This window comes from Geotrypetes seraphini, chromosome 2, assembly GCF_902459505.1.
Source record: "Geotrypetes seraphini chromosome 2, aGeoSer1.1, whole genome shotgun sequence".
In the NCBI taxonomy this organism is placed as follows: Eukaryota; Metazoa; Chordata; class Amphibia; order Gymnophiona; family Dermophiidae; genus Geotrypetes; species Geotrypetes seraphini.
Window position 1 is genome coordinate 451190516 of NC_047085.1, and position 288358 is coordinate 451478873.

A 288358-nucleotide genomic window follows, 5' to 3' on the forward strand; every position below is an offset into this window, starting at 1 on the left:
GACATTCAGTAAGACATGACAGATAGTGGGGAAGTCCTTGAAAAAGCTGTTTTCTTGTCTGACGAAACATGTCAGACATATGCCCCCTGACTGATGGACAGAATGTTTAAAGATAAGTTACTGAGGTCTCTATTTACTCATTAAGATTTTGGAATGAGAGGAGACTGTTTAAAATGCAGTGTTTAAGAACTAATGATTAAAAGATGAGAAAGGCTGATGATGACGTGGGTGTGTGAATTTCATCGCGATGAAAGTTAAATCTTTTTTTTTTTTTTAAATCTTTATTGATTTTTAATCTAAAAACAGTGCCAAACAAATAAAAGAACATTACATACATTGCACTATTATCTATACAGGTAACATATATATCATTCCAGATTTTCAGATTTCCTACATTTAATAATAAAATAATATAACATAATATATAATATAAATGAAGAATAAAGTTACCTAAATATAACCATTAAAATTTATTTCTCTCCCTCCTACCCCCTCCCCCATGGATGTGTAAAAGTACATGAATAGAAAGAAAGATAAAATAAATATACATTATTATGATTCCACAAATTTAGTCAATGGGCTCCAAACTTTATTAAATACACCACTAAAACCCCTACATTCTGCATTAATTCTTTCATATCTATATCTTATCATTGGCAATAATTAAAATAAAAAAAAATCCACAGAAAGCTTGCTCCATATCTCAAAAAGGTCCAAACCATTGTCTGCTCACAGGAGAGCTAGAAAAATGCTTATCTTTAGCTGGAGGATCAAACACTCAGTTCATAGTCCCCAGTTGCTCACAGCAGTTGAAAGTCATTTATTAATAGCTCATGTAAATGCCGTTAACTCTTATTTATAGCAGAACCCATTTTAGGCAGTAAATATTGTGCTGTATGAAAATGACCCTGTATATATGATTTTAATGAAGCCAGTCCAAATGAACTGGCATTCAGTTCTCCTCTAATCTAGTTTTGTTTTACAACAAAAAGGTATGCAAAAGATGTTTGGGTTTGTTGTTTTTTTTTCATTTAGTTTTAATCTTAGAAAGCCCAGGCACTTATTCCCATGTGCCTCTTTATAATGCTGCTTGAGGTTCAGCAACATGTCCCCCTTTGGTTTTTCTCCTGAAGCAAGAAAAGCATTTGTAAGGAGCATACCAGGTGTTATGTTCATATTCCCAGGCACACTAGAATATATTAACACAAACAGTAAATCAAAACAGAAGAAAATTAATGAATACTGCCAAAGTGCAAAGACAATACTCTTTATTACAGAACAAGACTTCAAAGTTACTGAAAAAAACAAACAAACAAACCTTCTATTATCTAGGTGCCCAGTTTGCTACAGAATCTGATACCAATCACTAATTAGCTGTTTTAATTATTCATTCGTGCACACGCAAATTATGTTTGAAGACCCCCGAGTTTGCCTTCCATTAATCAATATATTTTGTCAGGAGGTCACTTGGGGGTTATATGATAATAAGATATTACACAAAGTACTATTGCATTGTCCTTCACCCAAGTCACCCCCACAATACTCTATAGTCTATTGCTTTTGTTTGCAAATTGAACCAGTAAGCACAGTGGAACCCAACACAAATGTGTGGAAATCAATAGTAAGAGAGTGATGGGAACAAGGGTTTCATCAAGCTGGAGCATAATGAAGCAAGAGTTTGATATCTCCATTGTGAGAAAACTTAAAACAAGTAACATACGAGATTTGCAGTCACTTCTTGTGTGCTCCTTTCCTGGAACAAAAACTCTTCTGCGACTTTGTATATAATGGTTAACCAAAAGAAAATTCTTGCTTGAAGTGAAAAATAATGATCTTAAGCGTAAGGTTTCTGAAAGGATTGAAAGCCACATGATGCAATTGGAGTAAAAGATTTAATTATCTCAAAATGTGATAACCTGCTGCTATTAGCTGTAAAACCTTCATTCATAAGCTTAACATGTTTTTACATATAATATATATTTTGTTTCTATAGGTGTCTGAGTACAGTGAATGAAAACATGATTAATTTTTCTATCTGGGTCACATTGTTAGCCGAGAGGAATGAAAGAAAACATGAATGTCTCAAAAATCCATGGCCATTCCTTACCTATTAGAATTGATAGACCTTATAAAGAAGCCATAAGAATTGATAAAAAAAAATAATAATAAAAAATACAGCAAATTGAAAATCAATTTCAAATTTCCATAAATTGAAGATAACTCAGTCAACAAAAGAACTGAATGCTAAGACAGAAACTTTGCTCAGATCCTTTGACACTAATTTATAAATATATAACTATGCCATTCATGACTGTCATGCATGCCATGCAGTGTAGTGTTAAAGACAGCTTTTTAATTAGATGAGGTTTAGTCATAAATACACCTCTTATATTTATCACGCCTTATAATATGTACAGAAATAAGTGCAAAAATCATCCATATGGTACCTAGTCATCACCCAAAGAACTAATACACTTCATGGGCTATATTTCTTGAAAACCTGAGAAGAAAGGAAACAAAACAGTCTCAACCCAGCCTCTGTTTTGCCCAACTAGCTTGGGGGTCTATATATTGTGTGGGTCTCATTAAGTGTTATATAACTATGCCATTCATGACTGTCATGCATGCCATGCAGTGTAGTGTTAAAGACAGCTTTTTAATTAGATGAGGTTTAGTCATAAATACACCTCTTATATTTATCACGCCTTATAATATGTACAGAAATAAGTGCAAAAATCATCCATATGGTACCTAGTCATCACCCAAAGAACTAATACACTTCATGGGCTATATTTCTTGAAAACCTGAGAAGAAAGGAAACAAAACAGTCTCAACCCAGCCTCTGTTTTGCCCAACTAGCTTGGGGGTCTATATATTGTGTGGGTCTCATTAAGTGTTATGGGAATTTCTTTGTATCCCATGGGACAGCTCTAAATTTATTAACCAACAATCTTAATGAAAATAAAAGTGTGATATGTAACTTATGTTTACATTGTAATTTCTAGTCATAAAAATTATACATCCATTTATTTTTTATTTTTTTAAATCTTTATTGATTTTCAAAACTTCAATAGTGCAATAATCATATCAGGGTCAAAGTGATGCACATTGGAAAGAATAATTCATATCATAGTTACCAGATACTAGGGTCCACCTTAGGGGTCAGCATTCAAGAAAAAGATCTAGATGTCATCATAGACAATATGCTGAGACCTTCCACCCAATGAGAGGTGGCTACCAAAAAAAGCAAACAGGATGCTAGGAATTATTAGGAAAGGGATGGTTAATCCGAGGGTGGCTCCACTGACTGACTGACTGACCTTTTCAATGAGTCTCTAGAGTCAGGACTGGAGAAGGCGGCTATGGTCCCTCTCCACAAAAGTGGAAGTAAGGAAGAAATAGGGAATTACAGGCCGGTAAGTCTGACTTCTGTGATAAGCAAATTAATGGAAATGCTTTTAAAACAGAAAATGGTCAAGTTTCTGGAATCCTGTAGATTACAGGACAAGAGGCAACATGGATTCACTAGAGGTAGGTCTTGTCAGACAAATCTGATCAATTTCTTTGAAGTAGTATATTTAGATTTTAGCAAAGCCTTTGACAGTGCTCCACACAGATGTCTAATAAATAAACTGAGTGCCCTCGGGATGGGTCTAAAAGTGATGGCCTGGGTCAAGAACAGATTGAGTGGAAGGCAACAGAGGGTAGTGATCAATGGAGATTGCTCTGAGGAAAGGGATGTTACCGTAGTGTGCCTCAAGGTTCTCTTCTTGGGCCTATTCTTTTTCACATTTTTATAAATGATATTGCTGCAGGGCTGTTGGGTAAGATTTGCCTCTTTGCAGATGATACCAATATCTGCAATAGAGTAAACACCCAGGATGGTGTGAATAACATGAAGAAAGACCTGGCGAAGCTTGAAGAATGGTCTGAAATTTGGCATCTAAAATTTAATGCTAAGAAATACAAGGCCATGCATTTGGACTACAAAATCCCGAGGGAACGATACAGTTTAGGAGATGAAGAAAAGTGCATGACAGAAGAGCGAGACTTGGGTGTGATTGTATGTGATGATCTTAAGGTGGTCAAACAAGTTGAAAAGGTGATGGAGAAAGCTAGAAGGATGCTAGGGTGGATAAGGAGAGGTATGGACAGCAGGAAAAAGGAAGTATTGATGCCTCTGTATAAGACTCTGGTGAGACCTCATTTAGAACACTGTGTACAATTCTAGAAGCCGCGCCTTCAAAAAGATATAAAAAGGATGGAGTTGGTCCAGAGGAAGGTTACTAAAATGGTGTGCGGTCTTTATCAGAAAGCATATGGGGACTGACATAAATATCTCAATCTGTATACTTTGGAGGAAAGGTGGGAGAGGGGATATATGATAGAGATGTTTAAATACCTACATGATGTAAAAGTGCATTAGTCAAGTCTCTTTCATTTGAAAGGAAGCTCTGGAATAAGAGGGCATAGGATGAAGTTGAAAAGGTGATAGAGCATAGATATGTAAGACAACTATGATTGTAACTTTAACTTGGATTTTCCTGGTGGCCATTCAGTGTCTGACAATGAAGAGAGTACAGTCAAGTCCAGGTGTTTCCTCAACAATATTGAGACACTGTTCTTTTTCTCATCTGCAGGGTAAATACCATTTATATGTTAGTTTAGGTGCTTCTTGCTGTGACAAATGAGTTTCCTGCAGGAGAACTATATCAGGGTTCTGTTGCGTAATATATGAGAGAATCTTATGCCATTTGATAGGATTGTGAGTGCCTTTTATACACATTTAAGAGACATCTATGAAAAAAATGATCTAAACTTTTTAACAAATCAATGAAGAGTTTATAACTATGTAAAGTGTACATCCATACTGACACATCTCGCTTCTGGACAGAGAATTGTTTAATAAAGCGAGAAGAAACCATGGGTCAGCTAGAAACAAAATGGAGCTCAAAAGGCTACCCACGAGACATCAACCATGGGACATTAAAAACATCGAGGTAAAAATACCAATGCAAACATAAGAGTAAAGATAGAACATCAAAACACTTACCATATGTATTCTCATTATGAATAATACTGCCAGACACCATGTATTTAGTAAGATCAATTACATAGTAACATATAATAACATAGTAGATGACGGCAGATAAAGTCCCGATTGGTCCATCCAGTCTGCCCAACATGATTCAATTTAAATTTTTTAAATTTTTTCTTCTTAGCTATTTCTGGGCAAGAATTCAAAGCTCTACCCGGTACTGTACTTGAGTTCCAACTGCCAAAATCTCCGTCAAAACCTACTCCAGCCCATCTACACCCTCCCAGCCATTGAAGCCCTCTCTAACCCATCCTCCCCAAATGGCCATATACAGACCATGCAAGTCTGCCCAATACTGGCCTTAGTTCAATATTTAAAATTATTTTCTGATTCTAGATCCTCTGTGTTCATCCCACGCTTCTTTGAACTCCGTCACCGTTTTCCTCTCCACCACCTCTCTTGGGAGCGCATTCCAGGCATCCACCACCCTCTCCGTAAAGTAGAATTTCCTAGCATTGCTCTTGAATCTACCACCCCTGAACCTCAAATTATGTCCTCTGGTTTTACCATTTTCCTTTCTCTGGAAAAGATTTTGTTCTACGTTAATACCCTTCAAGTATTTGAACATCTGAATTATATCTCCCCTGTCCCTCCTTTCCTCTAGGGTATACATATTCAGGGCTTCCAGTCTCTCCTCATATGTCTTCTGACGCAAGCCTCCTATCATTTTCATCGCCCTCATTTGGACCGCTTCAAGTCTTCTTATGTCAGATACGGTCTCCAAAACTGAACACAATACTCCAAGTGGGACCTGGGGGTCTGGTAACCCTACTTTTACCACTGACCCATTTTGAGTAACACCTCGTTTTCCAAAGAATTTGCCCTCATCATATGTCAAAAATAGGTCAGCTTCTGTCTGGTAATCTTGCCTTCCAGTCAGTCTGGGTTTATATGATCTTTGTTGGTGATCCTAGCTGTCCATAGGATTCATAAAAGTCTTCTCCAGCACCACAGCTTGAAGGCAAAAATCCAGCGTTACCAACATGTTGATGCTGGTGGTAGCTTTGAGCATCGGCCCTTCATTATATGCAAATCTCTGCTGTGCATATTCATTGAGGATATCCTGAAAACCAGACTAGTTAGGTGTGTCCAAATGGCTGGGTTGAGAACCCTAAATTAGAGGCTGCTGGTCCTCCAGGGCTCTCTCCAGAGAGACCAGTTTTAAACACTGGGATTGAAATTATTTGCTGCCACGTAAAATCGGTCATTATTTTCTGAGCTTTGAAAACAAATCTTACCTCCAGAGGTGTAGTTTAAAAAAACAGGCCCCAAAAGCCTTTTTCAAGCTCTTGTTTTCACGATTTTTGCCATTAATGAGCTGCTTTGCATGAATTTGCATCTCAGCAGTTCATTAATGACAACTTTAAACAGCATTCACATGAAGCAGACTTCACAGGAAAGTTTATTACTGCAAAGCATACTTTTGTGAAGTGATTTCACCAAAGTGCCCTTTGCATGTCAAGTAGCACAAGATGCATGAAATTTGGCTTTGTTGAATGTTTTCAGGTATTTCACGATATTTTTTCATGCACAGAGTTAAAATACACGGCAGTATAAAAACATTTGGAAATGGATGGAATTATCAGTACAGGCTAACATTAAGATGTGTTATTTTATTGTTAGCCCCAGTTATTAATAACTAGATTTCACTGCATATTTTGTGCGCATTTGAGTGAACAGAAGGATTGATGACTGCATAAAATGGGACATGTGCCAAAACAGCATGAGCTAGATATAACAACACATCATAAAGGTAGCCTACATTGATAACTATGCCCTTGGTATCTCTTGGAAATGATACTGTATATTTTTGATGAATAATCCCGTTTTCCATATCAAAGGAAGAAAAATCTTGAAGCAGTTTGTGTGCTTTCTGCATCTTTGACATTAATGTTGTCAGGTTCACTGTTTGGAAATGAACCGTAGGGTCACCAAGAGTATCTACTGGTAATATACCCTCTTTCCATAAAAGCATATCAGTAAGGGAGCAATTCTATAATCAGATGCTTTCATGCATTGAGTGTCATGTCTATATAACATTTGTTTGCCACGATGCCATTATAGAATGCTACTCTAAGTAAGCACAGGAGCCAGTTCCGTGGGTGTTGTGAGTACTTGAGCACCGTGAATCATTAACAAGATAAAGAAAGATGATGAAGTGAGATTCGCTGGAACCATCCACAAAGACAAATCACCCCACTTCAGAGTGTCCAGTATAAGAATACGAAGAACGACTTAAGAGACTGGGATTGTTCTCCCTTGAAAAAAGGAGACTGTGAGGGGATCTGATTGAGACTTTCAAAATACTGAAAGGAATCGACAAAATAGAGCAGGAAAAAAAAATTATTTGCAATGTCCAATGTGACACAGAGAAGAGGACATGGACTGAAGCTAAGGGGGGACAAGTTCAGGACAAATATCAGGAAGTTCTGCTTCACGCAACGAGTGGTGGACACCTGGAATGCCCTTCCAGAAGAGGTTATTGCGGAATCCACCGTTCTAGGATTTAAAAGCAAACTAGATGCACATCTTCTTACGAGAGGCATAGAGGGATATGGGTGACTAAAATTACACCAAGTGTACACCTGGCTGGGCCTCCGCGTGTGCGGATCGCCGGACTTGATAGACCGAAGGTCTGATCCGGAGATGGCAGTACTTATGTTCTTATGTTCTAAGAAATGAGGGTAAGGGGTCTCAGAAATCCGCTTTATTCAATACATAAATATATAATATCAAAGTTAAATGGGTTAGAGTCTTAATCCTAATTTTTTTTTTTTTGCCACCTCCTCCTTAATGTTTTGCTTAAATCTTACTGTTACTAATTTGTTAATTGACCAACTTTTAATGAAACATCATAACAGTAAGTATTGTCACTTATCTTTATTATGAAAAATCACTAGCCTGCCCCAATGGGGTGATTTGTCTTTGTGGGTACTTGAGCACCCCCCCATAGTGAGCAAATTCCTTGACTGTGTCCAGGGAGGGGTAATTTCCTTTGGGTTTAGTACCCCCCAATCATTTTGAAAAGTTGACTTCTAATGTAAGTGGGCATTAGAATGTCTACATTTAAGGCATGACTATTTACATGAGGTCAATGGCAGGCTTAATGTGCATGCCTAGGTGAGCCATGCAATATGCATAACTTATGGTAATTCTATAATTTAGGTCCTTTTCACCTCCCTTGCAGTTATGTGCTAAGGCACTTACCAGTACATACTACCTTACAGAATAGCAGATAGTGCTTGATTTTTGTATATTTCTACTACTCAGCACATTTAAGCAGAATAATAGGTCAGGCAGTACTTATGAATCTGTAAATTTAAACAGGTTCCATATGCCCACAAAGTAGAGAAAGGATTTACTGCCGCTCTAGAAATATGTTTCATCTGTCTCTGATCACCTCTGATGGGACTCTTAATAATTCTCTTTCCTACAAGTAAATTGACTTGCTTTTGGAATCATATTACCTGATGTGGTATGAATTAATATATTCTCAGCCTGCTTGTGTGAAATTTAAGCTAACTAAAAAATAAAAAAACCCTTATCCTTCAAGGGGGTCAAACAATCTTCTAGTAGATACTTTTATTCTGTCAGTCCACTATATCATCTGCTCAGCTGTATATCTGTCTAAGCAACCTAAAAGCCCATGTATATGGACTTTAACCCAAACAGTGTTATATGAGGACGGATTGAAATGTTCGGTAAAAAAAAAAAAAAAAAAAAACCAAGTAAAATATATTTTTAAAAATTTGACTAAACCTATTTTTCTGACAGGATAGGAAAACTGGACACTCACTGGACTGAAGCCTCCTTTTACGAAACTGCGATTGCAGTTTCTAGCACCGGGAGCCACGCTGAATGGCGCGCACTGCTCCCAACCCTCATTGAGTTCCTACGAGCGTCGGGAGCAACGCGGGCCATTCAGCGCAACTCTCTGTGCTAGAAACTGCTATCGCAGTTTCGTAAAAGAGGGAGTAAGTGTACAGGCCACGATGAAGACTATGTTGAGAAATATAACTGCTCTTTTTTTAAAAAAAATTTAACTTGTGTTTTTTTACTGAACTTTCCAAACCATCCTCGCATAGAGACAGACTTCAGTTCTGTGTCAGCTTCTAAAGTTATATATTTATATTCCAATATGCATTAACAAATTTTTGTACTAAAATAAATGTGTGAAATAAACTTTAAGGCCCCCTTTTTCAAAGCTCATCAGCACAGGCCTGCACATTAAAAGCTCCGATGCCCATAGGGATTGAATGGATGTTGGTGCATTTGCTGTGTGGCACTCACCTCTGTGACTTTGTAAAAGGGAGGCCTAAAAGAATAAACACAAAGTAAAGGGAAAAAAGCTTTGATAAATTTAAAATAGTTTCCCAGGACATATGAAGATTCTCTTTCATTTTGTCCCTGAATTTCATGTCATAATTCAACCTGCACCAACCCCCATTATGCTGGTAAGCATCCAGAATAGTGTCTGCAAATCAAAGGAGCAAACCATACTGTGCTGGGTCCTCATGACCCCACACACTTACAAAACAGAGGAATGTGCAAACCCAGTTCACAATATTTTTTTACACCTGCCTTCTCTTAGAATCTTTATCCAAAGTTGAATTCTATATCCAACTGCCTGCTATATAACTGTCCACCGACTATCACGAAAACAGCCCCCTTCCCCTTCAAAGCCAAACTTTTCAACTGGGTCTCTCTTTGCCTGACCACTGGCTACTTCCCGCTGGAACTCGGGCACATTTTTGTGACTCCAATTATCAAAAATCCCAAAGAACCAGCCTCTTCGACTGTCAACTACAGACCCATTGCCAACATGCTCCTCTTCCTCAAACTAATGGATGGTCTAGTTAATCTTGACCTCATGACATACCTTGAGAAGTTTAACATTCTACACGACTCCTAGTCAGGATTTCACACAAACTACAGTACGGAAACTGTCTTAGCATCGTTAACCAACCACCTCTTCCATCTGTTTTCTCTAGGAAAAAGCGCACTGGTACTTTAGTTTGACTTAAGCAATGCCTTTGACCTCGTCAACAATGACATTCTGATCAGATGCATTTTGGGACAGGTACTAGCCTGGTTCACAGGCTTCCTAAAAAAATGCACCTACCAGGTCCAAAGTGATGGAACCTTTTCCCATTCTTAATGTAACCCCTGCGGAGTTCCACAGAGCTCCCCTCTCTCCCCTTCTCTATTCAACATCTACATGGCATCACTGGGACATAAGCTATCTGATTTAAAATTGAAATCATACATATATGCAGATGACATTACAATTATCATCCCCATAACCTCACTGACACAAGAGACTGAACAACTCACCTCCTCTGTTCTCACTATGGTAGAATAATGGACTACACAGTTCAAACTAAAATTAAACCCAGAAAAAACTAAGCTTTTTCTCACAAGTCCCAACCACAAACTAACGAAGACCTCTCTGAAATTAAATGAGCTAACTTACCCAATCAATTCCAACATTAAAATCCTTGGTGTCATTCTGAACCGATGCCTAACTTTTGAAGACCATACCAATGCTCAGGTTAAAAAATGCTTTTGCACCCTCTGGAAACTCTACCATCAAACACTACTTTGACTTCCTCTCCTTTCGATTGCTGGTTCAGTCTCTGATCTTAAGCACCTTAGATTACTGCAATATTTGGGATCCTTCAAGAAAACCACCAAACGTCTAAGAATCTTCCGGAATACTGCTGTCTGTCTCATTTATGGTCTCAGAAAGTCAGATCATGTAAGCCCGTTCTACAGAAAACTTCACTGGTTGCCAATGGAAGCAAGGGTCATCTTCAAGTTCACCTGCCTTTGCTTCAAAACCTTAACAGGTTCATCCCCAATTTACCTGTCGCGTCATTTTGTGTTTCCAGGCACCACTTGCACACGTAGTGCCTATCTATTTGCCTTCACTTCCCTGAAGGGTTGTGTTTACAAGAGATTCCTTGATAGAACACTGTCATTCCAAGCTGACAAATGGAATAAATGTCTAACCACCCTCATCTCAAGTGCATCCTCCTACCAATCCTTCAGGAAATCAATTAAAACCTTTCTCTGACTCCTTCCTACCTTGTTATATCACTGAAATACCTACTGTATCTCTGACATATTTCCAGTTATACCTAACCTCCCTCGGCTTACTAATGTAATTGAAATCTGTTACCAATGTACTTGACAATATTTTCTGTAACATCACTGTATATGTACAGTCTCTTCCTCTGTAAACTGCTCTGAACTGCTTGTGGTACTGCGGTATACAAAATAAAGTTATTAATTATTATTATTATTATTTATTATTATTATTTTTGGTTCTTGACTTACATCTACCCTCCATAAATTAAAAAACAAACAAACCACAAAACATGTATATATATAATTGCAGATATGCTTGTTAAATTTTTTGTGCATTGACTTGGGAACCGTCTCCCACAATTCTGTCAAGGCCACTAAAGCTGGGGGATCTCTATTACCAGCTCTGATTGAAGACAACCTATGAGCAGAAGACTCAGGAGACCCAACAGAGAATGAAAATGAAGATGAAGAAGCAGAGGAAAATAAGCCAGAAATGGAAGAGGAGGAAGACAACTCCCTAAGCCTACTCCTTTTTCTGATCTAGCCATAGTCCTACCTTTCTTGGCTCCTGACAATATTATGGACTCAAAGACAAGGTAGTAAAATTGCTTGCCACCCCAACCTCACCCAGTGTGGCAGAAGCAGCAGCAGCATTAGCAGTAGACACACTAGATGAAGAAGCCATCACAGGAACAGGATCTATTGAATATAAAGGCTGTCCTTGAGACAAAGAGCCCTCTCTGACATGATCCTGCAGTCTTGTACGTGAACACCGCATTATTGTCACCTAGTCCTCAATAATAGATGGAGCCTGTGGAGAAATAGAAGCAGGAACAGGAACCCAAACTGCAAGTGGGTGACGCCTAGATCTAGGCTCCCAACTACGTTCATGTGCACCTCTCTCCTTGAGTGGACCTGTAGCCATGCAACTGTTATATCTTTCCTGAGGAAGGATCTTTTTTTGTGAAACTCGAGAAGAGGGCATGCAATGGTTATAGAGATGCACGAGTGGTAATATAATATTTGTTGGAATTGGTGAATCTAATCTAATCTAATCTTCATTTTATATACCGAATCTACTCCCTAAGGAGCTCAACTCGGTTTACAGTTTGTTAAAAAAATGAAACATAACAAGTAAAAACTGTGGGATAAAAACAGAAATTGGTTAGATTAGATGGATGGAAAAAGTTAGAAAAAAAGTATGTTGAATTGCTTAAAATTACTATTCGACAGGTAAAATCAAATTAACTATTGTGAAAACAACCAGGTTTTTAAACTTTTTCGAAATTGATATAATTGATCTTCCAGTCTTAGAGACTCTGGAAGTCCATTCCAAATTCTCACCAATTTAAATGTAAAAGATTTACTAAGGGCTCCTTTTACTAAGCTGCGCTAGCGTTTTTAGTGTACGCAGAATATTAGCGCATGCTAACCCCGCGCTATGTGGCTAGAACTAACGCCAGCTCAATGGTGGCATTAGTGTCTAGTGCACGTGGCAATGTAGCGCGCGCTAAGCGCCCACTAAAACTGCTAGCACAACTTAGTAAAAGAAGCCCTAAGCTTCCCAGTGCATTTAATACCTTTCAGAGAAGGAAATGCTAATTTGTGAATTGTTGTAATTCTTGAATAGCAGGATCTAAAGGAATTCCAACTAAGGGGAATCAAAGAGTCGAATATTCCGTAAAGGAGTTTGAAAACCACACATGCACACTTGAACTGGATCCTATGATGGACCGGAAGCCAATGGAGTTTTCTCAGCAATGGGGAAACATGGGGCTCCTTTTACTAAGGTGCGCTAGGGCTTTAACGCGCGGAATAGCACACGCCACATTGCCGTGCGTGCTAGACCTTAATGCCAGCATTAGTTCTAGAAGCATAGCACGCGGTAATTTCCTGCATGCGCTCAAAACGCTGGCGCACCTTAGTAAAAGAAGCCCATGGTCATACTTTCTCTTTCCAAAAATAAGTTTGGCCGCTGTATTCTGTATTAACTGGAGACGATCCAAGCTGCCCTGTTTAATACCCAAATCAATAGAATTACAGTAGTCCAATAGTGACCTGACTTTCCTCAGCAAGCTCAAACTAAAGAAACAGTTCTTTGCTAAGGAATTTATCTGGTCATTAAAAGTGAGAGAGGAATCCAGAATAATACCCAAAACTCTAGAAGTAAAGTCAAGTTGTAATATAATATTTGATTTCAATGCTATATTAGTAAGGAGATTAACTAATCTAGGTCCGATCCAAAGCAGCTTAGCTTTTGAAGCATTCAGTTTCATTTGAATGAACACCCGCTCCAGTGTACAGCTAAGTCAAATTGTTTTCAACTTTATTGCCATTATTAACAACAGTGAGAGTGGTCAGGGACTGATAAGAAACTATGATGGCCCCTTGTACAACTTCTGCTTAATATCACTATTAGAGCACTTAGGTTGTGAGTCTGAGCACTTATCACTATAATTTATGTAGTTTTAACTGTTTATGTGAAGAAGGCGGCTATGAGATCAAGTACTGAGCGAGTGTATCCTGTGTTGGTTGAACACTTAAGTATTATCACAGGAAAGTTTATCAGTTCTGTGCCAAGATTTATTAAGTAATCCTAAATGAAGCCATAGATATGTTTATAAAGATCCAGACACAACGTACAAAAGCTACTGGCTGGCCAGACTCACTGAGATTCATTTCATGTCTTACACTCAAAATGCTGAAATAAACCTAAACAGAACTGTAAAAACACAAAAGCAATATTTCTGTCAAAACAGTTTCAGGTTAACAATATGCTGCTTTGCAGATTTGCCCTGCCTTTATTCCTTTTCATCAAAACCTTTCAGATTAAAAGCCTTACCAGGCAGTAACTCAGCCAATTTCTGTTCCCTTTTCTCTTCTTACAAATCATCATTCCTATCCAGGCTTACAGATCCTTAGCGCACACTACATCCCATCAGCAGTGCTCACTGGGACGTGCCTAATGAGACTCGGCTTTCCCTTGGGTTTAAAAAAAGGTCTAAGAAACATAGCTATGCTCTATCTAATGAAAGAACTGCCTGGGGAATTTTAGTCCAAAGTGAAGCCTCGAGTACAAGCCTAGCTTGTTCTCTTCCATCATGTTATAAGTCAATCTGAATACATTATGGACCACAGAATCACAAATGGTGTTTGATTATTTATAACCACAACACAAATGGAATACTACGGAGTTTCTCAGCTTGTGAGTTTCCATAAAGCAGGGGATGGTGAAATCCCAGTGGATCTATGACTAACGCAGGATGAATTTATGATATTCAACCTGACAGTCATTCATCAAAAATAGCATAAAGAAGCCTACCCTGGTTCTAAATTTTTACCTGACAGCAAACCTATCAGCAGAACATTTTTAACTGCTTAGCCAGTTAATGTTGTCCACTTAGATCACTTCCTTTTCCCAAACACAAAGGGGACAATATTGAAACTGCAGGAGACAACCCCATTACCTTCTGCGGTCCTCAGCGATCCTGGATATTCTATGCTGGGGCTGTATCTGACCACCGGCATTGAATATCCAGGTCAAAGTTCACCGCTGATATTCAGCAGCTGGCTGGCTAAGGCCTAGTAACCAAAGACAGATAGATTTATATTTTACATGGGTCTATCTAGCCACTAGCCTTGGTCAGCTAGCCGCTGAATATTGGTGGTAACTGGCTATGTTATGCAACATAGCCAGACAATGGTCAATCCGGGGAACAGGGTAATCAGGGGTAGACAGCTGGCTGAATATTGGAGGGTAGCTGGCTATGCACTATTTGGCCAGCCAGAAACTGTTCCTGGCCAGCCAAATAGTGTTGAATATCGGGCAGAAAGTGAAAGGTCAAATGTCTACAAAGTTTGAGCTGAGCCCACAGCACTGAACTTTAATGAGAAATCACTGATATTCATGAATTAAATATGAGGGTGAATCAAAAATAAAGGCAATTGTTAAATTATCTGATAACCAGAACAGAGCTAACGAAATGCATCATATGCACTCGTACATTACCTGTTGGATAGTTCATCCATGTACAATGCAGCACTCGACCTTTAGTCGTGTGCCGGCCATGAGAACAGAAACATGGACACTCCATTGCAAGATTGCGCCATTGAAGAACAGCATGCAGTAGTGCGCTTTCTTTGGGCAGAAGGAGTGAAACCTGTGGAAATTCACCGTAAGATATTGACTCAGTATGGACATACTACCGTGAATCAATGAAAGGTTTATGATGAGTAAAAAGGTTTAAATTGAGACGAACAGGTATAACTGATGAAGATCTTTCTGGTCACCCATCAACATCGCACATGTAAGAGCACATTGACAGGGCTGATGCCTTGATTAGAGAAGACCAACGGATAACAGTGTCTCAATTGGCTGCAAATTTGGATATCAGCTATGGATCTGCATTTGCCATAATGCTTGATGACCTGGGATACAGGAAAGTCTGTGCACAATGGGTTCCCAAACAGCTTACTGATCTGCACAAGCAGAAGTATGTGGAGGTTGCAACCCAGTTCCTAAGACAGTATTACATTACATTAGTAATTTCTATTCCGCCATTACCTTGCGGTTCAAGGCGGATTACATCCACACTAAAACAAAAATTACATTCAAAATTTGAAGGAATAGAATAAGCGATGACATAGAATTTTTAAGGTAATATATGTTGTGTAAAGAGTTACCAAAGGGAAGTGGAAGTCTTTAGGAGATAAGAATAGGTTGAAATTATGGGTTTTAGATAATGTTTGGTAGATAAAAGAGTATTAGAGAGATCTAAGGGTAAATAGAGTGTTGGATATTGGGTTGGGATTGGTTGTGCTGGATAAGTTTTATGTGTTTTTTGAAGAGTATGGTTTTAATATCTCTCCTGAAGGCTTTGTAGTCTGTAGTCGAAGATAGCAGAGTGGTGATTTGTCTGTCCAGTTTAGCTGCTTTGGAGGCTATTAGGTTATCATAAAGTTTTTTTCATTTAACATCTTTGGATGATGGGTGAGAGAATAGTGAGTGGGATCTTCTGTGTCTGGTTAAGGAGGATTGATTTAGTCGGTTATTCCAGTAGGTTGGGCTTTCTCCGTTGAGAGCCTTGTAAAGTAAGCAGTAGAATTTGAAGTGCACTCTCGCTTCTATTGGAAGCCAGTGCGAATCATGGTATGCCTCTGTGATATGGTCATATTTTTTTAGGAAATAGACAAGTCTCAGGGCTGTATTCTGTATTGTCTGCAATTGCTTCATCATGGTCGCAGGACAAGGTAGGTATAGTATGTTGCAGTAGTCTATCATCCCAAGGATAAGAGATTGTACCAATAGTAGAAATTGCTGTATGAAGAAGATCTGAGTATTCTGGAGAGAATTGCCACCAGCAACGAAACATGGGTGCATCACTGCGACCCGGAGAGCAAAAGACAAAGTATGATGAAGTAAAGGAAGCGGTGCTCACCTGGGCTTTGGGAGCAGCTGAAAAAGCTCTCTGTAGAAATGCAGAAGCTAGATGAATGATACAACAAATGTGTCATCTTGCATGGGGCCTATGGGCTCCTTTTACAAAGGTGCGCTAGGGTTTTTAGCGCGCGCTACAATGCCACGCACGCTAACCCTGCGCTACACCGAAAATACTAATGCCAGCTCTATGAAGGCGTTAGCGTGTAGCTAAAACCGCTAGGGCACCTTCGTAAAAGGAGCCCAATGTGTTAAAGTTATATGTTCGGTTGCTCACAGTTACTTCTATTAAAGCTGTTAAATGTATAATGTGTTTGCTTTTTGATTCACACTCATATTATTTTCTAAATGTATACAAATGAAGGACAATTTTAATGTATAATTGGCTGCCGATATTAAGTGCACACTTACCCGTGAAAATGCCAGCAGGGTGCCTAAGGGCTGTTCTGCGACAGTATGCATGGCACAACACACACATGCAAGGTAGTGTGCACATAGGTGGAGCATGGGCAGGACTCCCACTTAAACACGTAACTACAGAATACATGACAACAGTTACGCTAGGTCTATAGCTTGTGTAACTGCAGATGGTTTAATGTAAGGGATGCTGCTACCAGGTTACATTAGAATTCTGTAATGGAATATGGATGCAGAGATGCCATTATATAATAAGCTCTCACTGCAGAGCATCAAAATTGCTTTCTTTACGACATCTGCTGCTCTTTTGACACTAGGGGACATGAAGCAACGTCTTATAGTGCACCTGACTGAAATAAGCTGAAAAATGAAAGTGTTTCCAGGCATTTTACCTCAAAACCACGAGGCAATGAATATATTTCTGAGATGAAAGACAGCCCAGTGCTATACTGCCTAATCAATAGCCTTCTGTGATTGAAGTTTTCTATATTCTGCAACTGGGGCAAAATCACATCAAAGGCCTAATTAGATGAACATACATGTATTTTTAACTGTGGCACCAGAGTTAATGTCTTTCCTTTATGTGCAAGGTAAGGGTTTCAAAAAGCAGCACTGCTTAAGTGCAACACATCTGTTATCTTAATGGTCTCTTCAAGATCCACTATGACCTTCTCATGTTTGGAAAAAAGTGTGTTTGTTCAGTGATACAGCATTGTCCATCTTGAAGACAAGGGAATGAAAGAAGTGATTTGCGAAAATGATGGATTCCTAACCCCGTCTATTAAATATTGCAGGACTTCACAGCTCATTTTACCAGGTCACAATCTTGTAATAACCCAGTCAGGTAAATGGCTCTGTGAGCATCTCACTCTTGAAGGGGAAAAAAACAGAAGGATGCAATCCCACTATATTTTAAATAGCACCTGCACTTTCATAGGAAGGCATCAGTGTTGTCAATGGTTGCTGTTTTCTAAAGGGAATTATGCATTTTAAGTAGCTGTAAAACAATGGGGTTCTTCCTCTCCATCCCCAAAGGTTAATAATACAGTTCAATTCCAACATTCTCCTGTGAAATAAAGTATAGCCCAGCACTCCCTAACTGCCAGAATTGTTGAGAAGATGATCATGCTTTCTGAGGTAGTCTAGGGCTTCATGCTGTCTTGCTGACACAGTATACACACATCTATTAAGCTTATTGTTTTGGGGGGTTTTCTTCCTACAGTGGGCTTGCAACTTAGACTCAAACTGTCTGCTACACTATTATCCTGGGATTAATCACGCCGTTGAATATGTTCAGTGCATTGTGAAAATGATCCTTCTACAAAGGCCTTATTTCACACAGAAACATGGTTTTACAGTGAAAATATTTTAATCTTCCTTCTTCACAGGCATATTTTGGGAACATTAACATAAAGTATTGTCTTTCAAAGAGGACAATCAAGTAAGCTATATTTAATCTCAGTTTGGGAAACTGATATTTAGAAGGCAGGGTAATGCAGCAAAGAACATAAGCAATGCCTCTGCTGGGTCAGACCTGGGATCCATCGTGCCCAGCAGCCGCTCACACGGCGGCCCAACAGGTCCAGGACCTGTGCAGTAATCCTGTATTTATACCCCTCTATCCCCTTTTCCAGCAGGAAATTGTCCAATCCTTTCTTAAACCCCAGTACCGAACTCTGCCCTATTACGTCCTCTGGAAGCGCATTCCAGGTGTCCACCACACGTTGGGTAAAGAAGAACTTTCTAGCATTTGTTTTGAATCTGTACCCTTTCAAATTTTCCGAATGCCCTCTTGTTCTTTTATTTTTTGAAAGTTTGAAGAATCTGTCCCTCTCTACTCTCTCTATGCCCCATGGTTCTTCAGTTTCCAGAGTAGATGCTCATGAGGCACCTTGTCAAAGGCTTTTTGGAAATCCAGGTATATGATGTCTATGGGGTCTCCTCTGTCCATCTGTTTGTTAATTCCTTCGAAGAAGTGCAATAAGTTAGTTAGGCACGATCTCCCCCTGCAGAAACCATGTTGGCTTGTTTTCAGAAGTTCATTTCTTTCCAAATGTTTATCGATGTTTTCTTTTATCAGTGCTTCCACCATTTTCCCCAGAACTGAGGTGAGACTCACCAGTCTGTAGTTTCCCGGGTCACCTCTTGATCCCTTTTTAAAGATGGGCATGACGTTGGCTATCTTCCAATCCTCCAGAATCACTCCTGTTTTCAGGAATAGGTTGCAAATTTGCTGCAGTAGTTCCACTATCTCCTCCTTTAATTCTTTCAGAACCCTTGGATGGATTCCGTCTGGACCCGTGGATTTGTCAGTTTTTCTATCTGCCTGCGCACATCTTCAAGGCTTACTTCCATGGATGTTAATTTTTCTGCTTGATTTCCATTGAAGAATTGCTCAGGTTCCGGTATGTTGGTTATGTCTTCGTTCGTAAATACAGACGAAAAGAACATGTTAAGTCTTTCCGCGACTTCTTTCTCCTCCTTCACTACTACCTTCCTGTCTCCGTCGTCCAGCGGTCCCACCTCCTCCCTAGCCGGCTGTTTCCCTTTAACATTTCTGAAGAACGGCTTGAAATTTTGTGCTTCCCTGGCTAGTCTCTCTTCATACTCTCTTTTGGCTTTTCGAACCACACGGTGACATTCTTTTTGATACTTCCTATGCTCTTTCCAATTCTCCTCTGTTTTGTCCTTTTTCCATTTCCTGAATTAATTTTTCTTATTGCATATCGCTTCCTTCACTGTTTTGCCTCTTGTAGATCAGGTTTGTCCATACTCAGTCCTCATGGGCTGCAAACAGGCCATGTTTTTAGAATATCCCTAATGAATATTCATGACAGAGATCTGCATACAATGAGTGCAGTGGACATGCAAATATTTCTCCGCATGTTCATTAGGGATATCCGGAAAACCTGAAGGACTGAACTTGGACAAGACTGGTGTACACTAGAAGACCTAGAGTCCTGCTAATGGGTGCTTGCAGTGACACCTAGATATTCTACTAAAGTAATATACTTATATATGACATTACTAGTTCCAGAGAGAAGCGTCCTCCACAGTTATTAGTATTACCGCATATATTTGAATATAAACTGAGATTTTTTGGGCCCCAAAATTGGCTCAAAAATTAGGATCTCGGTTTATATTTGGGTCACCACTGGACCTACGGCAAGGCTGTCCCTCCTCTTCCTCCTGCACTCAACCCCCGGAGCCCACTATCCTGCATATACACACACCCCTTCCCAGCTGGCAGCTTATTAGTTTGTGTTCAAAAAATCTGCTGTCGCGATGCTGAATAAAACTGCTGATGGTGGGTGCTGATCTGGAGCATGGGGGTCTTAAGCATCTGTCTTTGGCTTCTTGCATCCTGGCCAAATGACCTGCATAAAGGGACACGACATAACACTTTCACCAAACGTGGTGCAATAGATGGAGACTTCACCAAAAACACAAACCAACCCAATTTAGCCTACACGAGTTAATTTAAATGCAAAAAAGGAGGGAAAAGCCTCAGAAAATGTAGCAAGCAGCCTAAGGCCTACCCCAACAAAACCTCATGGGCAGGGATGGATTAATTCTTTGAGGGCCCCTAGGAATACAAGTACACTGGGCCCCCTAGCTCTGCCCCCCTCCATTTATTTACCTGTTTTCTTATTTAATTCTTTATTTCCACTTGTATTTCTTTTTTTTCTTTTATTTTAAAATTCAAAACAAATGAAGATTACCATACCAGTGCCAGTGTACAGTTTTAGTTCTATGCAAGCCCCAAACATCTCTGAACAAATCTTGCTTTCCTTCCCTTCCCACCTACTTGCCCAGGACTTTAACTCTGAACCCTTTCCATACGTATATAAAAGTATTCAAATGCATTGTAAAGCAATAATACTATCCGAAACATGTCTATATTAATAACCAAGTTTGCAACTCCTCTCAACTGCCTCACTCTATGTCGTCCAACTATAATCCATATGTATGTATAAACAACCAAATCTGTAACTCCTCTAGTACGTTCCACTTTTGTTTTGTATACATTGCAGGCGGTGATTGTAGAGCAGGGGTAGGGAACTCCGGTCCTCGAGAGCTGTATTCCAGTCGGGTTTTCAGGATTTTCCCAATGAATATGCATTGAAAGCAGTGCATGCAAATAGATCTCATGCATATTCATTGGGGAAATCCTGAAAACCCGACTGGAATACGGCTCTCGAGGACTGGAGTTCCCTACCCTGCTGTAGAGCATCATTGAGTGGTGCTCCTTTCCGCTTCAATATATTTATTGTCCTAATTACTAAGTGTACATATATTCATCAGATTGGAACATGAGATCTAGGATTGAAGACTGAGCATTTACACAAACATTGTCTTGCCATACATTCAGACTCCTGAGGCAGGCCCTTTTAGGGCCGAAGCATGATCGTGTCGATAAACAAGATTGAACACCGATCAGTCACTTTCGTTGTTGTTCTTCTGCTTTCATGTCCTGTGAAGGTATCATCTCCTGAATAGGATATCAGAAATGATGAGGATGAAAAAGGGGATCGCACAAGGCTCTGCTCTATCAGCATTGTTATTCAATATTTATGTTGCTTCAATAGGGCAGGTTCTTGAAGGGTTGGAAATACACTACTGTATCTAAGAGGATGATATACATTTTTTCTTCCCCGTGGTGGAGGGGGGTAAAGTATGTGAAGAGGAAATTGATAGACTGCATGGAGAAGATAACAACTTGGATGCACAAAAATAAACTGGTGTTGAATTTGCAGAAGATGGAAGTGATGTTCACTAGGAACGATGGAACAGTTGTTGAACCTAGGAGGATTACACAGTAGCGTACCAAGGGGGGGGGCGGGGGGGAAGTCTGCTCCGGGTGCCGCCTTAGGGGGGGTGCACAGCTGGCCCGGTCTCTATCGCGCTCCTACCCTCCCAGCAAAAGCAGCATCGGCGCCATTACCGAAAAAGGTAATGGCGCTAGGCCTTGGAGCACTGAGGCAGACTGCGTCTCCCCCCTCCCAGCCAAACCCAGGGCCGCCATCAGGGCAGTACTACCAGTCCTGCATTCAGGGGCCCAGAGCTGACAGGGGGCCAGGGCTCCCCCAGGGTCCTAGGCAGTGTTCTAAGGCAGGGGCGCCAGTAGCTCGCCAAGGCAAAGTGAGTCGATCACCCAGGACTCACTTTGTCTTGGCGATCTAATCTATCGGGCCGATCAGTCTTCCTTTCCCCGATGTCAATTCTGCAGTTGGAGAGGAAGTTCGGGCCAGCCAATCGCTGCTTGGCTGGGCGGAACTTCCTCTCCGACGGCAGAATTGACGTCGGGGAGAGGAAGATTGATCGGCCCGAAGCAGGGAGTGCATGCATCGGCGTCGGCTTTGGGGCCTGTTATCCATTGGTGGGTCCTGTTCCCCGATGGCAGCGGCAGTGGCAGTGGCTTGGGGAACGGCAGGGAGAAAGAAAGAAAGGGGGCAGGCAGGGAAACAGAAGGAAAGAAGAGAAACAGATAAAAAGAAAGAAAGGTCAAGGAGAGAGGAAGAAAAAGTTGGGGGAGGGAATGAGGTGTGGAGGAGAGAAAGCATACAGGCTGAAAGAAGGGAAGAAAGATTGGATGCACAGTCAGAAGAAGAAAGTGCAACCAGAAATCACCAGACAAGGTAGGAAAAATGATTTTATTTTAAATTTAGCAAAGTGGAGGCAGTATTACCACAGTTTTCAAAGGAATTTCCCCAAATAACTTAATAGTTAACTGGGTAAATTCCCAGAGATGAAAACTTCCCTTCACTTACTATGCACAGTTCTGAATTTATATCTGCTGTCTATATTTTACAATATGGTCCCCTTTTACTAAATCGCAATAGTGTTTTTTAGCGCAGGGAGCCTATGAGCGTCGGGAGCAGCGCTGGGTATTTAGCGCAGTTCCCTGCGCTAAAAACTGCTATTGTGGTTTAATAAAAAGGATGGAGGGTATATTTGTCTATTTTTGTATTGTTGTTACTGAGGTGACAATGCATAGAGTCATCTGCCTTGACCTCTTTGAAAAAAACCCAGAATAGGAATGATAATTAACATTTTCTCAGCGTATAGTGTGCTTTGTGTTTTTTAATTTTATTGTTGGTAGATCATTTTGACTTGGTTATTTTAAAGTAGCTCACAGCTCAAAAAGTTTGGGTACCTCTGAGCTAGAGCGTTGAAACTGTGTATTTCTATTTTATCCCCCCTTTTACAAAACTGTGGAGCGTTTTTTAGCGCCAGCCGTGGTGGTAGCAGCTCTGATGCTCAGAATTCTATGAGCGTCAGAGCTGTTACCACTGTGGCTAAAATCCACACTACAATTTTGTAAAAGAATGAGGGGTTAGTTTGTGATGACATATTCCATACTAGGCGAAGGTGTTTTCTGTGTTCTGTGTGTTCGAAAGACATGGTTTTCTGTAAGGATTGACGGTGTAGGATTGATCTGTGCTGGTCTGGCTTGTTTAGTTTTACAATGGGTGTATTGATGTACTGCTCACTGCAATATGTAAGATGCTGCCTTTTCCTAGGTACTCATGTGTGACGTGTGGTTTGTTACTAAAAATCATGTTTTTCTTACAGATGGGGGGGGTGCCAAAAAATGATGGGCCCCGGGTGTTACATATGCTACGTACGCCACTGTATGTAAAGATACCAGAAAGCTGGCGTAGCAAAAACTTTAAGTAAATTGTTATTCTTCTAAGTTTTGAGTATTTAACCCTCCCACAATCTCACGGGCATTCGTTTCAAGTTTCAAGTTTATTGAGATTTTGATTTAAACGCAATATCAAATATTTTCAATGCATATAACAAAAATAAATTTGGGGAAATAAATAAAACCATTTGAACAATAAACATACAAACATATCCATAGATGATTAAAATTACATAAGGAGTACAAGGATAAACTACATTTGTTTAAAAATGCGTTCTCCGCGCCTGCTCATAAATTTGTTGACTGGAAGGATCCAGCAATGTGGCCATATGCCATTCAGGACAAAGACAGAGAAAGAATTGTGCAATTTGGATTAATGATGGAAGATGATTTAAAGCAAATGGCACAGTCTATGAGTAAAGATCTTGACGGACGTTCTTTTTATGAATATCTCCTCTATGCCAAATCACCCAATGGACGTGAGAAGATTTTACGGGACTGGCTTAGGTGGAGCATTAGCAGAAAAGTATGTGTGTATTCGGCCCATGGAAGAAGGGGGGGGGCGTCGGGGGGGGGGAAGGGGTGCGTGGGGGGCCCAATAGGACTGCTCAGTAAGGGGCCCAGAAATTTCTGATGGCGGCCCTGGCCGAACCCCCGCTGACCCTCCTATCTCTCCCCCCCCCAAGTAAACCTTTCCGACCCTCCCAGCGAAAGCAGCAAACCTCCCTCCAGTAGCGTCGGCTTTCTCCTCCCTCTGCCGCATCACTGATGATGTCATCAGTGACGCGGCAGAGGGAGGAGAAAGCCGCGAAGGAGGTTTGCTGCTCTCACTGGGAGGGTCGGAAAGGTTCACGGGGGGGGGTTGTTTAGTTTTACAATGTATGTGTTGGTGTTCTATTGCTCACTGCAGTGTTTAAGATGCAGCCTTTTCCTAGGTACATTCTTGTGGTGCGATATGTGGATTGTTACTAAAAATCATATTTTTCATATAGATGGGGGGTTGTCAAAAAATGATGGACCCCAGGTGCCACATACCCTAGGTACGCCACTGGAATTACAGCTACAAGATATGAAATTTCCAATTTTATCACATATGAGAGTACTTGGATACAAAGCTCACCATGCAGACACAGGTTTTATAGGTTATTAAGGGAGCCTTTTTTTCAAATTAAGAATATTGTCTAGAGTAAAATCTTTGATGGCAATGTCTGATTTTCAAACAGTGGTACAGAGCTTGGTAATTTCAAAATTGGATTTTTATAATTCGTTGTTGATAGGTATTGTGAAATCTAAAAATCAAGGTGCTGCAGGTTGTGCAAAATACTGCAGCCAGGATGATCATAGGAATAGCTCGGTATGAACTTATTATACCGGTACTAAAACATCTGTATCGGTTACCAATTCAGTCGAAAATAGAATACAAACTTATTGAGGTCATAGTCAGCAGTGAGATCATCAACTGAGGAACTTTGTGAATCACATTATAAGAGAACACAAGCAACAGCTATTTCACATTTATGGAATGGATTGCCAGGTTTTTTGAGATTGTGTAAAAAAACTAAGGTCTTAAAAAAAAAAAAAAGACAATTGAAAACTTATTTATTTGTACATATTTTTTATTAGAATGGCACTGCTTTTAAGTATATTTGATATAGTATGAGGTTTGTAGGGAAGAGGTTGAAGTGATAATGTTTTTCTTCTGTTATGAGTCTGTATGTAGTTGATTATGTTTGTTTTATTGTAATCCGCCTAGGCATTAAGCGGAAAATAAAATAAATTACTGGAAGACACAATGTAGGTCTCTATGCGGCATATGTTCCAGCTACTTGATGACAAGCTGGCTAAACTGCACACCTTCATAGAGGAATTAAAAGATTGTGTACCAGGACAAGCGGCCCACTTTCACGAAGTAGAAGATCATTTATTGGCCCAAGAAGATCGAATGGGAGTTGTGGAGAGTAAGCTGGGAACCGTGGAAACATAAGTGAAGGTCCTATTGGAGCAGATGGAAGACAGGAGAATTGTGGATGTCAGAAAAACATTTAAATAGTGGGCCTACCAGAAAGTGTGAGGGATGCTCAGCTGGCATAGATCATGGATTCTTGGCTCCCACAGGTTTTAAGCTTCCCACTGTCTGTAGGGCTGTATATACTGGATTGGAAAACATAGGGTGGAAGGTGGTTGATTGAGGCATTTTTTTAGCCAGATTCATGAACTGTGCTGTCAAAACAAGACCTCTGGACTTGTTTAAGAAGACCCGCAATCTGAATGTAGCCCTGATTCCACTCACACACAGTCTGTGGGCACTGGCCAGCTCGTTAGGTTAGGCACCCACGACGAGGGCTTACAAAAATAAATTTATTTGGAACAGTCTCAGTCTATTGAGCTGGGCATAGGCTGGGGATGAACTTACTCTGATAGGCCAACGTCCTTTATTTTCTTCTCTTATCAAAGGAATCTAGCTGAGGCCAAGGTACAACTGATAACAGTAACTTTTACTCAAACTTAGGGCCTGTTTTACAAAGCTGTGCTAGCGGCTGCAGTGCGGTAACGACCCCAAAGCCCATAGAGATTTTAAGTGCTTCGGGGCTGTTGCTGCATGGCAGCTGCTAGCGTGGCTTTGTTAAACAGGCCCTTCATGATAAAGTCAATACTTGTATTTACATCTTCTTCTGATGTGCAATTCAAAACTATTTTACAATATGTTTAAGATAAAGTCACTTCAGAAACACTTCTATTATGTTCCCCCAATCTCTTCATACAATTCCTTAATTTATGCGGTGAGCCACTCCAGGGTCCCACCCTCTTTCCACAGCCTAGAACCACTGTATCTTTCCCACCAAGCTGAAACACACCACACAGGCTATGCAATAGGCAGGGTTTTTTCAATCATGGTTTCCCTTTAGAGATGAGTCTTCACACACTCCTTAGTCTGTCCTGTCCTGGTAACCCCTTGGAAAAGAAAAGTCTCTCTGAATTTCTCAGTGAAACTCTCCAGGTTCCTCTTTCTGTCCGCTCACTCTGTTGTCTGCCCTACTGGCAAACCATGGTAGACTTTTCCTCAACAAGCAGTCAGGAGTCTCCCTCAGTACTAGGGCTCTGGCAAGAGAATCAGGAAAAACAAAAGCCTTGAACTTGCTTCTCTCTCCCCTTTTATACTGTCCCCCCTCCTACTCAAGCAAAAAGGGAGCTTCAGCTCCTCCCATTGATCTCTGCTATCCAAACACACACACTTAGTGACCCCCCAAAGAATCAAACACCTCCTTCTCTATAGCAGAGGCATTCTTTGGAGGTGGGTGTGGTTTCACATGAAATATAATGCTGGTAAGCTTTATTATTTCAAGAGATTCTGCAGAAGGTGTCTGAGGAATGCAGGGATTTGGTACCATTTTGTTCCCACATTGACTATGACAAGGGCTGAAGAGCTCTGTAAGTTTCTGGAAGGCCTGCCACGTCAGCAAATAACTGTATACGGTGGATCCTTAATTTGGGAAGACTGTTCTCCACTGATATTTCTGCTATCTGTTTAGAGATGTTCAGAAGCTATCCTTTGCAAGATGTCAGCTAAGGACGGTTTGTGAGTTGCTGAGCGTCCGGGTTTCTAGTCGATTGTGGGTCCTGAGCTGCACCCTGCACTTCTTGTGGACATCTGGACTCAGATGGAGCTTGACATCTCTTTCAGGACTATATCTCCTGGATTCTACTTATACACCTGGGGAAACTGCCCTCACAAGGGTTCTGTTCTAAGCAAGTCTGGTGCTCTTACATACTACCATTAACGTGCCTTCTAAAGAGACTTGAGGCCTGGTGGTGTGTGCAGGGCATTGAATAACTCTGTTTCTTATGATATTTTAATGTTTAATTATACAATAGGGGAAAGGGGGGAGGGGTTGGGAGCTATAAGATTGAGGTACTGAAGCAGTAGCGTAGTGAGGGTGAGAAGCACCCTGGGCAGTGTACCCCTCCCCTGCCCTCTTCTCCACCTCCACCCCATATTCTCCTTCCCTTCCCTGCCCCCTCTTGCTGCGCATATGCCCCCTTCCCTTCCACGTAACTTTTTTTTCAGTAAATTTTATTGTATTTAAAAAGTTAATAACAAAAAGTACATAAAATATAAACAAAGCCATATTTAACAATGTATACTGAAATATACAGTATAGTCAAGCTGATACATAAAGATAAGTTCTCATAAACGGTTGCAATATTTATCTTGTGGTACCCAAGTTTTACAAAAATGTGCTATTGTACAAGATTTTCACTTCCCCCGTACTTTTTAACATTCGCGGCGGAAGCAAAAACCCCAACCTGCTGCTTGCGCCAGCATCGTCTCTTCCTCTGACATTACTTCCAATGTGCGGGTCCAGGAAGTGACATCAGAAGAAGAGCTGTTGCTGAACAGTGGTGCTTCACTTCCCCCATACCGTTAGAAAGGTACAGGGGAAGTAAAACAGCACATGCATTCGATAGTGGGGAGTGGTGGAGAAGGAGGGGCAGAGACGAAGATGGGTGCTGGCACCCCAACCACACATTCCCACCTTCATTAAATATGGTTGCCTTGATGGATCCAATATGTCCATTTCTTATGTTCTTATCTTCTTAGAATAAGATACAAATATGAGGGGGCCGCTGAAAAGTTCTCAGTCCATCCAACAAAGTTGGGGCAGATTCCATGGAGGGCTAAACACTTAAGGGGAAATTCTACAAACAACGGCTAAACTCAGGCACCTAAATCAATTAAGTAACATCATTTAAAGTGGCAAAAAATATTGAAGTTAAAGTGTCTACTGGCACCTAAAAAATCACTGCCGGAATTACACTTCCAAAGGCACTTTAAGCCACTTAATGCCACTGAGGGCATGGCTAATCCCAGAAGTGGTGTTAGGCAACTTAAAGCACCTACATAGGCACAATTCACAACAAAATAGGTGCCGGAAATGAAGGCCTGGAAAAGCCTGGCCTACATTTCTGGTGTCTATCTTTCCCAGAGGCGCAATTCTATGCATGGCGCAATTGCTTGATTGACACACGATCGGCGGCTGTTTTTTCGGTGGCTGCTAATATTGGTGCCATATAGAGAATCCGTGCCTAAGTCCTCTGATGTCCCACTTTTTTTGTTCCATTGAAAAAAAATACGGAATGAAAAAAGTAAAAATCGTTCGACTAAGTGTATAGCCTTCCATGGAGACTGCCCCAACACTGCTGGTTGGGCTGAGAACTTTTCAGCAGATAGTTCTTGTACTCTAATATAGGGGTCCTTTTACTAAAGAGCGGTATATAATCTTGTACACTGGCAGATAATTCTTCTACCCTAACATAGGGGTCCTTTTACTAAGGAGCGGTAGCCATTTTAGCGCATGCTAAACGCTAACGTGTCCATAGACTATATGTCTTGTACTTCTCTTTTCAACATTAGGGATAATTGTATTCCTCTCTTCTCTTCTAAAATCTTGCACAAGATCATCTTATCCTATCTTTCAAAATTATGGCTAAATAGCTGTTTAGCTTTCAAGACTTTTGGCCATACCACAAAGACAAAAAGCATCTTCCTCTATTTTGCCTCTCAGTACTGCATGCTTCTACTACAAAATGATGACTATTTTATGATAGAGATATGCAGAGGTAAAACAATTTTCAGTTTATTTTCTGAAAATTTGGATTTCTTTGATTATTCTTTTCATTTTTAACACATTCTTTTTAATAAAAATAACTTTTAAACCACAAATTGAGTTTTGCAGGTTAATTCATGTTAAATCAATTCTGTGAACAATTCTGTGAACATTTTTTTTAACACACTCTAACAAACTGAATGCATGCTAATTAATGTACATCTTTAATAGTAGCTGTGTTTATGGAATAGGCGAGGACTGGCCAAAAGAGTATCCAAGGGTCGGACGTTTGAAGATATTATATGGGTCTCTGCACACACAAACAACTAAACTGTTTAGTTGTTCATGTGTGCAGAGACCCATATGGTATCTTAAAACGAACTTAGAATACTTGGATGAGGTGATTTACCCAAGTAATTGATCCTTCTAAGAAAGGCTCCTGAGGCAGGCCATATTGGCCAAAACACGTGCGTGTCGAGCCACTGTACAGACTTTTATATTTCATGAATAAGCTGTACACCAACATTACTACCTGTCTCCACTGTGGTTTGTTCATGTCTGCTTGGATTGTGGAGATCTTTCTCCTGGTTTGTTTGACGATATTTTATTTCCCAGCATAATTTTAGCTTAGCTATTCCATCATTGCCTTATTATTCAGCTGTTTTTAACTTATAATTTCAGTTAACCCACTCAGTTCTGTAGTAGAATGCCTACACTGACCATCGGGTTGTGTCTGTACAACATTACACTTCCATGACCTCATATACTGTATATGTACCCTATTGATGGCAATGTATGGTGGGTATTTGTGCTTATGTGGTTCCTATCCTGGGTTCTCACACTAGACTAGGGACACACTTAGTTCCTGATGAGCTCCCTAGGATTTTTGTGATACTAATGTTTGCCGAGTGCCGTATTAAATTAATTGCACCCCGAGGTCACTTTTTTAATAGAACATAATCAAATATCAAGCATAAAGCATATGTAATTTGCATTTGTCAAACAAATAAATAGCAGTATGAGGCAAGTTGATCTGTTCCAGGCAGAAGAGAATAATTTGTTTCACCCGATGACTCAAATGCTGGAATCTAGGAGTAAAACAACCCTAGGGCATGTTATTCAAGGGACACCACTGCTTCTCAAGCAAATCTAAATTGGAAGACTCTGATTCTTTGGATGTTTCAATTAGCAATAAAGTTCAATGTACGGTGTCCCTCACATAATGTAATTTAACTCTGCAGTATGAAGTTGAGAAGCTCTACCTTTTAAAAGCAGTCAACCACTTTTATTCAGACTCGGTGAACTCTGCTTTCATAACATAGTTTGCTTTCAGCACTGTATGCTTTTTTTATAAGCTAGTAGGCTTTTCCATGAACATTTTACCTTCTTGTAAGGTAAGAGCCAATGAGTATTATATTTATCATGCTAAAGATCATAATTGATTCACAAGTCATTAGTTACAGGCCTAATTGATACTGATAATTTACCTCCCACTTATATTTGCAGAATATTTAAGGGGGGGGGAGTTATCAAACTGTATTAGAGTTTTAAGTCATGCTATTTGCCCCTTAATATGACTTAAAGGGCACTAATACAGCTTTTCCTGCCCTAAGATGGCAATATTTAAGTTACCATGGGTTACATAATGATGAGATGCAAAACATGCAAATGCATATAAAGCAGCTTATCTAATATAATAAAACCCTTACCCGCGCATGCATAGTTGAAACGGCATGATCCCTGCTGCCGTGATTTGTACTTGTATGCCGTGTTCCATTTGTAGGTCAGAACTGGAAGCGTCGAAGGACTGAAGCAAGCAGGAGCAGCGACCTAATGCTGCCGACTGTTGTGTGAGACCCGAGAGGAGGGGGGGGGATGAGAAATGCCACTAATGGCTGGCCTACTACAGGACAGGGGGACCAGGGAAGGGGTGCTGCTGGACAGGGAGAATGGAATGGGTGCTGCTGGACAGGGGGGAGGTAAAAGGAAGGGAGAAGGGCTACTGCAGGACAGGGGGAGCAGGCAAAGGGTGCTGCTGCTGCTGCACAGGGAAGTAGGGAGGGGGGAGGGAAAGGGCCAGGGAGCAAATTCGCTATGCTTTGGTGGGAAGGGTATGCTTGGGGGCAGGCAGCAATCTTGGTTTGCTCTGGGGGGGTAGACAGAAGGGGGCCATGGAGAGAGACAGAAAGAAAGGCATACAGGCATGGTGCCACAGAGAGAGACAGGCAGGCAGGCAGAGGGCCACAGAGAGAGACAGAAAGACAGGCAGGCAGCGCACAAGAATGAAAGACAGATGCACACAGAAAGACAATGGGTAGGGAGAGAGACAGAAAGCAAGAAAGACAGACAAACGAGGCCAGAGAGAGAGACAGACAGAAAGCAAGCAAGAAAGACAGACAGGGGACCAGGGAGAGAGACAAACAGAAAGAATGACAGACAGACAGGGGGCCAGAGAGACAGACAGCCAGCGGCCAAGGAGAGACAAAGAAAAAAAAGACAGAGACAGACAGCGGCCCAGGAGAGAGAGAGAGAAAGAAATAAAGACAGACAGCAGCCAAGGAGAGAGAGACAAAGAAAAAAAAAGACAGACAGCAGCCAAGGAGAAAGAGAGAGAGAGAAAAAAAAACAAAAACCAGACAGCCAGCCAGTGGCCAAGGAGAGAGAAAGAAAAAGACAGACAGACAGCGCACACAATTTCATTAAATTTTGTGATCTGTTAAATCTACACATCTATTCTAGCACCCGTTAATCTAATGGGCTTAAACATTAGTTGTTATATAAATTCCATAATGCAACTTGTGGTGAACACCAGGTGCTCACTTGCAATCACATTATGACCTTTAAATTATGGCGGAATGTATGGGATTATTTTACCACATAGCAATATTGGGCTTGCAAACCATGGCTTCATGCTTCTGAGCTATCTTTTAAAAGGGCAGTATCTAGAGTACACTCTCCCACATGCGCCCTCCCCCCCATCATGTTCATCCTCCAATACTGCCCCATCCAATAATGCCCTAAATACAGAGCCCCCCAAGGTCAGAAATACCTCTGCACCCCCTATGACACTCCATACCTAACTCACCTAAACCTTAAAATATCCATGCTGGTCTAGAAGATGGATAGGAGCAATCCCCAGATGCTTCTGCCCTGCTGGTGCTGGGATCCAAAATGATACCAGTAATCCCTTGCGGTTGTCTCATAGTAATACCGTTAGTGGTCACCTTTCCTGAAAAGTGCAAAGGAAGCCCTTAAATGGAAAGATGAACCCCTGGTGGTAGTACTACGATATTACTGCTAGAGCTCACAAGTGTCATTGTAAATCCTGGCTCCAGCAGGGCAGGAGCAATAGGACATCGCCCCTGCCCATTTCAAGCTCTGGCAGATGGTACCTGCTGGCATGGCTCCAGATTTTCAATGTCAGTGCCTGGACATTGCCTAGCATATCAGAGGCGAATTCTGCTTGCAGCGTTTAAAAAAATGCTGATTGCTGTGGGCTGATTACTGACCCAGTGGCATAGCCCCCCACCCCAACCCCCTACCGGTCCTTCACCGCTGCTTGAATGCCTTGCTTTGCCCCAGGCCTCTAACTCTTCACCAGTGTGAGCAAACGCTCCAACCAGCGGCTTGCACCAGCCTCAGCTCTCCCTCTGAAGTCACTTTCTGGTCATGGGCAGGGAAGGAACGGGGGTGTGTGTGTGTGGAGAAGAGGGCGGGGGAGCATAACCACCCTGGGAACCTCCCACCCTCGCTATGCCACTGTATTAACCACACTAAGCAAACCCAGTCCAGATGGCTTCAATTAAATAACACTCGGGTCAAACTCAAACCTATCTTATCCATATACCTAAGCAACGACTGTAGTTCAAACAAATGCCCACTTTATATTTGTCTTCTCAATCATTAATAGTTATTCATTTAAAGAACCAAGGCCTCAGACACAGTTCCTCCACCTTCGATAATAACTTATATCCAGCAGGAATATAGGTGTATGATTCTCCTCATTGGCCTCATTTCATTTAACTTATTTTCAAAATTTTTCTAAATTTGTTAATAATTTAATCTTTTTTAGAAGTATTTTATAAATAGTTAATAGTTGTAAATTAATCTTCTGATGAATTTCAAACTTAACTTAAATTCATCATATTTCAACGCAGCTGGGAGTTAATGATCTGACATGTTTTGCAAAAAATTTGCTTTATCAAGGATCACCCTGAAAAAATAAAAAAATGTTTAAATATCCTATCCATGTTTCAAAGTATTAAACTTATAAAAAAAACTCCTAAAGATCAAAGGCAATAATCAAATGGGAAAGTCTCCCCTTACCCATGCCGCTAACATCATCTGACTCACTCAAATCTTTCACTAAGATGGCGGCAGTATATTTTATACTTCTCCACTATCAGCTGACCCGCCCCTGTACAGCCCAACAGGAGTGGTTAAATCAACGTAGCCCATTCAACTTCACAATTTAGGCCATTAGGAGCCACCGTATCTAACCGGTGAATCCAGCCTTGTTCTTGAAAATTCAAAACTTGTTCCAGATTACCACCCCAACCCCCCCCCTATTCTTCACATTCAATAACCCGCCATTCTATCTCCTCTATGGTATGATGTTTAGAAATCCAATGGTTACACTGCACAACAAAGTTTTTGCTTCCTGAACACTGCTGGGTGTTTCTTATAGAATTTTGGGTGCTGATCATGAATATTACATCAAAAATTACCCATCACGTACCATTTCAGAGAAATCTTCAATTTTGTCGTGATTTTTTCTTATATTTGGATGCAAACAATTTTTTCTCCCATAAGTGTCTTATCAACAACGGTTTGTGCCGCCTGGGTATGTCCATGCATAAAATCTAGCCAGGTTGGAAGCTGTTTTATGGAAGATGACATCCTGGGCATGTCTGGGCAGGTCTGAACGAGCTTGCGCTGTCTCACCATGCTATAATGGTGGCTTCCATACACCGATCCTGCTCATTTGGTTAATATAGATAGTCCGTGTGTGTATATAGTATCAGTATAGTAAAGTATAGTAGTATAGTAGCTGTAGCAATATAACAGTAAGTAAGCTTGATGCTATAGACGTTTTGGTGTCGGGCAATATGTCTCGTCGGTGTCGTAACAGCCGCGACACATTCTGCTATATCTGTGGGGAATATACACTTACGCCTCAGAGACGTTCGATGACTGCCCTTGTAAAGAAAGCCTATCATCTGTATTTTGGCTGCAAAATAGGTGATCAAGACAAGCAATGGGCGCCTCACATTTGCTGTGCGACATGTGCTGTTAGTCTGAGAGCCTGGCTCAGAGGTACTCGAAAGACGATGCCATTTGCTGTTCCGATGATATGGCGAGAACAGAAAGACCATGTGACGGACTGTTATTTCTGTTTGACTAATGTGTCTGGTTTCTCTGCCAAAAACAAGAAGTCAATTGAATATCCTAATCTGCCTTCAGCAATGAGACCCATGCCACATGATGACAGTCTTCCAGTTCCGAAACCACCAGAGGATTGGACCTTAGACGAACCAGATGAAGAAACTGCAGTGCAGGGTTCTAACAGTGACATTGACCCGGATTTTGAACCATCCTCATCAGGCGATCCACATCTGATAACACAGTCCGAATTGAACGATTTGGTCAGAGATTTGGGTCTGTCAAAAGCAAAAGCTGAGCTGCTAGGTTCGAGACTGCAGGAATGGTGTTTGCTATCACCAGGTACGAAAATTTCTGTGTTTCGAGACCGGCATCATGATATAACCAAATTTTTTGCACAAGTCGACAGTCTCTGTTTCTGTTGTGACATTGAAGGATTGTTCTCGGTCTTTGGTTGTGATCACAACCCGGAAGAGTGGCGTCTTTTCATTGATTCGTCAATGTTAAGCCTGAAAGCTGTTCTGTTGCACAATGGCAACGTTTATCCTTCAGTACCTGTTGGCTATGCAGCACATATGAAAGAAACATATGAGAATATGGAAATGTTACTAAAGTATGTCCAGTATACCAGGTATAACTGGAATATCTGTGGAGACCTCAAAGTCGTTGCTCTGTTACTAGGACTGCAGCTTGGCTATACAAAGTACTGCTGTTTCATCTGCGAATGGGACAGCCGAGACAGAGAGTCGCACTATTCTAGAAAGAACTGGCCACTCCGTAAAAAGTTAGTTCCAGGACAGAAAAATGTAGCACATGAATCGCTTGTTGACCCGACAAAGATATTTTTGCCTCCTCTTCACATTAAACTGGGACTCATGAAGAATTTTGTGAAAGCAATGAACAAGGAAGGGGAAGGTTTTCGTTATTTAAGACAGATGTTCCCAAGAATAACTGATGCCAAGATCAAAGAGGGTATTTTTGTTGGCCCCCAGATCAGACATGTTATGAGTGACAAGCGATTTGAAGATCTGTTAGTTGGGCCGGAAAAAATTGGCTGGAAAGCCTTGAAAGACGTTGTTGACAATTTTCTGGGCAATTACAGAGCCCCAAACTACATTCAGCTGGTAGACAAACTTCTCAAAGCATACAAGAGAATGAAGTGCAATATGTCACTCAAGATTCATTTCCTCCATTCACACTTGGACTTCTTCCCCGCAAATCTCGGTGCTGTGAGTGACGAGCACGGTGAAAGGTTTCATCAAGACATAGCTACGATGGAGAAACGATACCAGGGCAATTGGAATCCGTCAATGCTTGCCGACTATTGTTGGATGCTACAACGTGATGCACCAGACACTGAATATAAAAGAAACTCGGGAGCAAAACACTTTTAATTCTGTTTCATTTAGTCGCTTGTGCGAAACGTAAACTTGACTATATATTTTATTGTCAGTAAACATAAAAATGTCTATTTCTCATAGTTCTTACGTGATGCAGTAAAACCAAAACCATATTTGAGCATACCAAGTTGGTACCTGTCATAATCACCAAAAACTTTTCAGGAATCAAGACTTAACCAAAAAATTGTTGTGCAGTGTTATTCTTACAAAATGGAACGTTGTATGGCCATACAACAGGGACGTTTTAAGAATTTTATAGATGTTTGGGAGCCATTGGCTAAATACTGTAAAGAGGAATAATTAATTTAATTTTATAGTCAAGTAAATATACGCATCTTGGGTGGGGGGAAGGGAATAGAATTGGATTTTATGAATAATTTCATGAGGGTTTTATTATTAGCTGGAAAGATGGGAGAAATTTCATTATGCAGTAGTATTTGTAAGTTTTGTTGCGCCTATTATGTCATGTGCAAATATGTGAATCATTTATTGCGCATTTGTAGTTTGAAAAATCAATAAATAATTTCTGAAATAGATGTCTTTAAAGTTTTCCGACAGATTATCAGAAAAAGAAGGAGTCTAAATTTCTGTAGAAAGATCATTCCAAATTTTTACAAGGGGAAATGCCAAAGAATGATAGATTCTACCTAAACCCCTTTGAATATCATCCTTAATTAAACCCCCACCTTCATCCCTTGATCCTACCAGCACTTACTAGGGGTTTATTAAATACTAGTCTTTAAGCCCGTTACATTAATGGGTGCTAGACTAGATGTATCTGTTTGTCTTTCTTTCTTTCGCTCTCTCTCCTTGGCCTCTTACTGTTTGTCTGTCTTTCTTTCTTTCTCTCTCTCTCTCTCTCCTTGGCTGCTTTCTATCTGTCTGTCTCTCTCCTTGGCTGCTTTCTGTCTGTCTGTATTTCTTTCTGTCTCTCTCTCTCTCTCCTTGGCTGCTGTCTGTCTGTCTTTTTTTACTTTGTCTCTCTCTCTTTGGCCACTGTCTGTCTTTCTGTCTGTCTCTCTGGTATTCTGTCTGTTTGTGTCTCTCCCTGGCCCCCCTGTCTGTCTGTCTTTCTTTATTTTTCTCTCTTTCTTTGCCCGCTGTCTTTTTTTTTTTTTTCTTTGTCTCTCTCTCTTTGGCCGCTGGCTGTCTGTCTATCTCTCTGGCCCCCTGTCTGTTTGTCATTCTTTCTGTCTGTGTCTCTCCCTGGCCCCTTGTCTGTCTATCTTTCTTTCTGTCTGTCTCTCTCCCTGGCCTCCTGCCTGCCTATCTCTCTCTGTTGCACCATTCTTGCCTGTCTCTCTGTGACTCCCTTCTGTCTCCCCCTCCCCCGAGCAAATCATGATTGGTGCCTGCCCCCCAGCATACCCCTCCCCCCAAAGCAGCCCCTTTCCCTCTCCCCCTCAACTTCCCTGTGCAGCAGTAGCAACCGGACGCCTCTCAGCACCCACACCCTGTCCGCTTTATCCAGGCTGAAGGACACCCTCCTGCCGTTGCTCTCGGCACCGCTCAAACCGCCGCACGCGCCACAAGCTGACACACACCACATGCCGCATGCACGCCGCACGCAAAGCAAATCGAACACAGCCATGGAAGCACATAGCATGACGGTAGGGATCACAGCCTCCTTAGTGCATATGTTCGCTTAGGGTTTTATTATAGAGCAGTGCTCTTCAACCTTTTTACTCCTATGGACCGGCTGAAATAAAAGAATTATTTTGTGGACCGGCATCAGTCCGCAGACCTGCGGTTGAACAACACTGGGCTAAGTTGTGGGCTAGACCCCGCCCATCTCTACCCAATCTCCACCCCAGACCCAGCCTCCATAATAGTAGTAATTGTAACACTATTTTTTCCATTCATTTTTCACAGAAACACAATATAATCTTATTAACAACACATAATAGTTAACCACAAAATTAAAGTACACAAAGCACACTAACAGCAGATGTAAATTCTCAAAATTGACATAATTCAATCACTAAATTCAAAAATAAAATCATTCCCCCCTACCTTTGTTGTCTCCCTCCCTCCATGCTATGCCTTACCTTCTGGCCTGCTCCTGCATGGCCATTTTATGCTGTCCCTGGTGTTATCTTCAGGCCGGCTCCCTCTTCCTCACTGATGCACTGCACAAAGCTGTGGGCAGCGGCTCCTTGCGTGTTCCACGCCTCACCTGGAAGCCAAGGCTTCCGGTCCAGGTGTAGGACGCACGTAGGAGCCACTGCCCATGGCTTTGTGTATTGAATCAGTGAGGAAGAGGGAGCTGGCCTGAAGATAACACCAGGGACAGCATAAAATGGCATCGATCACACCGTGGACCAGCGGTTGAAGAACACTGTTTTGGGCCTGATGCACATGCCGGCCCTGTGGACCGGCACTGGTCCATGGACCGGTGGTTGAAGAACACTGTTATAGAGCATACTAATATCTGGAGAATGTGATTTGAATACAACGATTGAGAAAGATATCTGATTTGAAATATCAAATATCTTTTGTATGATTACCTAGACTTCTTTCCAAAAGGAATTAACAAGAGGACATTCATACATCATGTGTATAAGAGAACCAGGGAAAGTTTGTGTGGAGTCCAAACTAGCTTATGATATAGAAAAAATAAAGATTGAATGGAGTTTGCTGACGTAAGAGGCCTCATAGTTCTAGTACCTAAAAGTGTTTTTCTACTTTTCACCCACTTTTCAGAAAATAATGGTATATTTTGAAGAACTAAGGCCAGTACTGGGGAGACGTGCATGGTCTGTGTCCTGAATATGCCATTCAGTTGAGGATGGGCTGGGGAGGGCTTTGGCGGCTGGGTTGGTTTAGATGGGCTGGAGTGAGCTTTGATGGAGACTTCAGTAGATGGTACCTAAGCACGGTACTGGGCAGAACTCTGGTTTTCTGGCCCAGAAATATCTAGGAAAAAGGACAATTTAAAGTAAATCAGTAATTTAAAGAGAGAGTACAGTTGGGCAAACTAGATGGACTATTTGGGTCTCTGCCATCATTTACTATGTTACTATCCCCTTTTACTAAGGCGTGCTAGCCATTTAGTGCATGCTAAATATTAGTTCATGCTAAACACTAAAGCGTCCATAATGGATGCGTTAGCGTTTAGCATGCGCTACAATGACTAGCGCCTTAGTAAAAGGACCCCTATGTTACTTAATCAAACATTTACTAGGAAAATGCAAGAAGAAACTAGTGCCAAAGGTAAAATCTTGGTGCATTCTCAGGATCTGTTTTGTTTTTTTCTTCTGTGTCCATACAAGCATCAGGAAATGTCCGTACTTTTGCCCCCCTAAACAATGTTTCACAATTCCTAAAATAAAATAAGAAAATCCATGCTTTGTCTTGCTCTAGGAAAATATCACCAGAAAAGTCGATCTCATTGTTTTTTCATCGTCTGTTGTTTCTATTAACTGAGTAATATTCAAACTGTCTTCTGACAAATCCATCCCCCCAGAACTAGACCGATTCTTCTCAGGTAAAATGTAGACTTTGTTAATTGTTGAAAATGCATTTTGGGAACTCTATGACCTTCCATAAAATATTTCATAACTTTAAAATTGAAATAGTATCTGATCAGGGAAAATTAACAAAGCATAAATTCAAATGTCTAGCATCATTTTCAAGCTTAACATTGTTAGCCAAAGCCATTATTCTGCAAGAGATGTTTCTTCTAAATACAGCACTTCCTCTATGCTTTGCACCAACTCTCTGTCTCCCCCATCACATCCTGAACTAGAGTTTCTTGAGATCTTCTCAAGAATGTAAGACTTACTGACTATATTCTTGTAAAGCAACATCTGTGCTAGACCCCAAACACTTTCTCTAGTCTAGTGATGGCCTCCCATATGGAGTCTAGCATTACAAGTGTAGATTTAATCAAAGGAGGTACAGGAGTTAAATAAACTAACCCTGGCCACAAAGGATGTTTTTCTAGATTTCAGAGATACCAACTCTGAAGTTTCACTCAACACTACAGTGGATTGTTGTCCTGGATCAATTCCAGACATAATGGTAGCAAAAACATCTCCCATATCACCTCCAACCACCTATCCCAGTTTTTTGGCAGATGATCCTAACTATTGAACCAGTTTTTCACCCAACATCTTTTTATTCTCTACTGGCACTGCAGATAACTCAGCGCTTGACTGCAGACCCAGGGCAGAAGGAGGTAGTCGATCCTTGGAGTTCAAGGAAATATCAAGCCAAAGCAAGGCTGTATGAATACCAACATGAGGACACTGCTGATTGAACCACAAACCAATAAATTGATAAAGATGCTAGGAGCAGGGTCTCAGGAAGAAAGACCCTTGGCTTTCACTTTCATTTTACCGCTTTTCAAAGGTAAAGGGAAGTACCAAATTGTTTAAAACAAGAGAGATTGATGTGATGTGTTTCTGTGAGACACCATCTTGGATCTCCAAAGCCACCATTTTGAACCCAGGCAACTGGACAGGAACATCCAGGGAATTCTTCTGCCCCTACTAACCCAACAGGAACAGTAATTTCTGGTGGTATGATCATGGGGTTGGAGATGCTGTTCAGGGAGGTGTAGTAGTAGGGAAGAATGCTGTTAGATAATGCTGCTCACGAGAATAAATCTTGTTTTTTAATAGCCTGAGGGATGTGGAAACTGCATAGCGCAGCAGTGAGTACATGTGTGCTCTCTGCAACTGTGACAGCACACGGTAACTTACCATGGTCTGACTGCAAGCACTGTCTATGGCAAGAGGCTACCATACAAATTAGCGTGCAGAGTGCCATGGCTATGAAATAGCCTTTATGTGCACCAATTCATGTAGTAAATGCTTATTATGGTTTAATAAACAGGCCCCAAAGTCAATCATTCAATGTCCTAAAATGACATATACATAAGGCTTTTGGAAACACGAGGGGCAAAATGGCCAAACAGACAAATGCAGTAGCTTTTCTCAAAATTTATATTAACTTCTTAATGACATTGTATTGGTATTATCCTAGTTAAAATTGAGCTTTTGGGTATTGACGGTATATAAAAGTCATCGGTACAGACAGATTACAATGACCATAGCGTCAGATAAATTATCCACTTTAGTTTAAATCTTTTTTCTCACTACATTCAGATTTGGTTCTGTACGAAAGAACTACCGTAAGTCTGAGATCTTTCTATCTCAAACTTGGATTTAATTACAACCTGTCGGCCCTGTTTTGTATGATTGCTGGATACTCTTTGTTGATGTTTCAGAGTTACAAGTTTAGCAGGTACAAGTACAAGTAACAGATGAACGTCAGCTCAAGAAACATCATCAAAGTGGATGGATACTATCTCAAGAGGTTTCATGATTTGTGATGAAGTTCCTGAGATAGAAAGTGAATATTTGATTTTTTTTTTCAAATATATTCCAGTGAAACATCATATATTATGATTCTATATGATTAGAGCAAATCCAAAATGAAAGAACTTCTCTGGATTTTTTTTTTTTTTTAATAAAGGTTTGCTTAGATTGAGGTTTGTTGTTTTTTTTTTTTTTTTCAAGAATTGTATTTATTTCTGTACAAGTTTTTATCCTAACTTGATACATACTATGATCTAAATCTTTATTCATTTTTAAACTTATAATAAGTGTGATAACATATCCATACAAATAACCATAAATATATCACTTAATAATCAACAATGATACATATAATATTCTCTTATCTCCCCCCCCTCCCCACCCTTATTATTACTTATAAAGACTGGGCTTGCCATTCAACAAATTACATATAATTGGAAAAATTGGAATAGATTAAATTATAATTTTTGGTGGAACTCCTTATGTCATATTTATAAAATGGAGAGACTTACTGCAATACAACAGGGTTGTTTCAGGAAATTTAAAGATATTTGGGAGCCATTAACAAAGTATTGTAATGATTAGAAAAACCTTGTTTCCCTTAAATTTACAAGTTCAATTATGGGGTGGGAGGGAGGGTATTTTTATTGTTACATGTTGTATAAGTATTGCTTAGATTGAGGTTTACCATGAACCAAAAGATCAAATTTAACATCAAAATCAGGTAACTGCCAACTCATTAATTTTTACAAATTAGTTTAATATGTAGTCTTCAATGCCAATGGATAAGGCACTGGTTACAGCAAATACTCTAGAGGTCCAAGCAGAAAGGGTAAATCTGCTCAGACACATCTTGAACTAATGTATTACTCAAAAAACACAGACATTTAATTTTTTTATTATGCTCATAAACAGCCAGAGGTAGAAAAATAACTGTCTTTTCTTTCTGCTATGCCAAATCCATGTGTTTCCATTTAAAATAAAGATTGTATTTAATAATCCATGCCTTTTCCTGTTTTGAAAAAACTAACTTATCTTCCGATACTAAACCTTAAAACAATATGCAATTCTAATTTTTTTTTTTAAAAAAAGAAAAGAATAGCAGGCCTTATTTGGATTTTAAAGTAAGCAAAGGACTAGATTTTCAAATGGATTTATGTTTTTAGCACAAAGATATAAACTCTTTATGATTCTTAGGGCTCCTTTTACTAAGGTGCTCTAGCGTTTTTAGTGCACGCACAAAATTACCGTGCGCTAAACCGTGCAGTATGCTTCTAGAATAACGCCAGCTTAATGCACGTGAGGCAATTTAGCGCACACTATTCCGCACATTAAGGCCCTAACACACCTTAGTAAAAGGAGCCCTTAGAGTAGAGTACTGAAGTTCACACACAACTTTACTCCTGATATTTTCTGTGAGTACAGATGGATCTCTAATATTTTTAGGGATCTTCAGACCACCGCTCGAGTAGCGTAACTCACAGCGGTCCTAATCCTCATTAGTCCCAATAACATTAGTTATAGTCAGTAAAACTCATTTGAAGTAATTTTTTCTTGAATTTGATAAATATAAATGACTTAGCTTTTCTTAATTCATTCCCCTTGCTTGCCGACATATTTCGAAATACTTTATCAAGGTCGGGGATAAGTGAACAGAGTCACTCCTGAATTTTTCATTAACAACCGCCCTAGCACAGTGATAAACACATGAACCCTTTGGACCTGAATTTTCAGTGGTGCTATAAGATAGTGCTGCTAAAAATTCCCTCTGACCACCCTAGCAATATCCATATAGTACCAGGGCAGAGCAAAGGTGTTCTCTATTCACTCTATAAAAATAGCAGCAACCACATTCCATATATTTCATTTCCTATCCCTTTCTCCCCCCAAAAAACTCTGAACGGGTTACAGGTTAAACATATATAATATACAGTTTACAAGCTACAACTTGCCATAGTTACAGTGCAAGGTTTTTGAAAACAAGTTTTTATCCCAACTCGACACATACTAGGGATCTAATACCGATATGCATTATATGCGGTGTACAGGTTAAATTTGTCATAGTTATAGTGCGAGGTTTAAGTAGTTTAGCTTAGAGCAGCAAAAAATGCAGTCCTAACTTAAACCACTTACCCCCTCTTTTACTAAGGGGCGCTAACCGATTAGCATGCGCTAAACGCTAATGCAGCCATTATATTCTATAGACGTGTTAGCGTTTACTGCGCGCTAGTCGGTTAGCGGTTAGTAAAAGAGGGGGTAAGCTATATGGATATCACCATTATTCATATAGAAAACAGTTTACCGCCACTCCGTGCTAGCAGTTCAGGGCGTTGTGGAACGCCATGCCAGGAAATTGATTAAATGCTACTGTTTGAGCAATACCATTGAGTTTAACCTGTTGCTGGTACTATAGTTTTAAGATAAAGCTGCTTTTGATGTTCCTTTATTGTCTGTTTAAGGTCTTTGTTTTACTGAGAAGTATGTTTGAGTGTTTTCTCGTGTCTCACACAGAATTGCAGGACATAGCGAGTAAGAAATTTTTAAATAATAAAAAAAATAAATATGGCAAAGCCTATTCTATAATGGTGAGCCCTCTAAAACCTACTATACCCACCTACCAGCCCAATAGCCCTTATGGCTGCAGGTGGCACCTATATGACAGTACAGTAGGGTTTTGGTGGGTGCACATGTTTCGTGTCCCTACTGGGGTAGCATGTTCATCATCGGTCTTTATTTGTAGTTCTTAATGCAGGCAATACCTTAATGCACCTATGTGGTGCTATATAAAGATTAGAGAAAAGCACTTAACTTATGGCCCGATGGCTACCCAGCCATTTCACTGGTATGTTTCCTCAGGGAAATTTGCTCTTCAAATTGGTGGTACAGGGAGAGCCTCAGAAAAATTTGAAAAAAAAACCCCATAAAATAAGAGTAAAGAGCATTAAAAACGACAAATAAAGACTGATGATGAACATGCTACCCCAGAAAGGACATAAAATGAATTAAGTAGTGTCTTGGGTATTTGAGGCCTTGGTACAAATATAATCTGCAAGTAGTTTGTTCACAAGTATTTACATGCCATTTGTAGAATCACAGCTCCCATTAAAGTTAGAAGCCTATAATATAGGCCAGGGTTTTAAAGGGCTACATTACCAGTACCTACCTTCCAGGGAGAATCATGCCTTTCAGCGCCTAAGTTCATTTTCAGTCCAAACAAAGCCTACTTTGACCGTAGGCACTGTTAGGCGTCTCTGTAGACATGATTCAAGTGCCTACATTTTTTTTAATGATATTTTAATTGGCACAGTCAATTAGTACCCTGATTAAAACAATTAAGTAGGTGGCAGTAAGGCACCTACTACTGCCTAAATTACAGTGCCATTTGTAGAATCTGCTCCATAGTGTGCATATGGTATATTAAATGTATACAATGCAACAACAACCTGTCTCCAACTAAGCCACCCCCACAGGAATGCCTGTGTGTAGATCAGTGGTCTCAAACATGCGGCCCATGGGCCGCAAGCGGCCCCCCCAGGGACTATTTTGCGGCCCGCGATCTGTCCTCTCCACTTCACAAGTTTTCCGATTGTGGAGAGGACAATCGCATATAGACCACGACTGCTGTAATTGGACTTGCAGAAGTCTCTCTGGAGGGAATGTCAGCAAATGGCTCATAGCTTGCCTAAAGCAGGGGTCCCCAATCTGCTTCCCTTCCCATCTCACTGCCCTCTCCCAAGCCACCGCAATCGGGGAACAGGCCAGCGCCGAGGTCTTAGCTCTCCCTGTATATTTTCCCCAGCTTGGAGCCGACCAATTCTCGCCACCCGACAACAATTCTAACGTCGGGGAGGAAGTTTCGGGCTAGCCAATCGCTGCCTGGCTGGCCCGGAACTTCCTCTCCGATGTTAGAATTGACGTCGGGTGGCGAGAATTGGTCGGCCCCGTGCTGGGGAAGATAAACAGGGAGAGCTAAGACCTCGGCGCTGGCCTGTTCCCCGATTGCGGTGGTGGCGGCCTGTTCCCCAATGGTGGTGGCTTGGGGGAGGGCAGGGAGAAATAAAGAAGGAAAGGGGAGGACAGGGAGACAGAAAGAAAGAAGGGAGACGGGACACAGACAGAAAGGGGCATGGAGAGAGAAAGACAGAAAGAAAGGGCAGGCATGGAGAAAGAAAAAAAGAAAAACAGGTGGAACGGAGAGAGAGAGAAAGACAGACAGACATATAGAAAGAAAGGGGGCATGGAGAGAGAGAGAAAGAAAGAAAGGGGCAGAGTGAAAGAAATAAAAAGTTGGGGGAGGGAAGGAGACAGATGCCAGACCAGGGGAAAGGAAGGAAGGAGGGAGGGAGAGAAAGGAAAGAAAGAGATGTCAGATCATGGAAATAGAGACAGAAGAAGAGAGAGATAGAAGGGAGGTAAGACATGGAAACATAGATTTTGAAAAGAAAGCAGAAAAATTGAATATTAAGTTAATGCCAAAGATGGATACAACAAAACTGACCTCTTAAAGATAACAAGCCAATAGAGAGTGATCAAACAAAATTTTTATATAAAAATGCTCAGAGATATGAAACTCTGAAGGGAAATAACCTCCCTTGGGTAAAGAATTTACCTTCCAGTCATTGTCATTTCATAAAAAATCTTTGATCACTCTCTATTGGCTTGTTATCTTTAAGAGGTCAGTTTCATTTCATATTTATTTTGCACTTCTTTCTGGCCTTGTATTTATATCTTAGTATCCCTGAACGTACTCAGAAAGATGGATGCAAGGCAGAAAGTGAAGACGGAGAGAAAAACAGTCAAAGGACAAAAAGGCCCTGGAAACATAGTTAAAAGCACAGAAAAATAAAGTCACCAGCCAACAAAGGTAGGGAAAATGATTTTATTTTCAATATAGTGATTGAAATGTGTCAGTTTTGAGAAAGGAAAGATATTAAACTTTAAATATGAGGGCTGCAGAAAAAATAGTTAATGACAATTTTGCATAAGGTAAAACTCTTTATAGTTTATAAATCTTTCCTTTAACTGTTAAAGGAAAGATTTATAAACTATAAAGGGTTTTATCTCATGCAAAGTTGTCATTTCTTTAATAAGACATGAACTATTTTTTCTGCGGCCCTCCAAGTACCTACAAATCCAAAGGGTTTGAGTTTGAGACCACTGGTGTAGATCATATAACAGGCAGAATCATTCAGTATGCTCATGTTTTATATATACCTTTACCCAATTTTATAAGAACCATTTTGGTAAGTAAAACATGATTTAAGTCTCTGAAATACTTTATAAATTAATTCCCATAATGTGAACTGTCATATCAAATCTATTCAAAGCAGCCATGCCAGCTTGAATTCATCTGACACCACTGAAAGCCATCCTATGTTGTTGTTTTTTTCTTCAAAATTACCAGTGGCAGGAAGAAAAGGGATTATGCATTCTTTCCCAGTTGGTCTAATTAAAATTGTGCTCTACAACACATACAAAAGATTATATGTAATTTTAGAGTCACTGAGGTAAACCTCAAATAAATATCAAAGGATTCCTGTAGCACACATGTTGGCCAAAATGGAAGATCTGGAAAGTTTTATTTGGAAAGTTTGAAAGATTTGTATGTTTTCTTGTAATCTACCCAGATAAAGGCGGATAAGAAATACATTTTAACCTTTACCTCAAAAGAATGTCTGAGTACTTTCAGGCTAACAAGAATTCTTTTCTCACAAGTTTATGATAAAATGTGCAGATGCCTGGTGTCTTATTCCACTCTCATAGCTTACTTGTAGTGGTGAAAGTGAAGACAACTCCAAGTCCTCTTGAGACAGTAGAGGGTGGCAAGGAGATAGGAGTGGCAAAAGTCAATCCTTTGTCTCCATATGTTCTTACTACTTTCTATACAGCATATCGTGCTTACATGAACACCTACTCTAACCACTTCAAATATTCTTGCATTGGACAAATGTTAGGCTTGAAATTGGTCATAGGCTACCCCTTTGATGAGGCAGGATGGGGTCTGAACATATATCTCAAGGTATCTTGGTAGGAGGTGACAACCTAGCTTTAAATTAAAAAAAGCAAACCTGAGGCCTGGAATATAGTGCAAGCCAGGAATATTAATTAGGTACAAACCAAAGAAGGCCCATCCCAACGCGATTTGTTTTTCAAAACCTGGACAAAGTGCCGGGTTTTGAAAAGCTGTCCAGATGCCCGGACATGCCCTCTAAAAAGAGGACACGTCTGGTAACCCCACTTATAGGACTACTCCCTAAGGGAGGGGAATGTGGCCTAGTGGTTAGAGCTTCTGCCTCAGCACTTCGAGATTGCAAGTTCAATTCCAGCCTGCTCCTTGTGACCCTGGGCAAATCACTTAACTCACCATTGCACCAGGTACCACAGTTAGACCGTGAATTGGCTGGGACAGATAGGGAAAATATCTAAGAGTACCTGATTACTATTCATTGTATTGAAAACCACTTTGGGTGAAAGGGTAGATGTGAATTGCTTGTTCATTCTTTCCAAAAATACTAGGGGACATATGATGAAGCTACTAAGTAGTAGATTTAAAACAAACCAGAGAAAATATTAAACTCTGGAATTCATTGTCGGCAAATGTGGTGAAATCAGTTAGCTTAGAAGGTTTAGGCTTGGATAATTTCCTAAAAGAAAAGTCCATAAGCCATTAAATGAGATGGCTTGGGGAAATCCACTGCTTATTCCTATGATAAGCAACATAAAATCTGTTTTACTACTTGGGATCTAGCTAGATACTTGGACCTGGGTTGGCCACTGTATGGAAACAGGATACTGGGCTTGATGGATCTTCGCTCTGTCCCAATATGGCAATTCCCTCTGCTTCGTTCGGTCACTAAGGTTGTAAATCAATCCCAAATGTTTCAGGTGGCTGGACCTTCATTGAGGAACTCAATTCCAGACTCTATTCATCTAATTTCTGATTTTTTTGGTATTCTAGAAAAGTTTGAAAGCTTTTTTCTTTTTTCCAATTGGCCTTTTCAAACTTAGGCAATGTATAATTTTAGCAGTTATCTGGCCTTATTTGTTTTAAGGAGCAGGTCTCGGGCTGTAAGTTATATACTGTATTGTATTGTGGTTTGTTGAGTTTTGTATTAAGTATGTATTGCTGACACCCGCATAGATGCTGGATAAGCGGGCTACAAGTGTTTTAAATAAATAAATAAATTTGTATGTTCTTATGTTCGCTTCATGAAAAGGCAGTAAATAAATCCCAATAAATAAGTGAGCCAGCTGTTGGACCAGTTCTGGGAAGTCCAGTAGTCTTCAATGAGCAAATCACTTAACTCTATCTTTCATAAGGTACAAATTTAGAATGGAAGTTCTAGAACAGACATGGGCAACTCCAGTCCTCAAGGGTCGGAATCCAATCGGGTTTTCAGGATTTCCCCAATGAATATGCATTGAAAGCAGTGCATGCAAATAGATCTCGTGCATTTTCATTGGGGGAATCCTGAAAACCCAGTTGGATTCTGGCCCTCGAGGACCGGAATTGCCCACCCCTGTTCTAGAATTTGCCCCCATCTGCAAAATCCGGACCCCCTAGACCCGCCTCCAGGCCAGCCTAGTTCTACCCATCCCCGCTTTGTCCTGCCCTGGTCCCGCCCCAATCCTACCTTGGTCCCACCCCAGCCCCCACTCCACCTCCAATCCCACCCCAGCCTGCCCCCCACTACCTGCTCCCATCAGGCAGGATATCTGCGCATGCGCGGATGCATCTCAATGATGTCATGTGACATCATCGCATCATATCTGTGCATGCACGGATGCACTACTGCACGATGGAAAGCTTTTCAAAACCCGGACAAAGTGCCAGGTTTTGAAAAGCCATCAAGTTTCAAGTTTAATAGTTCTCTTGATTAATCGCTTAATCATATTTCAAAGCGATGAACAATTTAAAATACATTCATTATTAAAAAAAAAACAAAAAACAATATACAATACATACTTTAGATAATAACATGTCCGGGGAAATCCATATGTCTAGTAACTCTACCCAAATCCATACCTTGGAATAGGACAGGAAATTGGTGTATTATGGGTACAAAATGTGTTTGAACTGCACAATGGAGTTAGTGCAAGGTAGCTTTCTATGTGCTATGACCAATGCAGATAGCACAGATGCATGTACTGCTTTTTATTTATTTATTAATTTATGTATGTATGCTTACAAGTTGAATAAACAACACTGAAAGGAAATATAACAATCCAAAAACAGGAAACAAATAATACAAATTATAAAATAATTCCACACTAGTGACTAAGACTAAAGTCCACATTATGAGGAGAGAGAATCGATCACTTCCAAGGGTAGTTGGATTCCAGGAAATATTCTAAATTAAATAAAATCAAATTACAGAGTGCAGTTGGAATCAATTACCGTATTTTCGCGGATATAACGCGCGCGTTATATGCGTTTTTACCTACCGCGCATACCCCTCGCGCGTTATACGCGTGAGCGCGGTATACAAAAGTTTTTCTACATAGTTCCCACCCCGCCCGACGCCCGATTCCCCCCCCCAGCAGGACCGCTCGCACCCCCACCCCGAACGACCGCTCGCACGCGCTCCCACCCGCACCCGCGATCGGAGCAAGAGGGAGCCCAAGCCCTCTTGCCCGGCCGACTCCCCGACAATATCGGGCCAGGAGGGAGCCCAAACCCTCCTGGCCACGGCGACCCCCTACCCCCACCCCGCACTACATTACGGGCAGGAGGGATCCCAGGCCCTCCTGACCTCGACGCAAACCCCCCTCCCTCCCTCCAACGACCGCCCCCCCCAAGAACCTCCGACCGCCCCACCAGCCGACCCGCGACCCCCCTGGCTGACCCCCACGACACCCCCACCCCCCTTCCCCGTACCTTTGCTAGTTGGCCGGACAGACGGGAGCCAAACCCGCCTGTCCGGCAGGCAGCCAACGACGGAATGAGGCCGGATTGGCCCATCCGTCCCAAAGCTCCGCCTACTGGTGGGGCCTAAGGCGCGTGGGCCAATCAGAATAGGCCCTGGAGCCTTAGGTCCCACCTGGGGGTGCGGCCTGAGGCACATGGTCGGGTTGGGCCCATGTGCCTCAGGCCACGCCCCCAGGTGGGACCTAAGGCTCCAGGGCCTATTCTGATTGGCCCACGCGCCTTAGGCCCCACCAGTAGGCGGAGCTTTGGGACGGATGGGCCAATCCGGCCTCATTCCGTCGTTGGCTGCCTGCCGGACAGGCGGGTTTGGCTCCCGTCTGTCCGGCCAACTAGCAAAGGTACGGGGAAGGGGGGTGGGGGTGTCGTGGGGGTCGGCCAGGGGGGTCGCGGGTCGGCTGGTGGGGCGGTCGGAGGTTCTTGGGGGGGGCGGTCGTTGGAGGGAGGGAGGGGGGTTTGCGTCGAGGGCAGGAGGGCCTGGGATCCCTCCTGCCCGTAATGTAGTGCGGGGTGGGGGTAGGGGGTCGCCGTGGCCAGGAGGGTTTGGGCTCCCTCCTGGCCCGATATTGTCGGGGAGTCGGCCGGGCAAGAGGGCTTGGGCTCCCTCTTGCTCCGATCGCGGGTGCGGGTGGGAGCGCGTGCGAGCGGTCGTTCGGGGTGGGGGCGCGAGCGGTCCTGCTGGGGGGGGGTGAATCGGGCGTCGGGCGGGGTGGGGGTAGGGGGTCGCCGTGGCCAGGAGGGTTTGGGCTCCCTTCTGGCCCGATATTGTCGGGGAGTCGGCGGTCCTTCGGGGTGGGGGTGCGAGTGGTCCTGCCGGGGGGGGGCAGGGCAGGGCGGGTAAACGGAGAGTCGGGACAGCGCACATAGAGTCGGGGAGGGCGAAAGGAGAGTCGGGGTGGCCAGAGGAGAGTCGGGGCGGGCGAAAGGAGAGTCGGGGCGGCCAGAGGAGAGTCGGGGCGGGCGAAAGGACAGTCGGGCAGCATGCGCGTTATACCAGTGAGCGCGGTATACAAAAGTTTTTATACATAATATTGTGGTTTCTGCGCGCTATACCCGTGTGCGCGTTTTACACGGGTGCGCGTTATATCCGCGAAAATACGGTAATTAATGGCCTGGTTGGCTGATTCCATGGAAGTCTCTGGAATTCTTATAGTTGCTTTACCCTCAAGAAAGAATTGCAATTGATCAGGTTCATAAAAAATATATCTATTACCCTGATAAGTAATGCAACATGTACAAGGAAAACGTAACTGAAATGTTGCTCCCAAACTCAAAACAGATTGATGACAGGCCAGGAATTTCTTACGTCTGGCTTGCGTCCACTTCAATACATTAGGGAAAATAGAAATTTTTAATCCATGAAATTCCACATTTTCAGTCCTATAAAATAGACGAAGAATTGCTTCTTTATCTTGAAGAAAGACAGAAGTTACCAATAAAGTGGTCTAACCACAATTTCCTCTTGAGATGTCTCCAGCATGCCAGTGAGATCCAATTCTCCTGGCAATGCATTTCCTTTTTCTTTATCCTCTTTTGGCAAGTTTAGGTAATATATCTTTTGTAATGGTGGCATATTATTTTCAGGAAATTTCAAAACTATATTTAAAAAGGAATGAAATAAATCTCTAGGTGATTGAAATTTGGAAACAGGAAAGTTTAAAAGTCTCAAATTCAAATTCCTATTTGCATTTTCCAAATTTTTTATTTTCCTAGTGAGTAGAACCTTTTCCTTCAATTGTAAATTAGTAAAAACCTTCACTTCTGCCACTGATTTCTCCAATTTGTCCATTTTAAGAGACTGTTGTTGGAATTTCTCTTCAAAAGTTTTACATTGAACATTAGTATCCTGTACTGAGGCAACAAACTGGGAGCATACCTTATGCAAAGTCTCCAGGCACTCCAGATCGTCTCCATGTCTATAGTAGTGAGGAGAAGACATGGCACCCTTTTTGTGAAGTTCACAGCAGTGCCCTGTAAGGTACCCCACTATTTAGGTGCCATGTCTGGGTGTTCAGTCCATCACTTTGCAGACCCCTCCCACGTCCAACAGGTCTTGTTCCTTGCGTTTTTGACTTGGACAAAAATGTGGTATAAAGATGGACGATTTAGCAACTTGGACGAATAGATCGGCAGGATGTATAGTTAGATTATTTTTCGAAACAAAAAAAATTTTGGATGTATTTTTCGAAAATGTGTCCTAGGCTGTTTTTTTACTTTGGACGACTTGTGACTTAGACGAAAACGGACTTAGACGTTCCTTTCGATTATGCCCTTCCACATGTTTTCCCTGAAGAGCCTCACCACGAAAGGCCTGCTGAAAAAAGTGTTTTCAAAAGACTCTTGAAAGATTTAAAATTTTCTTGTAGGTATTTGGCGAGTTGATTCCATAAAAATGAGGCCTATGTCCCTCACTTGGGAAAACCCCTTGCATAGTTTGCATTTATGCCCTAATCAGCCTGTGCATGTCATTTATAGAATGGTCCTGAAGTGCTCAGCTAGCACTTACACTCGTAACTGTACGCTCACCCACATAATGCTCCAAAAATTGGGTTGAAAAAAATGTCCATTTTCAAACCCACAAGATGTTTAACTTTTTCTTTTTCGATAATGGCCCAGTTAGGATTTCTTCAGCTAGATGTCTAATTTTTTTATGCCATTATCAAATTTTAAAAATGCCCAAAACAAGCCATTATCAAATTATTTTTCAAGTTTAATTAATTGTAATATACCATCAACATGCATTATCATTATCAAATTAAAAATTTGCTATTATCAAATTATCAAATTTGCTATTATCAAAATTATGCCATTATCAAATTTAAAAAAGTACAAAACAAGCCATTTACATGTAGGAGGGGGCCAGCATTTTTAATGGACTTGCCACACAGACATGCCAGCAGAGCAGTGGGGCACCCTAGGAGGCACTGCAGTGAACTTCACATTAAGGGTGCCAGGTATTCATCTCACCATAACATTATATGGTAAACTCACCTAAAACCTACTATACCCACCTATATACCATGTCAATATCCCTTTTGACTACAGGTACCACCTATATGACAGTACAGTGGGTTTTTGGTGGGCTCACACTTTCTACCTGAAGTGTACTAGTTAGGGTGGCATATGGACTTGGGTCCCCTTCTCTGTAGTCCACTGCACTGCCCACCAGGCTACTCCAGAGACCTGCTTGCAGCTCTACTAGGACTGGTCATAGTATTTGCAGCTATCATAGAGACAGATATGTATTGTTTCATGCAGATATTTGGGGGTGGGAGGGGTCAGGGACAACTGGGGAAGTGTATGGGGGGCCTTATTTTCATCATTCCAGTGGTCATCTAGTCAGATTGGGTACCTTTTTGGCCCTTATTCATTTTAAGAACAGGTCTAGCTGAAAACATTCAAATTGTGCCCTGGGCATTTTGTAAAATGTTTGATTATTGCTTTAAAAAAATCTAAGTGCTAAGCCTGTCCTAATCCCGCCCAGAATATATCTCTAACATGCCACCTTAAGATTTAGATGCATTAAATGATTCTTTTCCCTTGATTTACAGGTTCAATTACAAGGGGGGAGGGGGGATAATTTTATTATTTTTTTAATGTATATTGTACATTGTATTTGATAATATAATAGGAAGGGTTGGGGAGGGTGGGGGTTAATAGCATTTTATGTGTACTCTTGATGACTATTAAGTGATATATTTATGATCTATTTGTTATATTATATTGATGCACTTATTGTACGTTTAAAAAAGAATAAAGAATTAAAAAAAAAAGATTTAGATGCACTGGAGACAAAATGACCAGAAAGACATCTAAAAAGTCAGTTTTGAAAATGCCGACTTGAAAGTTTTGACTAGTAAGACGTCCAAGTGCCTGCTTATGCCATCTTTTGGATGTCTGTCTTTTTTGAAAATGAGCCCTTTAGTCACATTTCATACACTCACATTTGGACTCTACACATTTTATACATTCATTTTATGCAAAGACATCTACTGTAGTCTGATCAGAAATCAAAGCATATACAGTAAAATCTTGGAATTCAAGTAACTTGGTTTGTAAGTGTTTTGCAAGACGAGCAAAACATTTTATTTAATTTTAACTTGAAATACAAGCAATATCTTGCAATACAAGTACATACAGTATACACGTGTCACATCATCACAACTGAGCCGATGGTTCTTCTCTCGCTAATGCTGCGGGAGTGTAGTGACTGTTCTAAATGAGCGAGATCTTGCAATACAAGTACGTATAGTATTTTGTATTAAAGTTTTTGGGTTGTGAAATGAATCGTCTGAGTTTCCATTATTTCCTATGAGGAAATTTGCTTTGATTTATGCGTGCTTTGGATTGCAAGCGTGCTTTGGATTGGAACTAATTATACTCACAAACCAAGGTTTTACTGTATATGTTAGCATTCTGTATAGTACCATCAGTACACATGACTCACCCACAATAATTACGTAGAAGTTTAGACTCAATGATCTTGCAATACTTGGTCTAGATATGGTAAAGCTTTCTTAGTTTATAGTTTATTTAGTTATAGCCTCTCCCCCTTTAAACAAGGTGGTTTACAGTAATACATTCACAGTAAATATTACAAAAAAACCCATTAATACAGACACATACAAATTTCATTCACGTATCATACAAAATAAGCTGTTTGTATCTCTGGTTTTGTGTCTCCGGATGCACAGGGGAGGGGCCTAAAGCTCCGATTGGCCCAGGCACTTAAGGCCCCTGGGCCAACCAGAATCTTAGGCCCGTCTCCTGGTGCATTCTGGGATGCATTGGGAGTGGTCTTAGATTCCAATTGTCCAGATCCCCATCTTAACAACAGCACCCATTGATAACTTTCTATTGTAAAAATGTCTTAAAAACCTCATAGACTAAAGAAGAGCAACACATCTTCTGTGGGCCAAACCACACCCACTGGTTTGAAATAAAACTCCCAATAGAAACTTTTAGGTTTATATAGCATTTATTACTGACAAAGAATGTGGTTTCAATTCATGGATTTAGTTCTTTAGCAGTTTTTGCACTGCAGTAGTTTTAGATACATATAAATTGTGTCTTCAGAGGTTTGAACATTCATTTTTCATTAAGGTTTAGGGAGGAGGGATGGATGTAAATGATTAAATTTAGGTTGCGAGATGTGGACCTGAAATAACATGTTATAGGAGGTCCTATGATTTGATTTCCTATGATATTATGATACGTCCTTCCTCAGTTTATACATATATATGTGTTTGATGAAAAAGATTGTTCAAAAAATTTTGACTTCAATATTTTGCAAGTTGGAAGAAAGCCATAGTGCTTACTAATAAAGTACAAAAAAAATGTCATTAAATTTTCTTTTGTACCATCTGTTTACCCCCCTTTTTTCTATAAAGATTTGTTGCTTAGGTAGGATGCCAATGTGAATGAAGCCTGTGGAGTATTGCATACACTATTATGAAATAAGTGATAGCAGGTCCTAAATTTAGGGCTGTCTTCTGCACTGGTCATGAAGAGTAAATAAAGTTCAGAAGGCAGTTGGACATAAATTTCCATTTTAAAAATCACCCCAGGGGATTTAAGCACTTAGGGCTAGATTCTTAAAACTTTGCAGTAAAATCTGATGGGCTGCTATTGCAGCTGTTATTGTAGCGATTTCAAAAAGGCGAGTTATTCTCCAAAAACCCCGCATGCAAATAAAGTTGGCAGAGAGTAGCTATTAATTTGCATGTGCCAAAGGCTTATGATAGTGATGGGCACATGCGCAAAATAAACCCAAATTTTAAATTAAAAAAAAATCCAAATTGAAGATTGGCAGGAGGGATGCCCATTCCTTCCCACCGCCAAAGTCAAACAACCCCTTCCCACACACACAGGGAAGTGGGAGAGATACCCACTGCCTTCCACTGCCAGTTGTAAACCCTCCCCCCCGGCAGCAGGACAAATGCCCATGCCTCCTGCTGCTGAAGTCAAGCATCCCCCCATGGCAGTGGAAGAGATGCCCACTCCCTCTCACTGCCACACAACCTCTCTGTGCCTCTGATGACCCCCCGCCCCTCCCCTGTATTTATTATGGCTGGCCAGAGGGATGCCTACTCCTTCCGGCTAGCAGGCCCATCTGTTCAAAATGGTGGGCCTTCCCCTCCTCAGTGCATCCTGGGATGCACCAGGGTAGGGATCGAGGCTCTGATTGGCCCAGGTTGTTTAAGGCCCCTCCTATGGATGTCTGAACTATCAAGCTTTACTTTCCTATCAGTGCTTGAGCCAATTTGCACTTAGACACTGAACAGAAAGTAAGGCAATGACAGCTCAGACCTGTCAGCAAATTTTGGCCACAAATGTGGCACAACGATGTTAGAGAATCACTAGGTGATTATAGAGAATCGCTCAGAGTGATCATTTTAATATTAATGATCTTGTTGTACTACATTTGCATGGCAGTAATGGACACTCCTAGAAAACTTGTAAAAAACCTCAGTAAGCCGTTTTGATAATCAGCTGCTAAAATACATGCACATTAACCCAGCTGGAACCGGTTTAGCAAGCACGTAAAAAGGCAGATTTTAGTTTTGAGAATCTGGCCCTTAGAGGGAAATTCTATAAAAGGTGCTTAAAGATAGACACCAAAAGGGTGCCTAAATTAGGCACCTAACTTAATTAGTATATACGTGGAGGGGCATAATAAAAAAAAAACGTCTAAGTCCCCTTTTGGCCTAAGTCCCTAAATGTTCAACCCAGAAGCAGGGAAAGTGTCCTTAACCAAAACAAACGTCCATGTTTTGATTATGGCCTTCCTCTGCCTAAACGCCCAATCTCCACTACATCTAAAAGTACACCCACACCACGTCTACACTTTTCAGCCATAATGAAACAAAAAAACGCCTAAGCCACAAACGTCCAACAGAAGGGCTTTTAGGCGAAGGAGGAGCCAGTCCTTCGCCTAAAAGCTGGATTCTGTAACCGGTGTCTGTCAAAAACAACACCGGTTACAGAATCCCCCCCCCCCACAACCATCCAGGCAGGAGGATGCCCAAGCCCTCCTGCCATGTCAAACACGACCCCCCCCCCCCCGACAACATCGGGGCAAGAGGGAGCCCAAGCCCTCTTACCCCGCTGATTAACATCGGGCCAGGAGAGAGCCCAAGCCCTCCTGGCCCTGGCGACCCCTCCACCGCTACTCGATTGGGCCAGGAGGGAGCCCAAACCCTCCTGACCCCAGCGACCCCCTACCCTCACCCCCCACTACATTACGGGCAGGAGGGATCCCAGGCCCTCCTGCCCTCGACAAACCCCCCTCCCCCCAATGTCCACCCCCCCAGAACCCCCGATCGGCCCCCCCCAGGTGACCCGCGACCCCCCGGCTAACCCCGTGACCCCCCCCACCACACACCCCTTCCCCGTATCTTTTTAACATTGGCCGGACAGACGGGTGCCAAACCCGTCTGTCCGGCAGGCAGCCCACAGCAGAATGGGGCCGGATTGGCCCAGCCCTCCCAAAGCCCCACCTACAGGTGGGGCCTAAGGCGCCTGGGCCAATCAGAATAGGCCCAGGAGCCTTAGGCCCCTCCTGTGAGCGGGGCCTTAGGCACATGGCCCGCGATGGTTAGGTTGCTGGGCCGCTGAACTGATGGTGCCAGCGGCCATCAGCTCAGCGGCCCCTTTTTCGGCACTTAGACCTGGTTTTATTTCATCTAAGTCAAAAAGGTCTAAGTGCTGACTAGGCAACTTTTAACTGTTTTGGTTATACCTGTGGTACGCCTAGGTGTAGGTCAACCCATCTCCCGCCCACTGCCCGCCCTTTCCCCTCCTCTAAACACACCTCTTTTCTCTCTGTGCGTTTAGTGGCAGGGGAAAGGCCTAAGCTGTTTTTAGATACGTCTAAAAACCAGCTTTGGTTATGGGTACTTGGACAATCAGGCTTTTTGATCGTCCAAGTAGCCACTTAGGACACTTTTTAGACGTTTTTTTTTTTTAAATTATTATTATCCCCTTAGTATATTGTCTTCAATTATGAGCTTTAATATAAAAAATAATTTTGTGATAGATGCCTAGCTTCTTAAGCATGATTCTACATAAGATAGGCACCTAATACCAGAGTAGGCATGTTTAGGGGCAGAGAAGAGGCACCATTAGGTGCAAGTACTTAGGTGCCTATAACCCTGGCCTGCATTGCAAGCGCCTAATAGGTGCTTATGTTTCAGTTAGGCACAATTTTATAATGAGTACCTGTGAATGATATAAAATAGGTGCCTAATTTTAGGCGGCTATCTTTTTAGGTACCTAATTATATAGGCTTCCTCTTTTTCTCATAAACATTTTCTGGATTATTTTACACAGAGCCAAATGTATGTCCAAAAGTGGACACATAAATGCAAATTGCTTCTTAACCCCACATCAGAAAATGCCTTTACTCTGTTCAGATAAAGTTATGAACAAACAGTATGCTTATTAGATGTATATATTTAATGTATATATTTATATATATTAGATGTATCTATTAGATATATATATTTATATATATTAGATGTATATATTTATATTTATTAGATGTATATACTTATTACTTCCATGCATAAAGCACTGTTAGATATGCAGAAAAGACTTTTAAAATGATCTTTCCTATGAATAAAGTTTACTCATAAAGTTATAGTGAATTTTCAAAAGTAAGACATTTTCAGCACATTCAAAGTTGTACCACCGATGTGAGGGGGGAAAAAAAACAGCTTTAAACAACATTATTTTCTTTTTTTAAAAAAAATGTTATTTTCTCTTTTGTGCCAGAATAAGAGAGAAGATATTTAGGACAGACAATGTATCTGTATGTCTTTCAGCATTTTGTACAGACCAAATGAAGCCCCAGAGAGCCATAGTTCTCATCTTTTTTATTCCCTGATGCTTCACATACTTGGAGGATCACAACAGAAGCCTCAATTTGCCTAGGGTGACTTAGCAATCAGATGCAGAAGTACATGACACAACCGGAGCCCCGATATCTAAGAAATCCAGAAGAAAGGAAAGTGCTCCGGTTGCTCATTTCATATCTAACAGATCTGATTGTACTCTGTTCTTAAATGTCAGCTGCATCACAATGCCTGAGAAGGAGAGGAAGGGGAAGAGGTAGGATTACATTCAGCTGAAATTTTGAACCTGAAAATCTCTCAATCTGAACCTGACTGTTTGAACATCTCTCTGTCTCTTGTGTACTGATATTCCTCACTCTCAGTGGAATGGACTATTCCACCTCGTATTTACACAGACTTGGCACAGCACATGGCGGCAGTAAACTAGTTGCTGGGCAACCGCAGCTAGTACAATTTGTTTTCGATTATTTTGAGAATGATTAGGTTTTATTCTTAGATGTTGTAAATATTCAACTGAATTTTGCATAGAGCATTCAATTAAAGTGTGTGTGTGTGTGTGTGGGGGGGGGGGGGATGGAGCCAACCCACACTATATTTAAATTAGCCACTAGAGAAACTTCACTCTGGCGCATCCCTGCAGCGTTATGACCTGATATTGCTTTTTATCAAGGCAGAATGCTGCTGGGGGAAAAACTTCTACGCCTCTGAACATACTAGGAGATGGATATGTTGTACCCTGTGCATTAGTGGAACAGTTGGAGATTTGCATATCAGCAAACATCTGGCATGCTTTTTACTACAATAGCAGCAGCAATTCTTCTGGGAATGCACAGGTCCTAGACCTCTCTGTCCTGAACCCTTACTAAACCTCTCTGTCCTTCTGAATTGGGTTTGCAGTTTGCTTCTTAACAAATTAATGGCCCCTTTTAATCAAGCCGCACTAGAGGTTTTTAGCGCAGGCCAGCGTGGTAAATGCACCGAGTCTAATAGAATTCCTATGCGTGTCGGAGCACTTACCTTGCTAAAAATTATGCTAAAAACCTCTACTGAAGCTTGATAAAAGGGGGAAGGGGTGGTTATTTATTTAAAAATGTATATACCGTTTATTAACTATACGGTTTACACAGATTGCAATCATAACGGGTTAAGCACCACATATGAACACAATTGCAGAACAACACTTGTAAAAAAAGGAAAAGAAAAAAAAAAACAGAAGGAACACAGGAAAGCGCTAACAAACCAGAAGGAACACAGGAAAGTGCTAACAAACAATTGCGTTTTCCGCATTTTCTGAAAATTCATCCTCCTAGCATGGTATCGCAAAATTCCAGGCAACGCATTCCAAAGTTTAGCACCTGCCACAGTCACCATCACTGCACCAATCCTAACATGAGAGACTGGCATCGTACCCTCTAAGCTCAGTTTCGCACTATTTTCTGATCTCAGACACCTTCTAGGCTGATAAATTAAAAAAATAAAATCCTTGTAAAACAGCCGGGGAGACATGATATAAAATCAGATGCATAGCTGAAAGAATCTTAAAGTGAACTCTTTGTTGCATGGGTAACCAATGCAGTTGCTTCAGTAATGGGTTATGTGAGTCATTCTTGGGGCACCAGTAATCAATCTTGCCGCAGAGTTAATCAACATCTGCAGTGCCCTCATCTTCACTTTAGCAATTCCCGAGCATAGTGCATTGAAATAATCCACCCTACTCGGGATCAGTGCTTGCACTACACTACGGAAGTCGAATGCTGGTAACATAGGTTTTAATCTATATAACAGTTGCAATTGCATATATCCTGCCTGAATTGTTTCCAATATTTGTTTTTCCATAGTTAAACAACTATCCAAGCATTCTCCTAATACAGTCATCTCCTTTTTTACTACCAATCGCTCCCCCACAACTGCAACGCTTTCTATCGCAAAATTATCCCTTTGAGTTTCTAGTGCTATTGGTGGATTCAACACAGCATGAGGGGCTGCTGAAAGGTTCTCAGCTCAACCCACAAAGTTGGGGAAGTCTCCATCGAGGGCTATGCACTTAGTCCAGTAATTTTCCACTTTTTTTGATCTGTCGGAAAAATACGGGATAAAAAAGTGGAAAAATCACTGGACAATTTATTTATTTTTAGTATTTATATAGCACTTATAGCCTAAGGGGCTCATTAAAAAAAAAAAGTCTAAAAAGTGGCCTAAATGAGTACTTGGACGATCAAAAAGCCTGATCGTCCAAGTACCCATAATCAAAGCTGGTTTTAGACGTATCTAAAACCAGCTTAGTCCTTTCCCCTGCCTCTAAACGCATAGAGCGTTTTTACAGGAGGGGAAAGGGCGGGAGGTGGGCCGACCTACACCTAAGCATACAGCAAGTATAACCAAAAGTTTAGGCAGGTTGTCTAGTCGGCACTTATACGTTTTGACTTAGACCAAGTCAAAACAGGTTTAAGTGCTGAAAAAGGGGCCGCTGATCTGATCGCTGCAGTTCAGCGGCCCCAGCAACCTGCCTACTGCCTACTGAAACTATCGCTGCAGGAGAGATGGCTCATCTCTCCTGCCACGATGCTGATCGCCTAACCTCCCTCCGAACCGCACTTCATGGTGAGCATTGCGGCAGGGCATTTCCCCTGCCGGCGATCCTTACCCCGAAGTGCCGTGGTTCAGAGGGGGGTGGGCGATCACCAACGCGGCAGGAGAGATGAGCAATCTCTCCTGCAGCGATCAGCCCTCCCCGCGACTTGATCCGGGCAGGAGAGCCCAAGCCCTCTTGCCCCACGAGCCGCAACCCTCCCCACAAAGATCAGGGCAAGAAGGAGCCCAAGCCCTCTTGTTCCGCCAGCCCGACCTTCCATGAAGAAGATCTGGGCAGGAGGGAGCCCATCCCCTCCTGCCCAGGCAAACCCCTCACCCCCACCCCACTAAAATACCTGCAGGAGGGATCCCAGGACCTCCTGCCCTCGACACACACCCCCTCCCACAAATGCCCCCCTGAACCCCTGATCAGCCCCCCCTGCTGACCCGTGAGACCCCCCTGCTGACCCCTTGATCCCTCCACCCCCAATCCCATTGTACTTTAAAATCGTTGGCCGGACGGACGGGTGCAAAGGCCTTAGGGCCTGATTGGCCCAGGAGGCTCAAACCCTGGCCACAAGTAGGGCCTGAGGCACTTGGGCCAACCAGAATAGGCCCAGTAGCCTTAGGCCCCTCCAGTGGGATAACATGCACGCATTAGTGTTTAGTGTACGCTAATATTTACCACGCGCTAAAAAGTGTAGCACACCTTAGTAAAAGAGGGGACGATTTACTCAGGGTCATAAGGAGCAGCTTGGGATTTGAACTCACAACCTTATGGTGCTGAGGCTGTAGCTCTAACCACTGCCCCCTTGATGAAGAATGCCCCAACTTTATTGGTTGGGCTGAGAACTTTTCAGCAGCCCCTCATAGATCATGTTGGGTATGGGAAGGTGGTTAGGGGGATTTCAGTTAGTAAAGAATGAATTCCTACTTTATTTGTAGAGAGATAAGAGTCCAAGCTCTCTACAATAAGTTTGTTTTTGTTATCTGTGCCCTGATGTCCAACATCATTGCAGTGTTAATTTTATAACTACAATAAAAAGATTTAGGGCTCCTTTTACGAAGGTTTAACGCGCATAATAGCGTGCACTAAACCACCAGCCGTGCTAGCCGCTAACGCCTCCTCTTGAGCAAGCGGTAGTTTTTCGGCTAGCACCGGAGTTAGCACAAGATTAAAAGTCATGCACGTTAAAGCCGCTACTGCGGCTTCGTAAAAGGATCCCTTAAAGTAAAAGATATTTGAAACCCCCAAACACCAATTTTGTGTTTTGAAAGAAATATCCCTACACCTTCTCTGTGATTTTAATCTTAAAAAAAAAAAAAAAAAAAAAACCCCACAAAAAGATGCTGGTACTCAGATGCAGGGTCATCCGTAGGTGGGAAAATTGTTATAGCCATTAGGGCTTTATCCATGAACTAGCTCCACCCTTTAGCCACAGAAAAGGCAGCCCTAGAAATATTATACCAAACCCTAAAATGTGATACACCTGCTGTTGAGAGATTTAAAATTATATGGATTGCTACAGTAGAAGAATATTTGTCAGGAGTCACACATGCTGAACCTTCACCAAATACACCAATAGTGACTTTAAGTTAGAAAAAGAAATATGGATTCAATCAAAATCTCCACTGGGAACTTCAATAATGGTTGCCACGTTAGCCCACTTTAAAGATAATAAATAGAAATAAATAAAAGACTAATTTAATATATTTTTCCACCTTCTGATTACAAATTTACCTCTCCCTGTTCTTCCCCGTCACTCCTTCCTTTCTTTTCCCTTCCCACCACCCTACCCTACCCCACTTCACTGCTCCCTCTCCCTTGTGTCTTTGGAAAACCTTTCATGTTTCGTTATATATTTTTTGATTTTGTCATCTTTTGCTCATAACCAACCAGGAGAAGGTTCTCTCAGTACAATAAATGAAGTTATCATCTTATTTTCCTTTCCTCTCTTTTGTTTTCCTTTTTATTTATTACCTGAAAACTTCAAGAAACTCAGCTCCAAATGCAGCTAACACTGTCGATGGCATGTTCAAATGTACAGCGCTGCGTACGCCTTTCAGCACTCTAGAAATGGGGAGTGTGTGGCGCAGTGGTTAAAGCTGCAGCCTCAGCCTCCTTGTGACCCTGAGCAAGTCACTTAATCCCCCCATTGCCCCAGGTACATTAGATAGATTGTGAGCCTGCTGGGACAGATAGGGAAAAATGCTTGAGTACCTGAATATATTAATGTAAAACTGTTCTGAGCTCCCTTGGGAGAACGGTATAGAAAATTAAATAAATAAACAATAAATAGTAGTAGTGGTAGCATATGGTTGAGTTAGTGGCTGATTGTACTGCTTGAGGTAATGATGCCTTTATCAGCCAGTCATCCAGATAGGGGAATATATGAAAGCAGAATGTAGCAGCCACTACAACTAAACACTTTGAGGGACATAATAAAAAAAAAAGTCTAAGTCCCCTTTTGGCCTAAGCCCCTAAACGCTGAAAGTAGCAGCAGGGAAAATGTCCATTTTCAAAAAAAAAAGTTCCAAAACGAGGCGTTGTTTTTTTTTTGAGAACGGCCTACCTCTACGTTTAGCAGTTTAATTGCCCAGGCCGCTAAGTCTAACCTTAAAACACATTATCAACCCCAAAATTTCCCAAGTCCCAAATGCCCAAAACAAAACCTTTTAGGTGAAGGAGGGGCCAGTCCTTCACCTAAAAGCTGGATTCTGTATCCGGCATCTGTCAAAAACACTACGCGTTGCAGAATCCCCCGCCACCACAACGATTGCGGCAGAAGAGATGCCCAATCTCTCCTGCCGGCACCCCAACCTTCCCAATAGTACCGGCAGGAGGGAGACCAAGCCCTCTTGCCGAGGCACAGGCCACGAACCCCCCCCCCCCCCCCAACAATATTGGTCACCGTACCTAAAGAAGGATATGGCGATACTCGAGAGGGTTCAGAAGAAAGCGACACACTTGATAAAAGGTATGGAAAATCTTTCATACAATGAAAGATTGGAGAAACTGGGGCTCTTTTCCCTGGAGATAGCGTAGACTTGGAAGGGATATGATAGAGACTTACAAGATCATGAAGGGCATAGAGAAAGGGGAGTGGGACAGATTCATCAAACTTTTGAAAACTACAAGAATGAGAAGGCATTCGGAAAAATTAAAAGGGGACAGATTCAGAACCAATGCTAGGAAGTTCTTCTTCACCCAAAGGGTGGTGGACATTTGGAATGCGCTTCCAGAGGGTGTGAAAGGACAGAGTATGGTTTTGGGGTTCAAGAAGGGATTGGATGATTTTCTGAAGGAAAAGGGGATAGAAAGGTATAGATAGAGGATTACTATACAGGTCCTGGACCTGATGGGCCGCCACGTGAGCGGACTGCTGGCGATGATGGACCTCTGGTCTGACCCAGCACAGACATTACTTATTTATTATAACAATACCGGAAGGAGAGAGCCCAAGCCCTCCTGCAGGAAGATGAACCCCCCACACCCACTCAAACATAGGCCCTCCTGACCATGGTGCACCCCCCCCTGCAACCCCCACAGTCATCCACCCGCAATCCCTGACACTCCTCCCCAACTTACTTTAAGGTTGGCCAGACAGACGGGTCCCAAGCCCGGCCAGCTGGCAGGCCTGCTATCCTCCAAATGGTGGGCCTATGGCCTGATTGGGCCAGGCACATAAGGCCCCGCCCATAGTAGGGGCCTTAGGTGCCTGGGTCAACCACAATTGTCCCAGTTGCCTTAGGCCCCCTCCTGTGGGCAGGGCCTTAGGCACATGTTGCCAACCCATCCTATGTACCTAAGGCCACGCATACATGAGGGGCCTAAGACAATTGGGCCAATTAGGAGGATGGTGGAACCCATCTGTCCGTCCAACCTTAAAGTAAGTTAGGAGGGTGTATGGGGTTGGGGGGGCTAGGGGGGCCATTCAGGGGTTCAGGGGGGCATTCAGGAGGGCCTGGGATCCCTCCTGCCCATATTTGAGGGGGATGATGGGGGGTCAGCTTTGATTATCGGTACTTGGACGATCTGTCTTTTTGATCGTCCAAGTACCAATTTAAGCTACTTTTTGAATGTGTTTTTTTTATTATTATTATTGACCCCATGTGAATACTTTGGGTGCCGACACTAGGCCAAAAGGCAGTACCCTGTATTGGAGGTGATTCTGGTCTATTTGAATATGGTCTATGGGAATATGAATGTATGCCTCCTTGAGATCCAGAGAGCAAAGCCATTCTTCTATAGAAAGGGATATATGGTTACCAGGGAGAACATGCAGAATTTCTCCCTGACTAAATATTTGTTGAGAGTTTATAAGTCAAGAATTGGTCGCATGTCTCCCATATTTTTTGGTATGAGGAAATACTTGGAGTACATCCCCTGATCCCTCTGCTGAAGAGGGTACTGGGTTGTAGAAGGGCTGAGAGTTCCTGAAGAAGGAGGGAAGTCCATTCGGAATTGAAAGAGGACTGTCTTGGTGGTTTGTTTGGAGAGATTTGCTTGAGATGAAGAGCATACCCCTATTTTGCCAACATTGGTAGTAGTGGGTGAGACGGCCTCCAATGGGTTGGTTAGGAGGTTGTAGAACAGTGGCCAGGCTCTCTAGAAGTGCGTCAAAAAGACTGAGTCAACTTCTGCTGAGTAGGAGCTTGAGATTTTGGAGAACATTGGTTTCTAGGGTGCTTTTGAGCTAGAGTTCTGGAAGGATGCTGGGAGTTATTAAAAAAGGGATGGTTAACAAAACTAAGAATGTCATAATGCCCCTGTATCGATCTGTGGTGTGACCTCATTTGGAGTATTGCATTCAATTCTGGTCTCCTTATCTCAAGAAAGATATAGTGGCGCTAGAAAAGGTTCAAAGAAGAGCGACCAAGATAGTAAAGGGGATGGAACTCCTTTCGTTTGAGGAAAGACTAAAACAGTTAGGGCTCTTCAGCTTGGAAAAAAGACAGCTGAGGGGAGATATGATTGAAGTCTACAAAATCCTGAGTGGAGTGGAACGGGTACAAGTGGATCGATTTTTCACTCCGTCAAAATTTACAAAGACTAGGGAACATTCAATCAAGTTACAGGGAAATACTCTTAAAACTAATAGGAGGAAATTTTTTTTTCACTCAGAGAATAGTTAAGCTCTGAAACTTGTTGCCAGAAGATGTGGTAAGAGCAGTTAGCGTAGCTGGTTTTAAGAAAGGGTTGGACAAGTTCCTGGAGGAAAAATCCATAGTCTGTTAATGAGAAAGACTTGGGGGAAGCCACTGCTTGCCCTGTATTGGTAGCATGGAATATTGCTGCACCTTGAGTTTTGGCCAAGTACTAGTGACCTGGATTGGCTACCTTGAGAACAGGCTACTAGGCTTGGACCATTGGTCTGACCCATTAAGGCTATTCTTATGTAAGATGTTGGTGGCAGAGTATAACACTGTTTAAAAGATGTAATTGATTGTCTTAAGAACATAAGAACATAAGAAGTTGCCTCCACTGGGTCAGACCGAGGTCCATCTCGCCCAGCGGTCCGCTCCCGCGGCGGCCCATCAGGTCTGCGACCTGTGAAGTGGTTTCTGACCACTTCTATAACCTACCTCAAGTTCTATCTGTACCCCTCTATCCCTTTATCCTCCAGGAACCTATCCAAACCCTTCTTGAATCCCTGTACAGAGTTCTGGCCTATCACTTCCTCCGGAAGCGCGTTCCATGTGTCTACCACCCTCTGCGTAAAAAAGAATTTTCTAGCATTTGTTCTAAACCTGTCCCCTTTCGATCCCTAGTGCTTGTGGCTCCTCTCAGTTTGAAGAATCTGTCCTTATTTACTCTCTCTATGCCCTTAAGGATTTTGAAGGTTTCTATCATGTCCCCTCTAAGTCTCCTCTTCTCCAGGGAGAACAGCCCCAGCATTTTTAACCTGTCAGCGTATGGAAAATTTTCCATACCTTTTATCAGCTTAGTCGCCCTCCTCTGCACTCCCTCGAGTACCGCCATGTCCTTCTTGAGGTACGGCGACCAGTATTGAACACAGTACTCCAGGTGCGGGCGCACCATTGCTCGATACAGCGGCATGATGACTTCCTTCGTCCGGGTTGTTATACCCTTTTTGATGATGTCCAGCATTCTGTTTGCTTTCTTTGAGGCTGTCGCACATTGCGCCGATGGTTTCAGTGATGAGTCGACCATCACCCCCAGGTCCCTTTCTAGGTTACTCACCCCTAGCAGTGTTCCCCCCATTTTGTAGTTGAACATCGGGTTCTTTTTCCCTACATGCATGACCTTGCATTTCTCTACGTTAAAACTCATTTGCCACTTTTTTGCCCAGTCTTCCAGTCTCGTTAGGTCCTTTTGTAGGTCTTCGCAGTCTTCCGTGTTTCTAACCCTGCTGCAGAGTTTGGTGTCATCAGCAAATTTGATAACCTCACATTTTGTCCCCGTCTCCAGATCGTTAATAAATATGTTGAATAGTAGAGGTCCCAGCACCGACCCCTGCGGAACTCCGCTCGTGACCCATTGCCAATCTGAGTATTGGCCTTTGACTCCAACCCTCTGTTTCCTGCCCGCTAGCCAGTGTTTGATCCATCGGTAGATATCCCCTTGCACCCCGTGGTTCCACAGTTTTTTAAGTAGCCTTGTCGAAGGCTTTTTGGAAGTCAAGGTAAATGTCTATGTCTATGGATTCACCCTTATCCATCTGACTGTTTATTCCCTCAAAGAAGTACAGCAAGTTCGTGAGGCACGACCTCCCCTTGCAGAAGCCATGCTGGCTCGCCTTCAGTTGTCCATTGTTTTCTATGTGTTCGCAGATTGTGTCCTTTACCATTGCTTCCATCATCTTTCCAGGAACCGAGGTCAAGCTCACAGGCCTGTAGTTTCCCGGGTCACCCCTTGATCCCTTCTTAAAGATGGGCGTGACATTTGCTATTTTCCAGTCCTCTGGGATCTCCCCAGTTTTTAGGGAGAGGTTACATATTTGGCGAAGTGTCTCTGCTATTTTGTTTCTCAGTTCTTTTAGTACCCTTGGGTGGATGCCGTCCGGGCCTGGTGATTTGTCGCTCTTTAGTCTGTCTATCTGTCTGAGGACATCCTCTTTGCTTACCTCTAGTTGTACCAGCCTTTCGTCGTGTTCTCCGTTTATAATCACCTCGGGTTCTGGGATATTGGATGTGTCCTCTCTGGTGAAGACCGACGAGAAGAATTTGTTTAACCTTTCAGCTATCTCTTTTTCCTCCTTTATCGCTCCTTTCCTGTCTCCGTCGTCCAGTGGTCCCACTTCCTCTCTGGCTGGTTGTTTCCCTTTCACATACCTGAAGAAGGGTTTGAAGTTTCTTGCTTCTCCTGCCAGTCTTTCCTCATATTCTCTCTTTGCCTTCCTGACCTCTCTATGACATTCTTTCTGGTGTCTTTTGTGCTCTTCCTGGTTTTCCTTTGTTGGATCCTTTTTCCATTTCTTGAAGGATGATTTCTTGTCGCTTGTCGCCTTTTTAACCGCAGATGTTATCCATGCTGGGTTTCTAGTTCGATTTTTTTTGCACCCTTTCCTAAACCTTGGGACGCACAGGTCTTGTGCCTCGAGCACTATGCCTTTAAGCAGTGTCCAGGCTTCCTTTACGGTCTTCACCTTCCCTGAGTTGCTGCTGAGCTTTTTTCCTACCATTTTCCTCATGTCCTTGTAGTTTCCCTTTCTGAAGTTGAGTGCTGTCGTTTTGGTTCTTTTCACCTTTGATGTTCCCATGTTTAATTTGTACTGGATCATGTTGTGATCACTGTTCCCTAATGGTGCTATTACCACCACTTCCTTTGCGGGTCCTTCTAGCCCGTTGAGGATTAGGTCTAGAGTGGCATCCCCTCGCGTTGGTTCTGTGACCAGCTGCTCCATGAAACAGTCCCTTATCGCCTCTAGGAATTTAGTTTCTCTCGTGCAGTTTGAGTGCCCAATGTCCCAGTCTATTCCCGGATAGTTGAAATCCCCCATAACTACCACCCTTCCACTTTTGCACACCTGCCTCAGTTCGGCCTCCAGTTCCAGGTCGTTCGCTTCTGACTGTCCTGGTGGGCGATAGTACAATCCCAATTTGATGTCAGCTCCTTGGGTTGTAATAACACCTAGGAGCCTGCAGTTTTGTTGATTTAGAGGCTGAGAGAGTGGTCATACTTTGCTCATGCCTGGTGATCTTTTGCGTGGCCTCTTCAATTTTATCCCCAAACAGTTCATCTCCCAAACAAGGAATATTTGCGAACTGGGGGTCCAGGTCTGACACACAAAGCCATGCTTGTCACCGCATTTCAATGGATAAGGCTAATGCTCAGGAGGTTACATCAAAGGCAAAACTTCCAAGTGCCAATTTAGATGATTTTTGGGATGTTTTTGTATTTTGAAAATGCCTCTACAATAGTGCCAGTAGGAAAGTGGGTTTGAACACTGGCTTACCAGATTCTCAGTCTGTTCCTTAATATTTGGAAATTTTGCTAACAATTGCTAAACAGAGTTTGAGTAAAGGGAGTCTCTGTACTTTACCATGATGTAACTATACATTGCCTTGTAGATGTCTTTACACACTTTTTTAAATTACATTTTGCTTTCTGAAAATACAATTAAAATGCATTAAAGTAGGAGTTTGTTTCACCAATCCACATAATATACTCAACGTGAAAGGAATCTAAACCATAAACTATGAAAGAATAGTTAGAGAAATATATTTCTTACACATTTTTTGGGGCAAAATTCTGTTTCTTCTTACATTAGAAATTGTTTTGCTCTTCTTGTTCGATATCACAGTTGTAAGGAAGTCGTCCAACTGGATACCACCAGGTCTGACTAATGTAAGTATTCAAGCCTGCCAAAGAATGCTCAATTTCCAGTTACTGATGATGCAAAAAATCAGTAATTTCAAGATAAGTGCTTGCTTACACATAAAATGTTGTCTTCATATTTGCAAAGATGTTTTATTACATTGAAAGCAATTTATACAAAATAGTTGGCAGAAGATTTTGCTCTATATCAACAATGTAAACCCATGGCCAATGGAGAAAAGAGGTTCTATACACAACACTGTAGAAACCTTGTATCTTGGACTTTGGGGTCCAAGATATTTGAACATATTACAAGTAAATCCAAATTATATCAGATTTAAAATGTAATATACTGTAATATAAAGAAAGGTAGGCCAACCCTTGACTGTTATATGCAATCTGAGGTTATACCAAGTCATGTTATATTGGGTCTTGAGCAAGAGTCTCCAACATGCGCCGTAGGCAGCATGGGGCCCACAGCACTCCTCGAATGCGGCCCCCCAACTTTCACTTCTGGTTCACTGATGACACTGTCACAAACACTCCTCAGCGCAGAGTTGAAAAGTGACAAAATTATGATCTGGCGTGTCCCCTACTACCAGGGGTATCCTCAGGTCTTCTACTAAGCCTTAGATATCTGCTTAGGCCTGGGAGAAAAGGGTAAGTATTGGCTTCAACCATTCAAACATCACACTCGAGCAGAATTTCTCCAAGTCAATAATAGTCTTTATTCTGACCTCAGGGTCAAAAGGGTATGGCAAAAGCAAAACTCAATCAGCTTTCACAACAAAAAAACAGTTTTCAAAATAAAGTCCAAAAGAAAACATATGTCTCTGGCAAACAATACAGAGAATACTATGAGCTTCAAATCCAGCTCTAGTCCAGCACTACAATAGTGATTCAACAACCTTCAACTCCTTGCATGAAGGCATAGACCTCAGTCCTGATTGCAGGGAGTTATAACCAAATGTAGTTTGAAAGAACCTCCCCCCCCCCCACACACACACATATATTTGTCTTGCCTGAGACCATCCACTCTGGCTCAGCCTTGAAATTGCACTTGCTTTCTGGAAACAAAAACTTCCTTTTCTGTGACAGATATTTATAGGCAGGAATAAGGTATTCACAGCACAGTGCATATAAGAATGTTATAATCCCCCAGCAGGAGACAGTTTGAACATTCTCTGAGGCACCAAACAGTAGGGAAGCTCTGCTTCAGGCTCTCTAGTCAATCTAGCATAGGCAGCATAGCTGAACGAGATTCTGTGATTGCTTTACCACCACGGCGAACACAGTGAGTTTCAGCATGCAAAAAAACATTCACGCTAACTTAATGCCTTTTGGCCCAAACTAAACATATAGTTAGCAGATAGCACAATTTCAGGTAACTATTTCTTTAGCCATCAATAATGCCCAACTCAAAACCCAAAGCATACTTTGGCTTTAACTGCCCTAGCTGATGTACTGCCCGGGTGTAAATACTATGTTTCTGGCTGCTCATGAAGATCCTGATCCAGATTACTACTGTTTCTGCAATAAGGACAAGGAAGGTCAGTCTCAAGTGGCTCAGCAGAGCTGATCTGATCAGCTCTTCTGCACAGGATCTTCTTGGCAGTTCTAGGTGCAAATCCAGCACGGGTGTTTGGTTTGTCACAACACCAACAAACATAATGGCTGGTCAAGATAGCTATGAAACAGATGAGTCCTCAAGTCTCTGCCAATTCCCACATTCCATCACTGGGATATGATTTTGACTTTCTGGTGCTCTTGCGGGGTTTCTGAGGAAGTCTTGGCCTTTAACTTCCGGTTCACAGTGCTCAGCATTTAAAGAGGTATGCTGGGCCACTGAACATCGACGCCGAACCCCTGCCAGTTCCTCCTGCTGCAATGGTCACTATGCACCCTTCTCCTGGTCAGTCTTTTTATGTAAGGCTCCTAAGGTGGGGGAGGGGGGGATGCAAGAATCTGATGAAAAGATTTATATTTATATTTGTTTCATTGCTGTCATGCTACACTGGCATAAACAGAAATGTTTGGTTTCTAACATGAGGGCTTCATTGCTAACTGAGGTATTTCAGCTGTTTGGCAAGCTAACAGAGGAATGTAAAACAGTTGCCTGAAAATAGATCTGCAACAGTAGTAATAAAATGTATTAAATAAACAGAGATGTGCTGTCATTTTAAAATGACTTACAAGCATAAAAGACACAAGTTACATTGTTTTATGTGGCTTCTCATCCAAAATGGCATACCTACACATTTTTCAAAGGAAAATGCTTCGGGGAGTTCCCTTACCAAATGAGCTTCCAGGTCCACAGGTACAAAGTACTCACTGACCAGCAAGCAACCATTGAATCTGAGAATTGCACAGGGCATATTTACAGCTCAGGATTGCTCACAGGACAAACTCAAGGGCAAGCATTCGGCTAGAGCACAGGTGTCAAAGTCGGACCTCGAGGGCCAGAATCCAGTCGGGTTTTCAGGATTTCCCCAATGAATCTGCATGAGATCTATTTGCATGCACTGCTTTCAATGCATATTCATTGGGGAAATCCTGAAAACCCGACTGGATTCCGGCCCTCGAGGAGGGACTTTGACACCCCTGGGCTAGAGTGTGGTATCCGTAGCCATTCGTTGAATAGATCTGTGTACTGGGTGGGTGGGAAGCATGGGCAGTGATTTTTATTTTTACTTTTTGGGTATATTGTCTTTTTGAGTTTTTACGTGACCTCTTTGTGTTGTCTATTATTTTAGTAGAGGGGCGTTAGTGAATTGCTTGTTTTCTGTTTCCAAAAATACTAGGATTAAGGGGCATGCGATGAAGCTACTAAATAGTAAAATTAAAACAGTATAAGAACATAACAATAGCCTTACTGGGTCAGACCAATTGTCCATCTAGCCCAGTATCCCATCTTCATGCCACCAATACAGGGCAAGCAGTGGCTTCCCCCATGTCTGTCTCAACAGCAGACTATGGACTTTTCCTCTAGGAACTTGTGCAAACCTTTTTTTAAACCTAGCTACATAACCCCTCTTACCATAGTCTCTGGCAATGCATTCCAGAGCTTAACTATTCTCTGAGTGAAAAAAAAAAAATATTTCCTCCTATTTTAAAAGTATTACTCTGTAACTTAATCGAGTGTCCCCTAGTCTTTGTAAACCTTGTAAACCTTGATGCAATAAAAAATCTATCCACTTGTACCCGTGCAACACCATTCAGGATTTTGTAGACTTCAGTCATATCTCCCCTCATCCATCTCTTTTCCAGGCTGAAGAGCCCTAAGCTCTTAAGTCTTCCCTCATGTGAGAGGCATTCCATCCCCTTTATCTTCTTGGTCACTCTTCTTTGAACCTTTTCTATTGCCGCTATATCTTTTTTGAGATAAGGAGACCAGAACTGAATGCAACAAACTGGAGAAAATATTTCTTCTGAAATTTGTTTCTGAAGAATGTGGTGAAATCAGTTAGTATAGCAGGGTTTAAAAAAGGTTCCTAAAATAGAAGTCCATAGGCCATTATTGAGATGATTTGGGGAAATCCATTGCTTATTCCTAGGATAAGCAGCTTAAAATCTGTTTTACTACTTGGGATCTAGCTAGGTACTTGCAACCTGGGATGGCCACTGTTGAAAAAAGGATACTGGGCTTGATGGACCTTTGGTCTGTCCCATTGTGGAAATTCTTATGTTCTTAGTGCCTGCTTGAAAAGCCATGAAAAGGGAAAGGGCGCGGGGCTGATATACTGCCTTTTTGTAGTTTTACAACCACACTCAAAGCGGTTTACAAACGGGTCTTCAAGCATTTTCCCTATCCGTCCTGGTGGGCTCACAATATATCTGATATACCTGGGGCAGTGGAGGATTATAGGGCAAATTCTATAAGAAGCGCCCAAAAGTTAGGTGCCTAATTAGGCACCGTTCAGTGCGATTCAAGCACAATTGGGTGCTGTTTAGTGAATCACGCTGAGCGGAACCTATTTTGGAGGCGCCCAAGAAATAGGCCAGCTCTAGGCACAACTAAAAGTTAGTTAGGCCTAGCTGAGCGCTTAAGCACACTAAGAAGGGCAGTAATTCTGCAACAAGGTACCTAACATGCATAGCGCCTATTGTTTTGAAGGCCGCCTGAATTTTTAGAGGCGCCTTGTTACAGAATCGCGCTTTCTTGATAGGCGCCTATGTTTCAATCAGTGCTGATTAAAAAGCTTAATTGAGCTTGTTATTCAGTTTAGATAGGCGCCTGTCTAGGTGGGCGCCTCCGAAATAGGTGCCTAACTTTAGGTGCTGGTTACAGAATTTGGGCCTAAGTGACTTACCAAGGAGCAGCGTGGAGTTTGAACCCAGAACCTCAGGGTGCTGAGGCTGTAGCTTTAACCTCTATGCCTACTAAATGGAAGCCATCCGAGCGAGTGCCATCGTATACATTTTGGATATATTTGTGGTGCCAACCTTAAGCAGAAGAATGAAGAGTAATCGGGAGCTGCTGTGCAGGCTCTTCTCACCCTTCCCAGTAGGAATATATATTGAATAGTATGCATTCAGTTTATTTAAGTGTCTTAAAAAATTTGGGGACAATGTCATAGTTTGTGTGGGGGGGTCCGCCTCGGGCACTGTCTTGGTGAGGGAGCAAGCACCCATCCTCTTCTCCTCCCCCCCCGCTCCTTCTTCACCCCCCCCCATCCCCACTGCCATGCATGTATGCTGCTTCCCTTCCCTCCATACCTCTGTAATGTTCCTGGTATGAGCAGCAACCCCAACCCCCAACCTGCTGTCACGCCAGCGTCAGCTCTTCCTCTGAATCCACTTCCTGGGCCCATGTCCAGGCCCGTGCAAAATTCCAAACTCGGATTTGGTACTATGAGACTGACCTCTATAAAGGAAAATGCTCTTCGGTATGTTAAATTTAGAATAGCAATGATGTCCGTGGCGGGAGTGAAACTGTGGAACCACCTCCCTGGCATCTTGAGGGCCTGTTCTGACCAGTTAAAGTTCAGGAAAATGTTAAAGACCAAATTATATGTTGAGGCCTTTTTCTGAATCTGTGTTGTAAAGTTAACATAAGAACATAAGAACTGCCATCTCCGGATCAGACCTTTGGTCCATCAAGTCCGGCGATCCGCACACGCGGAGGCCCTGCCAGGTGTACACCTGGCGTAATTTATAGTCCACCATATCTTTATATGCCTCTCTTAAGGAGATATGCATCTAGTTTGCTCTTGAAGCCTAGGATGGTCGATTCCGCAATAATCTCCTCTGGGAGGGCATTCCAGGTGTCAACCACTCTCTGAGTGAAGCAGAACTTCCTGACATTAGCCACGATATGTTCTTATATCTTGAATTGTGATCATGATGATTTAATTTAGTGCAGATTGGTAATATATTGCTTCTCTAGTTTTTGAGGGGTTATATGTGATTGTACTGTAACTGAAAATGTTTTTGTGTATTCTGTTAACCACTTAGGGATAGAAGGTCTAGAAATTTTAGAAATAAATAAATCGTATCAAAAATGCCCCTCCACATCACCTCTTCCACATCACCTCCACTATATAATCATATACTTAACACAATCTCCATGTGTTTTCCCTCCCTCAACCTAATCCTACCCACTTTTCATACTCGGCATACTGAAGTTGCTCAGTCACCTCTATCATTTTTGCACTTCTCCTTTCTAGGCCTCATATGAAATCCCCTTTTCCCCCCAAGCTAAGGCTAATATTTTTAAAGTCCTTTCTGTTAAGTGTTAAGAAACTTTCTATAAAAAAGCATAGGCTTTCATCAGAGATACAGCCAAGTGTTTACCTGATGTCTCCTTAGGGCCTTTAATGATGCTGCCCAGCTCCTCTACTCCTCTGCTTTCCCATGAGGGCTGTGAAACAATCCTCGTCCATGGCTATTTTCAAAAATGTAAATTTCCGCTTCCCCCTTCCACCAACTCCCACTGTACTTCCCTTTCAATTTTTGTAAACCGTGTTGAGCTCTATATTTATAGTGAAGATGTGGTATACAGTATAAGCTTAAGGTTTACTGTATTTTTCGCTCTATAAGACGCACTTTTTTCCACCCAAAAGTGGGTGGAAATCTTGGTGCGTCTTATGTAGCGAAGACACAAAATTTGACACCCCCCCTTAGCGTTGTAAAACACCCTCCCGCTGCACCTTTTCAAAACACCCCTCCCCTCTGCCTCTCAGCACCGCCGCCGTACCTTTTTAATCCCCCCCAGCACCACCGCCGCCACACCTTTTCAAACCCCCAGGATGCACTGGGCTCAGCAGTCCTGCTGAGTCACAAAGGCGTTCCTCAGGCAGGAAGGAGAATATATGCTTAAGCCAGGGAGTTGTTCGGAGAGGTCACTGAGCGAAAGAGGTTTCTTGTATAAAGATGCATTTGAGACATAGATAGGATAACTCGTCTAACATTAAATCTTATGCTCTAATATTTAATCTTAATCAGATCTTATGTATAGGTCGCAAACTTTTTCACCTTCTCTTCTAAATTTATCCATTTTCTTATATTTATTCTTTAATTACCCTCCAGAAGTGTTCTTCTTAAATGTTTCTTTATTTTCTTTAAAGATTGTAGTTCATCTCCCTCTACTTTTGTATCGGTAATTAAATTTGTACGTTTATACCTTATGTTTATGTGTAATACAATTGTTTTATTTTTGTCCCCTATTTTAAAATTGTTATACGCATTGAAATACTTGACGTTGAGTGTACAACAAATTTGTAATAAATTTGAAACTCCTGATTCTTCCTTAGACATCAGCTGTGGGCAGAGCTGTGGGAAAAGGATTGATGCCTATACTGCTTGGCTGAGGTAAGACAAGCTCAATTTCTGTAAAGTGTGAGGCAAACTAAAAAGAATAAAAAGCGTTTTCTTCATATGAGTCTGTGCTGTGTAATAACTTCTGCTCTCCAACACATGAGCTTCCTTACCACACTAATCCTCCCCCCCCCCCTTTTTACAAATCTGTAGCGCATTGGAGCTGTTACCGCCACGGCCGATGCTAAAAACCACGCTACAGTTTTGAAAAAGGGGGGGGGGGGTAAACTAGCACAAAAGGTCATTCTGTCTAGGAAAGACATACGTGTCTAGTCCTCATTATAATTCTAATTTGGAAGTTCCACATTCTCAGCTTTTAAATTGAACATGGCGTAGTAAGGGGCTATGTTGGTGGAGATGCCAGCAGCCCTCTTCTCCTCCTCTCTGCCCCCCTCTGACTCTTCCCAGTCCTCACCTTGCCACGCACGCCCCCCCCCCCCTTCCTCATACCTCTAGTTGTTCACCACTACAAGCAACAACTTCAACGTGTTCCTCGCGACTGCATTAGCTATCCCGCTGATGCCATTTCCGGGTGCTGCACATAGGAAGTGGCATCAGAGGGAGATCTGCCAGGGTCACGAAGAGCACAAAGTTGTTACTCGCAGTGGTAAACAACCAGAGGTACGGGGGAAGGGAAGGTGGCATGCGGGAAGGGGCAGAGATGGGGGTAGGGGAAGGGGCACCTCCGCCCCGGCCGCCTTTCACCCTCACTATGCCACTGAAATTGACTCTTCATTTATGATTCATACAGTTATGGATTGTACTATTCCTTTATGTTTTGTCATGTATTTTTATTTTGTTTTACTTTGGAATTTATTTTTTTTTAGTTCAAATATTTTTTATTGAAAATTTTTCATATAAACAATTAGATAGTAGAATATATTCTCCAAAATATTTCCACATAACAATTCCCAAAATAAGCAAGGGATATACATATAAAAGTCTAAAATAAACACCTCACCCCCCCCCCCACCCTTCCCCCCCACATACAGAGAGTGTAACATCATACTCATTCATACACATACATACTATTCATCCCTAGGCAGTAGAATACATATTTCAAATTTCCCAACAATTAACATATCTTAAAAACAGCACCAGTATCCAGTAAATGCTCTCAATATGTGTAGTATTTCTTTCCTTTAAATTGTCATGACTGTTGGTCTGGGATACTTGCAAATAATATGCAATATGCACATTTGTCACTCATAGCAGTAATTACGATCTAAGTTTATATTAGGAAAGGGATTATTTGTTTTCATTAAAACACTTTCCTCTTAGGACGTTTATGTATTGTACATGAAACTATGAAAACTTTATTGACTGCAATATTATTCACTACTTATTGTAGACTAATTTGATTGTTATCATTCACTGCAATATTGCCAACAAGGAATGTGAAATCTTTCTCCTATTAAACTGAAAAATGGTTTTTGTGCCATCAAGTACACAGCTATCTAATCTTTCTTTTCCTATCTGGAGGTTAGAAAACTGCCAATATAACAAGCAAGATAAGCTGCACAACTGATACATTCATAGGCATTTAGACATTTATATTGCTTTTTAAAAGAAATAAACCTACCGGTATACAACGGCAAGGATTTTGTCAATGCAAAGCTATTATACTGCCTTCTGAATTTTGACAAAAAATAAATGAAGCACCACAGACTGACAATGGGAAAGAAAAAAATCAAAGAGAATATATGGGTAGTCATGGCTTAATGGGGCACAGTCAAATTGTATTTAGCAAAAGGAAGGCTTGACATGCCAATCTAATAGATTTTCTTGAAGGTGTTAGCAAACCTCCTGATAAGGTTGAATAGGTAAAAAACTATTAAAAAAAAAAAAATTACAGAACAGGTAGACGAACTTGGTTTAATGGGAGAGTTGGTATGGGTTTGGCTAAGGGAGGTCTTGCCTCACCAATTTGCTGCATTTCTTTGAAGGTGTGAATAAACATTTGGATTAAAGAGAGCCAGTTGACGTGTATCTAGATTTTCAGAAAGCTTATGACAAAGTTCCTCATGAGAGATTCCTGAAAAATTAGAGTCATGGGATAGGAGGCAATGTTATGTTGTAGATTAGGAACTGATTATTGGACAGAAAACAGAGAGTAAGGTTACATGGCCATTTTTCTCAATGGAGGAGGGTGAATAGTGGAGTGCCACAAGGATCTGTACTGGGACTGGTGCTATTTAACATATTTATAAATTATCTTGAAATTGGAACGACAAGTGAAGTGATTAAATTTGTAGATACCATAAAACTAATCAAAGTAGTCAAAACCCATGATGATTGTGAAAAGATTGCAGGAAGACTGTAGGAAATTGGAAGACTGGGCATCCAAAAAGGCAGATGAAATTTAATATGGAGAAATGCAAAGTGATGAACATTGGGAAGAATAATCCAAATCATAGTTATCTTATGCTAGGGTCCACCATAGGAGTCAGCATTCAAGAAAAAAATCTGGGTGTCATTGTAAGCACCACGCTAAAACCTTCTATCCAGTGTGTGGCTGCAGCAAAAAAAGAGCAAACATGATGTTAGGAATTATTAGGAAAGTGATGGTAAATAAGACCAAAAATATTATAATGCCTCTGTATCACTCCATGGTGCATCCTTACCTTGAGTATTGCGCACATGTTATGGTCGCCGTATCTCATAAAAATAGCCATATGGGATAGACCAAAGGTTCCTCAAGCCCAGTATCCTGCTTCCAACAGTGGCCAACCCAGGTCACAAGTACTTGGCAAGATCCCAAAGTGTAAAACACATTTTATGTTGCTTATTCTAGGAATAAGCAGTGGATTTCCCCACATCTATCTTAATAATGGTTTACAGACTTCTCTTTTAAGAAATTATCCATACCTTTTTAAACCCTGCTAAATTAACAGCTTTCATGATTTTCTCTGGCAATGAATTCCAGAGTTTAATTACACATTGTATGAAGAAATATTTTCTTCTGTTTGTTTTAAATCTACTACTTAGTAGCTTCATTGCATGCCCCCTAGTCCTAGTATTTTTGGAAAGAGTGAACAAGCGAGTCACATATACCCTTTCTACTCCACTAGTATTTTATAGACCTCTATCATATCATCCCTGAGCTGTCTCTTCTCCAAGCTTAAGAGCCCTAGCTACTTTAGCCTTTCCTTAGAAAAATTTAAAATCAAACTCAAGACCTTTCTATTCAATGATGCCTACACTCTTTAATTCAATCTGTCTTTGTTAATTCATTTGCTCTCTCAGAAATACTTAGGCAATAAAACACTTCTTTTGAAGCAAGTCCTTTCCCAATGTATTCCCCTTTCCCGTTTACCTCCTTTTATTTTTATTTTCTATCTCGATGTATTTACAAACTTTCCTTCCCCTATTTACCCTCTCATCTCAAGTACGTCAATGTATAAATGTTTCTCTTTTTCTTTTTTAGCCATAGATATGATTTTACTTTATTTTTAAAATTATGTTTAAACTTTATATTAGTTTCCTTCTTTGATTGCATTCTTCCCTCCCTATTGTTTTCTCCATATATGGTTCTCCTCTGTACTTTAAAAATACTGAATTGTAGTTCTGTTCCCTCTTACCTTTTGTATGAGTCAGTCTGTAAGTCTATTTGTCTAACCCATTATTCTAAATTTTAAATTTTATGTCTAAATATATATTTATATTTTTATCAATTTTGTACCTCACTTAGTAAAACTAAATAAGTGATTCATCAAACTCAAATAAAACTTGAAACTTGAACCGTTTAGACATTTGCTTGATAAACAGTATATCAAAAATAAAGAAAACTTGAAATTTTCCTCATAGGGAAGTTGTTCCATCTCCTTTATCATTTCTTCACTATTCTGTGAACCTTTTCTAATTCCACTATATCTTTTTTTTAAGATGCAGTGACCAGAATTGCAAATATTTCAGTTGTAATCACACCACATAGCAATAGGAAGGCGTTGTTTATTGAGTTCTTATAGACTGCTATTTGACTTAACTTCAAATCGATTTACAAAATAATCATCGGAAAAGAAATACATAATAAATAGTAAAGTACAACACAAGAGGGACACAAATTTTAATTCCAATCCAACACAGTAGTAAACTCAGCCCTTCACACTGAATGCTTGCTTAAAAAGGTAAGTTTTAAGGAGGGCTCAAAATATAAGGTATGACAACTCAGAACAAATCAAAGGGAAGTGCATTTCAAAGGGATGGCACCAATGCAAAAAAGGCAGAATAATCAGTGGAATTTAATCTTATCATGTATACAGAAGGAATAGTTAATTGGTGAGCTGAAAATGATTGAAGGGAATGTGATGGGCGGTAGGGGATGATAAATAAAGCCAAATAGGAATGTAGTCCAGTGCACATTGTTTTATAGGCCAATGTCAACAATTTATATTCAATGTGATATTTCACTAGAAGCCAGAAGTGTTTCTTTAGCAAGGGGGTAACAAGATTGAAACAACGAGCATGTATCAACAATCTAATAGATGTATATTGGATAGTTTGAAGTTGCTTGATAGACACAAATAGAAGACCAGCGTAAACTGCATCACAGTAGTCAAGTTTAGAAGTAACTAAGGCATAGAGAAGAGTTGTGCAGGAAGTATTGTCTAAATATGATTGGATAGAACAAAAGAGTCTGAGTAAGTATAAACATGATTTAGTTATAGATGAAGTTTGAGCACTAAGGTCCGGATTCTATAAACGGTGACCCAATTGTAGGTGGCCAACTGCTGGAAATTATAAGATGATTTTTTACACTATGCTGAATTGAATATCTGCACCGGGAGAGTGTGTTCTACCGAGCAGCGGTGACCTATCCCATATCTGAGGACATTATTGAAATAAGTGCGGGTTCTTTTTTGTCAAAAATATTTCTATTTAAAGAGACTTTGCTAATATATTTAAACACTCATTGCACTTTAATGGAGTTTTTCTATGACCGAGGATGTGCTCTCTATGACAACTTCATAATTGTCATAGTAGTTTCCTGAGTTTATTCTCAGGGAACACTGAGGTCTTTTCTCCGTATTAGGACCCTGCTCTAAGCAGTCTCAGATAACGGGACGTATTGAGTGATTCTTCAGGCCTCTTTCATTTTCAATCTTCTTCTGTGCTCTTCTTCCTAAACCTTACTTAAATAAATATAAAGGAGAGAAACTACCTCCCTAACAGTGCATGCAGCTATGGAATATGCCTGCCTTATCACAGGAATCTAATACTGTATGACTGACTATATAAAATAAAATAAATATTTCCCTGTCTCCAGAACCTAAGCGTCACTCTCTCTCATCCAACTTTATTTCTACTTAAATTCCACTCTTTCTCTAAGGGGTCCTTTAACTAAGATGCGCAAGCTGATTTAGCATGTGCTAAGTGCTATGAACACATTAGCATTTAGCTCGCGCTAATATTTAGTGAATGCTAAATTGGCTAGTGTGCCTTAGTAAAAGATGGGGTAAATTTCTTTCTCTCACAAACCTTCCTATCTCTTCATGATCTTCAGTTGCTTTTTTTTTTTTCTTCCTAACTGACACTGGAGGCCGCGTTATCAAAAAGATGTGCGGAGAGTTGAGTCGGTTGAGCGAATGGCCACCAGGATGGTCTCAGGTCTCAAGGATCTCCTGTATGAGGAACGACTGGATAAGTTGCAGCTGTACTCACTCGAGGAACGCAGAGAGAGGGGAGACATGATCGAGATGTTCAAATATGTCACAGGCCGTATCGAGGTGGAAGAGGATCTCTTTTTCTTTAAAGGACCCATGGCAACAAGAGGGCATCCGTTGAAAATCAGGGGTGGGAAATTTCATGGCGACACCAGAAAATATTTCTTCACCGAAAGGGTGGTTGATCACTGGAATAATCTTCCACAACAGGTAATTGAGGCCAGCAGCGTGCCAGATTTTAAGAAAAGATGGGATTGGCATGTGGGATCTCTTCATGGAGGTAGTTAGGGGGTGGGCCATTAGTGTGGGCAGACTAGATGGGCTGTGGCCCTTTTCTGCCGTCATGTTCTATGTTTCTATGTTTCTATGACACTACTCAGCCAGGAGGATTGCGAAGATCTGCAACATGCTTGAGAAATGGGCTGCGACATGGCAAATGAGGTTCAACGTGGATAAGTGTAAGGTGATGCATGTCGGTAACAAAAATCTCTTGCATGAATATAGGATGTCCGGGGCTGTACTTGGAGAGACCTCCCAGGAAAGAGACTTGGGAGTTCTGATCGACAAGTCGACAAAGCCGTCTATTCAATGTGCGGCGGTGGCAAAAAGGGCAAACAGAATTCTAGGAATGATTAAAAAGGGGATCACGAACAGATCGGAGAGGGTTAGTATGCCGCTGTACCAGGCCATGGTGTGCCCTTACCTGGAATACTGTATCCATCACTGGTCGCTGTACATGAAGAAGGACACGGTACTACTCAAATTGGTTCAGAGAAGAGCGACTAAAATGATTAAGGAGATGGAGGAGTTGCCGTACAGTGAGAGATTGAAGAAACTGGGCCTCTTCTCCCTTAAAAGAGGAGACTGAGAGGGGACTTGATCGAAATGTTCAAAATACTGAAGGGAATAGAATTAGTAGATAAAGACAGACTGTTCACCTTTTCCAAGGTAGGGAGAATGAGAGGGTACTCTCTAAAGTTGAAAGGGGATAGATTCCGTACAAACATAAGGAAGTTCTTCTTCACCCAGAGAGTGGTGAAAAACTGGAACGCTCTTCCGGAATCTCTTATAAGGGAAAACGCACTTCAGGGTTTCAAAACAAAGTTGGACAAGTTCCTGCTAAACTGCAATGTACGCAGGTGAGGCTGGACCCATTTAGAGCACTGGTCTTTGACCTGAGGGCTACTGGGCAGGATGGACCACTGGTCTGACCCAGCAGCAGCAATTCTTATGTTCTTATGTTCAATCAGCATCATGCATTAACATTCTGTGGAAATGTCTGCACATTTGCAGCATTATCTTTGCTGGATAATATTTTTTTTAAAACACAATTCTATCTGCTCTCTCCTGCCCTGGGACAGCTGTAACATATATTTATTTTATAACCCACTGGTTACATTAATGACACTATAATTGTCTCAGTGGAATGTAACTTAGAAAACCCAGATTTTGATAGAAACATGATGGCATAAAAAGGCCAAATGGCCTCTCCAATCGGTCTATCCACAGCAACTATTATCTCTTCATCTTTCTAAGAGATCCCAAGTGTCTATCCCGAGTTTTCTTGAATTCAGATACAGTCTTTGTCTCCATCACCTCTTCCAGGAAACTGTTTCATGCATCTACCACCCTTTCTGTAAAAAATTATTTCCTTAGGTTACTCCTGAGCAGAACTTCAGCCTATGCCCTCTCATTTCAGAGTTTCCTTTCAAATGAAAAAGACTCAACTTATTCTATGAGCATCAGAGCTTTTACCGCAGTGACCAGCAATAAAAAACCCTAATGCAGCTTGATAAAAGGGGACCTATGTTGGGTATTTTTCATTTCTTCCACAATATTCTTGATTTTTTTTTGGTTCATCTCTAGGTTTAACCATTCATTGTACTAACATCTCTGTCTTTTAATTGAGCATCTTTGTGTATAATATTACCCCTGGATAAACTGTAATAATAATAGTAATAATAATAACTTGATTCAAACCACCAGAGTAGTAAACATAATTTGGCATCTATTCACAGTTTGCTGATTCATTTTTAATACCTACTACACCATTGTTACATTAGCTAGAAAAACATCTTTATGCATCCTATCAGTGTACATTTGTTTTCCAAAGTCAACAGCAAACATTAAATGAAATATTCTCAAATACTAAGTTATAGAGTCATGTTTGGCTTGTATTGGAAATGTGACTTACTCTGATTGCAGATGTTTTCTGACTGAACTAATGGCGCATGAAGAATCATAATGCAGTGAAGTGAATTCAATTATCAAACATATTTATATTCTATGCACTTATCATATCCCGTGAAGCAGAGAACCACTGGTGTGTGCTTTGTGCCAATGGAGTGAATTCTCTCTTTAGTCCAGACACAGGTACAAATACAGATAAAGTAAAAGCGCGCGAGAGAGAGAGAGAGAATACACTCATTGATGAAAAATGAGTGATTGATATTCAGTGGAACTTACCAGGTTAGGAATGGCTCCTATACAGATAAATTCCATAGACCATGTCATTATGGAGATTTTCAGTGGCATTATCCTCTGGATCACATTGCCTACCTCTTTTTTGTCTGGAACTCTTCTAAAAGAAGTTCATGACCTCACTGAAGATATATTTATTCCAGCAGACTGTCAGTGATGGCTGGGTTTAGGCAGTTCTCTTCAGTTTGGGTTCCGCACCTGCACCTTCCCTTCTGCTTTTTGTATTCACTATAAACTCTATAACTATGGACTTTCCTGTTCTTCTTTCTGCCATGATGCTTCTCTGTCCAGTTCCTCTCTTACTATTTGGATTGTACACCACTTTGATATTTGTGCCAATATGAGATGGTATAGCTTATATTGCATTAAACATCAAACATATATACCATCCAGCCTCCTTGACAAGCTATACAGGGCAGTTGTAAAGGGAACATATCTATGTATTTGTGTAGTGTGATGTGATTTCCTATAGCATCATGGTTACTTTCTCTGTGTCTCCTCCCTCCCTCATGCATACATTTGCTTTCCTATTCTCCTCCCTCCCATATCACAAACACATATACATACACAAATGCATTTTTTGTTCTCTCCTCTTGCTGCTCTCTCACTCCCTATCCCAGGGGTAGGCAATTACGGTCCTCGAGAGCCGGAGCCAGGTCAGGTTTTCAGGATATCCACAATGAATATGTATGAGATGGATTTGCATGCACTGCCTCCTTGAGATGCAAATCTATCTCATGCATGTTTATTGTGGATATCCTGAAAACCTGACCTGGCTCCGGCTCTTGAGGACCGGAATTGCCTACCCCTGTGCCTATCTCAATACTTACACTCTTGCCCTCTCCCAATTCTTGCTCTCTTATTTGTGTGCTCCTAGCCTCAGTCACTCTTTTAAACTCCTCTCTCTGCAGTCACATGTGCAAACATACAATCTCTTGTTCACCCTTTTCTCTACCAGTATCTTCCTATACACATTTACACTCTTTTTTTTCTCCATTTCTTTATTCATTTTAAAAACCAACATCAAGCGCAAATTATTATCTAACAATGTACAAAATAAACAGCACTTAATTCCATCAATTGATATAATCAGTACATATCACTTCCCCCCCCCAAACTTTTCTTACAGCATAAAGACAATCAAGAGTAATACAAATAACCAAGATAAGCAAATTACAATTGAAAAATAAATTAAGTACACATTCCCCCCCCCCCCTTTTACTGGATGTGTATAATCAATGGGGAAAACTAGTAATCAATCTTTACAAAATTTTGTCACACTCTTGATTTCTCTCTCACACACACCTACACACATCTCTATCCGCAGGTAACAACCACCGTCATTCTCTGCTCTGGAACGCATTGTCAGAGGTTGTGGTAGGAGTAGATAGCATAGCTGGTTTTAAAAAAGGTTTGGACAATTTCCTGGTAGAAAAGTCCATAGTCTATTATTGAGAAAACAAGAGGGAAGCTACTGCTTGCCCTGGATCGGTAGAATGGAATGTTGCTACTCCTTGAGTTTTGGCCAGGTACTAGTGACCTGGATTGGCCACTGTGAGAACGGGCTACTGGGCTTGATGGACCATTGGTCTGACCAAGTAAGGCTATTCTTATGTCCCTCCCCCCCAACTTGTAGTGCAGGCTGTCCAAGTGGGTGCACTGCAAAGCAGTCTTCCCCTTGGAATCAGCCCCTCAACTTCAGAGTCTACACTCTCCCACAGCCAGAGATGTCCCAAGATGTCCCAAGATGTCCTCTACAGTACCAAAAGGCATCACAAAAAAAAAAAAATATATATATATAGGACATTCAGAAAAGAAATAAAAACCACACTTTTCAAGAAATTCCTGAAACAGCAATAACAACACGACCTCTAAATGCTATTAAGATCTACAACTTACCTCTCTAGCTAATCATTGTAATTCTGTCTTTTTTAAATTAACCTTTTGTAATCCGCCTTGAACCGCAAGGTAATGGCGGAATAGAAATCCCTAATGTAATGTAATGTAATGTAATATATATATATATATATATATAAATGAAAATAAACACAAGCAGAAAAGACTAGCTCCTACCATCTCGTTTCTAGAGAAACAACTGAGAAATTGGAGGACAGCCCAGAAGGTGGGAGGCAGAGCCAAAGAATGCTAATGAGAGTCTGAACAAGAATTCTTATGAGAAAGGATTGGCTATCCACAGGTTCCGAGTGTCACACTAGATGTGAGCATTCCAGAAAGAACACAAATTCACTTCCAGGTCTGTGAGGAGAGGGAGCATCCTGACTTGCCTCAGTCAGCAGCAGTGCTGGACTGTGATTGGTCAAGGGGATGAGCACTGAGCTCCAACCTCTCTGTTCCACTCAGACCAGTGCAATCAAAGCCTTCAGAGGATTCGGAACTTCCCCCTGAATCTTGGGAAGGAGGCTTCAGCATGCTATGTTTATAGAATAATGTTTCAAAGTAGAAGGGTAACATAGAAAAAAACAAAAAGTCATGTAGGTTCCTATTGGGCTCTAGAAACATAAGGAATAATGAGACGATGGTCTGGGCTGTTTCGCCCCCTCGCCCTTCTTTTGTAGGGGCGTTGGGAGATTTTCTTTTCGGTTATTGTTTTCTCTCCCTTCTTTTGGGTCTGTTTTTCTCTTGAATATTCTATAGCAGTGGATCCCAACCTTGTCCTGGAGGACCACCAGGCCAGTCGAGTTTTCAGGATAGCCCTAATAAATATGCATGAGAGAGATCAGCATATAATGGAGGTGCCAGGCATGCAAATCTGTTCCATGCATATTCATTAGGGTTATCCTGAAAACCCGACTGGCCTGGTGGTCCTCCAGGACAGGGTTGGGAACCACTGTTCTACAGAGGTCAAGGCAAAGCATAAGGTATGATGACAGAAGACAAATAAGAAGGGGGAGTGGAATATACTATATTATGGATTAGCATAAGAATTTTAAATTGTATTTTGAATGCAATAGGAAGCCAGTGATGACGGATGATATACAAACCATTAGGAGAAATCCAGATGTAAACAAATTAAAATTTTATTTCAGATTTGAAATTAGCAAAAGAATATTCTGCATATCTGTATAATTTGGGGAAGTATATCAGACTGGAGGATACTCACCAATTTCTATCTAGTTTTATTGAGTTCTATGCCTGCTTTCACAGTGATACAGAAAGTATTTGCTTTATAGCTCCCTTCTACTGCCAAAAATGCATGGACTCCGTAGAACATAAATCAATGTCTTTTTCAGTTTCTATTAACTTATATCGCACAGTGTCATTTTTCTATTGGAAAATGTAGTGAAGACTTGACATGCTCCTTTGAAAATATAAGGAAATGGATATTTGAACAGGAATGCGGGTGTGATTAAATGCTAATCGTATCTGAGTGCTTTTGAATCAACATTTACATGGCAATGTCACTGCCAAAAGATCTTCTTCAGAAAAGGAGGAATACTAAAAGATAATAGTTATTGTACTCTAAGTAATGTCAGCTACTGTAGAAGATATGTCATCTTGTGCTGATTAGATAACAAACCAAGCAAGTACAGCACCTTTTCCCCCCTTCAACTTATCACTAAATTGGTGTTCTTTATTTTAAGGCTCAGGGCCAGCTTCAAGTCCCATTCAATTTGAATGCAGCTCCCCTCCTCTGGAATACTTTTTAAAAAATTTCTTCCCACACTGCATGCTTTCAGTTCTTTTAAATCTCACAATTTCCATAGTCCTATGATATCTATATTAAATTGTGAGAAGAATGCAGGTGTTTGGGTGCTGAATGACTCAGAGTTGCCAAGAACCATACAATACCAAATTAAAACAGCTTTTCTATAGGAGGTGTTTGCTGTAAGCCTCCAGAGAAGGTAAGGGAAGGGTTAACAAATCTCAAGAGCAAGTAGTGAGTGCAGCCCCTCTACCAGCAGTCCAAAAGCATGGCTGCTGTCAAAATAGATCTTATGGTGTTATTCCTCATTCACACATCTTATCTTCCTGATAGTCTGATCTCCCCAAAGCTTTGAGTTCTTTATCCTCCTTTGATCTCCTTATCCCGCCCACCTCCCACCCCTCCCGATCCTTCCTAAAGATGCAGTCCCCTGTCTCAGTTCTCCTTGAAAGACTGTTCCATTGATCACACCTGAAGATCTGAACACCCCACCGTCACCACTACTACCACCAAAGAAATCTACCTCCACCAAGAGCTCACTCCTACCCCACCACCATAACCTAATCTAAGGACTATCATTGGTAGTTCAGTGAAACCTGGGCAGGAGCAGCATCCTTCTCCATGCTAGGATCCAATATGTCACTGATGACACCTATAGCAATACTTTATCTCGATGTACTCGCAGACCTCAGTGATACCATCTGTATGTCACTAAACTTTAGATCATACAGATATATACGGTATCCCTAATCGTCATCGGTCATATTACTTATTATGCAATACTTTTTAAGTTATTTTCAATAAATATATTTTTTTGTAATAAATTACTCATCTTATCTCCTGCTACGCGGGTGGGGGTACACACTCCGACGTAGTCTACGTTTCGCCCATACGGGCTTTATCAAGGAAATCCCCCTGCAATATGAAATAGATATATGATAAAGATATTAGTAAAATTATATTTAAAGTTTAAGATTTCGAATTAAATACTCGTTCAGAAAACAGTTAGCAGTTAGTAAATACCTCAGTATTAGCAGTTCATGCTCCCCGCGTTGTCAGTTTAAATCGGGAAACATGGCCGCGGCGTTTTGGCATTTAAATAGCCCAACCCCTTTCATCCGGGGCAGTGATTTAGCTAAGACGTAATGATCTCACAAAAAACGTGGTAGTCCCCTTACGTCTTTTATGAGCATGTAGCTTGTAATCATTGTCAATGGTGCGAACTTGCAATGTTAGGTCCGACTTGGAAACATCCACGGACTAATAAGATATATAGGGCTAGATCTAATACTTCATGCCAAAGTTCCTTAGTGATTTATATGATTCAATGTCCTTGCCAGTTGATATATATAGGCAGGACTAGTCGTAAGATCTATGTTTGTTTAACTGAACATAAATCTAGAATTAATACTGGGAATATGGAAGCCCCCCTTGTCCAACATTGGAGGGAGAAGAAACATAAGATCATGGACCTTAAATGGCGTGTCATTGATCAGGTTCATGTAGGGTGGGAGGGCGGCGATCTTAAAGAAAAATTAAACTATATGGAACAAAAGTGGATTTTTCAATTGAATACAGTGAGCCCTATGGGTCTGAATGCCGACATAGAATGGATGACGATAGTATAGGCCGGTAAAACGTAAGGGGACTACCACGTTTTTTGTGAGGTCATTACGTCTTAGCTAAATCACTGCCCCGGATGAAAGGGGTTGGGCTATTTAAATGCCAAAACGCCGCGGCCATGTTTCCCGATTTAAACTGACAACGCGGGGAGCATGAACTGCTAATACTGAGGTATTTACTAACTGCTAACTGTTTTCTGAACGAGTATTTAATTCTAAATCTTAAACTTTAAATAGAATTTTATTAATATCTTTATCATATATCTATTTCATATTGCAGGGGGATTTCCTTGATAAAGCCCATATGGGCGAAACGTAGACTACGTCAGAGTGTGTACCCCCACCCGCGTAGCAGGAGATAAGATGAGTAATTTATTACAAAAAAATATATTTATTGAAAATAACTTAAAAAGTATTGCATAATAAGTAATATGACCGATGACGATTAGGGATACCGTATGTATCTGTATGATCTAAAGTTTAGTGACATACAGATGGTATTTTAGCTATTATTTAAATTGTATGTATTATTATGTTGCATTTAGAATATTTTAGCCATTATTTAAATTGTATGTATTATTATGTTGCATTGTTATTGTTCTTTGATTTTATATTGTAAATTTTAAATGTAAATCGCTTAGAATATCCGATTAAGCGATTTATCAAGTCCCATAATAAACTTAAACTTAAACTTGAAACTATCACTGAGGTCTGCGAGTACATCGAGATAAAATATTGCTATAAGTCTCTACAATATCTTCTTACTGATATATATGTTGCTTGACTCGAAGGAAGATTTGAAAATTTATAGAGTCAGTGGTTAGGTTGTACTGATGACACCTGGCAGTAGTACTGTCAGCCTATTGCTAGAGGTCATCTTCTCCATATTAGATCTTGGCACAATCACTGGTTGGAACAGAAGGTGCCATTCATACCTGGGATCTGATGAACTGCCAATGAATACCCCAAGGTAAGTTCCAGGGGGTCAGTTTGAAAGGGGATGGGCAGGCTCTAGCTCAGTGTTTAATTTTTTTTGGGCGGTGTGGTTTCTGGATAGGAGCAGGGAGGACTGGAGTTTTATGGGGGAATGGGGATCAAAGTTTCATAAAGTTAAGGCAATTGGAGCTTCAGGGGGGGATCAAACTTTCAGGAGAGTATCAGATGTGTGAAAGGGAGTGGACTATGGGTGCTGGGGATACACTGCCAACACCCAACATCACCAACATGTTACATGCAGTTGCACATAGTGTGAGTATGCTACCTCTCATGCTACCTGTCACTGCAGGCAATTGGTGTACCATGCAGTAAGGGCTAGATTCTATAAACAGGGCCTAGCCCTAAATCATCAGGCACCTTGGAGAAAGGCACCAGCTGCATGACAATCATGCTTAGGTACCATTTATAGAATCACCTATCACAAAATTTAGGGTTATACTGGCCTACATTGCAGGCACCTAAGTTCTTTTCAGAATCGTGCCTAATGGCACCTTTTTCTATTTCCACCCCCAAACACATTCTTTTAGGTGTTAGGCACTGCTAGGCATCATGTGAAAGGCACCTACTTTTTTGTAGAATTGGGTAGGCGCCTATGGGGCCAATTAATTTTTTTTTCCAATTATGAGCTTGTTAAAGCTCATTTACGTAATTAATGTAGGTGCTGATTTAAGCATCCTTTATAGAATCTAGCCCTAAGTGTCTGCTCAGGCTTTGCATTTACCACACATAAACCTTTGATGTTAATGTGTGGTATGTACAAAACCTACTGTAATTTAAAGAGCCCCACAGTTTTGAAACTGGGACTGGTGCTATTTAACTTATTTATAAATGATCTCAAAATTGGAATGACAAGTAAGGTGATTAAATTTGAAGATGACACGAAACTGTTCAATGTTGTTAAAACGTACGCAGTGTGAAAAATAGCAGGCAGACTTTAGGAAATTGGAATACTGGGTGTCCAAGTGACAGATGAAATTTAATGAGAACAAATGCTGGGATCCACCTTAGGAGTTAGTGCCCAAGAAAAAGATCTGGGTGTCATTGTAGACAATACAATGAAACCTTCCGCCCAATGTGTGGCTGTAGCCAAGAAAGCAAACAAGATGCAAGGAATTATTAAAAAGAGGATGGATAACAAGACAAAGAATGTTATAATATTTTGCATTCAATTCTGGTCCAAAACGATAAAGGGGATGGAACTCCTCTCATATAAGGAAAGACCTAAAAAGGTTAGGGCTCTTCTACTTGGAAAAGAGACAGCTGAGAGGAGATATGATTGAAGTCTACAAAATCCTAAGTGGTGTAGAATGAGTACAAGTGGATCGATTTTTTACAATGTTAGCACATTTTAGAAAAAGGGCCCCTAAGAAGTACGTTATCAACATTGCATATAATCTCATATAACCTTCAAAGCATTATGTTTATTTAAGATTTGATATACCGCTCCTGCATTTTACTGATCTAAGTGGTTTACAATGTATGAAATTAAGTACTTGAGAAAAACTACCCTATCTGTCCCGAAGGTTCAAAATCTAGCTAAAGTACATTACTTTTAGAATTTACTTTTATAATTATTAAGTAGAATACAGCATTTAAAGGAGAACGTTATCAGTGTAGGCTACCATTAAGATGGGTTATTTTACCACAAGTTGTGCTGTTTTAGCCCAGGGTCCCATCTTATGTACTTAATAATTATGAAAATAAATTCTCAAAGTAATGTTTTGTAGGGCAAATGAGACTGTATGCAGTGTACTTTATGGATATATAATAGTTTCAGGAATATTCTATATTAAAAATAGTAATGTCTAGCATACATCTCATCAACAAGACCATGCTACTATAAGCGACATACACGAAAAAATGTATTTACGTCAAGTTGCCATGAATCTTACATTTAACTGCCTTGTAATTGTTTGTTAAGCAAATCCACTGCTCAGAGCCCAGCGGAGGTGTGTGGGACATTTGCTATTCATTTATTCCAAATGAGCATATGAAAACTGCTGCATCAGCAGATTTCAGACATCTGGAAAAATTGTGTTTATTTGTAAGCATGCTTCACAAGGGTATTGCCAGCATTGCCCATTTGGTCTTGTTTTTTTCAGCCTTTCCTATTTGTCTTCGCTCTTTCAAAATTAAAACTATGTTATATTGACAAAGGTAATGGCATTCAAGAGACAGCTGATTCTTTGGAGGCTCTAAAAGTGCTTTGGAAGTACTAGATTGACAGTTAATGCAGTCTATTGTGAACATATGTATGCTTTCATCCTACTGGGAAAGGTAAGTATTTTACAGTGATCATTGATCTGCAGCTACCTGGGTTGTAAGCGGTGACCTCTCTGTTTATAGATGGCCATTAATAATTTGATATGTTTGCAGTAAGCAATAGAGAGTGTGGCACAGTGGTTAAAGCTACAGCCTCAGCACCCTGAGGTTGTGGGTCCAAACCCAAACTGCTCCTTGTGACTCTGGGCAAGTCACTTAATCCAAACAAAATACCTCTCTGTAGTAACTTTTAGTATTTTAGTATTGTTTGGATTAGATTGATCTCTCTGAGTCCTACATATGGATTCAAATCACTTAATCCCCCTATTGCCCCAAGTACATTAGATAGATTGTGAGCCCACCAGGGCAGACAGGGTAAAAATGCTTGAGTACCTGAATAAATTCATGTAAATCATTCTGAGCTCCTTTGGGACAACAGTATAGAAAACTGAATGAATAAATACATAGCCAGTACTCATACCAATTCATGTACCTTTCTGACTCCATGTACAACTTTTTTTGTTTAGTCCCTTAGGCTCATATTTTATAAATGGTCCCTTAACTTAGGTCTAAACAGAATAACCTGCCCTATGTCTCCTTATTAACATGTAGTGAAACTATGTTATAACCCTCAATACTGTATACGTATATTCCACTGCACATACACAACTGAATTGTCTTCTGCCACCTGGGCCCCCCAAAAATACTGCAGAAAATTGTGACCCATTTCCTGTGGAAAGATATGGAAAGCATAAAATGCATATTATTTTGTTGTTGTTCTAACCAATAAATCATAATGGACTATGTTTCTGCTTTCCAGTTTGTCTTGCTAATTGCATTTATGTTATTATGGAAGGTCTAGTTAAGCTGTCATTTCAGTTTAGTGTCTAATACTGATGAGTTTAAAGTTAGTATGAGGGTCACAAGCAATAAAATTGCTTACTTATGGTATAATGTATGTGCTATCTACATTTGACCCACAGCAATCAGATGTAATGATTTTCAGAATTTCTTGCAAGAGTCCATTATAAAGATTTTCTGTGAATTAAGTAGAAATAGATATATAGAGGGTGCTTTTATGACAGCGCACCTAAGGGACAAGTCCAGAAAGGTACTATTTTAAGTCATAGGTACAGAAGAACATAAATAACATACTTGAACAGATTCAATGTCCATCAAGCCCAGTATCTTGTTTCTAATAGTGGCCAATCCAGATCACAAATAACCAGGGAAGACCCTAAAAGAATAAAACAGAATTTATGCTGCTTATCACAGGAATAAGCAGTGGATTTTTTTCCCAAGAAATTTGCCCAAACCTTTTTTTTTTTTTTTTTTTTTTTACACCCTGTTATGCTAACTTCTTTTGCCACATTCTCTGGCAATGAATTGCAGAGTTTAATTTCACATTGAGTGAAAAAATATTTTCTCTGATTTATTTTACATGTACTACTTGGTAGTGGCTCTGGTTTAGCTTGTGGGCTTCAACTCTTATAAATAAGAACACTTTTCAACAAGTAACTGTAGCCAGTGGCATAGCAAGGGTAGGAGGTGCCCCCTCCCCCACCCTCCTCTATGCACCCACTACTCCTTCTGTGCTCCTACACAACAGTTGTGCCCTCCCTTCCCACACATGTACCTCTTTAAATCATAGCTACCGTGAGCATCTTCTCCGGCCTGCTGCTCACACTGGTGTTGGCTTTCCCTCTGACATCACTTCCTAGCCCCGTAACTCAAAAGTAATTTCAGAGGAAGCCAGGCCTGTGCAAGCAGCAGGCTAGAGTAGTTGCTTGCGCTGGCAAAGATTTTAAACAGGCAAGGGGATGTTAAAGGAAGGGCACGAGCGTGGCACTTGGACAACTTGTATTTTAGATCATCCAAGTGCTGACTTGGGCAGGTTTTTAGATGTGCTTAAGTTTTGATTATGAGCCCTGTTAGTGTTTTATCTATGATAATTTGTGAATAAGTAGGAATATGGGCAGCAATGTGGGCAGCAGAAGCTTTTATTAGATACTAGCTGATAACCCGGCGTTGCCCGGATATTTATTTATCCCAAAATGTCCAACCCCCTACATGTCCCACCCCCCTATGTCCCACATGTCCCACCCCCCACGTTACCCCCCCCCCACATGTCCCAAATGCCCCACCCCCATGTCCCAACCCCCTACCGTCCACATGTCCCAAAGGAATGTCCCTCTCTATTTGGCTGAACTTAGACTTAAACGGCATCGGGAGTGTCGGTATTCATCTCTGCGAGCCCGAAAACTATGGGTTGGACATTAATATCTGTCGCTTTTGATAATTTTAACATATCACCCCCTTCCCACCCCCACAGTATTTTACCCCGTCCCACCTGCACAATATTTTTCCCCAGATAGTAAGTCATATGTGTACCAAGTTTGGTTGAAATCTCTCCATGCGTTTCAGAGTTATGCTGAGTATTCATGTGTGAGCCCGAAAACACTATGGGGTAGATACTAAAATCTGTCATTTTCAATCATTTTTACATATCCCCCCTTCCCACCCCCACAGTGTTTGTCCTCAGATAGTAAGTAATGTGTATGTCAAGTTTGGTTGAAATCTGTCCATGCATTGAAGAGTTATGCTGGAACATACATACATACACACACACACATATATTCAAATTATAATGTGAAATATTTGACAAAATGAATACAATACAACTAACGCAAAACTTGATTATAAACAACAATTTTAGTTTCACCTCCAGGAGCAAGAACATATAAATTCTTGGGTGAACCCACCCTTGAGCAAGCAACATAGAGTTGTGGGCCGCAAGACCCCCAGAACATATCACCCCAGGTAGTGAGGGATCTGCATACCAAGTTTCGTTCAAATCGGTCAAGCCGTTTGTGAATTACTGTGAGAATGGCAGCTTTTTACATTTTTTCCATTGACATGAATGGGTGAAATGTGATTTTCTGTTTGTAGCTCCGCCCACGTGTGCAGGAGGGCCGCGAGACCCCCAGAACATATCACCCCAGGTAGTGAGGGATCAGCATACCAAGTTTCGTTCAAATCGGTCAAGCCGTTTTTGAATTACTGTGAGAATGCAGCTTTTTACATTTTTTCCATTGACATGAATGGGTGAAATCTGATGTTCTGTTTGTAGCTCCGCCCACGTGTGCAGGTGGGCCGCGAGACCCCCAGAACATATCACCCCAGGTAGTTGGAATTACTGTGAGAATGTCAGTTTTTTACATTTTTTCCATTGACATGAATGGGTGAAATCTGATTTTCTGTTTGTAGCTCCGCCCATGTGTGCAGGTGGGCCGCGAGACCCCCAGAACATATCACCCCAGGTAGTGAGGGATCAGCATACCAAGTTTAGTTCAAATCGGTCCCACAGCTTTTTACATTTTTCCCATTGACTTGAATGGGTGAAATCTGAAATTCTGTTTGTAGCTCCGCCCACGTGTGCAGTTGGGCCGCGAGACCCCCAGAACATATCATCCCGGGTAGTGAGGGATCCGCATACCAAGTTTCGTTCAAATCGGGCAAGCCGGTTTTGCGGAGGCAGTTTTTACATTTTTTCCATTGACATGAATGGGTGAAATCTGATTTTCTGTTTGTAGCTCCGCCCATGTGTGCAGGTTGGCCGCAATACCCCCAGAACATATCACCCCAGGTAGTGAGGGATCTGCATACCAAGTTTTGTTCAAATCGGGCAAGCTGTTTTTGCGTTGGCAGCTGTTTTACATTTTTTCCATTGACATGAATGGGTGAAATCAGATTTTATGTTTGTAGCTCCGCCCACATGTGCAGGTGGGCCGCGAGACCCCCAGAACATATCACCCCAGGTAGTGAGGGATCCGCATACCAAGTTTCGTTCAAATCGGGCAAGCCGGTTATGCGGAGGCAGTTTTTACATTTTTTCCATTGACATGAATGGGTGAAATCTGATTTTCTGTTTGTAGCTCCGCCCAGGTGTGCAGGTTGGCCGCGATACCCCCAGAACATATCACCCCAGGTAGTGAGGGATCTGCATACCAAGTTTCGTTCAAATCGGGCAAGCCGTTTTTGCGTTAGCAGCTGTTTTACATTTTTTCCATTGACATGAATGGGTGAAATCTGATTTTATGTTTGTAGCTCCGCCCACATGTGCAGGTGGGCCGCGAGACCCCCAGAACATATCACCCCAGGTAGTGAGGGATCCGCATACCAAGTTTCCTTCAAATCGGGCAAGCCGGTTATGCGGAGGCAGTTTTTACATTTTTTCCATTGACATGAATGGGTGAAATCTGATTTTCTGTTTGTAGCTCCGCCCAGGTGTGCAGGTTGGCCGCGAAACCCCCAGAACATATCACCCCAGGTAGTGAGGGATCTGCATACCAAGTTTCGTTCAAATCGGGCAAGCCGTTTTTGCGTTGGCAGCTGTTTTACATTTTTTCCATTGACATGAATGGGTGAAATCCGATTATCTGTTTGTAGCTCCGCCCACGTGTGCAGGTGGGCCGCGAGACCCCCAGAACTTATCATCCCGGGTAGTGAGGGATCTGCATACCAAGTTTCGTTCAAATCGGTCAAGCTGTTTTTGCGTGATCGCAGCACATACATACATACATCCGATTTTATATATATAGATAAGAGGTATTGTTTTAAATACTTTATATATTGACTGTAAACTGCTTAGACTTGTAAGCGGTATGTACATTTTTTAAATAATAAATCTTCCTCAAAACTTGGCTAATTCTTATGAAATTTACTGTGTCATGTCCTGAATGAAGCTGATGTAAATATTTCCCACTGCACCACAGCACTACCTTGTGAAAATGAATTGTGAACTGAATAAAAACACATCAAAAAGTTGTATTGCCTATCTTGCAGAAAAATATAAAGTCAAAAAGTAATGTTTCAATTAAGCAGATGTTTGAAGACACACCTTCAGCCTTGGCCATCACTGATCAATGGACTTTTCAGAGATGCTCTACTTTAGCTCAGCCCAAATAGAGATGATGCGCTGTTTAAGGTCTTTAACATCAGATATTGCTGTCTAATAGATACATTCGGGAAGGGGTAAAACACGGACCTGACGGACCTCGCGGATCTAAACCCGCACGTCCTTAAAAATCTGAGGTCCGTGCCACTTGTAGTTAGTTTCTGGCTCTGACAGACCTCGATGACAATTTAGCTCTGACGGATCCGTCTCAGCATAGGGAGGGAAAAGTATTAGGAGCGTCAGCGCTAAAATGTCACCGAGGTTTGTCAGAGCCAGAGACTAAAACCCTTAATGAAGTTTTGCAGAAAATCTCTCCTGCAAAAGATACCAGTGGTGGGGACAAGGCCCAACCGTCCGGGCTCTATAAACATTCAATTATTGCCAGCAAAGTAGCCACACCACTTTTAGTCTCTGGCTCTGACAGATCTCGGTGACATTTTAGCGCTGACAGATCCTAATACTTTTCCCTCCCTAAGCTGAGACGGATCCATCAGCGCTAAATTGTCATTGAGGTCTGTCAGAGCCAGAAACTAACTCCAAGTGGCACGGACCTCAGATTTTTAAGGACGTGCGGGTTTAGATCTGCGAGGTCCGTCAGGTCCGTGTTTTACCCCTTCCCGAATGTATCTATTAGACAACAATATCTGATGTTAAAGACCTTAAACAGCGCATCATCTCTATTTGGGCTGAGCTAAAGCAGAGCATCTCTGAAAAGTCCATTGATCAGTGATGGCCAAGGCTGAAGGTGTGTCTTCAAACATCTGCTTAATTGAAACATTACTTTTTGACTTTATATTTTTCTGCAAGATAGGCAATACATTCTTGTTAACAGCCCCAGATCCGGTAGTCAACTAGATTTAAGTCTGGTGAATTTGCAGGCCAGAGGTCTGGACCCATGAAGTCTGGGTTCTCCTGATGTAGCAGTTCTACGGTGTCCTTTTCCCGATGTGCTGGGGCATTGTCCTGTTGGAAGATAAAGTAGTCTCCCGACATGTTACACATTGCTGGCAACTAGAGTTACCAGAAAAAGGAGGATACATTGAAACATCCAGGTTTTATGTCCATTGAAAACAATGGAAGTAAAACCTAAATGTCTCAATCCATCCTCCTTTTTCTGGAACCATATGGTAACCCTACTGGCAACAGCTTCTGCGTCAAGAGGACGTCCTGATAGTATGCACCATTGATCTTAACCCCAGGGTCGATGTAAAACAGATCTATGAATCTGAGTTTCGAGATTGTGATCGAGACCATGACTGAATTGGCTGAAGGGCGGATGGGTCCGTAGTAGGCATTTGGCATTAACCTCATGCTTTAGTGTTGTTGAAAACACGTACAGGTGATCATTCTGTGTGTTAATCGGTTGAGCTATTGTAAATATCTTTTCATCTGTAAACCAGATGAAGCTGACTCTGTGCTCCAGGTACTTAGTCAAAAGCTTTTTGCACCAATTCAGGTGTCTGTCTTTATTGTGTAAAGATAACTCTTGGGCCTGACACTTTTAAAGACACTTTAATTTCAGATTGTCGAGAATTTTCCTAACCACAGTTGCCTGATTTATTCCTGCCTCTCCTGCTATTTGGTGAGTTCAGTTCATTTGTTGAGCATCCTCCTGGCTCAGTACAAGATCACGTACAACGTCAATGTGCTCTTGTGTGCGAATCAAGCAGGATCCTCTGCTATCTGGCTTACGATCCATAGTGCTTGTTGCTCAGATTTTGTATAGCAGCACATCATGGCCTTTTTTGTTCCAACCCTTCTGTGGGACCTCTTTCATCAATTTTCGACTGCTGTAACCTTTTAACAGTGCCAAGATTTTTATCAGAATTCGGTCTTAGGCAGTGAAAGCCATTTTGATGCAGAGACTGTTTACAAATTATCATCTGTTCCTGTGCATATCCCATAACAACAATTCATTTTCATAAGGTAATATTGTGGTGCGGAGGGAAATATTTACAACATCTTACATCAATGTCATTCAGAACACAGCATACTAAATTTCATAAGAATCAGCAGAGTTCTTTGGAAGATACAACAAAAAAACATTTGTGTTTTTTTAGTTCACAGCTATATAGTTAAAGAAGAACAATTTCAATATCAAATAAGAGCAATGTTTATTACAACAAGCTAATTTTGTATGTTATTTTTCACAATAAGATTATTTAAATGCAGCATACATTAGCTTTACGGCAGTTTAGTGTAGTTGGATTACTAGTCTTATAAACATACTTAAGTAATTTTGCTTGTATTTGTAGGTATTCCTGTGAGCAAGAGGGACATTATTAGGAGACATTATTGCTGCTATTAAGTGGTCCCCTGAGGAAGCTGAAAGGCGAAACAGCAACCATTGAGACATTGGATATAATTCTCAGAACAACTACTGTTCAAGATAAGTGATGAGTCTCCTCTTATTAATAATTATTCAGTTCTTTTAAAGGAATTTCGAGTACAGGCAGTCCCCAAGTTACAGACACCCGACTTAAGCACGACTCATACTTAAGAATGCAGTTGCAGCTTCATTTGTTTTTGCTGAGCAGTATTTCCAGTGGCATAGACTTACACTTCTCCTGCAGCAGATTCAGGAATGATGCATGGCCACATTACGCATAGTATGCGATTGTGCATGCTGTACCTTAGAGGGAACACTGGTTAAGGACAGTTGACCCTTTTGTCAGCTGGGAGCAGATGTTAGCAGCAAGAATCTTAAAATCTACAAGTTCTGAGTTACATACAAATATGACTTAAAAACATAACTCGTTCTTAACTTGGGGACTACCTAAAAAGTAAAAATGACCAATGAGTTTCATGCATACTGCAAATAAAACAAGGGAGGTTTTTGGCTAGTGATAAGAAGTAAGTCACATATTTGCAATTGACAATTTTAGCCTATAAATTTATGGCCATTCATTTGATGCAAATGGCTACTTAAGTCTTTTGACTCCTGACTTAATTGATTTTAATATTGAAGCAAAAATACTATTATATACTTCTACATGGTAGACATGTAGGGCATTTTTGATAGGATGTCTGAGTTTAGACATTTTGGGAAAGATGTCCAGAAATCTAGGAGAGAAAATATAGACGTTTTGGCCCTTAATATATCTATCTTTTTTGGCCATTCTTGAATATAAATACATAAACATGAAAAACACAAAAAAGAAAGTTTATCAGACCTCAAAGCAGCCAGCATTCTTAGCACACTGTTTTCAGAGAGCACAGCAGAGGGGTACTCTAGGAAGTATTGCAGCGACTGTCACATTTCAAAGTCCCAGGCACACATGTCACTATAAATTGCTTTCATTGTATGGTGAGCTCTCCAAAACCCATCCAAAAATTACTGTGCCCACCTGTACACCACAACAATAGCCCTTATGCCTGCTGGTGTCATCTTAATGTATGTACAGTAGGTTTTGGAAGGCACACCATACAATATAAGCAAGATATTGTGACATCTGAATCTGGAATTTTCAATGTGAAATTCACTGCAGTAACCCTTCAGAGTGCCCCACTGCTCTATGTTAACATCTGAAGCTGCTTGGGCAGAGAACTTTTCAGCACCCCCTCCTAATACAGGCTAAAATGTACTGGGGGGAGTTTATGCCTTTGGTTGGTGGGAGGAGTGTCGGTGACCAATGGAGGAGTAAAGGGGGGTTCATGTCTTAACCCATCTAGTGGTCATCTGGTCAGTTTGGGTACCTTTTTAGCATTTAGACGCTTTTAAAACAGGTCTAAATCCAAATATCTTAAAAAAGCCCAGGATCTTTTGTTAAAGGTTTAATTATGCCTGACGAGCATAAGCCAGCCCTAAACCCATCCAAAACACACTTCTAACATGCTCCCTTAAGATTTGGATGCACCGGAGACAAAATGACCAGAAAGACATCTAGGAAGTCTATTTTGAGAATGCCCACTTGGATATTTTGACTAGTAAGACATCTAAGTGCTGGTTTATACTGTCTTTTGGACGTCTTATCTTTTTTGAAAATGAGACCAATATTCTCTAAAGTGCTGCATGCCAGGTCTAGTGTGCAAATCTGAAAAGGGGGCATTGCCAGGGGCCAGAGCATGGGCGCATTGTGGACATTCCTAGAATTTGTGTGCTTTGTTATAGAATACACCCGATGCGCATACAAGTTAGGTTCAGAGATTTAGGCCTTGTTTTCCTTGGCCTAAATGGATGCACCTAAAAGTTGTACTGGCAATTAGTGTGATTCTATAAATTGTGCGCATCTTTTATAGAATCGCGCTAAATGCCGTTCTAGTCAGCTCCAATTTTTGGGGTGCCATATATAAAATATGGCCCAATAAGTGCATACACTGTATCTGTGTATTTAGGTATTTTACAAAAACGCTACCTCTGCTCATCATACTTACACACACATGTGGATTGCTGGATAAATTTATACAAGATCTTTTCTGTCAGCTTTTATACCCCCAAATTGTGCATTTGTCTTCTTCAAGGAAGAGTCCCCTTGAAGACATTATTTGAACTAAAAGTTATATTTAAAAAATATAGGGTTTACACTAAAGAGAGAAGACACTATAAAAGAAGATAATATCAGGTATTCAGAGACCATAACAAAGCAAAGTTATATATTAATCCCTTCAAAGACATCTCCAACAGACCAAAGGAGGGACAGAAAAAAAATTAAAGTCTTTCATTGAGACTTATGAAAAATTATTGGTTCCCATGTCTGTCAAAGTGGAACAAAAATCTCTGACCTATCACTGATATATTTTCAGTGCACTAGAAACAAAGAAACTGGGAAGAAATGCATGCCAGGGCTTCCTTTCTAATGCTGACAAACACTGTGACCCACAATTATAATAATTTCCAGTAATTTTAATCACTGCAAAATATGTCCATCTCTTTATTTTTGCCCAAACCTTTATTCACATCTTCTCTTTCTAAATGTTCTTTCCTTCCTTCTAAATGTTTCTCTTTATACTGTCATATATTTGTCTTTTCCTTCTTCTACATACATGGCATTTCTTTTCCCCTGTCTTTTCCTAAGGGAGTCGAAAACTCTTGTTTCACATCTGTTGGGGCTTGACGTTTCAGTCGTCCCCATAGCACCTGGAGTGCACATATGTTGAGGGAGAATACCTTACCACTCTGCCATAATCCCACCCCTCTATAGGATTGTTTCAATAACAGGTAATCCCATCCTATCAAGGCATCTTCCAGAGCTAGGCATGAGAGGCTAGGATGGAAAATAAAAGGTACGTTAAACAGATGAATTTCTGTACCTGTTTCAAAAAACAAAAGGAAGACATAAAACATATTTTTCTCCATTCAATAAGTTGAATAAGGGTATTCAAGTTCAAACAAAAATCAGGATAACAGGTGAGTTAACTTCTGTGTCTTTACAGGAAGAAGTGTACTCAAAATGATAGCTCAATATAGGGATAATTCCAGGCAACAAAAAAAGCAGGTAAATATGATATTCTAGTCATTTATGCTTGTAAGATCACTTATCCATGTAAAGGAACTATTAGAATATTGACTAACTAGTTGTTTAGCCCGTTACATTAACGGGTGCTAGCAGCCCTTCTCCCTTACTTTTACCTCCTCCCTGTCCAGCAGCACCCCCACCCATTCCCTGCTCCCCCTATATAGCAGTAGCCCTTCTCCTTTTATCTCCCCCGTTCAACATCACCCCATTTCCAGCTCCCCATATCCAGCAGTAGCTCTTCTCCTTTGCAGGAGCCCTTCTCCCTTCCTTTTACCTCCCCTCCCCCCCCCCCATCTAGCAGCACCACTTCCCTGCTTCCCCTATCCAGCAGTAGGCCTCCCTTCCTGTTACCTCCCCCCCTGTCCAGAATCACCTCTTCCCTGCTCCTCCTGTACTGCAGCACCCCCTTACCTGCTCCCCCTGTCCAGTCCGGTGATCTCCAGCCATCAGGCTGGCTCCTGCAGGGAGTCTAGTTCCTGTCCGGTCCCCGCCAGGCGTGCGAGCCTGCTCCGCCCCCTCACGACCTGCCGGGAGTATTTGAATTAGACCCGACGGTTCCTGTTGAGGGAAGCACTCCTCACCAGACTCAGCGGTGAACTCCAGCCATCGGGCCGACATCCGCCTTGTTTTGTTTTTTGTTTTAATTAAAAGACGTGGCGGTGGCTCCTCTCACGATCCCCGCCTGCGTCGGAAGTCCGACGCAGGCGGGGATCATGAGAGAAGCCACCGCCGCGTCTTTCAAAGAATCATAAGCCGCGCATGCACACTTCCTATGTGTCGCTACAGCTCACGGAAAACCGGCACACACTTAGGAAGTGCGTATGCGCGGCTTACCATTTTATTATATTAGATGGAAAAGTACATGAGAGGATTTGCTGATATATACTTTGCTAGTAGGCATGTGTTTCAGTGAACTATGGGCCAAGAATGGCGGGGACATACAGTTATACGTGTAAATTGTTGAATGCTGTAATTTACATGCATTCTAGTACATACATAGGTGTGGAAATTTACATAGCTATAGGTGCTGGAATAAGTGATCAAGACTTACATTTAAGCGTTTTTCAGCTAATTGTTCCAGTATTTGATAAAGAAAAGTAGGTGCCTAGTTTTTATATAGAATTGGATGAAAATACGAGGGGTACTGAAAAGTTCTCAGCCCAAACAACTTCCTAAATTCTGAACGTTATTTTGCTACAGTAGCTGAAAAGAATGCTATTTTATTTTGTGAAGTGCCAATTTAAAGAATCGTAATGCTTTGTTTTGACATTGTTTCAGATCTTCCAGGAACTTATCCAACTTTCTTAAAACCAGCTAGCATGGCTTTGTAAAAAGGGAGGAGGGGGGTTAATGTGTAATTAAACTGGGGAATTTGTTGCCAGAGAATGTGGCAAAAGCAATTAGCTTAGCATGGTTTTAAAATGGTTTTGACAATTTTTTTAAAGTCCACAAACTATTATTAAGATTGTCTTGGGAAATTTCACTACTTATTTCTAGGATAAGCAGCTTACTCATCTCAACTCACCTCACCCCTCTCCTCAAATCACTTCACTGGCTTCCTATCCGCCTTCGTATACAGTTCAAACAGGGACATCATCAGTGATATGGCAGAGGGAAGGCCCCAGCGGGGTAGGCCGCAAAGCAGCCCGTTCAGAGCACTGCCACCACTGCTGTTTTTGGAGGCCTCGGAGGTACAGTATGTCAGTCTCATGGTGGGAGGGTCGGTGGGGTTATGCTGTACAGGGGGATGTGAGGGAGGGAGGGATAGAAAGATGCTACACAAGGGGATGGGTAAGAGGGGAGGAAATATGCTGCACATGTGGGGGGGGGGGGGGAGAAAGGAAAGAGGAAGAATTGGGGTGGAGGAGCAGAAGGAAGAGATGATTGTTGTACATGAAAAAAAACAGCCCCCGAAAATAAGTCCTAATGTATTTTTGGGACCTAAATTAATATAAGGCACTGTCTTATTTTTGGGGAAACATGGTAGTAGTAGTGAGCTTGATGGACCTTGTCTGTTCCAATATGGCTACGCCTATGTCCTTATGTTGATAACTTACTCCCAAATATATGTACCTCTCACAATGTATAAATTATACAGTTGCAGCCTAGAGAATGCCTCAAATTCTGTTCCATTTTTGTACCAATACTTTTTTGCTGTGTAATGGTTTATATAAGTACAGATGTTGGCATATGCAATATAGGCAAAAGAGGAGCCTTCACCTGCTTACCTTAGGACTACGTACATGTGCTACATCAAAGAGACACCACTGTAGCACTAGAACCTTTTTCCACCCCTCTTCTGGCTCTCCATTCTTTCGGATCTCTGATACCTCCCCTCCTCCCAACCCCTGCTCTCTCAAATCTGCTGCCTGGTTTTGCCTATTAGCTCCAAAATTTTTTAAATTACATTACATTAGTGATTTCTATTCCGCCATTACCTTGTGATTCAAGGCGGATTACATAAGAATTGTCGAGAAATTAAGGTAATACATGTTGGGTAATTTGAACATTTTAGATTTGATAGGAGTAGACAGTGTGGTAGGTGGAACTTGGGAAGGAACTGGTCATGTTAAATAGGTTTTATGTATTTTTTTGAAGAGTAGAGTTTTTGTTTCTTTTTGAAGGTTTTGTAGTCTGTGGTCGAAGACAGCAGATTGGTGATTTGTCTGTCTAGTTTTGCTGCTCTGGTGGCCATTAGGTTGTCATATAGTTTTCTTCGTTTGACATTTTTGGTTGGCGGGTGTGTGAATAGTGAGTGGGTTCTTCTGTGTCTGGTTGAGGTGGCTTGAATTAATCGGTTGTTCCAGTAGGTTGGGCTGTCTCCGTTAATAGCTTTGAATAGTAAGCAATAGAATTTGAAGTGTACTCTTCTTGTATTGGGAGCCAGTGTGAGTCGTGGTATGCCTCTGTGATGTGGTCATATTTTTTCAATGAGTAGATGAGTCTTAGGGCTATACTTTGTATTGTTTGTAGTTGCTTTATCATGGCCACTGGGCAGGGGAGGTATAATATGTTGCAGTAGTCTATCAGTCCAAGGATAAGAGATTGTACCAAAAGTTGGAATTATTTCCTATCGAAGAATTTTCAAATTTGTCTTAGATTTCTTATAGTTTGAATGATGCTTTTATTATTTTGTAGATTTGTGGTTGCATGGTACAGCCTCTGTCAATCAGTACTCCAAGAAGTTTTAGCATGGGTTGAATGGGATATGAGATCGAGTTTATTACTAGGTTTGTTAAGGTTGTATGTCTTGTAAAGAATTATGTATATTATGTTACTTTTATTATTTGTACAACGCTTTGTACCTTTGGTTAAGCGTTTAATCAAACAAATGAATAAACTTGAAACTTGAAACTTGTTGGAGTTTTGCTGTTTTCTAGGAGGATGAAGTTTGTTTTCTCAGAGTTAAGTTTTAGTTTGTGTTCTGTCATCCATGTTGCTACTGTTTCGAATGTTCTGTGTATTGTGCCTATCATGGTGGGCACTGGATGGTCGAAGGGGAGGAGAATGGTGATGTCATCTGCATAGCTGTATGAGGTTATGCTGTGTTTGTCTAGGCAGGAGCTGAGGGAAGCTATGTATAGGTTGAATAGTGTGGGAGACAGAGGTGATCCCTGGGGAACTCCACAGGGGTTGGACCATGTTTCTGATTTTTCTTTCTTTGTTTTAACCCTGTAGGTTCTGGATTGTAGGAATCCTTTAAACCATGAGAGTACCTTGCCTGAGATCCTATGGAGTCTAGTGTTTGTAGGAGGATGTCATGGTCTACCAGGTCGAAGGCTGTAGAGAGGTCTAGTTGTATGATCAGGATTTTCTTGCCTGTACTGAGATGTTGTCTAGCTGTGTCCATGAGTGTTCCTAGTAGGGTCTCAGTGCTGTAGCTGGTTCTGAAGCCAGACTGTGTGGGGTGGAGTAAGCACTGGATTAATACATAACATAGTAACATAGGAGATGACAGCAGATAAAGACCCAAATGGTCCATCCAGTCTGCCCAAACTGATTCAATTTAATTTTTTAAAATTTTTTCTTCTTAGCTATTTCTGGGCAAGAATCCAAAGCTCTACCCAGTTCTGTGCTTGGGTTCCAACTGCTGAAGTCTCCGTCAAAGCTCACTCCAACCCATGTACACCCTCCCAGCCATTGAAGCCCTCCCCGCCATTGAAGCCCTCCCCAATCCATCCTCAACCACAAGATCATATACAGACACATACTGTGCAAGTCTGCCCAGTACTGACCTTAGTTCAATATTTACTATTATTTTCTGATTCTAGATCTTCTGTGTTCATCCTACGCTTCTTTGAACTCCGTCACCATTTTCCTCTCCACCACCTCTCTCAGGAACACATTCCAGGCATCCATCACCCTCTCCGTAAAGTAGAATTTCCTAACATTGTTCTTGAATCTACCACCCCTCAACCTCAAATTATGCCCTCTGGTTTTACCATTTTCCTTTCTCTGGAACAGATTTTGTTCTACATTAATACCCTTCAAATATTTGAACGTCTGAATCATATCTCCCCTGTCCCTCCTTTCCTCCAGGGTATACATATTCAGGGCTTCCAGTCTCTCCTCATACGTCTTCTGGCGCAAACCTCCTATCATTTTCGTCATCCTCCTCTGGACCACTTCAAGTCTTCTTACATCCTTTGCCAGATACGGTCTCCAAAACTGAACACAATACTCCAAGAAGGGCCTCACCAATGACCTGTACAGGGACATCAACACCTTCTTCCTTCTACTGGCTACGCCTCTCTTTATACAGCCCAGCATCCTTCTGGCAGAAGCCACTGCCTTGTCACACTGTTTTATCACCTTTAGATCTTCGGACACTATCACCCTAAGGTCCCTCTCCCCGTCCATGCATACATCCAAAATTACCCATTCCAGTCCTGCAAAATGCAAGAAAAATCACTGCTGCTGACCACATAAGTGATCTTAAATATGGAGCTCAGGGTTTAAAAGTGAAATTTCTAGAATATATGTACAAGCACAGCTGATCTCTGAGAGATAAGAAGTAACTGTGGAGCTTAGTAGTCGATGTAGATGGGCAAACTGGGTAGGCAGCATTTTTATATCTGCAGATGGCCATCATTTTCAATGTTTCTATGAAAATAGCTAGTTATTTGGAAAAAATGATTTAGGAGGGAAGCTATCATTGTGAGCTACAGTTAAAATGGGTTATTTTACCATTATTTATTTATTAAATTTTCTATACCATTTCTCCCAGAGGAGCTCAGAAGGGCTTACATGAATTTATTCAAGTACTCAAGCATTTTTCCCTGTCTGTCGTGGTGGTCTCACAATCTATCTAATGTACCTGGAGCAATGGGGGGATTAGGTGACTTGCCCAGGGTCACAAGATGCAGCATAGGTTTGAAACCCATAACCCCGGGGTGCTGAGGCTGTAGCTTTAACCACTGTGCCACACTCCTGCTATTTTAGCATAGATCTCATTTTATTCAATAAGATCCTGTAATAAAATAAACCGATTGGTAGAAAAATAATCTGTCTTAACAGCATCCATATTGATAACTCCCCCCTTTAGTTACCAATAACCTGGTTTAATAGTAAATTAACCCATATTAACAGTAACCCACATTGATAATTTCCCTCCTTATTTGGATAAAATGCTGTATCTGAAAATTGCCCTCTTCTTTTTGTTCAAAAAGTTTTATTGTATTTCAAAATATATATGGGTACATGTTCATAGGTATGGGTTACAAAACAGTAACACTGTGTTATCTAAGACAAAAAGGTGTAAGGAATTACATCAATGCATAGATCAAAATTAGTGATTAAGATGAAAATAAAAAATATAAATGTACACATGAGATTAATGACAAATGCGAGTATGGTATAAAATGTATAAATCAATATATTAACCATTTAGCAAAGTCGGGCCAAGTCATTTATCACAGTATCTCAGAAGAGGAGCCCAAATAAGATTATAAGTATTATAAGAATTGGTTCTCTCAGCTAGCACTTTCTCATATTTTCCATTCAAACAAACAGAATTCCACCAAGCATGATATTCAGTTTTAGAAAGATCTTTCCAATTATATAGGATATTCTGTAAAGCTAAAGCCATAAGAATTGTAAACAATTTGGATTCATAAATGTCTAACGGTGTGGAGAGACCTTTTGACATCAAAATTATTATAGAAAGTGATAAATTTTCTTGCAACCCCATAACAGCACATATGGTTTTCCAAACAGTGGACCAATAGTCTTTAAGTTGGTCACAGTCAAATAATAGGTGTGGTAATGTACCTATATGCTTTTGACATGACCTACAGTTAGGTGAGGCTGAGGGATCAATCTTATGGGAAAGGATGGGCGTCCATGTAGCTCTATGAAGCAAGAAGTATATAGATTGTAGTAATGATGCTGCTCTTATAGATTTGAATATGAGAAACCAAAAAGAGTTCCAATCTATGGCATCTGAAGGGAGTAACAATTCATGAACCCATTTGCTTTCAGCCTTGGAAGTTAATTCCGGATTCATTGTTTGAAACAGTCGGTACCATGAGGAAGCAGAGCCGCCCATGTCGGAAATTTGGGTGGCATATGTGAGTAGAGAAGGTTGTAAGACAGTTTTGAGAGCATTTGGAAGAGTTTTCGACAAGCAATGCCTTAGTTGCATCCATTGGAAGTATTGAGAAGGATTGAGGTTGAATCTGTTAGTTAGTTCTTGAAAGGGTAGCCAGTGGTCAGAATCTATAAGATCATGAAGAAAGCAAATACCATTTCGTTGCCAGATAGGCCAACAGATCGTTTTTCCCTGTATAGTGAATAGTGGATTATTCCAGAGAGGTATCATACGAGATTCAGACCATGGTATCGGAAGAATTGAATCTATGGCTACTACCACTGTCTTTGTAGATGATAGAATGTGATCTGATTTATCTAATTTAGATAGCGAAACGCTGGCAATTCCTTGTAATTTGGCAGTACCGTATATTTCCTTCTTCATTTGAACCCAGGCCGGAGTGGCACCTACAGTAGAAGTTTTTAAAAAGTTTGACCATCGCCTCAGCAAGAATGCATAATGATACTGTATGAAATGTGGAAAATTCACACCTCCTCTAGTTCTACAAACCTTCAGCTTAGCTAGGGCAATCCGTGGATGTTTTTTGTTCCATATGAACTTGGTAAGTATTGAATCCATTTTCTTGTATACTGAACTCTGGAGAATAAAAGGAAGCATACTAAGTATATATGTTATTTTCGGTGATATGACCATGCGAATGGACTCTAATCTACCCCACCAAGAAAGGAGGAGGGGGGACCATGAGGTGGTACATGATGTCACAATTTCTATTACATAGTCACTGTTATGTTGTATCATTTCCTCGATGGTTGGACCTAGAAAGATTCCCAGATATCTCATTTTAGTATCCGTCCATTGGAACCCATATTGAGTTATGTCATGTTTGGCTTCAGGGCAGTTGAGGGGCATTATTACAGACTTATTCGTATTCAACTTATAACCGGACTCCAGTGAATATTTTTCTATTATGGATAGCAAGGGAGACAATGAAGACGGTGTAATGTATAACAGAATGTCATCTGCATAAGCAGAGACTTTGATTACTTTATCATTTAAATGAAACCCTTGAATCATGTTATTTGTTCTGATAGCAATCAGTAGAGGTTCTAATGCTATATCAAACAGGAGTGGGGAAAGTGGACAACCTTGTCTTGTTCCTCTGCTAGGTGTAAATTCGGAGGAAACTATACCATTGATACAAGTCTTTGTAGTGGGGGATGTGTATAGCACTTCAATTTTTTGAATAAAATTATCAGGAAAGCCAAACCATTTCAGGACCCAAAACATAAAAGACCATTCAACACGGTCAAACGCTTTTTCGGCATCTAGACCAACAGCCAAAATCTGTTGTTTCTGGGGATGAGAGGTTGTGTGTAGTTGTGAGATAACAGTGGAAAATGTGTACGTATGATCTGACGAATATCTGCCATTGATGAATCCACATTGGTCAGGGTTTATGATTTTAGTGACAATTGATTGCATTCTGAGCGAAAGCAGTTTAGCCAATATCTTGGCGTCCACATTTATTAAAGATAGTGGTCTATAATTTGGAATGTATTTAGTGTCCTTATCTGGTTTAGGCAATACAATTATTGTTGCTTCTGTAAAGGATCCAGTGACCTCGCCAGATTCAATGAGGTGATCAATGTAATTTTTATAGAAAGGAAGCAAAGTATCTTGAAATGTTTTATAAAATTCCACTGTTAAACCATCCGATCCAGGTGATTTACCAGCCGCCATGGTGTTAAGTGCAAAAGACAATTCTTCAATTGTGATAGGCAGGTCCAGCGATGCCACATCTGTCTCATCTAGGGTAGGGTGAGGTAATTCTGATAAAAAATCAGATGTTAATGGTATATCGGAGCCCACTTCAGAAGTGTATAAGGTGTTGTAGTAATCTTTGAAGGCTTGAGAGATGTCCACAGAATTGGTTAATATGGAGGCGTCATCTTTTATTATACTAGAGATTGTAACTTTTTGTGCTTTGTGTTTGAGGGAAGCTGCGAGTAGATGACCACATTTATTATTATCGGCAAAATAGGAGGCTGATTGCAGAAATATGGTGTTAGCTGCTGAGGTACTTAGGTGGAGGTTATATTTAAGTTTTAACTTTCCCAGCTTAGACAGTAACGTAATATCCAAGGGAGATTGTTGGTGTAAGGATTCCAAGCGTTGTATTTCAGATTCCATCTCATTTAGTGTAGCTCTCCGAATTTTATGTTGATGTGCAACATAAGAAATAATAATCCCACGTATGTATGCTTTGAAAGCATCCCACCATGTGGACCAAGAAGTATGTTCTGGCAAATTGAAGTGGAAATAATCCGTTATGGCATTTCTGGTATGTTCTATAAAATTAGAGTCTTTAAGAAGGGCCGAGTTAAACCTCCATTGTTTAGGTGGAGCAGGAGGGATATGAACTCTAAGTGTAAGGGTGATGGCAGCATGATCTGAAATAATGATCGGTTGAATGCTTGTGTCTAATATATCAGGGATTAGAGAATTGTTTATTAGAAGGTAATCTATCCTAGAATAGGATAGGTGTGGATGTGAGAAAAAGGTATATTCATTCTGTGAAGGATGCAAAAGTCTCCATGTATCCGTTAGATTCAGAGCTTTAGACATTTGATGCATTGCAAACCATGCTCTCGGTTTTTTGTATACAACTTGAGATTTACGGTCTTGATTGGGGTCCATAACTATATTGAGGTCCCCACCAATAATGATTTGAGAATTAGAAACTGTGAGAATCGAAGCAGAAAGCTCATGAAAAAATTCAGGTTTGTCAGCAGTAGGTGAATATATGTTATAAACAGTATACTTTGAAGTTCCGCAAGAGAGTGTCACACTTACCCATCTGCCATTCATGTCAGATGCAGAGGAAAGAAGATTGATGTTAGGACTCTTTCTAATGAGTGTTAATACTCCACCTTTTTTTTCTATCGCTGGGGAGAAGGCAGGTGCAAGCGTCCAGGGTAGCTTGATTTTCCGTGATGCAGGTTCATCCAAATGTGTCTCTTGGATCAGTATAATATCCGGGGATAGTCCTTCTAGATAAGACAATACTTTTTTTGCTTTGATATTATTATTCAGCCCTTTTGCATTTAAGGATACAATTTTAAAAGACATCAGCCGGATTTAAATATGAATCTGAATATGATACAAGCATACATATTAAGACACAAATCTCCCATGTGTACCTAGCATTAGATTGGTGCATTGAAAAATGGATAACACAACAGATGTAATACATTTCAACATGCATAGAAATAACACAGTGAAAAGGTGATGAAAACATCTCTAAGAGACTTTCGGAAGTGCAGCTGTGAGGCATGCAGAGAGTGACAGGGAGGAGCATCCTAAAGGTTAATTCTACCAGTGATAAACTACTTTTAACTTGTGAAAAAGTACATGCAAGATCTTATAGCGGTGCATAGTGAGAAGCAACAAGTCCAGAAAAAAACAACAACAATCAAACAGTCATGCAGGACTTGTATTTTGTGAGCAGCATGCAGAGTGAATCACACACTACTCAAACCTGATGGATTGGAGTCGGAGCATGCTGCTCTATGTAAGAAGCCAGATCTTCAGGATTGAGGAAATCCTTTGTTTGATTGTTGAGTGTTACCCTCATCTTGGCAGGGTAAAGCAAGCCATATTTAGCATTCAGCATCTTCAGTTTAGGTCTGTATGAAAGCAGTTGTTTGCGCTTGGCTGCTGTCGCTTTGCTGAGGTCAGGTACAAAAAGAATATTGTCACCTTCATATTTCAGGGGAGCCTTTATTTTAGCACGTTGCATGATTTCCAATACCTGTTGATAGTGTAGCATCTTTACCACTACCGGCCTCGGGTATTTATCACTGGAATTCCGATGAGAAGGCACACGATGCGCTCTTTCAATCTCAAAGTCTTTCTTAAATGTTAAGTCCAGTAGTTTTGGTATCCAGGTCTCAAGATGGGTGATAAGATCTCTGTCAGGGATATTCTCAGATAGCCCAAGGATCCTAAAATTGCTTCTGCGAGACCTGTTATTGCTATCTTCAAGCTCTCTTTCAAGCAAGGTGATTCTGTGGGTTTGTTTACTTAGCCCTGCCACGTTGTTCGTATTGACGTCCATTTTGGATTCCAGCGTGGTCACTCGCATCTGCAGTGCAGTGAACTCCGTGGTGAGGTTCGTAAGCTTTTCATTAATTTCAGTAGTTTCCGTTTTAGTTTCTGACATTAATTCTTTTAGTTCTTTAAGTTCAGTCAGAATTTCACGGTTACTCTCAGCGATCGCGTCCGGTAATGGCGTCTTGTACGGCGATGTCGGCTCAGGCTTGTGTCTTTTATTCAGCTTTTTATTCGCCATCGTAGCGATTTGTGCTCTCACCGGATGAAAGTGTAGAGCTTTAAGTATCGTTGTCTGCAGGCGCTGTTTGCTTAAAATTAATTCGGAGATAGTAATTTATCGATTTTTCAGCGATGGATGCAGGAGCTCCTATCTCAAGCTGCCATTCTCCACGGGCTCAGCAGCACCCCCCCTGCCCTCTTCTGCCTGATGAAAAGTATACAGATGCTTCCATGATATGTACCTCAGGGGGGAGGGGGGGGGAGATGAAAACTATAGGTATATTTAGATCAGGTGAGGAATTTGAATTTGACTGGCAGGTGCATATATGCAATTTTACCCCCCTATGACTGTCTATATGAATAGCATACTTTGCATAAGCTAATTTTCTAACAGCAGCTACTTTGGTAGAAAATTGCCTTCAAAGTGTGAAAAGTGTCCACACATTTTGCTAAACTAATAGGCTGGCAAGAATAGGCTAGTACTATTGCAGTGGTATCTATTTCCACCCTCCTTTAGCTTGACTGTACCATCTGTTCCATATATGCAGATGTGATCAGTCCTGAGAGATGTGGGAATTGGGACCTAGATCTCATGTGCCTCAACACTGCAGGCTGAGCCCTTAGGGCTGGTTAATTTTAACTTCCATCTTATCAAGACTTATTCTAACACTTCAGTTTTAAAGAGCATTATAAAGCTACTCTCAGTACAGCAGTGGGTCTCTGGCACAGCCCTGTGTTCAAGTGCTGCCACATCTTACACTCTCAACAGGAAGACTACATTGGAAGGAATGGGTAGAATTTGGCAGCTCTTGAGCATAGACTTGTTGAAAGTCCCCAACTGATGCTTCTTCTGGACCTGGCAAAGGTAAGGAACTGTGAAGGTGGCAGACCCAGTAAGAGGAATGGAAGAGGGAGACATTGCTGGGCATTGGAAGGGGAAGAGGGAGAATAGAAGAGATGCTAGACATGGGAGGGAGGGAAAGAGAACTGAGATGATGGATACAAGGGGCAAGGAGTAAAAAGAGATGATATTCTAGATTTGTTGGAAAGGGAGGAGAAGATGCTAGATATCTGGAGGGTAGGAAAGAGAAGATACTGAATCTCTAGGGGTGGGGAGGTAAGAAAGGGGAGAAATGATACTAACCACCTTGGAAAAGGTAGAAAAGGGAAAATAAGATGCAGAATACCTTAGTGGGGGAGAGGGGTAGGAGAGGTAGGGAGGGAGGGAAAGGGGAGAGAAGCAAAGGAAAGGGGGAGGTAGGGTATTGACCCATCATAGCAAGGGGGGGGATATGGCTGAAGGTCTGTTTAGAGAATCAGATACCCTAGGGCTAACCCTGGGTATGTGAGCTTAATAAGTTTTTATTACATATTCCATTCAGAACCTAGACAAGTTACAACAGTCTTTCATCAGCTAAATATAAGGAATTGTTATGAAAAACAGATGGGGAGAGTGATTTGCAAATTATTTACAATTTGGCATGTAGTAATTTGTCACAATTTTTAGAAAGGATTCGTCTGATATTGAACAACCCATGGTTGACTTTTTATTATGTTTTTTAAATAGCCATGATGTGATAGTTAAAAATAACACTCACCATTCAGCACTTGTATCCAGATAATTCTAAATATCCTGATGGAATGATGATCAATGGCATTATTCGGATAAATACAATATTCAGTTCACTATCAGATAAAGCTACCTGGACAACTTAGAGTCTCAATTATCTGAATATCTTATTTAGATAGTGGAGTAAATATTGTTGCTATCTGAATAACTCCAAAGACAGCTCTTGCTCCATCCCGGCACTATCCAGATAGTGCTAGAACAGTCACCAATGATTTTCAGTGGCACAAGATCCAGCCAGAGACACTTAGCTACATAGCAGCTGTTATTCCGTTTAGTGCTTTAAAATACTGACCCAGAAGTTTTTACATTAATCTGAATGTTTTCCCTTCGTTGTTTAGTCTAATAAAAAATTTTAAAAACCTTCCATCCTGAAACTGTGTATTCATCTAGCAATTCCAATTAGGAGTCATGGTCTATAAAATGCATGGAATCACAATCCATTGAACTGTGAATAGTGATTTGCAAATCATTCTATCCATCTATACCTTGAAAACTGTAATAACATCTCAAATTCAACCACCTCTTCGTGATTGGATTGAATTAAATTGCATTATAATGAGCAAGATTATTTTCAAGTCTTGGAAAATAATAAAAAAAACTTCCTAAAGATGATAGAGTTAATGTCACTCAATCATCTTTACCTGGTAGAGAGATCATCTAGAGGAAACAGAAGCATCCTCTACCACTAATCAAATTGTTCTTTCCAGAAAAATATATATCTGGATAAACCATCAAGAAGCAATACATGCTTTCTCTTTAATTTGACATGTGTCCTATTGAAAGATGGATGTTGTCTCTTGAGATCAACAAAATAATACAAATAACCTCTCCCTGTCTGCTGTATGATTCAAAGACTCAGACAGATTGTGAATCCAGATGATTTGTGCTTTCATTCTCTGGTTTTTCAAATGTCAAGTCTGGATGAGCCCAAGGTCTACTGAGTTCCATGGAAACAATCATTACACTTAATTTGATCACCAACCATATTTCTATGACTATTACTTGAGCTTGTTGTTTCATCTATAGGAAAACTCCTTTTAATTTATTTTTAAAGGAAAGAGGCAAATTTTCTTGATGCATTTCACTGCTTAAGTTGCTATTCTTTTTGTCTTAAGATATGCTAGTGTTGATTAAGGAATACTACACTAAACTCTGGGTTTCTGGAGTCTTGAATGGTATCCAACTTTGAAAAACTTTCAACATCTGCAATTCTCCATGTTGTCGGCAGAATCGTGCTACTTTTTGGGAATTTGCCAGGTACTTGTCACCTGGATTCATCATTGTTGAAGACAGGATGCTGGGCTAGATAGACCTTCAGTCTGACCCAGAATGGCAATACTTATGTTTGTTGAAAATAGGGCATAAATTTAGAAGCCTAAACTAGTAGCATACATTTAGAAGCTCTGCTTTTTATTTTTCAATATCAAGCCCAAAATTTAGAAAAAATGTAACTTTAAAAATTCATGGAAAATGTAAACTTTCATCAATAAAACCAGTAAAAAGCTATCTTGATTAAACTAATTATTATAGTAAGAATATGTAGAAAGAAAACAAAAACATAAAGGAAAAAATACATTTTTTATTGGACTAAATTAATGGAGTTCTTCCACAGATTAGAAATAAGCAAACGTTGGCAAAATCAGTATACTATATATAAGGGAAACATGAAAGCCTTTCAGTGGTAATTGGAGACTAAAAGGAGACAAAGCTGTTTAAATTCCTTTGTAGTGGGAAAGAAAGCCAAGGTCTTTGTTAAGTAGGAACATAAGAACATAAGAAGTTGCCTCCACTGGGTCAGACCAGAGGTCCATCCCGCCCAGCGGTCCGCTCCCGCGGTGGCCCACCAGGTCCTTTGACCTGTGAAGTGATTTGACCATTTTTATATCCTACCTCTGCTTCTATCTGTACCCCTCAATCCCTTTATCCTTTAGGAACCTATCCAAACCTTCCTTGAACCCCTGTACTGTGGTTTGGCCTATCACAACCTCTGGAAGAGCGTTCCATGCGTCTACCACCCTCTGGGTAAAAAAAGAACTTCCTAGCATTTGTTCTGAACCTGTCCCCTTTCAATTTCTCCGAGTGACCCCTAGTGCTTGTGGTTCCCCACAGTTTGAAGAATCTGTCCTTGTCCACTTTCTCTATGCCCTTCAGGATTTTGAAGGTTTCTATCATGTCCCCTCTAAGTCTCCTCTTCTCCAGGGAGAACAGCCCCAGCATTTTTAACCAGTCAGCGTATGAAAAATTTTCCATACCTCTTATCAGTTTTGTCGCTCTTCTCTGGACTCCCTCGAGTACTGCCATGTCTTTCTTGAGGTACAGTGACCAGTACTGGACAGGTAACAAAGCAGTTTATGTTTCTTTGTAGTAGGAAATAAATTCCAGGTCCTTGTTGAATACTGTCCGGTGGGTATCAAAATATTTTATCATTTTGATTTCAAAAGTCTTACGTTCTTGAATTGTCTTAAAATTTCTTTTTAATATTCTCTGTAAAATCACAGTATATTTATACTAATCTATATATATAAAATCGGAGGTATGTATGTGTGTATGTATGTGTGTGTGTATGTGCCGTGATCACGCAAAAACGGCTTGACCGATTTGAACGAAACTTGGTATGCAGATCCCTCACTATCTGGGGTGATATGTTCTGGGGGTCTCGCGGCCCACCTGCACACGTGGGCGGAGCTACAAACAGAACATCAGATTTCACCCATTCATGTCAATGGAAAAAATGTAAAAAGCTGCCATTCTCACAGTAATTCAAAAACGGCTTGACCGATTTGAACGAACCTTGGTATGCAGATCCCTCACTACCTGGGGTGATATGTTCTGGGGGTCTCGCGGCCCACCTGCACACATGGGCGGAGCTACAAACAGAAAATCAGATTTCACCCATTCATATCAATGGAAAAAATGTAAAAAGCTGCCATTCTCACAGTAATTCCAACTACCTGGGGTGATATGTTCTGGGGGTCTCACGGCCCACCTGCACATATGGGCGGAGCTACAAACAGAACATCAGATTTCACCCATTCCTGTCAATGGAAAAAAAGTAAAAAGCTGCCATTCTCACAGTAATTCAAAAACGGCTTGACCGATTTGAACGAAACTTGGTATGCAGATCCCTCACTACCTGGGGTGATATGTTCTGGGGGTCTCGCAGCCCACCTGCACACGTGGGCGGAGCTACAAACAGAACATCAGATTTCACCCATTCATGTCAATGGAAAAAATGTAAAAAGCTGCCATTCTCACAGTAATTCAAAAACGGCTTGACCGATTTGAACGAACCTTGGTATGCAGATCCCTCACTACCTGGGGTGATATGTTCTGGGGGTCTCGCGGCCCACCTGCACACATGGGCGGAGCTACAAACAGAAAATCAGATTTCACCCATTCATATCAATGGAAAAAATGTAAAAAGCTGCCATTCTCACAGTAATTCCAACTACCTGGGGTGATATGTTCTGGGGGTCTCGCGGCCCACCTGCACACATGGGCGGAGCTACAAACAGAACATCAGATTTCACCCATTCCTGTCAATGGAAAAAAAGTAAAAAGCTGCCATTCTCACAGTAATTCAAAAACGGCTTGACCGATTTGAACGAAACTTGGTATGCAGATCCCTCACTACCTGGGGTGATATGTTCTGGGGGTCTCGCGGCCCACCTGCACACGTGGGCGGAGCTACAAACAGAACATCAGATTTCACCCATTCATGTCAATGGAAAAAATGTAAAAAGCTGCCATTCTCACAGTAATTCAAAAACGGATTGACCGATTTGAACGAACCTTGGTATGCAGCTCCCTCCCTACCTGGGGTGATATGTTCTGGGGGTCTCTTCACCCAAGAATTTATATGTTCTTGCTCCTGGAGGTGAAACTAAAAATGTTGTTCATAATCAAGTTTTGTGTTAGTTGTATTGTATTCATTTTGTCAAATATTTCACATTATAATTTGAATATTGTACTTTTTATAAAGCTGTAAAAAAATAATTTCATTCACCACTATAAAGTATCTTTATTTGAATCCATTTACAGTGTTATTGCTATAATTAAATACCCGTGCAACGCCGGGGCATCAGCTAGTGTATTTAAAAAGATTTTTTTTGTGTGAAGTGCTCAGACCTACAAATCTTTTTAAATATATTAGTATAAATATACTGTGATTTTACAAATTGTACTTTAGCTACATCATAGCGTTACTGATTGGAAGTCCCCAGAGTTGATTTTATACTTTTAGTCTCACCACAAAATCATTGGGGCAGTGATCAGTTTTTCCAGAGTGTTGTCAGCCATCCTGGTTGGCATTGTAATTTCTAATATGATATCTGTGCAAGTTGATCTTAGTCCTTAGCATCTGGCCTGTTTCACCAATGTAGCACCCTTCTTTGCACTGAATGACATATACTACATTGGAAGATGAGCATGTGAAGGATCCCCGTATGTTGAATGTTTTTCCCATATGAGTGACTATGGGATCCTTTAAGATCTGCTCGCACAATTTGCAGCTTGCCACACTACATTTTCTTCTTTGTGAGTTTCTATAGGGAGTCTGCTTCTTGCCAGATTCTGTTTTAGATTAGGTGGCAGACAGAAGGCCAGCACAGGTGAAGCTGGGAATATTTCTTTTAGTAATTCATCTTGGAGTAGAGGTGGTAGATATCTTATAATTTTTCTTAGTTTTTCCAGCAAAAGGAGATCCTTTCTGTTGTTTTATTGTCCTTGTAGTGCAATAGGTTTTCTCTGGGTGTTGTAAGGGCTAAGGCGATATTCTTAGGGCGACTTTTACTAAGGTGTGCTAGCGGTTTTAGCGTGCGCTACAATACCGCACGCGCTAAGAACGCTAATGCCTCCATAGAGCTTGCGTTAGTATTTTTTGTTTAACCCATGGTTAGCATGCGCTAAAAACGCTAGTGCACCTTACTAAAAGGAGCCCTTAGTGATTATTTTAGGGTTGTATACTTTTTGTTTGAAGGATTCAGTCAGGGTTTCAAGGTGTTTCTCTCTGTCTCTTGGGTCAGAGCAGATACGGTGGTATCGTGTGGCTTGGCAGTGTATTATGGATTTTTTTTTAATATGTGAGGGGTGGACACTGGAGTTGTGAAGGTAGCTGCATCTATTTGTAGGTCTCTTGAATGTAGATGTTTGGATGTAATCATTGTTGACAGACTGTGGTGTCTAGAAAATTGACTTTTTTTCTGGGGAATAGTCCATTTTGAATTTGATTGTAGGGTGGTATGTATTGATAAAGCTGTACAATTGTTTGAGAGTCCTTTCTCAGTCCAAATCATAAAAATGTCATCAATATACCAGTAGCATTTCATGGGTTTTGTCTGATATGTATTTAGAAATATCTCTTCTAGTTCTGTCATGAAGAGGTTTGTAGAACCTATGATTTGCAGATAGATGCCATTATTAAAGCGGAAATAGTTGTGAGTTAGAATGAATTTGATCAATGCTGTAGCAGTTCTGGAGAATGTTGGTGGTACAGGAATTTTTCACATGCAGCAATGCCATCTGTATGGGGAATGTTGCTGTATAGTAATTCTGCATCCATTATGATTAGAAGTGTGCCGGGTGGTAGCTGCTCGGTATTATTTAATTTGTTCAGGAAGTCTGTGGTGTCTTGTATGAAGCTCTTTGTCTTTTGCCAAAAGGGTTTAAGAACCCCCTCTATAATTCTGGATATTTCTTCTTTTTTAAAAAAAAAATATTTATTTCTAATTTTACATTAAACTTCACAAGAGTAAATCTTGCACCATTAAACACAGGAAGAAAACCAATGCAAAACATCTAAGAAAATTAAACTTACAGTATAAACCAATTATAATCCCCTTCTTAGACCACAATATTGAGGAGAATGGCAAAACTTTATAAGAGATAATTCAAAAATTAATTTTATAGTAGAAAGGCTTAATGTTATCTAACCAACTGCTTTACTTTCCATAAACCTCTCTTTAATAAATCCTTGATGATCTTTTTAACATCTATAACTCCTTGAAATGGTCTGGAGAGAAAAAAGTATACTTGACTCCTAAATACCTAACCAGAAATGTAGCACCTAACTTCACTGTCTCTTGGCGTAAAGAAAGAAATTTTTTCCTTCGTTCTTGGGTAGTCTTAGTGACATCAGGGTATACCCATATTTTCTGTTCATCAAACAGTTTCTGAGAGTTCTTAAAGTATAATTTCAAAATCATATTAACATCCTGCTCAAATATGAATGACAGCAAGAGCTTAGCTCTATCAGTGACATCTGCTATTGCTTGTTCAAGAAGAGCAGTCACATTTCAAAAATCTATCTCTTTGTTCTTTTTTTCATTCTCTTTTTCTTTTTCTTCTCATCCAGGAATCTTTTTATTTGGCAAATAATAAATCTTATTTAGTGGAGGAATGCAATTTGAGGAAATTTTTAAATTATAGGGATTATAGGGATGGGATTAGAGGTAAATTATAAAATTAATCAGGGATCACTGTTCAGGCATTAGGCCTGATGGGCCGCCGCGGGAGCGGACCGCTGAGCATGATGGACCTCTGGTCTGACTCAGCGGGGGCAACTTCTTATGTTCTTACCTTTTTAATAAGTCCAGTGATAACACACCCGGAAACAATGGGAAGTTTAGAAAATGAAGATTTAAACATCTATTAAAATTTTCAAACTGTTTCAATTTCCTATGTATTGAGGCATTATCCTTGATTGTTGCTATCTTAAACTGCTGTAAATGGTGTATATCATCCTGCATTTGCTTGGCTTGGCCTGTAAAGTCTGTTTTCATTAATTCAACAGTCTTAGTTAAGGAGTCAATCTTATCTGTTATTTTAGCTACCTCTTCCGTTGATTTTGTCATTTTAGTCTCCATACATTGGAGGAGCATCCAGATGTTATTCAAGGATGCCTCCGTGGGAGAGGGTGTAAGCTCCTCTCTCTTGCTTGCAATCGTCAGCTGTTCTCCCATAGATGTTGTGCCCTCACTAGGAGACCCCATGTCTCCACTTCTGGGATTGCGTGTCTCCTGCCTCAGCGCCAAGGTGGTTGCTGGACACGGAGGATTGAGGGCAACCATAGGAGATAACGATATTTCCATGCCCAAAAGGGCAGAAGATTCTCTCTCATCTCTGCTCGACTCTGGGATCTCCACTCCAGACAATTGCGCAGTTGCTGATGGAGCCGAGAAGAAGCAGTCTATTGTCTGCTGGACCGGGGTGGATGCTAGGGCCAGCGAGGAAATGGCCCTAATTACCCTTTCCTCTTTGTATGCGGCATCAAGGAAAAAGGTACACAATAATTTATTGAGGAGACCAGAGGCAGTTAGTTCTTTACTGCGTCTCACTCGGCTCCTCACACCACCGCCATCTTGCCACTCCCCGCTGGATATTTCTTCTGTGAGTTTGCCCATACCAGATATTTATTTATTTATTTCATTTTCTAGCCCGTTGTCCCCAAAGAGCTCAGAATGAGTTAAAGGTTTAATACATAATTTTTGTACAAGTTTACAAAACAAGTTTTTATCCTAACTTGATACATAATAGGGGCTAATGATAATATACAGTTTACTGGTTGTAATTTTCTATGGTTGTCTATGTTCTATGATGCAAGGTTTCCAGTACCAGAACATGATTGGTCTGCTAGGGTTGCTGGGTGTATGGATTTTCCCAAACCATCTCAATAATGGCCTATGGACTTCTCTTTTAGGAAATGATCTAAACCTTTTTTAAACCCCGCTAACGTAACTGATTTCACATCATTCTCTGGCAATGAATTCCAGAGTTTAATATTTTCTCTGGTATGTTTTAAATGTACTACTTTGTAGCGTCATCGATGCCCCCTAGTCCTAGTATTTTGGAAAGAGTGAACAAGCGATTCACATCTACCCTTTCCATTCCACTCATTATTTTATAGACCTCTATCATATCCCCCATGAGCCATCTGTTCTCCAAGCTGAAGAGTCCTAGCCATTTTAGCCTTTCCTCAGGGAAGTTGTCCTATCCCTTTTATCATTTTCGTCGCCCTTCTCTGTACCTTTTCTAATTCTGCTATATCTTTTTTGAGATACAATGACCAGAACTGCACACAGTATTCGAGGTGCGGCCGTACCACAGAGCGATACAAGAGAATTATAACATTTTCATCTTTGTTTCCCATTCCTTTCCTGATAATTTCTAACATTCTATTTGCTATCTTAGGCGCCACTGCACATTGAGCTGAGAGTTTCAACATTTCCTCAACGACACCTAGATCCTTTTCCTGAGCAATGACTCCTAACATAGAACCCAGTTCGGGTTCCTCTTTTTCACGTGTCACTTTACACTTGCTCACATTAAACGTCATTTGCCCAGTCTCACAAGGTACTCTTGCAATTTTTCACAATCCTCTTGTGATTTAACAACTTTCTTCTAGATGCACAAAAGTTAGTGATCATTGCTAAACTAGTTTTGACAGCTTTAGCGATGATCGCTTTTACCGGTCTGATTTACAAACAGCTCACCGCGTGCTTTTCCCCTTGATCGTCCATTTTCCAATCTGGCCATTCAAATTAGCAAAAACCCCATGCAAAATAGCCAAGAAATTGATGCACTAACATAGTTTCGCTATACAAATAAATAAATAAATAAATAAAAAGGGGTTTTAGCAATCAGAAAAAAAGACTGTGTTACCGAAAAACTGTGTTACCGAAAGGTCTGCCTGTTGTTTTTTTTCAATGGCACAGATGTTTTGTTTGTTACATATGCAAAATATCTGTCCAATAAAAAAAAGAAGAAAAACAGTCCCCCACCACCGATGACGGCCCTCCTGATGACCCCCAATGAACACAGCAAGGGGAATCCCCCCAAACCATGAGAGAAAATTGTCAGGCTTCTCTCTCTGTATCCCATGTGATGCACAGTGAGGGGCCTAAGATCTGAAGTCTGAGCAAATCAGGACCTTAAGCCCCTCTCCATGCATCACATGGTATACAGAAGGAGGGGGCCTTTGGTGTCTGAGCCAATCAGGGCTTTAGGTTACTCCCCGTGCAACACATGGTGCACTGGGGAGAGGAAGCCCCATCATTTTCGACTGGTGGCCTATACTTCCCTACAGCTCCCGTCTACGAAAGGTATGGGGTGGGGGGTCGAGGAGTGGGGGGGATCAAGGGAGCATCTGGTGGCAGGAGGAGTGGGTATCACTTCTGTCTTTTTTGGGGGAAGGAGGAAGAGGGAGGGTAGAGGATGGTTCAGGGGGGTAGTCTCTGTCGGCAGGAGGGAGTAGGCATCCCTCCTGCCAATTTTCTCTCATGGCAGGGGAGGGGACAGCATTTTCACTGCTGTGGGAGGGGTGGTAGTGGTTTGTTCTCAGTGCCTGGACGTCGGGGATATTTTTAAATATCTTTATTAGCAATTGCAAAGGGAACATAAAACCAGTAGGGGGAAGAATAGAGAAAAACTGAACAGCCAGGGAAATCAACACGGGAAAATCATGGCAACAAATGAGGCATATTACAAAAAACCCTGTAGTTGGATGCCCAACACAATTGACATTTTGAAGTACCAAGGGGCAGATACTGTGTATGTGTAACACATGCACAACATTTGTCCATTTAAAAAAAAGAAAAAAAGGTTTTCTGCCCCAAAAGCTGAGTAGCAGGCTGCTTTGGAAGCTTCCCCTGCCTCTCAGCTGCTCGGACTTCCCTTTGCCGGCTTTGCACAAGTGTGAGAGTCACTCTCACACTGATAAATCAGACGAGTGAGACAGGTATTATGACAAACCTCCATGTGAAATATTTACATGCAATCTTTTTGGTACATCGATCGCTCTTCCACAATCCACCAGAAAATCGCCCAACAGCAGTCAAGTCAGTATTAGCGATTATGTTTAGTGCATCCAGGCCTTTGTGTCATCAGCAAATTTAACTATCACACTAGATCATTGATAATTATGTTAAAAAGCAGCGGTCCCAGCACAGACCCCTGGGGAACTCCACTATTTACCCTTCTCCATTGAGAATACTGACCATTTAAACCTACTCTCTGTTTTCTGTCTGTTGTATTTATTTTCCTATCTGAAATGTAAAGAATATATTGGGCATCAGTACAATGTTTCCTTCCATACTACTAATTATGAATAAATATAGATTTAAAGGAGAAAGACCATACGAGGGTACCGCATGACATAAACGTCTAAAAAGAAAATTTGCAAGGTTTTCTAAAATCATTCATGGTGTGTTTATACATACATCTAAGATTCTGGAAGGTGCCCAGTGATGGTTTAGCAGGAGGTGGCTGTCCATCAAATGACAAATCTAAAGCTTAAAAAACAGTTGATATTTTTAACACTTATACTTGTCTTAAATGTTCAGCTATTTAAATCCATTGATATCAGCAAGTGCTAGTCAGGTCCTTGTTCTATTTCTGTTAGGAAAAAAAGTTTGAAAGTATTTGTCCTTCAGGCATAAATCCAAGGATTATGTGTTTCAAATACACTGAATTCATGACTTTGTTCTATTTTTGAGGATTTGCTTACATTTCTTTTTCTTTCTTGGAAATGGTGTCTGGCATTTATTGAAGATTAATATTAGCCATTGATGCAAGAATATGTATAAAATTAACATCAAACTGTATGTTTTTCTCTGCCAATATTCAAAGAGGAAATCACACATTTTGTTGAGTTTCTGTTTTTAACATGAAGAATTATCCTAAATTAACATGCATGTGAATTAAATATTTTTTTTCTTACTCAGATTTCATCTTCTGTCATCCATTTTCATACATTGCAGGAAGGTTTGAAAAGAAAGATGCTGTTGTCAATAAAGGATTTAGGTTTAATTACTTACCTTTTCCAAATCTTTCTGCAATTTAAATCTCAAGTTTCAATTCTCATATCTGGGTGTGAGAGGAGAAGTTGAATATAGAATTTCAGAGATATGTCCCTGAATAACTGAAGGCCATTTTACTAATGCATGATAATCTAATCTCTCCAAAGACAGAAGGGACAACAAATTTTATCTACTAGGTTATAGATTGTAGTACTGTTTGTCATGCTATGTACAGGAAGTTGTATCAGAGGAGAAGCTTCAGGGCAGACATGCGTGACTTGTGAGAACGGCTGCCACATCCGGGCCCCTCTGAGAGAGAACATTTTAATTCTGAAAAGTGCCTGCAAAGTCTCTTGATGAAGGCATATCTTTATGAAGAAACTTGGATCCTTATTGGGATAAAACGCTTGTAAAGAATAAATTGATATCATTTGGTTACTAGTTGCCAGAGGTTGTGTGCCAGAGCAGATAACGCTGGTTTTAAGAAAGGTTTGGACAAGTTCCTGGAAGAAAAGTCCATAGTCTGTAATTGAGAAAGACATGGAGGAAGCTACTTGCATGCAATGTTGCTACTTATTGGGTTTTAGCCTGATACTAGGACCTGGATTGGCTACCATGAGAACGAGCTACCAGGCTTGATGGACCATTGGTCTGACCCAGTAAGGTTATTCTTATGTTCATATGAATCTCTCTTGCCTTTTATGACCACTTTTATTTTCTGGCCTCCCTGCACCATCACCTCCTATGTTACTGACCATTGACACACTTTCCACATCATATTCTTCCCACTTCTACATAACAAACCTCCTTTAGAATGAAAATGTATCATCCAGTGATCAGAAAACTGGATAGACTTGGACCCCCTTCACCAGGACCACTTCAAGGGTAGAAACAAAAACCAAATCAAAATCATTACCTTACTTGCACCAGTTCCATGTCAAACATGGCAGGCAAAAAAAACAAAATCTATCGACTGATGAAACATTATAATTCTTTAATATTTACTACTGTTTATTATTTCTTAACCGGTACCAGATGCACGCAGCACTGTACATTAAACATGCATGAGATAGTCCCTGCTCAAAAGAGCTTACAATATAATTATGACAGACATAGAGGACAAAGGTAAATTTAGTCATGATACTTAGGTGGGAATTATAAGACCTGTTTTAATAACAAATAAGTGTCAAAAAGGTGCTCTAAATCAGTGTTTCTCAATACGTAGTACACAAACCTTTAGGGGTACATGTGCCGTTTGTTGGGGGTACATGGCCTGGCCTCCGAAGAGGATTTTCCCTGCCCGCCTATTGAAGCCACAACTACCGCCGGGGATCCCTCCATGTAGTCCGCCCCACCCACTGAAGCTGCTGCTGGAGATCCCTGCCCACCCGTTCATCGAAGACGATCCCTCCTTACTTCCTGCCTCACCCGCTGCCAGGGTTCCCTGATCCACCCTCCCTCCCCAAGCTGACCCACAGGGCTTCCCTCCAACGTCAGAGCTGACATCAGAAAAAAGCCTTCTAGGTCAGCGGGGGGAGGGGGATGTCCCAGTTACCTCCTCGCTCATTCTGCCTTCAGCGGCTGGTTATTGGGACGCGCAGCAGGCAGCGATTTACACATTGCACATAACTAACCCAGAAACCTTCTCTCTGACATCAGGGCAGAAGGAGCAGTGCAGTTCAAACAAGTAAGAGGACAAAGAAAGAAAGGAGTTAGGGGGAGGGAGATGGAACACATTGGGACATTGGAGGGGTACAATTCTTGGATAATGGCTGGAAGGCAGGGAGGGGGCATGAACATGGAACACAGAAGGGAGAGAGGAAGGGGGCATTAAATTGGGACAGGAGGGAGGGAATAAAATTGGAGAATTTTTGGGCATCGGTGTGTAAGTGAGAGGGAAAGGAAGAAAGAGGAAAATTGGGCATAGAAAGAGGAGAGAGGTAGAGATGCATGGGGAGAGAAGGATGATGGGAGAAATGTTGGATATGGTGGTAGAGAGGAAATAGAGGGACAAATTGAAGGGGATGACAGGGAATGAATGTTGGGCATAGTGATGGAGGGAGAGATATGCCTGAGGGAGTAGGAGAAATGCCTGGATCTCTCAAGACAGATGGACAGTGAGAGAGAGAGAGAGATTTGTTGCCAATAGGGGTGGAGGAGAGAGGTAGAAAAGTTGAACTCATGGAGTGACAGAGAGAGATGTTGGTTGGGGAAGAGAATGAAGTCTAGAGGAGAGGAAGTATGCAGGAGGAGGAAATAAATAACAATTGGATGCACAATCAGAAGGAAGTGCAACTAGAGTCTCATTAAATCTTCAGACAGCAATGATAGGAAAATTGATTTTATTTTCTATTTGATGATCAAAATGTGTAAGTTTTGAGAATTTATATCTGCTGTCTATATTTTGTACTATATTTGTCTATTTTTCTATAGTTGTTACTAAGATGATATTGCATATTTTAAAGTCATTTGCCTTGATCTCTAGGAAAAAAAAGGATCTAAATAATAACATTTTCTCTAAGTATAGTGTGCTTTGTGTTTTTTAAATTTTGTAGTTACTATTATCCGCTATATTAATACCCTTAGCACAAATGCCCACTTCAATCCCCATGTTCCAGTACCTCCATGGTGCCGTGTCCCCGTATGCGCAGTAGGAGCCTGCGCATGTTTCCCCAGCGACATTCCTGCATGAGAGGAAAGATTGCTGTGGGAACAAAACCTCGGCAGCCAGTTGGGCTCTCCACCTCTGGCTTCAACTTTAAACAAAGGCAGCGACAAACTTCAATACCCCAACACCGCCATACCGACTTACTGCCTCACTGAGGGGCCCGAACTCGGTAACTGAGGGAACCTGCTGCCGAGATGGCCGAGGCATAGAAAGCATTGTGTCGGCCTCCTCCTCCGTCGCTGACGCCTACACCCACTCTGTCACTCCCACGGAACTGTGCAGTCGCGGGGCATTTGCTAGGTTGGCCCACTTCGATAGTGTGAGTCACGCCGTCCTAGCAAAAGCCCAGTGGATGCACGGCCTAGCGGATGCTGGACAGGGAGAAGGGAAGGGAGAAGGGGTACTATTGAACAGGGGAAATCAGTGAAGGGATGCTGCTGGACAGAGGGAGGTAAAAGGAAGGGAGAAGGCCTACTGCTGGACATGGGGAGCTGGAAAGAGGTGCTGCTGGACAGGGGGAAGGTAAAAGGAAGGGAGAAGTGAAGACAGGGAGAGAGAAACAGAAAAAAAAGACAGACAGACAAATGGGGCATAGAGAGAGACATAAATAAAGAAAGACAGACAGGGGGCCAGAGAGTGAGACAGAAAGATGGAAAGAGGGCAGGAATCAAGAAATAAAGACAAATATACAGAAAAAAATAAAAAAAGAGTAAAAAAGAAAGAAATGCCTAAGTCTACACATATATTCTAGCACCCGTTAATGTAATGGGCTAAACAACTAGGCCCTGATTCTGTATAGGACGCCCGGGAGAGGTGTCCTATTTAGAATCGGGCCTACATTAAACCCCGATTCTGTAACCGGCGACCATGTTACAGACGCTGGTTAGAGAATCGGGTTAGATTAGACACAGCCCGCTACACTTATCGCAGCAAGGGATCTCTCTGCCGCTATAAGTCATTTCGACGAGGTGGGCCTGCCGTCTGGACGGGTAAGACCCGTCTGGCCAAAAGAAGAGGTTAGTTTGGTGGGGTGGAGGTTTTGGGGCTGTTAGCGCAGGGGGGGAGGGTACGGAGGGGGTGCGTCTTCGGGCAGGAGGGATTGGGCACCCTCCTGCCAGCGATCGATAGTGTTGGGGGGGGCATCTTCTGGCAGGAGGGTTTGGGCACCCTCCTGCCAGCGATCGGTAGTGTCGGGGGGAGCGGTCGGTAGTGTCGGGGGGCGGTCAGTAGTGTCGGGGGGGGCATCTTCTGGCAGGAGGGTTTGGGCACCCTCCTTATAGCGGCAGAGAGATCCCTTGCCGCAATAAGTATAGCGGCCGCGTCTACTTACAATGTAGACCAGCATTTTGTTGGCCTATATTGTAAGCATCTCTTCCTCTACTAGGGAGATGCGTAGGGCCGCCTAGGTTCGCCTAAAGCCCGCCTAAGGCCCTTAGGCGAGCTAAGGCGTCTTGCGGGCCTCCCTAGGCTCCCGGAGGTGCCTTCAATATAGGCGGTCTGCCTGGGGAGCATTTTCTTTTTAAACGTGCATCCCGATTGGCTGATTAAAATCAGGACACACTTTGTAGAATCAGGGCCCTAGTGTATTAATAAGATTATATTGTATGTATATGAAAAATGGATGGAAGAAATTGCATTACAATTAGTACTATTATTATGGAGGTGGAGCCAGGAGCGAAGCTTGGGTGGGTCTGGGGTGGAGCTTGGGTGAGGTTACTCGGTTGGTATTTGGCTTGAAGAAGTTGAGAAACACTGCTCTAAATGACCAGATGAATGTAAATATGATATCCACATTCCTCACCGCACCATTATTCACTTTTGTGTTAGGCACACGAGAGATATCCAGTGATGGTGTGCAGGTAGGGGCTTCCCATCGCTGCCTTGTGTTTAGCGCTGGAGGTTTTTCCTCCCCTCACTATTACCTCACACTGAGGAAATCCCTTTTCACCTCTTCATTGTGGTGTCTTATGTATATCAGTTTAGGGTGTTTTACCCGGTTCACACACTTGCGTCTAGGATACCGCCCTTAGATGCAATGATACCACATGCAAAGACTTCCAGATGAGGCCTCCGAGTTCAGGATTTCCAAAACCTTGACAAACTGTTGGGTTTTGGAAATTCCTCTGGTCACCCGGATAGTCTTTTAAAAATAGGACATGTCTGGGTTTTCCCGGACAGATGGTAACCATACCTACATTCTACCCAAATTCTACCTCAGACCTCACCCAAACCCAGGTCACAGAAAGCTATATGCTCTCTTGTCACCATGTGTACTTTTACATACATAACCCCTAGGGCAGTGGTGGCAAACCTATGTGCCAGAAGGGGCAATCGGAGCCCTCTCTGTGGGCACGCACAGAGTTTGCCAGAGTTTGTTACCCTGACAACCCTCCCATCATGGGGCCGACGTATCTTTGTTCCGAACAGCAGCAGTTGCAGCACTCTGAACAGGCTGCTTCGTGGCTTTCCTCGTTGGGGCCTTACCTCTTCCACATCACTGATGATGTCATCAGTGATGCGGCACAAGGAAGGCCCAAGTGGGGAAAACCGTGAAGCAGCCTGTTCAGAGTACTGTAACCGCTGCTGCTCGGAATGAAGGTATGTCGGCCTCGCAGTGGGAGGGTCGGTGGGGTTCTGCTGTGCGGGATGGGAAGGAGGAATGGAAAGCTGCTGTGTAAGGGGATGTGTTGGCAGGGTCATCGGGGTTCTGCTGCATGGGGGAATGACTTTGTATTATCTGTCCAAGTTGCTTAAACTCTTATCGTTTATTGTACGCTAATGAATTTGCTCTTTTATAAGACCTCAAGACTTTTTTTTATTTCAGAAATATTATGACATCTGAAATTCAGTTGAAGGATCTGTAATTTATTTATGTGTTAACCATTTAAAGCTCTATTTTATAGGGAAGATGTGGCATACAAGAACAATGCTTAACGCTTAACAATGCTTAACGCTTAACAATGCTTAACGCTTAACAATGCTTAACGCTTAATGCTTAACGCAACACAATGAAATTGTTTTCTGGGTTCTGCTGCATGGGAGGGTGAGGGAGGGATAGAAAGATGCTGCACAAGAGGATGGGTAAGAGTGGAGGAAAGATGCTGCATATGGGGGGGGGGGAAGAAAGGAAAGAGGAAGAATTGGGGTGGAGGAGAGGAAGGGAGAGATGATCATTGTGCACAAAAAAATAAGACGTCCAAAAAATAAGCCCTAGTGTTTATTTTAGACCCAACATTAATATGACAGTGTCTTATTTTGGGGGAAACATGGTACTAGAAGGTCAGAGGGATGCAGCGCTGGGCTGCACCCCTTCCCATCTCCACGTGCGCCTGAGAACATTTCTCAAATCACCTGCCCCTCTGTTGGCACTTTGCAATAAATACGTGGGTTTTGGGTTGCAGTTTGGGCACTCGGTCTCTAAAAGGTTCGCCATCACTGCCCTAGGGTAATTCTATAGAATCCCTTTTACGTATATAACAAACCTTTCCGGGAGCAAACTTCTTTATTAAATTATATGCAGTATGTTTTCCTGCTGTAAGTAATGCAACTCATTTATTTGAAGTAAAGAGAAAAGTCCTTCGGAACAGAGAGACTGTTTTTGGAGTTAACATATTAATAGCAGCAAAAGGGCTTTGAATTCACTCCCTTCCCTGCCCTGAACTACTGAAAAGAATCACTGTGCCCATCTCTGCCAATTAGCAAGCCAGAATCATCTTTGGATGAACCCCGTTAGGGTAAAATTCATTGTAATTCATGGTTTTCAGAGTTCATTGGACTAAATTAAGAAAATGGAGTTGATGCTTTCACTTTGGTGCTGTTCCAGTATCTTTGTGAAGCAAATTATTCTCCCAGAGAGAGAGAACGAATGAGAGAGTAGAAAGAAGAAAAACAGAAAAGCAAATGCAGGGAAGTAGAAAGGAAAGATGAACAAAGAAAGGGAAGGACGGAAAAAGAGAGGAGTTTTTGAATATGTGAACACCATCTCTATATAAGCATAGGAAGACATTTGGAATTCAAATTTTAAAACACCGAGCATGCCTACAGTCCAATTCAAAATACTATGTGGTAATTTTTAGCAGCATACCAATAATATAACTTTATATATACAAGTAGTAAATTTCACCCAAGTAGCCCCAGTGATGCAGGGAAGAAGGAGATCACTAAAAGACATATTGGTGTCTTCTGAGATGGATTCCCACAACCACAAAATTTTGAAGCTGTTTCCAGTATTTTGCCTTTAGACTTTAATATGAACTTCTGCCACTTTTTGTGCAGATAATTTATCTGTAGAAAGCTATATATATACAGTATATATATATATATATATAGAGAGAGAGAGATTTATTTTCAGCAGAGGTAAGTGCGTAAGTATTATTGCTGAACATACACAAATAACTATGTATAAGTTATCCATGCAGAGTTATACCTGCTATTCAACATCTGCCATTTGTTCTTATACACTTTATACAAAGCAGCTGAGTGTTGCCAGTTTCCTTACATCTAAACCCCACTGTGGAAAGGTACATTTTGGTCTATAAGTCCTTTTGAATATTGGGCTGAAATTATTCACCAGATCCTAATTCCCAAATTAATTGTTCTCAGTTTCACCTTTCTATAATGTAAAAAGAAATTCACAGCTAAGGTTGCTAATAGGCTCCATTTTTTTCAGGCTACCTCAATCCACACCTGCTATTACTCTCCTATATAAATGAAGTTGCCATCTTGCTCCTGTTGGAGAAAGCAGAACTACATGTCTATGCATGCATGCTTTGGGAGAAAAGCCAGGATTGGTTCAAAACACTAGAGTAGATATTTAGAAAGATTTAAGTGGGCAGTAGAGGCTCCTGCCTGGTTAAATTATGGTGAGTAAGCCATTCATAGATTTTCAGTGATATTTAACTAGATAATGTAACTTAAAATCTGGTGAGACTTCCATGGCACTATTCAGTTAAGATTTACCTGGTTAGCAGAGTATGTTAATAATTAAATCTGGACCAGCTAAATGGTTATCCCAACTTTCCCTTGTCATGATACCAATTTAAATATCGACGGTTGGCCATAATTTGGATAATCAATGCTGTTCTTTGGTTAGGCATTGTATTGAATATCCAGGTCATGTTTTAAATTAATCTCTTTCTAGCTTTAAGACAGGGCTGAAAATACATTTCTTTGCGAAACCTTTGATCTGTTATGATGTTCTTGACTCTGTGTTTGACATGAGTCCAGGTCGACAGGTAGGAATCAATGCATTATAATTAAATGTTCTCTTTTTTTTTTTTTTTTTGCTTCTCTGATTATATATTGTAATTGGGGAAGTTTTTTTCATTGTTTTTATTTTTTTTTAATCTGTGGACTTTGGATAAATGTCTATAAACAGAAAGTGACAATTTTCAGACCAAGCTCTGCAGCAAACCCAGAAATTCACTGTGAGGGCCATATCTAGTGACTGGCATTGACATAGCCGACCAAGCTGATATTCATTGGTTGACCGGCTAAGTCCCAACAGCCAAAGACAGGCCTGCTATTTAGGCGGGTCTATCTGGCCTCTAAACTTAGCTGGTCAGCCAATGAATGTTTGGCACTGATTGTCTATGTCACATGACATACCAGGCCACTAGGATATTCAGTGGGAAATAGCTGGCTATCTTCTGCTGAATATTAGTTGTTAGTCAGCTTAGGGGTCCTTTTATTAAGGCACACTAGCCGATTTAGTGTGCGCTAAAGATTAGTTCATGCTAAGGCATCCATTATATTCTATGGGCGCCTTAGCATTTAGTGCGTGCTAATCTTTAGTGCGCGCTAAATTGGTTGTGTGCCTTAATAAAAGGACCCCTTAGTGTTATTTAGCTGGCAAAATTTTATGTAATACCCCCTTCAGAGTGGCTCTGGTTCCGGGGCCCAACCTGGCTGGAGACCCCCCCCCCCAAAGGTGGTCTTTGTTGGTCCCTCAATCGGTTGGCGCCTCCACCTGGGGAAAAGAAGTGTTAACGAGTAGGGTTCATCATCTTCTCTCCCCAGGGAAACCCAAAAAAAGTCTGTGAACAAGGTAGGCTAATAAAGTTGGGACATTTATATTTATACTGTGTACATATCGGGCAGTAAATATTTATCTGAAACTTAAATTCATCCTTCAGTGGTCAGCATTTACTTTTGCGGGTTGAATATTGGGAGACTGAATTTAATTTTCTGAACAAAATATGCTAGTGTCCGTTAATCTGAATGCTAGATATTTCAGATATCACAAGTCCTAATAATTGGAATCTTAGACTTAATTGGAATTTTAGACTTAAAGCTTCTTTTTTGTTTCCTAAAGAAACATTTTCAGAGATGTCTTTAGCTTAGCGTTGGGTCTGCCATGAATTTGGATGCTGGAGGACATTTAGTGAGTGGACTACCAGTTGTTCACCTAAATTGTAACCAATTTATTGTACTAGAACACCATCTTTCAGTGGCTCAGTTGGTTTCAACGTAAAATGTTAGCATATTGGAAATAACTTTAGGAAAATGTTGCTCCAGTATCCTCATTTGCATCCATTCTTAATGGCCAGGCTAGTTGTACACCAGAATCCTTAGAAATGTACTCCAAAACTGTACTCCTGATGGTTCACAGTCATTCGTATGCGGGACAAAGCCGCGCTGACATTTGAGCCCAGACAATTGTGTGCAAGACTCCAGCGCACCGCCAGAAAAGTTAATTTTAAAGAGCTCTGGCAAGGGGTGTGTGAGGAGGGAACCCCTCCCCCCAGTTTAGTTAATAGTGTTCGCGCTGCCGTTGGGGGAGTTGGGGTGTTGGAACCCCCATTATAAATGAAACAACTTTTTCTTGATTTTTTAGGAAAAAGTTAAGTTTTCTGTATAATGTGGGGATTGCACCCCCCCATACCCCCCAACTGCAGCCAATGGCAGCGCGGACAGTATTAAGTAAAGTGGGGGGTTCGCCCCCACCCCACCCCCATCGGAGCTCTTTAAAATTAACTTTAACAGCAGCACGCTTGAGTCTTACGCGCAATTGTCTGGGCTGAAACGTCAGCGCAGCTTTGACTGGCACGCTTTTGTCCCATCACCACTCTGGTTCACAGTCATTTCACCACTCCTGATGGGAGGCCCAGTCACTGAAGAGGAAAGCATAAAGCCTGGTAAGCCTAAAGAATCATGGAGCAAGAGCATCAATGGACCATCTCCCTCCGGTGGAATGTTTGAAAGGGAGGAGGAACCATAATATGCCACTCATTTTTTTTAGAGCTGATAATTCAGATTCTAAAATAAGATCCTACATTTCATAAAAGCCAAAGAATGTAGTCAGCATTGACTAATTTTGAGTTTGAGCTATTATAAATAAGTTAATTGATTTTTCTTGAAACCCCGCTATCATCACTACTTACACCAAACAAAGGAGCAAATCAAGTCATAAGAATAAGGGCATTGTTGCACAAGGATATTTCTGGCATTGCTTCCTAAAGGCCTGTGGAACAAAATCCAGCCAAAATCAATTTTAGCATGGGGTCGCGAAACCTCAAAAGACTCATTAAGGCCATTTAATGAGTATTGTAAAGGGATTTAGCAAGCTCACAGTAAAAAATGAAATGTCAGAAATAGTTGGGAAACACTTTTCTTCTGCATTGAAAAACCATTAATACATTGATTAAAAACATGGTTGAATGTATTAATAAAGTAGTACAAGCTCATCTGCAGTTCATGGCCTTTGTTTCTCAGGCTTATTATTTTTAGTCAGATAAACATGTTCATGCTATTTAATTTGTCCTAAGTAAAGATACACAAAACTATTAAATTAGCACTAGGCCCTAATAGATATTAAATATCATCTACACATTATGAGGGGCCACTGAAAAGGTCTCAACCCAACCAAGAAGAGAATGATGTGGAGCCATAAAAATTACAAGTTATTCCACACTTTTCATGACACTTCTTTTTTTCAATGCTATGAAATGAAAAGTATCAAAAGTGTGGAATAACTTTTAAGTTTCAAGGCTCCACATCATTCTCTTCTTGGTTGGGTTGAGAACTTTTCAGTGGCCCCTTGTGATGTCATAATGCCTCATTCCACAAGTGATGTCACTGATGTCATAATGGCTTGGTTTCCCTATACTGTACTTGTGTCCATTTGCTAGATACATTTACCTCATTGAAACAAAGTGTCAAGAAAAGTGTGGAATAACTTGTAAGGTTCATGGCTCCACATCATTCTCTTCTTGGTTGGGCTGAGAACTTTTCAGCGACCTCTCGTAATGAGCACATACAATTTAGTATGAGTTCACTAATAGAGAATGACACGGGGGACAAATTTTTCCCCAACCCCGTGGGAACTCGGTTTCCTATCCTGTCCCCGCAAGTTCTTTTCCTGCCCCTGCCCCTGCCCCATTCCTGCAAGCTCTGTCCTCATCTGTACACTTTAAAATCATAAATGTTTGAAGCTTGTGTGGTTAAGACAGAGCTTACAGAAGGGGCAGTGACAAAACTCACTGGGACGGGACAGGGAAATTGAATTCCTGCGGGGATGGGGACAAATTTGTCCCCATGTCATTCTCTATTCACTAACCCCTCATTTTTATATAATATTCCTTCATTTTCTTGACCTGGATCACAAATTTTGGAATACTCGTGTCAACACCTTTTTCGACCCCTTTAACATGCATGATAAAATCTGCCTACATGGGTCTCTATTTTTTAGTATGTATAAGAGAACCCTAATATGCACACTAAATATTATTGCCTAGGCCAGGGCTCTCCATCTGGTCCTTGGGACACACCCAGCCAGTCAACTTTCCAGGACACCCACAATGAATATGCCTGAGATAAATTTGCATGAACTACCACCATTCCATGCAAATCTATCTCAGGTATCCTGAAAACCTGACTGGCTAGGTGTATCCTGAATTCTGGGTTGTGAACCGAACCCCCGAAGAAGCCCGTTGGAGCGAAACAGATGGGACCTCCGTCGGGTCACTAAGATAAGTGCTTGACATTTAAAAGCAATATGTTTTACTAACATTGAAACTTACTTAGAGCTGCTGGTTTATTATGCTCAATCATAATCAAGAGAGATTCTGATAGAACAACTTTTGGCAATCTAAACAATTAAAAATTTTTTAAAAAAATATAACACATATTTGATAAAGAATTAAAATCGCATAAAAAATTAAAACACTATACAGGGGTTTTTGACCGGTGATGAAAACCAACCCCAATTGGCTATGGTCTGTTTGATCATATTCCAGGGGTTTTTTGAGGTCTTTTCTCCTCTGTTTTAAAATTACATTATATGTAATAATTGAGTGTTCCATTTTGCTTGTTGGTCTTAGTATCGTTTTCTGGACACTCAAGCACGTTTCCATTTCATATTTCAGTTGATACTGTGTTCTTAAACTGTACTAATCATTAGGCTACTGCTCCAAGGAGAGAAGCAGTTGTTCCCTGTTTTTAAAGATATCTTTTAATTGCCATTAGATACAACTTTTTGAGAAGGTTGAGATAGGCTATAACTTGTTAAATAACATTTGTTGAGTTTTTCCCTCCAGAGGATTTCTGTGGTACTTAACAGAATTAAACACATGTATTTCCAACCAGCCCAAAAAACAACTGCAGAGCGGGAAACCAACCCAAGGTTTCTCAATTTACTATACAGAGAGCTAAACGTCTTGGACCTTCAAGGCAGCAATTTACAGCCTGTAAAATGGGGAGTGGGCATAGATCTATTTTATTGGAGTTACTCATCTATGGCTCTAGAATAACAGAACTGTTTATCTCAGCACATTATTAGGATTATTGATCTATACATTCTTCTTGTGCTCCATTCCCCTTTTTATCTACCACTTACAAAGATATTTATTGCAAGAAGAGGCATATTGCAAGGGACCTGGAAATTAAAGCCATTCCCTTATTGAAATAAGCTCTTTGTTTATATTGTGAGGCTCAAGGAGGAGACATTACTAATACTGTATACCAGACAACTATATCTTCATGTGTTTCATCTTAACTCTGAGCGAACAGGCGGTTGTCACTAAATTAGTGCAGATAATTTAATATGGTTTAGCATGATGAATGGTTTCTTCAAAGGCGAGGCTCTGGGAAAATCTTCTATGAATTACTTCTAAGCTGTAGAGATATAGGTCTACAAACTAAAAAGAAGACCAAAAGTAAGGCTGCCAACTGGATCTAGATTCTCAGGACAGGTTTGATCCAGTCCTGAGTTTACCCCAGTGCATGCTAAGATTTGTAGTCTTGTTTTTCTTAGGGAATGAAATGGGGAAATCAGAACTACAAGTCCCTGCATGCAATGGGGTAAACCCAGGGACGGATCAACCCTGTCCTATGAATCTAGATCCAGTTGGCAGCCATAATGCAAGGAGAAAAGTTTTACTAACTGTACTAACATTGGTACTCGTTTTTGAACATAGGACTGTAGCACCTAGTAGATGGTGCCTGAAACTTCCCACGTATAATTACGTGGAAGGCAGTTTTATAAAGATACGCCCCGTTAACGCAGATTTTCATGCATCTGCTTAACTTTCCTAGCACTGGTGTAATTAAACTTTGGAATTTGTTGCCAAAGACTGTGGTGAAATCAGTTAGCTTAGTGAGGTTTAAAAAAGGCTTGGATAATTTCCCAAAAGAGATGTCCATAGGCCTTTATTGAGATGGCGTGGGGAAATCCACTGCTTATTCCTAGAAGAAGCAACGTACGATCTGTTTTACTACTTGGGATCTAGCTAGGTACTTGGGACCTGGGTTGGCTATTTCTGGAAACAGGAGATTGGGCTTGATGGACCTTTGGTCTGTCCCAATATGGCAATTCTTATGTTCTTATGGTGTGAAAGAATGCGTGTACATGTAGGTTCTAATGCATATACGAGCTTCAGAGTTGGTGTAAATGTTAGCATGGACTTTTGAGTGGCTTTGGACTTTTCCTCCAAGAACTTGTCCAAACCATTTCTAAGCCATCTACATTAACCATTGTTACCACATCCTCTGGCAATGAGTTCCAGAGCTTAACTATTCTTTGAGTGAAAACATATTTCCTCCTACTGGTTTTAGAAGTATTTCCCTGTAACTTCATTGAGTATTTGTAATTTTTAATGGAGTATAAAATCAATTTTCGTGTACCTTTCTACACCACTCAGGATTAATGGGGTATTTCTTGATCAGGGGGTAGGGGAACGAGGGCACAATCCAGTCAGGTTTCAGGATTTCCCCCATGAGGTGTATTGCAAGCAATGCCTCCACCGTATGCAAATAGACCTCATGCATATTCATTGGGAAAATCCTGAAACCCTGACTGAATTGTGGCCCTCGTTCCCCACCCCTGTCCTAGATAGTACCCCCAAAAGTTACGTGCCTAACTTTTGGTGCTCAAGTGGAAGTTAGTGATAAATAACGCATCAAAATGGGAAACAAAACAACAGTTATGTGCTTAAGTACACTAAAACCGGGCTGTTGCGTGTAGGTGCTCACATCTGCACCTGACATAGAGCTGATGTAGGCCCAATTTTTGGCACCTAATTGCTGACTTACTCTAGTAATCTATAACACAATAGGTATACAAATTTGCTGTGATAGAACACTAGTTCAGCGCCTAAATTTGGGGCCCCTAACATTTAGGGCCCCTTAATGAATTGTCCCCGTATCACTGGATTCTACATAAGGCACCCAGAATTAAGTATGCAGATTTGAGCATTTGCCCAATTGGGGCACACAATTTAATTGAGCGATGAGCCCATATCAAGCAATAATTGGGGGCTAGCATCAAATTCTTGTAATTAATTGGCTCCGATTAGGATCTGTGTGTGCATCTTGGTAAGTGCTTCTATAAAGATGCTTGTGTAAACCTTTTAGTGACAAGGGGGTGTAGCTATGGGAGGGAATGGTTGGGTCAGGGGCATTCACTAAAGATCAGCATGGTATTATAGAATTTGGGGGATCCGCGCCTTATTTACATGTGAGGAATTGCACCAGATTTTAGTTGGTGTAAATCCAATATGGACAGGGATCCCGGCACCGCTCATTGTCCTATAAATATTACCAAACTATTATTATTATTATTAGAATTTTTTATATACCGCCTATCAAGGTTATCTGAGTGGTTTTACAATCAGGTACTCAACCATTTTCCCTATCTGTCCCGGTGGGCTCACAATCTATCTAATGTACTTGGGGCTACCATTTCTAGAACAGTGTTCCACGTGTATTTTTACTGAACCTAGTCCATAGTGCATAAATTAAGGAATTTTTGCCCTCTTTTACTAAGCTGCAGTAGAGGTTTCTACACAGCTCTGACACTCATAGATTTCCGATAAGCTCAAGAACATAAGAATTGTCATACTGGGATAGACCGAAGGTCCATCAAGCCCAGTATAGAGAATGACATGGGGACAAATTTTTTTTCCCATCCCAGCAGGAACTCAATTTCTCCGTCCCATCCCTACAAGTTTTGTCACTGTCCGTGCCCTGCACCATTCCTGTAAGCTCTGCCTTAACCACACAAGTCTGAAACACTTATGATTTTAAAATGTATGAAGCTTGTGCAGATGAGGACACAGCTTGTAGGAATGGAGTAGGTACAGGAAAAGAACTCACCATGACTATATGGGAGAATTATTTCCCATGGGGGACGGGGAAAAATTGTCCCTTTGTCCTTCTCTAGCCCAGTATTCTGTTTCCAACAGTGGCCAACTGAGGTCCCAAGAACATAGCTGGATCCCAAGTAGTAAAACAGATTTTATGCTGCTTATCCTAGTGGATTTCCCCAAGCCATATCAATAATGGCCTATGGACTTCTCTTTTAGGAAATTATCCAAACCTTTTTTAAATCCTGCTAAGCTAATTGATTTCACCATATTCAGAGCAGCATTGGAGCATTTAGCACCCCAGGCTACAGTAGAAATCTCTACCTTGGCTTAGTAAAATGAGGGACTTATAATCCACGTGTATTAGGCTGAACTATGCCCAAACACCCTCAGGGAAAATATGTACCATGTCACACAAACACTTTCACATTAGTTTGTAGTTTATAAGAGGTCCTTTATAAGCATAGGTGGCCACTTGCACATATAAATTACTAAAACTAAGTAGCACCGTACATAATTACCCCATAAAGTCACAAATTTTGTTGCTTTTTTAAAAATTTAAAATGAAAAGGTTGTGTTATATCACATCAGTGTCAGTTACACATTTTTACACATCTTTCCCACAAAATTTAATTGTTTGGCAACCGGTGCTATACCTGGTTGAAAACAAACTCATCAGCTCCACATAACAGAAATAATATTGCTGATCTGTCATCATCTTTCAGACAATAGTTTTATGACTTTTCAAGATGCTGAAAACATATTACTCTGAACTCCATCCATTGGAACTGCACAAAGAATTAAAATGGCTTTTATTTCTCTTGACTGCATTCAATTTGCATGGAGAAATTGTACTGTGGAGAAAGAATAGGTTTATCAAAGACATGTCTTAACCCTTCTTTGAGACACTTAGAAATATTCTAGTTGTCATGTTTATCCTTCTCCATTTGAAGGTACAGTATTAGATGGGCAGAGAATTGTCTCACTTATTTTAATCCAAATTATGCTTGATTAGGATGACTAACAGAATTTTTGTGATCCATGTGTGCATGCACACAGATATTTCATAAAATACATGTCTAGAGGGCCTCTGTGTCTGGAGGGCCTCTGAGCATATGTGGATGGCATCACATGTATCTGTGCATGCTCAGAGGCCCTCCAGATAAGGCCCGGAGGTCGGAGAAGAGAGACGAGGCTTTGTGGAGGTGGAATGGAGCAGGACCCTGCATCCATGTTTCTACGTCAGAAAATCTGGCAACCCTAGGCCTGAGTCCATGTAATATTCAGGGCAAGTAGTTGACTCGCAAATACTTTCAAGTCATGACTCTCATTTCTATATGGGACACATTTTGTTATGCTATCACATATTTTATATTCTACCCTTTATACAGCAGTCACAGTCACAGAAATAAGTGGGGTTAGTTCACATTAGTACAATAATATTTACTAATCCAGTAGGCCTAAGTTATATGTATGTTCTAGATCAGTGATCACTGATTTTTAAGTTGGGGCCACTTTGGATCCAAATTAGCTGTGCTTTATACAAACCTGTTTCTAAGAAAATACACAGCTGTCTCAGCAAGCGGATGTGTGGCAACTAATACCATCTGAGCTTATGGAGTCCTTTCTACTCTTTTTTCAAGCACAAAGGCCCAGATTCTATAAATAGTGCCAGATATTAGGCACCTAGATTGGAGCACCTTGCTGATCTAATCTAATCTAGTGTTCAATTTACATACCGAATCATTTCCCATAGGAACTCGATTCGGTTTTCAATTAATTAAAAAATAAGAGAACATCTAGTAGATCGAATGGAGAGAGTACTATTAGTTAGGATTAGATAGATATTTAAATAGTTGGAGGAACTGGTCTGAATAGCTATTGCATAAACAACCAAGTTTTTAAACCTTTCTGAAATTGCTCTAACTGACCCTAACAGTCTTAAAGAATCTGGCAGTTTATTCCAAATTTCCACTAATTTAAATGAAAAAGTTTTGCTAAGTTTCCCTGCACATTTAAGTCCTCTAGAAGATGGAAATGATAATTTATAAATTGCAATTCTTGAATGACAGGATCTGATAGCATTCCAGCATAGAGGGATTGAAGGCTCAAATATTCCATAAAGGAATTTAAAAATGACACATGCACACTTAAACTGTATCCTATAACAAACTGGGAGCCAATGAAGCTTTCTCAACAACGGGGACTTTCTCTTTCCAAAGATAAGTTTGTCTGCTGTATTCTGTATTAGCTGCAGTTGATCTAGGCTGCCCTGTTTAATACCCAAATATACAGAATTACAATAATCCAGCTGAGCAAGCACAGTGGACTGTACCAATAATGTATAGTGTTCCTGATAGAATAATGACCTAACTTTCCTCAACATATGTAAACTGAAATCATTTATTTGCCAAGGAATTTATCTGATCGTTAAAAGTAAGGGATGGAGTCCAATATAATGCCCAAAACTCTGGAGGAGAAATCTAGTTGTAAAGAGATACCTGATTTCAGTAAAACAACAGCAGGAAAAATTTCTATAAATGGCATCTAAGTCCTAGGCGCTATTCAGTGCGGTTGTCAGTCAACCACTAGGCACCAGTTATAGAATTGTGCCTAGCGGTGCCTAACCCCCTCTTCTACTAAACCGTGCTAGCGGTTTTAGTGCGGGGAGCCGTGCTGAATGGTCTGCGCCGCTCCCGACGCTCATAGAGTTCTTATGAGCGTTGGGAGCAGCGCGGGCCATTCAGCACAGCTCCCCACGCTAAAACCGCTAGCGCGGTTTAGTAGAAGAGGGGGTTAGGTACCGCTAGACACAACTCTAGAACTGGTGCCTAGTGGTTGACTGAGAACCGCACTGAACAGCGTCTAGGACTTAGATGCCATTTATAGAATCAGGACCAAAATGCTGGTTGGGTGTAGGTCTATCCTCCTTCTCTATCCTCTCTGAGTAGGCAGGAATTTTAAAATATGTAGAGAACAGTCAATACATAACTTTACTATCACTAATAATAAAACTGTAAGCGTGCATGCGCACTCCTACCTGAGTGATCCGTGATCTGTAGGCCCGTGGCAGGTAGGAGTGCGCATGCACGCTTAGGGTTCTATTAGCTTGGGCGGAAATGCTCGGGGCCTCCGGAGCACAGAGGGGCACCAGAGACAGAGGCGACGTGGGCCGATGGGTGACGGCGGAGGAGAAGCAGTGGCACTGGTGGCAGGAGCAGGAACTCTGAGGGGAGTGCGATCGGGAAATTGCCCGAGGCGACGGGTGTTGGAGGAAGAGGAGCAGCGGCACTGGCGGCAGGTACAGGAACTCTGAGGGGGAGTAAGGGAGGGAGGTAACAGGAAGGGAGGCCTACTGCTGGACAGGAGGAGCAGGAGTGCTGCTAGACAGGGGGGAGGTAAAAGGAAGGGAGAAGGGCTACCACTGAACAGGGGGAGCAGGGAAGAGGTGCTGCTAGACACAGGGGAGGTAAAAGGAAGGGAGAAGGCCTACTGCTGGACAGGGGAGAGGTAAAAGGAAGGGAAAAGGCCTACTGCTGGACAGGGGGAGCAGGGGTGCTGCTGGACACAGGGGAGGTAAAAGGAAGGGAGAAGGGCTACTGCTGGACATGGGGAGCAGGCAAGGGGTGATGGTGGACAGCCAAGGAAAGAGAGAAAAAGAAAGAAAGACAGACAGAAAGCGGCCAGGGAGATACAGACAGAAAGTGGCCACATCTATTCTAGCATCCATTAATGTAAGGGGCTTAAAGACTAGTTTTGAAATAAGAGTTCAAATTTCCTCTGGTTCATCACTTTGTTTTTAGCTTATACCTTTTCAGGAATAGTTTAGAGCAGTGGCATACCTAGCATATGTGACACCTGGGGCCCATCATTTTTTGACCCACCACCCACCCCCATCTGTATGAAAAAACATGATTTTTAGTAACAATCCACAAGTCACACAAGAGTGTACCTAGAAAAAGGCAGCATCTTACATACTGCAGTGAACAGTACTTTAGTAAACCCATTATAAAACCAAACAAGCCAGACTAGTACAGATCAATCCTACACAGTCAATCCTAACAGAAAACCATATCTTTTCGAACACAGAAAACACTTTCACCTTCACCCAGTATGCAATCAAAAACTAATCCCTCCCCCTTTTACAAAACTGTAGTGTGGTAACAGCTCAGATGCCAGTGCTAAAAAACACTCTACAGTTTTGTAAATGGAGAGATAGAATAAAAATACATAGACAAAGGTTAAACTGAAGCACCAAAAAGCTGGACTCTGCATACAATGCAACACCACAGAAACAGCGATGCATCTCCCCTAAAGCAAAAAAAATAAATAAATAGAATTTTTTTCTACCTTGTCTTCTCTGATTTCTACTTTCCTCATCTTCTTGTCACTCTCTTCCTTTCATCCACTGTCTACCCTCTCTCTGCCCCTTCTATATGGTATCTTCTCTCCTATTCCCCTTCCAGAAACTTTATGCCTCCCCCTTCCATCTCTCCCTTAACCCCCATTGGTCTGGCATCCATCTTCTTCCCTTTACTCCTCCAATGGTCTGGCATCTCTCTCCTCTTCTTCCCTCTCCCACACCCCCATGTTCTGGCATTTCACTCTTTCCTCTCCCTTTCCCCCCACTTCCCTCAGCATCTGCCCCCTTTCTTTCCCTCCAACCCAATTCCATGCAGTATCCTTCTCCCTTATGTCTCTTTCCCCTTTCCCTGCACACCAGGGAATCAATCAACAATCAGCATCTACCACCTTTCTCTCCCTCCACCACGTTTCCATACCACCCTTTCCCCCTTTCTCACCCTTCACCACCCTTCCATACCACCCTGACCCCCTTTCTCTCCTTCCACCACCCTGCTATGCTCATTTCTCTCTCCATCCAAATCAACAAGGTCCCGCAATGACTACTTCTGCTGCCTCTGCTCCAGAAGAGGTAAGTGATGTCGGAGGGACGTGGGCCAGCAGACGCAGGGATTTGCGGCAAGGTCCCACAATGACTGCGGCTGCCAGTCCACCCCCCGTGATGTTACTTACCTCTTCTGGAGCAGAGGCGGTAGAGGCAGTCATCACAGGACCTTCCTGCACTTCAGCGCGGCTGCTGACTCTGCTCTGGAATATGTACGGCAAGCGTGCTGAGGTGCCATTTAGAGCAACATGGGAGGTTCTGGACCCCCTCGGAGCGTGTACCAGGGGCAGACCGCCGCCCTCCTTGATACGCTACTGATTTAGAGTGAATTACATGTAGGTACAGTAGGTATTCCCTAGTTCCTGGAGAGCTTACAACCTAAGTCTATGTATCACAGCAACATCTGCCAGAAACTATCTGGGGTTTGGGCTGAAAACTTGATCAAAATTGAAACAAACTGAAATTTGCAGCTTCGAGTTCAGCTGTAACCTCCTTGCAAACAGTTAAACAGGTTAAACAGTGTCATCTTTAATAACGAAGAAAATATACTTTGGTCTGCTAACATTCCCAATCCACAGTTCAAATCTGGACATATTTCTCTTTTTCCTGACAGCTAAACAGGCGAGCTGCCATGAAGGACATAAATACAAAGCATCTGTGAAACAAAGAGCAATCCCCATATGCTGAAGAAAGCCAGTGTACACAATGGCCCACACTGTTCAAAAATATAAAAGTATTTATAATGGCTTACATATATCATATTTTTAGGATACATTATTTATTAAGGATGGGTAAGTTGGCAGACTGCATTCAGTTTTCCCAAGCCAAGAAAAGAAAGGAGGGCCCTGTTTGTTTCAAGTTATCTGAACTGAAGCAGACTCTGGCCCAGCTTGATTAGGACTCCATCCAACCTGACTTGTTTCAGCTCAGTGAAATCCAAACCAGGAAGCTTGACTTGGCTTTATATTCTTAGATTTTCCTTGTCTGGCAGAGTCATGGCAAGGGCGGTTCTGAGTCTGAGACTCATTTGAAGTTTATATGTTGCAAAATTGCTGACAAAAGCATAGATTAGGTGACAGACTGCTTAGATCATGAGAATTCCTCTTTTTCTTTCCATTTTCTATGTCTTGCCAGCTAGACAAAACCCGAGCTGCCTTGCATTAGCATGTAATAATTCACTTGAAAATGAGGCTTGAATCAAACTAAACAAGTGCAATACAGCTGTAAAAATGTGCAATATGATGGGAAGTGTGTTACAGCCGGCTTAGAGGTCTCACCCAAAATCCAAGATGGTGCTCACCCGTCCAGAATCAAACTCGTATCCCAGCACTTCCAAAAGTTACTGACAACCCATGACTTCAGGAGGGGAGGACTGAGGTGAAGTTAGAAATAAAATGGAAATAAAAATCAATTTAATTGTATCTTCTTTATGCAATACTTTCTCTTTATGGATTTTGGTTGTTGAAAAAATTTGGGATCTTCAAAATATTGACCAAAGAATGCTGAACCAAAAAAACAAAGAAACAAAAAACCCAGTAACAATCTTCTGGTGATTCCTCAGGCACAGGAAGAAGTTCAGATGAGTCAGATGCTTCATCAACATCTACGTCCAGTCAGGGCACTACCTGGGCTACCACCCGAAATTTTCCAGGGGCTGTGACTTCCAAAGGAGTGGGAGGAAGGCAAACCAGAAGGGCTCGGCAAGTCCGGCACCAACAGTAAATGCCTCAAATATATTTAATTTGTCCCAGAGGCCTCTGAGCGATGTTGAATTGTCTGTCTTGTCAAGAGGTTTGTCATTTGTTCCACGATGCAAATATGACTCTTTTGACATCCTGGTCAGCCTTTTCAAATTCATACGTAAAGGTAATTTGGCTTTATTTTTTTAAAAGATGAACCTGCTTTTGATATGACAGAACAATTGTTTAAACTATCTGCATGGAGTCCACCGGGTCCGATGGACCCTCATTTAGTAGTGTTCCAGAACCTAGTTGAAAATGAAATCACCGAGATTGAGTCCAGTTCATGTAGAATTGTTCAGAATATGACTCAGAAAGAAAGTTGTGCAGCATGAGGTCTTGCACAGGATACTTCAATCATCATTTTCCCTGCAGATAAAGGGGAGCGGAATAGCAGTTTTAGATTCCGATAAATGTGAAGCTGAAACATTGACAGTTGTTGGACACTCAATATTATGTTGCACTGTCGAAAGACCCTACGGCACAAATCAGTGAATATATCCGTGCTATTTTAGTAAGAGCTTTGGAAGCGGATATTATTTAAATTCCTGAGATAGAACCATCCTACTATACTTGTTATTTACGGTACTTCAATCCGAAGATTCATAAGAACCTTACTTATCCACCTGGATGTCCAATTGTGGCTGGCATTGGGTCAGTATTGGAGCCATTGTCAGACTTCATTGATCATCATGTGAAATCAGATGTACCGCGTGCACGGTCATACATAAAAGACTCCTCATCTATATTGAATATATTACGTGCATGCCGTGGTGTCCCTAAGGGGAGGCAGTGCTAGTTACTCTCAACATAACAGCACTATATACTAATATTCCTCAGCAACAAAGCCTTGGAAATTATACACCACCACCTGAGTGAACTATCTTTATCTGCGGGCCACATTGATTTTTTAATGACAATTGCTTGGTCATTTTGCTTGGTTATGAGCAAAAACTATTTTGTTTACTGACAAGTTTTTTATGCAGATTCAAGGCACGTCAATGGTGGCCACTATGACCCCTACTTTGACCTGCCTGTATGTTTCAGGGTTTGAAGAAAAGTTTTTGTATTGTTCTGATTATTATATGAATGTGTACCTGTGGAAAAGGTTCATTGATGATATCTTTATAGTCTGGATTCAATCTGATTTTACACTTTTTGTTCAATGGCTCAATGGCTGTGATTCAAATTTGATTTTTACTCCCACTATAAGTGAAGTGTCAGTGTTTCTTTTGGACATCAATATTACAGTATTAGGGTCCTCTTTTTTCACAACCCTGTACCGCAAATCAACTGGAGCAGGAAAACCAGAACTGAGGCAAAGTATGGTTTGGGGATTCATAGGGGCTCTTTTACTAAGTCCTTAACAAGCTGTTAACATGTAGAGACCAACTGCCGTGCAACTGCATTAAGGCATTAGTTTGCCTGTTTCTGCCTATATCAGACCTTTTTCAATTGGGGACATGGTATGGGTGGAAAATTAATATGGAAGTGTTAGTCAGCCAGTGCATTACACTTACCATGTGCACTACTGGGAATATTAACGCATAACCTGCAATAAAAATACTCTGAGCTCCCCTCAAAGATGCCCCACTAAATTTGCAGCTTTCACACAGTAAAATACTACATTACTCTGGTTACCGCAAATTACAACATAAGAACATAAGAGTTGCCATATTGGAATAGACTGAAGGTCAATCAAATCCAGTATCCTGTTTCCAACAGGGGCCAATGCAGGTTACAAGCCTGGCAAGATCCCAAATGAGTAAAACAGATTTTATGCTGCTTATCCTAGAAATAAGCAGTGAATGTTCCCAAATCCATCTTAATAATGACTTATAGGCTTCTAAGTACTTGGCAGAAACCCAAATAGTTCATGCTACTGATCCCAGGGCAAGTAGTGGCTTTCCTCATGTCTGTCTCAATAGTAGATTATGGACTTTTCCTCCAAGAACTTGTCCAAACCATTTCTAAACCCATCTACATTAACCACTGTTACCACAACCTCTGGCAATGAGTTCCAGAGCTTAACTATTCTTTGAGTGAAAACATATTTCCTCCTACTGGTTTTATAAGTATTTCCCTGTAACTTCATTGAGTATTTGTAATTTTTAATGGAGTATAAAATCAATTTACTTGTACCTATTCTACACCACTCAGGATTTTGTGAACTTGAGTCATATCTCCCCTCAGCCATCTCTTTCCCAAGCTGAAGGGTCCTAACCTCTGTACTTTAAGATATTCCTGCAGTTTTTCCAGTCTGCATGTGTTTTAACAACTATGAAAACTTTAGTGTCATCTGCAAAATTTAAGCACCTCACTTGTCGTACCAATTTCCATATAATTTATAAATATGTTAAATAGCACCAGTCCCAGTACAGATCCTTGTGGCACTCCACTATTCACCCTCCTCCATTGAGAAAAATGGCCAGCAGCATAAAATCAATAATCAATTCCTGGTCACCGTATATGAAGAAGGACATTTTATTACTCAAAAGGGTCCAGAGAAGAGCGATTAAAATGGTAAAGGGGCTAGAGGAGTTGCTGTACAGTGAGAGATTAAAGAAACTGGGCCTCTTCTCCCTTGAAAAGAGGAGACTGAGAGGGGACATGATAGAAACATTTAATATACTGAAGGGAATAGACTTAGTAGATAAAGACAGGTTGTTCACCCTCTCCAATGTAGGGAGAACAAGAGGGCACTCTCTAAAGTTGAAAGGGGATAGATTCTGTACAAACGTAAGGAAGTTCTTCTTCACCCAGAGAGTGGTAGAAAACTGGAATGCTCTTCCAGATGCTGTTATAGGGGAAAACACCCTCAAGGGATTCAAGATAAAGTTAGACAAGTTCCTGCAGAACCGGAGCGTACGCAGGTAGGGCTGGTCTCAGTTAGGGCTCTGGTCCTTTACCTAAGGGCCGCCACGGGAGCAGACTACTGGGCGCGATGGACCACTGGTCTGACCCAGCAGTGGCAATTCTTATATTCTTAATCCACAACAGAACATTGCCTCATATCCCTTTACTCTAATTTTCTCAGGAGATTCTTATGAGGAACTTTGTTGAAAGCTTTCTAAAAGTCTACATATACTAAGTCAACTGACTCTCCTTTAGCCACATATTCATTCACACCTTCAAAGAAATGCAACAAATTGGTGAGGCAAAACCGTCCTTAGCTGAACCTATGCTGACTCTGTCCCATTATACCATGTCTATCTATATGTTCTGTAATTTTAATTTTTTAAATAGTTTCCTCTATTATGCCTGGCACTGAACATAAGAAGTACTTCTGCTGGGTCAGACCAGAGGTCCATCTTGTCCAACAGTCCACTCGCGTGGTGGCCCATCAGGTCCAGGACCTGTGTAGTAGTCCTCTATCTGTACCCCTCTATCCCCTTTTCCTTCAGAAAATTGTCCAATCCCTTCTTGAACCTTAGTACCATACTCTGTCCTATCATGCCCTCTGGAAGCGCATTCCTAGCATTGGTTTTGAATCTGTCCCCCTTCAACTTTTCCGAATGCCCTCTCGTGTTTGTAGTTTTCGAAAGTTTGAAGAACCTGTCCCTCTCTACTTTCTCTTTGCCCTTCATGATCTTGTAAGTCTCTATCATATCCCCTCTAATTCTCCTCTTCTCCAGGGAAAAGAGCCCCAGTTACTCCAGTCTCTCAGTGTATGAAAGGTTTTCCATACCCTTTATCAAACGTGTCGCTCTTCTCTGAAACCTCTCGAGTATTGCCATATCCTTCTTAAGGTACAGCGACTAATATTGGCTTACCAGTCTGTAATTTTCTAGATCACCCTTGGGATCCTTTAATTGGCGTAACATTGGCTAACCTCCAACCTTCAGGTAATACATATGATTTTAGTGACAGGTTACAAATCACTAACAGCAGATCAGCAATTTTTGAGTTCTTTCAATACCCTGGGATGTATACTATCTGGTCATAGTGATTTGCTACTCTTTAACTTGTCAATTTTGCTCAGTTCATTTTCCAGGTTCACCAAGATTTCTTTCAGATCTTCCACATCTCCAACCTTGAAAACTATTTCTGGTTCAAGTAGATCTCTTATTATATCTTCCATAAAGACTGAAGCAATTAATTCATTCAGTCTCTGCACTATGGCTTTATCCTCCCCGAGTGTCCCTTTTGCTCCTTGATGATCCAATGATTCCACAGATTCCCTCATAGGTTTTCTGCTTCTGATGTACCAGAAAAGTTGTTACTATGAGTTTTGCCTGTTTGGTAAATTTCTTTCTATATTCTGCTTTGCATCTAACTTGCCAATGCTTACTGTATGTTGCTTCTTATTTTCTTCATTTGCATCCCTTTTCTTTAAAGGATGTTCTTTTGGCTCTAATAACCTCTTTCACGTCATCATTTAACTATGCTGACTCTTGTTTTTGCTTCTTTCTACTTTTGTTAATACATGGAACACATCTGATCTGGGCTTCCATGATATTGTTTTTAAATAACGTCCATGTTTGATTTAAAATATTAACTTTTGCCACTGATCCTTAAGCTTCTTTTTAACCATTTCCATCATTTTAGGAAATTATTCAAAACTTTTTTAAACCCTGCTGCTTTCATCACATTCTCTGGCAATGAATTCTAGAGTTTATTACACATTGAGTGAAATATTTTCTCTGGATTGATTTAAATTTACTGCTTATATAACTTCATTGCATGCCCCCTAGTCCTAATATTTTGAAAAAAGTATACAAGCGATTCACATCTATCCATTCTACTCCACACAGTATTTTATAGACCTTTGTCATATCTCTCCTCAGCTATCTCTTCTCCATGCTGAAGAACCCTAACTATTTTAGTCTTTCCTCATAGGGAAGTCATCCCACCCCCTTTATCATTTTTTGTTGCCCTTATCTGTACCTGTTCTAATTCTGCTATATGATGATCAGAACTGCACACAATATTCTGGGTGCAATTGCACCATGGAGCGATACAAAGGCATTATAACATTCTCAAAATAGTTTTCCATTCTTTTCCTGATAATTCTTACATTCTATTTGCTTTCTTAGCTGCTGCTGCACACTAAGCAGAGGGTTTCAACGCATCATCAATGATGACATCTAGATCCATTTCCGGGTGGTGTCATCTGTAGGTGTTTTTTTTTTTTTTTAGGGACCAATATATAGCTGCAGTGATCAATGTTTTGCTGACCACTGGCAACATTATACCCTGGAAATTCAATGCCGAGCCATTGAATTTCTGGGTTTCTGTAGCCAGTTAACTGTCCTGTTTATGTGGTTAATATGGCCATTTAAGTGCTGAATATCAGTACTTAACCAGCCAAGTGCCTATTCCTCCCCTAGCCTCCAAAATATCTGGTTTTCAGTTAAATACCACTGAAAATTAGCAGGACTGTCTTGCTAGTAACATTGTTGACACTTTGTATTATCACCAGGACCAGATGGATTGTGAATAGTGCGATTTGCTAGACATGTTTTGTTGAATTACACTGGAGTACTGAGAAGTATCTGTGCTTAAGAGAGCATTGCACTGTTTTTAAAAGCGTCTGAGTGTCAAGTTTATGAAACCTTGCCTGAGCCTAATTAGTATATGGAAAGGACTTAACCTGTTTACCTTTTTAATTACTCATTGGCAGGACTGGAAGGTTATAAAGATTTCCATATACCAGAAAACACATTCAAATTACACACACAATGGGCTCCTTTTATGAAGGCGCTTTAGCGGGTTTAATGCGCATGACTTTTCATCATGCGCTAACCCCCGTGCTAGCCGAAAAACTACCGCCTGCTCATGAGGAGGCGGTAGCGGCTAGCGTGGCCGGCGGTTTAGCGTGCACTATTACGTGCGTTAAACCGCTAACGCGCTTTCGTAAAAGGAGCCCCATATTTATTTAGCCCCCCTTTTACAAAACTGTGAAAGCGTTTTTTAGCACAGGCCAGCACGCTGAATGCTCTGCGCTGCTCTCAATGCTCATAGAGTTCCTAGAAGCTTTGGGAGCCGCACAGAGCATTCAGAACACCAGCCTGCACTATAACCCACTTCTGCGGTTTTGTCAAAGGGAGGGAGGTAGTTAGTTAGTTCATCCTCCCCCAAAAGCTCAGGGCAGGCTACAAAATTTGCATAAATAATAATAGAATAAGCAAACATCATAAGCATACAAAATCCTCATGAATTACAAGATAATCAAGACTCATCTTATAATTTACATCACTTCATACTCCATCAATAGAACACATTGCTATAGTACAGAAAGCCAGAATTTCAATATAGTAATTTTAAAAATGTACCTATACATGTCACTCTATAACAGTCATATAACCAAAATCAGAGCATATATATTTTTAATACCTTTCGGAACAACAATAACCCATCTAATAATAGACAGAATCTTCAAATGTCTCTCATTTTGTGATTGCAATTTATTTATTTGTTCAATTTATTTATACTGTTATGCTCAGGGAGCTCAGAATGGTTTACATGAATTTATTCAGGTACTCAAGCATTTTTCCCTGTCTATCCTGTTGACTCACAATCTATCCAATGTCCCTGGGGCAATGTGGAGATTAAGTGACTTACCCAGGGCCACAAGGAGCAGTGTGGGTATGAACCCACAACCCCAGGGAGCTGAGGCTGTAGGTTTAACCACTGCGCCACACAGCTGCACCATATAACTGTTTCAGAGGGCAACTCAGGACATGAGTTGGAAGTTTCTCCAACATATACTCCAGAGCCATGCTTTCAAAACTTTTAAAAGCTAAAACCAGTACTATAATCCAGTGTTTCTCAACACATGGTATGTGTACTTTTGGAGTACGCAGGCTACCTGTTCGGGTTACGCGGCTGGGGATCCTTCCCTGCCTCCCACCAGAGATCCCTGCCTGCCCCCCACTGAAGTCGCCCCCGCCAGATATCCCCCCCTGCCTCCCTGCCTGCTGCACAACCCCACACCTCCCAAGCCAACCTTGCCACGTCACCAGAGCTGACACACTCCATCATCAGCATCCAGCAGCAACTTCACACAAGGATGGGCCAGGGCACGTGCAGCAACTCACACGCTACACGCAGCCGACCCACAAGCCTTCCTCCTGACTTCAATTCTGATGTTGGAGAGAAGGTTCTGGGCCAGCCAGGCAACAATTGGTTGGTCCAGAACCTTCTCTCTGATGTCAGAATTGATGTCGGGGGAAGGCTTGTGGTCCAGCTGCACATGCCCTAGCCCTTCCCTGTGCGGAGTTGCTGCTGGATGCTGCTGATGGAGAGTGTCTGCTCTGGCAAGGTGGCAGAGTCAGCTTCAGAAGTAGAGGATGGTGCAGTGGGCGGGGAGGGATCCCAGGTCAGACAGGGAGGGATCCCCAGAGGTGGTAACTTCAGTGGGGGCAGGCAGGGATCCCCAGCTGTGCCTGCGGCTTCTGTGGATGGGTTGGATTCATAGGGGGTGGGAGGGGCATGAGCTCAACACAGAAGGAAGGGAAGGGGCATGAACAAGGGGACACTAACCTGGAACATAGGAGGAAGGGAATAGAAAGGGAGAATTGATGGGCATGAGTGTGTGGGTGAGATGAAGTGCACATGGGGAAAGGAAGAAAGGAAAATTGGGCATAGAGAGAGAGGAGTGAGGATAGAGATGCATGGAGAATAGAAGGATGAGAGGAAGAAATGTTGGATATGGTGGTGGAGAGGGCAGATTGAAGGGGATGCAAGGGGGAGGAAAGCTGGATATAGTGATGGAGGGAAAAATGTTGCATTGTGCTGGAGAGGGGTTATAGAAGAAGAAATGAGCATTGGGCTGGTAGGCAGTGAAGAAAAATGCTGCACATGATCCGGGGAAGGGGGGGTGAGAGAGGGAGAAATGTTGGATATAGCAGTAGAGGGGGTGGGAGAGATTCCTGGATCTCTCAAGACAGATGAATAGTAAAAGAGAGAGAGGGAGACTTGTTGCCAATAGAGGTGGAGGAGAGAGGAAGAAAAGTTGGATTCATGGAGGGACAGAAAGAGATGTTGATTGGGGAAGGGAATAATGTCCGGAGAAATGGGAGCGTGCAGGAGGCAGAAAGAAAGAAATATTGGAAATGCAACCAGAGACCCATGAAATCGTCAGACAACAAAAGTAGGAAAAATAATTGTATTTTCAATATAGTGATCAAAAGGTGTCAGTTTTGTGAATTTATATCTGCTGTCTATATTTTGCTCTGTATTTGTCTATTTTTCTATGGGTGTTACTGATTGCATATTTTAAAGTCATCTACCTTGAACACTTTGAAAAAAAACCCCAAATATAAATGATAATTAACATTTTCTGCATGCACAGTGTGCTTTGTGTTTTGTTTTAAAATTTTGTGGTTATCATTATGTATTAATAAGATTATATTGTGTGTATATGAAAAATGGATTGTAGAAATTGCGTTACAATTTATGGGGGTGGGGTCTGGGGTGGAACTTGGGCGGGGTTACTCGGTTGGTATTTGTTAGGCTTAGGCAGGGCAGGATTAATTCTTCGAGGGCCCCTAGGCGCACAAGTACACTGGGCCCCCTGGCCCTGCCCCACCCCACCCTGCCCTGCCTTACCCCACCCCATTTATGTTTTCTTATTTATTTATTTATTTCCACATGTATTTCTTTCTTTTTTTTAAATTAAAAACAAAGATCAGCATACCAGTGCACAGTTTTTCTTCTATGCAGCCCCAAACATCTCTGAACAAATCCCCCTTCCTTCCCTTCCCAGCTACTTACCCAGGACATTAACTCTGAACCCTTTCAATATGTATTTAAAAGTGTTCAAATGCATTGTAAAGCTGTTATACTATCTGAAATATAAGTCTGTATTAATAACCAAGTTTACAACGCCTCTCAACTGCCTCACTCTATGTCAACCAACTGTAACCCATATGTATGTTTAAACAACCAAATCTGTAATTCCTCTAGTACGTTCCACTCCATGTATGTTAACTTGTAACGAAACAACAAGGGAAGCAGTCCAAAGAATCCAACATGAAACAAAAGAAGATCGACAGACAATAAGGAAATTCAAATCAAGTGCTCCCAAAAACCATTCCTAATGCATTTCGCCAAACAAGGCTAGTCAACGCTAACAGAAAACCATGTCTTTCTTGCACATAGAACACAGATACACCCTCACCCAGTATGGAAGCAGTGTCGGGCCAGCAGCACTCTAAACAGGCAGCTTGGCCTTGTCCATCGGGGATTTCACTCTGCCGCATTACTGAGTGAAATCCCTGACAGACAAGGCCAAGCGCCTGTTCAGAGTGCTGCCGGCCCCGACGCTGCTTCGCATGAAGATAGGGCTCATTCATGGTCAGTGGGGAGGGAAGGATGGAGGGTCAGTGGGGGTTCGGCTGTGCAGTGGGAGTTGGAGGGTGCTCAAGGGTTCTGCTGCACAAGAGTTAGAAGCTGGGCAAGGCTGCACGAGGGATGGGAGGGAGGGGAGGAAAGATGCTGCACATGTGAGGGAGAGAAAGGAAAGAAGAAGAATTGGGGTAAAGGAGAGGAAGGGAGAAATAGTCATGTGCATACCCCGAAAATAACACCTAGTGCCTTTTTTGGGCCCCAAGTAAATATAAGACACTGTCTTATTTTCGGAGCAACATGGTAGGTAAAACACATTAAATAGAAAACATACATATCAATAAAACTAATAAAGGCAGGGGGCAAAAACAAACCAGAGCCACATACAACCAGGGAAATGCTGTTAAAATTGTTTTGTTGTTATTCAAGCTAGTTTTTCTAATTTTTTACATAAGGATAATTAAACTATAAATCAACCAAAACTGTTCACAAAGGAAATACTTAATAGAAACAATCAAGTTACCTCAGGTGCATGAAGCCGGGAGGACCAGGGTGTGGGCAGTCAGGAGGACAAGGCAGCTGGGAGGACCAGGTGGACCCAAGCGGCCACAACAGTCGGGAAGGTGCAGGCGACCACAAGCAGCGATGGTGAAGCCAGAGAAAGGCGGCAGCATCGTAAAACATGGTGGCCGCGAGACTTGAGGCATGTGAATCAGCTGATGCAGCGGCAGTAGACAGTGTAGTCGTGGCAGCCACGAGACTTGAGGGCAGCATCGTCCGGAAGGTTCGTTTTCAGAATGGTCCGACATGGCAGCATTTCTCACAAGCTGCCGGCGGCTGCTCCGAAGTTTTCTCTCTGCCGCAACGTCCTATTTCCAACAGGGCAGTTCGCTGCAGAGAGGGAAAGCTTCAGGGCAGCTGCCGGCAGTTTGTGAGAACGGCCGCCATGTCGGGCCCTTCTGAAAAGGAAAATTTAGCTTTTTAATAAAGCACTTCAGACCGCGGGGCCCCCTGGATCTGTGGGGCCCAGGGCAGCTGCCCTGTTTGCTCCCTATAACACTGGCCCTGGGGCCCCCCTGACAATGTCGGGCCCTAGGCACGTGCCTCGTAGGCCTATTGGTTAATACGGCCCTGGGCTTGGGGGGGTACTTGGCTTGAAGAAGTTGAGAAATACTGCTATAGCCTATCCACTGAAATTATTCCCTCCTTCCATGATGTCCACTCCATCCATACAAAGCAAAGTGGGGAAGGGACACCTCACATCAGCCTAAAGGACAACCAATTTATTGAAAACATATAGAAATATTAAAAATATATACAGCAGTATATCAAGCCATGTAGAGAGTCTCTGATCCTTTCTGTATGGATTCCTTTTTTGATGTATGATATATGAACAGTTTTCTCAGAGGTCATGATTCAAAAGTACAGAGTGCATTCAGCCATGGGTAGGAAGAGGCTGCCGCTCATTGATCCCCCATGAGTGACTTATAGCTCACAATCTGTAGCCTTGTGTTTCATTTAAAACCTTTAGAGCCCTCCAGTCCTGCCAATGAGTAATGAATAAGGTAAACAGCTATACATCCATAATAGCCTGAGAATGTAGAATAACTTAAACAAAATGATAGTAAATATATAAAGTACTATATAAAATTTTAAATCAAGAGTGTTTAATGAATTATGGCAAAACTGTAAGTTATCTGCTAGACATGCCAACTCACAAAAGCTTTCAGCTGTTTATTGCACATTAGCTGTCCAGTAGTCAAAGCTATTTAAATGGCCAGGAGAGCAGGACCATGTGGAGATATTTAGTGGAACTTAACCTAATCCTCAAAGTGAAAAATGTGCCCGACCAGCCCCAACAATTACCTCAACCCCTGTAGGCCTTCCGGGCCTTGCCTTAATAGCCCTGCTGATCTAGGAGTCCCTAATGATACCCACTTACTTGTGCCCACCATGGATCTGCCTTGGAATGGCCACTGCAATCTCTAGGTTCAGCTTCAAGGCATTAGCATTGCTAAGAGACTACTGTTAGAGATTTCATTGGCCATTTTGAGACCAGAACCATGATGGGCAGGAGCTAATGGGTATCACTCTTGGTTTTAGAACCCTTTAGATCACCAGGGCTATTTAAAATAGGCCTGGAGGTCTACAGGAGTTGGGGTTGGAAGGGACTTGTTGGACATATTTTTCTTTTCAGGGAGTCAGAGAGATAGGGAGGGTGGGGATCTGAATCAGTTAAAGAAGGGAGGGGGATCTGCATTGAAGCCAACCATTATTCAGGGGGTGGATTGGGATGGAGAGGGATCAGAAGACCCTTCAACCCCTACCCAGAATAATCTGGGCAGTAGCGTACCAAGGGGGGGGACGGTCTGCCCCGGGTGCAGCCTTAGGGTGAATGCACAGCCATCCAGGTCCGGAAAATTCTACCGGGCCGATCAGCCTTCCTCTCCCCGACGTCAATTCTGCTGTCGGAGAGGAATTTCGGGGCAGCCAATCGCTGCCTAGCTGGGTGAAACTTCCTCTCCGACAGCAGAATTGACGTCGGGGAGAGGAATGCTGGTCGGCCTGACGCAGGGAAGACGAGCTTGGGGCGGCGGCGGCTTTGGGGCCTGTTACCCGATGGCTGTGACTTGGGGGGCTGTTCCCCGATGGCGGCGGCAATGGCTTGGGGGGGCAGGGAGAAAGAAAGAAAGGGGGCAGGCAGGGAGACAGAAGGAAAGAAGGGAAACAGAAAAAGAAAGGGGGCATGAAGAGAGAAAAAAAAAGGGAGGCAGAGAGAAAGAAAGGGCAGGGAGAGAGGAAGAAAAAGTTGGGGGAGGGAATGAGGTCTGGAGGAGAGGAAGCATACAGGCTGAAAGAAGTAAAGAAAGATTGGATGCACAGTAAGAAGAAGAAAGTGCAACCAGAGACTCATGAAATCACCAGACAACAAAGGTAGGAAAAATGATTTTATTTTCAATTTAGTGATCATAATGTGTCTGAATTTATATCTGCAGTCTATATTTTACACTATGGCCCCCTTTTACTAAGCCATAATAGTGCAGGGAGCCTATGAGCATCGAGAGCAGCACGGGGCATTCAGCGCAGCTCCCTGCGCTAAAACCTGCTATTGTGCTTTAATAAAAAGGGAGGGGGCATTTGTCTATTTTTGTATGGTTGTTACTGAGGTGACAGTGTATAGAGTCATCTGCCTTGACCTCTTTGAAAAAAACCCAGAATAGGAATGATAATTAACATTTTCTCAGCGTACAGTGTGCTTTGTGGGTTTTTTTAAAAAATTTTATTGTTGATAGATCATTTTGGCTTGGTCATTTTAAAGTAGCTTGCAAGCCCAAAAAGTGTGGGCACCCCTGAGCTAGAGCGTTGAAGCTGCGTGTTTCTGCCGTAAAGGTCATCTCTTAAACAACCGGAAGTTGCATCAGAGATGACCTTTAAGGCAGCCATATGCAACTACAACGCTCTGGCTGCTGTAAGAAGGCAGTTTAGACATCGCCAGCCACAGGGCAGGGAGGTTTGTTGGATCGGGCCTGTTGTCTGGGGGGAGAGGGGGGAGAAAGTGCCACGAAGGTAAGGGGCAGGGAGTGAGAAAGGGAGGAAAGGTGGGGTGGAGAGGAAAACAGGGTAGAACAGAGGGGGAGAAGGACACTGAAAGCACATGGGGAAGACAGAGGGGGGAGAAGGACGCTGAAAGCACATGGGGAAGACAGAGTGGGAAGAAGATGCTGAATGGAAATGGGGAACAGAGAGTGGGGAGAAGATGCTGGCAGGGAAGAAGACAGAGATGCCAGACTATGGGGGGAGCGGAGGGAAGAAGATGGGTGCCAGACCAATTTGGAAGAGGGGGAAGAAAGGGAGAGGCACAATAACAGAACAAATGGAAGATGCAGAGAGAAGAGAGACAGTGGATGGAAGGAAGAGAGTAACTAGAAGATGAGGAAAACAGAAACTAGAGAAGACAAAGGTAGAACAAAAATTTTCTATTTATTTATTGCTTTAGGAGACGTGTCACTGTTTCTGTGGTGTTGCATTGTATGCAGAGTCCAGCTTCTTGCTGGTTCAATTTAACCTTTGTCTATGTATTTCTATTTTATCCCCCCCTTTTTCAAAACTGTAGAACATTTTTTAGCGCCAGCCGTGGTGGTAGCAGCTCTGATGCTCGGAATTCTATGAGCGTCAGAGCTGTTACCATCGTGGTAAAATCCACACTACAGTTTTGTAAAAGGGGGAGGGGTTAGTTTGTGATGACATATTCCATACTAGGCAAAGGTGCTTTCTGTGTTCTGTGTGTTCGAAAGACATGGTTTTCTATTAAGATTGATGGTGTAGGATTGATCTGTACTAGTCTGGCTTGTTTAGTTTTACAATGGGCGTATTGCTGTTGTACTGCTCACTGCAGTATGTAAGATGCTGCCTTTTCCTAGGAACTCATGTGTGACATGTGGCTTGTTACTAAAAATCATGTTTTTCGTACAGATGGGGGGGTGCCAAAAAATGATGGGTCCCGGTTGTCACATATGCTAGTTACGCCACTGTATCTGGGCACCAGCTGAAATTCATACTGGTGTCTAGTTAGCTTGATGGCATAGTTGAAACAGCCTTTTTGCTGTCCTATCTTTACCCATTTACTTATCCAAATAGTTTTCTGAATTTTGCCTGTAAGACTCCAACATAATAATTTGATCTATATTCCCCTTTGTTGCATGTAGATACTATTGTCTATTTTCTCCTTCCTTCATTCTCTTCACTCGGCACACCACTGTAAAGTTGTCTGGTCATTCCTAGGGTTACCAGAAAAAAGGAGGACGGATTGAGACATCCGGGTTTTACTTCCATTGCTTTCAATGGAAATAAAACCCAAATGTCTCTATCTGTCCTCCTTACTTCCATTGCATGCAGTGGAAGTAAAACCCGGATGTCTCAATCTGTCCTCCTTTTTATGGAGTCATATGGTAACCCTAGTCATTCCAATGAAAAAAAAATAAGAACATAAGAATTCTGGCGTAGCGAGGGTGAGAGGTGCCCCTCCCGATTCAGGTTATTCTTCCCAATGTGCATCACTTTGAAATTTAATGTGGACAAATGCAAAGTGATGCACATTGGGAAGAATAACCTGAATCACAGTTACCGGATGCTAGGGTCCAACTTGGAGATTAGCGCCCAAGAAAAGGATCTGGGTATCACTGTAGACAATACGATGAAACCTTCTGTCAAATGTGCAGCGGCAGCCATAAAAGCAAACAGAATGCTAAGAATTATTTTAAAAGGCATGAGGGATGGTTAACAAGACTAACCCCCTCTAAATATTAGTGCGCGCTAAACACGTGCTGAATGCTAATGCATGTGTGTTATCCTATGGATGTGTTAGCAGTTAGTGCACGCATTGATTTAGTGTGTGCAAAACGCATGCTAAAACACTTAGCTCACCTTTGTAAAAGAGGGCCTAAGAATGTTATAATGCCCCTGTATCGCTCCATGGTGCAACCTCATTTGGAGTATTGCATTCAATTCTGGTCTCCTTATCTCAAGAAAGATATACAGCCTGTTTTACGAAGCCACGCGGCAACAGCCCCAAAGCCCTTTAAATCTCTATCGGCTTCGGGGCCATTACCACACAGCAGACACTAGCACGGCTTTGTAAAACAGGCTCATAGTGGTGCTCGAAAAGGTTCAAAGAAGATCAACCAAGATGGTAAAGGGGATGGAACTCCTCTCGTATGAGGAAAGACAAAAATGGTTAGGGCTCTTCAGCTTGGAAAAGAGACGCCTGATATGATTGAAGCCTACAAAATCCTGAGTGGAGTAGAATGGGTATAAGTGGATCGATTTTTCACTCCATCAAAAATTACAAAGACTAGGGGACACTTAATGAAGTTTCAGGGAAATACTTTTAAAACCAATAGGAGGAATTTTTTTTCACTCAGAATAGTTAAGCTGTGGAACTCGTTGCCAGAGGTTGTGGTAAGAGTGGATAGCGTAGCTGGTTTTAAGAAAGGTTTGGACAAGTTCCTGGAGGAAAAGTCCATAGTCTTTTATTGACAAAGACAGGGGGGAAGCCACTGCTTGCCCTGTATGGATACCATGGAGTATTGCTACTCCTTGGGTTTTGGCCAGGTACTAGTGACTTAGATAGGCCACCGTGAGAACAGACTACTGGGCTTGATGGACCATTGGTCTGACCCAGTAAAGCTATTGTTATGTTCTTATGTTCTCCACCTGCCCACCTCCACAAACACCTTCCCCACCAACTCCTGCCATGCGCATGCGGCTTCCCTTCCCCTGTACCTCTCTAACGTTCCTAGCGCAAGCAGCAACCCCCAAGCTTCTGTCGCACTAGCATCGGCTTTTCCTCTGACAACACTTCCTAGTTTTTGTGGGTCCAGGAAATGACATCAGAGGAAGAGCCGATGCTGGCGTGACAGCAGGTTGGAGGTTGCTGCTCGCGCCAGGAATGTTACAGAGGTTCAGAGGAAGGGAAGCAGCGCATGTATAAGAGGGGGCGGGAAAGGAGCTGGGGCTGGAGAGGAGGTCGAGTGTCTGCACCCTCATCAAGATGGCGCCTGGGGCGGACCACCCTCCGTTCCTCCATACTGCACCACTGCATAAGAATAGCCTTACTGGGTCAGACCAATGGTCCATCTAGCCCAGTAGCCCATCTTCACAATGGCCAATCCAAGTCACTAGTACCTGGCAAAAACTCAAAGAGTAGCAACATTTCACGCTACTGATCCAGAGCAAACAGTGGCTTCCTCCGTGTCTGTTCAAGAGTGGAATTTCCCACACTGTCAAAATAGTAACTGAGTACATAGAACCTATTACGTAAAATGCAACACGGGAAGTGTATGATCAAGAACCATTAAAACTTAACATTTGCAATTTACACATGTTTGGCATAGTAAAGGTAAAAATGAATTCCATAAGAGCTTAACTGTATTCAGAGACAAGCTCCATTTATATTTCTCCAAGCCACAGTTTACAAATTCACCATAATCCTTGTCCTTTCTATCTTTTATGGGATACTCGCAGCCCATAAATATCTGTCACATCTCCAAAGAACAGTAGTTTATTTGATTTTAACAGAGGTTGGGAGTCCATTTGTTTTAACAGAAGGTATCATCTATGGAATCATGAGAAGAATATGCATGATTACACTGTAACTAGACTGCTTATCTGCACTAGAGCTATTAATCTTTCTTCTCTAATATCTCATTGATGTGTACCATCAAACAGAATGCTTCAAAAGTGATCTTTGCGTATTTTTGTACACTAAATCATACTACTGCATACAAATGGTCTGAATGTGATGTGGAGTCTCTGTTGTTACAGCTATGGAATGAATTTTATCCAATCACATTGCAATTACAGGAATAGTTAAGCTCTGGAATGCGTTGCCAGAGGATGTGGTAAGAACAGATAACGTAGCTGGTTTTAAGAAAGGTTTGGACAAGTTCCTGGAGGTCCATAGTCTGTTATTAAGACATGGGGGAAGCTTCTGCTTGCCCTGGTTCGGTAGCATGGAATATTGCTACTTCTTGGGTTGTGGCCAGGAACTAGTGACCTGGATTGGCCAACATGAGAACAGGCTACTGGGCTTGAAGGACCATTGGTCTGACCCTGTACGGCTATTCTTATGTTCTTATGTTCTAAATTCAAACCAAAATTGCTAAGAAAAATTAGTATAGGTAAATATAGTTAATAACTCTATTCTGGGGAACTGCTGCTCCTTGTGACTCTGGCCAAGTCACTTAAACCTCTATTGCAACAGGTACAAAAATTTAGATTGTGAGTCCACTAGAGACCAAAAAAAAGAAATTCTGGTAAGGTCCGTCTAACTCCCTCCCCCCCCCCCCTTTTACAAAACCGTGCTAGCGTTTTTAGTGCTGGTTGCGATGGTAACAGCTCTGATGCTCATAGATTCCTATAAGCATCGGAGCTGTTATCATCGTGGCCGGCGCTAAAAAAACGCACTACAGTTTTGTAAAAAGGGGGAAAAATTAGGTACCTGCTGGTGCCTAACTTAATTCTTTTAATCATTTTTAAGAGGAACAATAATTGATTGTGCCATTAAAAGCTGATTTAAAAACAATTAAAAAAAACCCTAGGAGTTACTAGCAGCTACATCTGGGTGCCTAATAGCGCTTAGTGATGCTGCTCACTTAAGTAGGCATGTTTAGGGGTGGAGTTGGCCTTAGGTGTCACTAAGACATAGGCAAGATTCCCACTTATATGTGCATGATATACAGAATAGTACACATTATGGTGGTACCTGTGGCATTTAAGTGCCTGCACTCATAAAAGCTTTATGACGGGTATAAGTGCTCATGCCCCAGAGTTAGGCATGCTAATATTTGGTTATGATAGTATTCTATAAAGTTTCCAAGTTTCAAGTTTATTAATTTCTTGTTATACCATCTATCCCAAATATCTAGATGGTTTACAGTAGGTTAATACAGTAAAAGATTTTTAAAAAATATAATCTAAAACATTAAGGGGGGGAAAATAGACAGACTTGACTGACATGAAACAGGGAGAGAAGTTGGGGGAGGGAGGTAAAGGTACAATAAAATTATAATAGAAAATAGGGAAAGCGTAAGGAAAGTTCAGTAGGCAAGGGAGTCTGTTTTCTTGAGGTGGGAAGAAGGTTAACCAGTATTGAAAGCATCTTGAAATAGGAAGGTTTTTAGTTTACATATGAATACCGTTAAAGATGATTCTTGTCTGAATTCGTTGGGCATCGCATTCCACAGTGTCGAGGCCATAACCGAGCAAATTGATTTGCAGGAAAGTAGACATCCAGCACATGCCCACTGGACACCTAATTAAAGTGTAGAATTTTCTCATTGAGGGCACAAGTAAAAAATAAAATAAAATAGGGGAAAACACTCTTTTCTCACCCAAAATAGACCATTTGTAGAGAGAGATTTTCAACAGAAAGGCATTTATTAGAGTCATTAGGGTCTTTCCATGACATCACTCGTATAACTGTGTTTTTCTCTTTTACACATATGCATCTCCTTAGTGAATCAGGGAACATTTTTGACACCAAAACTTTTTAATCCAGAGGTTAGGACTTTGAAATGGTTGATCATGACATCCTATTGTTTAAATTTAGGGCTCCTTTTACTAAGGCGTGCTATGCTTTTTAGCGCACGCTAACCACGTGCTAAACGCTAACATGTGCATGTTAGTCTATGGATGTGTTAGTGATTAGCGCACGTGTAGATTTAGCGTGCCCTAAACGCATGCTAAAACGCTTAGCGCACCTTAGTAAAACAGGGGGTTAGTTCGTTTAAAATTTGAGGTTATGTATTAAAGTGATTTAGTGAGTTTTGACATATGAGGCAATTATATGTGGAACATTGCTGCATATCAACCCTCCCATGGATCTAAATAAAGGCAGGCTCTTCTTGATTATGACATGGATAGGTATGCAAATAATAACCCATAATTGGACGAATTGTGATCGCCTCAACTTTCCATTTTGATGGGCCAGTTTATGTTTAGGGTATAAATACGAAAAGATGAATGCGGATATGTTGGGGCATAGCAAATTATTTAATTTGGTTTGGGAGCCCGTTGACATCCTTTGTTAATTCAATATAGTTGTCTTAGTTTAAATTTTTTGTTTATTTTTATACATGTCCAGGACGGGGAGGGTGGGTGGAGGGGGGGGGAATATCTTTTTGGTTTATTTATTGATTAAATTGATGGAGGGAAGGGGAGGGCATTGTTAATGGAATTTAAGCGCTTATTTTGTTATTAATGTCTGTATGATTTATGGCACTTTCTATTAGCTTTGAAAATTAATAAAGATTAAAAAAAAAAGTTTTTACAGAATAGAAATTATAAAGTTAAAATGAATAAAACACTGTCAAACAGCTGGGATCACAATGCAGGGTACTGCAGGGGTCTCCACTTTCTCCTAGTCTGTTTAATGTTGCATGACCTCATTTGAGCCGGGCTTTAGCTCTTTTAGGGTAAAGTTTTATTCATATATAATTATGTTGCTGGCTAGTTCCTGTGGAAAAATACTATATTGGCAATAACCAATTGTATTACGTTAACAGAACATAAAAGTAGGATTCACGGTTTTCAATTTAATAATGATAAGACCAAACTGTTATGGCTAAGTTCTCAAGTACAATCTATTCCTGATGAATTAAAGCAAAATAAAAGAGTCTGATCTGGTGTTCTGCTGAACTGGAGGATAAAGTCTTCAGATTTAAAAAGGAAAAAAAAAAACAAAAAACCCCACAGTAATTGAGAAAAAGATACTTGCTCTCAGGATGGACACTATAAGACAGAGCTACTCAGTTCCGGTCCAGGTTTTCAGGATGTTGTTACCATCTTTGAAAGGATTGATGAGTCCACCTAATTTTTGTACAGTTGTACAAGCATGCCCCTTGTTTGATTATTGTAACACATTGTTAGTTGATTTGCCTAAAACAAAAAAAATTAAGAGTTTTACAAATAGTTCAAAATACTGCTCCTCATTTACCCAGCCCCCATTTTACGAAACCGCAAAAGCATTTTTTAGCGCAGGCCAGCACGCTGAATGCTCTGCGCTGCTCCTGACACTGAGTTCCTATGAGTATCAGGACCAGCATTCAGCGTGCGGCCTGAGCTAAAAACTGCTTTCACAGTTTTGTAAAAGCAGGGGGGGGGTTAATTTCAGCAAGTCCTTTGTAAAGTCGCATTATGCCAATTTGTAGGCAATTTCATTGGTTGCCTATACAATGGTGTAGTCATTTTAATGCTAATTTTAAAAATTCTTTACAAACAACAACCACTTTGTCTGGCTGCAACCCTAAAGGTTCATGTGCAGGACATCCCCTTCGCTCAAGTAATCAGGCACTACTTAATGTTTTAGATTTTATGCAAATTAGATTGGAAATATATATGGACTCGATCTCTATGGTCATGGGATCTCAGTTATGAAACTCCTTTCCAAAGGAATTGAGAAATATTGAGTCTTTGAGTTCATTTAGAAAACTTTTAGAAGCACATCTGTTTTCTTGGGCATTTTTATGAATTAAAACAGATCAGAGTTGACCCTGGAAGGAAAGATTACCAGACAGAAACTGACCTATTTTGGACATGTGATGAGGTCGAATTAACTAGAAAAGGAGGTGCTACTCGGAATGGTCATTGGTAAAAGGAAGCAGGGGAGACTAAAGGCCTATTGTCTGGATACCATCAAGAAAGAAGCAGGCCAGAGCAAATCGCAAGGCCTCCCACAAAAGGGGGGACTCACAGGTCAGAGCAGATGTAATAGGAGGAGAAAAGGGGTGGGGTAAGAGGAGCGGTGGGCAATTTTAAATAAGTCTCTACTGGCGCAGCCATCTTTTCAGTGGCATGCCGGGAGGAAGAAGACACCCCGCTGCCTGATAACCCGGCCCACCTGTGCTCACCTTTATCTCCCGCAACTTTCATCTGCTGTGCTGGCTTCGGCACCAGCAGGCATGGCGCACTGGTTGGTTGCTCACTCCTAGATGGGAGAGGGTAGTTTACTGGCAGGTTGGAGCTATGGGATTCAGATCTGACGTGGCACAAGGCGGTGTCGGGTGGGCAGCAGGAGAGGGTCCGCCGCTGAGGGCTTGACGTGGAGACGGTACCAGGAGGAAGAGGACACCCCGCTGCCCAGTGACTCTGCCTGTCCATGTTTGCCTGAATCTTCTGGCTGCTGTCTTGGCTTCGGCACGAGCGAACACAGCTCACAGAGTAGAGCTCCAGTTTCGGGACATGGGGCAGCATAAGACAGTGTCAGGTGGGTGGCGGGGGGAGGGGGTGTCATTCCATGAATGTGGAGGGCCAGTTGTTCTGGAGGCAGTTGGGCGGCTAGAGCAACAGCGGCTCAGTTGGGTAAGAGTGCAAAGTTTTTCAACCCTCTTCTCCACTCCCAATGTTGGGCAGTAACGGGAGCTGCCCCAGCTGGCTGCTCACAGCTGCAGAGAGTTCAGAGGGATATGGGTGCATCAGGAGGAAGAAGACACCCCACTACCTAAGAGATGCAGCCTGGTAGTCCACCACAAGCCTCCAGGGAGCGGTAGGTGAGGGATCCACCGGGCAGCTGTTCCCATGGGATATTACAGCTATCTTTTGGGAGTTCACACATCTTGACATGAGTGAGCCATTCCTAGGTTTCTTTGGGGAGAAGGCATGGAATTTTGCCTCAGTAACAGCTATCCTTTGGGCGTTGACATATCCTGCCTTCCTCTGACATGAGGGAGGTATGGAGCGGAGTTCATTCCACAGCACAGAGGGTGCCCAGAGATGCATAATGTTGTAATCAAAGGTGCATTTTTTCTAATAAAACTGAGGTGCTTGGCCTGCCACGGAGATGCACGGAAGTAGCTGGGATATGAAGTATAAGGTAGGATACCGATAATGCCAGCAACAAGGAGTTGATGACTGCCTGTACACAACCATGATGCAGATCAATGTTGCAGAGTGGTCCCATGCGAGAGTGGAGTAAAAAGGTGAGAGTGTGGTGGAGTGGATAAGATAACAAGGTAAGCAGGGATGTCTAACTCATACAACAGAGTTGAACAGGTGGAAGCGTGACATGTGTGCACACTCCTAAGGGTGAAACATTTTGTAGTTAACTCCCAGGTACCACACACACAGGGGGTACATCTGTACATATTTCAAACATAGGCCTAGATTTTCATTAGCGACATTCAGGATGTACCGGACTGGTTGCTCCTGCAGTGGGGACTCTCGACAAGTGAGGAGTCACTGCCTTGAGTTATGGCAGGATTGGTGATCCAGGGGGGCCACGAGATGAGCGGAGGGGGATTTATGTAGGAGGACTAGGATTGGTGCCACTCTAAAGTGAGGGCTTCTATCCCTCGATGGCTAATTGGCTAATAAGAAACCCCTCTTGGACAGAGTGGCACGCCCAAGAAGTGACCAGCAGTACCCACTAGTGCTGCCCGATTCAGAGAAAAATATTTCAATTCGATTCGATTCACCCTGTAGAATTGATTTTTCAATTCAATTCACTGTTAATGACACAGCTTTTTAAGTTTAAACATTTTATTTAACCAAGGCAATATCATGTCAAAAATAGGAACATCCAAACTATAACATAGCTTTAAAATTAGTTAGAAACATGGATTAAATAAATTATATTTGCCAGTTCTTATTTAGAAATATCAGTTTGTCAGCTTTGGCTGGCTTCATACAACTTCGCCGAGCAGCAATTATTTGACCTGCTGCTTCCAACCCCAGCCCCCAAGATTCACCAGCCCCCCTGCCGATTCTCAGCTTCCATCCCCAGCCCCAAGACTCACCAGCCCCCCCTGCCGATTCTCAGCTTCCATCCCCAGCCCCCAAGACTCACTAGCCCCCCTGCCGATTCTCAGATTCTATCCCTAACCCCCAAGACTCACCAGCTCCCCTGCTGACTCATTTACTTACTGGACTGGATGTGGAATCGTGGGGAAGAGAGGAGAAATGCGGGGAGAGAGCCAACCAAAATTACCCTTTGCTGCTGCCGAGGTCCGCTGCACGAGGTCCACTCGCTCGCCGCTTGACGCTCCCATGTCCTTTTGTTTCTTCTGATGTAACTTCCGGTTTTGCAAAAATGGAAGTTATATTAGATGGGAATGAGTCCGGCGGCCGGCAGTGAGAAAAAGCCTGAACTTGTCTCGGGGCTGAATCGGTGAGTCCCGTTTTTCACAAAAACGAACCGATTCGAATCGATTCACCTGATTTGAATTGGTGAGCCGATTCGAATTGTGAATCGGGCAGCACTAGTACCCACTCGCTTGAATGGTGCAAGTGGGCAGGAGCAGTCAGCAAGGCCCGAGAAGCTTGGACAGTGATTCGGGCCAAGTGGGAGTAGAGCACTGCCTACTCATATACAACCAGCTACACGTTTTGAAATGACTAATGCAACTGGCAGCAGCCACAGTTTTCCCCCGTTTTCAGGTGATAGTGTGGCCTCCCAGGTTGAGATTGGGACAGCTAGTAAATGGGGTAGAATTCAGTGATAGATACAGTAGTTATTGCTAGTGTAAAAATTGTTATGCCTATTAGAGGAATTGAGTTGTGTGCTAGTGATAATTACTGTATTGCTTGATGTTATGTAACCATTCTGCGGCCTACAATAAATTTCTCTTAGCAGAAAATTAATTCTTAGCGGAAAATTCATCCTGGACTCAGACTGCGCTTTGTTCAGGGGGAGGGGGGTGGAAGAAGGGAGGGAGGGAATGGGCAGGGTGACATGTCTGAGGCCTCCCCAATTTTGTGACACAGGAATGAATATCAAGCAATTGAAAGAAGCTGTGGAAAACAGGGAAGCATGGCGAGAACTAGAGAATGACACAGTGACTGTTACCCGTGGCTAGCCGAAAGAAGGATGAGAAAAACCTGGTCGCCACGGGTACAGGGACAAGGCCATTCACCATCCTGTGGAGCAGTGAATGGCCTTGTCCCTGCAGTTAATTGAGGGAATGCGTGTAAAATGCTTACATTCCAATCGCGCAGTTCAAGCATTTCCCTCCTCCCTTGCCTTTCACTTCACTGGCAATTTTTCTCTTAACAAGCAGCCGGAGCATTTCCTGAAGTCATGTGCAGCTGGATGGCTGCCTGAAACTTCTCCTCTAATGCAACCGGAAATAGGAAGTTGCGTCAGAGCAGAGGAGAAGTTTCAGGCAGCCATCCAGCCGCACATGACTTCAGGAAATGCTCCGGCTGCTTGTTAAGAGAAAAAATTGCCAGTGAAGTGAAAGGCAAGGGAGGAGGGAAATGCTCGGACTGCGCGATTGCCTGAAATTTCTCCTCTAACGCAACCGGAAACAGGAAGTTGCGTCAGAGCAGAGGAGAAGTTTCAGGCAGCCAGCCAGCCGCATGCGACTTTAGGAAATGCTCCAGCTGCTTGTTAAGAGAAAAATTGCCAGTGAAGGTAAGGGCAAGGGGGAAAGGGAGATGCATGGACCATGGTGGGCGAGAGGGAGGGAGGAGGTTGCTGCTAGGAACAGAGGACCCAGCTGAAATGAACCTTTTAAAAAATATATATATTAGAGTTTCCTATAGAGCTTGGGGGGCGGTAAAGGACATCAAAGCAAAACTGGCCAAGGAGTAGGAAAGAGAAAGGGGAGAAGGACAGGCAGGTGAGCCAGATGCTGGAAGTGGGGGGAGAAAGAGGGAAATAAGCTAGATGAGGTTGGAGAGAACAGAGACACACTGGTATGGAAGAGGAAGAGAGGGGAAATCTGGACACAGGAAGGTAACAAACAGAGGGGAAATTATGTACATGTGGACAAGGGGGCATAGGGACAGAGACATAAAAGGAGATACATGGGGATGGTATATGGACACAGGGGGGGCAATGCCGGACACAGGAGGGAGTTTACAAATACAGAGGGGAGATATTAGAAATGGGGAAAATAGGAACACAGAAGGGAGATGATTTGTGCGGATGGGATCAGATGGTTTGCAGGGACAGGAGGGATGGGGATTGAGCTCATGGGGACGGAGCCAGGGACTGAGCTCATGGGGACGGGGATGGGGACTGAACTTGCAGGGATGGGACGGAGACGAGCTCACGGGGACGGGGCATAGACGGGGACAAATTTTTTCCCTGTGTCATTCTCTAGCGAGAACTGGCCTACAGAATATCTAAGGATCAGGACATTACTGAATGGATAGTAGTAGAGTAGTTCATATTTTTGAATACTAAGGGGCCCATAATCGAAAGAGAAATACGTCCAAAAACCTGCCTAAGTCGACACTTGGACAAACATTTCTCAAATACGTCCAAGTGCCAATACTAAAAACAGTTTTTGGAAGTATTTCTGAACGACCTAGGCCTGCATAGTGCCGCTGAATGACCAAAGCTAAATGGGGCATTTTGGGAGGAGTGTCGAGGGCGGGAGTTGGGCGGGATGTGGGCCAGCTTAGACTTAGTCGTACAGCATGTATAACCGAAAGTTATACACCCGACGATCGACGGAACTTGAACGTTGTGACTTAGACCATGTAACCTATAAGGGAGCTGTAGGGAAGAGAAGACATGGCACCCTTTTTGTGAAGTTCACAGCAATGCCCTGTAAGGTACCCCACTATTTAGGTGGCATGTCTGGGTGTGCAGTCCATCACTTTGCAGACCCCTCCCACGTTCAACAGGGCTTGTTCTAGTCATTTTGGACTTGGACGGAAAGTTGGACGAAAATGTGGTATAAAGGTGGACGATTTAGCAGCTTGGACGATCAGATCGGCAGGACGTATAATTAGACAATTTTCGAAATGAAAAAAAAGTTGGACGTATTTTTCGAAAATGTGTCTTAAGCTGTTTTTTATTTGGACGACTTGCGAGATGGATGTAAACGAACTTAGATGTCCCATTCGATTATGCCCCTCCACATGTCTTGAAAAGTAGTATGTTTTAATGTTATATCTATTTTATGTATGTATGTTTTAAACCACTTAGAATTGTAGATTTGTGGTATATAAAACATTTTTAATAAATAAATAAAATAAATGAGACATTTGCATGCCCTGCCTCCTTGGTATGCAAATCTCTCTCATGCATATTCATTGTGGATATCCTGAAAATCTGGCCTAACTGTGGACCTTGAGGACCAGAATTTAGTAGCCCTGTATAAGATATTGATCCATGGGAAGCACCCTAGATCCAGTGACTATTCCTCTAAGCAGGACTAGACTGGTAGCAATGGCATTGGCGTGGCACGTGACAATTTAGAGAAATGCAAGCACTATTGAAGAGAGGAGAGGTAACAGCCATTCTGTAAGTTAACAATGATTAGGAAACATACCATAGATATTTGAGGGGGAATCTCCCTTCCCAGAAAAACTCACTTGTCTATAAGAGAAGACAACTTATTAAAAAGATTGTTCAGGGTCTAGATATAGGATTTCATTCTTATTCTGGTATGAAACACACCTTACATGAGCAATGAACATCTGTCATAGCAGTCATGTGTAAGAAGGATGACAATTCTTCATATGCAAGGTCAATAGTGCACAAGTACATAGGTCTACTGTCCCGCACCAGCAGGTAAAATAAAGGATGGTGTGGTAGGGGTGACGGTGGAAATGAGTTGGTGGAAAGGAAGAGGCCAAGGTAGAGGCTGAAGCCAATGTCAGAAAAAGAGATAAAGAGGGGTTCTGATGGAAAACACAAGTTTCAAGTTTCAAGTTTATTTTTGATTTGTTGGATCGCTTATTTAATTTACTAAGCGATTTACAAATAATAATGTAAATAACAGGTTAGTTAAAATTTAATACATTGTTAAAAATAAAATCATACAGACTAACGGACACATAAGGAAAGAAAGGGTAAAACTACAATTGTAAAAAAAAAAAAAATTAAAGGTAAAAAAAACATGAGGTAAGGGAAAGAGAAGAGAAAAAATAAGTTAGAGAAGAATTAGAAAAATTAATTTCATATATTAAATGCGTCTTTAAAAAGGAAACTTTTTAAGCTACTTTTAAACTGTTTCAAATCTTTTTCTACTCTAAGATACTGGGGCAAATTATTCCATAATTGTGGGGCTATAACAGAAAAAATGTCAGTGCGGCGAGTTCCAATAATTTTTAGTGATGGAACTGTTAGAAGATTTTGGTTGGTTGATCTTAAAGTGCGAGGAGTACAATATGGGATAAGTAATCTGTTGATGAATTGAGGTTCATTTGAGATCAATGTTTTGAAAACTAAAAGTAAATTATGTGGAAACTGTTATGGCACAGGATGTAGGAAACTTGAGGCTATGATATACATTAATGATTGACAAAGTATCAGATAAAATGAACTATGAATTTTGAAATATATAACATGACACTTCCATGAAATGAAAGATGTTTTGGGTGTGAAACTATAATTAGAAACAGGAATTGATGTGGCTAATTTGTAACTCTGTACATTGAAGGTCCTTTACAGAGTTTGGCACCATATATGGAATAGACATTAGTTACAGGATTTTTATTTCTATGGTGCTGGGTATGACATCAGTCCTATAGACACATCACAGATGAAAGACAGGATGAACACATAGGTCTATTAAACACCATTTTTTTTCCGTTTATACCAAAGAAAGTTTGGAGTTTGTAGATGTTAGAAATAAAATGGTTTCACTACAGGGAGAATCAATGTAATGAAGTGAAAATGGTAGAATCACTATACTGAATTTCCCTGTAGTGAAACTACTTTTTATCTAATATTGATCTCACATAACCCAGAGCCTTTTCTATATGTTTGATTACCAACTGCTCTGAGGGCTTCAATAACCGTGGCTTCTTTTTCTGATTTTGTATTTTTTTTATTTATTGCACTTATGTAGTTCACTTTTCCATAAAAAGTTGGAGGCATAGCATTGGAAGTTACTGATTAGGTAGTTAGAAATTACTGTGGCAAAGGGAAAGAATTTCTTTATATGCCATTCAATCATTACAAAAATCTAGCACCATCAGATTCCAACAGGGACACACATCAGAGAGCAGAGGTAAATCAACCACCGGAAAAACTACTGCATATATTCAAATATAAACCGAGATTTGGGGGCCAAATAAATGGCCCACAAATGGGAGTCTTGGCTTATATTTGAGTCATCAGCCAGCCACCCCCTCCCAGACTTGTTGCAGGCCTCAGGCAGATATGACCTGGTGAGGTTGCCAAGACAGGATGGATCCCTTCTGTCTCCTGTCCTGGCCAACTCTCCCTCCTACCACCGGATGCACCCCACCCCACCCCCTGAACCTCCCCCATAACTTGAAATTAGTTGACATCAGGAGGGATGACCAAATCCTCCTGATCCTCAAGCCTGCCACTTCAAAATGGAAGGCCTTTCCCTTTCTGGTGCCACGGGGAGGGACCTAAGGCCCTGATTGGCTCAGATGCATAAGTTTGTGCCCATGAAAAAACAGGCAGACCTGTCATTAACTTTTCAGGGTCAGCTTTTCTGATCTGATTGTGGCATGCAAAGTTAGGGCATCAGTCAGATGGCTGGTTTTAATATTAATGCCCTCATTTGCATGCCAGAATCAGAGAATGAGCAATCATATGGAAAACCACGTGGTCTGTGCATTGGGTCGGTAAATACGAGTACGTTCGGTTGCTAAATCAGTCAAGCCAGTTTAGCGATGATTGTTAGACAATCAGAGACTTTTGTGCATCTAGCCCTATATAGGCACCCAAAGTTGTGTGCACAATTAACATACCAATTAGCACCAAAAATTTGATTTACGTATGTATCTTGCTAAGCACTATTCTATAAAGATGCATGCATACATTTTTAAGCATGTAACTGAAAAGGAGGTATGGCTGTGGGAGTGACATGGAAAGGTCAGAAGCATTCACTAAAGATGTATGTAGTATTATAGAATTTGGGGGATTTGTGCCCAACTTAAGCTCAAGGATTTACACCAGGTTTCATTTGGTATATATCCTCTTGCCCAAAGTTGGGCATGGATCCCAGTGCTACATGCTGTTCTAAGAACAGTGCCCAACTCGGAGTGATGTTTATAGGATAGCACTCAGTGGGCATTTTTTGGGTGCCAAACCTGAGTGCCATTTAAGGGGGGAATTCATCAAGGGGTATTAACTCTGTTAGCGCATGCTAACTGATTTAGCATGTGCTAATGGTTAGTGTGCACTAAATGCTAAGATGTCCATTATATTTCTATGAGCGTCTTAGCATTTAGCGCATGCTAATGGAGTTAGTGCCCCTTGATGAATGCTCGCCTTACTGAATATAGTCCCATATATGTTCAACACAGAAAGGGAGATTTTAGCATGAGAGAGAGATGAGATAGGGAAGGGAAGGGAAGATGGGTTGGGGTTTGCTAAGGGATATGCTCTCCAACCTCAGACTAAGAGGCTTATTTTGACAGATTTAGAACAAAGTTATACAACTTGGAGTTGGTAATGTGATTTGCTTGCTGGGGTTACATAGGCGGATAATTCACTGTTTAGCTGAGCCATACTTATGCATAAATGTACTACGCCAGATGGGAATTGATGTGGGAAGTGGATTAAGGATTGCATTGCAGAAAGGGGCAGAGACCTTTACAGCCTACCACTGTGATTGCTACTGTGTTGTAATGATTTTTGTGGGCATGTAAAACAAACAAAAAAAGTATTTCAAAAAGGAATTACCAGGTGGCAATGTACACAGAGAAAGAAGGAAGAATCAAAAAGGAAGATATGGTTTATTTTAATAATGAATTACTATACATAAACCCTATTATTATAGATTTGTACAAATCTTAAAGAAATACAACCAATTTCACAGTGTATTCATGGAAAAAAAGGTAAATTACATAGTTAGGCTCATTGAACATTATAAGGATGAAATGAGAAAACACAATCTGATTTTTTTTTTTAATCATATTTCTTGCAATAGCTTGCATTTGTACCATACAACCTGAAAATCATTCCTAAAATTCAGAGAAGCTGAAGCAAAATACAGTTTTAACAAGAGTAATAACAAAGTAAGCAATGAATGTTTAAATGTCCTTTCCTTCCTTCTGATTTTCTCATGCATTATTTGCAAATCATGGAGCACCTTTACTAAACGGCAGTAAAATTTGCACTTACTGTGGCTTAACGCAGGACTTTATATTTGCAGCTACTGTGTGGTAATGTGACACCGATTGGGGATGTTCGCAGTATTCTTGCCTGCAGGACATGCATTAACATTCACATTAATGAAAGGTATCTACCTGCATCAGAGTTCATTTTCTCTTTCTCTCTCTGAGAGATCCCACTATCACAGGCCCTTTTGAATTCAGACACAGTCTCTGTCTCCATCACCTCTTCTGGGAGACTGTTCCATGCATCTACCATTCTTTCTGTAAAAAAGTATTTCCTCAGATTACTCTGGAGCCTATCACCTCTTAACTTCATCCTATGCCCTCTCATTTCAGAGTTTTCTTTCAAATTAAAGAGACTCGACTCATGCGCATTTACATGACATAGGTATTTAAACGTCTCTATCATATCTCCCCTCTCCTGCCTTTCCCCCAAAGTATACAGATTGAGATCTTTAAGTCTGTCCCCATACGCCTTATGATGAAGACTACATACCATTTTAGTAGCCTTCCTCTGGACCGACTCCATCCTTTTTATATCTTTTTGAAGGTGCAGCCTCCAGAATTGTACACAATATTCTAAATTATGTTACGTTTTGTTGACATAAAAGCATATGCACCGTTTAAACAGGAGGCAGTAATTGGTCCCATCTTAACTCTGTTTTTTACTGCACAGTAAATGCAATGTGTTAATTGCAAAATGTCTTCCATGCCCATTCTCTGGCCTAATGTATCGGTACCTACCTCTAGGACACCTACCAATGCCTTAGCATGCCTAGGTGCCACTAGGCGGGATTCTATAAAGAATGCCTAGTGATTGATTTACAACAGCATGGAGTGGCACTTACAATGCAGGCACAGCTATATGTCATTTGCAGAATCAGTCAACAAGAGGAGAAAACCCAACAGTTCCACAGTGAATGGATGTCCAATAGCAACAGCAAAAGAAACTGTGTAGAGAAGATGTTCTTGATGCAGGTGTTTATTCAATCAATAAGAAGTTGCATTAAAAATTCACATGTGCACAAACTGGAGAGGACTCAACATGGTCTGTGTTTCGGCTAAAGACGCCTTCCTCAGGGGTGCAGGACAATAGCCGCTCATTGATTAGAGGCACATTTGTGGATATTAAAATATATTGTAGAAATGAACCAGGCTATTAGAGTAGAACAGAAGGAATTGGTGACCTCAGTTTATTCCAAACCTGTTGTTGTTATTGTTAGGTGCCATCGACTCGTGCTCGATTCCTAACGACTTGATGAATTGCAGATCTAAAAAGAAATTGGTTTTGTGCTAGTCTGGAAGGTCCTCCAGCACCATCTCCATGGTTGTTTTCAACATGTCCAGCCATCTGATTGCAGGTCGCCCTCTCCGCCGGTTCCTTCAATCTTTCAAAACATAATGTCCTTCTCCAGTGATCTTTCTCTTCTGATGGTGTGACCAAAATAAGACAGTCATAACTTCATCATTTGGGCTTCGAGTGACATACCCAGTTTGATCTCTTCCAGAATCGATTTGTTAGTTCTTCTGGCAGTCCACAGCATGCCTAAAATCCTTCTCCAGCACCAAAGCTCAAATGAGTCAATCTTCTTTCTGTCTTGTTTCCATAGAATGCCATAATCAAAAGAAACGTCTAAGTCCGATTTGGACATAGGGCGATAGTCACCCAAAGTCGGCAGCCGCAAAAAGGTCCATTCTCGAAAAGTTCCTTCCAAAAGTTTAAAATTTTTTTTTTTTTTTAAATCGTCTCTCTGTATGTCCAACGTTTGGTCATCCAGACCACCAATACATCTATCTTTATACCACATTCTCAATCAAATATTTGTCCAAGCCTGAAGCGTCCAGAACAAGACCTTTTGGATGTGCAAGGGGGCCAGCAAAGTGATGGACTGGTCACGCATACATGGCAACAGAGCAGTGGGGCCCCTTACAAGGCACTGTTGTGAACTTTACAAAAAAGGTGCCACATTAACATCTCACCACAATTCCCTTATAGGTCATGGTGAGCCTCCCCAAAACACCCCTAAAACCCACTATATCCACCTTTCTACAACCCCAATAGCTCTCATGGCTGCAGGTGCCACCTATATGGCAGTACAGTAGAGTTTGGGGGGAGCCTCACATTTTTCACCATAAATACAGTGGTTAGAGTGGCTTATGTGCCTGTGTCTGCCTCTCTATGTTTCACTAGCCCACCCTCTAAAGCCACCTCTGTGCAGCTCTACTAGGCTTTCCTATGCCAGGTGCTGATATTTCAAAGACAAATATGTACATCTGTATTCTGATTTTTATGGTGGTGTGAGGGAGTTCAGTGTGTGTGTGTGTGTGAGGGGATCTTTACTTTGTCCCTTCAATGGTTCTCTAGTCACTTTGGAAACCTTTTGGGCACTTATGCCTGTTTTTAGATCGCCTAAGTCACAACGTATAAGTTCAGTCTAAGCAGTCTTGTCAAACTTTCAATTACCGTATTTTCGCGGATATAACGCGCACCCGTGTAAAACGCGCACACGGGTATAGCGCGCAGAAACCACACTTGTATGTACGGAAACTTTTGTATACAGCGCTCATGGGTATACCGCGCATGCTGCCCGACTCTCCTCTGGCCACCCCGACTCTCCTTTCGCCCTCCCCGACTCTCCTCTGGTTGCCCCGACTCACCGTTCACCCGCCCTGACTTTCGGTGCACTGCCCCGCCTCTCCGTGCGCTGTCCCGACTCTCCGTTCACCTGCCCCTTGAAGGTCTGCCTGTCCCCCTTGAAGGTCTGCCTGTCCCCCTTGAAGTCCTGTCCCCCCTTGAAGGTCTGTCCCCATCCTGAAAGCCTGATGCCCCCCCTCGACGTCCGATTCTTCTCCCCCCTCGGCAGGACCACTCGCACCCCCACCCCGAAGGACCGCCGACTCCCCGACAATATCGGGCCAGGAGGGAGCCCAAATCCTCCTGGCCACGGCGACCCCCTAACCCCACCCCGCACTACATTACGGGCAGGAGGGATCCCAGGCCCTCCTGCCCTCGATGCAAACCCCCCCCCCCCCCAACGACCGCCCCCCCCAAGAACCTCTGACCGCCCCCCCCAGCCGACCCGCGATCCCCTGGCGACCCCCACGACCCCCCCACCCCCCTTCCCCGTACCTTTGGTAGTTGGCCGGACAGACGGGAGCCAAACCCACCTGTCCGGCAGGCAGCCAACGAAGGAATGAGGCCGGATTGGCCCATCCATCCTAAAGCTCCGCCTACTGGTGGGGCCTAAGGCGCGTGGGCCAATCAGAATAGGCCCTGGAGCCTTAGGTCCCACCTGGGGGCGTGGCCTGAGGCACATGGTCGGGTTAGGCCCATAGGGGGATCGCGGGTCGGCTGGGGGGGGCGGTCGGAGGTTCTTGGGGGGGGCGGTCGTTGGGGGGAGGGGGGTTTGCGTCGAGGGCAGGAGGGCCTAGGATCCCTCCTGCCCGTAATGTAGTGCGAGGTGGGGGTAGGGGGTCGCCGTGGCCAGGAGGGTTTGGGCTCCCTCCTGGCCCGATATTGTCGGGGAGTCGGCGGTCCTTCGGGGTGGGGGTGCGAGCGGTGGGGGTGCGAGCGTCCTTCCGGATGATGAATCGGGCGTCGGGCGGTGTGTGAAATATGTAAAAAAAAATTTGTATACCGCGCTCAGGCATATAACGCGCGAAGGGTATGCGCGGTACGTAAAAACGCGTATAACGCGCGCGTTATATCCGCGAAAATACGGTATCCCTGCAGTACGACTATGTCTCAGGTTGGCCCATCCTGACCACTCATCCAAAAATGCCCCTTTCTGCTCTGGGTGCACAGCGGGATTCAGAGGCCTAAAAAGTCTCTAGATATGTCTAAAAACCAATTTCAATTATCGGCACTTGGACGACCTGTCTTTTTGATCATCCAAGTGCCGACTTGGGTGGGTTTTTAGATGTATTTCTGTTTTGATTATGAGCCCCATAGTGTCAAGCTTTCACATCCGTAACTGACCACTGATTGCAATACTTTGTTGTCTCTTTCCAGCATGCATCCTATACATTCCAGGAATAATATTCCAACTTCTCAGTTTTTACAATATTGATAAATTGGTTTCAAATCTCTTTCACAAATCATGTGTGACTGCTGACGATCGCATGAAAGTGAGCGTGAAAAAAAAAAATCAGGCCCTAGCTGCTTAATGCAACTTACCTCCTCTTCTACGAAACCGCGCTAGTGGTTTTTAGCACAGAAAGCCGCGCTGAATGGCCCGAGCTGCTCCCGATGCTCATTGAGTTCCTTTGAGTGTCGGGAGCAGCACGGGCCATTCAGCGTGGCTTTCTGCACTAAAAACCACTAGCACGGTTTCGTTAGTAAAACATTCCTTAGATGTCCCTTTTCCAAACTAAGACCCCGTTTACATAGCCACACAGCTAAGTGCCACATGGTAAATGCTCCAACATCTATTCAATTCTTATGGGTGTCGGACCATCTACTGCACTGACCTGTGCTGCCGGCTTTTGTAAAAGAGGAGTTAAGTGAGATATACCAAATTGGGTTGCATATCAATTTTATGTGTGCAAATAAAACTTTATATGCATCACGATGTGTTTATGCATATGAAGCAAAGAAAACAAATGGAATTAAAAAGGAACAGAAAAAGGACAAAGTGACAAGAAAAATTAAACAAAAATGATTCCTCTGCAAACCCTTACTATTATTTATTTTATAATTTATATTCTGCATATCCTACAATTCTATGTGGATTACAAATTATTCAGGTACTCAAGCATTTTTCCCTAATTGTCCTGGTGGGGGCAATGGGGATTAAATGACTTGCCCAGGGTCACAAGGAGCAATGTGGGATTTGAACTAGAGAATGACACGGGGAAAAATTTTATCACCATTCCCGCCCTGTCCCCGCAATCTCAGTCCCCGTCCCCGTCCTGCAAACTGTCGGATCCCATCCACACAAGCCTTGAATAGTTATGATTTTATACTGAACTTATTTTATTAAAGTATAAAAAGAGACAATGTTCTGTATAATTGTCATTGTATAAACACAAATAATACAGAGCAAGAGTCAACAAACCCTGTCTCACCCTTTCACAAATATTCCCTCCACTATTGTGAAAACTGAACAAACCAAATTACTACAGGATGCTACATAGAAAAATCAAGCTAATAGAATACTTCAGTCACACATGGCAGGAATAGTGTTAGGGGAGAGCAACAAGGGCAGGGGTGCTCAATACGTCGATCGCGATTGACCGGTAGATCGGGAAGGCAACGTGAGTCGATCGCGGAGCCCATCTTGTGATAGACTCTTGTTGTCGTCCCGATCTACCGGCCGATCAGCCTTCCTCTCCCGGACGTCAAAGAGGACGCCGCTGGGCATCCAGTTTAGTCTTTTTGTCATTTTGGTGGTGGGGGGAGGGCAGTGGCAGCAGCAGCGGCCTGAAAAAGAAATCATCCTGGCTGGGGTCGGTGTCATGCTCCGTAGCTTCTACAGCCTTCCTATCTGGTCCTCTCCCTTCTACTTGCATCCGGCCACACCCCCTGCTCTGCGGCTCTCTTCGGCAACTCAGCAGCAGTGATTGACACAAGCTTCTGATGTCGGGGCCTACTCTCTGCAAGTCCCACTTGTTTAAACTTCCTTTTTCTACAAAAGCGGGACTTGCAGAGGGAAAGCCTCGATGTCGGCAGCCTGTCTTGATTACCGTTACTGACGAATTGCTGAAGAGGGCCGCAGGGCACGGTGTGTGTCTGGATACAGGTGGAAGGGAGAGGGCCAGATGCAGGACTCGTGGGTGAGGGAGGAGAACGAGAGAGAGAAAGAGATAGGGGAGGGAAACAAAAGGAAATATTTCAAACCGGGCTGGGCCGGAGTGGAGGGAGGGTGGAAAAATTCTGGCTACAAGAAAAGGGGGGAAAGCTGAAAATGGAGATAGTGACACAAAGAAGAGAAAGGGTAAGCAGGACCTACTGAATAAGGATAGAGATATAGAGGGGACATGAAGAGGAGGTGAAATAGAGACATAGAAGTAATGCTGAAAAGGGGGGGGGGAGATAAAGACATTGAAAGGGCAAATGGTGAATATGGGGTAAAGACAAGGACAGAGACAAATGAAGATTCTGAAAAAGTGGTGAGATAGTGATATAGGTGAGATGGACACAAAGAAGGGTGATGCTGGAAAATAGGTGGATCGGTAATTCTGACAGACACAGAAGGGAAATGCTGGATCAAGGAGAGATGGGGCTCAGGCTGGATGGAATGGGGAGAAATGCCTGGTTGGCCCAGAACTTCCTCTCCTACGTCAGAATTGACGTCGGGAAGCAGAATGCTTTTCAGCACAATGCTTCTGCAGGGAGAGCTTGGGCCAGCGGTGGCTTGGGGGCTGTTCCCTGATGGCGGCAGCGGCAAACAGAGTGGCTTGGGGGGAGGGTAGAGAGAAAGAAAGAAAGAAAGAAAGGGGGCAGGCAGGGAGACAGAAAGAAAGAGAGGCAAGGAAACAGAAAGAAAAAGTTGGGAGAGAGAATGAGGTCTGGAGGAGAGGAAGCATACAGGAGGCTGAAAAAAGGGAAGAAAGATTGGATGCACAGTCAGAAGAAGAAAGTGCAACCAGAGACTCATGAAATCACCAAACAACAAAGGTAGGAAAAATGATTTTATTTTCAATTTAGTGATCAAAATGTGTCCGTTTTGAGAATTTATATCTGCTGTCTATATTTTGCACTATGGCTCCCTTTTACTAAACCACAATAGCGTTTTATAGCACAGGGAGCTTATGAGCATTGAGAGTAGCTCGGGGCATTCAGCGCAACTCCCTGTGCTAAAATCTGCTAGTGTGGTTCAGTAAAAAGGGAGGGAGTATATTTGTCTATTTTTATATGGTTGTTACTGAGGTGACATTGCATAGAGTCATCTGTCGTGACCTCTTTGAAAAAAACCCGGAATATGAATGATAATTAATATTTTCTCTGCCTTTCAGTGTGCTTTGTGGTTTTTAAAAAAAAATTTCATTATTGGTAGATCATTTTGACTTGGTCATTTTAAAAGTAGATCGCAAGCCCCAAAAGTGTGGGCACCCCTGAACTAGGGCAACTGCCCCCTGGTCAGAGAGAAAGCCCTAAGCCATCTGGAAGCTAACTAAAGAAGCACGGCCTGGGCTTTGCAGTCTCCAGTTATGTCTAATACCAGCTCTATCAGGATACATATTTCAAATCTGAAATATTCTAATCAGAAAATATAAATTAAATTCATTTTTTTCTACCTTTTGTTGCCTGGTAATTTTATTCTTCAAATCTCATTGGTCTCAGGCTTTGGTTTTGGGTTCCTTCTAGCTTCATCATGGCATGGCTGGCTCCTGAAGGTAAAATAGGCACAAGAGGAGATGGGGAGGAGATGCCGAGTCTGACACGGGTGCAATTTTTTTTTACCACAGGAGCAAGACTTTTCACCTCTCCCATGGGGCGGTAAAAGTTCTTTTCCCCATTCCTACAGGGCGGTGAAAGGTCTTGTCCCCATTCCTGCAGTAAACCAGTTGCAAATGTCTCCATTCCTGTGGATTTACTGCAGTGACCACGGTTTACCGTGGTAAACAGTCCCCGTGTTATTCTCTAATTTGAACCCACAACCTCAGGATACCACTTCACCACATACTCCCACTATTCTTTGAAGCATGGCAAAACATTTATACAACTCACTCATAATTTTAGGCAAAGTGTAACTTTTGAGTACGAGAAGGTACTCATACATTATGTTTCACCTTGAGAGTCATACTGCTTGCAAGCTCAGCCATAAGTATGTTTTTTTAATAGGAAGCAAAATATGACATTGTAGTTAGATTGGACAGTAAGATTCTCTTTGAAGTAACACAATTATCTTTACCAGACAGCAAGAATCTAGTTAATTGCCTAGCAAAGTGATTAGATTTTCAGGGTAAGACAAAGAAATAATATCTTGAAATCCAATTAGGGGATATTATTTTTCTTGAGAATTTTATAGGTTTCTTATTAGGAAAAAATATATTAAATATCACCCTGATCTTTGTCAGGTAAAGATATTTTCTCCTTTCAGTTTTTCCTGCATACAGCAGAGCAAATATTAGGAGGCAGAATCCAAGATTCATGACAAAGTAAATTTAGCTTTGGTCTTGAAGCCTGTTATAGGGGCAATTTCAAAGAAATCGCCACAAGTAAATGGGCTTTTGTTCTCGGGGGGGGGGGGGGGGGAGGGGAAAGCATATGCATCACAGTTGAAACAGTTTGAAAATTATCCTCTCCCCTTGCAGGGAAAAGTGGCTGCTGTCCATGGCATGCATTCTTTTCTTTCTGGATAAACAAGGGGGGAACCCAAGGAATAAGGTTTAAGGTGACCATTCTCACATCTACTAGCAATTCTTGCTGCTTGCACGCCTACAAGGAAGATGAAAATTGACCTCCCAATGCAAGATTTATATAGATTCAACAAATTAAGGGGTCCTTTTATTAAGGCGCTCTAACCAATTTAGCATGCACTAATAATTAACGCGCGCTAAGTGCTAAGGCATCCATTATATTCTATGGGCGCCATAGCATATAGCGCACGCTAAATCGGTTAGCGCACCTTACTAAAGGGGTGTCAAAGTCGGTCCTCGAAGGCCGCAATCCAGTCGGGTTGTCAGGATTTACCCAATGAATATGCAGGGGATCTATTTGCATGCACTGCTTTCATTGTATGCTAATAGATCTCATGCATATTCATTGGGGAAATCCTGGAAAGCCGACTGGATTGTCGCCCTCGAGGACCGACTTTGACACCCCTGCCTTAGATAGTTCTTTTCCTTCTTCCAGAGAAAACATTTTCATTTTTCTGTGCAGGGCTTGTTTGAAAGGCCATGCGATATTTTAATACCTTTCTTGTATTTTAATCCTATTTTCTTTATCAGTATACTTGTATAGGTGTGACCTCCCCAGAACTAATACTGTTATTCCAGATGCAATTATACTGGTGACCTACACAAACAAATTACTTCCCTTTGCTTACTGTCATATCTCTCTTTATGTGTCTAAGTATGTTGCTACCTTTTCCAACTGAGATCATTATTCTAGGTCCGTTTCTCTGGGGTAATACCTCCTAATGGGAATGTTTTGGCTGCACTCTGACCGAAATGAAGCTCACTCAGAAGACAGGACATATTGCGTTTGATCTTAATTTGTCAAACTTATTGCTAAAGATGTTCTTAACCTTGCGCCAAAGAGACTCTTCCTTTGATGTTCAGAGGGAGTAGCATGTACAGGTAATATATAGGACATGCTTGTACTCATACATTTATTTTTCTGGATATACATGTTGATACTGAGTAAAAGCACTTTTGTATTGGCTGATTGCTCAAATTCTATACCTGCCCAGCCTGTTTTATTTTAAAGAGCTAATTTCCCCAACTCCTTCCAAGCCCCACCTTGTCTCACTCCTCTCACTTCCAGCAAGGCTGCTCCTTCTTCTATGGGCCGGCTTTTCTCATTTCATTTCACCAATAAGCTGTTTGGACCACAATGTGATCCATAGATATAGTTCATCAACCTATGACCTTGTTGAGTTTCAAATCATTTATTCAATATAAGATACTAGCTGATGCCCCGGCGTTGCACGGGTATTTAATTATAGCAATAACACTGTAAATGGATTCAAATAAAGATACTTTATAGTGGTGAATGAAATTATTTTTTTACAGCTTTATAAAAAGTACAATATTCAAATTATAATGTGAAATATTTGACAAAATGAATACAATACAACTAACACAAAACTTGATTATAAACAACATTTTTAGTTTCACCTCCAGGAGCAAGAACATATAAATTCTTGGGTGAAGAGACCCCCAGAACATATCACCCCAGTTAGTGAGGGATCTGCATACCAAGTTTCGTTCAAATCGGTCAAGCCGTTTTAGATTTACTGTGAGAATGGCAGCTGTTTACATTTTTTCCATTGACATGAATGGGTGAAATCTGATGTTCTGTTTGTAGCTCCGCCCACGTGTGCAGGTGGGCCGCGAGACCCCCAGGACATATCACCCCAGGTAATTGGAATTACTGTGAGAATGGCAGCTTTTTACATTTTTTCCATTGACATGAATGGGTGAAATCTGAATTTCTGTTTGTAGCTCCACCCATGTGTGCAGGTGGGCTGCGAGACCTCCAGAACATATCACCCCAGGTAGTGAGGGATCTGCATACCAAGTTTCGTTCAAATCGGTCAAGCCATTTTGGAATTACTGTGAGAATGGCAGCTTTTTACTTTTTTTCCATTGACATGAATGGGTGAAATCTGATGTTCTCTTTGTAGCTCTGCCCACGTGTGCAGGTGGGCTGCGAGACCCCCAGAACATATCACCCCAGGTAGTTGGAATTACTGTGAGAATGGCAGCTTTTTACATTTTTTCCATTGACATGAATGGGTGAAATCTGATTTTCTGTTTGTAGCTCCGCCCATGTGTGCAGGTGGGCCGCGAGACCCCCAGAACATATCACCCCAGGTAGTGAGGGATCTGCATACCAAGTTTCGGTCAAATCGGTCAAGCCGTTTTTGAATTACTGTGAGAATGGCAGCTCTTTACATTTTTTCCATTGACATGAATGGGTGAAATCTGATTTTCTGTTTGTAGCTCCGCCCACGTGTGCAGGTGGGCCACGAGACCCCCAGAACATATCACCCCAGGTAGTGAGGGATCTGCATATCAAGTTTCGTTCAAATCGGTCCCACAGCTTTTTACATTTTTTCCATTGACTTGAATGGGTGAAATCTGATTTTCTGTTTGTAGCTCCGCCCACGTGTGCAGGTGGGCCGCGAGACCCCCAGAACATATCACCCCAGGTAGTGAGGGATCTGCATACCAATTTGCATTCAAATCGGTCCCACAGCTTTTTACATTTTTTCCATTGACTTGAATGGGTGAAATATGATTTTCTGTTTGTAGCTCCGCCCACATGTGCAGGTGGGCCGCGAGACCCCCAGAACATATCACCCCAGGTAGTGAGGGATCTGCATACAAAGTATCGTTCAAATCGGTCCCACAGCTTTTTACATTTTTTCCATTGACTTGAATGGGTGAAATCTGATTTTCTGTTTGTAGCTCCGCCCACGTGTGCAGGTGGGCCGCGAAACCCCCAGAACATATCACCCCAGGTAGTGAGGGATCTGCATATCAGTTTCGTTCAAATCGGTCAAGCCATTTTTGCGTGATCGCGGCACATACACACATACATACACACATACATACCTCCGATTTTATATATATAGATGTAAATAAATATCAGACCAAATAACATATCCTATTATGAGTCCTTTCAAAGTCCCTTGTACTCAGCACAGTCATAGGGTGATGTATACAGTTACCTCCCCACTTTCTTCCTTGTTTCTGGATTTTACCGTTGGGTTGTTGTCTCTGCTTTTTGCGTTTACACTTGAATCATCTACAAACAGGATAGTCATCATTATCTGTAGACCATTCGAATGTCAGTCATAACAAGAGAGGTGACCTGGAATTGCAGTTCTTGCATGTCTTACTGACTAGTGCTTAAAAGGATTTGAGCCAGGTTTGCATGATTTTTTTTTTTTTTATTGCAGCATTGTTTTCAGATCCTTAATTATTCTTTCAGGTTCTTTAAACCATATTTCACATTTCCTATTCCTTCTAATGTGTCTACACTGATCAAAATATTTGTGCTAATCCAGTACATTACTATTCCAGACAAAGTTTAGATTATATAAGAACGCTTAGGAAAATATTCTGTTTCTTAAGTATAAGTTTATTTCTGATTGGTAAAATATATTTTTTCTGAACCTGGTGGTGGGTTTGCTATTTAAAAATTATGACTAAGATTGATAGTCTTTCAAAGTGAATCTTGTCAGTCCACAATCTGCTTCCATTTAGTTGCCACTGTTCCTCAGTTCTCTGGCTTGATTAATGTGCGGTGAGACCATGTTACCCCTACAGATTCACTTCTGGGTTTTTTGTCTGGATACTCAGGACTCTGTCTGCCTGTGGCCTCGGAATAGACACTGTTACAATGCAAAGGAGTTTAAGAGCACAAACTAAGAACCCATTAGTTTCATTTCTAAAAGATTTTTCTTGCAGTGACCAACCACTTTTATGATCACACTTTTATTGTGCCATACTTTTGATATATCAAGTATTAAGTAGCTCCCGGCTTTCTTATTTACTGCTCATTCATTCTCTACGCTGTCTCTCTCAAATCCAACAAATACTGGAAATTGAAAATGGCCCCTGGAGCCCCTGACTTCCTATTCACATTTACCATTTCCTTTAGTCTATATTTGTTTTGCATACCTTTCCTCTCTTTGTTCAGTCATTCATTTAAAATTGCTCCTTGAGGTCACTGGTTCTTATCACTTCGGTGGCTTTTTATTACCAGGCTGCTGAATAGAAAATGCTCATTGTAATATTGCACTTAGCCTTATTGCTTAAGAAATTCCTAAATCATGTTCCATAGTTTGTTTGCTTGTTTTTCACTTTATTATTTTGGGGGATGCAGGAACACTTGTCCAATGAAAATGTTGGCTTGGAAGGAAATTTCAAGTTTTACTAAAATGTATTATTTATTTATTTAAACATTTATATACCGCATAACCACTATGCGGTTTACAAAATTGCATGCATACATATTTAAGAAATTAATGCTAAACATGTCAACTTTCAAGGTGGTTTACAAAAGTAAAATACATACAAAATACATCAAATACAAAACCAAATAAACATGGTACAGTGTCATAATTAAAAAAAAAAAAAATATATATATATATATATATATAAAACAAAATGTATATATTTATATATAAATAACGATAGACCTACAGGACAGAAACAAAAGGGGAGAGGAAAGAACTAAAATACAGAAAAAAAGTAGGGCGAGAGGAGGAACAGAAACAGCCATTGTTCAGGAAAAATGGAATCGAGGATAGCATTGTGGTTAGAGCCACTAAACTAAAACTAAACTAAACTAAACCTTAAGTTTGTATTCCGCATCATCTCCATAAAGATAGAGCTCGGCACGGTTTATAGGTAAATTCAATAAATGAGGGAAGGACATAATAAGAAATTAGAGGTTATGAAGAGGATAGCTAGCTTTACATTTTAAATAGATAGCTTTATGTTTTGGAGAAAAGCCAGGTTTTCAGATGCTTTCGGAATAATTGGAATGAGCCCAGATTCCGCAGCGGGGCAGGAAGGTTATTCCAAAGCTCAGTGAATTTGAAGAAAAGGGATTTCCCTAATTTACCTGCATACATGACGCCTTTTAACAAGGGGAAAGATAGTTTGTTTGTGGGCGGATCTGGTAGTGTCAGGTCTCGAGGAATTCTAGGATAGTGGAATTAGGGGAGGATCTTGAATATTAGGCAGGTACATTTAAAGTGAATCCTAGAAATCACCGGAAGCCAGTGAAGTTTTGACAGAAGCGGGGAAACATGATCGAATTTGCTTTATGCGAAGATCAACCTAGCCACAGTGTTCTGGATCCGCTGAAGTCTTTGAAGATTTTTCCTGGTTAGACTTAGATAGATGGAATTACAATAGTTCAGTCTGGAAAGAATGATTGATTGTACAAGGACAGCAAAATGTTGTTGGCGGAAGCAGGATCTCACTTTCCTCAGCATGTGAAGACTTAAAAAAAACATCTTTTTACCAGAGAGTTGAGATGGTCATTAAAGGAAAGTGTAGAGTTAATAATGATGTCCAAAACTTTGCTTGAGGAGGGGCGCCAGAGAGCTCCATAAGGTATGGCTGTGTTTTAGTGGAGCTCCGCTGGCCGACTTTATAAAGAATTAGCTAGCATTATCCCTATAGCCTGAAAGTGATTGACACTGCGATCGTTCAGCACATTAAAGAAATGGCCTCTAGCAAATCGGGGAAGCGGAAGAATTCTGACCCCATTTCACCGCAGAAAGCCTCTTCGTCTAAAGCGGATGGCGACCACGAGGCCCTGCAAGCCGTCATGGCCGAACTTCGAACCATGCGGGAACTGCTGCAAACTACGGTACAAAATACTGAGGACCTTAAATCTGACTTATAATCACTTACCACTGAGATGGCTGTTTTCAGGTCTAGAATGGATATTAACGAACAATGAGCTGAGACGAACGCTCTAAATATTACTACCTTACAACGCCAGATGAAAAAAATGGCGATTCTGGAGCGGGAACTTGAAGACTCGCAGAACCGCTCGCGACAAAATAACTTCCGGATATTGGGGATTCCTGAAGCGAGGGAAGGTAGAGCCATAATACCGTTTATTCAATCATTGCTCCCTAACCTCTTGGATATGACTTTCCAACACGATCTGGAAGTGGATAGGGCTCACCGTGTGCCATCTCGTGCGCCTGAACCGGGCGTGAAATATCCACGACCTATTATGATTCGTCTCCTTCATTTTAGCCAAGTGATGGAGATTATGCAGCAAGCTAAGCTGAAGAGACCGCTGAAATATGAGGGCCACTCTGTTTTGATTGTGCCAGACCTTGCAAAACCGACCGCAAAGCGCCGGAAGCAGCTCATGGACTATCGACCTCGCCTTAAATCCATCGGAGCAAAATTTGGTATGTTTTACCCGGCCACCCTGCGTGTCACCCACAATAATGTTACTAAGAACTTTGAGAACCCTATTGAACTCACGGACTATCTTGAGGGTCTGGCACCTAGTACCATCGACAACACCTGATTTCAGTATGCTGAGGTCCTGTGGTTTGGGTCTTGCTTCCTACATCTAAGCCCACTTTGCTGGTTATCTGTTTATATCACTTATACTTAGTGCTGCTTGTCCTGAATCTTAGTTTGCTTCATGGACTATGATATTGAATATCATTTCAGCTCTGATTTGACATTGTTTTATTTTCATGATTGACTGTTGAGCCATTTCAAACTGTATGCATTATTACTGAACTTTATATTTTCTTTCTGTAACTATTGCATCTTGTTCACTATGCTCTAAGTCACTGCTAGACACTGTTTTGCTATTGCATTCAGGTCTCAAATCTCTGTGACAATCATATCTGCTATTGGTGTGGTATTGCTGGCTAGCTTTCCACTGATTTAGCCCTTATGTTCTCTCTGACCCGACTGTTTTTCTTGATTTCACATGTGTCACTATTACTCTATTTCATACTATTGAGTAGTTATCTCATCTCTGCTTCACAAGTACTGTTATTTTTGATTCTGATATACACTTTTATTAATCTGCTATCGTTGATAATATGTACATCACATGTTTTAATCCATATTACAGGCAATGGACACCGTGAATATGACATAGTGTTAATACTAGATATTTCATGACCTTGACATTTTGTTCCCTCAATGTAAAAGGACTTAACAATCCCACTAAAAAACAAAAAATATGGAACTATATTCAAAATTTACAGCCAGACATTCTGTTCTTGCAGGAGACTCATTTGTCATCTTCAGATTCTATAAAATTTACTTTCCCATGCGCCATACCTGGGTTATTTTCACCTGCTATGGATAAACGAAATGGTGTTATTACCATCATCAGAAATAGACCTGACATCAAGCTCCTTTCTCATCTAACAGATTTAGATGGTAGATGGATCTGTGCTACAATTGACTTCAATGGGAAAACTATTGACTGTCTCAACATCTACGGTCCCAACATTGATGACCCTGGTTTTTTTGACTCTATATCAGAACAATTAGCGACTGCATTCGATCACCAAATTATAATAGGTGGAGATTTCAATCTAATCTTGGACCCGATTAGAGACAAGAAATCTAGAGCTGTACATAAACCGTCTAGAAGTTGGCATAAATTACAAGACTTACTGTCTCAATTTGACCTGATGGATCCGTGGAGAATACAACATCTGAATGCGAATGAATATACCTTCTACTCTGCTCCACACTCCACTTATACCCGAATTGATTTTTTCTTGATGAGTGCCTCGCTAGCCAATTTTCTTCATTCTTCAACTATTAAGGAAATTGTGGTCTCTGACCATGCTGCGATTCTTCTCCAACTACAAGGTATCGTGACCACACGACCTCAGAAGAGTTGGAGACTTAACACCTCTTTACTCTCTGAACCGGACTTTGTCTCATACATTGAAAAAGAGATTACTGATTTCTTTACGCTAAACAGACCAACTGATACTAATTGGATTATTCTATGGGACTCCTTTAAAGCATATCTTAGGGGTTCTATTATTTCATTCTCATCTCATATGAAGACCCAACGACTTTTGGACTTGCAAACTTTAAAGAAATCCATCAAGCAATTGGAACAGGATCATATATGCTCTGCTAATGACTTCTCTATATTGACAGAACTCCGTTCTCTACGTCTAAAATATAGCCTGCTTGCAAGTCAAGTTGCCCACAACCAGGTGTTGTTGAAAAATGCCTCCTACTACATGGAAAACAACACATGTGGACATCGTCTTGCACAATATTTGAAGGGGCGATCTTCTAAAAAATACATCCCTGCCATCAAGGATAATACTGATACGTTACTTACGGGCGCTCCAGAAATTGTAACTGCTTTTCAAAGATTTTACAAAACCTTATATACTACTGAGGTTGCAAGTTCTTCGTCTGCTATGGATTTCCTACGTGAGTTACCTTGTACTTCGCTGACATCTGAGCAGGTTGAGCATTTAAGTGTGGAGTTGTGTCCAGATGAGATTGTGAAGGCTGTGCGCTCCCTCGCTAAAAAAAAGGCTCCTGGACCGGATGGCCTCCCTTCGGAGTTTTACCAAGTCTTTCTTCCTCACATATTACCACACTTGTTTGATTTCTTTCAGGCCCTCATTGCAGATGGTTATGGCCATGGGACCTTCACAGAGGCGACTATCTTTGTCCTTCCCAAGGACGGTAAAGATCTTACTAATGTTACCAACTACCGTCCTCTTTCGCTCATTAATACTGATGCGAAGATATTTGCCAAAATAATTGCCGAAAGACTGCTACCAGCTTTGACCATGATTGTCCATCCAGAACAAACGGGTTTTTTACCTGGTCGATTTTCTTCTGACAACTCAAGAATATTTGCAAATATCATTCAGTACTCTTCTCAGCTCCAGACTCCTTTACTAGCGATAGCGCTTGACGCTGAAAAGGCGTTTGATCGTATTGAGTGGACTTATATCTTTCAAGTACTTCAATGGTATGGATTTCCTCCTTACTTCATGTCTCTTATACGTATTCTCTATACTTATCCAACGGCAAGACTCTACATCAATGACATTTTCTCCTCACCGTTCCAATTGACAAGGGGCACGCGACAAGGTTGTCCATTGTCTCCCCTTCTGTTTAATCTTGCTTTGGAACCGTTGCTGATCGCTCTGCGTAGGCATAAGAATATTTCTGGAGTAAAACTGGGAGACTTCGAGATCAAGCTGTCAGCATATGCAGACGATATCCTTGTGTATGCCTCTCCTTCGTCTCTTCCCTATATTACTGATCTGATACAACGATACTCCCTTTTCTCTGTTAAATTTATCCAAATCTGAAATAATGCCTATCAATTGTCCTGAATTTTGTGATGATGTTAAAAAATTAGGATTTCATTGGGCTCCAAGTAAGCTTAAATATTTGGGGATCTACTTCGGACCGACACTGGATGATACCCTGGACTACAATATGGAGTATATTTTAAATAAAGTTAAACGTTCTCTGGCACTTTGGTCTCCCCTTAAACTATCTTGGTGGGGATGCCTTGACACCATCAAAATGATGATTGTCCCAGTGGTGAACTATGTGCTTTCCATGGTGCCAGTTTTATTTCACCGAGCCTTCTATAAGAAGGTAGAATCTTTGCTGGTTGACTTTTTATGGGTTCATAAAGTGCCAAGGATTAGCCTCCAAAAGCTTAAGAGTTCTAGACAAAATGGGGGTGTTTCCTTTCCTAGCTTTTTTGATTATCATGTCTCATATATTCTCAGACAGAGCACTCGCTGGTATTGTGACATTACACCTTGCCAGCAATTGGAATTGCATATCACCAATATACCATTAAAATATGCGCCAGTTATGTCCATCCCCACTGAGTCTTTGAATAATCCTATCCTGCGTTCTGCGTTGCATTCCTTTAAAGAAGTAGAAGTCTTTTCGGATATTAAATGGAATACTACGCTACAGACTTCCTTATGGCTGAATCCTACCATTAAGATTCAAAACAATCCTGGAAAAAAAGTTTCCTGGAAAACTTGGCAACAGATTGGGATATGGACTGTGAACCAACTTTATGATGGAGAGCATTAGCTCACGTTTGCTTCCATATGTAGAACCTATGGTCTTCCTCCATCACAGTTTTTCAGATGGTTGCAGTTGACACATGCCATTAAAAAGGACTTGTTGCCGAAACAACCTTCTTCAGACTACCCTTCGTTTCTCTCTCACTGCAACTCAATTGTGGCGCAGGGCAAAGAGGCATCGCGATGGTACAAGATACTTCAAATGTCTAAATATCCTCTTGATCTTGCGCTGACACAATCCTGGCACAATGTACTTGAATTAACATTGGATGCTCAAGCATGGGGAGATATCTGCTTTCTGAATGGAAGATCTCTTCACTCGTCCTCCATGAGACAAACTGCCTTTTTTCTTCTTCATAGGGCTTACTGGACCCCTCAGCGACTAGCTAAGCTTAACACCCAAGTATCCAAAAACTGCTGGTCCTGCTTTACAAATGAAGGGTCCTTACAACACATGTTGTTTGATTGCCCCCTTTTGACAGACTTTTGGACTTCTGTATGGAAGACGATCTCTCATGCATTGGACATCACTCACCCTCTGACTTATGCCATTCTCATTATAGGAGACAAGGGGACTTTTTTGCCTATTTCTGACTATAATCGCATTCTTCTTAGAGTGCTACTTTTAATAGCCATAAAAGAGATATTATCTAATTGGAAGAATTTGTCCTCTGCTTCATACATGTCATGGTGGTCTCATGTGTCTATTATTGTGAAATATGAACGCATCTATGCTGAGAAATTTGGTTCCATCTGTAGATTTTATGATATTTGGGATCCTATATTGGACTTATAATATTTCTTTCTTTCTCTTACATTGAGATATTCCATTACCAATCTGCAATATATTGTAATTATGATGTTCTATTTCTCTTGCCTGGTTTTCTTTATATTCTAACCGTGATGCATTTGTGGCTGTATTACGACTTTGAGCAGAAAATACTGATTCTTATTCTTTTATTTATATGGTATGACACAGGTGATTATTTGTATATCCTTATTGTTCTTTCTCTCTGTTTTTTGACTTTCCTTTGTCATTGTTATTTGTATTAAAAACAATACAAATTTATTGAACAAAACTTTGCTTGAGAATTTGATCTGCAGTGTGGGACCAAAAGGTAGTGGATTGAACGTGGGTAACTGATCTAATTAGGGGCCAAGCCAGAGGAGTATTGTTTTGGACTCAGCACCTTGCAGTGGTGAGTTCAATCCAGATAAGTCACTTAACCCTCCATTGACCCAGACACCACAGCCAGATTGTTAACCTCCCGGGACAGATAGGGAAACTATTATTCAATGTATTGTAAACTGTGGGTGAATTTCTCAGGAAAATGCAGTTAATAAATAAGGGGTCATTTTACTAAGGCGCGCTAACTGATTTAGCACACGTTGATTGATTTAGCATGTGCTAAATGCTAAGGCACCCATAGAATATAATGGGGGCTGTAGCATTTAGCGTGCACAGGGGGGTCCTTTTACTAAGGTGCTAGCCGTTTTGGCCTACGCTAACCGCTAGCCCGTCCATAGACTATAATGGATGCGTTAGCATTTAGCAGGCGCTAAAATGGCTAGCACGCCTTAGTAAAAGGACCCCTAAATCAATTATCACACACTAAGGTCTCCTTTTACAAAGGCGCATTAGGACCTTAATGCACAGAATAGCGTGCGCTAAATTGCCCTGCACGCTAGCCGCTACCGGCTCCTTTTGAGCAGGCAGTAGATTTTCAGCTAGCACGTGCTAATACAGTGCATGCGCTAAAACACTTAGTGCGCTTTCGTAAAAGGAGCCCTAAATCAGTTAGCGCGCCTTAGTAAAAGGAGCCCTAAATAATTAATTGCCTTTTGCAGTGTAGATACAGTCTTGCACTTTCATCGAGGACAAACCCGTGACCCACAAAGTTTCTTCTAATTGTTCTTATCTTGGTATGGAAAGCTGACATTATTGTTCCTGTATAGTGAAGCCCCTAAAGAGCCATTATAGTTGTTAAAGGATGGAATGAGTAGCGCAGGGCACTGTAATCTTGGAGGCTTGGTGCTGTATATAGCAATAACACTACAGGACTTCCTTCTTTGTTGATTGTATTATTCCTCTAAGCTTCTGTATACAATCTGCAGCTGCATCCTGTTGGCCTTCCCTTCTGATGGAGAAAACAGATTTAATCTAAAAAAGAAAAACTGCAGTGCCTTTTCTCTTCTAAAACCGTGCTGATACACCAATCCATGTCTGTTTGGGCTTTGAATTCAGGTTCTTGTTGTGCTTAATTATACTTGGCATCTTTTAGTCCCAGAATTTAAATACAAGTCGTAGTGTATGTGCTTCTGTAGGTTTGATTTCACGCTGATACTGTTCCTCCAGATTTCAGTTTGCAAGATGTGCCTTGCTTCTTCTGTACTAACATCTCAGTTGATTTCATGCAGTAAAAAATATAAGCTAAATGCTCTGGATTAACCCATAGGGGGTAGCTGAATTAAAATAGTGCTTCTTAACCCTTTTTTTTTGTTTTTATTTCATGGCATATTTATTATCCAAGTTTGCCAAATTGTGTACATTCCTCAAACCCAATCCCCACTCTCACCCCTTAAAACTGGCAAGATTAAGACAGAACTTTTTACCTTTGTGTGCCTTAAGCTCATATCTTAAACATGTGGAGCCAGTGAATCTTGCAAGATTACCCAGACCTCTGTTTTTAATGCAAGCTTGAAACAAATATAGAGGAGGCACACACAAGTGAGAATAAGGAAAGGGAAAGAGCAAAGGCATAGCTACCATTGAACCGGCCTAGCAAAAACCCAGTGACACCCAAAGGTAGAGGCCCTCTGCTGTCAAGTTTCAAGTTCAAGTTTATTTAAAATTTAATTAATCGCTTAATCATAAATTCAAAGCGATATACAAAGCTACAATAACAACATTCAGGGAAACAATGCCTATATGGTTAAGGTGACCATACGTCCCGTTTTGAACGGGACAGTCCCGTTTTCAGATCCCCTGTTCCGTTGTCCCCACACACAGCTTCGGGATGCCAAAATGTCCCGTTTTCAGGGACAGCGTCCCGAAGCTGTGTGTGGGGACAACAGGACAGGTGATCGCTTCATGTCCCTCCCTGCCGCACCAAAAAAAAAAAAAAAGCGTCCCTTCCGGCCCGATTTAAACTCATCCTCCACCCCCCCACCCCACCCCCGTCCACCGCCACTGCTCCTCTGCTTACCTTCCTGCCTAATTGCGCCCAGAAGCCTTCTTCCCGACGTCAATTCTGACGTCGGAGAGCATGTTCAGGGCCAGCCAATTGCTGCTTGGCTGGCCAAAACATCCTCTCCGACATTAGAATTGAGGAGGAGCAGCAGCTGTGGACCAGAGAGAAGTTTAAGTCGGGCCTGGAGGGAGGCTTTTTTTTCCCGTGGTAGGGGAGGAGGTAGGCAGGCAAGCTGGCTTTTGCGCGGCAGAGAGGTAGGTAGGTAGGTAGGCAGGCAGGCTGGCTGGCTGGCTTTGGGGGAGGTAGGTAGGTAGGCTTTGGGGGAGGCAGGCAGGCTAGCTTTGGGGGAGATAGGCAGACAGGCTGGCTCTGGGGGAGGAAGGCAGGCAGACTGGCTGACTTTGGAGGAGGCAGGCAGGCTGGCTCTGGGGGAGGCAGGTTGGCTTTGGGGGAGGTAGGCAGGCAGGCTGGCTGGCTTTGAGGGAGGCAGGCAGGCTGGCTTTGGGGGAGGTAGGCAGGCAGGCTTTTTGGGAGGGGATGGGACAAAGGCTGGAAGGCAGTGAGGGGGACATAGGAAGGAGGGATGAAGGAAGGAGAGAAAGAGGCAGAGAAGGTAGGGGGATTGTAAGTAGAAGAAAGACTAGAGAGATAAAGGCCTGGACCAAAGGAGAAAGACAGGAGGCAGAAGCAGGACTTTGGGAGGTGCAGACAGAGGGAGAGAGCCCCTGAGGAAGAGCAAAGAGAGGCAAAATCATAACAGAGGAGGGAGAGAGAGGGAGACCTGGACCAAAGATACAAAAGAGAACTGACACTGGATCTGGGGGCGCTGGGGACACTAAGGACATTTGAAGGAGGCACTGGGTGCACTAAGGACATAGGAAGGAAGGAGGAAATAGAAAGGGACAATTGTTGGGCCTGATTGCAGAACGAAATGAAAGAAAATGATGCACAGTCAGAAGGAAACATAACCAGAGACTCATGAAATCACCAGACAGCAAAGGTAGGAAAAATGATTTTATTTTCAATTCAGTGATCAAAATGTGTCAGGTTTGAGAATTTGTATCTGCTGTCTTTATTTTGCACTATATTTGTCTATTTTTCTATAGGTACTGATATCTTTGAAAACCCCCCACATATAAATGATAATTAACATTTTCTCTGTGTATAGAGTGCTTTGTGTTTTTTAAAATTTTATGGTTACCATTATGAAATAAGATATTGTGTGTACATGAAAAATGAATGGAAGAAATTGGGGCAGGGCTAGGGTGGGATTGTGGGTGGAGCTAGGGTAGGATTGGGGTGGGGCTAGGGCGGGATTGGGGGCGGGACTGAATATTAATAGATGCCCCGTTTTGATGAAAAAAATAAATGGTCACGTTATATATGGTAGTTTCAAATGTTATGACCAATCCTAGAAGAGCAGCAAGCAGGTCTCTGGAGTAGCCTAGTGGGTACTATAGTCAACTATAGAGATGGGGACTCAGGTCAGGATTTTCAAAAACCCGCGTTAAAAAGCGACGGTCTTCTACCGCAATCATTTTTATACTGACTCTAAAAACCCAAGACATTTTTTAAAAAGTGCCATAAGGAAAGAAGGGGTAGAAATACAATAATCGATAGAAGATGAGACAAATAAGGGAAACTACAAAAGGAAAGGTTAGAGGAAATCAGAGGTCAGAATTTGAGTATGCAATAATAATAATAATCAGTTTATATACCGCAGGACTGCAAAGTTCTATGCGGTTTATAAAAATTTAAAATTACAATTAAGAGAAAAGTTAGATAAAATTAGAAAAAGTTAGATAACCAAATAATTAAAAATAATGATCTAGATAGTTCATTACAAAGTCCTTGCCAGTTAACAGCCTAAGGGCTCCTTTTACTAAGCTGCGATAGCGTTTTTAGCGCACGCAGAATTTTAGCGTGCGCTAAACCCACGCTACGTGGCTGGAACTAATGCCAGCTCAATGCTGGTGTTAGCGTCTAGTGCAGGGGTGCCCACACTTTTTGGGTTTGCGAGCTACTTTTAAAATGACCAAGTCAAAATGATCTACCAACAATAAAATTTTAAAAAAACACAAAGCACACTGTACACATAGAAAATGTTAATTATCATTCCTATTCCAGGGTTTTTCAAAGAGGTCAAAGCAGATGACTCTATGCACTATCACCTCAGTAACAACCATACAAAAATAGAAAAATATACCCCCCTCCCTTTTTACTAAACCACGATAGCAGTTTTAGCGCAGGGAGCTGCGCTGAATGCCCAGCGCTGCTCTCGACGCTCAAAGGCTCCCTGTGCTAAAAACCTCTATTGTGGTTTAGTAAAAGGGGACCTTAGTGTAAAATATAGACAGCAGATATAAATTCAGACACATTTTGATCACTAAATTTAAAATAAAATCATTTTTCCTACCTTGTCTGGTGATTTCATGAGTCTCTGGTTGCACTTTCTTCTTCTGACTGTGCATCCAATCTTTCTTCACTTCTTTTAGCCTGTATGCTTCCTCTCCTCCAGATCTCATTCCCTCCCCCAACTTTTCCTTCTTCTCTCCCTTCCCTTTCTTTCTCTCTGCCTCCCTTTCTTTTTTTTTCTGTTTCTCTTCTTTCCTTCTGTCTCCCTGCCCTCCCCCAAGCCACTGCCACTGCCAACGGGGACCAGGACCCAAACTAACATCGGGGACCAGGACCCAAACCGCCACCAATAACAGGCCCGAAAGCTGACACCGCCCCAAGCTGTCTCTGCTTCGGCCGACCAGCATCGCGATCGACCTATTGGGGGAAATGCTGCCGGGTCCTGCCTTCGCGGAAACAGAAAGTAGGCAGGACCCAGCAGCAAGAAGAGGAAATGCTTCACTAACCTGTCTCCCGCCTTAGCCCGTAGCGAACGCTTGCTTCAAGGCTTTCAAAATGTGCGTGCCGGCTCCACACACCCCCCACCCCCGGACATTACTTCCGGTTTCGGAGGGAAGAGAAGAGAAGCCGGCATGCACACGTTAGAGCCCAGAGAATAAGTTCGCTACGGGCTGAAATCTCCAAGCCGGGTTTTTTTTTAATGTTCAGCAGCGGCGGCAGCAGATGACAGCTGGGCGGACCGCCCAGCTAAAAGGCCCTAGGGAGAACACAGAGGAAGGCTGTTCGGCCCGGTAGATCAGGACGGCAACACGAGTCTAGCGATCGACTCAAGTTGCCTTCCTGAGCTACTGGTCGATCGCGATCGACGTGTTGGGCACCCCTGGTCTAGTGTGTGCTAAAACCACTATCGCAGCTTAGTAAAAGGAGCCCTAAGTGTTTCATGAACAAATAATAATAATAATAACAACAGTTTATATACCGCAGGACCGTGAAGTTCTATGCGGTTTACAATGATTAAAAGGTATTGCAGATTGAGTGGAATAAACATAGTTCAGGGTTAGTGAACTATGAGGACTAAGATTGTATAGGTCAGTTACCTATACAATATTTCAGGAACAGATGTGTTTTTAGGTGTTTCCTGAATACACATCTGTTCCTGAAGTACTTAGGCTTAGGTCTTTAAATGTCTCCTAAATTCCACATAGGAATCAGAAAACATAATCAGATGTTCCAAATCCTTACCCCACAATGCTGCTTGATATGATAAAAGATATTGATGATGTTTTTTTAAAATTTACAGCCTCTAACGGGCGGAAAAACATAATTCAAATGTGAATTTCTCTTATGTCTATTGGTTGCAAAAGAGAAAAGCTCAACTATATATTTGGGAGATAAACCAAATGGAGCCTTGAAGCAGAAGCAACCAATCTTAACTTAGGGGAGCTAGCAGTCAAAAGCATCTTTAAAAAGAAGGCATTTTAACATGTACTTAAATCTATCTATATGACATTCTTCCCTTAAGTAAATGGGAAGGAATTCCACATTTGAGGAGTCGTGACTGAAAAAATGTATTGTCTGTGTGTGTTAATGGTTTTAAGTGATGGAACAGTCAGCAGATGTTGATCATTGAATCTAAGAATTCTAATGGACGCATAGGGAATCAAGACTCTGTCAATGAAGGCTGGAGCTTTATAGAGCAGTGACTTAAGGCTACTAATATCTCTGCCCTCTGCTGTCTAACCTTCTTCAAGTTTCAAGTTTATTAGGTGACTTGATTATTCGCTTAATCAGGATTTCTAAGCGATGTACACTTTAAAATTCACATTTGTTTAGGGGACAATACAATACGTACAAATACTTAAATAGGGCTAATTTACATTAAATTAACATTACTAAACAATGGGTAAGGAGGGAAGAAATACAATTCTTAAAGTAAAGAGAAGACATTAAGGGAAAATACAAAGGGGTAATAATTAACAAAAGTATAGCAAAGTTAAATGAGACAATAAAATAGTAAAATTAAGTTGCGAAGGCATCTTTGAAAAGGAAGGTTTTTAACTCATTTTTAAATTTCCCAAACTCCTTCTCCTCCCGCAAAAAAATAGGGAGGGCGTTCCAAGTCTGCGGTGCAGTACAAGAAAAGATAAATTGTCGTCTCGTATTAATAATTTTTAGCGAGGGAATAGATAATAGATTTTGTTCACTAGATCGTAAAATTCTCTTTGCAGCATATGGAATTAGAAACCTAAATAAAAATGCAGGGGTCTTATTATATAGGGTTTTAAAAATAATTATACATAATTTATAAGTAATTCTGTGAATGACTGGTAGCCAATGAGCATTTTTGAGAAGTGGTGTTACATGATCAAATTTTTTAGACTTGGTTATTAATTTAATTGATGCATTTTGTATAATTTATAATCGTTTTATTTCATGTAACGCAATTCCTTTAAATAAAGAATTGCAGTAGTCGATTTTAGACATCACCAAAGAGTGAATCAGTAAGTGCTTTGGGACAAAGAAATTTAGAGATGGAGCGAATTTTGCGTAACCTATAAAAGGTAGTTTTCACAATGTTACTGATGTGATCATGATAATTAAGTTTATTATCGAAGATTACCCCTAAAATTTTTGTATTTTTGACTGATTGTAGGGGAACGTTTTGAATTGAAATAGGAGTAACAAGAGGAAAACTATCCTTCCATGGAAAGAGCATAACGTTAGTTTTTTTGATATTAAGAGCCAGTCTTGTCAAACATTATGCAAGAGCAAGCTCACGTATCTCCTCACCCAGTGGCGTAGTAAGGGAGGAGGGGAGAGCGGTCAGCCTTGGATGCCGATTTGATGAGGGCGCAGGTACCTGTCTTCCTCTCTACCCGCCCCCCCTCCCCACTCCTTCCCCACCCCTCACTGCCGCACATGTGCGCTGCTTTCCTTCCCCGTACCTCTGTAATTTTCCTGGCGTGAGCAGCAACCCCCAACCTGCTGTCGTGCCAGCATCAGCTCTTCAAGATATCTGAGGTCCTTTTTTTTTTCTCCACTATTTAAAACTAGTGCAGTCTCTGATATAGTTGCTAATGAGCTTAGCCTGTTTTCTGGCTATACTCTAAATATTTATTTGAGCTTTGCTAGTAAGATTCTATAGTTTATTCCTCGTTATAACTTTACTTATTCTAGAGCACTGCCATTTAAAGATAGGGTTTCTGCTATTTATATAGAAACATGATAGCACATAAAGGCCAAATGGCCCATTTAATCTGCTCATCCGCAGTAACCATTATCTCTTCCTCTCTCTAAGAGATCCCATGTGCCTATCCCACACCTTCTTGAATTCAGACACAGTCTCTGTTTCCACCAGTTCTTCCGGGAGACTGTTCCACGCATCTACCATCCTCTCTGTAAAAAAAAGTATTTCCTTAGATTACTCCTGAGCTTATCACCTCTTTACTTCATCCTATGCCCTCTCATTCCAGAGCTTCCTTTCAAATGAAAAAGACTCGACTCATGCGCATTTACACCATGTATGTATTTAAACATCTCTATCATATCTCCCCTTTCCTGCCTTTCCTCTAAAGTATCCATATTGAGATCTTTAAGTCTGTCCCCATACGCCTTATGACGAAGACCACATACCATTTTAATAGCATTCCTCTGGACCAACTCCTTTTTATATCTTTTTGAAGGTGTGGCCTCCAGAATTGCACACAATATTCTAAATGAGATCTCACCAGAGGCTTATACAGGAGCATCAATATCTCCTTTTTCCTACTGGCCATACCTCTTTCTATGTACCCCAGCAATTTTCTAGCTTTTGCCATCACCTTTTCAACTTGTTTGGCCACCTTAAGATCATCACATACACTCACACCCAAGTCCCACTCTTCTGTTGTGCACATATAAGTTTGTCACCCCCTAAAGCGTACCGTTCCTTCAGATTTTTGCAGCCCAAGTGCATGACCTTGTATTTCTTAGCATTACATTTTAGCTGCCCAGTTTCAGACCATTCTTCAAGCTTCGCTAGGTCTTTCTTCATGTTATTCACACCATCTGAGGTGTCTACACTATTGATTATTTTGGTATTATCCGCAGAGAGGCAAATCTTACCTGACAGCCCTTCAACAATATTTGTGTCCTAGATATTAATGCTGCTTTATTATGACAGGTGTTCTATATAGTCCTGCAATGTGTGTTTTGTACAGTGTGGTTATTGGAGCTCTGAAGGGGTCTCCCCACCACCACCACTACTACTTTGGAACAGATGGTGTTATAGGAGCCTGTCTTAATTTTTCCACCTTGGGCCCACCCATTCATTCCTAACTATGCCACTGAAGTGGGGATAAGGGTACCAGATTTTCTGTTGGGTGACGTATTTGTTCCTTATAATACTAAAAATGAACAAGCGACTTGTTTTTGTGATAGTGGTGGAGATTTGGGGGGGGAAGGGTTGAACTGACTGTTCCCAAGGAAAATTGTTGTAACAAGGGGGCAAGAATGTGGTACAGTGGTTAAAGCTACAGCCTGAGCACCTAGAGGTTGTAGGTTCAAACCTACATTGCTCCATGTGACCCTGCGCAAGTCACTTAATCCCCCCGGTGTCAGGTCAAAAGCACGCCGGGACAAAGGCGCGCCCAGACAATTGAGTGCAGCGCAGAGGCGCGCGCCGCTCAAAATTACTGTTTTTAGGGGCTCCGACGGGGGGTTTTGTTGGGGAACCACCCCACTTTACTTAATAGATATCGCGCCGCATTGTGGGGGCGTTGTGGGGGGTTTGGGGGGTTGTAACCCCCCACATTTTACTGAAAACTTCACTTTTTCCCTGTTTTTAGGAAAAAAGTTAAGTTTACAGTAAAATGTGGAGGGTTACAACCCCCCAAATCCCCCCTAACGCCGGCGCGATGTCTATTAAGTAAAGTGGGGGGGTTCCCCAACAAACCCCCCCGTCTGAGCCCCTAAAAATAGTAATTTTGAGCGGCGCGTGCCTCCGCGCTGCGCTCAGTTGTCTGGGCGCGCCTTTTTCTTTCGCGCTGTTGTCTATGAACCAATCCCCCCCATTGCCCCAGGTACATTAGATAGATTGTGAGCCCACCATGAAACCATTTTGAGCTCCCTGGGCAGAGCAGTATAGAAAATTTAATAAATAAATGTTCTCTCCAAATATATCTAAAAGCAGGGAGTCAAGGTGGTATATGATTCAGATGCACATACATGAACTCCATACTAGGATTATATGTAAAACACACAAAGAGGCAAGTGAGATGTCTTAAACCAGCCAAATGTAATGTATTTATTAGTCCATAAAACAGTCCAACCATAACAGAAGAGATCTTCTTTATTGGACTGTTTAATGGACTAATAAATACATTACATTTGGCTGGTTTAAGACATCTCACTTGCCTCTTTCTGTTTTGCTTTGTTGTTTCTCAAGGCAAGTTTAGCTTTTTTCCTTTGCAGGATTATATGTAAGGAATATGCGCAGGTGACTCCACCAGATCTCCACAATTTGGCCAGCTAAAACAGGTCTTGATAGTGGCTTTTCCACAGTATTTTTCAAACAAAATGATGGCAGAAATATCCATTGCTGAGGTTACCCCAGCAATCCAGTTTGACTCCAAACATCCTTAGGCCTCAGCGAGTACCACCCACTTTCTCTGCACCTTTGTTCAAGAGGATACATTGGCTAGAGCAGTGGTTCTCTACCTAGACTTCAGGGATCACCTGGTCAGTCGGATTTTCAGGATACCCATAATGAATATGCATGAGAGATATTTGCATGCAATGGAGGAAGTGCTCTGCCCAAACTATTTCCCCAAGAAAACCTGTGCACAGATTGTGTAAAAATAAGCACACAGAGCCCGATTCTATAAACGGTGCTTAGCGGTACCTAATTCCTAGGAGCCATTTGACGTGGTTGTCAATTAACTGATAGGTGGTATTTATAGAATCGCACCTAGAGGCACCAAATCATAGGGTGGCCGGACATGTCCTCTTTTTAGAGGACTGTTCAGGTGCCTGGACGGACTTTCCAAAACCCAGCAGTTTGTCCAAGTTTTGTCCGGCCGCATCTGGAGGGCCAATGAGCATGTGCAGATGATATCATACACATCCGTGCTTGCTCCAGGCACTTCAGACATGGCCAGAGCTCATCGGGAAAGAAGAGAGGAGGCTTTGTAGGGCTAAGATCAGGAGGTGGAACTGGGTGGTGTTGGTTCAGGACAGGGCGGGGCCGGAGGCAGAACAGGGTAAGGCCATGTGTCCAGGATTTTGCGGCCCAAAATATGGTAACCCTAGCCTAACTCATCTTAGGCATCTATGGGCACCATAAGATCAGGTGCTGGTATATTACGCCAGAGTTTTCCTGACCTAATTTTCCAGCACCTAATACAGATGCCTGTCATGCCACACTTATTTTTCACCCCTAATCATTATCACTTTTCAGTTAGGTGTGGGTAGTAGTGCTGCCCGATTCAGTAAAAAAAAAATTTTGATTCGATTTTCCTGCCCCTTTTATAGCCTCTTCATCTCCTTTGCCCTCTCCTACCCACACTGGTCCTGTGGTGTAAACAAAATAAACAAACAAAAAATACTTTTCCTCTCTCTGTTAAATCCTAGCTCACGTTTGCGGTCCAACACCAGCTCTGGCAGGATACACATTTCAAATCTGACATATTGTAATCGCAAAACAGAAAATAAAATTGTTTTTCCTACCTTTTGTTGTTTGGTCATTTTTCAAATCAAGTTGGCCCCATGTTGGTCTGGTTGTCTTCTGATCAGGCTTTTTTTCTTTCTTCTTTCTCCGTGCTAACTATCCATCTTCCATCTCTGTCCTCCGCTTCTGTTTCCCTTTTCTTTCCTGGAGATCTGGCATCTTTCCTTTTGTTCATCTCCATTCCCCCCCGCAGCTGCAGTGATGGACCCCACCATCCACAGATCCACCATCTCTCCTTTTCTCAACTACCCTTTCATCCAGCATCTCTTTTCTGTGTCCCTGTCCCTATTCTCTTCTCCAGTAGTGTCTCCCTTGTGTCCCTGTTCCTATGCTCCCTCCATGCCCAGCATCTTATCTCTCCCCATATCCAGCTTCTTCTTTATCTCTTCCTTACCTCCTGTATCCCCTTCCCCAGGTACAGGCTTTTTCCTACTATCTCTCCTGCCATCCTGTACCCTGCCCACCTACTTTGGAGCAGCATCTGTCCCTCTTGTACCCTTCCCCTTGTGGTCTTGCATTTCTCTCTCCCTCTCCCTCTCTCCATTAGTCCAGCACCTCTCCTTTGCTTTCCTCCCCCTCTTTTTGGTTTGGTCTCTCTCTTACCTTCATTTCAGCCCAGGTCTGGCATCTCCCCTCCCCTCTCTTACTCCTTCCTCCTCCTCCTCCTCCCTCTGCATAGGCCTGCCTCCCTGCCATAAAGGTCTGCTCCCCGCCACAAAGACCTGCTCCCCCCCGCAAAGGCCTACCCCCTGCCATGAAGGCCTCTCTTCCTCCTCCTCCCTGCCGCGAAGGCCTGCTCCCCCCGCAAGCCTGCATCTTCCCCCAGCTTCCCCACTCTTACCTTAAGGCTAATACAGCAGCCTGCAGGATCGCTGGTGTTATAGCCATCCCTGCAACTGCCTGTTGTCCTCAGCGGCACGTTCTCTCTGCCACGATCCTGCCTCTGACGTCAGAGCAGAGGCAGGATCGTAGCAGAGAGAACGTGCCACTGAGGACAACAGGCAGCTGCACGGATCGCTATAGCACCAGCGATCCTGCAGGCTGCCGTATTAGCTATTCTCGCAGGACTCGTCAGGAACAGCTCTCACTATCACAGCAGAGGCACTGCCAAACAATCTCCGCGGTAGAACATGATCAGCAAGAAAGCTCCCGCCACTCCACGGGGCTACCGCTGGCTCCCACCACAGTCTATTGACTCCTAGGAGGCACACCCACTCTCAAAGTTCTGCCACCTCCGAAAGCAGGCTCCCGAAGCTCAGTCCATGCTGTTCCCCCCACAATCGCCGAGAGGCAACACTCTCCAGCAGAGGCAACACTCTCGTCTGCCGTCTGTGCACTCACAGTGTGAGCTGCCCCATCACTCCAACGAGCCCTCTGCCTCTGCTCTCCTCTTGGCTGCATCGAAACATGTGGGATCACAACAGAAACGCTACAACGAGAAGCTCTCCGCTCCAGCCAGCCAGCCGTGGTGAGTTTAGAGTCAATAATTAATGGGGCAGCGCTAAATTTCTCCGTGCTAGGATAGAGTCCCGGTTAACTCTCACACTAGTCAGCCATTGAATCGGAAGGCCGATTTTTTAAAAAATTGAATCGATTCGAATTGATTCACCTGATTCGAATCAGTGAATCGATTCAAATCATGAATCAGGCAGCCCTAGTGGGTAGGCATCAGCAGGCATCTTGCTGAGTTCCGTGTAGAACTCATAATTAATTGGGTTTTTAAAAATTTTAATTAATTCTTAATGGCGTGGTCAATCACCATGCCAATTAGCCAATTTTGAGCTCCACACGGAACTTGGCTACGTGCCTCCGATCTAGGCTCCACTTATAGAAACAGGAACAAATTTGCCACGTGCATACTTTTTTGCACACATCGAAAGTCATGTAATTTTACAAATGCTCTTGTCTGCTTCTAAAACAGGCTTTAAATACAGAAAATAAAGCTATATTAAATTGCCCTCTATCTGGTCAACCATCACATAACTGGAGACTCTGAAATTGAAATTATATCTGGTAGACTGTATGCGCACAAACTTTATCTGAAATTTCTTATGGCAGCTTATCAGAATAGGATTGCAAGGCTGGAGTTGCGTATGGGTGAACAGCTGGCGTCTCATTCCATTTCAGCTCAGGATAAGCTTTAGAAAACAGATTTGATGTTTCTACAAAGAAAGCTGCAGTGCCATTGCTCTGTGAAACCATGCTGATTCATCAATCCATTTCTATGTGGGTTGTGTCCACCATCAATTGGAAGCTTAATATACCAGTTCAGATTTTGATTGTGGCCTCAGCACTTTGAGGTTGTGGGTTCAAAACCATGTGCTGTTCCCTGTGACTCTGGGCAAGTCACTAAATCCTCCACTGCCCCAGGTATATTAGATAGATTGTGAGCCCACCTGGACAGATGAGGAAATGCTTGAAGTACTTGTATGTAAACTGCTTTGAGTGTGGTACGCAAGTCCCAATCCCTTTCCCCTTTCCCCCCATCTCTAAAGCCACTAAGTGGTTTACAAAATAATATAGGAATAAATAAGAATGAAAGTATAAAACAATAAAAAACAAAAACATTGTTAATGCAAAAAAGCAATCCACAAAAATAATTATCAATACACACATTCAAGGAAAGCTTATTGAAATAACTGACTAAAAGGCATCTTTTTGGGAAGAACAATTTGACCCTATGAACCTCCAACAGATATTAGTGTGATGAATGTAGTACACAGCAGCTCATAAGGATATTATTAAGTCATTTTAGCTCATATGAGGCAGTATGAGAGGGTGCTGAAACGTTCTCAGCCCAACCAAGAAGAGAATGACGTGGATATGGTTCAATCAATGATCTGAAACAATGTCAAAACAGAGAATTTTGTTTCGGCAAATTGGCACTTAATGAAATAAGATAACACTCTTTCCAGATGCAGTGGCAAAATAACGCTCAGAATGTAGGAAGTTGGTTGGTTGGGCTGAAAACTTTTCAGCACCCCCTCATATATGTACATGTATAAAATGGCTTTTATAGAATTATTAAAAAAAAAAAAAAAATCAAAATATTGTCTTTACCACAATCAACTACCTCAAACATTACTTTTAAAATATTGTATTTTGCATTACAAATGCTGACTGTGAACCTTCAATAAAGGCTTGAAAAAGACCTCAGACTCCCTTCAAACATTCATAATGCCCTTGTTGGCTAGTTGAATGGTATATCTTCAATCATCAGTGATTTTTTTTTTTTTTTAACTCCTTGAACTTGTATTGAAATGTGACATAATTATCATATATTCTTTATTTAAAAACTTCACTTATCTGAAAAGGTCCTGATCCCAACGGGACCCGTTTCACCAAATGCTTCCTCAGGGGATCAGAATATACAGAATTCTTTGATAAACATGTGATCTGAACCCATGGAGGGGCATAATCAAAACATACGTCTAAGTCTGATTTGGACATATGGCACTAAATGCCCAAAGTTGGCACTGGGAAAATGTCCATTTTTGAAAGGCAAATCACTGTACAGTACTCATCGGTCATTCGCAGTTGGCGATTCGCGGTCCCAGTCATTCGCGGTATTTTCTGACCGTGAATGACCATGCAGGAGAGAGCAGCCAGATCACCGGAGAGTGAAGGAAATCACTCACGGTATGCTCCGACCGCCTCTTCCTGCACTAAAGTCGGGCCTCACCAATCAGGAGCTGCGTGTCAAAACTTTTGATTATCCCTGCAGTACAACTAAGTCTAGGTCAGCCCAAGACCACCCTCACCACTCCTCCAAAAATACCCCTTTCAGCTCTGGGTGCACAGCGGCATTCAGAGGCCTACAATGTCCCTGGACACATGTAAAAAGCCGTCTTGATTATTGGCACTTGGACAACCAGTCTTTTAGGTCGTTCAGGTGCCGACTTGGGCAGGTTTTTAGATGTATTTCCATTTTGATTATGAGCCCCATAGTATACATGTTTCTTGTCGTCACATTTATTTTTATAAGAGAGTAATTTTTTGAGGCATACAACGGGCATTCAATAATTTATTTTTCTGAGTATGAAAGAAATTAATAGGCATATTGAAAAAAGTCTGTGCATGTTGCGACATGTCTCAAAGTTACTCATGCATAATTGCAGCTCAGTGCAAGTCTAACATATCAAGAGACAGGATGTCAGGAGAATCCTCATGTGAATCAAATAAGAAACTGCTAGATTTGGAGCACCGTTCAGTGATAAAATTTCTCACAAAAGATGAGAAAAAGCCAAAGGAGATCCATGAATGCATGACTGCAGTTTATGGTGAGTCTGCCCCATCATCCTACAAAGTAAAATTTTGGAGCAAGCAGTTTAATTGGGGTAAATAGTCCATTGAAGATGACCCTTACACTAGATGGCCTGTGGAAGCAACTTCAGCAGAAATGTGCAAGAAAGTTGAGGATTTAATTTTGTCAGACAGATGAATTAAGGTTTCCTGAATAGCTGAAAAAAAATGGGCATCTTGGCAGGTACAGTTTGGAAAATAATTCATGAAATTTGGGCATGTCTAAGGTTAGTGCAAGATGGATTCCAAGAATGCTGATGACATGTCAGAAGGCCATATTTGGTGTTTGGTGACTGGAGATGAGATTTGGGTCTATCACAGAGATCCTCAGTCTAAAATAGAGTCAATGCAGTGGAAGCACAAGTCATCCTTCACTCCAAAAAAGTTCAAGATAGAAAAATCTGCAGGCAAAGTCTTGGCAACTGTCTTCTGGGATGATGAAGGACTTTTGCTTCTAGAGTTTATGCCACACAAGACAACCACAATCGGGAAGAGTTACGTCAACATAATGATCACTTTGCGGGAGTCAATCATGGAGAAAAGATGAGTAAAACTCACAGCAAGCATGCTGCTTCTTCACAACAGTGCACCAGTATACATGTCACAACAATCACAGGCTGACATGCAAGAATGTGGATTTCAGCAGCTGAACCATCCACCCTGCAGTCCTGATCTGGCTCCCTCGGATTATTTCTTGTTCCGAGTTTTGAAGAAATTTCTCCGTGGACAGCAGTTTTCAAGTGATGAATTCGTCAAGGAAACTGTGACATCCTGGTTTGAAGATCAAACAGAAGAATTCTTTTCAAAGGGGTTGAAGTCATTGCAGAAAAAGTGGATGAAGTGTCTGGAGCAGGGGTGTCAAAGTCCCTCCTCGAGGGCCGCAATCCAGTCAGGTTTTCAGGATTTCTCCAATGAATATGCATAAGATCTATTTGTATGCACTGCTTTCATTGTATGCTAATAGATCTCATGCATATTCATTGGGGAAATCCTGAAAACCCAACTGGATTGTGGCCCTTGAGGAAGGACTTTGACACCCCTGGTCTGGAGCCATCAGAGGACTATACTGAAAAATAAAACAAAACTTTTGTGAAAACTCTTTTCAGTCCTACTAAGATAAATTATTGAACGATCCCCGTACTGAATATATATGCAAAAAAAGTTTGTATAAAGTCATCCCTTAAGTGCACTCTTCAAGAAAATATTTCAACAAATCAAGTGTCAATCACTTAAAACCCAATTTTTCCTAGGTTGTACAAGTAAAAAATGATGATTCTGTTGAAAAGATAGTAGAAAGATCTGAAAGGGCTAGAAGAAAACCTGGCCATTATCTGAAATTCATCAGTCACTGAAACAAATGCAATCGCTATCTCATATCTTTCTCTAAATCCAGACTGACAGCCACCCAATAAGTTTTACGCTTCCAGCATTAAAAAGGATCACTGGTTCAATCAATGAACCCATAAAAATAAGATTGAAAATAGGTCTACGAGGGGTCACTGAAAATTTCTCAGCCCAACCAAGAAGAGAATGATGTGGAGTCATAAAACTTAGAAGTTATTCCACAGTTTTTTTGACAATTTTGTTTCAATAATATGAAATGAAACAAAATGTGTGGAATAACTTGACTGTTTCATGGCTCCACATCATTCTCTTCTTGGTTGGACTGACAACTTAACAGCGGTCCCTCATATAATAAAAAATATCTGCATCCAAACCTGGTTCCTATATAATGGAAGTAATTACAGTCTTCTGTATGACATGTGGAAACATGCCCTACTCTAATGATGCGTGAAAGTAACCATGGAATTAAAGTAGTAATATTTTAAACACAACCGTAGGTAACCCAACTAAGAAGCCTGGTATTTAGTAATAACTGAACTGAACTCAAATTCACTGCTAAGATCAATATAAAATTAGATAAAATATTCCTCATCTTCTCTGTTCTCCATGATCATTTCATTTTCCAAAACAGAACAAGTGCATTTGAAGTTTTAAAAGCATCTCTAAATGAATTTACAATTCTGTAAATCTTGCTGTCAAAGTAGTTATCTAACATTAACACACTGCTCTCTGACATTCCCAAAGATATCAATTTTCCCCCAACTCATCCACATGCCACTTTAAATAAGTTATTTGAGCAATTGAATAAAGGACAAATATTTTCCTATTCTTAACTGGCAGGAGAGTGTAGCAGTGCACTTCTGTAGTTTCATTATTCAAATAACACAACAGTAGCCTTTGCTTCAAGTGCTAAAGTGTTAGGTTCGTCAATTAGAAAGAAAATGCGGGTGACAGAATGATCTTCATTCCTAATCATATCTTGTCTATTACGGGTCCTTTAACTGATCTTAAAATTTTCATTTCTGCTACCTTAAAGTCTTCCTCTTGAGGCCACCATCTAGACATTGACGAGAAGGCTTGTACGCTCTGATGATTCTGAGAGCTTTATCAGTGAAGCATAAGTTTCTGGTGCAGATATCCTGCCTGAACAGGTCTCAAGAGTCAGAACACAGGGTCCCCAGCACAGTAGCGTGCTATAGGCTGACAGCTTGTTCATATAACAATTAACTTACTCATAGGCAAAATAGAAATGAACTTTAGGAAATGACACTCTAGCATGAAGTGTTTCCAGGCCTCACAGTCGACAGGGCCTAAGCAGCCCGCTGTTAATTTCCCAGTACCTCAGCTATTATCCCTTTATATTATGCTTTTACATAACTCCTTTTTTTCAGCAGAGTTCTTAAATGTTAACATGTGCTAGATAGCTTACAGTCTCCGACAACAAATCAGTTCTTTCTGCAATATCCTTGGAATATTCTTGCATACTTGAGGTTTAATTCTACAGGAGCTGCTAGGACAGCTCTTTTATGTTCTCATACTTGGAGGTTACTGATGTCCCCAGGTACCTCATTAGAATGGAAAATAAGGTTTTCTGAATTAGTGATTCATCATTTCAAATGGAACCATTTGTGACAGGCCCAGAGAGACTGAAGTGCTTCCTGCTTCTTTAGGTTCTTATATCAGGATGAAATATCTGCGTGATCCTATAAAAGCAGTGAATAATCCGAGGCTCTACTGTGCTAAATCTTACTAAAATAAAACACTTGATCTCTGATTTCATATTATTTCTTTAACTATTGGTTATGTTAAAGCTCAATGCTCATTATTCATATTTGGAATTAATATTTGGCTGAATAATAATAGGAATATATGCTATTCGATACAGCTCTCCAACATTTTTTCTACTGCCTGTAACAAGAGGGAATAGTATATCTGATAGAATAATGGAACCTAGGAAGTAAATGGCATTAATGCTAACATGCACATTAAAATGGGTTTGATGTCAATATATAAAGCCTTTAAGATAGCTATAAAGGCTTGACTACGGCCATACTAAAAATAATGCAGCTGTGTATGATAACTATGTCAATACCATGGTCATAATTTCATCATAATAGTGTATTAAGAGGCCCTTTTACTAAGCTGTGGTAAGCAGTAATGTGTGTTTACCACAGGTTAAAAAGAGACTACCACGGGATGCGCTCAGGAATCCTACAGTAGTTTTGGAATTGGCGCACGCTTCCCATGCGCTAAAAAAAATGCATTTTATTTTTTGTGTGTGGGAGAGCATTTGGGGGCATAAAGTAGGCGTGCCCTGAGCTAATCAGCACAGCTACTTTGCCACAAGCTAACCGATTACCGTAAGGTAAGTGCAGGAGTTCATGCCACCTAATGAATAGGTGGCAGTAGTCAGGGGTAGGGAACTCCGGTCCTCGAGAGCCATATTCCAGTTGGGTTTTCAGGATTTCCCCAATATGCATGAGATCTATTTGCATGCACTGCTTTCAATGCATGTTCATTGGGGAAATCCTGAAAACCCGACTGGAATATGGGCTCTCGAGGACCGGAGTTCTCTACCCCTGCAGTAGATGCTCACACGCTAATAGTCAGGCACTAATTTGGAAATTAGCACATGGCCATTAATTTGGAAAATGAAAAATACTGCCATTTTACAGCCACACTTAAAGTGGCCTCAGCACGTGGGAAACTCACGCGCTAATAATAGCACAGGCCACTTTTTAGCACAGCTTTGTAAAAAGGTCCCCTATATGTGTTGCAGCCATATTGTTGAGATAAATTTAAGTACACCTTAGGAAGTGTAATTAACTGGTAACATGATTGTAAGATAAGGAACTAAACTATATATAAATGAGAATATCAAATCAATTTATACAGTAAAGACCCCCCTATGGTAGAAAAAAACTCTACAAAGTACATGTATTCAGAATATCATCCAATAGGGACTGCAGAATAATTTTCTTCAGCATAGAAGTACTGCAGTTTGTTTGTTTGTATTTTTGGAGAAACCAATGACTGCATTGTGCCCCAATTTGCACGACTTGATGTGCTGGATTAGGAGGGTCATTTTACTGAGATCTCTTTTTCTCCACTCATGCTAGTGCTTGCAGTAATTCTACCATAGGGGTCTTTCCTGTATAAATTGATTTAACATGTTGATTGTGCCATTAAAGACAGGGAGGCTTCCTACCCCAGATAACTTTGCTCCTCCCTCCCCAAAGCAAAATATACCACCTGATGATAGTGAGCCATAACGCCCTATCCTGTGTCACTTTTCTTGGAGTTCTAATGCTCATCTCATATGAATTCTTCCATGCAGATGAGTAAACAGAAACTTTTCTATAGATCCAGACTGTAATGGGAAATAGCTGACCAAAGGAGGTCATCGCTATAATTCAGGCAAAGCTAACAAATGAAATCCATTTCCTGGAAGGTCAAAGCCAAGGATTCTGGAAAGAGGGACTGTTTATTACTATCCAGTACATAAAATGCAATTGTGATACAAGGCTGCATCCTCCACAATCATTCTTACATATGACAGAATGGAAAACACCTAGAATCCCACATAGTTTTCTTACTTGCACTTAACTACTTGGGTTAACTGGTTTGATTAGAAATCACAAGGCAGACTTTATTCTACCATGGGTCAGATATAGCTATGATGTAAATGGAGAGACGCATACAAATATTTTGCAATAGTGGGGTTCAACTAACACACATCATGCTCACCAATCAGGATCTTAGCCCCCCTCCCCCCCAGTGCATGCCGCTGATGCACTAAGAGGAGCCAATTGGGACTTTAAGCCCCTTCCATTGGAAGAGAATGCTGAAGTAACACTGTTATTCAAAAGAGTGTGTTTTATTTAATACCAGGGTACTGGAGACACATGACTTCTACTCAATAATCTAATAACATTCCATAATCAATGCTGTCAAATGCAACACAAAGGTCCAAAAGGATCAATATTTCATTTACTTATTTATTTATTTAATTCATTTTCTAGCCCATTCTCCCCAAAGAGCTCAGAACGGGTATATTTAAACTTTCACGGAGGAACTGCCTCAAATCATCTACTATCATTACAAGAACTATTTCTATGGTGGATCCTAAATCTTGTCGGTTTCTTATCTAGAAGATTGATTTCCATATTGTATGTCTGGAATTGAAACAGGAAGATCTTCTTCATCACCTCTGAAAAATAAAATTAGTTTGATATTAGTTGGAAGTTCTGCATTACCGTAGGATTACGTCTCATTTTCTTTCAAGAAAGGTCTAATCACTGCCTTTTTCAATATGGATGACAAACAATGAACCCTCAAGGAAGTATTTAATAATGAACCCAATCATTTCAGCACACATTGGCCTTCCTACTTTAATTAGCATCATTGGGAAGGGATCTAACAGACAAGCTTTGGGATTCACACGTTTTCAGTACTGAATAAGACTCATCCAAGCTCACTTCATAAAAAGAAGAAAATGAATTCATTGCTAATAAGGCATTCTTCATAGCAACTTAACTTTCAGCAGCCCAAGGGAAGAAATCCTCCTTATTTATTGACGCTCTTGAAAACCTTGAGTCAGTCATGAACGACAGAAGCTCATCATGAAGAGACCACATCATTTTAGCAAAATATTCAGCAACACTGTGAGAATCAAAATCATCTCAGTTCCCACAGGCTGGATTTGAAGGCAGTTTTATGAACATTACCAGGATTATTAATAGGTGAAGAAATATAATTCTTTCTTGCCTTAGGAGACTTCTTGTATGGTTTTGAAAAGGATCAAGACAGTTTTCCTTCATGTTTTCTCCAGTCTGTGAGTTTCTTGCTTTAAAATATGAGACGTCTTAGAAAATAAAAATGTCTCTAATTTTTCCTTAGGATCCTGAACCAGTTGGATTTGAACTTTCCATTTGATTACTTACCTTTTCAAACCTGAGCTCATGGTGAGTTTAATTTCAGTTACAGTAGGAATTTCTCTGCCCCAGAAGGCTTATGGTCTAAAGGGCACTTTTACCAAACTGCAGTAAAACGTGGCTTTAGCGCATCATTACATGAGTCATCCCCATGTGTTAAAGCCATTTTTACCACCGGGATAAAATGGCTGATTATTCTATTTTCCCTATTAATGGTCATATGCTAATTTTTCCATTAGCTCATGGTTATTAGCACATGAGCTCCTACCGCCACCCATTCTGTAGGCAGTAAGGGCTCCTGCACCAAGAATACACTAATCAGTTATCACACGGCAACAGAGCTACATTAACCAATTAGTGAAAAACACATCAACTGTCTGTCCCCAGACCCAATGTAAGTATATTTTATTTTTCAGTGCATGGGTAGTGTGTGTATATGCAAAACTTCCAATTCCAGCTCCGAGAATAGGGAACAGCTCCAGTCCTGGTTCCGGTAGTTTGTGGTGGCACACAGTAAATGAAATCTATGATTGAAAACTGAACAACTACAAACACTAAAGATAAGTAAGCCTCTGCTAGTTTTTCAAACTGTGAAGTAGTCTGTATTCAGAGCTCCAGTGTTGAATATATTAATCACAAGTTACAATTAAGAAAAAAAAGATAAAATAGGTTAAAAATAGTTAAAGAGTTATAAGTTAAAGACAATAGTAAAAATGCACTAAGCAGGTTTTTGGCCAGTGATTGTAGTATGGGGTATACATTTGGATTATATCTACGCTGACAGTGAATGTTGATGAGACTATAAGTGTAGTACTCCTTAACTCTGAGGCCTTTTCCTGGTTTAAGAAGAATATAAGAATGAGTGACAGAATATAGATTGTTTCATACGAGTGGAGTATTGATTTTTATTGTATACTGACTACCAATACCACTCAGTTATAATTTCTATATGTAAAACTTACCAGTAAGTCATTGTTTGCTGTAGTAAATCTAGAAACATACTCCTGTCCACTTAACTCACACTCAGTGGGCCGGTTTGTTCTATATTCAGCAGCAGTTAACCAAACAGTATTGGTTCTGACCAGCCATTTTTGAAATGGACCAGAGAGGGGCATTCCAGAGGCAGAGTCAGGGAGCATCTGGCAGCAATATTCAGTGCTGGCATCTACATAGCTAAGTGACCAAAGAGGACTACATAAAAATCAGTCCCAATATTGGTCGTTTAGATATGCTGGTGCTGGCTCTGATGGGCCAGTACTCGCATAGCTGTCAAGCCAAAGCTCATCTCCTTCCTGCTCCCCTTCCCACCAATTTAGGTCTGAACTGCCTCCTATCCCCCCAATGAAGATTTGTTCCCACCCCTATGATGTAGCTACAAGGCTCCTCCCATCCACCCCAATTCAGGTCTGAACTCTCTCCTACCTTCCCAGAACCTCTAATCCCACCTCCCCATGGGCCTACCTAGCACTGCTGTTTATCTGGGCTGTGCACAGCTGCCATTATACATAATTGACAGTATTCAAAAAGCTTGACACCACCTGCCCTGCACATGCTTCTCTCACATCCACACCCATCTTGAAGTTACCCATTATAGAATTTAGGTACTGATACCACATGTCCAGATGGATTTTGAAAACCCGGCAGCTTGTCCAGGTTTTGGAAGGCCCTGGCTCTGCCAGAGCTCGGAGCCGCGTCTAGAAGGCCTCTGAGCATGCACGGATGCGACACAACAAGGTTTGTGGGGAAGGAGCTGGGACGGGGCCATGTGTCCTCTTTTTTACTTAAATAAATATGGTAAACCTAGATATTATAGAATGGCACCTACATGTGTAATTGTAAATTAGGCCAACACTACTGCTAAGAAAGTTAGTTAGCAGGCTCACTTTCAGAGATGAAGATTTAATTTTCTCAAGAGCCCGCGTTTAACCACCAGAGCTAATCATGGTTGTTTAAACTGTTGTTGGGGCCATCATCGAATTTTATCTTATTTTCTCTGTGAGCCTTATATCATTTTATATTTATTTTAATTTTTATTATTTTCAATTACCGTACTCGATCAAGTGCTCTTAAAGTATTCTCTACTGAACTTGCTGAAAACTGTGTGGTACTTAGCTCAAAAATAGGAGCCGGTTGATGTCCACACTACTTGAAAATGCAGACGGAGGATCTCCGTTTCGCCCTGCATATGTATTGAGGGCTTCTTCAGAACCGCTGTTTTATAAGCAGCAAATCTATAAAGAAAACAGATTTTAATCTGAATAACTTGCACTTAATATTTTAAATAATGTATATTTTTATTTTTAAAATTCCCTAGTATGAATGTCCTACGAAAATGTCACTTGTCTACATTCCTTTCGGGAACCACTGAAACTCCTTACATTTAACTACTCCTTATTTCATTTAACATGCTCTATTTTAAGTCAATTACTTTGTACATTAGAAGTTTTTGTTAATGTGGTTTGATTGTCCGGACTATGCCGATGCTGCCTCAATCTTGATCGAAGAGGAATGAGTAAGACGCCGGCCGCGAACTTCGATCTTTAAATTCGCTGGCGGCGTCTGACGTCATATCCGGGATTCGGGCCATTCTAGATATTCACTACCCCATACTATAGCCATTCTAGATATTCACTACCCCATACTATACTACTTAGTAAAGATTTGTATGCTTTTTACCATATTTGAAGTGGAGGTTTAATTAAATATTATACTTTAATCTTGATATTTAAAATATACCTCTCAGTTGAAAAAAACTTGCCAGTTGACTGCTATGTTTAAACCCTTAGGTTGTACTGTGTGGAGCCTGTCAATCCACTTTTGTTCCAGTTGTAATAATTTTCTACCCCTGTCTCCTCCTCTGCATGATTCTGAACAACATGCAAATCAGAGTATGTAGTATATATCAGTGATTCCCAACCCTGTCCTGGAGGAACACCAGGCCAATCGGGTTTTCAGGCTAGCCCTAATGAATATGCATGAGAGAGATTTGCATATGATGGAAGTGATAGGCATGCAAATTTGCTTCATGCATATTCATTAGGGCTAGCCTGAAAACCCAATTGGCCTGGTGTTCCTCCAGGACAGGGTTGGGAACCACTGGTATATATGATAAGATGCCCCTGTTCTAAACTATATATAGGGAAGACAACCAGACAATTTAGAGTGCGTATGGCGGAGCATAAATCATGTTTACATTTACAAAGAAAAGAAGCTCCGCTGGTAGCCCATTGTATATTATATCAACACACATTCCAACAATTGACTTGCATGGTCATTGACCACGTATCAGAATCATGCAGAGGAGGAGACAGGGGTAGAAAATTATTACAACTGGAACAAAAGTGGATTGACAGGCTCCACACAGTACAATCTAAGGGTTTAAACATAGCAGTCAACTGGCAAGTTTTTTTCAACTGAGAGGTATATTTTAAATATCAAGATTCTTTAAACTGATAGTCATAAAAAGGTGTCATTAAAGTATAATATTTAATTAAACCTCCACTTCAAATATGGTAAAAAGCATACAAATCTTTACTAAGTAGTATAGTATGGGGTAGTGAATATCTAGAATGGCCCGAATCCCGGATATGACGTCAGACGCCGCCAGCGAATTTAAAGATCGAAGTTCGCGGCCGGCGTCTTACTCATTCCTCTTCGATCAAGATTGAGGCAGCATCGGCATAGTCCGGACAATCAAACCACATTAACAAAAACTTCTAATGTACAAAGTAATTGACTTAAAATAGAGCATGTTAAATGAAATAAGGAGTAGTTAAATGTAAGGAGTTTCAGTGGTTCCCGAAAGGAATGTAGACAAGTGACATTTTCGTAGGACATTCATACTAGGGAATTTTAAAAATAAAAATATACATTATTTAAAATATTAAGTGCAAGTTATTCAGATTAAAATCTGTTTTCTTTATAGATTTGCTGCTTATAAAACAGCGGTTCTGAAGAAGCCCTCAATACATATGCAGGGCGAAACGGAGATCCTCCGTCTGCATTTTCAAGTAGTGTGGACGTCAACCGGCTCCTATTTTTGAGCTAAGTACCACACAGTTTTCAGCAAGTTCAGTAGAGAATACTTTAAGAGCACTTGATCGAGTACGGTAATTGAAAATAATAAAAATTAAAATAAATATAAAATGATATAAGGCTCACAGAGAAAATAAGATAAAATTCGATGATGGCCCCAACAACAGTTTAAACAACCATGATTAGCTCTGGTGGTTAAACGCGGGCTCTTGAGAAAATTAAATCTTCATCTCTGAAAGTGAGCCTGCTAACTAACTTTCTTAGCAGTAGTGTTGGCCTTAAACGGTGTGAAAGTAAGGCTTTGTCTAGTTTTAAAGGAGTTTTAATTGTAAATTAGGGCCAATCGGTGCCAATTAACTCCAGTAATTACAGATTATTTGTTGCTAGTATCAATTAAATTATGCAGGTAACTGGTATTATTTAATAAATTGCGTGTGCCATATTTTGCACTCAGTGCAATAATGTGTACATGAGATTATACAGTAGAATGAGGGGGCTTCAGGTCAATATTCAGTCAACAGCAATCAGCATTTCTGCTAAATTAGAGCTAGATAGTCTTCAATGTTGCCCGAAAGTTATATGGATATAGTCAATATTCAGTGTCATATCAGTGCTAAGCAGGCAAAGTTAAGACTGCCTTTGTGCAGTCTTATATACCTGGTTAACTAAGTGGGTAGTAGCATAGTAAGGGGGAGTGGGAGGGCAGACCACCCTCGGTGTCATCTTGTTGGGGGCACTGGCACCTTTCCACCCCCCAATGCCAGGCTTGCACCCTCCTTTCCCCATCATACCTCTTTAAATTTTCACTAGCGCGAGCAACTAGTCTGGACTATTGCTCACGCTGACCTGGCTACTTCTAAAATCACTTCCGGGTCACAGGACAGGAAATGACATCAGAGGGAAAGCCAACACCAGAGTGAACAGCAGGCTGGAGAAGCTGCTTGTGCTGGTGAAGATTTAAAGAGGTACGGGGATGGCAAGGAAGGGCACCAGTATGGCATGGGAGTGCGGAAGGAATGGGGAGCAGAGGAAGGTGCAGGGGGGTACAACTGCTCTGGATGCCTCTTGCCCTTGCTATACCACTGTAAGTGGGTACTGACTCAGAAAATCTTCATTGACTACATAACTACCAGCTCCTCCCTGACTCTGCACCCATACCACCACAGCACTAACTGGCGAATGCCACGGCAGACAGAGCTGATATTCAGCTGCAGTGTTCAGACACATGCCACAAAATGTTGCCTTCCAGTCGATTCACACAGTTTAAGCAAGCTAAAGCCTCCCCTGCCCACTTAAACCACACTGAATTTCAACCCCTTATATTATGCCACATTTAAAATGCCAAAGAAACAGCAGAGTATTAAAGCCAAATTAAGCAAAGGCTCAAGTGAAAAGCAGATTCTCAAAGCAGGCATAATTTGATTCCATGCTCTAATCAAAAGTAAGTTCTTCCAAAGCAAAGCACTAAGGGCTCCTTTTATTAAGCTGCGTTAGGGCATTAACGGGTGGAATGGTGCGCACTGAATTGCCACGTGCACTAGACCTTAACGCCTTGGCATTAGTTCTAGCCACATAGCGTGCGGTGTAGCGTGCTGTAATATCCTGCTTGTGCTAAAAATGCTAGCGCACCTTAGTAAAAGGAGCCCTAAGATATAACAGTGATGACCACTGGGTTTCCTTAAACCTACCGTATTTTCACGCATATAACGCGCGCGTTATACACGATTTTACAAACCGTGCATAACCATGCGCATTATACATGTGAGCGCGTTTTACAATTTTTTTTACATTCTGATCCGGCATTCCCCCCAGCACCGCAAAGACAACTCTTACCCGATTGGGCACCGGCACCAGCACCAATGCACAGCATGTGCCAGTGCCAGTGCCCGAAGATCCTCCCTCGTTGGTTTGGGCTGGGCTGGGCTGGGCTGGGCCGTGCGGTGCGAGAGAGATCCTCCTTCTTCCTCTGCCGGGCTGGACTAGGCTTTGAGCATTTGCACATGCTCAAAGCCTTCTGGTCTCGCTCTCTCCGAGAGGTTCTGAGATTATTTCTAATCCAGTGTAGCATCCAGACTACTCCCATACAGAAAATTTTGTTGAATAATGCTCCCCATTTTAATGGTTGTTTTCTGTATGACTGATATTGTTTTACTGGATGGCTGATACTGGCTTTTTTTTTTAATGAATAGAAGGCTCATGGGACCTTCTTGTATGATGATCTTCAAAATGTTTCCGCACTTTTATTTTTTTTAAACACTATTTATTAAATAACTCAAAAGCAAATTACATCACTACCCGCAAGGCCAGCTTGACTGACTGACTAGGCACATGACATTCTAAGACACACCCTCTTAGCATTTCACCTTAGTAGAAGACCCCTATGTTAATATTAATATTATTCACAATTTTATTTAATACTGAATCATAATTGTATACTTTGCGGTATTTCTTCGGCCTCGATCGACAGTTTCAATTCGCAACATTGTAGGTAGCTCATATGCCATACTGTGCAGAATTGCATTAAAAGGGTGAAGCGGAATTTCCTTTCTCATTCGCAAATTAAGTTATTTCAGATCTTAAAACAACAATTTCAGAAGCGATTTGCTGATTTGGATGCCAATGCTAGGGAAATTAGATTGTTTCCAAAATCCATTTCACTGGAATTTTGCTGATGTCCCAAGTCAAATTCAAATGGAAATTATTGAACTTCAGGCAAATGAACATATTAAAGATTTATCACCATTTTTGGGACAATGTGTCTTTGTGAACAAACATTTTCCTGAATGCAATATATCAAGCCAGGACAACTTTATCAGATGAACACTTGAAGTCGCTACTTGTAATTAGTGTTTCAAAATTTGAACCTCAGTTAAATAAGATTTTAAAACCACAAAAACAGTTCCATCATTCACATTAATAGTTTTATTATAATTTGTGATGAAAATATGAGAATTTGCTGGTAGTGTTCGTTGTCATTAATATACGATAATTTAATTTCACATACTCTGTAATTAGTTTATAAATTTTTCTACTTTCAATTAAACTCATATCTAGAGTTATTAATCTCTTTTTTTTGTACTATAGCCTGCTGAATAGTGCTGAAGTACCCAATGTGGCTCTCATAGTGAAAAGTTTGGAGACCCCCCTGCTCTAGCCAAATGAAAGGAATTTGAGTATACCCCACTGATTTTAACACATGCCAGAGTAACAGTGTACAATGCCCGAATCCAACCCCGCAGCCGCGGTCCAAGCCCCATTTCTCTAAAACCATAAACATTAAGGGCCAAGAGACCTGATCAAAGGCCTTTTCTGCATCCACCAACAAGAGTAGCAGCCCCTCTCAAGTTTTCTTCACCCGCTCAATCACATTAAGGACCCGACTAATATTAGCACTCACTTGCCTTCCCAACACAAAACCGGACTGGTCTGAATGGACCAGCTGTGGGATCCAGCGCATAAACTGATTCACCAGAACCCACACAAAGATCTTGGTGTCAACACTCAGCAGGGAAAAAGGCCTCTATGAGCCACACTACTACTACTACTACTACTACTACTACTTATCACTTATATAGTGCTGAAAGGTGTAAGCGCTGTACATTTTGACATTTATAGAAGTCCCTGCTTGGAAGAGCTTACAATCTAACTTGGACATACTAAACTAAACCTTAAGCTTACATATTGCATCTTCTTTATAAGGATAGAGCTCGACACGGTTTACAAGAGTTTAAGAAAGGAAAATATAATAAGAATTAGTGGTTATAAAGAGAGAGCAGTGGAAATAGCCACGTTTTTGAAATAATTGGAAAGAGCCCAAATTATGCAGCTGGACAGGAAAGTTATTCCAAAGTTCAGTAATTTTAAAGTAGAGAGATTTCCCTAATTTTCCGATATAGATAACGCCTTTTAATGAGGGGAAAGATAATTTAAGCTTTTGAATAGATCTGGTAATATCAGGGCTCACAGAGTTCTAGGATAGAGGAATTAAAGGGGGAAGAGTGCCATGCAAGATCTTAAATGTTAGGCAGGCACATTTAAAGTAAATCCTAGAGATCACTGGGAGCCAGTGAAGTTTTAACAAAAGCAGGGAAACGTGATCATATTTGCTTTTTGCAAAGATCAACCTAGCTGCAGTATTCTGGATCTGTTGAAGTCTTTGAAGACTTTTTTGGTTAGACTTAGATATACTGAATTATAATAATCCAACCTCAAAATAATGATTGATTGTACGAGGACAGTATAGGGTTGGGGGGATGCAGAACCCAAGGTGAAAGGAGTTAGGAGTTGAAAGCACTCTCAAAGAGGTGGGCTTTTAATTGGGCTTTAACAGAGCTTGCCGTAGGGATTTGGGCAGCTTGTTCCAAGCATATGGCGGAGCAAATCAGAAAGGACGAAGTCTGGAGTTAGCAGTTGAAGAGAAGGGCACAGATAGGAAGGACTTACCAGCTGAGTGGAGCTCAAGGGGAGGTGGGGGGATCATAGGAGGAGAAGAGAAGAGAGACAGTGAGGGGCAGCTGAGTGAGTGCATTTGTAGGTCACACTGTGTCAGATCTTGAAAAATAGAGCTGGGAATCTTCTCTTCATGAGAATAGTCCTTCCCCACTAATTTAGACATCATTGTCTATTGTTTAGATCAGTGTTTTTCAACCTTTTTTGGGCAAAGGCACACTTGTTTCATGAAAAAAATCACGAGGCACACCACTATTAGAAAATGTTAAAAAATTTAACTCTGTGCCTATATTGACTATATATAAAGTAATTCTCTTGAATAGGAATCAAATAAACACAAAGAAAGTATTTTATAATTACGTTATTATGAAATATTAAGTAAACAGAATAGTGAAAAATTATAAAATACTTTATTCAGTGCGAAACCTGGGCCTGTTTGGCTGAACACAAAGCTGATATTCTGGCTGGAATCGAAGAAAGACACACACGTAGCTCTTCGTCAACAGCTCTCAGTCTCTCTCTGTATTTGGTTTTTATAGCATACAAAAATAGACAAATATACCCTCCATCCTTTTTATTAAACCACAATAGCAGTTTTTAGCGCAGGGAGCTGCGCTGAATGCCCAGCGCTGCTCTTGACACTCATAGGCTCCCTGCGCTAAAAACCACTATTGTGGTTTAGTAAAAGGTGACCATATTGTAAAATATAGACAGCAGATATAAATTCAGAACTGTGCATAGTAAGTGAAGGGAAGTTTTCATCTCTGGGAATTTACCCAGTTAACTATTAAGTTATTTGGGCAAATTCCTTTGAAAACTGTGGTAATACTGCCCCCACTTTGCTAAATTTAAAATAAAATCATTTTTCCTACCTTGTCTGGTGATTTCTGGTTGCACTTTCTTCTTCTGACTGTGCATCCAATCTTTCTTCCCTTCTATCAGCCTGTATGCTTTCTCTCCTCCACACCTCATTCCCTCCCCCAACTTTTTCTTCCTCTCTCCCTGACCTTTCTTTCTTTTTTTCTGTTTCTCTTCTTTCCTTCTGTTTCCCTGCCTGCCCCCTTTCTTTCTTTCTCCCTGCTGTTCCCCAAGCCACTGCCACTGCCGCTGCCATTGGGGAACAGGACCCACCAATGGATAACAGGCCCCAAAGCCGACGCCTACGCATGCTCTCCCTGACGTCAATTCTGCAATCGGAGAGGAAGTTCCGCCCAGCCAGGCAGCGATTGTCTGGCCCGAACTTCCTCTCCGACTGCAGAATTGACGTCGGGGAGAAGAAGACTTATCGGCTCGATAGATTAGATCGCCAAGACAAAGTGAGTCCTGGGTGATCGACTCACTTTGCCTTGGCGAGCTACTGGCGCCCCTGCCTCGGGCCCCCTGTCAGCTCCGGGCCCCTGAATGCAGGACTGGTAGTACTGCCCTGATGGCGGCCCTGCGGCACACCAGGCAACATCTCGCGGCACACTAGTGTGCCGCGGAACAGTGGTTGAAAAACACTGGTTTAGATTAATGTGGTCACTGTTGCCCTTCAATATTAGACCCTCAGTTTTCTAGTTAATAAAAAATGTGGTAGTGTGATCAAAATACCTCATCGGGGAAGTAAAATTATTCATTTTGAAGACAAGGAATCAAAAATTAAATTAAAGGATTTCACCTAATTAACTGAATATGTTCAAAACTCTAGTAAGTGCTGAAGTACAAATTGATTTTTCATTTTACAGACAAATGGATACAGAGTCTTTGACAAATGGTATTACAAGAAAGTTATTTGCTATGTACACATCTGTTAATTAATCATGACTTAGTATCAAACAAAAATGATTGGACAGAATTGCAAATGGATTATACTGTATTTATATTATGAGTTAAAGTCTTTTGTAAAAGTTACAAATTCTTTCATTTCGGGATCCTGCTCTGTCTCCTCCTCTTCTTTACTTCTCTCTGCATGGGTTGCTAAACCGCTTGACATTCAGAACTTTCTGGGCTGTCCCTTTCTCCTCTTGAACACTCTGTGTCCTCCTCTTCCTCCTTCTCCTTCCTCTGATTACTTAGAGCAACAACTCAATAATCAGTGATTCCTGTTTAAGAATGTCCTGGGATCCAACTAGGACAAAGGAAACAGCAATAAAGAAATGAAATGAAATGAACAAATATGATCAATCTAGTATTGGTCATTGGGAAAGTCCTGGGTCTTGGTTATAGCTACCTCAGCACTTACCATGTGGAATAAACACAAAATAATCCTGTATGGAAAGAATGGAACCAAATAAACATAGCAGTGATTAGATGGAAACTCCAGCAACGGGGAATCAAAACCAGTGTCAGGCAGGCTTCTAGGTCTGTGCCTTGATCGTGGCTGAACTTATTTTGATGGGCTGAATTAGGGCTTTGATGACAGCTTCAGTAGTTGGTGAACAAGGCCAGTGCCAGGCAGACGACTAGAGTCTGTGCTCTGAAAATTGCAAGGGCAAATCAGGATCAAATATTCATATATAAATATCACATCACACATTATGTTATTAATCTATCTTTTTGGGTGGACCATATCTGCCTTCATCTGCTATGTTACCTCCAGCACTGGTGATGTGATAGTATCCAATAGTATCAATATACTCCTTCTCTGATTCAAACAAGCTAGTCAATTGCCTTTCTAGAGTCTAGAAAACATGTGTGAAACCTTGTCTTTCATCTGGAAGTTAGAGTAGTGGAATATTTTCTTGATGTGGTCAACCATCCTTCTGAAAACTCTAAGGCTGGAGATGCCGATAGCATTCTTCTGAAAAACTGTATATAGGCAGTCCCCGGGTTAACAACGAGTTATGTTTTTATAGCTGTTCTTAAGTGGATTTGTATGTAACTCAGAACTTGTAGATTTTAAGATTCTTACTGCTTATCTCTGCTCCCAGCTGACAAAAGGGCCAACTGTCCCTACCAGTGTTCCCTCTAAAGGTATAGTAAACAGAAAAGTTCTAGATGGTACTAACTTGAGGCTAAAGGTTTAGCATACACAGCCACACACTGTTCAAAATGTGGCCATGCATCATTCCTGAATCTGCTACAGAAGTGTAAGAGTCTGTGCCACTGGAAATACTGCTCAGTGAAATCAAATGAAGCCGTAATTGTGTTCTTAAGTACGAGTCATACTTAAGTCAGGTGTCTATACTTCAGGAAAGCCATAGAGGAGGAGGAGTTTAGGGCTCCTTTTACTAAGATGCGCTAGGAGGCGGTAGCTGCTAGCGCACGTGGCAATTTAGCGCGCACTATTCCGCGCATTAAGGCCCTAACACACCTTTGTAAAAGGAGCCCTTAGTGGTTAGAGCAGAAACGAGGTTCCAATCTAACTGCTGCTCTTTGTGATCTTCAGCAAGTCACTTAATCATCCATTGCTTTAGATACAAACTTAGATTATACCTACTGTATCTGAATATACTCACCTTGAAATATTGAGGTGTGAGCTAAATCCAAGATTCCTAAAGGATACTCTACCTCCTTCTTCATAAGCATCTTATTGCCTCTGTAAAAATTCATACAAAGGTTCTTGAAAAATTTCCACACTTTCATATTTTCTTGGGAAATGGTTGGGGCAGAATATTTTCCTGATAACATTGGGACACAGGGAAAAATGTATCGCAAACAGGATCATGTGGAAAAGTGATGTAATTTGCTTTTGAGATATTTAATAAATAGTGTATAAAAATAAAATAAAAGTGCAGAAACATTTTGAAGATCCCTCATATTTTGGATTAAAGTACTTGCCTGGGGTAACTAGGATTTGGCCACTTCAGATTTATGAAACTCTTTGGTTGCTTGTCTTTACCTCCTTTTTCTCCCTCCTCCCATCATCTACTCCTTTCTTCTCACTCCTACATCTCCAACAGTGAGTCACTCTTTCCATTCAATAACCATTCTCCATCTTTAAGACTCACCAGCAGCTCAGTAATCACTTTCAGATAAACAACAATCCTATAAACAAGGAATAAGAGCTAGAATGAATCACATTGAAGGGATGGGAACCAACAAGAAAACAGAAAAAGGATATGACATGACAGTCAAGAATTGTCATATCTATTCATTAACAGCCAAGCTTTTTTATAGCAAAGCTAAGATTTGAACCATCCTCATAGCTTTTGATAAATTTTGTCCTACTTCTCCAAATGTATCAAAACTGACTTTGTGGCTCTGGGAGAGAAGGTGAAGCAGACAGGTATGAAGGTGGTGTTCTTGCTAATTTTCCTTGTTCTTCCATGCCAAGGGTAAAGTGCAAGATAGAGAAGCTTGCATCCTGGAGCATGGCTGCACAGATGGAATCATCAAGTGATTTTTGACTTCTCGACCATGAGATAATTTTTTCAAGCGCTGATGAGCAGAGATGGTGTGCATCTATCAAAGAAGGAAAGAAGTGTCTTCAGAAGCAGACTGGCTAACCCACTGAACCTAGAGACTGTGATGGAAGAGGGTGATTTGGATTTAGTGGTAATCATAGAGACGTGGTTCATGGAGAACCATGACTGCAATATAGTTATAACTGGCTATAATAAGTTCAGGAAAGACATGGTAGAAGGAAAAGGAGGGGAGTAGTGTTATTTGTTAAAGATCATATTAAACCCAAACAATTGCAGGAAATATGGGATAAGTAAGAGCAGTGGCATACCTAGGGTATGTGACACCCGGGGCCCATCATTTTTTGACACCCCCCCCCCATGTAAAAAAATATTTTTTGTAATGACCATGAAACGGAATAAATGGTCAGAATAGAAACAGGCAGTGAAAATTTTCTTATATTCCAAACATAACATAACATAAATTATGTCTGAATTGTCATGACATCAGAAGTACATATGGAGTAGTTGCAGGTGATGCTTGGGACAGTTCTGATTGTGTTAGTTCGGTTTTATGTGTTTTTTGAATAGAAGGGTTTTTATTTCTTTTTTGAAGGTTTTGTAGTTTGTGGTCGAGGTCAATAGGTTGTAGAGTTGGGGGTCGAGTTTTGCAGCTTGAATGGCTAGGAGGTTGTCGAACAGTTTTTTTTCTTTTGACGTTTTTGGTTGGAGGGTGTTGAATGGTGCGTGAGTTCTCCTATGTCTGTTTGAGGTGGATTGAATTATTTAGCTGAAGAAATTAGTTACCCCCCCCCCATTCCACACACATTAATTCTCTTTCATTATAAAAAAAACATTGATAAGTTCCCAGAAAAAAAATACATTAAAATAAAAAGTGAAAACAAAGGCCCCTACAGATGAGAACATAACAAGAATAGCCTAACTGGGTCAGACCAATGGTCCATCATGCCCAGTAGCCCATTCTCATGGTAGCCAATCCAGGACACTAATACCTGGTCAAAACCCAAAGAGTAGCAATATTCCATGCTACCGATCCAGGGCAAGCAGACACTTCCCCCATGTCTTAATAACAGATTATGGACTTTTCCTCCAGGAATTTGTCTAAATCTTTCTTAAAACCAGCTACACTATCTGCTTTTACTATAACTTCTGGCCACTTCATTTTTAAGTTTAGATCTTTCCTTTCAAACAGAGACCTTGCTAGATGTCAAATACAGCACAAGGTAACTTCACATGGACTTAGCTGTGCAGGAAATGTGAATCTCCTCATACACCCACCATATAGTGCAAAAATGTGCAAAGGTCTGTTTTTTTCTTTCGATCACTACATAGCCTAATGCCACACAAGCAGTGCTCTTACAAACATATACTGTAGGTCAATGCTAAGGATAACAAAGTTTCCTTCCTTGGACCAGAAGGAGATACAGATAAACCACTGGAAGAGATTCCAAAACAACACCCAAAGACCCACTCAGTGTGTGAACCAGTTGAGTGGAGTGGACTAACTGGGGGGTGGAAATGGGCCCGTAGTTTGCTCAGCAGAATTTCCCAGACCACCTCTTCCTCTCAACACATTGACACGCTGCTGCCACCACCACCACTAGGAACACCTCACTGGGTAGGCCAGCTATGCTATAAACTTTATAAAACACATTATTATATTTTCTTATAAAGCACATATTTTAACTGAACTCTGACATCCTCAGCCTTTCCATTCACAAAAATAGAAGGAAGAAAAGTTCCCATTTCCTGCTGTCTCATGTCCCGGCATATACAATATTTTTTTTCTGCAGACCCTTCAAAAGTCTGACCAAATCCTCGTTTCACTTGCATTATAAAGTACTGAGGATGCCATCTCTCCCCAATCCCAGGTCCTAAAGTCTAAGACAGTAGCGCAAACTAATGCTGCCAGATTCAGAAAAAAAAAATTTCGATTCGATTCAGCCTATTGAATTGGTTTTTCAATTCGATTTTCCTGCCCAGTTGGGTGATTTTTTTCAAAACTCTTGGTGGGTTTTATAGCTTTTTCACCCCCTTTGGCTTCTCCTAACCACACTGGCGCTGTGGTGTAAATAAAATAAAGAAACAAAAAGGACTTTTCCTCTCTCTGTTAAATCCTAGCTCACGTTTGCAGTCCAACACCAGCTCTGGCAGGATACACATTTCAAATCTGACATATTATAATCACAAAACAGAAAATAAAATTAATTTTTCTACCTTTTGTTGTCTGGTTATATTTCAAATCTTGTTGGTCCAAGGCTCTGGTTTTCTTCCGATAACTTGCTTGCCAGGGTCTCCTTCTTTCTTCTTTCTGCATGCTAATCATCCATCTGCCAACTCTGTCCTCCCTTTCCATTTCCCTTCCCTCCCCAGGAAGTCTGGTATCTTTCCTTTTTTTCATCTCCCTCCACAGATCCACCTTTTCTTAACTACCCTTTCATCCGGCATCTCTCCCTCCTTCCCCAACACCCCAGAGTCCACTATCTCTCCCTTTCTTTTCCCAATTACCCTTCTATCCAGTATCTCTATCCCTCCTCCACACCATCCCTTGTGTCCAATTTCTCTCCCTTTCTGTTCCTTCCCTCCCTAAATCCCATGGTCCATCATCTCTCTCCCTCTCCTCTATTTTCAGACCCATTATTTCTTTCCCCCCCCCAAAGTTTGGCATTTGCACGTCTCTTTGAACACCCCCTTCCCTCTGTGTACTTCTAAACCAGGGTCCCCCCAAAGGCCTGTCCCCCTTTAAAGGTCTGCCTGTCCCCCCTTGAAGGCCTGCACCCCCCTTGAAGGCCTGTCCCACCCCCTTGTAGGCCTGTCCCCCCCTTGAAGACCTGTCCCCCCCTTGTAGGTCTGTCCCCCCTTGAAGGCCTGCCTGCCTGTCCCCCCCTTGAAGGCCTGTCCCCCCCCTTGAAGGCCTGCACCCCCCGAAGGTCTGCACCCCCCCGAAGGCCTGCACCCCCGAAGGCCTGTCCCCCCCCTTGAAGGCCTGCCTGCCTGTCCCCCCCCTTTGAAGGCCTGTCCCCCCCTTGAAGGCCTGCACCCCCTTGGAGGTTGGCACCCCCTCTGAAGGCCTGTCCCCCCCCTGAAGGCCTGTCCCCCCCCTTGAAGGCCTGTCCCACCCCCTTGTCGGCCTGTCCCCCCCCTTGAAGGCCTGCCTGCCTGCCCCCCCCCTTGAAGGCCTGTCCCCCCTTGAAGGCCTGTCCCACCTCCTTGAAGGCCTGTCCCACCCCCTTGTAGGCCTGTCCCCCCCTTGTAGGCCTGTCCCCCCTTGAAGGCCTGCCTGCCTGTCCCCCCCTTGAAGGCCTGCACCCCCTTGAAGGTCTGCACCCCCCCCGAAGGCCTGCACCCCCCCTTGAAGGCCTGTCCCCCCTTGAAGGCCTGCCTGCCTGTCACCCCCCTCCCCCTTGAAAGCCTGCCTGCCTGCCCGCCCGCCCCACCCTGAAGGCCTGATGCCCTGACCCACCCCGAAGGACCGCTCGCCCCCCTGGCCTCCCCGCACCACCTATGAAGCAGCCGCAGCAGGATCGCGATGTCAGCTATCCCTGCGCTGCTTAGGCGCTGCTTCCTGCACCGAGGTCCCGCCCCTCCTCTGACATCAGAGGAGGGGCGGGACTGCGGCGCAGGAAGCAGCGCCCAAGCAGCTCAGGGATCGCAACGCTGACGTCGCGATCCTGCTGCGGGCTGCTTCATAGGTGGTGCTGGAAGGTCAGTGGGGCGAGCGGTCCTTCGGGCGTGGGGGGGGGGACTGAACGGCAAGGCCGGGAACACCCCCTCAGGGCTGGCACCCGGGGCGGAATGCCCCTCCCTCCCCCCCTTGGTACGCCACTGAGGAAGAGGCACTGTAGGTCAGTCTGTAAAGAGGGAATGGAAAAGCTGAAAAGGTAAGGAAAAAGAAGTTAGCTATCATAAACTACAAAAGATTGCAGAAAGAGAATGACTAGCAGTAATATCTGGAAAAGTTAAGAGAAGCAAGTAAAGTAGTTAGGAAAGCAAAGAGGCAAATTGAAAAAAAAAAAGCCAAAACAATAAAGTGTGTCTGGGAGGGGGGGGGACAAGACTTGTTAGTGATAGGAGGAAGTGCAAAAGTGGATATGTGTAGTAGACCCTGAATGATTTTCAGAGAACTGTGCTTGTGAGGAGCTAGCTAAACTAAAGTTGGACAAAGTGATGGAGCTGGACGGCCTACATATGAGGGTACTGAAGGAACTTAGGGAAGTTCTGGCAGTTCTGCTGACTGACCCCTTCAATGCTTCTCTAAAGTCAAGAGTGGTATTGGAGGAGGGCAGATTTATTTCCTATTTGATATACTGTACTGCCCATTGACATAGCCATCTGAATGGTTTACAATCTAATCAGGTACTCTTAAGTATTTTCCCTATCAGTCCTGGCAGGCTTACAATCTAACTATGGTACCTAGAGAAATGAACAGTTAAGTAACTTGCCCACAATGGTACTGGGACTGGGATCAAACCCACAACCTCAGGGTGCTGAGATAGCATTTATAACCACTAGACCACTTCTCCACACCACAAAAGTGGAAGTAAGGAAGATGTAGGGAACTACAGGTTGGTAAGCCTGATTTCTGTGGTATGTAAATTAATAGAAATGCTTTTAAAACAAAGAATAGTGATGTTTCTGAAATCCAGTGGATTCCATAGGAGTTAAGGAAACATGGATTCACTAGAGGCAGGCTTGCCAGACAAATCAGATCAATTTCTTTGACTGGGTGACCAGAGAATTGGATAGAGGGAGAGTGCTAGATGTGGTGTTTTTAAGATTTTAGCAAAGACTTTGACACTGTTCCACCATTTTATATGGCCCCAAAGTGATGGATTGGATCAGGGACTGGTTAATTGGCACTGGCTGGTGGCAGGAAAGGCCCTGGCTCTGCCTGAACTCAGGGCCACTTCTGAACATACGCATGTGTGGATGCCCTCCAAATGCGGCCCTAAGCTCAGGCAGAGCTGGGGCCTTTCCTGTCGCCTCCAGCCAGCACCAAACGAGAATCCAGCAGCTCACAACAGGGGCACTTTCCCTCAGACCACCAGTACCTGTGACGGGACCATAATTGATGCAGCTTCCACCTGCAGGTGACCCCTGCTGCCTACTTTTTCCTCCTGCCCCCACACGTGAAGGTAAAACAAATTTTAGGCTGGACTCAGAGTCCAAAACCTGGACAAACTGCCAGATTTTAGAAAACCGTATGGATAGTCAGACAGTCCTCTAAAAAGGACATGTCCAGGTAAAACTGCTCTCGAGAAACTACAGGAACTCCCCACAGCCATTTCCTAATGGCTATCTGCACGGGGCAGGAGCGAAGGAAGATCGCTCCTGCTCCGAAAACCAGCTAGACCACCAGGTAAGGCCAGGATGCCGGGGGAAAGCAAAAGGGAGGCGGGGTGGGTCAGAGCCGGATATTTGCGGTTTTTCGCCATTCGCGGTCCGGCTCTGCTCGTATCCCCCGCGAATAAGGAGGGAGAAGTGTACATGCAGTCTGTCCTGGGTAGGGTACCAGATTTTCAATTTGGAAAATCCAGACCTCCTAGACCCATCCCCAGACCTGCCCAGTTCCCCCCATCCCCGACCTGTCACACCTTCCTGCCCAATGCAATGTGGAGGAAAGCTTTTCAAAACCCGGACAAAGTGTCAGGTTTTGAAAAGCCATCCGGACCCTTGGACATATTCTCAAAAGGAGGACATGACCGGGGAAATCTGGATGTCTAGTAACCCTAGTCCTGGGCAGCCTATAGGAACTTTTGGGAGTGCGGTGGTGTAAAGCTTTTATTTCCTAGAAGTGGCTGGCAGAATTAATTTGGATCTCCAACAATTGCAAGAAAGAAGGGCAGAGCTACTACGTGTCTTCCTGAGCAGTGCAATCCCTGGACAAGTAACTTAATTCCCCCATTGCCCCCAGGCAGTGGCGTACTTAGCATATGTGACACCCGGGGCCCATAATTTTTTGACACCGCTCCCCCCCATCTGAATGAAAAACATGATTTTTAGTAACAATCCAAATGTCACACAAGAGTGTACCTAGGAAAAGGCAGCATCTTACATATTGCCATGAGCAGTACATCAATACATCCATTGTAAAACTAAACAAGCCAGACTAGTACAGATCAATCCTGCACAGTCAATCCTAACAGGAAACCATGTCTTTCAAACACACAGAACACACCTTCGCCTAGTATGGAATATGTCATCACAAACTAACCCCTCCCCCTTTTACAAAACTGTAGAGTGGTTTTTAGCTACAGTGGTAACAGCTCTGACACTCATAAAATTCTGAGCATCAGGGCTGCTACCACCACAGCTGGCGCTAAAAAACGCTCCACAGTTTTGTAAAAGGTGGGATAAAATAGAAATACATAGACAAAAGTTAAATTGAACCAGCAAGAAGCTAGACTCTGCATACATTGCAACACCACAGAAACAGTGGCACATGTCTCCTAAAGCAATAAATAAATAGAACATTTTTTTTCTACCTTTGTCTTCTCTGGTTTCTGCTTTTCTCATCTTCTTGTTACTCTCTTCCTTCCACCCACTTTCTGCCATCTATCTGTCCCTATATGACATCTTCTCTCCTTCTATGCCCCTTCCAGAAACTGTATGCCTCCCCCTTCCATCTCTCTTTTCCATCTGGCATCTCTCTCCTATCCTTCCCTCTCCCACACCTCTCCTCTGCAATCCCTTTCCCTTTTTCATCTCATTTTCCTTTTCAATTTATTTTCTGCATCTGTCTAGATTACATTCTTACTACCCTGTCATCAATTTCCTTTTTTACTGTCTACCTATAGCTTGCCACCTCTTTCCCTCACCCCCTCCAGTATTTCACTAACTCAGTCCTTTTCCACCCACCATGTGCCTTCCTTTTATTTATCCCCTCTTTCCATCATGTACCCTCTTTCTCTACCCCTTCCATCTAGTACCTTCTCCTCTCTCTGTCCACTTCCATCCAGGGTCTGCTCCCCTCTTTCTTTCCTCTCCATTTCCTTCCTGCATTTGCTCCCTTATCTCTCCCATCCGCACTTCCATCCAGCATAGGCTCCCCCTCTACCCTCCCCACTCCCATCCAATGTCTGCCCTTTCTCTCCATTCACCCCTCTTCAATTAGCATCTACCCCCTTTCTTTCCCTCCAATCCAATTCCATCCAGTATTCTTCCCCCTTATGTCTCTCTCCCCTTTCCCTGCACACCAATTCCATCAGCACCACCTTTCCATACCACCCTGCCTCCTTTCTCTCCCTCCACCACTCTTCCATACCAGCAATCCTGCTTCCTTCATGCAGCAAGGTCTCGAGATAACTGTAGCTGCCGGCTGCCAGTCCACCCCACTCCAACGTACTTGCTCTGAAGCAGAGTCAGCAGCCGCACTGAGGTGCAGAAAGGTCCCGCGATGACTACATCTGCTGGCTCTGCTCCGAAAGAAATAAGTTACGTTGGAGGGGGTGGACTCGGCAGACGTAGTTATCGTAGGACCTTGTTGCAACTCCTTGCGTCTGCCGGGTCCACCCCTCTGCGCTGAGGTGCAGGTCCTGTTGCACAGTAGGGCAGGACGTTCTGGACCCAGATCTGGCCGGCTGTGCACTCCCCCAGGGCGTGCACTCGGGGCCACCCTCCCCCCCCCCCTTGATACACCACTGCCCCCAGGTACATTAGAGTTTAAGCCCACCAGGACAGATAGGGAAAATTGCTTAAGTACCTGAATGTAAACTAGACTATAAGTGGTATATAAATGCTAAAAATAATAATGATATATCAGGAGGTTACTGACAGAGATAGGGAATATAGAAGAGAGAAAGGTAAAGTGGGAAAAAGTCCTAGGGGAAAGACTTGCAAAGAGTGAGCTGAGGGGCTCCCTGGATAAGCTGAAAGAAGGAGGAACCCCAGTGGAAGGCTGTCAGGGAAGCATCTGAAGAGCTTCCTGTACTGGCTGAGGGTGAGAAGAGAAGCCCTTGTAAGCCTGCTGACAAGGAGAGAGACAAAGTGCTTTCTGGACAAGAAGTAAGGTTTTGCAGCTGCAGCTGAGATGTAGCATTTTCCTCCAACAAATATAATAGAAAGTCAGTCTCTTAGGAGGTGGGCCAGCTACAGGAAGGAAGGGAGACCTAGAAGGGGTCAGAGCCTTTGGGGAGCTGAGCTGACAATACTGGGATAAAAGATTGGCATAAGAAGTAAGGCCTAGAAAAACTGGGGAAAGAGAAAAGTTCAGTTCCTTGGAGAAAAGAAAATTGCTTTAAGCAGGTAAGCAGAAGAAAGCAAGCTCTGGAAAATGGTTTTCATGCTGAAACAAACCCAGAAGGCAAGCTGGGAGGGGAAGGTTTTGGCAAGGGTTTGGTCTGCTTGTACAGAAGAGTTATTGCCTTACGAAATATAAAGAATTCTGTTAACTTGTAGTAAATGATTTACTTGGTTTAAATAAATGTAAAAGGCAAAGTTTGGTAAATACAGACTATGGCCTTCTTTAGAATGCTGCAGTTAATTAAGCCAATGATTGAGGGAGTTCTGTGGATTTACTATTACCAGAGAACATTTTGGGAAAGGGATGGTGAATATACAAGTTTGTTACTCCAGGGAATGCTGCAGTTTAATGGGTGAAAGGAAGAGAGGTAAAAAAAAAAATCTTCCTTAGTATTGTGAGTCTCCAAAGAAGAGAGCATGTGCAGGTAGGACTGAAAACCTGGCGCAGGATTTTGAAACTGCCTGGAATACTGCAAGTCACAATGGTCTCTAATTGATATCTTTTGAAGTAGGTGTGACACTTTGTAAGGTTTGTACGTTGTTGTAATAAAATGTTCCCCCACTTGTAAAGTAGAATGATGATCTTTAATTCTTTATAATGTCTAGAGCCTGTGCAATTTAGCAGTAGCCCTAGGGAAGGGTTCTTTATTTTCTTGTTCTTTTGCACTCAAGGAAGCTGGAAAGCTGTGGATTTTAAAACTTAATGAAATTGTACGCTGAAGAGCTTCAGTAACAATCCTGGGAGTTGTTGGTTTCTTTGCAGATAGATTCCTGTAAAGGGTAAAAGCTGGTTGAAACCTGGAAGGGGAATAGGCAGGATTCCCTCTGGTACAGTGTTTTTCAACACAAGGCCTGGAGACCAATGGTAGCCCTCATCTTTCTGTCTTTTATTCTGCTACTCCATGCCACTCTATCCAAGCTCATGACAGATAAAGGGATGAGGGGGAGAGCGGCATGCTTCAAGGACAAGGCATTTCCCAATAGATGAAGAGAATGCTTTGGGAAATACCCACCACCTTGAAGGTGCATTAGTTGGTTGGATGTCGCTGACACAAACTGGTCAGCAGTATTGTGACCTCGCATGGGAAGATATTTGGTGGCTCACATTCAGCTCACTGGATTCAAAGTGGCCTCTACTAAAAATTAGTGAGGACCACTGCTCTGGCGTGTAGATAACCCAGAGACAGGTATACCAAAGACCAGTAGTCATCATAAGCCACATTCCGGCCTGGATAGCAGCATGAATGCCCCCTGGGGGTGACACCATACAGTGATTTATATGGCCAAAATTGATCCAAATAAGACAAAAACTTTAAGACATAAAAGCACTTATGCAGTTGGCACCCAATGCCAGCTGTGACAATCCTTCTTGGTAGGAGGGACCATGAGAATGAGGAATATAAGGACTTTCTCCTGAAGCAGCTGACTTCCACATGAGCCATAGCCTCAGGTGCTGGCATCCACCAAGTTTTGGAAGCATAAGTGGTGCCTGATACTGGACATGGCAAAAATATCACAAATGAAGGCACAAATTTATTATTGGAAGACTATCTCAGAGATGCACAATGGGAAATCAAAAGTCGGGAGAACAGAAAATTGTGATCCAAAGAGCAGCAGGAATTGAGAATCAACAAAGTGGTTTACAGTATAATAAAAATAAATAATAAAATAAAAATAACATCTAATACCTAAAAGATGTGCTCAAAAATGAACAAATGACAAACATTATTAAAGTAAGAAGGTAATGAGAAAACAACACAGGACATATATGCTGAGTGTTAGAGGACCAAGCTCTGGTAGAGGATTCAGAAAGGTGTGTATATAGATATCTATCTATTGTGAAGAGGTCCAAGGCCCCTAGGCCAAACCCTCAGACTCTAATTCAGGATTGATCAGAAAAGTCCACTAGATGCAGTAGTCCATTCTTCTAGATACTGTTGAGGTCAGGGTGGATTTCCAAATGTCTAGTTGAGGGCACCCTCTTAACTTGGTTAAAGCACATGTTTTGATACTTGTAGAGCCTTCTGGCTCTTCCACTTCATTGAGAAAAATACTTGATTGAACAGCTTAGGCAATATGTAAATCAGGTTGTTTCCATGCAAACCAGCCTTCCTGTAGCCATTTCTAACCAGCTCTGTGGGGAGTAATTCTTCTTGCGAAAACACCTCTTTTTCCCAAACAGCAGTCTCTTGATACAGAGCCCCTTTAATGAGAAGCAAGAACTCAGTAGAACAGTCTGCATCCCGTGGACAGGACAACGCTACGGTCCCGTCCTCAACCCCAGCTGTTACTTTCAGTTCCAAAAGAAAATACTTCCAAAATCAACCAGGTATAAAGAAAACAGAAGGGAACCTTATCTCCAGACTGTTCTCGTCAGTCCTTTCCCTATAGGCTTTTAGATCTGGAGTTGTTCAAGCCCTACTGTCTAGGGTTACTAGATGTCCGGATTTCCCCAGGCATGTCCTCCTTTTCAAGGACATGTCCAGGGGTCTGAATGGCTTTTCAAAGACTGGCATTTTGTCTGGGTTTTGAAAAGCTTTCTCGAAATCGCGTTGGGCAGGAGAGACACCTTTGATTACTTTGGATGACTTATTGTGTGCAGTGGCTAATGGGTCCATTGCATGTGCCTTTGTGAACCATGAGTTACTAGTTGGAAAACTGATGGATTTAGCGATTTCTTGCTCTATTTAGATTGGTGCTCCTTTTTTAAAAAAACTTCTAAACCAGGGGTGTCGAACTCAATCACATAAGGGGCTGAAATCTAAAACATAGGCTAAGTCGCAGGCTGAATTTTTTATTAAGATAACTTAGGGATCCTTTTATTAAGGTACACTAACCAATTTACCGTGCTAAAGATTAGCACCTTAATAAAAGGACCTCTTAGTCTTAGTAGAAGTATAGGATTACAACCTCTTCAAACCCAAACCGGCTCTGTGATGTAAACAAAATAAATAAAAATGACTTTTCCTCTCTCTTTTAGGTCCTTGCTGTCTAACACCAGCTCTGGCAGGATACACATTTCAAATCTGACATATTGTAATCACAAAACAGAAAATAAAATTATTTTTTCTACCTTTGTTGTCTGGTCATTATTTAAATCATGTTGGTCCCAGGCTCTGGTTGTCTTCTGATAACTCGCATGCTATGGTCTCCTGCCCATTTGTCGTTTCCTTCTTTCTCCGTGCTAACCATCCATCTTCCATCTCTGTCCTTCCCTTCTGTTTCCCTTTCCTTCCCAAGAGATCTGGCTTCTTTCCTTTTCTTGTCTCCATTCCCTCAGCTGCAGCGATGGACCCCACCATCTCCAGATTCACCATCTCTTCTTTTCTCAACTACCCTTTCATCCAGCATCTCTCCCTCCTTCCCCACCACCCCAGGGTCCACCATCTCTCCCTTTCTCGTCCTAACCACCCTCCTATCCAGTATCTCTATCCCTCCCTCCACACCATCCCTTGTGTCAAACTTTTCTCCCTTTCTGTTCCTTCCCTCCCTCTATCCCATTGTCCACCATCTCTCTCCCTCTTCTCTGTTTTTAGACCCATTATTTCTTCCCCTCCCCCCTACTCTCAGTCCAGCATATGCATGTCTCTTTGGACCCCTCCTTTCCTTCCTCCTCACCTCCCTCCATTTACTTCTACACCAAGCCCCCCCCCCCCCATCCTGAAGGCCTGCATTTTTTCCCCTTCTTTCTAGCGTCCTTCGGCTTCCCGGTCTCACCTTCAAAGCAGCCTTCATAGGATCGTCACTGATGTAGTGATCCTAGCAGGCTGCCATTGGCCTCCACAGCACGTTCCCTCTGCCGCGGTCCTACCCCGCCTCTGACAGAAGGAACATGCTGCGGGGGTCGACGGAAGCCTGCTAGGATGCTACAGCCAACCGGCAACACTGGGAAGCCGGGAGAGAGACTGGGAAGCTGGGAGAAAGATGGTGGACAATGGGATGGAGGGAGGGAAGGAAGGAACAGAAAGGGCATTTTCTCACGGATCAAATCTAATTATCCGGCGAGCCAGATTTGGCCCGCAGGCCTGAGTTTGACACCACTGTTCTAAACAATATGGAGAAAATTCAATAAATGGCACCCAGATTTAAGGGACAAAATGATCATTGTGAAGCTAGTACAGAAGACTCTCAGTTAACTGGCACCCATGGGGATTAATAGATGCCGGTTAAATGTAGTTTCTGGTTGCTTGAGAGTTACAATTAAAAATAGGCCTAATGTTATACCTAAGGTTACCATATCTGAAGCTAAAAAATCCCAGATGCATCGCCCTGCCCCATTCTGCCCCTCAGCCCCACCCAGTTCTAGTAATGTAAAAACAGGTATTTTGTAACATTTATAGACCTGATGAAGGTCCTAGGGGGTTGGCATGCTATCAGGCTGATTAAAACCATTATATACATATGCAGCGAGAACCTTCTACTCTGTCTACACACTGCTGGTCCTCTTCACCATGAGGATTATTACCTTCTAACATGAGCATTTGATGTGGCTCAGTGGTTATGCTGCTTGCTCCATCTTCACCAGGTGGTGGGTTCAGTTCTGTAGGAAATTCAGATACATGTGCTACATGGTCTATTTTTGTAATCTATAATCCCCCATTTGTGGACAGGTATCTAACAGTCATCAATAGAACTTTGACATTTGTGTCTGCACTGTGCAGTTTCCTGTGTCTAGAGGGGAAATCCTTTTTCAGAGATGGCTATGGTCTTCTAAGGCTGAACTGAACTGTCTTTTTGAAGATATATTTTGTGATTGTGTATAGATGCTTAGGTGTTTTAATTATGTTTTAATTATATTTTTGATGTCTTTTGTCATTGTATTCTATTGTTTGTCATTTGCTGATTTTTTTATTTGTACTGTTCCTCGCCTAGATTTGTAGATAGGCGGGTTACAAATAATTTTAAATAAATAAAATAAATAAGGCATCATTCCACAGGTCAGAAAACACAGACTATAAACCAGTTGACTTTGTTCAGTGATTAAGGCTGTTTACTCTATCTTTTCCAGGTCGTGGGTTCAAATCCACAGGAAACAAAGATCTGGTGAAAAATCCCAGCACAGATCCTAGGCTGCCAAAAGCAACTTTTTTAATGTGGCAGTCTGCTACCTGGGTGCATATTGATGATGTCATGATGATATCAAGGTTATGCATCAAAATGTCCACGTCCTCTGATCAAGAGCCAGCGTGAGGGTTGTATCTATTATTCCTTTCCTGAGAGTTTCGAATGAGGTATATTATGGCACATATTTGATTTGGTTTATTCATTGTAGAATGGATTTCTATTATTGGACTCTCTCTCCTGCCCCACTTCAGTATGTTTCTCAGTTTCCATATACCTCCTATCCCTGAGGCTCTAGGGTTAACATACGGCTCCAGAAAAAAAACAGGGTGGGGGGTAATAACATTTCAATGATTCTTCAATGGAAAGAATAGAGATTAATTTTTCAATGGGGAACATTGGAACCGGGGGGGAATAAATACAGATATACAGTGGATATAACATATATGAGTGATCTCGTGTTAAATAATTGAGAGCAAAATGCATTTTATAAGGGGTAACAAGTAGGGAATATGGGTATGGGCTGAACCCCTTTCATATTTCATCTCTAGCATTAGAGGAAAGATAAAATTCAGATAATAGAGTATAGCTGGAGCGTGCAACCCTACCTGTGACCAGTGCTATATTCTCTCCTTTTCTTAAGGTGCATGGTAATGTCATTCAGTTCAATATATGCGTGGGTGGTTTAAATTCTACAAAGATAGCTCCCAGGAATGGGCATGGCTCATGCAGGTGACGTTCTTTGTGACATCACTTGACGTGCGTTTAAATCAAGATGATCTTGATATGCGGGCTTTTAATCATCCATGACACACCGCATCATGGCAGTTGAGTTCAATTATTTTTGGCACCAAGGAGAATTCAGTTACAGTGAGGGTTGCTCGCTTCCAAGCCATTGTGAGTATTTATTTGGTAACAAGGCGGTTCAAGAACTCCTGATTTTCCTAGTCCTGTATATTGCCGAATTATTTTGAGTAGGGCTTATGATTAGAACTTTGATAGGCCTTTTACTAAGTGTATTGTGTTTGCACGGGGTGGTGTGTAAGAGAAAATTCAGGTTGGGTATGAAATCAAATTGTATTTTATTATGTTTTAGTGAATACTCCCCCTGAGGAAGCCTTCATTGGTGAAACTCGGGTCTGAGTTGGGGAGCAACTGTATTATGGAAAATAATTGAGGTTATGGAGCACCCAGAGTACTTTGATCATTTGCTATCCTGCTGAGCCGCAATCAGTGAATACTCTTCAAAATGAGATAAGTGTTACATTGTTGTGCACGTTTGTGTCACAAAAGGTTTAGAGTAATTAAGGAAATAAGATCTATTAGGAACAGAATAGTGGTATGATGGTCCTGATATTGTTCCCTATGTGGCTCTGTTGCAGGAGACAAGGACACAACACTTTTCACATATCACAACAAATGCATGGGTTTTTGGAATTTAAGTTTATTATGAAATTGAATTTGATAAACAAAATGGTATGCTGTATATGAGTAGAGTTTGATTGGAGCATAGAGGATTGAAGAATTTGTACTCCTTTACTATATTCAGTCCAGAAAAGAGGATAGATTGAAACATCTGGATTTTACTTCCATTGCTTTCAATGATAAGGCTACCTCTGAGTAGAAAACATTGTAATGTCTAAGGTGTTAGTAGAAAATATGTCAGAGTTGAAATATGTATTCTGCTAGAGCTGGTGTTAGACATGGCTGCCCAAACATTTTGGAGAGATCCTGAAAGATGACTACCGGGCTGTACCTAGCTCAGCTTCAAGCAGGCTTGCCCATCTCTCTGGCCAGGGGACCCCCTAACACCATGTCCAAAGAAGTGAATCTCTTTCAACATTCTACGTGCAAGGGCTGGCTGTTTGGGGTTTCCATTACATGACTGTGTATGGTTTGTGGCAACTTTTATTCTGTATGTAGTATTTTTCTTTTCTCTGTCACTGAGGTAATGTGGATTTTCCAAGTGATATTCTGTAGTCATTGTCCCTTTCTATATTACAGTGGGGCTTTACAATCTATAATAGCTACAAAGGAAACTGAAGGCCTTGTTTTGAAAGAAGTGTTGGCACATAGATTAGCACAAGGTTCTGAGACAGACTTTATGTTGGCCAGATGTTTGTATCACTTTACCCAAAATGCTTATTATTCAGATAGCAGTAGAGACAAAAACATGATTGTATGGTGAGTTGTATGAGGAAAAGTCCTAGCTGTACTGTGCATCTACCTTTGCAGGAGGAATAGGTGTTCTGTGGATGTAGAACATTTGGGGGAAATACATATTTGATAGGGCTCAATGGGCAATGAAATGTGCTGCCTCAGGTACTAATCCTAGCTCTCAACATGACCTGCAGTCACTGCAACTTAGAGTTACCAGATTTTACTTTAGTAAAATCCAGAGCCCTAGACCCGCCCCCAGGTCTGTGGAAATTGGAACGCAATATCTGTTTTATTGTTTTCATTTTGTTTTATTTTTATGATAACCTTTATATGAGTACATAGTTTCTTATATATTTTATGGAGTTCCCTTCTCTCTTTTAAATTAGTATTTGTAAATCGCTATGATCCATGTGCTGGAAATGGCAGAATATCAAGAAATAAAGAAGCATAAGCATGCAAATTTCATTATTGTAGTGCGATGAGCTCTGTGGAGGTCTTTAAGGTATAAATTTGGAAGTTTTTGGTCTGGGGCCGTTCTAGGAGCACTGAGCACACTGACCAAATATCCTTCCCCCTCCACTGTCCTATTAAACATTGTTGTTCTCCCCCCTTCCCTCGTGTATTGGGTCATTTGGTCCCTGTATATCTAGACTACACTTTTTGTATTTTTTTTAGATTGTAAGCTGCCCAGAGGGCAGTTGTTGTGGAGTGGAGTAGAAAATTATAATTAAACTTGAAACTAGTTTGATCAAAGTGTCTATTGGTGCTCAGAATGTCATAAATTTATGCTTTAATATTTGTATTCTCTATCAACCACTAGACTGTTTGCATTCTATTAATGTGATTTGGATTTGAATTTATTTTTTATTAGCATTCTCTTAGCCAGAGTGGGGTACAGACATAGGAACCAGCTATGTGGGTGCTTGAGCACCTCCATAATTGAACAAACGTGATTGTGTCCAGGGAGAGGCCATTTCCTTTGGGTTTAGCACCCCCAATAACTTTGAAAAGTTGGCTCTTATGGATACAAACAAACAGGTTGAAAAGTTGACAGCGAAAACTAGATGGCCAGTAGGAAAAAGGAATAGAATATTGTGTACAATTCTGGAGACCATACCTTCAGAAAGATATTAAAATGATGGAGTCAGTCTAGAGGAAGGCTACTAAATGGTGTGTGGTCTTCGTCATAAGGCGTTTGAGAACAGACTTAAAGATCTCAATCTGTATACTTTGGAGGAAAGGCAGGAGAGGGGAGACATGATGGAGACATTTAAATGCCTACGTGGCGTAAATGTGCATGAGTTGAGTTTCTTTCATTTGAAAGGAAGCTCTGGAATGAGAGGGTATATGATGAAGTTAAGAGGTGATAGGCTCCAGAGTAATCTAAGGAAATACTTTTATTCAGAAAGGGTGGTAGATGCGTGGAACAGTCACCCGGGAGAAGTGGTAGATACTGAGACTGTGTCTAAATTGAAGAAGGTGTAGGATAGGCATCTCTTAGAGAGATAAAAAGATAACGGTAACTGCGGATGGGCAGACTGGATGGGCCATTTGACCTTTATCTGTCATCATGTTTCTAAGTAAAAACAGAAATACAAACAGAAATAAACAATTACAAAAAAAGCAAGCTGGAAGTCAAAAATCCAGTCAATCTAGCCTGGCCATTTCCAAATGCAACAAATGTTCCTGCAGCATACTGTGTAACATAACTTGATAGCACTTTTTGTAGGGCGATATGAAATAAGTTTAGTAAATCAATGAATAGGACTTTCATAGGTAGAGAATCACACACTAAAACCTATGCAAAACCTTGGAATTTATGGGTTTACCCAACTTCATATAAGAGTCTATTGCTTTAATGTGACAGACTAGACTCTGTAGCGTCCGACCCATTATCCCCAGTTCCAAAATCCCTAGTTCACGCATGCCACTGGTAATCTTGCAGCAGTGCTGATAATGGCAGCTCCAGTTCTATTTCAAAACATTTTTGCTTTGTCCAGGCATTTTAACTCATAATAGACCAATTAAAAAATACTTATTTTTCAGCACAAAATAGGCAGTAGAAAACATGTGCACTTCTATTGTGTAGCCATCTGGCAAATTTCAATTTGACTGGCACATTTCAGTTTTTCAATCTAAAGAAAGCGCTGGCATATTATTGTTCGAGTTGACAAATGATTTCTAGCACTACATCTATATTCCAGCTATTGATCTGTTTTTGTACTGTTTGACCAATGTATATGATAATTTGTCATGAAATTTTTATATGTTTGTTGTCAAGAACCCTTGGATTCGGGGTCTACAGAGATGAATAGAACATCCCACACTCTCTAAATCACATATTCCATTAAAAAAATGTTCAGGTTTAATTTAGTTTCCCATCAAATTGTGTCTACTGCTGTGATTACCTCATATCAACTGCCACTGTCTACTAAAAATGCTTAGACATTCTAATTTTTTCATATTTACAGCTGTTGCCAGTGTTTCTGGTTTTCAAATATTTCTGTATGCTGCACATGCTTCTAGGTTGAGGAATATTTCAAAATGGGGAACACATGCAGGGGGTAATATTACAAGAGAATGCCTGTGGAATATAAAATTGTGTATTATATGCCTGTTTTAAAAAGGCACTCCTCAAAAGACCCTGAGGGGAAAAAAATGCAAATCATTATAAGATCAGATTGAAAGTGAGCACCACCTAATGCAAAACTCTGTCTTCTAACCTACTGGCACACATAACTTCAAAATATGAACAATCACTATATTCACTGATGCATATTCTTTTTTATTTTTTTATTTTTTTAATCTTTATTCATTTTAAAGCCAAAAATAAGTGCAACATATTTTATAAACATTTTACACTTTAATAGCACTTAAAATCAGTCAAAATTATATTCTATGACAAATACATATATCCTCCCACTCCCCCCATCCCCGTCTACATATCCAAAAATTGTGCTCTAAATAAAAAAATATATATCTTCCCACCCACCCACCCACCCTGGACATGTATTATCAAAAGGGGAAATCAACAATCACTCCTTGCAGAATTTTGTCAGTGGCTTCCAAATATCCATAAACTTCTTATATTCTAAAACAGATTGTCAGAAACCTGAGCTGTTTTCCAGCAATCTGAAGCAGCTGGGCCAGCTTGTTATTTCCATCATCGGTCCCTCAATGCTCTGTGCTCCGTGTTTTATAAATTTTAGCCACATTTATTTTTAACAACAGTAGAAAACACTCAAAATTTTTATCATGTGTTTCTGTAATCTCCACTTGAAATAGGAGTGGTAATCGGCTCTTTTATAAAGACAACATTGGTACCCATGTGCTTTTATAAAATAGGAACCTAGAACTGACCCCAGAAGTCATAGACACCCCATATAAGAGGCTTGGGGAGGCTTCCCATCCGTGATCTTCCATTCTCTCTATTGCCACTGCTGCTTTTTCAGTTTTGCAGTAAAGGTAGCATCTGCAGAAGACAGGCCATTTCCATGCATGCATGGCTTCTAGCTCTACTGGTCCTATCACTCTAACACAAGTGGAGGCAGGATTGACGGAGCATATGCAGGGAAAAGGTGAGCTGGTTGATATTATGTATTTGGATATTCAAAAGGCATTTGGCAAAGTATCTCATGAAAGACTTCTGAGGAAATTAGAAAGTCATGGGATAGGAGGTAATGTCCTTTATGGATTAAGAACTGGTTGAAAGACATAAAACAGAGAGTAGGTTTAAATGGTCAATGGAGAAGGGTAAATAGTGTTGATGAGCAATGGCAGGCTTGAGTCTGAGGCTTTTTCCTCCCCCACGTAGATCCTCACAACTTTTGGTATATTTATGAAATTGAGCAACAAGTGGTTGAGCCAAACGCAAGTTTAATGTATTTCATTACTTTTTGGGGGAACAAGAGAATTTGTTACAAGGGTTTTGGTGTTTTAAATAGTGGGGTTCCCCAGGGGTCTGTGCTGGGACTGCTGCGTTTTAGTGTTAAACATTTTATTAATTTGTCAAGAACAAAACATCAAGTAAAGAACATGACACAACAAAGTACATCATCCCCCCACACACATCCACCCACCATTCCCCTCCCTCCCCCATGACTACTCACCCAAAGGGTACATCCCAGCTATAGCAAGCCTACCACAACAAGAAAGCTCGGTGATCTGTGTTCTGATAATTCCCAAACCCTTACTCCACAACAACACAAAAGACCCATTAATGTACCCCTCCTCCCACCACAAAACCCCCTCAAGGTCAGAAGCAAACCCACCACCCCCTCCCCCCCCAACTTCAAGATACCACTCCCGATCCGAAAATATCTAGAGATGGGAATAACTAGTGAGATAATTAAATTTGCTGATGATAAAAAGTTGTTCAAAGTTGTTAAATCATAAGAGGGTTGTGAAAAATTGCAAGAGGACCTTGTGAGTCTGGGAGACTGAGCATCAAAATGGCAAATGGCGTATAATGTGAGCAAGTGCAAAGTGATGCATATGGGAAAGAAGGACCCAAACTAGCTATGTGGTTCTGGGTTCTATGTTAGGAGTCACAGCCCAGGAAAAGGATCTATGTGTTATTGTTGAGGATACGTTGAAACCTCAGCTCACTGTGCTGCGGTGGCTAAGAAAGCAAACAGAATGTTAGGAATTATCAGGAAAGGAATGGAAAACAAAGATGAAAATGTTATAATGCCCTTGTATTGCTCTATGGTATAGATTCACCTTGGCTACTGTGTGCCGTTTTGGTCACCATATCCCCAAAAAGATATAGCAGAATTAGAAAAGATACAGAGAAGGGCGACGAAAATGATAAAAGAGATGGGAAAACTACTGTATCAGTAAGTCTCCAGTCTTTGTTTATATTGGTTGTTTTTTATTGTCCATCACCTTGAAACTTTGTCTAGGCGATTAATCAAATTTTTAATAAAACTAAGAAACTTCCTTATGAGGAAAGGTTAAAGTGGATAGGGCTCTTCAGTGTGGAGAAGAGACGGCTCAGGGTGATATGATAGAGGCCTATAAAATACTAAGGGCTAGATTCTCAAAAAATTGCGTTAAAAACCAATGGGCCACTGTTGCAGCCGTTATTGTAGTGATTTAAAAAAGTGAGTCATTCCCCAAAAAACATTCATGCAAATGAGGTTGGCGGAGAGTAGTGAAGGTTTGCTAAATTTGCATGTGCCCATTGCTGGTGATAGTAATGGGCACATGCACAGAATAAATGCAATACACCCCCACCCCCCCAACAACCCAAAACAACAAATCAAGCTGTCGAAGTCAAGCACACCAGCCCCATCTGACGCCCCACCCCCACCACACCCCGGCAGTGGATAAGATGCCCATACCCTCCTGCCAAGCAACATACCCCTCAAAAAAGAAAAAAGGGGATATAAAGGATAATTAATACAAAAAATAAACAAATAAATAAATAAAATCTTTTTGAGGTAGGAAGGAGGTGTGAAATAAATGATTACATCATATGCCCTTATACCTGTAGGTGTCACCTAAACGTGGGTACAGTAGGTTTTGGGTGAGTTTTTGAAGGATCACATGTTCTATTACAAGTGTACTAGTTAGAGTGGGATGTGAGCCTGGGTCCCCTTCTCTACAGTCTACTGCAATGACCACTACTCTGTGAACCTGCTTGCTGCTCTAATAGGACTAGTCATAACATCTGAAGATGTCATATAGGCTGGTACGTACTGTTTCATTCACATCTTTGTGGGGTGGTGGTGGTGGGGGGGGTCACTGACCACTTGGGGAGTGTGGAAGTGTCATGCCTTCATCCCTCCAGTGGTCTTCTAGTCAGTCTGGGCATCTTTTTGGCATTTATTCATTACTGAAACAGGTATAGACTCCGACATCCAATTTTTGCCCTGGACATTTTGTACAATGTCCCATTATTGCTGAAAAAAACATTCAGATCATAAGCCCACCCTAGTGCCACCCAACCCACGCTTCCAAAATGCCCCCACCCCCACCCTTGAGATCTAGACATACTGAAGACAAACAGTATATAAAACTGACTACAAACTGGGTTTCAAAAATTGTGATTTGGACAGTTTGGCAAGTAAAATGTCCATCTACCCCTTTATTCCTTTTTTGCGGTGTTTTTCTTTTTTGAAAATGGACCCCATAACACTCTTTCACTTTAATTACCCAAAACTTGTTCTAAACCTCTCAGTCTCAGTTGATCAATTTGTTCCCTTGCCCTTCTCTTAACGCTATACCACATTTTTAAAGTACTTTCTGGTACATATGTATTTATTTATTCAACATAATGTTTATCGATTCGGAAAGCAAACAAATATGAATGTCCATAAAGACATGACATAATGCCCCATGATAAATAGTATCCAGTTCTATAGCTATGATGTTAAGCATTGCAATCTGACAAGATGGTTGAAAGCTAAGTACAAGAGAGAAGAGAAAATATTCTGCAGTTTCATCAAATATGCATATAAGGACAGTAAAAGCTCTATATGTGGGTAATCATAATACAGACAAGTCAAACAACTGGTCTTGAGAGGTCTAAGACATTAATAACATATTCACCGTGCCTGCCATTGCTAAAGAACTAAAAGCTATCTATTAAGTTTCATGAGAACACTATAAAAATTGAGTAAGAAAGTCCATAAGATACAGTCCAAGGTGTTTGGATAATTCGGGATCTGCTTCAAGGATGAAAATTATTGGATGACAGAGGCTCTGCTAAAATTTTCCAGACCAAACATATCTTTCTTTAAAATTTGTTTTAGTCCCACGCTCATATAAATTTCCAAACCAGAGGCTTTACATATATCTGGCAGAAAATCTACACCCAAGGCAATCTCAAAGCCATTATTTTATCATTTAGGGGTATAGTTATCAGTGTAAAGTCGCATTAAGACATGTAGGGCTCCTTTTACTAAGGTGCGCTAGCGTTTTTAGCGCACGCAAAAAAATTACCACGCGCTAAACCGCGCGGTACGCTACTAGAATAATGCCAGCTCAATGCTGGCATTAAGGTCTAGCGCGCGCGGCAATTTAGTGCGTGCTATTCCGCACGTTAAGGCCTAACGTACCTTAGTAAAAGGAGCCCATAGTTTAAACACTAACTTATGTAATTTAACTCAGATCCCATTTTTTTGCAATGAGACCTAGTGACTAATAACCGAGGTTAACATTTAATAACATATCTTAAAAGGTAGCCTACATTGATAACTTCCCCCTTAACCATTGTATCTATATTATATTTTATTGATGTAGATCAGAAAGCTTACTTCTCTTTAGTTTCTCTAGCACCATGAAGACACCTTTCAGTATATTATTTGGTTAAGTCACATAACATGTTATGATTTTAAATGTTTTTTTTCTACCATATTTTCAGATCCAGTCTAAATAATTGCTCATTTGTTTTTGTTTTTGTTTTTTTTTAAAGTGTAAGCAACACTGACTTGGGTGAATCTGAATGTATAAGGTTAGAAAAGGTAAGCAGGGTTAGACGTGGCTAGTATCTGGATGAAGGGTTACCATGAAAGACCAGGTGCTGAGGCCTGCAGAAAATAATAGCAACTTTCTGCAATATTCTCTCAGAAATGCCATAGGCAACGTGATGGGGCTATGACCTCCTAATCCTCAGTATCTTTCTACCACTGAATGAACTGATTGAGATTGTTGTGGCTTGTTTTATTGGTGAGGGCGTGGGCAGAGAGAAGGCTGTAACATTTTACATGAAAAAAAAGTTGTGATCATTGTTTCTTTACTGTTGAAATAATGTATACTGCTTTCAATTAGGTAAAATAATCATTTTTATAGCTACTGTTGATTCAGGCCAGTAATCAGATAGGTAACTGGATAAAGTTGGGACACCCTTTTCAATGTCCTATCTTTATCCGGGCAGTTGTCAGGTTAGTGGACTGAATATCACTACCACCCAGTAGTTTTCAGTTCCAACCAAGTTCAGCTCCTAGCATAGTAACAGGCCTCATCCCTCCCTCTGATGTCACTTCCTGTTTGCAGAACCAGGAAGTGATGTCGCACGAGCAGCGGGTAGATGAGACTGTTTGCTGCCAGTGAAGATTTGAAGAGGTACAAGTGCCCGGTGATGCTGAGGTGACAGACAAGAGTGGGGGAGTGAACAGCGGTGATGCTTGGTACTTCTGCCCTAGTTGCTGAGTTACCTCGTGACACCATGCCTTAATCCCTCTGGTGTTCAGCTGCTCAATCAGAGCATCTTTTTTGTAACTTGAACATGTCTGAAGCTAGATAAAAATGTCCTTCAATGTAGACACTGGCATTTCTTCCCATTTGAAAATCATTGTTGGACATCGTACTTTTGGAATCTTCCTAGTCCAGGCAAAACATACCCACAACATGCCCCCTTGTTGTTTGGACAAACTGTAGTGTGAAATGTACAAATTCTGACTTTCCAAAATTGGTATTTGGATGTTTTTAGCAAATGGATGTGTTTATAGCATTTTGAGGAGTCCATCTGCTTTGAAAATTAGCACCATAGCTGATGAGTATCTCCTGCATAAAATAGCTGACAAAGTCCATGTCTATAACTCCCCCTCCCCCCCCTATTTTGAAGCTTTGTTATTTTACTGTTAATTCCAGTTATTAGTAACTAGGTCTCGTTGCACAAAATTGGGACCAATGCTAAATGGCATGAGTTAGAGGCAAAACAATATGTCTTAAAGGATGCCCACATTGATGACCCATGATTTAGTTATTCAATCTCTATATAGTTTTAGGTGGCAGACACCCAGATCTGAGACTTTCAAATGAATCTCAAGATATGTTAGTGGGTCCTTTTATTAAACCACAGTAAACCTTGTAATTGCTGAGGCTTAATGCAGAAATTTATCTTGTGACTTCAAATTTTATGTGGCAACCAGTGAAGGCAGAAGCAGCATTTTCTATGTTAAACTGAATTTAAACTGCTGTGGGTTCAAGAATGTAATAATCTATTAAAATCACAGCAAGTATACAAGTAATTGTAATTCTTGAGGCTAAGAATTTCAAAATGTATAGTGCTGCAAATGCCTTTCAGCACTATATAAGTGATAAATAGTAGTAGTAGTAGTAGTTAGTTTTTAAAAAAAATTGTCTTTTTTTTTTTTGGCTAAATACCATGCTGTTATTCAAAATGTCTTATAGACACGGATACAAACTAATCGGACTTCATTTGCAGTTCTCAACAGCTCCAAAATATCAAGCTCATCCTCTTCTCAATATGTATACTTTAGAGCACAGGTGTCAAAGTCGGTCCTCGAGGGCCGGAATCCAGTCGGGTTTTCAGGATTTCCCCAATGAACATGCATGAGATCTATGTGCATGCACTGCTTTCAATGCATATTCATTGGGGAAATCCTGAAAACCCGACTGGATTACGGCCCTCAAGGAGGGACTTTGACACCCCTGCTTTAGAGGAAAGGTGGAAGAGAGGAGATATGATAGACATCTAAATACCTATGTGGCATAAATACACATGAGGTGAGTCTTTCTTTTTGAAAGGAAGCTCAAGAATGAGAGGATATAGGATGAAGTTAAGGGTGAAAGGCTCAGGAGTAATCTAAGGAAATACTTTTTTACCGAAAGGATGGTAGATGTGTGGAAGAGTTTCCCAAAAGAGGTAGACGATACAGAGGCTGTATCTGAATTCAAGAAAGCCTGGGACAGGTACATGGGATCTCTTAGGGAAAGGAGGGGATTGTGGATGCTGCAGATGGGCGGACTGGATGGGCTATTTGCTCATTATCTACCATTATGTTTCTATGTCTCTGAAAATATTACTTTCTCTTCCTCAGTTTGTTATGGCTAGGTTTGCTTTCTTCTCATGCCCTGACTTCATATAGAATGCATAAAAAATGTACCGATTTCTGTTAAATACAAAATGTCTGCAAGAGACAGAAAAAGAACAGGAAGTACTTCAGTTTACACTGCATATCATTGTGCGGATGTATCCACATGTGCTACTGCTAACACTGTACAAAAATAGAAACATAAAGGAAATTTCAGCATGCATTGCCAAATATTATATGTGATGCTGTTTTGAATCTAATACTCAGAGCAATTCCTTTCATGTAAATATTTTTGCATTACCTGTCATCAGTCATTACCATATATTTTATGCGCAGAGAATAATTTTATAGCTGGCTTTGAACATGACCATTAGGAGGCTCATAACCGAAATAGAAAAATGTCTAAAAATCAGTAACAAAAAACGTCCAAGTGCCATTAATCGAATAGGGTTTTAGACGTATTTTAAAATGACTTAGGCCTTCACAGTGCTGCTGAATGACCAGAGCTAAAAGGGGCATTTTAGGAGTGGTAAGGGCGCGATTTGGGCGAGACATGGGCCGTCCTAGTTGTACTGCATGTATACAACAGTGCCTAGACGGAACTTGGACGTTGTGACTTAAGCCACCTAAAACCAAGTCTAAGTCCACAAGAGGTATCCAAAGTGACCAGATAAGCACTGCAGACCCACACACACAGCCCCAGTGATCACTGAACATCCGCACCTGGCAGCTTGGCATAGGAAAACTTAGTAGAGCTTCAAGAGATGGCTTTAGTGGCCTTGGGGGTGGGTTAATGAACCATGGAGAGGAGGACCCAGGCCCATAAGAACATAAGAACATAAGAAGTTGCCTCCGCTGAGTCAGACCAGAGGTCTATCCTGCCCAGCGGTCCGCTCTCGCGGCGGCCCATCAGGCCTAATTGCCTGAACAGTGTCCCTGACTAATTTTGTAACTGCCTCTAATCCTCTAATCCTATCCCTATTACCTACCTCTACTACTATCTGTACCCCTCAATCCCTTTGTCCTCCAGGTACCTGTCCAGACCCTCTTTGAAGCCCTGTAGCGTGCTCCTGCTTATCACATCCTCCGGTAGCGCGTTCCATGTGTCCACCACCCTCTGAGTGAAAAAGAACTTCCTGGCGTTTGTTCTAAACCTTTCCCCTTTCAATTTCTCCGAGTGCCCCCTTGTACCTGTGGTTCCCCTTAGTTTGAAAAATCTGTCCCTATCCACTTTTTCTATGCCCTTCATGATCTTGAAGGTTTCTATCATGTCTCCTCTAAGTCTCCGCTTCTCCAGGGAGAAAAGCCCCAGCTTCTTCAGTCTGTCAGTAAATGAGAGGTCTTCCATACCCTTTATTAGCTTAGTTGCTCTTTTCTGGACTCTCTCAAGTACCGCCATGTCCTTCTTGAGGTACAGCGACCAGTACTGGACACATTATTCCAGGTGCGGGCGCACCATTGCACGATCAGTGGCAGGATGACTTCCTTCATCCTGGTCGTCACAAGGCTCCTTTGCTGCATTCATGGAGAAACATGTGCACCCCCCAAAAAAAAAAAACCAAAGCCTTTTGTATTGCCAAGTAATTGGCTCCAATATCTTGTACAACTGACCTAGATTGGTTACAAAACCTGTGGAGGGTGATCAAACTTGGATTTATAAAAATACTCAGAGATACGAAACTCTATAAGGAAGGCTGAAAAACCTCCCTTGGGTGAAGAGTTCACCTTCCAATCATTGTTATTTTATAAAAACTTTGATCACTGACTCCAAAGATAGTGTATTTGCTCAGTTTCAAAAAAAGTTTTGCATCACTATTTGCCAATGTATTTCAAAGTCACTGTATAGTATTGTATAATGCTGTTAACACTTAGCTTCAGTAGGGTTTAAGGGGTCCCAATGTGGCCCCGTTTCGTTCCCTGCCTCAGGGGACCCGAATAAAGTTGTTCAAAACTGGTGCCTGATTCAGTTAAGTGTGCATCCGTGACTATAGAAAGGCATTTCTGAAAAGACAAACAATAAACATCATATCAGATGTGGGTAACTCAAAAAGGTCATGCCCACACTGAAAACATGCTGGTGTGTGTACTATTGCTGACAGCACTGGAAGTAGACAGTGCAGCAAAGTAAAAAGGTTGAAACAAGTTTCTTTAAGCTTACATACCTCTGCTGGAGAATCGATGAAGTAGGTCTGGCGATTTTGAATTTTGTAAGCTTGAACATACAAGAACAACTAACTAGAGAGCTATCCTCTGAAACTCTTTTACCCCAGTGAGGTGATTTGGAATGCCAGACAGGTAAATATAGTTCTCTCCCTCAGTCCTTTTTCCAAACCACAGGCCCAAACAAGAAGTTAACGAGGTACAGTGGTGCAGTGGTTAAAGCTACAGCCTCAGCACCCTGAGGTTGTGGGTTCAAATCCTGCATTGCTCCTTGTGGCCCGAGCAAGTCACTTAATCTTCCACTGCTCCAGGTACATTAAATAGATTGTGAGCCTACCGGGACAGACAGGAAGAAATGCCTGAGTACCTGTATGTAAACCACTTTGAATGTGGTTGTGTAACGACAAAAAGGCGGTCTAACTCAAAGCTGGTGTACAGTGTATATGGTAAAAGTATTGCTGTATATGGGTATGGTTATTACAAAATATGAAATACACACATATTTTGAAGAAGCGCACAAAACATACCTCAATAAAATTGATATGCCACTCTTATGTATAAGGAGACCATATCAAAAAATTGTTTCTTATGTTTCTGTCAATTTACACATGTAATCTGCTTTTAGACATATAAATGAGACTTTCAGCTTCTAAAATTCACTCCTAACAGCCTACATCTTCTTGAAAGCATGTTGCTCCAATTTGCTTTCCCGGAGAATGACTTATGTGTCTTCCTCGCTGTCCTTTAAAAAAAATGTTATCAAAAGAAAATGATTCAGAGGTTTTTTTTAAATTTAGCAAAGGTCAATCAGCACCTGAAGACTTTTGGATAGCAAATAATGAGTTTAATCAGCCTCCTGAGGAGTACAAAGATGCTTTACAAGTTCCAAGGCACCTGAGTTTATGGCATTTTTCTGGTTCAAGCTGAGTTTGGATAACATCCGACATCAGATTAGCTGATGAGGTTTCAAGTGCCAAACTGCGCAGTCCTAGACGGGAAGCTGCAACTCCATTAACGCAAATGTCTTCCCCCGGAAAAAGAAGTCTAGATTGTCCCAGACTTCTTCACTGAATGCAGTCATAGCATGGTTATGCACGCAGGAGACATGTTAATAGGGAAGCAATAACGTCTTTTCTTCAATCACTTTCGAAGCAATTAGATTTTGATCACACAGGTGGAGAAAATGATACCACGCTGGATGCACAGAATTACAGTGTGAGTACCTCACCCCAGCTCTTGAACCGTTTCTCTTTTTCGAAAAGGACACATGTCCAATTCTTACATGTTTTTATTGATGATATTTGGAATGTAACAAGTTATGTAAAAACAACCTTGAACAATAAGTATAACAAATCACCCACTCAAGTGCACACAAAGGAGAGAGGGGGTGTAGGAGAAAATCCTAAGAACATCAGCAAGAAATAATATAGAAAAAATAAAGGAGCCAACTCAGTTCCTGTGCTCTAGCCTAATAGCTGACAATGATCCCCTTATTTCCCAGCAATGCTTGTAGAAACAGCGGACGGGGAGACAGATGGTCTATGTGCAACCAAGAATGCTAATAATTGTGCAGGCTGGAAGAAAACGTACTTAGATATATGTATATTTAACAAGGACATTTAAGGAAGAATAGAGTTCCCAATTGAAGAAGACCAGGCCCCAAGAGAAAAAATTCTTCTTTCTGCGACATCTTATAAATTTATGAAGGCTAACTTTTTTCCTCTAACGTTTTCAGCTACTACATTTGAGAACCAAAGCAGCTTCTTTTCCTTTTACCATTACATACTTTCCTAACATAAAGGTTTGTCTCCTTTAGAATAGCTTCGTTCAGTTTCACCCACTGCTTTTCTACTTCAATCAGCAGTTCCCATCAAATTAACTCTTCCTTGAGGTAACCAGGTGCTTTTCCCTATCTGTCCTGGCAGGCTCACAATTTAACAGTGGTCCCTAGGGCAATGGAGGGTTAAGTGACTTGTCCAGAGTCACAAGGAGCAGGCTGGGATTGAACTCACAACCTCAAGATGCTGAGGCAGCAGCTCTAACCACTAGGCTACTCCTCGGTTCATAGACAACTTCGCGAAAGACTAAAGCGCGCGCCAACAATTGAGCGCAGCGCGGAGGTGCGCGCCGCACAAAATTACAGTTTTTAGGGACTCCGACGGGGGGTTTTGTTGGGGAAATCCCCCCAGTTTACTTAATAGACATCGCGCCGGCGTTATGGGGGGTTTGGGGGGTTGTAACCCTCCACATTTTACTGTAAACTGAACTTTTTCCCTAAAAACAGGGAAAAAGTTAAGTTTTCAATAAAATGTGGGGGGTTACAACCCCTCACACCACCCCCACAATGCGGCGCGATGTCTATTAAGTAAAGTGGGGGGTTCCCCCCCCACACCCCTCCCGTCGTAGCCCTAAAAACAGTAATTTAGAGTGGCGCGCGCCTCCGCACTGCGCTCAATTGTCTGGGCGCGCCTTTGTCGCGGCGCGCTTTTGACCTGACACCCTACTCCTCTCCTCATGTTCAATTTAACCAGTCAGAGGCCATGGCCAACTGGTTAAATCGCTTCGAATATCAGGTCCCGGGATCTCTAATGTAGGCAAAGCTATTTCACAGCCTAAAAATCCAACTGACTATGGGGTCTTCACAAATTGCCAAGTAGAAAAGGGTTCAAGACATGATAATTAATCACTGAATATTTCCAAACAGTAAGTGCTATAGTACTGTATAATGTACACAGGCATATAATATAAAAAGAGGTATCGCCATCAGGAAAACGTAGATAACATGAACCTTGTTTAGGCTACTTGTGACACCTTGTCATGAGTACTTCATTTACATTACATTACATTAGTGATTTCTATTCCGCCTGTGCCTTGCGGTTCTAAGCAGATTACAGTTAAGAGAGATCAGGACAATACCGAGAGAATTACATAACAACGATTCAAGTAAATTACATGCTGTGGTAAAGAAATACAAGTATAAGATAACTGGATTTATCGGTAGAGTAACTCGATAGGGATCAAGTAGATTACAAGGTTCAGTGGGGAAAAACAATATAGGCAATTGAAGAAAGATACCTATCTTTGAAGGAGTCAGTTAAGCAGATACCTAAGGGAGATGCTTATTTAGGAGAAGGATAAATGGATACCTTTAGGAAATGCTTATTTAGGAGTCTGGATAATTTTTTGGTAAATAAGGTTCGAGGGGAAGACTAGTGTGTTATTTGCTGGGGAGAGTGCATGAGCGATTGGGGAGGAGAATATTAAGTAAGGACATGTTTTTTGAAAAGAAATGTTTTGATTTCTTTCCGAAACATTTTGATGTCTGTTGTGTTGATCATCAGTTTGGTGATGGTGGGGTCAATTTTCGCTGCCTGTGTTGCTAGAAGGCTGTCGTAGAGTTTCTTACGTCGGGTGCCATTATGAGGGGGGAAGGTGGAGACATGACTTTTGTAAAGTTATTAACAGGACGGATGCCATTCAAAGGACTATGAAAATGATGCAATGCCTGCAACCCACATTCTACATATAGAAGTTTAAGCAACACCCTAGAAGGGAGACAGGAAAAAAGAGATATGATATGATAGAAATATTCAAATTTCTTGCAGGCTGCAAGAAAATGCAAGAAGGAGGCAGGATGAGGGGAAGTGACAGGTTTTCTGTGTGTGATACAGCGAGCATTTGAGAAGCTGAAGTGAGAAGATTTGCTGATGTCCCATTAAAAAGATCTAAGACGGCTCTTTGGTTTACAGATGAACTTAGAGAACTGAACTTGGAAAAGACTAGAGAGCAAAGAACATTAGACTTTCCCTCAGTTTGATAAGGGTTTGCAGATCTTTATGTCAGTTCTATATGTCAGCAATTTTGAATGCAAAAAAAATAAAGATGTATTATTCGTGTGAGCTGTTTTTTGGTATTGTTCCCATCTTCAACCTTGCCTGCTAATAGTGTTTCTGTCATTTCTCCATCTAATGCTGAATGTGAAAGACTTTCTGACCATTTTATGAACACATTTGGTACTATTAATTCCAGAATTCAGCAAGCTACAGTCACCTTGAGAAATAACAGCAGAGATCAAAGTCAGAGAAAGGTAACTTTGAGCTAGAACTCTTTTCAAATATTAGATAGGTTGCGTTGATACAAACTGTAATTCCTCCTATGTGCCTGGCTAATTAAGACTGCCACTCTAGACTTCTGTGGCTTTGTTTTAGCATCTTCTAAATGCCCTCCTTTTGGTGACCAGTCCTCCAGATTCTTTAAAAAGGCCTCCAGTCTGATTTGATTGAATACTGGCTCGTCACTTTCCTTTTTTAGCTAAGATGATTCAATAAGCACTGTTTAAGCAGACGAGTTCTTTCATAATGCAGCATCAGCTTCTCTATGAGAAACAATCAAAATTTAGTGCTGACCACAATGTAGAAACCGTTTTGGTTGCAGTTCTTGATGATTGCTTTAACAGAAGGAGGTCCAGAGATCTTATAGATTCTTTGAGACCTCTCGGCAGTTTGAGACCATAATGGATCTTATTATGGAGATTGTGTGGCTTGGGGATAGAGAAACAGGCCTTGACATGGTTTACCACTTTTTTAGGGGGTTTTTTCTTTAGTTTTGAGGCCAGTGATTTCTGAGGGTCTTCCTTTTTAACATCCATCTGCAACCTTTGTCTAGGACAGTTTATATTTATAAAATTCCTTTTCATTTCATTTGAGGCAGATTACAATTTATTTATTTATTTTAAAGATTTCTATACCGTTTAAACCTAAACGGTTTACATAATTTTACATATACAAAAGCTGTAAAAAAAAAAAAAAAAAAAAAAAATCAAACAAACATGAACAAATAATCCTCAGCAAACCAACTATAAAATATAAGGCTTATACAAGGAGTCATACAAAAATTCTTCAACCAGCAATAGTCATAGAGCTCCTTTTACAAAGGTGCATTAGGGCCCTAACACGCGGAATAGCGCGCACTAAATTGCCACACACGCGCTAGCCGCTACCGCCTCCTTTTAAGCAGGCAGTAATTTTTTGGCTAGCATGCGCTAAAAACGCTAGCACACCTTAGTAAAAGGAGCCCATAAAGAATCATTATCTAGAAAAAGACATTTACTAATAACTGCGCCTTTAAGTAATTTTCTGAAAATGCCCTTGTCACAACATTTTCGTAATTGGCTAACAAGTGAATTCCACAGTTTAACCCCTGCACAACAAAAGATCATTTTACTGGTCTCAACATTTTTGGATTAGCATTTGTTTTCAGTAAAGCTGAGTTTTTAGAGCGCAGAGTTCTGTTTGGTAAATACTTGGTCATATTGCTCTTAAATGATTCAGGTATGATGCCATACAAAAATTGATGGCAAATCATTACTGCTTTGTACTAAATTCTAAGAACAACTGGTAACCAATGTATTTGTTGAAGATATGGTGAAATGTGATCGAATTTCGATATTTCCATTATCAATCTTGCTACTACATTTTGGGCAACCGGTAATCAGCAATTCAACAGATCAAAACATTATAAAAGAATAAAAACAAGGTAATAAGGTTCATCACAACTATAAAAAAAAAAAATAAAAATAAACTGAATTAGTATAAAAATTCATTCAAAACTCCATGAATAAGCACAGGTACAGCTAGCATTTAAAAAAAAAAAAAAAAAAGGAATGAAAAAGTAAGAATAGTTACCAAGACATTTCTGAATAAAAAAAACCCTAGGGCTACATACCCAAAAGTTTCAAGTTTATTTAAAATTTCTTATACAGCCTAATCAAGCCTTCTAGGCGGTGTACAAAAAACACCAAACAATGCGCCAATTAAAATACAATATGAACAAAGACAAACCAAGGGAAATGACAATTTATAAAGACATTGACGAACCGGAACAAAAGGGAAGAAGGGTTGGAACTACAATTGATAGAAAGAAATAGAACATTCAAGGGAAAGAACAAAGGGAGAGGGAACTGAAGGTAGAAACCTTTCCTGAATCTAAGTTGTCCTTAGAAGGACGGTTTAAGTTTCAAAAGCATCAAGGAATAAAAATGTCTTTAACTTTGCCTTAAAATTGGCAAGAGTTGTTATTTCACGTAAATGATTTGGGATGCTGTTCCAAAGAAAGAACATAAGAGTTGCCGCTGCTGGGTCAGTCCAGTGGTCCATTATGCCCAGCAGTCCACTCACACGGCGGCCCTTTTGGTCAAAGACCACCGCCCTAACTGAGACTAGCCCTACCAGCGTACGTCCTTGTTCAGTAGGAACTTGTCTAACTTACTCTTGAATCCCTGGAGGGTGTTTTCCCCTATGACAGCCTCCGGGAGAGCGTTCCAGTTTTCCACCACTCTCTGGGTGAAGAAGAACTTCCTTACATTTGTACGGAATCTATCCCCTTTCAGCTTTAGAGAGTGCCCTCTCATTCTCCCTACCTTGGAGAGGGTGAACAACCTGTCCTTATCTATTAAGTCTATTCCCTTCAGTACCTTGAATGTTTCGATCATGTCCCCTCTCAATCTCCTCTGTTCGAGGGAGAAGAGGCCCAGTTTTTCTAATCTTTCGCTGTACGGCAGCTCCTCCAACCCCTTAACCATCTTAGTCACTCTTCTCTGGACCCTCTCGAGTAGTACCGGAGAAAATTGTGGTCCTCATTGTACTGATATATTTCAATGAGGGAATGATAAGAAGGTTGTGAGCTGTAGATCTTAAAGTCCTAGTTTGATTGTATAGAATAAGTAAGTTGTTTATTCTTATATATCAACAGATGATATATGGATAAGTCCCTTATTTGTGAATTTTCAGTGTTGCAGAAAATTCTTACAGACAGCCTCAGCATTATTCTCAGAGTTCCAGAGTGGATAGAGGACAGGATACTCTCTATATAGCTAAGCAGTTTAATTTAGGCCAGCAAAAAGGCTATCCTAAACTAAGGGCTCCTTTTACAAAGGCGCGCTAGGACCTTAATGCATGGAATAGCGCACACTAAATTGCCGCATGCGCTAGCCGCTACCGCCTCTTTTGAGCAGCTGGTAGATTTTAGGCTAGCGCACACGCTAAAATGCTTAGTGCACCTTTGTAAAAGGAGCCCTAAACTGCTTAGCTATAGGGATAGCAGTTAAATATTGCCAAAAATCAGTATAGGTGCCACCTGCAGCTATAAGGGCTATTGAGGTAATTGACAGGTGAGTATAGCAGGTTTTGGGGGAGTTTTGGAGGGCTTACCATACATTAGAAGGGGTTTATGGTGAGATGTACTTTTGGCACTCTTTATGTGAAGTTCACAGCAGTGCACTCTAAGATGCTCCACTGCTCTATTGGTATGTCTACGTGGCCAGTCCATTACAATGCTGGCCCCTCCCACATCCAAATGGTCTGGATTAGGATGTTTAGAACTTGGATGGTTTTGTGGTAAAAAATGGCAATAAAGTTGGACATCCTGGCAGTCATCTAAGTAGATGATTTTCAAAAAAAATTCAGACATCTTGCAGTGTTGACATCAGAAGGAAGGCTTCCGGGTCAGCCACAGGTAGCATGTAGGAACCGCTGCTCATGGCTTTGTGAAGAGGCAAGTGCAGCTGGAAGGCAGGAAGGAGGCACTACTTGGATGACTTACACCTGTAGGAGCTCCACAAGAGGTACCTCCATCCCCTGGGATCCCCATGACCTCAGGGGAATACCAGTGGGATTCCTGTGGATCCAGGGGAACCCCACAGGATCCCTGCAGATTCCATGGGATTTCCATTGGCCCCGTTCATGTGAAGCTCTCTATTCTATGACCTGTGTTCCACAAATGACAAAAGACTGGTGAAGATTCAGCAACGATCACAGCAAAAAAAAACAGAAAAGTATCCTTATATAAATGAAATCAGTCAATGAAGAGTAGGGGTCAAGAGATGTTTTTACTGGGATATTTATCGAAACTAAAACAACTGACTCAACACAGCCATTGTTTTAGTGCCTAAAGGTATCTTCATCAGGAGTCTACAATTAAAACATACATAACGTACTTCTGAATAATTTTGTTATGTATAATTATAGACCAGGACTTCCACTATAGAATGTGGGCCAAACACTGGCCGTGTTGAGTCTTAGTTCCAATAAATATCCCAGTGGAAACATCTCTTGACCCCCTACTCTTCAATGACTGAAGGTTCAGCAACTCCAGCATCAGGGGAGCCAAGGCTGATGCCAGACAGACTTTTACAGTCTGTGTCCCATAAATGGCAAAAGATAGGTGAAGCTTCAACAATTCCAGTGTTGTAGATCATTTTATTGTCACATGCTACAAGTAAGGGTGCTTTACAGCTCAGAGAGGAAAACATCTTGACTGGTAAGTTGAATACTGTCAGCAATATTTAGGGATGATATATTGTTATAATCAAGACTGCAGCATGTTTGGCTGCCTATATGTGGTTGGCATGGTGGAGACTTGCCAGCCAGAGTTTACGCATAGGTGGCTATGACCCACATAGAGTGGCAAGTGCAGCCCTAGCCATCTTATTGGGCAAACTAGATTGACCATGTGGGACTTTATTTGCCATCATTTACTGTGTTACTATAGAAAGAAAACAACAAGCAGAAACAGCAGAAATCGGAGAGGAAATCACAGGTCTAAATAGTAGAATCTTTATTAATAGACCCGACACAGCCGTGTTTCGGCACTATGCTTGCATCAAGGGTCATAATCTTTCTTGAATCAGATCCAGAATCAACACTCGCAAAACAACAAATGTCTTATTGATTAAAAATCCAGTGAGACTCAGGCAAACACTGCTTATGGCTTATGGGTTATGTTAGCATTCGATAATGGAACCTCGGTGCCTAGGTTCTATTATAAAATTGTCTTCTACTATTGGGCCTCAGGTGCCCAAATAGAGGTGCCCAGTTGTGGAATTGCCCCCTTGATGCAGAGAAAAAATTACTACTGAACTGAACATAGAATGCAGCTATTCTTGAGGTGGTATTAAGAGCTCTGAGATACCTTTTATGCTAGCAGCTAATACTGTATACAGAACTAATCTCTGTGTTAAGTGCACTGTAAGGTGCAGCCCTGATCCATTCTCTTCTGTTCCATGCTCCCAATGGCATTTTCTGGGTTAGATGTTTAATGTGGCATCTGTCCCACACTAACAGTTCCTGCACTGTTCTTGCATTAAAGGTCACAATAAAACCCTTACACAGTAAATAGTAAATAGGTCCCTACTTGTACTTTTCTGTGCAGCATTAGATGTTTTTTGCATATCTGTTAAGGAGATACTCTCTAAAGACCAAACGGTATGAGCCTCTTTTGATGCTAGTCATTAGTTTCCTTTGAGTCATCTGAACATATTTTAGCTATAACTGCAATATTGCATTGATTTAGTCAGAAATATATGCAAAGAAATGCTATAGTTTCAAACAGAAGTTCCATCAAGTTATTCCTCTTCTTATCTATTGGAGGCAAATATCACAGGTTATTTGTAGCATTCTGTATGTGGATAAAAGAATATGTGTCATTTCTGGTATGTCTATTATTAGCTGCACACAAACAAAATATGTGATCCAATATTTAAAGCTATTTAAGCGGCCAGGAAACGTTCCTGGCCATTTAAAATGCTTGTCCAGGGCTCTCCTTGGATATTCAGCAGCACTTAACCAGACACTGCCCCTTGATATCCCCTCTAAATGACCTTTCTCTATCAAAATTGGGAGTAAGCTGGAGGTGGAGTGATGACCTGGCCAGTTAATGGCAATATTCAGTCTGCTAACTAGTAAGATTTACATATAAAGTTAGGACAGCAAAAAGGCTGTGCTAACTTTATGCAGTGAGGTTACTTGGCTCTGGTCTGCATATCAGCTGGAGCCCAACTAACTTCCAAACTGTGTGTATGTGCTCCTGTAGACCCCCTTCTGTTCCTACCTCCCATTTCCAGAGCAGCATAGCATCCCTTTTAACATTCCCCCCTCCCATCCCTGGACCTTGGCTATCCCTCTTTCTGAGCTTCCCTTTACCCCCCACCCTGAAGAAAATACCATGAGGCCTGAACTCAACCACCCTTTAGGCCCTACCAGGCCTACCTTTGCTGGCCTCTGATGGTCTGGGAAACAGGCAGGACTAATGACCACTCCTGTCTGGTGATGGTTGCTATTTTCAGGAGCAGCCAGAGCTAGGCAAGAGCAAGTGGGTATCACTCCTGCCCATTTCCCTCTATATCACCGGGGACCAGCAATGATAGGTCTGGGGAGGCCTATAGGGGTGGCCGAGCCCTGGTCTCTTGGTATTTCCTTCAGAGAAATAGAGGTAGGATCAGAAGGGAGATAACCAAGGTCCAGGAGTTGGAGAATGTTAAAGGGGGCTTTGCTGCTCTGGGTGAGAGGAAGGATCAGAGAGGGGATGGGGTAAGATATGGGCAGATAATTTTATACAGTTTCCAGTTGACATTCAGCTATTCAACATTTTCTCAGTAAATTTTTTTTTGTTTTAGAAACTGTGTGGTCAGCCATGAGCACTGGGCTTTAACTTACCGTGTTCTGCATCAGCCCCTGAACGTTTAAAAGAATTGAAATAATAGGTAGTCGCAAGAACTGAAACATCAATGATTGGCACTACCGCTCAGTAGTTTTAAGCATGTGTTAATTTAACCATGTATTTGTGTGCTGCAAATGAGTCTGTAATGCAATCCATTAGGGCTTCAAATGCTCTCGTGGAGATGTGTTTAGAATTCAAATGGAATGCACTTCAAATTCACTTGCTAGAATGTGGAATAGAGTATGCAGTGCACATTCTGAGGCTAGATCACTGACTCCCTAACAACACAAATGAGTGGCTGTTCTACAAACCAGCTGTTAAATTGTTTTAAAAGTATCTGGGCAGAATTTACAGAGGGCTTTTTCATGCACTATCCTTGTGTGACTCAGTAAACAGACTATCCAGGAGGAGGTTGTAATTCCTGATACTCATCACTATTCCATTTCTATATTTTATGTTATAAGCAGGGGAGCTTATGAATCTTATAAAGCATATTCTTGCAGGAGTTTGGATACTTGTCATAAAAATTAGGGCTGTTCTTGTCAGTGGACAGCATTTGACAACCATGGCGACACGTCATGAGTCTTTTAACTCGATTTAGCAGTGATAGTATCAGGCTCTCGGGAGATAACTTGCACAGATTGTTACTTTGGATATTTCAAACATTATAAGCAAAAAGATAAGGATAAAAGCAGGTGAAATCTCAAAAAGGACAGAGATAGAGTTTAGTACTCCAAAACAAGACTACCGAAATAATGCATTGTCTACACTAAAAGTACTATACATATGAGACGACAATGAAAGATGTAAATGTATGTACTCTAGAGGAACAGAAGAGATGAGATATGATATAGACATTTATGTGCTTGGAGGCATTAAACATGCACAAAAAAGCAAATCTTTTTGAATAGAAAGAATAGGAAGTGTATTCTAGAACTAGAAATCATGACATGAAGTTCCAAGGGAGTAGACTTAGAACCAAGATCAGGAAATATTGTTCCCATGCAAAAGGATGGTAGATGTTTTGAATGACTTCTTAGAGAAGGTCATGAAGCCAACATGATAAAAGAGGATGGAGTCATTCAAGAGAACAGATACTAAAATGGGTAAGTGGTCTTTCTCATAGAACATATGTGGACAAACTTAAAGATCTGAATATGTACATATACTTTGGAACAAAGGCAAGAGAGGGCAATATAGACATTCAAATACCTCATTGGCATAAATGCACAGATGGTGAGTCTCAACGGAAAGGAAGCTCTGAAATGAGAAGACATAAGATGAAAGGAAATGGGGGGGGAGGGCAGACTCAGGAATACTCTAAGAAAAGACTTTTTCATGGAAAGGGAGGTGGTAGAGATGAAGACTGTATCTGAATTCAAGCAAGCTTGGGGTAAGTATGAGGGTTCGTAAAAAAGTTTCTGCACTTTCATATTTTCGCAGAAAATGGTTGGGGTGGGAGAAGTGGTAAGTGGGCATGTTGTAGAATGTCATGTGACCCTAAAACTATCCCCAAATTTTGCAAATACAATTTGAATTTGTGGGCCAAAGAAAAAGTAATTAATGTGGTCCTAACTAAATCCCTCCCAATACTCAGGACAGAATTAAAAAAAAATACTTCTCAGATCTTCTTTAATTTCCCAAAATCTTTCAATATTTTGGATTGAAGTTAAATAAACCTCAGACAAACTTCTACAGTTCACAAAACATTTACAACAGCATGAGTGACCAAGGTTAAAGAAATTTTCAGCCACTTTAAAAGTCCAAAAATTAACTTCTCAGCAGCCACAGACAAGTGCATATTTACCTTTATTGATGTATTTATTTATTTTAAAAATTTGTATACTATTTAAACCTTAACGGTTTACATAATTTCACATACATAATTCTATAAAACAAGTAAGATCAGACAATACATAGACAAAAAGTCATCAAAAAAATCAACTGTGAAAAATGAAAGCCAAAAAGGCTTATACAAAAAAAATCATATAAAAATTCTTCAGCAAGCAGTAATCATACAGCAAATGAAGGATAATAAGATATTTTAAATAGAATACCTTAGCTAAACTGGAAGAGCTGTCACTGAATTATAGCACAGCCAGTACAGCTCCAATAAAAAGAGGAAAGAAGCCTCTTTAAGTAAAAGCAATGGCTTCTCACTTAAGTAAAAATGTAGTTCAGACAGTGGTCAATAACCAGCCAACAGCAAATTTTCCAGAAGCCTCTGCCACCTTATGTAGAATCAAAGGAAAATACCCACACAGAGCCACCAAAATACTTTATCAAAAACACCAAAACACACATCTAAGGTCCAACCTAACAATTATACAATTAGGGATCCTTTTGCTAAGGCACGTTAACCGATTTAGTGCACACTAACTAATTTAGTGCATGCTAATTGATTTAGCGCATGCTAAATGTTAAGGCACCCATTCTATGGGTGCCTTAGCATTTAGAGTGTGCTAATCTTTAGCATGCGCAAAATCAATTAGCGCACTAAATCAGTTAACACACTTTAGTAAAAGGACCCCTTAATATTCACAAAATACCATCAAATTACACCTTTTACACAGTTATCTTCCTTACAAAACCAACCCCAAACTGTCACATTGGCAGTTTGGAACATCCAGAAGCACTGCTGACTAGTGCTGCCCGATTCAGGAAAAAATATTTTGATTTGATTCAACCTATTGAATCAATTTTTTGATTCGATTCGATTTTCCTGCTCAAATGGGTATTTTTTTCAAACATCCTGGTGGGTTTATTTTATAACTCAAGAGTTATTACCCAAAGTGGCCCAACAGATATTCTACCAACAATATATAATATACCACTTTTAAAGAAAGGTGCAACCACCAAAATTTTTTTCTCTCTTTTTTCCTTTTTTATTCTTTTTTCTTTTTTACTTTTACTTCACTCAGGAAAAGGCCTCAGAATAGGAGCCTACGCACAGTCATATCACAGACTGAACTATCAGCGTAGTTTTAGTTTGCTCCGTAGCTCCAGTCATTGGCCAAAAAACCTGAGCCTAGATTTTAATAATTCAAATAATTTTTTGTAATAAATACTTGTTAAATGATTTTTATAAATAGTTTTAAATATAAATAACTTTAAATATTTAGAGTCACTGTAAATGTGGATGCAACATTTCCTTAGTCTGAAAAAGCTAGCAAATGGGCACTTATTTCAACGTTTATTTATATGCTATCCTGTAGGCACTTATCTCAGTGTTTGTGCTTCCAAATTACTGCCACTGCCTGCCAACGTTTTGTGGATATAACAGTTTGTCCACTGCTTCAGGGCTACAGGCAGAAGCTTACGAGCATCTATAATATAATGAAAATAAAAACAGGCTTAGTAACATTTCCCGTCTTAATTCTCCTAAAACAGGATGTAACTTACTGTTCTCGGCTGCCAAAGATTTTCCAAACCGAGGCAAAATGACACCGGCATTCATTTTATACTTTCACAATAACGTGCTGACCATAGATGTTATACTACGCGATGACGTCATCATTCCCGACATTAACCCTTGAAGGGAATACAGTAAAATCTGTCTATACATTTATTCATTCAGTAAAAATGCTGCCACTCTACATTTTTATTGAGACCTCCTGGTTCTAAGGATCCCAACCGATCAATCCAGCGTTGTTCCCGCTGGGCTAAATATCGTTTAAAGTTCCCCCCTCTATTACTTTGATGAACAATCTCAATGACAGTAGCTTTAAGGGAGAAAAATTCATGGTTCTTATCTATGCAGTGTTTGGCCAATGGAGCTCCTAAAACTCTATTTTTTATATTACTTTTATGTTCTGTCAATCTTATATTGAGTTTTCTGGAAGTTTGTCCAACATAGATCAGCTTACATGGACATTGTAGAATATATACTACACCCTGCGATTTACAGTTAGAAGAATGTTTAAGATCGTATTCTTTATTATTTTTTGGATTATGAAATTTATTAGAGATAACCATTATTTTACACATTTAGCATGCCCCACAACTATAGTGTCCTCGATGTGTCATAGTCATATTATGATCTCTCACTGGGAGAACAGAGGGGCAGAGAAGTTCTTTAAGGTTACGATTTCTTTTAAAGGCAATCCGTAGATGGAAATCCTGAAACACCCCTGCAATCTTCAAGATATCCCAATGCTTCCTTAAGGAACGGACTGTTTGATAACTATTCCCTGAATAGGTTAAAACACAAGTCATAACCCGATCATTCTCTTGTTGTTTATTATCTTTAGGGGTTAGTAAACGATCCCTATGGTTGTAATATGCCCTTTTATAGGCTGCTTTAACAATTCTGGGAGGATATCCCCGTTGGAGAAATTTTTGTTTTAACACCTCTGCCTGTCTTTTAAATTCACTAGTCGAAGAGCATATTCTCCTTATTCTCAAAAATTGAGAATAAGGTAAGCTCCTCTTAAGGGTGAATGGATGAGCACTAGAAAAAAGAAGGGCTGAATTACAATCAGTGGGCTTAAAGTATACTTCTGTGTCAAAAAAGCCTTCTCTTATTCGAATTTGAACATCCAAAAAAGAAATCTGCACTCTGCTGTAAATATGTATAAATTTTACTTTTGGGTGGCATCCATTGATATATGTTAAAAACTGCAATAGTTCATTCTCTTCTCCATTCCAAATCAAAAAAATATCGTCAATATATCTCATCCATATCTTAATCTTAGCAAAATATTCTGAAGGGTATATCCAGTGTCTCTCAAATTTGTCCATAAATAAATTGGCTACTGAAGGGGCCATGGTAATACCCATGGCAACACCAGATTTTTGTTGGAACAAAATCTTCTCAAACATAAAAAAAACTGTCAGTCAATACTGCTTTTGCTAAAGTAGCCAAAAATTCGGTGGGTACTTTGGGATTATTTATTTGATCCAGAGTTTCTCTAATGATATCTATCGCTTCATTCTGTGGGATGATAGTGTACAAAGAGCATACGTCAATGGTAACTAACCAAGAGTGAGGGTCAGGAGACATGTCATTTAGTTTTCGAAGGAATTCCGTGGTATCCTGGATATATGCATTGGTTTGTTTCATAAAAGGTTGCAGAAATTTATCAATATAGATAGAAGAGGCTTCCAATATAGCACCCCGGTTAGATACAATAGGTCTACCTGGGGGGGTTGATATTGACTTATGAATCTTAGGTAATAAGTAGAAGATCGGTATCTTAGGATATAAGATATTCAAAAATCTAAATTCTCTCCTGGTAATATAGCCCATATCTAAGGCTTCTTTTGTTGCCAAGTTAATTTTGTGTTGTATATTATCTGTAGGGTCAGACATTAAGATCTCATAGTCCTCGCTATAGAGTTGTTTATATGCTTCCTCCAAATATGATTTCTTGCTTAGTAGGACAATCTTGCCTCCTTTGTCCGCCCTTCTTATTACCAGGTCTTCATCCGCCATAAGCATTTTAATTGCTAAACGTTCTTTTTTATTTAAGTTATAATGTTGCTTGTATATATTATGGGTTTATTTTATAGCCTCTTCACCCCCTTTGCCCTCTCCTACCCACACTGGCGCTGTGGTGTAAACAAAAAAGACTTTTCCTCTCTTTGTTAAATCATAGCACACGTTTGCAGTCTAACACCACCTCTGGCAGGATACACATTTCAAATCTGACATATTGTAATCACAAAATAGAAAATAAAATTATTTTTCTACCTTTTGTTGTCTGGTCATTATTCAGATCTTGTTGATCACAGGCTCTGGTTGTCTTCTGATAATTCACTTGCCAGGATCTCCTTCTTTCTTTGTGCTAACCATCCATCTTCTATCTCTGTCCTCCCCTTCTGTTTCCCTTCCCTCCCCCAGAGGTCTGGCATCTTTCCTTTCTTTCGTCTCTATTTTCATAGCTGCAGCGATGGACCCCACCATCTCTCCTTTTTTCAACTACCCTTTCATCCAGCATCTCTCCCTCTTTCCACCAACTCTCCCTTTCTCTTCCCAACTACCCTCCTATCCAGTATCTCTACCTCCTCCCCCCCTCCCCGTGTACAACTTCTCTCTCTTTCTGTTCCTTCCCTCCCTAAATCCCATTGTCCGCCATCTCTCTCCCTCTCCTGTTTTTAGATCCATTATTTCTTCTATCCTTCCCCCCATTTCTCCTTGCCCTCCCCCAACTCCCCTCTACCCAAAGTTCATCTCTCCCTCCCCCAAGTCCATCCATCTTCCCCCCTACATCTTCTCCCCATCTCTCCTTCTCCAGTCCACCAACTCCAAGTCCATCTCCCATCTTCCCTCTCCCCCCACAGCTCTGACTCCCAACAGAGAAGCCCAGTATTTGGCTAACAGAGGGTAACACTCGTGTATTCTGGCACCTACCAAGAGCTCCGGGCGCTTCGCACAGTGGACATACACTTTTCCTGTGAGCTGTAGAAGATGCGGCCTTACAAAAGATGAGTGAGAAGCGTCTCCGCACTGTAGCACTTCCAAGTGCTCGCACCACTCCTCGGGAGCCCCCATGCAGCACCACATCACCCGGTGCTTGCAGGTGCACGGGGTTCTGGCCGTCATGTGGTTGATGAAAGGCCAGCCTCTGGCAGGACCCAGAAGAGCAGGTGTGCGCCACTGAGCAGCAGCAGCAAGAGCGGTGCACGCAGGTGGTGGATCGGGATCATTTGCCGGGCTCCAGGGGAAGCATGAGCGTGCATGCGGGAAGAGGCAAGGGCATCTGCTGCCAGTCAACTAATTAAAAATCACCTTGTTGCCGCCATTCTGCACCCAGAGGCCCACTCGGCTTTCCCTCTGCCACCAGAGTCCTTGCTTCTGGTGTAACTTCCGGTTTCGCAAAACCGGAAGTTACATTAGATAGAAGGATTCCGGTGGCAGAGGGAAAGTCCAAACGGGTCTCTAGCAAGGGGGCAGACGAATCGGTGAGTTTGATTTTTTACAAAATCAAATCAATTTGAATCGATTCACCTGAAGTGAATCGGTGAATCGATTTGAATCGTGAATCGGGCAGCACTACTGCTGACTTCCTGGAGAGAGCTGTACTGTCCAGAATTCTAAAAGTGACACGTACAGCTCAGAATTCTTAAAGCCACAGGGAAACATTTTTTTTCCTCTACTTTTAAACCCTGGTTACAATAGGCACCTATCGCATAGCGCTTAGTGGTGCCTAACGCCTAAGTGGGTGTTTCTATTCTCCAAAACTTAGGCACCTGAAATGTATGCCTATGAAACCCTCACCTACATTTGTGGCACCTAAGTTTTTGCATAAGCATCACTAGGTATGATTCTGTAAATGGCTCCTAAGCATGACTGACACATGGCCAGCACCATTTTTCTAGGTACCATCCAATTTAGGTACCATATACAGAATCCATATGTTAGTGCTAATCGATTAGTGCAGAACATGCCTACTCTCCGCCCAGACCCACCCCTATGCGGGAAACTCATGCAAAAATGTCTACGGAACACTTGAGCGTACCCATAGTAAGCTCTCTTTTTGCTCCAGTAAACACATTTTAGTACTTACCTCAGCTTAATAAAAGGGCCTATTAGTGAGCAAATATGCTCTACAATAACAAACATTAATTATGTAAAGTCATGCTGTTATTAAATAATACCTATAGGATATTTTCTTTAAAAAAAAAAAAATGATTGGTACAAAACACAAGTGCAAAGGTCCGCAAGCACTTTTATACTTGCAGTACTTGTCAAAGAGAAAGTCTGTGCATAATGTCCCTTTGGTTCAAATTCAAGCAGACAATCAAGGGTTTAAGGTTTGGGAACAATTTCCAGCTTTTAAAAACATCTTTATGTCAAGAAACTAGACACTGTCGTGTTAAGCCAAAAATAGCTTTTGGTTGGCCATCAGCCTGCCTTTATTCTGTCATTTCTCATCCCATAGAATATAGTTTTGTTTTGCCATCTTTGTCAGGCTTGCCCCAGGTACTTTTGATAGATTGTGAGCCCTCCAGAACAGACAGGGGAAGAATGCTTGAGTATCTAAATAAGTTCATGTAAACCGTTTTGAGCTCCCTTGGGAGAACGGTATAGAAAAAAATTGAATAAATAATAACGGAGTAGATGAGGACAGAAAAAGGACAAATAGACCCAACTAGACTGCCAAATACAGCATACCACAGCAGTAGAAGCTTGTGTTTTTACTATTTTGAATAAATTTGTATCATCTGCAGATATGATTGCCTCAGTCCCTTCTCCAGATCATTTAGACAAATATTGAACAGGCAGCAATCCTAGAACAGATCCCCAGGGCCCTCCTCTATTCTCCTCCCTCCTTTGGGAAAAAATTGACTATTTAGTACATATTTTTGTTTCCTGTACATGACAGAGGTAATTTTATTCTTGGGTGCCTCCCTTTCAGTAACTCAATGTTATGCAATGAGAACCAATTTTATAATAGCTTTGGGACACTCAGATGCCATTATAGAATATTATATAATAACATAGTAGATGAAAGCAGATAAAGATCTGGACAGTCCAGCCAGCCAGCCCCACATTGTGTGGTGCAGTGGTTAGAGCTACAGCCTCAGCACTCTGAGGTACTGGGTTCAAACCTCACGGTGCTCCTTGTGACTCTGAGAAAGTCACCTAATCGCCCATTGTTCCAGGTACATTAGATAGAGTGTGAGCCCACTGGGACAGATAAGGGAAAATGCTTGAGTACCTGAATGTAAACCACTTAGTCTGTAAGTGGCACATAAATATTAAAATAAATTAAAATGATCAATTAGAGAATGACACAGGGACAAATTTGTCTCCACGGGAACTTATTTTCCCATTCTGGCAAGTTCTTTTCCTGTCCCGCCCCATTCCTGTACGCTCTGTCCTCATTTGCACAATCATAAGTGTTCGAGGCTTGTGCGGTTAAGGAAGAGCTTACAGGAATGGGGCAGGGACAGTGACAAAACTCATGGAGACAGGATGGGGGAAATTGAGTTCCTGCGGGGACGGGGAAAAATTTGTCTTCGTGTCATTCTTTATAATCAATTTATGATTAAACTAACGAATGTGGTATAAAATACATATACTTAATCCTGATCTCTCTTTGTCGGGACAGAGACTGCAGAAGGCATCCAAGTGTTGTTCTTATGTTCTAAATTTTCTGATTACTGGAGTTGCCATTGAAGCCCTCTCCAGCACAACCGAATCTGCCTATCCATACACAGTAAACAGACCGTAGAGCCTGCCCAGCACTGGTCTTAACCAGGAATCAAGGCACCTACAATTGACCTCATGTTACTGGAGGCACTGAAATGCAGCAAGAGCACGTGTGTATTCTGTAAACTGAAAAGTAAATGGAAGCCCCACCCCTGTATATGCTCTCTTGCATTTACAGATTATGCTACTTAGGCACGCCTTTACAGAAAAACATTTAAGGGGAATATTGGCACGTACATGCATAACTCTTAAAGTTAGGAGCTTAATCCTTTGAGTATCGGTCCCTAGGTGCATACTTCATGACTGACTGTGCTCTGGAATGTATGAAAAGAGAGCTGCTCAGCATCTTCTAATTTTATGTTCATCTTTGGTTTCGATCCTTCAGCAATGGACCCCTGACGAAGGCACTCATGCAAGCCAAGACACAGACCGTGCAGGATCCCACGTTTCCGTCTATTGAAGTCCATTCTACCATCATAGCATTTGTCAGCCATTTTGATTTGCTGAAATTGGAGTCATCATCAAAGTGGCATTGTTTTAGTGCACAAGATTGTGTAATCTCCATAAAAACTGGCACATTTATGCTTTTTTATTCATTTTTATTGTGATTAATAAACTTGGGGTTTGTTTTTTTTTTCAGTTCATTCACTCCACATTGCCAACTTTTGTTTGCTGACATTGTTTTGTGGTTCCTCAAAGCATGTTGTGACAGTCAAGGGAGACCGTATCACGGATCAGGTCTCTCTGGGCAGCACAAGCGCCAGTCCGAGTGGTCCAATGAAGTGGCAAAGAAGTAAACACAAAAGAAAAAAGGGTTGTGGTTTTTTTACTAGCTCCAACACAACACTCCACAATCTGTTTTCCTTGGATTATAGTATCTTTTCTTCCAAAACAAATATCTTTGGTGTTTCAAACAAAAAGGTTATCCATCATGCAAACAGCCAGAAAACTCACAGCCATTTCTTTATAATAACCAAAACATTCCTTTCAGTTTCACAGTTCAGCTTCCATAAAGCAAAACATTCTGTGCACTAGCGCAGTTCAAAACCTTGCCAGAGGTTTATGCACAAAAAGAAGAAAAAAATGAAAATAGTGTACAATGCAGGTCTCACACAGGCCTGAGTCTGGGCCACACCTTAGGCTTCCTTCAGCCAGCCATGCACTGATTCTTTTGCAACTCAACAGAAAAAGAGGAGTCTTCCTTTGCTCAGCACAGCGAGAAGCAAAAGAAAAGAAAAGCCGATGTCATAATACAATACAAGGGATTTTATTGAAGGTTCCTATGGGAAGTCCCAACTAGGATCCTGGTTTTCAGTACTGCCTTCCCTCAGAGGACATACCAAACTGATAACACAATGTTACAGTGGTATCTCTATTTCAGGTAGTCTTGAAAAAGACCTTTAGGAACGTACTGAAAGAAGTACTGACAGCCAAACTTCTAAACAAACTTGTCAAAAAAACTTGCCGAAACCAGGATCCTAGTTGGGACTTCCAATAAAATCCCTTGTGTTGTATTGTGACATCGACTTTGTCTTTCTTTTGTTCTGATTCTTTTGCATGCATTTCTTCAGTTTGGTTTCACCAAACATTTTAAGCAGTACCTTGAACTATTCTTCCAATGACCTTTCACAATCCTGGCCCAGTAAAGAGGGAACTAACCTCCCAATGAGTTTGGTATTATACTCCCTCCCACTCCCTTTTCAAGGTTTGTTATTGTTCTTAAAGCTCCTGTTTGGCTTTTCCTTTTAAAAGTTCAGAATACCAAACAATTTTTCTGTAGCTACTGAATTGCAGCAGTCCCAAACAAGCCACAGCTTAACCATATGGTCTCCACAGAGTGCTTGAACCTCACTTCAGCTTCATTAGCTCTCTTCCTAACACAAAACACAGCCTGAGCTTTAGAGGCATATTACTCTTGTTAGGGAATTTTTTTGGTCCCTTTTGCTGTCCAGATAGAGCTTGAGGGACCCTCTTGGGGGGTCCTACTGACCTCGGGGGTACCACACTCAAAAGGGTTGAGTCCTTCCCTTTTTATGCTTCTAAATTTATGAGTCTAGGGTAAATATCCAGGTAGCGGTGATCAGGTTGGTTTTTGGGAGGTTTTATTTATTTTATTTTATTTTTTTGTATTTTTTTTTTTTGGGGGGGGGGGGGTTGGCTGCTGCTGTTGGCGTTATGCCCAGATATTGAATATTCAGTAATGTATGACCAACCATCACTTATCCAGTTAAGTGCGATATTCAGCATGTAACTACATATGTTAAACTGCAGGTTCATTAACATTTCAGGCATTTGGCCTCTTCAGATATTCCACAGTAAATCTCTGAACAGTCCACAGCTTCAATTTGATCCCCTATATTGAAATCCTCCTCACAGCCAATAGACAACTGTTCAATACCTGCTGTATCAGAATAAGTCATTCCTTGTTGTGAGAATTCCTCAGGCTCTCCTATTCTCTTTAGTGAGTCAGACCTTGGAGCAGGAACTGGCCTGCCTCCTGTTTTCCCACCAGCCATGTGGTTTGTGTGCCTTGCTGCTTTTGCCTGTGACTTAATCAGTTTTATCCCCATCCCAGGTGTGAGCTGACCTCTGATTGGTTGAAGTGGTCTCAAGCCTGTAGCTTGAGTGGGAGCTATCTGCCGAATTGAATAGGACATTCCTGTTCCCATATCTTTCTTCCTAGAACTTCCCCCTAAAGGTTTGTGAGACAGTGGTTTCCTTTAGCCCCTTAGTGCCATGCTTTTGGTGGGGCAAATAGGCCCTTGTGTTTGTCTTCCTTTCTTGTGGCTGCTGTAGCTTACTGGGAACATAATTGCTTACTCTAGGTTGTGATATTGGCTTGATCACCCTGGGTTTTGGTGCTGGGGCAGGGACTAGAGCCTTCAACCTGGGCATTACCCTGTGCCTGTGCCACAATGTTCAGAGCAGAGCACAGGCAGAGTCATGAAGTATGCACCTAGGGACTGATACTCAAAGGATTTATGCTCCTAACTTTGAGGGTTATGCTCATAAATCGGCCTCTTTAAAAATGTGCTAGTTAATTTAGGAGCTTAAAAATTACGCTCATAAATTTAGACCCGCTATTCGTTTGCCTAGATTTATGAGCTTTTTGCTGCAAATCAGACTGTGTTTTATACAATCCTACTGTATTTTGTACAATTACTTTATGCAATTACCTGCTGAATATCAACATATAACAACATAAGTGCCACATCTGCCTCGGGAACTCCTACAAAATTATTGGCTATGAGTTTGGTGGTTATGCTGATGGCACGATCTGCTTAAGTGCCACTGAATATCAGCGGATAGGTCCCACACAAGTGATATAACTGGGAGAAGCCCCTCCAGGCCGGTTACATCAACTGCTAAGATGAACTTTCAGCTGAAAAGGTATGCTCCCAAATTTGGCTGAAAATAGGGCACAACTTTAGGTGCCTAACTTAGGATCATACATTTAAGAGCTCAGCTTTTATTTTACTATCAAGCCCCTAGTTCACAGAATATACAACTAGGCACATATTACCCCCTACTCCCAAGCAGATGTAAATGTGTGCTCGCTTGTGCAGATAGCTGTGATTTCTGTACTTTTTGTGAGAACATTCTATAAATTCTATATGTTTTCTTTGTAAAATAAGCCTAAATAATTGCCTACTTGTTTAGGCAACCTATAATAAAATTACCCTCCTCGGGGCAAATGAATCACTGACCCCTGACTCATAAGTGCTATAGAGCATATATTAACATACTCTATACAGTGATATAATAAGGGGGAGCGGAGGGGGGGGCGTTCTGCCCCAAGCACCATCTTGGTGAGGTTGTAAGTACCCCTCCTCCTCTTCACTCTCTACCCCTGCTCCTTCCCATTCCACCCCCCGCCATGCACCTTCACTTCCCCCTACTGTACCTCTCTTCAACGACGTGAGCAGCAACTCCTACCTGCTGCTCACGCCAGCGTTGGCTCTCCCTCTGATGTCACTTCCTGGTCCCACATCTAGGAAGTTACATCAGAGAGAGAGCCGACGCCTACATGGGCAGTAAGTTGGTGATGCTGCTCATGCCAGGGAAGTTAAAAGAGGTACGGGGTAGTGAAGGGATGTATGCGCGTGTGCGGCAGGGGGAGCAGGGAAGGCACGGGGGAGGGGGGGCAAAAAAATTAGGAAGGGGCGCCACTGCCCTGGGTGACTCTTACCCTTGCTACATCACTGGCTCTATAGCACTTATGAGTTTACAATGGTAGCTGTTTTATAAGAAGATTTGTTTAAAATTGTGAGGAAAATTTCCACCAGTCTCAGTAGAACAGTATGGAAGAGCACTGTATCTGAATTCGAAACAGGGGAAATGTCAAGTAATTGAGCAGACTGAATCCCCTCTGTCTCTCCAATACTAAAATTCAATTGCTTACCTAATTTACACATTGAGAAATGAAATACTCTATGGTTTGAGTGTTTTTTATGAAAGGGCTAAGCCACACTAACCTGGTGACCCCACCGCAAATCAGGTTTCTATTATGCTATCTGCAACAAATATGCATGGCATAAACATGTGTGGTGTAGTGATTAGAGTTACAGCCTCTGCATCCTGAGGTTGTGGGTTCAAACCCCATGCTGCTCCTTGTGACCCCCGGCAAGTCACTTAATCCTCCACTGCCCCAGGTACATTACATAGATTGTGATCCTGCCAGACTGATAGGGAAAATGCTTGAGTGCCATATACTTTATAACCTATTCTGAGCTCCTTTGGGAGGACGGTAAAAAAAAATTGAGTAAATAAAGACACTGAAAACTCAGCATATGTAAACTTTTCATGCACATTCTTAATGGATATCCTGAAAACCCAACTGGCTGTTGGGTCACCTGAACATGCTTAGAAAGCTGTGGATTGGTTTTTTTTTACATTGTGAGGTAGGAGTTCTAAATTCTACCCCGCTCCTAAGGGCTCGTTTAACAAATGGTCACTAGGGCCTTAACGTGTACAATAGCGCGCGTTAAATTCCCGAGCGCACTAGCCACTACCACCTCCTATGTAGGAGGTGGTAGATTTTCGGCTATGCACACGGTAATTTCGTGCGTGCACTAAAAACCCTAGCGCACCTTCGTAAAAGGAGCCCTAAGATAGGGTTTCTTCTAAGACAACTATGACCATGAGTCTCCAGAAGCAGTCTCTACCTACTGTCAAGATAGGTTTCAGTTTCCCCAGAAATGCTGGTGTTCAAGTTGAGGTACATGAGGGGCTGTTAAGGAGAACATAGGTGTCAGAACGGGGAACCATAAGGGCCATAGCACCCCCCAAATTGCATGTAGTACTATATATGGCCCTAAGGGGATCCTGCAGGGAAAGAAGCACTTCTTACAAGGCTGGGAGTGGCATCTTGCTACCGATCAGTGTGCCTGCTGATCAGCACTCTCTGTCATGTCTCTTGGCCGACATCTACTCCAACCTCCCTCCCGCCGCGTGTCTACCTTTTTTTGTAAATGCGCAGTGCCGCCCTGCTGCCAGCACTGACATCTTCTGTCCACTGCAGCCAGCCCTAGCAGAAACAGGAAGTTGTCAGAGAGGGCAGGCCACAATAGAGTAAAGGGTCAGCAGCAGGGTGGCACTGTGCTTTTCCAAGAAATTAAATGTAGACATGTGGAGGGAGGCAGAAGTGGGAAGGAGTAGATGTCGGTGAGGGGACGCGGCAGAGAGAGCTGATCAGCAAGCACGCTAGCCAGTAACAAGGTGCCATTTCCACCAGAGTACCCTAGAAATAAGGCCCTACCCAAGACATTTCAGATTTAGGGGAGCAGTAGAAGGTAGAGAGGGGGCATATAGGAAGCGGGGGAGGGAGATATGTTGGACAGGAATGAGAGATGTGAGGAATGGAGTAAGGGAGGGAGGGAGGGAAAGATGTCAGATTTGTGAGGGACAGGGAGAGATGAGCTTAGAGACGGCAGAGGGGGTAGAAGGAGGACAGGGAGAGGGGGCAGAGGGGCACAGAAGGGGGACAATGAGAGATGGATTTGGAGGAGGACAGAGGGAGAAAGAGAGGGAAAGTTGGACATGTGAGAAGGCAGAGGGAGAAAAGGGAGAAATGGATGTGGAGGGGCATAATGGGGAGGGGAGAGAGAGATTTGGTGGAGAGGGCATATGGGGAAAGGGAAAGAGATTCAGGGGATGGGGCAGAAGGAGGAGGGAGAGATCAACAACTTGGAGAGAATAGAGGAGGGGGAGGAGAGATGGATAGGGAAAGGCAGAGAGGATATGGACTGGTGGCCGGGAGAGGTGAGAGATGTCAGACTTGAGATGAGGAAGTGGAAGTGCAGAAAGGAGAAATGTTGGACTTGTTAGAGGGAGAGAGAATGAAAGAGAGGAAGAAAATGCTAGGTTATAAGGGTGGGGTAAGCAACAAGGAGATGCTAGAAATAGTGGATCCATGTGAGAGAGTTATATAGGTGATGAGTGAGCAGAATAATGAGTATACAAGGGTAAAAATGTGGTAATGGGAAGCAGATAAAAGGGAATAGAAGGATGAGAAATGTCAAAGCTAGGGGATGAGAGAAGGAGATCCTGTTTTCTGTCTTGTCTCTTTAGATTGTAAGCTCTTTCGAGCAGGGACTGACTTCTTTGTGACTCTGTACAGCACTGCATATGTCTGCTAGCGCTATAGAAATAATTAATAGTAATAGTAGAGATGGAAAGTTGTTTAGATAAAAAGTGAAAAGATATAAAAAAAGCAATGTTCCCTCTAAGCTGCATGGCCATACACGTTTTGGTAGCAGGCTGCACAGCCAGCACACTAGGACTTCTGACCATGCTCTGCTGCTGCTGCTGCCTGTGGCTTTGTGAAGAAAGAAGTGCAGCTGGAAAGAAGGAGGAAGAGGCCTACTTGGATGTTTAAGAGCTAGCCAGAACACAGGTACACACTCTTGGGAGGGGGCATTAACTTGGGACACAGAAGGGAGAGAGGTAGAGGCGCATTGGGTCACAGGAGGGAGGGAGAGGGGGTGCATTGGGACATGGGAGGAAGGGGCACATTGGGATACAGACAGAAGGAAGGGAGCATGAACTTGAGACAAAGGAAGGAAGGAGGAAGAGGCATGAAGTTGGCACACAGAAGGAAAAGAAGTGACACAAACTTGAAACAACAGCTGGAAGGAAGGAGGGAGGGGGCACTAACTTAGGACACAGAAGGGAAGGAAGGGGCATGAATTTGGGACAAAGGATGGAGGGATGGGGAAAGAGATGCTAAGGTGGGAGAGGGAATAGAAAGGGAGAATTGTTGAGATGGGTGTGAGAGGGAAAGAGATGGTGTACATGGGGAAAGGAATAAAGAGGAGAATTGTTGAGCATAAAGAGGGAGAAAATTGTTGGACATGATGAGAGAGGAGTGAGGTAGAGCGAGATGTGAGGAAGAAATGTTGGATATAGTGGTGGAGAGGGAACAGTGGGACACATGGAAAGGGATGCAAGAGGGAGGAATGTTGGACGTGGTGGTGGAGGCAATGAAGGAAGAGATGTGGCATGTAGCTGGAAAGGGGTGATAGAAGAAGAAATGTTGGGCATGGGGCTGGTGGAGAGGGGCAAATGATGCTGCACACAGTCCAGGGGATAAGAGAGGGAAAAATGTTGGATGTGGCAGTAGAGGGGGTAGGAGAGATGTACCCTGGATTCCTCTGTGTCTCTTTTTCCCCACTCCCTTTGCAGCAAGAGAAGGAATGAGAGAGAGGGAAACATTGCATATGGGAGTGGAAGAGAGAGAAAGAAATGTTGTGCGGAGTTGGGGTAGGGAACAAAAGTGTGCTTTGTGTAGTTTAGTTTTGTGGTTATCATTGTGTATTGTTAATAAGATTATATTGTGTGTACAGTAGAACCTCTGGTCACGAACACTTCTGAACATGAACAAATTGTTTCCCAACCCAAAAACTTGCCAAA